General features: G+C 45.5%; 2 protein-coding genes and 1 long non-coding RNA gene across 6 annotated transcripts; 2 read left to right on the top strand and 1 right to left on the bottom strand.

Annotated features, from left to right (window-relative positions):
- The first annotated feature begins 53,367 nt into the window (after window positions 1–53,367).
- On the top strand, window positions 53,368–56,306 carry LOC115647603. Its single transcript, XR_003999367.1, has 3 exons — window positions 53,368–53,481; window positions 55,061–55,081; window positions 55,727–56,306. It is a non-coding gene; the product is annotated as an uncharacterized LOC115647603 (long non-coding RNA).
- Window positions 56,307–106,658: 50,352 nt separating this feature from the next.
- Window positions 106,659–112,737, bottom strand: FBXO48 (F-box protein 48). Its single transcript, XM_030557868.1, has 3 exons — window positions 112,627–112,737; window positions 111,653–111,993; window positions 106,659–107,125 (listed from the first exon to the last, which is right to left on the bottom strand). Exons 2-3 carry the CDS (start codon window positions 111,956–111,958, stop codon window positions 106,964–106,966), a joined length of 468 nt encoding a protein of 155 aa, XP_030413728.1. The 5' UTR covers window positions 111,959–111,993; window positions 112,627–112,737; the 3' UTR covers window positions 106,659–106,963.
- Window positions 112,738–112,991: 254 nt separating this feature from the next.
- APLF (aprataxin and PNKP like factor) lies at window positions 112,992–224,283 on the top strand. 4 transcript variants are annotated; one of them, XM_030557864.1, is made up of 13 exons: window positions 112,992–113,109; window positions 122,739–122,810; window positions 141,392–141,469; window positions 150,300–150,466; window positions 152,358–152,550; window positions 154,265–154,391; window positions 162,727–162,914; window positions 169,914–170,317; window positions 182,238–182,360; window positions 193,849–193,914; window positions 201,069–201,115; window positions 204,568–204,609; window positions 222,316–224,283. In XM_030557864.1, exons 1-13 carry the CDS (start codon window positions 113,017–113,019, stop codon window positions 222,522–222,524), a joined length of 1,809 nt encoding a protein of 602 aa, XP_030413724.1. In that variant the 5' UTR covers window positions 112,992–113,016; the 3' UTR covers window positions 222,525–224,283. The 4 variants fall into 4 exon arrangements, with proteins under 4 accessions (XP_030413724.1, XP_030413726.1, XP_030413725.1 ...); XM_030557866.1 differs by lacking the exon at window positions 141,392–141,469; XM_030557865.1 differs by lacking the exon at window positions 193,849–193,914.
- Window positions 224,284–257,701: the final 33,418 nt, after the last annotated feature.

Raw genomic sequence — 257,701 nt, 5'->3', positions numbered from 1 at the left:
AAATATTTACTTGAAGAAAAAGTAAAGCAGATAGCAATTACAATGTCAGTGCACACAGTTCACAGGCAAAATAACTACACCGTTCAGATATAACCACTGATGAGCAGAGTGCTTTTACAAGTCTATAGACTATCAGTAAACAGCAGAAGCCACCTGCCTTCTCTAGTTTACTTTATTTTAAAAGTTTGCTTTTTGTAGTCATAATACAGAAAGTATGGAGCTTATTAATTGCCACACATACGTTGAGACTTCTGGCCTAAGACTTTAAAGCATGTCAGACAGCAGATGCTATTTCAATGTTTCCCACAGGTCCAGTAGCTGAAACAGCTAACCAACTAAGCCTAACCACAAACGCTTGCTGAGCTGTGAAGTCACTTCCTTTTTTCTTCTATTTATATGCTTTACACCGATAGAGTTGTAATAAATACACACTAGATCAAGATGTGATGTTTGATATTGTATAAGTGTAATGTTAGACAAATCCTAAAAGGTGTCCATTAAGATTTAATAAACTATACCTTACATTTTATAATATCCAAAAGCACTCGAACAGACCTCAGTTTGATGAAACTTCATTGTCTTGGTAACCCAACCATAAAGTATTGCAAATAGTTTGGACCATGCCAACTATTTTAATAAGAAATATATAGATAATCTTTAAAAAAGGAATCTAACAAGGAATTTAATATTATATTTATATTTTTTGTTTTATATGAAATGTAGATGTATTCAAATATTACATTGAGAAGCCAATGTGAAGTATAACTCTTTAAGGTGAACCAAGCAAAATGTCATAAGGCCTGATCAATTCAATGACTGGCAGTTGCAGGGAGAGTTTTGGATTCAATAGTAAGGCTGCTGCTTATCAATGGAGTATAAGGAATATCCAGTACTGGTATAGAGGTATGTACAGCTATTTTGTAGTATTTCATTGTTATCTTACTAGACATGGACCAAAAAAATGAGTCAAATGACTTTATATTGCTGCATAATGAACTACATAACAATGACCGAACTATTCAGAAGTTTGAAAAGACTTCACGTAAAGACTCCAATTTAACTTCAAGATGGATTTTTCTGTAGATGGCCAAGAGTGCAGAGGGAATAGGGTGACCAGACAGCAAGTGTGAAAAATCAAGATGGGGGTGGGGGGTAATAGGAGCCTATATAAGACCGACCCCAAAATCGGGACTGTCCCTATAAAATTGGGACATCATGCTCTTTCCCTCTTGGGGTGACCAGGAGTTATGCAAAGTTAGCCAAAGAATCACACTGTAAAGGGGGCCATGGAAAGTAACTTGCAGAAGTGTTATTGACTGGAAGTAAGCCAGTATGTGTTCAAAGTATGGTCCAACATGTCATCTCTCTCAAACTAGGATGTCACAAGAGGTTTTGCATTAAGATAATATAATTTTCCAGACAGAGCTGCAAGAAGCCGTAGGGGAGAGACCTCATTTTCTCATTGGATGATGAGATGGGACACTGCTTCTATCCTGGTTGGACATTTCGAATCTTTGCCAGAAACTTGGTTGCTTTTTGACTGGCCCACATCAGAAGGGGAACCAGGTTGTACCACCCAGCAAAACATGTATAAGAAGCCCTATGTTCAACATGTTGTTCCCAACTCCCATCAGGATGAGAAAGATGGAGTTGGACCATTGTTTCCTGGCCAGTGAGAGCACCCCCCTTCTTGGTAACACCTAAAGCCTTGTCACTGACAAGCACCCTATTAACTGTTCTATGAAGTCCTATGTGCAGCTGTCTCGAACAATCTAGAAGCTGTCGACATCTTGAATGAAGCACCTCAGCAATTTCTCTTTCTCCCTTGTAACTGTGGAGCTGTGCTAGAGAATTTTCCTAAGCTGTTACACCCATGCAGAACTTGATGGTAACAGAACCCTATGAAATGTGCATGCACACGGGATATTAAAATAACCCATAACTTTTTGACAAATCACAATCCGTTTTCACCAGAGCACTCTCCCTACACGGCATATGTGATTATCTCAACCTAAATGTAAAGCTACCACTAAATCACTGGAAATATTTAAAACCAAGTCAATTTTCATTTTATTTTATTTATGTAATTGGAAAAAGTATCTTCACTTTCTTCACCTCAAAAATGACTGAGCTGTTTTGGCTCAAACTTGAAAAAAAAACAACCAACTTCCTCCCAGATTGATGAAAACCTGCCAGAATCTTTAGACTGAAAAAGTATAATCAGCTCTGATCCTTTATTATAAAAACTCCTGCAACCTCACCCAAGTGCCTTGATGTACCTTCCACCTATATAAATAATGTACATGCACATATACGTAGTAATGACTATTAGAATTTAATGAGAAGCCTATATGAACACGGCGTATTAAGTCTGTGGATTAAAAGCTGCAACAGTCAAGAAATGTAAATATTAAACATCTCACTCCAACATTAGGTCAACCACACTAGATGGAATGTAGTATCTGATTATTGGTTAAGCTGTTAAATGTATATCTTAATAGAGCGAGGCAAAACTGTCACGTCAATTTTCCAGACAAGGCATAAAATCTACTCACTGCTTTAGCATAATGGAGAAAATTAGTGATACTTTTACTCACCTGTTAAGATACAAATATATTCTTCTCGGCAAATGAGTGAATAGACTCTTGCAAGGATGTGGTATTATATGCAGATTGTGAAATGTAAATTAAAGCTGCTGTAAGGACTCTCTCTCTTGCCTTTTTATATTTAAATTCAATGTAAATGGCTCAAGACTGTTGCATATAATTTCATTCTCCTTTCCTTCCACCCCATCCCACTCAATAGACTTTAACTGTCACCAAGAAGTTTGGCTCCTAAAAGGAAGCAGTAGGGAGAACAGCATTTTTGTGGCCTGTTGCATGCAAGTCACTGATACATCACCAAATACAATAGGTCATCTGTCTTGTAGTGCCACCACTAGTCCATGACATGGAACATCCTAGATGCCATGAAGTAACCAAGAAACTCCCAGCATGCAACATGTTTGTTACTTGTCTGGAATCCATAAAATAGGTCAGCGTATGCTATAGATCTATTCTTGTTGGACAGTTTCCTGTTCTGTTGTCTTATGCACGATGTTTAAAAATTGCACAATTCTGTGGTTCTAATGTACTAACACTTCCAAGTTTGGTTCAAAACAAATCTCTAATCACGCTTACTTTTTTATTAATTGCAAAAATTAATTGCACTGTTAATAGAATGACCATTTAGTTAAATATTTTCTAACGTTAAAAATTCTGCCACCACACAAATGCAAAAAACTCCCTTTGAACCCAGGAAGGAACACTTGGGAATTCCTCCCTGTGGGGTGTCCTCAAGCCCTTTCACCCCCACCTCAGGGAAGAGCTGAGAGAGCCACAGCTAACTTCCTTTGTTTTCTATCAGCGAATCAAACAACATGCCCAGACCTCTTAGGACACCAAAAATCCAATCCTGTTCTTTAAAAAAGGTAAATTTTATTAAAAACAAAAAGGAAAACAGTCCATCTGGAACCTAGGCTTTTGCTAGATCTTAAAAGAAACAATTAAAAAATTAAGCACCCAAAATAGCTTTCTTGGGGTTCAACTTAAAGGTTACAAATCAACAAACAAAAGCATCAGGGGTTAGCACAGAAGAGATCCCCAAACCTTAAAAAATAAACAAATAAACCTGATTGAAAATAGCTTACCATTCTGATCTACTTAAACATTTGGATAAGTAGTTCTAGGTATGATCTGACGATTTATGATCATGCCTGGCTTAAAGCTGCTCATACATGGCTGCTCTTTCCCTCCAGACCAGAGAACAGACACAGGGAAAGTTTTTTTCTTTCCCCATTTAAAAAAGTTCTAGTGCTTCCACTGGCTTTCTTGGTCAGGTGCTCACTCCTTTTCCTTTACCTGGGGAACTTTGTTAACCCTTTACAGGTAAAGCAAGTAGAGAACAGCTACCATGAGGGATTTTATAGCTGGCCTGCTGGTTGGGTGTCCATAAGAGGGAGCTCCCCTGCACACACTTTATTTATCACAACTACTTATATGTAAATTGAGGTGAACACACATTTCTTCAGCAGGAATAGCCCTGCCCAGGCAGAAGAATGTGGCTTTGAACACATGCTAAGAATATCAGAGGGGGATTTAATTATTTACATATGTTGCTATTTAAATTTACCATGATGTCATTGGCCAATACGTTGTTTGTTTTCAAATGATACCTCACAAGGTGTATTTTGTTCAAAGATTATTACAATAGTGTGTCAGATATGAATACAGACCCATAGATGAGGGTCATGCTCACTGATTTGCTAGCACTGGAAGGAGGACTAGTAGCTCTACTAGAAAACACTGTGACCTATTGCATTAGTGCCTAGATGCCCCAACTAAGATTAGGGTGCCATTGTGCTAGGTGCTCTCTCATATGATTTTTAGATGGATGTTTTCAAACCCAGTGCATTGATGAACAGCAGCCTCAGCATTTTCATGGCTATCCAGAGAACTCCAAGAAGCTTGTCACCCAGCTTTGTGGAAAGATTACAATTCAAACTTACAGTTAACATTGTTGGTTCATGAGTGCAGGTGGAACTCTGTCCAAGGCTGGTTATGGGTGAAGTTGAGGAGTTTGAAGAACGGCTAGCCAAAAACTCCAAAGGTAATAACAAAATGTTTAAGTGCATCAGAAGCAGGAAGCCTGCTAAGCAACCAGTGGGGCCCCTTGATGATCAAGATACAAAAGGAGTGCTTAAAGATGATAAAGTCATTGCGGAGAAACTAAATGGATTCTTTGCTTCAATCATCATGGCTGAGGATGTTAGGGAGATTCCCAAACCTGAGCCGGCTTTTGTAGGTGACAAATCTGAGGAACTGTCAGATTGAAGTGTCACTAGGGGAGGTTTTGGAATTAATTGATAAACTTAACATTAATAAGTCACCGGGACCAGATAGCATTCACCCAAGAGTTCTGAAAGAACTCAAATGTGAAGTTGCGGAACTATTAACTAAGGTTTGTAATCTGTCCTTTAAATTGGCTTCGGTACCCAATGACTGGACGTTAGCTAATGTAACACCAGTATTTTAAAAGGATTCTAGAGGTGATCCCAGCAATTACAGACCGGTAAGTCTAACGTTGGTACTGGGCAAATTAGTTGAAACAATAGTTAAGAATAAAATTCAGATACATAGAAAAACAAACTGTTGAGCAATAGTAAACATGGTTTCTGTAAAGGGAAATCATGTCTTACTAATCTATTAGAGTTCTTTGAAGGCGTCAACGAACATGTGGACAAGGGGGATCCAGTGGACATAGTGTACTTAGATTTCTAGAAAGCCTTTGACAAAGTCCCTCACCAAAGGCTCTTACGTAAATTAAGCTGTTATGGGATAAAATGGAAGATCCTTTCATGGATTGAGAACTGGTTAAAAGACAGGGAACAAAGGGTAGGAATTAATGGTAAATTCTAGAATGGAGAGGGATAACTAGTGGTGTTCCCCAAGGGTCAATCCTCAGACCAATCCTATTCAACTTATTCATAAATGATCTGGAGAAAGGGGTAAACAGTGAGGTGGCAAAGTTTGCAGATGATACCAAACTGCTCAAGATAGTTAGTCACAGTCTGCTTTGGTCTTAACTTCAAAAAGATCTCACAAAACTAAGTGATTGGGCAACAAAATAGCAAATGAAATTTAATGTGGATAAATGTAAAGTAATGCACATTGGGGAAAAATAATCCCAACTATACATACAATATGATAGGGGCTAATTTAGCTACAACGAGTCAGGAAAAAGATCTTGGAGTCATCGTGGATAGTTCTCTGAAGATGTCCATGCAGTGTGCAGAGGCGGTCAAAAAAGCAAACAGGATGTTAGGAATCATTAAAAAGGGGATAGAGAATAAGACTGAGAATGTTATTGCCCTTATATAAATTGATAGTACGCCCACATCTTGAATACTGCATACAGATGTGGTCTCCTTGTCTCAAAAAAGATATACTGGCACTAGAAAAGGTTCAGAAAAGGGCAACTAAAATGATTAGGGGTTTGGAACAGGTCCCATATGAGGAAAGGTTAGAGGCTAGGACTCTTCAGCTTGGAAAAGAGGAGATTAAGGGGGGGATATGATAGAGGTATATAAAATCATGAGTGATGTGGAGAAAGTGGATAAGGAAAAGTTATTTACTTATTCCCATAATACGAGAACTAGGGGCCACCAAACGAAATTAATAGGCAGCAGGTTTGAAACAAATACAAGGAAGTTCTTCTTCACGCAGCGCACAGTCAACTTGTGGAACTCCTTGCTTGAGGAGGTTGTGAAGGCTAGGACTATAACAACGTTTAAAAGAGAACTGGATAGATTCATGGAGGTTAAGTCCATTAATGGCTATTAGCCAGGATGGGTAAGGAATGGTGTCCCTAGCCTCTGATTGTCAGAGGATGGAGATGGATGGCAGGAGAGAGATCACTTGAGTCAAATATATTGTACTGTACATCTATAGAAAACTGTACCCTTCTGGAATATCCCAATGCTTGACATGTCAAAAGATGACACCAACCATCAATGTCTCTGTATTAAAATGCGTTTCAGATTATTCATTGAGATGTGCTTATTCTTTGAAATTTGAGTGCTAATCTGAGATGCATGAATGCAATTTCCCTTTAAATTGCACATAACATTTGGGAGTAGGGTTATATCTGCCCCAAGATACCATGCATTTTAATGGGTACATTAACTGCAGAGCATTGTCCCAAAGGCACACTGCACTCCTCACACTGTTTATATTGGGATATATGCTGAAAGATTTGTGCTCTATCATGCAGCAGCCTTTTCGATCTCTTATTCCATCTAAGGTGTGAAATATTCTTTGCACCTTGAAACAGCTCTAATTTTAGTCTATGTCAGGTCTGTAGATTCCCCATGTGGGATGCAATGGATTAAAAATGCCCCTTTCTGACTAAACATCCCACTTGGAAGATCTCTTGATCTGAAGAAGATGTGGCATACAGCTGGCCTAAATCCAGGATAAGGAACAAGATAGCATCCACCGAATTATGACTTCTACACAGAATCTATTTCTTTTATCTTAAAAAAACCCACTTCTGCTGTGTTTCCTACAGTGAATCTGACTAATATAGAAATTTGCTACTTATTCTCATAGCCCTAATGCCATGCACTTGTCACTTCTATGTATAGCTCCTCTGTGGTAAGTGGAACGAATGACTTCAGACACACATTCTGCATCATAGTGAAACAAACTCATGCTAGCAGCCCCACCCTTGGAAACTAGACTGTTGTAGTAGAGGAGTCATAGACGGAGAGGCACATCACACATCAGCTGGAAATGTGGAAATTAGGGCAAAGCCTCAGATACAGTCACAAGAAACTCACTGACCTCTGGGCAGCAATGTGTGATACTTCTCACGGAGGACAGAAAACTCACTGACTTCCTTCCCCATCCTCTGTGTGTGTGTGTGTGTGTGTGTGTGTGTGTGTGTGTGTGTTTAAAAGTCTATTCTCCCTGCCCTCCTCAGAAATAGCGTGGAAGAAGCCCTTCTCGTGTTCACACATGTAGCCTCTTCCCTAGGGTAGGTGAGAAGAGAAGATAGTTGAGGAGTGAGTGGGATGGGTTTTCTGGGGCAGGTGCTGAGATGGGAGGGTTGTTGCTGTGAGGTAGGCAGAATGATTGGGCGGAGGCTCTAGGGAAGTGAGGTGGAGAGATGTTTAGGATGGGTAGTAGAAGGTGCTTGGCTGGGAGGATTCAGTGATGAGAAGCCTGAGGGTTGTCTGAGTGGTGGTGAAAGGCTCCAAGGGAAGCTAGAGGTTGTCTGAAATCATGGCAGGTTGGAGCGCTTAGGCTACCTTGGGGAGGTAGTGTAGGAATGCCTGTTGGTGGGGCCACCTTCTCTAGGCATGGGAGCTCTTCCTGTTGTCACCTCCTCAGCACTCTTTTGTTTGCTGCTTTTCTGGCTGGGAGTGGTGCGAGGGGAAGCTAAGAGGCCATCTGCAGAGTGGGTTCCATGGAGCTCTCCTGTGTGTGGTTGAGGGTGTAGGGGTACAGCAGAGCAATCCATGTCGATGCAGATACTTCTGGGAGATGTGACAGGGTGGCCTCCCTGAGTGACTCTTCTGGGAATAGAGTACACTTAGCTCTCTGCAGAATCCAGATGGCAGAATAAATGGTGTCAAGGTTGAGCTACTGCTAAGTTTTCGCTTTTACTTTGTGGTTTTAAAAGAGGAACAATTATTCTGCTGTTTTCAATTTTCATAGAGTTCTTTAGTGAAAATGTTAACTTCCCCTTCCTTGATCTTCTTTCATTTTTCATCTTGCCACTGAAAATGAGAGAAATCCCCCAAATCTGAAACACTCCTTCTCCCTTAGTCCAACAGGTCCCCCGAAAAATCTGAAACTGAACCTTTCATGAAAGATTTGACTTAGAGCCATTTGTCATCAAATTCTGAAAGAGAATTTTTGACTAGCTCTGCTCCAGAGTAGATAATTAGGCCTCGTCTACATATCAATATTACTGTTGTAAGTAAACTACCGTAGTTAATGGCACAACCTCCTAGAGTGGATGCAGCTATATTGGTATAAAGGAGTCATATGTCAGTAGATCTATTCCTATACAGGAAGGGGAATAAGCTATATTGGTATGATACCTCTATACCAGTATAGCCATGTCCACACTAAAGCCTATATACAAATTTGATGGTTTTTAAATCATTCCCCTAACTGAAATAGCTAATCAATGCAAAAACAGTATATAGACTAGGCCTTAAAGCACTTTGAAATGCTGTAGGAATGGGGAACTAAACAGCTGGAGGAGAAAGGGTGGAGATGGGTTGGAAGTGGCTGGCTAAGGAACAGGAAAGAGTGACTAATTTAATTAATTAATTATTAAATAAGCAAGTTACTGAGAGTGAATGATAAGTTGGGCACTAATTAGCCTGCGCAAACACATAGTCATAGTGTTTTCCTTTCTCCTTCTCCTTATTTCTTAAAATTTGGGTTGGAAAGTCTTGTGATCAGGGACCATGGCTATATCTTCAATGAAAAAAAGGTCTTTTTTTTTTTTTTTTTTTTTTAAAAAGAGCAGGAGAACTGATGTGCATTACCCAGACCAGTGGTTCTCAACCTTTCCATACTAGTGTACCCCTTTCAGGAGTCTGATTTGTCTTGTGTACCAAGTTTCACCTCAAAAACGGCTTGCTTACCAAAGCAGACCTAAAAATACAAGTGTCACAGCACACTATTACTGAAAAATTGCTTACTTTCTAATTTTTACCATATTCTAAAATAAAAAAAATTGAATATTTATATTGTACTTACATTTCAGTGTACAGTACATAAAGCAGTATTAAGTTTTACTGTCTGTATGAAATTTTAGTTTGTGCTGACTTTGCTAGTGCTTTTTAAATAGCCTGTTGTAAGACTAGGCAAATATCTAGATGAGTTGATGTACCTCCCCGGAAAACCTCTGCGTATCCCCAGGGGTACACGTACTGCTGGCTGAGAACCACTGATCTAGGCAAGGTCACCACTATACTGAACCTGTGGTTGACCATGTCCAGCTTATCCTGTGGCAAAACTACTTGGCCTGGTCTCCACAAAGATTTTACAGCCAGATATCTAGCATGCATTGGTTATCCCATGATAAAAGCACACTTCTTTCTTGACTGCCGTAAAAAAGATCTGTCTCTCCCTATGTTTCTACAGCAGCTGGCACAATGTGGCCCTGAGCCTGATTAAAGCTTCCAGCTGCTACAGTACTACAGAGAATGATACAGGTGTGTTGAGTGCAGTCAAATTTAAAGTGCTGTAGTCATCTAGAAATGCACACATGCCCATAACACACCATGCCACAGAGCACCGTTGGAAATAAAATTGTATTAGTTATGGACATGATTACTGCATGATGTAACAAAGTGAAAACTTTCAAGTGATCAGCATCAGTACAGCTTGAAAGAATATTTGTTTTATGGTAAAAGTGAATTTTTTTTTTAAAGAAATAGGTTGACCTTAAGCCCATGGCCAAAACATTAGTGGGCATTTCAGCAAATAAAAACCCTTTGTATTTTGAGGCCCAGGAAACATACTATTCTACAATTGCCAGTTTCCCATTTTACTCCCCATTCTGGCATTCATTGTCCTGTTGATATAGTAGCTTGTATGAGCGAGGCTTAACATAAAGCCAGAGTATCTCAAGGAGGAGGAAAGAAAAGCCTAGTTCCAATCAATATTTGTGTTTAAATTGTTTTTCAATATTCCTGTGTTACACTCCATGGTATGAAGAATACAGTTATTGGAAAAATGTTGAATATGGACTAAAACTACTGGATATGTTCTGTGCAACTTTGCTTAAAAGCCCTGGCATCTATTACCAGAGCAAAAGTGCCCAACTTTGCTCCATCTGGTGATAGTGAGCCTGATCTAATGTCCGGGTCAGTCAATGACAGTTTTCTTTGACATCAAAGGCATAGGATCAGTCCCCATTAAGGGGCGCTCACCAGAATCTGTCTTCATAGCATAGGGTATGTGGCAAGGCACCTTCTCAGTCTCAGCTGTTTGGGCTTGGGGTAAAACAATCCTTCTTGGCTGCACAGGGACAGTCTGTCCTCCTCTCAGCCAGTCTGTCCTTCTCCCAGCCAATCTCTTGGACTTGATTTTCTCCCTTACGGGAGAGAATGCAGCCTCCCCTCCTGGTGAGGCTTGCTCCCTTACTGCTACTCACCTACTGGCAGCTTGACTTCTCCCCCATTCCCCAACAGGGGATGGTTTGAAAAGGTCTCAGGCAGCCCTAGTTGGAATCAGCTGATCCTAACTGACCTCAGTTAACCTCTTCTCAGCTGAACCTGATTGACCTGTAGTCGCCCCTCCTGTAGTCGCCCCTCCTCAATTGATAGGGAGGAGGGCCTTTTAGTCTTCTGGGATTGTTTTCTAACGCTCCCGCCCCTCACAGCCATTAGTGTTTGAGCAGGTTTTCTACCCCACCGCCCTGCTCAAAACTAAGGGGTTGGGCTACTTGGGTCAGCAAACAGTGCACCCTTGAAGGCAATCAGTGTCGCTGTGCTTGATTCCAGACTTATTTTGCACTCTGAAGTGGAAGGGTTGTAGCAACAGGAACCACCTTGTTACTCTTGCGTTTCTTTCTTTGTTTCAGTGCATTCACTTCATAGGGGCATGGTCCGTGATGAGGGTAAACCTCCGTCCAAGTAGGTAGTAGCGTAGGTTTTCTACAGACCACTTTACCGCCAGGCATTCCTTCTCTACTACAGCATATTTACATTCTCTGGGCAGGAGTTTCCTACTGAGGAACGGGACTGGGTATTCTTCTCTGACCATTTGTGAAATAACCGCTCCCAACCCAACCTCAGAGGCATTGGTTTGTAAGATGAAACTCCTTCTCAAAATCTGGAGCTGCCAGCACTGGATCAGTGCAGAGGGCGGTCTGCAGATCTGCAAAAGCCTCCTTGGCTGCTCTGGTCCTGTCTGTGCCACAGGCTTTTGTTATGTCTGTTAATGGACATGCCCTGGTAGCAAATTGGGGGATGAACCGCCAATAGTATCCAACTAGTCCCAGGAATGCTCTGACCTGTTTCTTCCAGACAGGTTGAGGCCAATTCTGTATTGCCTCTAACTTGTTCAGTTGAGGCTTCACCATGCCCCTCCTCATGATATACCCAAGGTATTTGGCTTCTGCTAGCCCAATCGCGCATTTGAAGGGATTTGTAGTCAACCCTGCCTTCCTCAGGGCGTCTAGGACTGCTCCACCTTCTCCAAGTGTGTCTCCAAGTCTGGGCTATGTATAATGACATTGTCAAGATAGGCAGCCGCATATTTGCCATGTAGACACAACAGTTTGTCCATGAGTCGTTAGAAAGTTGCAGGAGCTCCATGTACACAAAAAGGGATGACAGTGTACTGATACAGTTCCTCTGGTGTTGAAATGGCCATCCTCTCTTTGTCAGCCTTGGACAGGAGGATTTGTCAATAACCCTTGATCAGGTCAAGAGTGGACAAAAATTGTGCTTTTCCCAACCGGTCAATTAGCTCATCTATCCAGGATATAGGTTATGCATCAAATTGGGACACTTCATTCAGTTTCCGGAAGTTGTTGCAGAACCTCATATTGCCATCAGGCTTGGGTACTAGGATGACTGGACCATTGGCTATGAGACTTTTCAATGACTCCTAACTTCAGCATTTTCCTGACTTTTCTCTTGATATCTCCTTTTTTCGCCTTTAGGATCTGGTATGGCTTGACATTCACCTTCACTTGAGGATCTGTGAGGATGTGATGGTGAACCTTGGTAGGCCTGCCTGGCTTTTCTGAGAATATGTCCTGGTTGCATTTGGTCATGTTGATCACCTCACTTCTCTGGTCATGGTCAATTCTGAGGATATTCCCACTTGGCTATGCCAGTTGCTTTTAGAGGGTGGGAACCCTAGAGTGACCACATAAGCTGTCTGGATTGCCAAAGTTTCAACAGGTTTATATGATAGATCTGTTCTGGCTTCCGGTGACCTGGCTGTCGGACCTTATAGTTGACCTCTCCAATGGCTTCTATTATCTCGTATGGCCTCTACCACCTGTCCAGGAGTTTGGTCTCCACTGTGGGTATGAACACCATTATCTGACCTCCCATCTGGAATTTTTGGATCATCGCTTGGTGATTATAATATGTCTATTGGGCCCCTTGCGCCCTTTCCACCTGTTCCCGCACTATGGGGGCGATTGGGCTATCCTGTTTTTCATCTGCAACACATGCTCGATGTTTCTCCCTGGGTTCGCTGTTCTTCCCAAGCCTCTTTGGCAATGTCCAGCATGTTACGGGGGTGGTGACCATATAACAGCTCAAATGGGGAAAACCCAGCTGAAGTCAGAAGAACCTCCCTTATAGCAAACATTAGGTACGACAGCAGGGCACCTAGTTCTTCCCATCCCAGTTCACCACCTTCTGTACCATGTACTTTAATGTTCTATTAAAACATTCAATGAGGCCATTGGTCTGCAGATGATAGACTGATGTTCTTATGGTCCATATGTGGAGCACTGCACACAAATTCTTCATTAATTTAGACACAAAGGGGGTTCCTTGATCCATCAGGATCTCTTTGGGTATCGCTACTCTAGAGAAAATTTGGATTAATTCCTTAGCTATAGTCTTGGACATGGTGTTTCATAGGGGTACGGCCTTGGGGTATCAGGAGCTGTAATCTAGCATAACCGATATGTGCTGATGGCCTCAGACTGACTTCTTCAGTGGGTCTACTAGGTCCATAGCTATTTGCTCGAATGGGACTTCAATAATCAGCAGAGGTACCAAAGGGGCCCTTAAGGCACAATATCATCGGACCACTGCATGAATTCCTGGCCAAAAAAACCTCTGCAGAATTTGATAGAGGGTTTTATCTACCCCTAGATGCCCTCCAAACAGATGGTTGTGGGCTAGATCCAGCATGCCCCTCTGATGCTTCTGTGGTACTAAGAGCTGTTCCACGACTTGTTCTTGGATCTGGACTACTCTGTATAGCAGATCCCTCTTTATCATATAATATGGCCCTGAGCCCTTGGTTCTCCCTTCCACAGGGACCCCATTCACCTTAACTACTTCCTTGCAAATGTTGTTATATAGTGGATCCTTGGCCTGATCCTGCCCAAAATTCTCCAGCGAAGATCCAATTTGCCCAAACTCAGAGGGATCTATTTCCATATCCCTGAGGGGAGTGTGTCCCCAGGGAACTGGGGAGCTGCTGGTTCATCAACCCCCCTCTCCTTTCACTCCACATAGTCCCCTTGTCAACTCTTTCCCTTATGAGCATAGGCTTTTGACTCTGGGCCAAGATTCTTGTTTCCTTCCTCTTATCTGCTCTCCTTTCTTGCTGAGTCTTCCTAGGCTTCCCGGGGGAGAGAACAAATCCTGGGCAAATTCATGGAAGATCGTGAGGGTGCTAACTACCGGGGTTATCTCATGGCTCTCGGGATTACCACCTCCTTCTGATTCCTCTCCGGGGAGCAGGCTGCCAAACCCTGGGAAGTCTTGTCCTATGAGGACTGGATATGGGTGCTTCAGGACCACCCACACCATCTCCTTAGTGGGATTTCCCAGGACTTCTATTTTTACCGGGATGGTCTGGTAGTAGTTGACCTCCCTGTGTACACAGGATATTCCTGTGCACTTGGCCCGGGATAGTTGGTCTTGCCCAACCAACTTTCCCGAGACCACTAATGTGGTCTCTCTGCCATTCATTTTAACTGGTCTAGTATACCTATGGGGGACCATCGCAATCTCTATTAGATTTATTAGGTCACATGGTCCTCCTAGATCTCCCAGGTCACATTGCATGGGTTCTTCTAGGATTGGGCATTCAGCAGCTATATGCCCTATTTCCTCACATGCATAACATCTGTACCCTGCTTGGGGCAGCCCCAAGACTTTTTTCCCTAAGTTCCTCCGCACTGTCTGGTTGCTCTTCAGCCTCCTTCCTCCCCTCCATAGTTCTGACTGGCGCTATGGCGACTCAGGCCCTCGGCACAGAGACTTGCCTCCTATTCTTGTGCCTTCCTTCCCCAGGGTTCCGAGAAAGTTCTAGGGCTGCTGGGGGGCTTTCTACAAGGGCAACTAGCTCATCGTGGGAGCAGGGATCACTTTGACCCATCCTCATATGTCTGGTGGTAGTCCTGTACCTGTCTCATGTACCTGTTCAAAACTATGATTTCCACAGTTTTCTCAAGGCACAGCCACTTCCGGGCTAGGTGGATCAGATCAAACAGCTGAGACCTCAGTGCTTTGCTGTCCTGGTATTTCCACTTGTGGAACTGCTGTGCCCTTATAGCTGTCATCATGCCAGACCTTGCCAGGATCTCTGCCATCAGCTGGGGGTAATCTGTAGCTGCTTCTGTCATCAATTCAAAATTTGCCTTCTGGGCCAGCCCACACAGAAAAGGAGCAAGGATACTGGCCCATTGGCTGATGTGCAGCCAAGAGGGACTGCTTTACCCCAAGCCCGTTTCACCAAGGCTAAAAACAGAGGCCGGTGAGACTATTTCCTGCCCCTGGCTGGCTGGGAGCAGTGCTGCTGGGGTCTAGGGTGGCGAGAGGTTGGGTTAACCAGGTCTGGGCTGGTTCGCCACCCAACCTAGTGGGGGCTGTGCAGGGCTTCGGGGTCCTGGCTTGAAAGGACCTAAAGGAGGAGAAAGTCCTTAATACTGTGACACTAACAGCCTTCCTGCAGCAGAGCAGCCAGAGGTAGGATCCAAATACCCCTGCAGCTCCCTGCTCCTTCTAAGCCAGAACCCTCCCAGCCTGACAGAGACCTGGCCCTCGGAGGTGTGCGCAGAGATAAGTGTGTGTGTGTGGGGGGGTGTCGATTCATTGTTTTATCATCCTTTCCTTTTAACCAAACCCCTTTTTCCTGAGGAAGGCCAAACAGAGGCCACCTCCCCTCCCCAGAAACAGGATGACAGGCAGCTGCACTTCACAGGGATTGAGTTTGCCCCTGAAAAATAGCCCAGGCCCGATGCTAACTCAGCACTAAGGTTTACTCTTGTTTTCTAAATCTTACTTCTAGTTTAGGATAAGGCAGAAATTGTCCTTTCACAGACAAAGGGATGAGGTATTTGGCAGTGATACCAAAGAAAAAAGCCAGTCCTCTTGAGTCCAGCTAAGCTCTGGACACTGATAACATCCAGTGACCGTGAATTAGGCATTGTGTGAAAATACCCTTCCTCCACTTTCTAAAGGTCTGACATGGTAAATCCAGCCAGCAAAGAACATGGATCTTAAGTATCGGGGGATAGCCGTGTTAGTCTGTATCCACAAAAACAACAAGGAGTCTGGTGGCACCTTAAAGACTAACAGATTTATTTGAGCATAAGATTTCATGGGTAAAAAACCCACTTCTTCAGATGCATGGAGTCCATGAATCTGAAGTGGGTTTTTTTACCCACGAAAGCTTATGCCCAAATAAATCTGTTAGTCTTTAAGGTGCCACCAGTTTGTTGTTAATGTGAATCTTGGTTCTTCTTCCTTGAGGATGCATTCATGAGCCAGGCCTGCCTTAAAAAGAGCTGGTGGCTCCTGGGAAGCATGGAACAGGTGTCTGGGTATGTCTCTGAGGAACACTGGGATATTTAGATCCTTAGATCTGCCTAATGGCTGTAACTCATCCCCCAGACTCTGCCAAATTGCCTCCAGGACCATGTTCTGATCGGCTTGGATCCCACATCTCCTCTGTGCAAAAAGGGGCTGGTTTAAAGTCATGGAATAGTCTTGGTAACATATTCCATGGTTATGTAATTCACTGTGATGTTGCCTGGCTTCTTTCCCTCTTGGCAGGATTTTTGATTCCCAAACCCAGCGTGATCTTCAGATGGAACAAGGGGAAGAGCTGTGGGTCCCGCATCCCCTGGGTGTCAAGGCAAGGAAGAGCCTAAGAGGCATCTGGGCAGGAGCCATGATTGGCTGTACCAGGTAAACAAACTGGCCCGGCCCATCTGCAGCTTTCCCTACGCAAGAGGCAATCCCAGTTTGAGAAACGCTGTCTTATTGGCTTGTTGACTCCTTTGTGCTAACCCCCAAATGCTTTTGTTTTGCCTGTAGTCATTAAGCTGGACCTCAAGAAAACCATTCTTGGAACTTATTTTTGCTCTTTTAAAATCCAGCAATAACCAAAGTTCCAGATGTATTTTCTTTTTTGTTCTTAATAAAAGAACCTTTAAGAACAAGATTGGGTTTGTGTCCTAAGAGGTTTGTGCTTCAGCCAGCACTCGCACCTCATCATGTACAAGCGCCTGTACACAGGAGAGCAGCTGGAACTGTGAGAAGAGCTTCAGTGTGAACTTGGACCTGATTAAACATCATTGAACCCACATGGGCGAAAGGCCCTACCCCTGCACCAACTGCAGGTGGCAATTCAGCAGCAGCTCTAATCTCACAAGGCACCAGCAGCTGCACACAGGCTAGTCTCTTGTTCAGAGCAAAGGGTGTGATAAGTTTGCCACCATATGAAACCTTCTGGATGGGCATTTGAAGGATGCTTAATAGTCTCTGGTAAGCTTGTCAGCATTGTGTTGGGTTCCTTCATTTTTTAATATGTTTTCTCTGTATGGCTTTCACCTTAATAAAATATACCTGCTTAGAAATTGGTGTGGGGAACCTTAACACTGGGCACTCACACCATTATTAGTCTCTGCAGAGTTTCATGCTGGAAAATATCCCTCTACAAATGGGGGATGTGCAGCCTGGAAGTACCCTGTCAGAAAGGGAGAGAGAGAAATGTCTCCACCCAGGAGAAGTGACAACCAGGGGATTTGGAAGGTGGAGTGCAGGTGCCCTGACTCAACCACAGAGGGGAATACTGGTGCAATTGCCCTGAACTGGGACACCCAACACTGCAGGTTTAAGAACTGGTTAGACAAACCCCTGTCAGGGATGGTGTTGCTGTGCCTGAGTGGGTTACAACTGTGAACAACAAATATAGGACAAGCTCCTAAGAAATAGGGTAGGAGACACACCCTGAGACTGGTGGTTAATCTTCCATAAGATATACCAAACCAGCAACAAAAGTAAACTGTCTCACCACACTGGCTAACAGGAATTCAGAAAGGCAGCATTCTTAGATATTCCAGTCCTTGTTTCTATACCCTGACACTAGACTTAATGATGAGTGGCTATTTAAAATCAATTTCATCAACCAAAGGGGTTCTTCTGATCCCAAAAGACCAGGCACTACCCTGGTTAATATACAACTCAGATCTTACCCCATAATCACACTGTTGCCAATCTTTTAGTATCTACTATCTAAAGGTTTATTTAGAAGGGAAAGAGTTAAGATCTGGTAAAGATATCAAATACATACATAATCAAGTTCTTGTAGCAGGTTTGAAGCAGTGATGGCATAAACTGCTGACTTAAGTCAAGTCTCTGGTTACTTCCAAAAGATTGGAAGGTCCTCAGTCCTTTGGTTAGAATGCTCCCATTAGTATAAGCCCATAGTCCAAAGATCAGAGCAGGAAAGAGGCAAAACGAAGATGTTTCAAGGGCCTTTTATAGCTTCTGTCATGTGGAGGGAAGCATTGTTCCAAGCAAAGCCCCCAGCACAATTAGTGGAAAAGTACAGGCACAAGATGGAGTTCAGTACCACATGATCTAGTCACATGCCCTTGCATGCTTTGAGTCATAGCAGGGGCCATTACCCATATTCTAACTAGAACTTCCACAGGAAAGTCCATTAGGTGAGGATAGGCTTCTTCCATGGCCCACTGTGTTTGTTGATGGGCTGTCAGCTTAAACATTCCCTTCACAATATGCTGTCTAGACCAGATGTAAATACCTTGTGGATATTACCACTGGAGCAAACATTTGAAATACAGGTACGTAGTCAATATTCATAACTTCAGATACAAAAATGAATGCATACAAATAGGATAATCATATGCAGCAAATCATAACTTTTCCATTGCCACCTCACACAATATACTTTGTGCAAGATTTGTTGCAATTTAACAATGGTAGCAACAATGACCTACATGGTCATATTTTAATCCTATCACATCACAGATGGTCTTGATCTCACACCTAAAGTAAGCCAACTTGAGTGGTGACACTCAAATGTGAATCATTCCAGTTAACTCTGCAGTGTTAACAAGGCCTGAGTGAGAAAAGTTAGACACTCTCCATGTCCAATGAATGCTTGGCCTCTGATGCAAATTCTACAATGTGGGCCATGCAACAGGGAGCTTGGAGACACCAAAAGCCCTGGCTGAAACTGGGGTTCTCAGGGCTTCAGGCTCCTGGCATAGAGATGGGATGCCTTGAGAGCCCTGGCATGGAAAGTCGTCCTGGGACCCGGGGCCTTGGAAACAGTCAGCATGACAGGTAACTGAATGAGGGTCAGTTCTGTGAATTTGCTAAGGTGCCAACTGGAGTTTCAAGATGAAATCTAATAAACTAGTGTTTGCCAATTAGATCTGTGGTGTAGCCAATGCTGTGATGGGATTTAATAAGGTAACAATTTTACTGAGTCCAGGGAGCATAAGCTTACCATTTTTAGCACTAGGTTCTCTTCAGGTCAACTTTTGTCTCAAATCAGGGAACTTGGTGAATTACTAACTGTTTAAGAATAACAGACTCACTTGAAATATATCAACAAATCTTCAGATATACAGAGAATAACTGTTTTAGGCATGTATTGAAAACAAAATACACATGCAGACTTGTACACCAGCATTTAGGCCCAGCAACAAGACCCATCACCCAGGCTTCTTATTACATTTACTACTAGCCATGAGTAATCAATCCTTTAGTACTACTAATGGCTTTATCACACTTCCAGCCCTGCTCCATCAGAAACCTGCCTGGGTCTCTGCCAGCTCACCTGGTAGGCTGCTGAAATCCAGGCTTTCGAGGTTCCAGGCCAGCTCTGTTGTAGCTGCAAAGGTACAAGATAGGGCACAGCCCCCATACTTCCTCCCCAAAAAACACTCCAGGGACTGCTCAGCACCCTCCAATCCCACGTTTTAGTGTCCCCAAAGGCTTCTCAGTGCCCTCTCCAAGCCCCACATGCTCTCCCCTCACCCAAACACCCCAGGACAGGATTTGGGTGGCTAACTCCGGTATCACCATCCACAAAAGTTAAATAATGAGTGCAGCCCCCCAGACTCTGGTATTTAAAAAAAATAATGCATTTTGGCTGCTTTTTCACCTGCCTCCTGGTGTTTGAGCCTTTGGGGTGTGCTTGAGTCAAGTTTTCAAACTCTTGCACGTGGGAGCTGGATAAATGCATGCACACAGAGTTTGCCCCTGATTAGCCCTTTGACATGCAGATCCTGGCTCTGAGTGCCCTGGCTGTATGGGCACACCTCTGAGCACAGTCCCTGCTCTGCCTTTCTGCAGCAGTGGCATAACTGCAGAGAGCCATACAGAAAAGTGTGCTTTGGTACTTCCCAGAGAGGAAGCATGGGCATGAACTATTCAGTGGATGTATTCTCTGTGCTTTCAAAGGCTATTTCCCAGCAGAGTGACTCAATGAGCTTAACAAGGATCTTCTGTAGATGTAAGCAGGGTCTAAATTAACTGAATGAATTCTCCCCTAACAGCTAGCTGGGACAGGGAGAGACTTCCAGAGCAAACTGTGTTTACATGAACACACCTACTCTGCTTAGATATCTAGCAGATAGAGAGGTGTTGCTCAAAATACAAAATCAACTTTGGCTGGTGTTGGGTTACAAATCACTTTAGTACTGAATGCAGTGGTAGTGAAATGCTGTTAATGTTGTGCTCCATGATTTCCAGGAACTGTGGTGAGGCTGACTGGCCTGTAGTTCCCCAGATCCTCCTCCTCCTTCCCTTTTTTAAAGATGGGCACTATGTTAGCCTTTTTCCAGTCATCCGAGACCTCCCCCAATCACCATGAGATTTCAAAGATAATGGTCAATGGTTCTGCAATCACATCCGCCAACTTCATTAGCTCCCTCGGATGCAGCGCATCCAGCCCCATGGACTTGTGCTCGTCCAGCTTTTCTAAATAGTCCTGAATCACTTCTTTCTCCACAGAGGGCTGGTCACCTCCTGCCCATACTGTGCTGCCCAGTGCAGCAGTCTGGGAGCTGACTTTGTTCATGAAGACAGAGGTAAAAAAAATCATTGAGTACATTAGCTTTTTCCACATCCTCCTTCACTAGGTTGCCTCCTTTATTCAGTAAGGGGCCCACACTTTCCTTGACCTTCTTCTTGGCTGACAGGTAGCATAGGACAGGGAAGGCTGTGCCTCCCCAAACAGCCTGGCATGGTGCTGCCCATGCTCCACTTCCAGGCTCCCTCCTGCCTGCTTCCAGTTCCCTTCCCAATCTGTCTTATATGGCCGAAAGGCTAGGGGAAGCAGGGTGGGATTGGTGCTCACAAGGCCCTAGGGCTGGAGGTGCTTCAGACATATCGCCTGTCCATCTGACTTGTGCTCCAGGACTGGAGCTGGGAGGGTGCTTGGGGGCTGGCAGCAGTGGGGGTGGTGGGTGTGTTCTGGATTCTAGTGAGGCAGGGCCTCAGAAAGAGGGGAAGAGGTCAGGGGCTAGTTTCCCCCCCCCAACAGCTCATTCACCCAGAGGGCCTATGAGCAGGGCCGGTGCAAGGAAGTTTCGCGCCCTAGGCGAAACTTCCATCTTGCCCCCCCCCCCAGCCCTGCAGCAGCTCCTCGCCCGAAGTGTGCCCGCCGCCCCTGTGGCAGCTCCCCTCCCCCTGGCCTGAGGAGCCCTGCGGTACCTCCCCACCCCAGCTCACCTCTGCTCCGCGTCCTCCCCGAGCACGCTGTCCTGCTCTAATTCTCCTCCCAGGCTTGCGGCGCCAAACAGCTGATTGGCGCCGCAAGCCTGGGAGGCGGGAGAAGTGAAGTAGCAACTGCGCAGTGGAACCTCTGGGATGCCGGTGGCACGCTGACCCAGGCATGGGTGGCAAGTTTGTAGAAATTTTGGTGGTGCCCAGAACCTGCCCCCCAAACTCCACCCCCACTTGCCTAAGGCTCTGGGATGGGTTTAGGGGGAGAGCTCTGGGGTACAGGCCCTGAGCTGGGGATTAGGGTGCAGAAGGGGTGCAGGCTTTGGGATGGAGTTTGGGTGCAGGCTGGGGGTTGGGGTGTAGGAAAGGGTGAGGGGTGCAGGCTCTAGGAAGGAGTTTAGGGGTGGGAAGGAGTGTGTGGGAAAGGGGAGGTGGTGCACGCTCTGGGAGGGAGTTTGGGGATAGGAGGGAGCTCAGGGGGATGAGGGTTGGGGCTGAGGATGAGGGGTTCATGCTGCAGGGGGGGCTCAGGGTTGGGGAAGAGCATTAGGGTGCAGGAGGATGAGGGTTGGGGCTGAGGATGAGGGGTTCATGATGCGGGGGGGCTGGGGAAGAGGATTAGGGTGCAGGGGGATGAGGATTGGGGTTGAGGATGAGGGATTCATGATGTGGGGGGGCTCAGGGCTGAGGCAGAGGATTAGGGTGTGGGGGGCTGAGGGGTTTGGGGTGTTGGAGAGACTCAGGGCGAGGGCAGAAGCACAGGGTAAGGGCAGCCTGCCCTGCCAGCAGGAGATGGGGGGGCACTAGGACCCTGGGACAGCAGACAGCAGTTCTGCCGGGAGCCGCTCTGCTCCAGCAGCAGAAGCAGGCAGGGGAGAGGTGCTGCGCTGCTTTCTGTGAGGCAGGGACGCGGCGGGGCATGTGGGGGGGGGGAGACCCGCCGGGGTCGGGGCCCGATCCAGGCAGGGCCAGGGGAGAGACCCAGCTCCAAATATTGCTGGAGCAGGGCCCCCAGCCCTGAATATTGCTGGTGCTCGAGCACCGCAAACATATAGAACCTGCCCCCTATAAACCCTGGGCTGCTGGCTGCCGCGGCGCCGCCCTGACCCAGGGGACACCCTGGGCTGCCAGCTGCGGATGCTGCCAGCAGCTCTGAGTCCCTCTCGATCCCAGCAGCAGCGGCCGCTCAACCACTTAAAAAAATATTTGGGGGCGCTTTTTGGCGCCCCAGGCAACCGCCTAGTCTGCCTAAATGGTTGCACCGGCCCTGCAGTCAGGTGCCCAAGTCTGGGGGCGCTGGTTGCTTCTTGAAACACCAGCCTTGGATTTCAATCACTGCTGAAATTAGAGCCCAGTAAACCCAGAGGTGGAGCAGCCTAGTGGATGTGGGCACTGAGCTGGGAGTCAGGCAGGGGTGAAAGTGAGCCAGTACGGGCCAGTACAGTGTACTGGTAAGAAGCCAGTACCAGCCATTAAACAGTCCATGTTAAAGTGCTTTAATGTCATTGCCCCTTTTGCTGACATGGGGAGGGGAAGGGAGAAAAGGGCACTTAGAGGAGAGGAAAGTGATCAGGAACAGTCAGCATGGATTCACCAAGGGCAAGTCATATTTTACTAACCTAATTGCCTTCTATGATAACTGTCTCTATGGCTGAGGGGAAAACAGTGGACGTGTTATTCCTTGACTTTAGCAAAGCCTTTGACTGTCTCCCACAGTATTCTTGCCAGAAAGTTAACAAAATATGGGCTGGATGAATGGACTATAAAGTGGATAGATAGCTGGATAGATAATTAAACTCAACGGGTAGTGATCAATGGCTCCATGTCAAGAAGGCAGCCAGTATCAAACAGAGTGCCCCAAAGGTCGGTCCTGGGGCTGGTTTTGTTCAATATCTTCATTAATGATCTGGAGGATGGCATGGACTACACCCTCAGCAAGTTTGCAGATGACACTAAACTGGGAGGAGTGGTAGATACACTGGAGGGTAGGGACAGGATACAGCAGGCCCTAGACAAATGAGAGAATTGGGCCAAAAGAAATCTGATGAGGTTCAACAAGGACAAGTGCATGAGTCCTGCACTTAGGACAGGAGAATCCCATGCACTGCTACAGACTAGGGACCAAGTGGCTAGGCAACAGTTCTGCAGAAGAGGACCTAGGGGTTTGTAACAAGATGGTGTCAAAGTTAGAATTAGGACTCACAATTTGTCAGACCACTCTGTTTTATTAGCGCAGCACTCCGCCAGTAACACCCAGATAATGTGAGCACCATGCAAGACACAAGCTATCTTATTTATACAGATAAAAGGGCAAGCACTTAACAAGATAACAAAGGAAGCAGAATCTGATAAGTTTAGCTGGGCTAGGCATGCATATCTTATTTCCTTACTATTACCAATCCTCTGCTAATGTTTCACTGTTAGCACCCTTGTTTATGCCTAATGTTTCTTTTACTGGCACCTGTATTTCCACATTTCTTATTTTTGCTTAAAGGTACATACAACATTTTTTAATCCATTCTTATTTTAACAACTTAATTCATTCTACTTTCACAATGGCCAATGTCATATGGTGGATCCTGGGCTTGTCTTGGTGTGTGGGGGGCAGGCAGCACTAAGATACCACCCCTTACCCCTGCTCTTGGGGCACCAAGGGCCCAGGAAGGTGGTAATGGGGGGAAGCAGGGGAGAGGTCTGGTTTGTTCCTCACTTTGAGTCCCAGCCCCTCTCAACCCCTGTAGGTCCTTACTCTCTTCCCCCTTGGGTGGGGTACCTTCAGTCCTTAGACACTGAAGTAGGATCTCCCTTACTCCAGTTTTCTGATGGTCCCAGTCCTCTCTCTCCTTCTCCCTTGACTGCCTGAAGCAGGGGGGTTTTATTAGGTTGCTAACAGGGCCTTAATTGACTACAGGTGCTCCAATTAAACTGTAGCAACCCTCCCTAGTCTTCAGGGAACCACACCTTAATTAGCCTAGGTCTTACACATTTCCACTTTCCCACTGCTCCCTGGCCCTCCTGTATCACAGGTTAAAGTGGACAAGAAGCTGTATATGAGTCAGCAATGTGCCCTTGTTGCCAAGAAGGCTAATGACATTTTGGGCTGTATTAATAGGAGCATTGCCAGCAGATCAAGGGATGTGGTCATTCCCCCTCTATTCGGCATTGATGAGGCCTCATCTGGAGTATTGTGTCCAGTTTTGGGCCCCATGCTACAAGAAGGATGTGGAAAAATTGTAAAGAGTCCAGCAGGGGGCAACTAAAATGATTAGGGGGCTGGAGCACATAATTTATGAGGAGAGGCTGAGGGAACTGGGATTATTTAGTCTGCAGAAGAGAAAAATGAGGGGGGATTTGATAGCTACTTTCAACTACCTGAAAGGGGGTTCCAAAAAGGATGGATCTAGACTGTTCTCAGTGGTAGTAGATGACAGAACAAAGAGTAATGGTCTCAAGTTGCAGTGGTGGAGGTTTAGGTTGGATATTAGGAAACACTATTTCATGAGGAGGGTGGTGAAGCACTGGAATGGGTTCCCTAGGGAAGTGGTGGAATCTCCTTCCTTAGAGGTTTTTAAGGCTCGGCTTGACAAAGCCCTGGCTGGGATGATTTAGTTGGGGATTGGTCCTGCTTTGAGCAGGAGGTTGGACTAGATGACCTCCTGAGGTCCCTTCCAACTCTGGTATTCTATGATTCTTGCCTTCTGGAAACCCTAGCCAGACCCCAGTCATTACAAAGCCAAGAGATTCCCAGTTCAGTTTAAACATGAACCCAAACCTTTGGAATCCTGGGAATGAGCTGTTCCCCAGCAGGCAGGGCTGGGGTGGGGAGAGCAGAGGGACCCATCTGGGGCAGGAGGGGTTGAGCTGGTCCCAGAGCAGAGTCAGTGCCCTATCTCTCATTCCCCTCTAGGGTGTCAGAAATGCCATCAGCAGATATGTCTGGGCTCTGTCTGCCCATCACGACACATCATGCAGGGAAGCGCTTCAGAGACTAGGCTACAGACCCAGCCCCCAAACTGTAGGATGGTGTCACGCTCTGGATCCAACCCTTATTCTGTCCCCAGCACTCTGGGGCTGCTGCCTCTGTGCCTGTGTGACCCATCCTGAGGGAGGGGATTGCCCCACAACCCTGGGCTGGAGAACCCCTCCCTGGGGGCCAGGCTGGCTCCAGGCATTATCAATGGGGCTGGGGGCTGCTTTTCCCCCTGAGGGCCCTTTTAGATGCTGTATGGGCTGGGAATTTAGGACATAGTCATGAGATAAACAAACACATTCATGTCCCTTGCAGGGCTGAGAAGGTGATTTTGCAGCATTCAGTGCTCATTTCCCACAAGCTGGGCAGGAGGACCTGGGCTTTTCTTCGAGGGAGCAGTCTGCTGGCAGCGCTGAGGGGATTCGTGGGTAAAAGATGCTCCCTGCATAGTTCATTAGGTCAGTGTAAAAGCAGGGTAGGGAGGCCTCCCAGGGCAACAACACAGAGCTGGGACCTGATGAGGAGATGGGGCTCATTCATTGTCTGTCTGTCTCTCTTTCTCTAAATATATTGACTATAATCAGCTCTCATGCTTCAGGCTTTCAGCCACTTGCCTGCAGAGATCAGGAAGGAATTGCTTTCTCCAGTGCACACTTGGGCAGGTGTATTCTGGGATTCTGTTTGTTTTTTGCTTTCCTTTGAAATATCAGGGATGGGCAACACCTGGAGATGGGAGTAGATTGGGTTGACCAGTGCTTTGAAGAGATGCAGAGAATCCTCTCTAGATGCCTGGCTGGTAGATCTTTCTCACATGCTCAGGCTGATCACCAGATTAGGGATTGGGAAGGAATTTTGTCCTTGCTCAGATTGACAGGACTTTGGGGGCTTTTTCACCATCACTAGATTTTTTTTTGTTACTAGATTGAGTGTTAGTCCCATGGGCAGGGGTGGGGTGGGTGAGTTTCTAGACAGGAAAACACAAGCGGTAGAGTACCTTTTTTACAGGTGAAGACAATGGATGCCTGGAACTGGGAGTGCAGAGAAACACCTAGTTATTTGTCACCAAGGGAACAAGCTCCCAGGATCACAGTTTATCAACAGTAGATCTCAATGTGCTTAACAGAGGAGGTTAGTAGCATTACTGCCATTTTACAGATGGGGAAACTGAGTCACAGATAGGGCATGACTTGCCCAAAGTCCAGTGACAGGACTATAACCAAGACTGCCCTGACTCCCTGTCTACTGCTTTATCCACTTGGCAACACAGTCTCTTTATAAACCATTGTATTAGTATAACTCTTTGGGTAAAACACCATGTAACCCTTTTGCCAGGTGGAGTTGGCAGCAACCAAGGCCAGGTTCAATATCTAGGGGTTCCTTTTCAACTATACAACACAGAACTGGCTCGATCCCCACCCAGTAATCTGGGAAAATTACACACCACCCCTGGGTGCCTCCAAGAGGGGCCAATACTTCCCCTCTCGCAAGCACAGAGTCTGAGTGTAGCAAAGAAACTTTTAATGAAAGGAGAGAGGTCACCCAGCATTAATTAGGGGAACGCAAGCAGAAGTCAACCATGAGCAAAAGCCCCCCCCCCCCCCCCCCCCCGAGTATGCTGGGCAGTGTCTTTTGCCTCAGGTTCTTGAATTCAACGACCAAAAGTTCCTTTACTGTGCCCCTCTCTGCTCCCTCACCACATGCCACCCACAGTGGTTGTCCTTCCTTGGTCAGTGAGGCCCCAGGGCTCAGAGATGCGTCTTTTTGAGTTCACCTCCCACCAGGGGGAGGGAAGAAGGCACCTTGCATGCTCTGCCATCTATGCATTTGCTATGGCATCTCCACCCCACCCGCTGCTCCAGTGGCCACTCCATCAGCTCTATTCCCCAGGCTGCCCTCCCAGCTGCTTGCTGCACACTTTCACCTGCTGCTGCCACCTGCTTCTCTACTGTAACCTCTGCAGGTCAGTCTCTTGAGGTTCTGCTCAGCTCTCAGTGAGGAACATCCCCTCCCCACTGAAGCAGGCTGGGCAGAAATGCTGTCCCACAACAAGTGATTCCAGTTCTAAGGATCACTAAACAACACAAAAGACTTCTAAGAGAACTTTAAGTAATTCTAGCTTTGAATAGAGGGGAGCAGGTTAAACCATGCCTAGGGCTCTCAGGTAGCACTCACACCTCTTACCTTCACAGGGCTCTGGCATTTGAGCCCCTGGCTTAGCGAGCTCTGTTCATTTGAGGGTGACCCACTCAGTCAGGACAGGCTAAGTACAGCTCTGCTGCCCTTTACTCGTACAATAAGGGTAGCAACATTGCACTACCCCTGCATTTAGTATGAAAGTGATTTGTAACCCAACACCACCCAAAGTTCATCACCGTGGCTACAAGGTCTGCTGGACACTGAGGCAGAGTGGGTGTGTTCATGTAAATACAGTCTGGTGCTGAAGCCTTTCCCCCTCCCTAGCTAGCTGTCAGGGGAGAGCTCATTTAGACCCTGCTTACACTCGCACCCCTAGCCAAATGCTGGGAGTACACCAGACCCGCTTTTCTAACCCTCTGAGAAGTTTTATTTGTTAAATCAACCTGCCATGGAAACATCTTTCTCTGGGACAGGCAGGATGGGCTAGCAGACAGAGATCGGGCCTGGTGCTTAGGAGTCCCAGCTCAGGCACAGACATCCTCACTGACCTTAGCCAAGACACTTAATGTAGCTTTTGACTCCGTCCCCCAGCTGTGGCACGCCTCCCAGAAGTGAGAGGGGAAAACCGATAGAGGGCTTGGAGACTGCAGAGAAATGTGGAATCTGTCTCTCCCACTCTTAATGACACAGGCAAGAACCAAGTTTAGGGAGCAAGATCTCATGACCCAAGAGGACTGGTTAGCCCTGGAAAGGGGAATGTGTCAATGGACTAGCCCACAGATATCAGATTTCACAACTGTGACATTTCTGTGTCTAGAAAATTTCTCTGAGGTTGTTTGGGAGGTTTTGTGGCTCCCTTTGTGCTGCTAGTCTCCTGGTAAACAACTCAGCATTCTGAATGTCATGTGAAGTAGTTGCTGTGGTGTGAATTCTGTGGCATCCGCACCGTCCAGGAGGCACAGCGTGATGTGCAGATTGTACCAGCCCTCACTGGGGATTTCAGCACAGCTCAAGAGAGCTGAGAGCATGCCCTGCAGAGGAAGGATGGTCCGGGGGGGTAGGGGGGGTGCTAATATGGGAAATCTGCTTTCAGTTCCTTATGCCACTGCGGACTCCCTTGGGGGACCTTGGGCAAATCACGTGGGCCCAGATTGTAAAGGTATTTAGGTGCCGCTGCACTCAGCATAGCAACGCATAGTGTATTTAGATGTCTATGTCTCGTTTTCAAAAGGCATTTAGGCACTTTGTAAATCCCCACCCCCACCGTGAATCAAACTAAAACAGTAAAAGTGCAGAGCTGTTGGTATAATTGTGTCTCTACTAGGCACTTTTCCTGGCACAGCTCTGTTCTTCTGTGATCACACCCCATCAGCCCCCTACAGACACAGCCATGTGACAGAAGTCTATAGGGTAGAACTGGCCTTAATGCTGCATTGAATGTGGCTCAGCATGAATCTCCTGCAGGAATTTTCACTTCTCTCTCTCTCTCTGGGCTGATCTCAGGACTCACAAGGTCCACAGGACACAAAGGTAAATACAGCTGGAGCCTGGCATTGTGGGAACAGTAACGATGTGTAGTGTAGCCCATCACAACAGAGAACACAACCACTGCCAGGCACCCAATTCACTTCAGCAACAGCTGGGACAGCTGTAAGCAAGCTAAAGTCATCACACACACACACCCCTATTGTGGCTATACACCCTCACAGAGCAATGGCTGAGTCATAGGGGAAATACCATTTGAGACAGGAGGAAAAGGTGAGAACTTGATGCAAAAGCTGCCTTGAAGTCATTGCAGATTCCAGCGGGTCAAGGTCATGTGGCTACAGCATAGATGCTGGGAGTCAATTTGTTAAATATTGAGTACCCTGGCCCCCAGGAGTCCCTCTCTGGATGAGGGATAAATATGCCTTGCCCTGGTGATTTGTCTGTTCCAAAATACAAGGTAAAAACCACGAATGGAGAAAATGTGAAGAGTGTGATTCAGCATAGGGCTCCCCAGGTTGTATCAGGGCCAAGGTCCATCTAGCCCTATGTCCTTTCTCTGACAGTGGCCAGCACCAGATACTTTGGAGGAAGGTGAAGGAACCCCACCATGGTAGATGTGGGTTAATCGCCCCTCCCGCCCCTGAAGATCTCATCCTAACCTCCAATCAGGAGAGATTGGCTTGCACCATGATACTCAAGATTTTATATCCCTTCTAAACCATGTTGTTGTTAGTATTAACTATTATAACGGGATATTCTTGTTAGCCATCGAAATGTCTAATCCTTTGACTCTTGTAAAGTTCTTGGCCTCTGTGACATCCTGTGGGAATGAGGTACACAGTCTCATTAGTATAAAAAATGTCACTTGGGAGAGATTTTCTTCCAAAAATAACACAGTGGTAGACGGATGGTGAGATAGGAACAGCTAGGTGGGAGAAGAGGGCTAGAGAAATAGACTGAATCAGAGACACAGCAGAAAGGTAAATGAGAGGATAAACTTTCAAGGCTAGATTTTCATATGTTAAGTGAGCACTACTTCTCTCACTTTGGATATGCAGGTTCTTTGGTTGCACAAATACAGACCAGGTAACTGTACATGTAAAGATTTCAGAGTAGCAGCCGTGTTAGTCTGTATCCACAAAAAGAACAGGAGTACTTGTAGCACCTTAGAGACTAACAAATTTATTTCAGCATAATGTAAATGGACCATTAGATTCATTTGCACATATAATTACCTGATTTGCATGTGCACTACATAGGTATGCAAATGACCTGCTCCAGTGACTTGCCTAGGTCTCAGTCCTACAACACACTGATCACTCGTGCTGCACTCCTGCAAAGCCTCTCAGCAGTGCGTATTTCCAGTGAATTTAAAGACTGAAACCAAAGCTTGTGCATAAGTGCTGTATGGAGTCGGCGTTGGAGAGATCAGCCCCTTACTGTGTGCAGCCTCCAGCCCTGTTGGGAAGTCTGGCCAGAATGAGGAGCTGAGCAGTTTGCACCTGGTAGCTGAATGAACTTTGCACCCTAGTTTGAACGGGGACTTGGCACCAGATGCCCAATCTTCCCAACCCCCCATGACAAGCGCCCACAGTCCAAGCAGCTCATCTTTCCTGACCTCTGGGGGAGTCAGCTGCCTGGACGTGGCCTTGTGATGGGGTTTACAAACCCTGCACAAGCTCTGAAGCGGGGAAAGGCTGCAACAGTAGTGGCCTGGGCAGCCCAGGCATCGCTGAGCATGCTTCTGGGGAGATGCCCAGCACAATGGGAGCTTCAGCAACTCCAGGTAAGGGGGCAAACAGAGAGGCCATTACCTGGAGGAACACGGCTCTGCAGCAGCCGCCGAGGGTACTTCTCCCAAGGATATCCAACTGGGAGTCTCCTGAAGAGACCCCCAAGAGGGAGGGAGAATCATGGGCAAGGGATACAAGAGGGTGCAGTCATCAGCCCTGCACTGGAGTTTTGAAGCAAAGACTTTGTCAACTCCAAGCACACCCTGAACTGAGAGGCAGGGTGGGAAGAAGGGGCCCAGGCGAAGTTGAGCAAGGAGCTAGCCAAACCTAGGCTGTCTCATGCTGCACTCTCAGGGTCCTGGGCTGGGACCTGGTGGAGAAGGAGGGCCCAAGTTCCCTCCTCACCCATGAGCTACGACGTCTGGCCTCAAGGAGGTCAGTCCAGCTGGGATCTCATCCAGCGGGCTGGGATTCCCTGAACTGACAGAAAGATGGGAGGCAGAGGCCCAAACCACAAGGCCAGCTGACCACCCAAACAGCCCTTCTATATGCTTTCACAGCTTGCTTCAAACAGGAGCTTTACTGAAAATGCATTTACTGTCGCTGTTTAAAAATAACATCAGTTGTGATGACACTATGGAAATCCTAAATGTTAATTCCAGTAAATGCCATCTCCCCAACATGGACATCAATTTCCAAACCATTTCCAAACAGCTCACCAGGTGTAAAACACACCACCTCACCAGGGCTGGAAGGGGTTTTCACTCATGCTTTATACTAAGGTTCCATTTAGAAGCTGTTTATAAACTGATGACTGGATGTCATAAGCATGTGACAGGTATGAGCAGTATATATCAGAGATGGTTATAAGCTCACTAGAAGTTGCCTAAGGTGGATGTGAACTACTTATTGACCTGCTGGACTCAAATTAATTACCCTCTATAGCAAATTAATTACCCTGTATTAAAACACCTCTTACTCATTTATTATAAACTAGTTATAAATTGAATCTATGTGTACAGAGTGACCAAGTCCTAATGAGAGGTTTTTTCTGAAAAGCTTCTGAGCTGAGACCAAGCATGCAAACATAGCTAGCTCTTCCATAGCGACAATGGATAAAGAGAGAATCCAGAGTCTCTGAACCAAATGCAGGAAAAGAGCAGAGTCAAAGGAGTCACTTTGGAGGGTTTCTTTTGACATTGTCCCTAGGGCAGCACATTCCACCAGCAGCGCAAGGACTAGGCAGAGGCAGGAACTGGCCTTTCCTCTCTCTGCTCCTCACCTTGTCCCAGGAAAGTGAATTCTCAAGTAAAACAAACTTTTAAGATCCAGGAGTTAAATATATCAAGTACCTTCAATTGCTTTTGGTTAGGAAATCAAACCACTCTTTTAGGAGAAAGCAGTCATTAAAACCAACCAACCAACCTGCAGCACACTGCCCTCTAGTGTAGTTACTGGTATAAATATGCTTATACTGGTATCCCTTCTTCCTGGAGGGACCGAGAATAAACTATACCAGTAAAGGCCTCTTTGTTACCAGTGTAACTGCATCCACACTTGTAGCAGTGTAAGTATATCAGTTAACAATCACGCTCCTGACACAGTTTTACTGACACAAGCACTGTGTGTAGACCAGGCCTCATACCATCATTTAAATGTACATTCCTGGAAAAAGAATTTCTTATTAACCATAATATATTTCTTTCTGTTTCTTTTTTAGGGATGTATACCGCAAAATGTGGCGAGTTAAAAGTCCTCCTCTCCTCCCACCACATCACATGTAGCCTGTCACACAAAGCTGTGTCCTGGTAGGAGTTTTTCATTTAACTGCTCATACTGCTAATTACACCTGTCAGCCTGCCAAGGCCCAGAGGGAACGAACACCTGTAGACTGACTAGCACATGGCTAAACACCACTGTCTTTGTTTAGGCTTTGTGCTTGTTTACACATGACAACTGTAATGCTGTAGCTGTGCCAGCATATTAAGGTGGTACAATTGTACCTAGTGTGCAGATGGCTATGCCTGTACCTATATAAAGGTGTTTTTCCTGGTTCTGGAAGCCAGATAAGGTGTCCCAATATAAGGCACCTTCATACCAGTATAACTGTGTCCAAATTAGAGGTTGTATCATGTAACTGTATTGGTAAAAAAAAATCACTCCCTTAACCAAAGTAGTGATACCAGGCCTTATTCCTGTACAGGAAAGGAAATAAGCTAAATAGGGCACCTTTATACTAGTATAATTGCATCCACACTAGACGGTGAATGGATTTAGCTGTTTCAGTAGAAAACTGCACCTCTGAACCAAAGGAGAGAAATCAGTACAAACACTGTCTAGACCAGGCCTATGTGGCCTTTAAAAGCACGTGTTAAATAAAAGGAGGCCTCTTATGGCCTCAGAATCTATAAATCTTGGTTGGGACCTCAAAGTGCTGTCATAATGCATGTAATAATATAAGAAGTACTGATCTGGTGATCTGCATGTCTCAGTGGGACACATGCATCTTATGCCCTAGACCACCAGCACTCAGCTTGGAAGGTTGAATACCAAATACTATCATCAGATTCCATCCAAATAACTCGCTAACAGCTGTGCCAATTTCACAATGAGAGCTAGGTGGAGGTTTTCCCCCAGAAACCAGCCTCTTTTCAAACACAGGCATTTTTATGAAAAAAGAATTGTTTTTAAAAATCTCCAGGTTTTATTGTAACTAGAAGAAAATTTTCTTTTTTCTATTTCTTTTTCCTGTTTTGGTGGTAAGTATGTGTAAAATCATTCCGTTTTGAACCCTGGGGGACATGGGCCATTTCAAAATCTCCCACGAAAAGTCTTTACTATTTTCCCACCAGCTACTCTCCATGTGGTTTCACACACCACACAGGAACTACACAGGTACCAGGGCTGCTTGGCAAATGCTTCTGGAAGCCAACCAAGGCTGGATGTGGCAAACATAGATTGCCCCGCTCTAGTGACCTCACTCACCCAATCCTCTCACTAGGTCTCTAGCCCATGCCTGCCTCTGGAGTGGGCCTGGTGGGCACTTTGCAGGTGTCTGTTCTGAGTCAGGTCAATTCCAGATCATGCCTGGCCCGGGTTTCTAACTCTCTGATTCTCTCTGTCTGCAGCCAATGTGGTGCTGGATCTGGACACAGCAAACCCCAAGCTCATCCTGTCTGCAGATGGGAAGGTTGTGAGAATGGGATACAGCCCCCAAAGCCTGACCAGGAACCCCAGCAGATTTGATCTCGAGCTGGGTATGCTGGGTGCAGAGGGATTCAACTCGGGGAGACATTACTGAGTGGTGGAGTCCACAGCGGGGTCAGGCTAGGCTGTGGGGATGGCCAGACAGTCCATGTTAAGATAGAGCTGTCTGAGCTTTTATCTTGAGAAGGGGATCTGGGCTGTTTGGTCAGTTCCAGACTCGCACTTCCCCTGAGAACACCTTGAATGGGAGCCCTGCGAGGATCCGGGTTTCCCTGGACTTTGAAGCAGGGCTGGTGCCATTTTACAATACTGAGAATGAGGCTCCCATCTTCAATTTCATGGCCTCCTTCACCACAGAGAAGTTCTTCCCTTTTTTTGCAGTGTGGAGCCCCAGAGACAAGATCAGGTTGGCTCCCCCAGACGCACAGCAACCTGCAGCCAGCACTCAGTACACCAGCATGTATTTAGCCCCATCCAGCCCTTGTACCATTCCCCTCCCAGCTGAAGAAACAGGGCCAGCAGGTTAGTGCATCGGGGCCACACAGGACTGATGGGGGAGAGCATTTTGGGGGGATGGGGAGCTGCTGGAAGCTCCAGCGCCTCTGATGAACCTGGCACTGCTTGTAGCTAGGAACAGAGGCCCCTACCCTGCTGATGCCAAGCACTGCATCCCAGAGGTTCAGCCATGCAGGTCGCCCAGAACATATCACCCTGGTGCTCCCTGCTCTGTACCGGCTCCCTCAGAATGCAGTCTGTGCTGACACTCCCAGGCCCCATGGGGCGGGGTCTGGCTCACTGAGATACACCTCTCCCTCACCCACCTTGGGGTGCCTGCTGCCAGAGCTGTGAAACCACCAACCAGCAATGGGCACTGCTGATCAGTGACCACAGCAGCTAGGCCCAGCCCGGGGGGCTCACCATGCCGAGAGCCATGAGACCTCGGACCTTATGTATCTCAAAATTAAAGCCAGACGCTGTTTCTCTTGGCAATAGATGGATCCGTACTCATATGCTCACACATTCACACACATACTCACATTGATATGCCACCCCGCCCCCAAACACACACATTAAGGACTGGTCAACATCTAACTGAGTGATTGAGTCCTGCATGCCAGATAGGCAGGGAGTGATATTACTCTGATAAGAACATAAGAATGGCCATATGGAGTCAGACCAATGGTCCATCTAGCCCAGTGTCCTGTCGTCCGACAGCGACTAGTGCCAGATACTTCAGAGGGAACAAACAGAATAGGGCAATTATCAAGTGATCCATCCCCTGTCATCTAGTCCCAGTGCTACTGTAACAGTCTATCAATGTAGGATTTTAATGAATGGTCAGTTTTGGGGGGCTTGTTTGTTTGATTGATTGTTTTAGTGCTTCAATTCAGTGGGGAGAATTAAATAATTGTTGCAAAACTTGTATGTATCTTTAAAATGAGCTACTAAGAGATCTTAAGGAGAAGGGAAACTGATCCTTGGTTTAAATGAATGAATCTTAGATTGCAGAGAATAAACATGTTTTTGAAAATTCACTCTGATGATATCAGGCACTTTTCTAAATATATTATCTAATTCCAGGCTCTATCATGAGTCTGCAAAGGTGTTCAAGATGGAGCAATTCTATTGGAAAAAGGCAAATATAGTGCCCATCTTTAAAAAAGGGAAGAAGGAGAATCAGGGGAACTACAGACTGGTCAGCCTCACCTCAATCCCTGGAAAAATCATGTAACAGGTCCTCAAGAAATCCATTTTGAAGCACTTGGAGGAGAGGAAGGTGATCAGGAACAGTCAACATGGATTCACCAAGGGCAAGTCATGCCTGAACAACCTGATTGCCTTCTATGATAAGATAACTGGCTTTGTGGATATGGGGAAAGCGGTGAACGTGATATATCTTGACTTTAGCAAAGCTTTTGATACGATCTCCCACAGTATTCTTGCCATCAAGTTAAAAAAGTATGGATTGGATGAATGGACTATAAGGTGGAGAGAAAGCTGGCTAGATCATTGGACTCAACAGGTAGTGATCAACAGCTGGTATCAAGTGGAGTGTCCCAGGCGTCTGTCCTGGGGCTGGTTTTGTTCAACGTCTTCATTAATGATCTGGATGATGGGATCGATTGCACCCTCAGCAAGTTCAGGGATAACACTAAGCAGAGTGGGTGGGGGAGGTAGATATGCTGGAGGGTAGGGGTAGGATACAGAGGGACTTAGACAAATTGGAGGATTGAGCCAAAAGAAATCTGATGAGGTTCAACAAGGACAAGTGCTGAGTCCTGCACTTAGGACAGAAGAATCCCATGTACTGCTACAGGCTGGGGACTGACTGGCTAAGCAGCAGTTCTGCAGAAAAGGACCTGGGGATTACAGTGAATGAAAAGCTGGGTCAACAGTGTGCCCTTGTTGCCAAGAAGGCTAACAGCATATTGGGCTGCATTAGTAGGAGCATTGCCATCAGATTGAGGGAAGTGATTATTCCTCTCTATTCAGCACTGGTGGGGCCACATCTGGAGTACTGCATCCAGTTTTGCGCCCCCCACTACAGAAAGGATGTGGAAAAATTGGAAGAGTCCAATGGAGGGCAACAGAAATGATTAGGAGGATGGGGCACATGGCTTACAAGGAGAGACTGAGAGAACTGGGCTTGTTTAATCTCCAGAAGAGAAGAGTGAGGGGGAATTTGATAGTAATCCTCAACTCCTGAAGGGGGTTTCCTAAGAGGATGGAACTCGGCTGTTCTCGCTGGTGGCAGATGATCAAACACAGAGCAATGGTCTCAAGTTGCAGTGGGGGAGGTCTAGGTTGGATATTAGGAAACACTCTTTCACTAAGAGAGTGGTGAAGCACTTGAATGGGTTACCTAGGGAGGTGGTGGAATCTCCATCCTTATAGATTTTTAAGGCCTGGCTTGACAAAACCCTGGCTGGGATGATTTAGTTGGGGTAGGTCCTGCTTTGAGCAGGGGGTTGGACTAAATGATCTCCTGAGGTCTCTTCCAACGCTAATCTTCTATAATTCTGTAACTATTGCTTTCCCCAGACTTGTGACCACCTAGCATAGGATTTTGGTGTGCCACAGAAGAGGCATTCAGAGGCAGGGCCACCTGGAGGGGGGGCAAGTGGGGCAATTTGCCCCAGGCCCTGGGCCCCACAGGGGCCCCCATGAGAGTTTTTCGGGGGCCCTGGAGTGGGGTCCTTCACTTGCTCTGAGGGCCCTGAAAACTCTTACGGGGCCCTGGCCCTCAGAGCTTCTTCCACTCTGGGTCTTCAGCGGCAATTCGGCGGCGGGGGGTCCTTCCGCCCTAGGACCCGTCGCAAAAGTGCCCCGATGACCCACGGGGGAAGGGCGATCCTTCCGCCCTGGGCCTCGCCACCGAAGTGCTGGGTCTTCAGAGCATTTCGGCGGCAGGTCCCGGAGTGGAAGGACCTCCTGATGCCAAATTGCCACCGAAGCGGGGTCCCTCCTGCCGCTGAAGACCCCAGGCTACATGAATCCTCTGGGCGTCCCTGTTCAGGGGGGGGAGTAAAAGCTCCTGGCAAGGTCATGTTGCATGAGTTGTACTCTGGTATGAAGGCCATTTAACTGGACCTGCCTGTTGAGGTCTTACTAGACAATATCAACATTCAATTCCAACAAGAAGCTAGTCCTTACTTTTGCAAAAGAATCTTTCGTCTGTTACACAGTTTGTCCTTCCATTCTCCCTCTCCAATTCAAACCATGCCCTGCTAGTTAACCCCCCAGAAAACAGTGTCTCCCATATTTCTGGGTAGGAAATCTTCATTTCAGGCCCACTGAGAAAATATTGTGGCCTCTCATGACGCTACTAAAGTACTCTTTAAGGGGTCATGCCAGTCTTCCGGTAGAGCATGAGTAGTTATAACATCTTGGTGCAACTGCTCTGTAGGAGATGGAAAAAAACAACAACAAAAACAAACAAACAAAACAAAAACAAAAAAACAAAAAAAGCCCTGACCTTTCTCATAAAAATAGGGGGTTTCCTGAGTGCCCCAGCCTAAATGTCCCCACTCTTCACTTTTAGGTGAATGAGTGTGTTGGCTGTTGTCTTCCACCTCAGAAGTGGCTGCATTTCAAAGGTACTTCCCTCTTCATCTAGAAATGATGGTGTTATATTATACTTTGAATATTGTATTGTAAAGAGCACTTGGATGGGTGTGGCACTCTGTACCCCAATGCAACACCCTGGAACCCCTATATTCACCAATGTCAGGTAATTATGATAGGTTTCGTACAAAGCATACCATGTAAGGTGTCATATGAAAAGTCATGATCTGCTGATACTCATTGTTCTGTCCAAATCTGTATATCATTAGAATGTATAAGATATAAGATTTTCCTCTGTGGTTCTTACCAAAATATGTTGCAAGTTGAAGAGTCTCTGCGGCCAGGTGGGTGTTGACTGCCCATTAATCAACTGTGTGATTCAACTACGCCAGCACCACACAACAGAAACTGCTCGATCATTGTGATTTGGGGACTGCTTGATCACTGGACTCAGCAAAGCCCATCGGGATATGCCTGGGCTAGTGTCTGTGAGGCCCTGTCTGTACCCCAGGGATCGTGTCATAGTGGATTCCTTTATCAGTGATGTTTGGAAGAGAGGCAACAGACAACAACAGTCATTCTGCTGATGCTGCAGTGATTTTGAGGTAATGGGATAGTTTGTCAGCCATGCACCTATTCCCCTGGCTGTCAGACCAGCAGGCCAGCAATAAAATGCACAGGGTAGAGAGGAAATTATCAGGGGGTAGCTGTGTTAGTCTGTGTCCACAAAAACAAGGAGTCCGGTGGCACCTTAAAGACTAACAGATTTATTGGGGCATAAGCTTTCGTGGGTAAAAAACCCACTTCTTCAGATGCATGGAGTGAAAATTACAGGGTACGGAGGAATCTCTTTATCTCTTGATTTATAAAATGGGCTTCGCAAGCAGCTTTTTGGAGCTGGGCAATGTCTGTTTGTATGTCTGCACATTATGGCCTCTATATAAATAATACTCTGGGTGTACATATGAAGATTAAAACGTATGCTGCTCGCTGTCTGCTGCTTTCTGCAAAATGCTGTTAATCTCTGCCTTCCTCTCGCTCATTGAATAGATGAGCATAAAGCACTTCCTGAAGGTCAGTGGAAGAATTCTCCCTAACCTAAGGCACCCTAGCTCTGTGCGCATTTGTAACCAAAGTCCATTTCTGAGGCAAAACGTTCACTGACTCAGTGGGTTCAGTTTAGAACAGATTCCTAATGACTTAGCAGGGAAGACGTTCTGTGGTAGCTGATAATGAGATTTAAAACTGCTTCTCTGTTTTGCAGATCTCTGTACTTGAGCTCCCTGATGTTTATATGCAGGGAATTATCTTCCTGCTACCAGACTCCTTGCATGCTGTTGCCATTGAGGTGGGGTCCCCATCCCAGATCTGACGCATCAGAGACCAAGGTCACTGAGGGACACAGGCCTGGAAATGAGATCCCCTCCAACACCGATCAAGGATACCGGGATGTGTGATGGGTCTGTAACCACCTGGTCCAAGTTGTACCTGCCTGGCACATAGACTGAAGCCAGCCATACCTGCAGTCTGAGATGCAGACATGCATGCTTGACACATAATACATGCTGCCATGTGGATCAGAAACTTGAGACATACCCGGGGCAGTCATGAGCAGGTGGGTTCTCACGAGCATGATGAGGTCCAACATGGCTCATAACCTGGACTCTGGCAGGAAGGCTTGAATCAATCATTGCTCCCATAAACTATCCGCTGAACCGGTTACAGAGTTGATTTCAGTTCATTTATAAGTAGGCCTAGATCCTGACAGGTGAACCTCACCAAGCTGAGGCTGCACTGCACCTGGGCTTGTGACCTGCCTCTGACCAGCCAGTCGTTGAGTTAGGAGTAGATCTGCGCCTTCGATGCCTCAGGTAAGTGACCACTACAGCCATAGACTTTGTAAATGCCCTTGGAGTGGCTGAAATGCCGAGAGGCTGAAAGGTAGGACCGTGAACTGGTAGTGGCATTGACCCATTACAAACTGGAGAAACCTTCTGTGCCCAAGGAAAATAGAAATATGGAAATAAATGTCCGTGAAATCAAGGGTGGCGAACCAGTCTCCTGATCCAAAGAGGGAATGATGCAGGCCAGGGAGACCATGTGGAACTCCAACTTCTTGCAATATTTGTGGAGGTGATGCAAGTCTAGGATGAGTCTGAGGTTTCCTTTGGGATTAGGAAATACCAGGAGTGAAACCCCTTTCCCCTCATGTCTTGAGGGACTTCCTCTACAGCACCCCTCTCTCCCCCAGAGCATTTCCACCTCCTGAACAAAGAGTTGCTGGTGAGAAGGATCCCTGAAGAGCAGGGAGGGGATGTGAGAGGGACGGCTGAAGGAAAAATGCAGGTGTACTCAGATGTTATGGTGTTGAACACCCAAAGTTCTGAGGTGGTTCGGGTCCATGCAGCAAGTAACAGAGACAATTGGTTCAAAAACAAAAGTGAGGTTGGATCCAAGCTTTAGGCCAGTGCATTGCCCTTGGGCGCACAATCAAAATAACTGCCTTGAGCCACCTGAGTGTCGCACAGGGCCTGACTGGGTGACCGAGGAGGATGGAGTAGGATGATGTTCAAAAGTTTTGTCTCTGTTTCTTCTCCTGTAGGAGCTTTGCCTCGGGACACCCGAGAACCTCGGTGGTGAAGGAGGAGGCTGGAAGGACATTCTGGAGGCCTGCAGAATGAACAGCCCCAAGGAGCAGAGCATGGCACGAGAGTTTTTTAGGCTGTGCAGCCTGGCATCAATTTGCTCCGAAAATAGAGCATTGCCCTCAAACGGGAGGCCCTGGATCAATTGTTGGACCTCCAGGGACTGCCCAGAGGACTGCAGCTATGAGCTCTGTCTCATTGAGACAGCAGTAGCCATGGACCTGTCCGCTGAGTCCGCTGCATCCAATGCCATCTGGGGAAAGGCCTTGGCTACTGAGCTGCTCTCCTCCAACATAGACCTGAACTCCTGTCCAAGGTCTTGTGGCAGGGAGTCCTTGAACTTCCTCAATGCGTCCCATATATTGTAATGATGTCTAGCCAGCAGCGCCTGCTGCTTAGATATTCCAAGCTGAAGGCTTTTTTGCATCTTTATATTTTGGCTTGGCACTCACCTGTCCCGCTTGTTCGCTGCGGACACTACAATGGAACCTGAGGGTGGGTGGGAATATAAGTATTTGTACCCCTTGGCAGGCACTTAACACTTCTGTTCCGCCCTCTTTGAAGTTGGTGTCAAAGAGGAGAGGGTCTGCCCCAGGACTTTGACCACCCTAAGCACCCCTTCATGCACCGGTAGTGCCACCTTGGTGGGTGCTGCTGTGGCCAAAATGTCAAATGAGGGAAGGGGTCAGGTGAGGGTGGGGCCTGAGGTGGAGTGGGGGGTTGAGCAACCCCGTGGGCCTGGAGGAAGCTGCTGCCTATGGCTGTACTCACCTACCAGGTTCCAGGCCTCTGCTCAGGGGGGCATGCTCCTCCCTGCCCTGGGAGATCAGCTGCTCCCAAGATAGGGAAATTCTGCCCTTGTATCCAGAATGAGTAGGAAACCTTTTATTAGAAACCGAACCCACCTAAATGGAAGCACCAGTCTGTGCTTAGCCTTCCCAGATATTTCTCTTAGTGGCCAGTCTGGGTAATGCACAGAGTGCATCTGCACTGGAACAGCAGAGATCCCGGTGGCCAGTCCCGGTAATGCACAGAATGCATCCGCACGGGAACAGCAGAGATCCCCGTGGCCAGTTGGGTAGTGCACAGAGTGCATCCGCACGGGAACAGCAGAGATCCCCGTGGCCAGTCGGGTAATGCACAGAGTGCATCCGCACGGGAACAGCAGAGATCCCCGTGGCCAGTCGGGTAATGCACAGAGTGCATCCGCACGGGAACAGCAGAGATCCAGGTGGCTAGTCGGGTAATGCACAGAGTGCATCCGCACGGGAACAGCAGTAACACCTGGTGGCCAGTAGTGATGATGCACAATGAGCGTTCCCAAGAGATTAGTAGTGACAAGTCGTGGCCAGCGGGGGCAGTGCCAGTCTCTTTCCGGTGTGGGGCTGAGGTGGAATAGATAGAAGATTGTGGCAGCTGCCCCCCTGGTTTGAATCCCTGTCACACTCTGTGGCCCCAACCTCCTGTGGCTCCTCAGTGAAGTGTAGCCCCAACTCCTCCCCTCCAAGGCCCCGTCCCTGCCCAGGTCAGAGGCCAGAAGGCAGAGCTGAGCTGGACAGGGCAGGGTGGCTGCTGCGCTAGCTGATGCCATGGATAGTGGAAGAAACAGGGAGGGCACTGAGCAGCTCTTAAGTCCTGTCTGGTGGTGATGGGGATGAAGGAGGAGCAGGTGTCAATTTCAGAAAAAATTATGTCTCTACATCCAGTGCCTGAGTAGCAAGGTTCCTCCCTGAAAGCAGAGACATACTTCTCATTTCTGCAGGACCCATCCTGTGGAAGGAAGAACTCTGCCTTTGGCTTGTCCTCTACCTCCACTTCCCCAGGACTAAATGTGAATCATAGAATATCAGGGTTAGAAGGGACCTCAGGAGGTTATCTAGTCCAAAGCACAACCAATCTCCAGGCAGATTTTTGACCCAGTTCCCTAAATGGCTCCCTCAAGGATTGAGCTCACAACCCTGGGTTTAGCAGGCCAATGCTCAACCCACTGAGCTATTCCTCCTTTTCTTCAGAAGATGAGAGCATCTAGGGCAGGTACGGGTCTCTCTCAGGGGGGCAGGGTGTGGCGAGACCTGTAGGGCTGTAGTTCCTTTTCAGTTCTGACCATTTCAGCCACTGAATAGGGTGAAGGGGAATAGAGAAGGGGGCTCCAAGGAGCCTTAGCCAGGAGACAATTTTGTGTGTCTGTCTTCCCTGCATCAGTGGTGGCCTACAGTACAAGTGTTCTCTCTCTCTCATCTCAATTCCCAATGACATTGTGTTAATGAGAGAATGGCCAGCCTCTGGCAGAGATCAAGAGAAGCAGCAGCCAGCTTGAGCCCATCCCAGAGGATAGAAGCCAGACAGTGATCTGTGGAATAAGAGCAAATGGAAATTTGCTTTTCAGGAAGCTACTGTACTTCAGGAAGACTCCACTACCGGCTACAACTCTGTGACAGGGCTGAACAGGATCTCCTGAACTCATGGTGCCCCATTTAGAGCCAGAGGCCTTTTCCCAGGACCACCTCAGACTAACAAATTCTCTCCACAGATAACAGTCTTTGCAGCTCTCGCTCTGTAGTTAACTTGTCCAACTTGCATGCAACCAGAGCTGCTCAGTCCAAAATGTATTCCTTCCACATCACTGGGTGATATTCCCTGGTCACGACACTCTCATCCTCCTCTCTACTGCCTCTAGCTTGCTTCTGAAGACATGAGCACTCTGGGTAGGTGTAGCGAGGCGGTGGGATATCCCACAGCCCCACAGAGGGACGAGCCTCCCCTAGCACCAACGTGGGTGGAGCCAGTGGATCCTTCACCTGCCCCCCAGAGGGCAGGGCGCAGGACCGGAAGTAGAAAAACCCAACTGCAGAGTTCACTTGAAAGCCGGCTGCCAGAGAGGCTAGAGGTCGGTGGCCTAGCTCCGGGTTGGGACATGCCAGCACACTGAGCCTGACGTGAGCACTGATGTGAGCTTTCGATTGTTTGATTGCTGCTCTGCCCTGACCCAGGGCCTGGGCTTCTATTTAACTCTTGGTTCAGCCCCTGCCTAAGGGCCTGAGCTCCAGACTGTTTGTTTGCCACCCCGTCCTGACTCAGAGCCTGGGCCCATAGCAAACTATTGCGAGGCAGTGGAATACCCCACAGCCCCGCAGAGGGACGAGCCTCTACAGTAGGGCAAACCCCTGTGGGGTAAAGGCAAGGGACAAGGTCAGTAGACTGCTGTGCAGGCAGGGCCGGTGCAACCACTAGGCAGCCGCCTAGGGTGCCAAGATTTGGGGGCACTGCCGCCAATCAAGATGCTGGCTGCAGATCACAGACTGTAGGGAGGGAAGACGTATATGATAAGAACCACGCTCCCAATGAATTGCTCTCCTGCCTTTAGAAAGTCAGCGAAGTCCTTTGATTTGCTTGCTGTGTTGATAGGCACATTTACACAGTAACAGCTCCTTTGTCTTGTAGATTGCACAGCAGCCAGAAGGAGAGTGGAGCAGCTTGCAGTGGGAAGAGTAAGACCCCCGCTGGGGCTGAGCTGTGCTGTCAGTGTGGTGCAACCAGGGCCGGGCTTGCATGGCATGCTCGGAGAGTGGGCTGCAGGATTTGCAGGCAGAGGCTCTGCTGCTCCCTGGGGAGAGAAGGGAGGGAGACCAAGGCTGGCAGCTCGCCTGGAGGGGCGGTTAAGCCACTTTAACCCACCTCACTGCACCCACCCAGCTTTCTATCCTCCCCTGCTTTGGCGTGAGGGCTGCGCACTCTCTGCCTCATAGTCCTGCCTGCCCCACCCCCCAACCAGAGCGAGAGCCCAGCATTCAACTCCCCAACCAGGGTACAGGATGGACTCGTGAAGGCAAAGCAGGTGATATGCTCCCATTGCCCTGCTGTAATTGCACTTGGCCTGCTGCTGCTGCATGCCAGAGACTGGAGAGGAGAGTGCCCAGTTCACCTTGCGGCTCTTTGAATTCTACCCAGCCTGCCTGCCGCCCCCGGCCAAACCCAGGTTGCGTCCTCTCCCCCTTCCACACCCAAATCCGCTCTGCTTCCCTTCCCCTCCTCAGCCAAACCCGATCCTCCCAGTTACCGAACCGGTCTGTTCCCCTTGCACTCCCCAGCCAAACCCGAACCCTCAACGACCGAACCCAGTCTGCTTCCCTTCCCTATCAAACCTGATTCCTTCTCTTATTGAACCCAGTCTCCTGCCCTTCCTCACCTAACCTGATACCCCACTGATTTAACCCGGTCTGCTTCCTTTCCGCTCCCCAGCCAAACCCAGTTCCCCAGTCCTTTCCGCTCCCCAGCCAAACCCACTGACCCAAACCCAGTCTGCTTCTCTTCCCCACCAAACCCAATCCCCCAGTATGACGGAGTATCTGCCATTCTAATTTTATAAAAACAACATGGAGTCTGGTGGCACCTTAAAAACTAACATTTATTTGGGCATAAGCTTTGGTGGGTAAAAAACCCGCTTCTTCAGATGCATGGAGTGAAAGTTACAGCTGCAGGCATTATATAATGACACATGAAGAGAAGGGAGTTACCTCACAAGTGAAGAACCCCAGTGTTGACAGGGCCAGTTCGATCAGGGTGGATGGGATCCACTCCCAATAACAGATGAGGAGGAGTCAATTCCAGGAGAGGCAAAGCTGCTTCTGTAATGAGCCAGCCACTCCCAGTCCCTATTCAGGCCCAAATTAATGGTGTTAAATTAGCAAATGAATTTTTAGTTGTGCTGTTTCTCTTTTAAGTCTGTTTCTGAAGTTTTTTTTGTTCAAGAATAGTGACTTTTAAATCTGTTATAAAATGACCAGGGAGATTGAAGTGTTCACCTACTGGCTTTTGTATGTTACCATTCCTGATGTCTGATTTGTGTCCATTTATTCTTTTACATAGGGACTGTCCGGTTTGGCCAATGTACCTGGCAGAGGGGCATTGCTGGCACATGATGGCATATATCACATTAGTAGATGTGCAGGTGAATGAGCCCTTCATGTTGTGGCTGATCTGGTTGGGTCCTCTGATGGTGTCACCAGAGTAGATCTAGGGACAGAGTAGGCAATGAGGTTTGCCACAGGGATTGTTTCCTGGGTTAGTGTTTCTGTGGTGTGGTGTGTAGTTGCTGGTGGACTCCTTGTTGTTTTTGTGGATATAGACTAAGATGGCTACCCCCCGATACTTGACACCATGCAAGGCTCTAATTTTATTAACAATAATTGGATATTATAAAGGTAGAATAAAATGTAGTAGATTTTGATATGAAAGAATGAAGGAAGTAAGTGACACTGTATTGTGTATAATGTATGTGATTTATTTTAAGATCCATACTATGTTGTGCAAAGTGAAACCAATAACCATGTCAACATTGTCAGGTTATTCATTTATTTTTATTAAATATGTAGTCTAAATAATGAAATTAATAAATTTTTAAGCCGAATGTGTGTTAATTATAATGAGCAATGCCATCTTATGCAGTATTCATTTTTGCATGCTTATAATAAGCGATGCTCTGGTGGGAGGAGAGGAGGTGCGGGGGTGGAAGGTAGAAGTTTCACCTAGGGCGCAAAATATCCTTGCACCGGCCCTGTGTGCAGGGTGATGATTTTGTGTGGAGTAGCCATGCCTGCTTTGGGAAGATGTAGGAAAATTCCTTTTGGAATAGCAAGCACCAGAGACATGTACCATTAAAGTTTCTTCCACAAATTTGACCTTTATGGGTTTTATTTTCTGCAAGGGAGAACAGATGGAGAATAGTTTCAGCTCTGGCCTGAGACTGAGAGGTAGGCCAGCCTTTCTTTGAGACAGATGCCAGGGAATATCAGATGAGAGCAGAAGGCTGTTACTTTCGGGAAGATCAGGGATGGCAGTGGGGGAGGTCATGCGGCGGCTTATAAACACCTCAAAATTTGGCTAGCTTCTCCGCTATACCCACCCATGCCAGCGCAAATGTCATTGCAGCTCCAAGGGAAACATTCTGTGCATTACCATAACTGGCCACCAGGTGTCACTGCTTCCCTGAAGGAAATGTACATGAGTTATAGCCACCCCAAAATATGCCTTACCGTCCCTCCCCCCGCCGTAGCCAGACCTTCCAATGCAAAGTTCAAATGTTAGGCAGATAATTCTGCACTGCTGCTTGCTTTGGCGCTGCCTTCAGGGATGTGAGCTATTTTTCTGAGCGTCAGGCCCGGAGCAATGATATTTTGTGAAACTTCCACCTTGTGCCCCCCCCTCCCCCCGGAGGATCGCTTATTATAAACTTTCAAAAATAAATACAGTGCAGTCACATCTTATGCGGGGGTTAGGCTCTAAGGTCAGTGTGTAAGAGGAAAATCGTGCCAAAGGTGGCACGCGAGCCGATTTTTTTTTTCCAATGGCAGGCTTTGGGTTCCAGCCGCCGCTGAGCCTGCTGCCGACCTGGGGTTCCGTTCACTCAGCCGGCAGCAGGCTGAGTGGGGCCGGTGGCCGAGACCCCAGCTGGCAAGGGACCGGAAGCTGGAACCCCAGACCGTCAGCAGGTTCAGCCTGCTACTGGTCTGGGATTCCGGCTGCCAGCCCGCTGCCGGCTGAGTGAAATTTTTTATTTTTAAAAATAGGCTTGTGTGCCACCTTTGGCATGTATGCTGTAGGTTGAGGACCCCTGTTCTAGTGTATACTGTGTGTCCTGTACTTTATGGAAATTTTCACTATATGCAATTTTCCTCTTTCGCTCTGACTTTAGAACCTAACCCCTGTGTAAGATGTGACTCCACTGTAGTGTTAAATTGGGGGGGGCACCGTTTTTGGTGCCCCCAAATCTTGGTGCCCTAGGTGACTGCCTAGTTTGCCTAGTGGTTACATCTGCCCTGCTGAGGGTGAGCCCTAGTTCCAGTTCTTTCTTGCTGAGAACAAGGAGGCAGGAAATGGGGGAAGGAGACTTCGTGCTGTTTCTTTTCATTTGTGTTCGCTGAAATGCCGATTTTCTGTGTGTTCTTTCTTCCCCCACTTGTCCTCCATTGACTCTGGTTACAACTCATATGTGTGATGAAGTGGGGAGTTTGCATAAAGTTTTGTTTGAATGCTCCACGTGCCCTGCACCAGGGTATCTAAGCAGCTTCTCATTGCTGCCCATTAAAGCTCCTTCCCCTTTGGGTCTCTATGTTCTGGGGCAGCTGCTCTCCTCAGGGACACTGCGCCGGCTTCGGGCAGGTGCACGGCAAGGTAGAGATTGTAACTTCTTCATCACAAATGTCAATAAAATTAATCTGCAAAAAGAACAGAAATACTTGTGGCACCTTAGAGACTAACAAATTTATTGTAGCATAAGCTTTCGTGGACTACAGCTCACTTCATCAGATGCATGCAGTGGAAAATGCAGTAGGAAGATTGTGTGTGTGTGTGTGTGTGTGTGTGTGTGTGTGTGTGTGTGTGTGTGTGTGTGTGTGTGTGTGTGTGTATATATATATACGTGTGTGTGGCCTGGTCCACACTACACAGTTAAATTGATTTAAACAGCGTTAAATCGATTTAACTCTGTACCCGTCCACACTACAAGGCATTTTAAATCAATTTTAAGGGCTCTTAAAATCAATTTCTGTACTCCTCCCCAACAAGAGGAGTAACCCTAAAATCGATATTACTATATCGATTTAGGGTTAGTGTGGACGGAAATTGAAGTTATTGGTCTCATTCCTTTAATGTAGCTACCCAGAGTGCACCGCTCCGGAAATCGATGGTAGCCTAGGACCATGGATGCACACCACCGAATTAATGTGCCTTAGTGTGGACACATAAAATCAATTTTATAATATCGGTTTTATAAAACCGGTTTTAGTAATTTCGATTTTATGCTGTAGTGTAGACATAGCCTGTGTGTCTATATGTGTGTGTAAATATATATGTATATACACACACAGAACATGAAACAATGGGTGTTCCCATACACACTCTAACGAGAGTGATTAGTTAAGGTGAGCTATTACCAGCAGAAGAGAGAGAAACTTTTTGTAGTGGTAATCAAAATGGTCCATTTGCAGCAGTTGACAAGAAGTTGTGAGGTGTGTGTGTGTGTGTGTGTGTGGAAATAAACATGGGGAAATAGTTTTACTTTGTGTAATGACCCATCCACTCCCAGTCCTTATTTAAGCCTAATTTAATGGTGTCCATTTTGCAAATTAATTCCAGTTCAGCAGTCTCTCATTGGAGTCTGTGTTTTTGAAGTGTTTTTGTTGTAATATTGTGACTTTTAGGTCTGTAATCGAGCGATCAGGGAGATTGAAGTGTTCTCAGACTGGTTATTGAATGTTATAATGCTTGACTTCTGATTTGTGTCCATTTATTCTTTTATGTAGAGACTGTCCAGTTTGGCCAATGTACATGGCAGAGGGGCATTCACTTTTCTTCTGTGTGGCCAGCCTTCATGTACTGTAATGTGCACGACTTGCATTACAGGGTCTTCCTGTGTGTCCTTCCATTTGTTTAACAAAGCTGTTCCGAGTGTAAAGGTGGCCTCAGCTGCATAGATGACCTTTTCATCAGTGATTTCATCATTTGGGTCTTATAGTACATTCCACTGCAGCCTTGACAGTCTGGCTGCAGTTAACATTTCTTTATGAGATATATGTGTGTATGAGAAGTAGCTCATTCTATTGGGATCCAGGAAGTGCTGAATGACCTCCCCCCAGCCTAAGGGGAGGATCCACAGGACCTGGAAGCCAAGTGATTCCAGGTTGAAGTAGCTCATGGTATAGATTTGCAGCTGCTTTTCCGAGAGGTTTAGAGAATATCACCTCCATTGGCTCATGATCAAACTGTACCTCAGCCTTGTCACAGTTCAGGGCAAATGCACCTGTATTTCATCCTAGTGGTCACATAAGGGCACTCACAATCAGGCTTCTAGTTCCCGAACCATTGCCTTTCTTGAGTTGAGACCTGTCACCCTGGTCAGGAAGGAGAGAGAATTTCCAGGCTGAATGGTTGCCTGCCTTCACACTGTATTTCCCAGCAAAAGACAGTCTGCTGAAGCAGGCCTGCTTCACTTCTCCCCTCAGCGATGGTACCCAGTGTAATTGCTACAGTTATAAGCTACCACTCAGCACTTCCCATGCAAGCCTAGTTTATTGCTGAGATAGAAGTATTACAGAAAAACAAATATTAACAATAAAAGAACCTATATGCATGTTAATACGCTCACCAGAGGTCACCCCCCATCTATGCAAAGGTTTTTGGTGTCAGTCCTTCCCTAAGGATCGGGCCCTCTGAATGTGCTTCTCACCTCAAAAGAGACATTTCTGCAACCATGTATGACAAGAGTGACTCATGGGCCCCTAGATATGTGATGCTTCCTGTGGAACTCTCCAGTCCCTCTGAAGACTTCTGGGTAATGTCGTGCCATCAATTCTTCATTCTTGCTTGGTGTACTGGTGTGCAGCCTACTTGTTCTGAATATCAGGCTGAGTTGTGTGCAAGCTTCTGTACCTAACAGTGGTGTTGTAGATGCCTTAGTGATGAAGAACTGAAGACTGACTTTAGCCTTGGCCAGGGCTGCTGTTTTCAGAGTCTGTTCTAGAATCACCACATGCTGTAAGTGCAGCCTCATGCTGCTCTAGCTGCATGGAACGTGAGCTCTTTTTCAAAAGGTGAATTGATAAAACGTTAGCCTCAGTCCTGGTGTCAAGCTTGAACTTTATAGCAGTGTTTCCCAGCTGGTATGCTGTGGCACACTGAGGTGCCATGAGGCCCAAACAGGAGAACCATGGAATTTTTAAAAAAAACTACGTGTGAGAACAAAAATACCTTCCCTTGTATTTCAGTTAGTGTTGGAGCCAGACCCTAACATCATTAACTTTATTGTATAGACTGTGAATGGCAAGGGTGGTAAACAGCTGAGGCAGTAAGAGGGTGAGTGGTGTGACTGTGACGGGGTGGGGGGGGGAACCCCATGCAGTGGGGGATGAGTCCACCTCATCCTTTGAACTGCCCTCTGTCTTTAGGCCATGAGACTTAAGGACTGAAGTCTATAGAGTTGCCCTGGTCCACAGGGCTCTAAGGCCCAATGGCCAGAGTCTATGTAGTCGCCCTGATCCACAAGGCAGCAGGGCCCCGTAACCTATGTCAGATCTCTGCAGAGCAGTGCGGCCTAGCAGCCAGAGTCCATAGAGACACCTTGGGTTCACAAGGTAGTGAGGCCTAGTGTCTAGAGTCAGTAGAGATACCCTCTTCTCAGGGCAGTATGCAGAGTCAATGACAATACCATAGGTCTGCAGAGCAGTAAGACCTCACAGCCAGGGTCTATAGTGATACCCTGGGTTTGTAGGGCAGCAAGGCCTAATGGCCATAGAGATAACTCAGGTTCATGGGGTTGACTCCAGGCAGGTTTGTCTGGCCTAACACCAGGATCAAGAGCATCGCCCTTCAGGCAGGGCTATAAGGTCTGGTGGCCTGAGTCAGTAGAGTTGCCCTCCAGGCAGGGCTGTGTGGACTAGCTAGGGTGATCAGACAGCAAGTGTGAAAAATCGGGACGGGGGTGGGGGGTAATAAGCGCCTATATAAGAAAAAGACCCCAAAATTGGGACTGTCCTTATAAAATCGGGACATCTGATCACCTTAGGACTAGCGGCCAGTTGGAGTGTGTGGGGGCTGCCACCCAGGGGGAGGGGTGTGGCAGCCAGGTAAGGGGACCTAGACACTGCATTCTCCACTTGGTCCCAGCTGAGAGTATCTTCCTTATGAATGTGCTACAGATTTCAGGAAACAGAGCAGGACCAGGGATATAAAGTTTACACCAGAACTCTTGTTATTAGTTACATGACAAGATGGCTCCTACAAACTTTGAGCATACAGCCTTTTCATGTACAGTAACTCCTCACTTAAAGTCATCCCGGTTAACGTTGTTACCTTGCTAATCAATTAGGGAACACGCTCGTTTAAAGTTGTGCAATGCTCCCTTCTAACCTCATTTGGCAGCCGCCTGGTTTGTCCACTGCTTGCAGGAAGAGCAGCCTGCTGCAGCTAGCTGGTGGGGGCTTGGAACCAGGGTGGACCGGCAGCCCCCCATCAGCTCCCTGCTCCCCTAAGTTCCCTGTGCAGCAGCTGCTGAGCAGGCTAGCAATTGCAGCTATCCCCCTCCCCACTGCAATGTGCTGCTCCTGCCTCCTGCTTGCTGTGCAGGGGGGGAAAGGGGGGCTAATGTCAGCATGTCCCCCTGCCCCCTGCTCCTACACCCCACTTACCCCTTCTTCTCCATATAGAGCAGGGTGGGGACACAGAGAGCCCCGGGACAGCAGCTGCTGTCTCAACTTCCTGATCCACTTAAAAAGACAATGCACTTAAGAATGGGTCAGCTTACTTAAAGAGGCAGTGTGCATCTCTCTCTTTCCCACACACAAGGTGTGTGTCTGTCTCTGTCTGCTATGCTATCTCCCCTCCCTCCATTCCTGCTGCCTTGTAGTGAGAGGCTACATTAACAACAATGTGTTAACTCATGAGTCTCAGCTGAGTGCTAGTTCATCATTTAGCACAGAGGTTCTCAAGCTGGGGATCACGAGGTTATTACATGGGGGGTCGCAAGCTGTCAACTTCCACCCCAAACCCTACTTTGCCTCCAGCATTTATAATGGTGTTAAATATAAATATAAAAGTGTTTTTAATTTATATGGGGGGTCGCACTCAGAGGCTTGCTATGTGAAAAGGGGTCACCAGTACAAAAGTTGGAGAACCACCGATTTAGCAGCAAGACATTCCCTGGGAAATATCCCACCCTCTTCCACCCTCTAACTTCACCACCTCAACCAAGCTTCACAATCATCATAGCTGTGAACAGTATTAAATTGTTTGTTTAAAACGTATACTGTGTGTATATATACATATAATATATAGTTTTTTGTATGGTGAAAAAAATTCCCTGAACCTAACCCCCCCCCCCCCATTTACATTAATTCTTATGGGGAAATTGGATTCGCTTAATATCATTTCGCTTAAAGTTGCATTTTTCAGGATCATAACTATAACGTTAAGTCAGGAGTTACTGTATCTGCTTCATGTGAGAGACCCCTAATAATGGGAGGCCTTTGGTGGTTACACTACTAATTTTAAAGAGACAATAAATACCACAATATACTGCAGCATCACTCTTTCTTCAATCTTTAAACTTGTCCCAATAAATAACTGAACTTCTCAAACAAAGAGGCCTGAGGCATGATGGAGTATAATGAAACATGGCTAATTTTGGGGGGAGGGGTGTTTAATAGTGTGTCTTATTATTGTTAATACTGTTAACATGCCTGGAGTTGAACTGGAATACGCAATGGAGAGGGACTCTTGCAAAATTTCTGTAGTGTAGAAAAAGCCCCTTTGTGCAGCCAGAATGGGCTCTCAAACTGGAGCTCGGAGGGAAATGGTTTCCTGTCCCATGAAGATTTTCAAATCTTCAAAAAAATTCCTTTTCCCCAAGGGGACATAACTAACACTTTTCAAAAGTTTTAATTAAAAACAAGAGAGAGAAGAGAAAGACCCCCACATCACAATAGTCTGCTGGTCAGGTTCTCACCTGGGATTGGGGGTCAAATCCCTGCTCCAAATCAGGGAGAGCAGGAATTGACCTGGATATCCTCTGTGAGTGTGTTCTAGCCACTAGACTAGTGGATATTCAAGGGTTTCACTCCTCCTCTGGTTTTGACCAGAAATATCATTCTGGATCCAAGAACCCTTTCCTGTAAAAAAAAAAAAATTTGGTTATGATGAATTGTCATTTTCTGACCAAAAAAACCCAACAATAAACACAATTTAGTTGAAAAATTCCCTGACCACCTCTACTTCCAACCAGTGGCACAATGCCATGATCACACAAAGTCTTACTAGTGAAACATATGTTCTATCACGTGTTTCCAAGTTAATGAGGTTTTGTCTTACAGATCCATTCTTCCTGAGGATGCTACCCCTTTAAGGTGGCTATGTACATACTCTGGTTGTTGTGCGTTTGCTCACTTTCACAGCAAGCTACTTCTTCCGGAAGCCAACACAAGGCAAAAGGTAAAGTTATAAGGGGACACTACAGTGTACTCAGATATTTCCTTTAAACTATAAATTAGTTGAGGGTGGAGGTGGCTTCTCCATAGTTAAAGATGCAGCTACATTTTTATTTGAAGCCACATTTTGCTTCCTCTCTAAATTTCTCAAGAAAAGTCAGATTACCCTAAACTGGGAGTTCAGGATAGGCCTTGAGGTGGAAATTGCGAGGGAAATCTGAAGTCTTCCATTACTTTTTTGCCTATATCTTGGGAAATAAATGAGGGACCTAGAAGCCACATGAAACATATCACTAGATTCCCATAGCTAATGTCTAATGGATGAAATCAAATGCCAAAACCAAACTCCATAATTTACAATATGAAATGATGAGCCCTTCCCTTTGGAAATACAGAGTGCTAATAGAACACCTGTGCAGCGCAGCAAGAGAGACGCTTAGCCGTCAAAGTTCCCTTAGCCTAAGAATGCTGCACTGGGCTTGGAAATGAGAGTTCAAATACGCAACTGATTGGTTTTGTGCACTTCACAACACTTATCAGAGAGCACAGCCAGGTATTGTACAGCAGCAGGGTTAAAGTAGCCCAACTTTTACGTGGAGGCAAGCCCTTGGTGACTTGCCCTAACTCACACAGACAGTCTGTGGTAGAGCCAGGAACTGAACCATGGTGCGAGTCCCAGGCTAGGGTTCTAACTCCTGCCTCTCAGGGCCCTGTCTACAAAGGTGGCCACCCCCTTCCTTAGCTCATCAAGATCTAAGGCAGCGAACCAATGATAGTAAATAGAAACCACTTTAAAAATAACACCTGCAATTATTATTTCCCTTCCTGCAGCCTGGCATTATTGACTGTCACCACCCAAACCCTGCTCTGAATATGGAGCTATTCATTTCCTCGTGGGCTTTCCCATCACTGCAATGTCTGAGCCTCACAAATTGCCTGCTAGCTCTCGAGTGTCAGTCCTATTTCCTCTCCTGTAGCCTGTTTTTTCAAAGAATCTTTTATCCTGCACAGGGGTGCAGCAATGGTGCCCAATCCTACGGGGCTGCAGAGGGTCCCTTCCTGACCTGCCAGACAACATGTCAGTCTCTGTCTGTCACTATCTCCTTTCCAGCAATTCTGTATTTTTTCTGTACTACCAAGTTCAGTGTGGATAGCCATTCTCAGAAGTTTGATCCCAGTCAGGCACAGGAGACTGTTCTCTACAGGAGTATTGAATTGGGCTGTGACTGAAGCCTGGGTAGCTGAGGAGATTTGGTTGTTTTCATGCTGTTGGGCCTAGCTCAGTACCAGTCCAATCCAGCCAAGCTGGTCTTTATTCCCCAAGTCAGTTGAGGAGGCTGCACAAATATGTTACAGGGTTTGGGGTCCAATTAAACAGGAGAACTTTAACCACAGGTGGGAGAATCACTACAACAGGCAAGTGCAGGCCCCTGTGATACACAATACAAGGAGGTCAATAGGAACGGTTCTAGTGGAAGCCTGTTGATATAGCTCATTACCAGCCAACCAGTGCTCTGTAGAACATGCAGCATTTGTACTGGACTCTCCTCGTTTCTAAACAAGTCTTTCCTCTTCCCTCGTAGAGGCGCATGTTGCAGAGAGAGGTAAGACTCTTCTATGGGAACTGCAGTAGGGGGTGGGAAGGAGCATCTAGAGCTTTGAAACAAGTTGCTAGTGCCTCCCAGGTAGCCGTTAGGGGATCTGATGAACGAATGCTCATCTTGATGGTTATTACATGCAAAGCAGAGCGCTGCCCACCCTCTTCCTACCCTGCAAGTCTCTGCAATGCACCCCAGAGAGCGCCAAGATGGCAGGAGTTTGCCCACATGGACAGGCATAGGGTGTAGGCAAGTGCATGTTATAGTGACCCTTCACTCTGTCACTCAGGATGTCAATGAGTGTGAAGCCTGTTTTTCACTTTCTCCTAAGTTTATAACATAACCTTATGTAGATGGTGGCTGGGGCAAAGTGGGTGGGAAAAGGTCAGTCTCAGAAGCAGAACTGTGAATTTCCAGCCTTTCTGAATCCTAAGCTTGTGTTTTGGTAAATTTCTTCACTAGAACATTATTTTGTGGCTTGTTTTAACCACAGCCTCAGGTTCTTAAAGTTAACAGCATTTTCCATTTGGGATAGTTATCTCTCCATTAATTTTGATGGGACTGAAGCAGACCCTGAGCCCGAACTCTTATGGAATTATTTATGTGATGTGCTATTAAGAAACTTACAATACATTCTGTTCTTGTTTTTAGGGAAACTCATTGCTGACCTTGGTAAGTTTCATAACCCTCTCCCTGTTATAAACCTTGTTCCTTGTTCCACCAGGAGATGGAACTTCCCTGATCCACGCATCCTCCTGACCTGACACTACGCATCCAACTCCCACTGTCTCCCTCTCCCACGTCTCCCTCTGCCCTTCAACTTTCAGATGGTCACCACCAGCTGCCTGCCTCTGCCTCTACACTCTTGCTCACGATTGCATCCTGGCCCATGACTCTTATTTGCCTCTCCACATTGCCATGACCCCCACAATCATTTCCCACTTCTTCACCAACATTGACCCTTGCCAACTCCATGCACATCCACATCCCTACACTTACACAAAACAAGGACATTCCAACACAAAACCATTTGTTTCCAGTTAAGCTTGAGCGTTTCTATATAAATTCAAAGGCTGAGATCATAACATTCTGGCACTAACACAGAATGAGATCATGGTCATGTTGAAGGATCACATTTAGTATCAGAGGCAAGTATGTTGTAGAACCAATGCCAAGATTTCAGTTCTCTACTCACAAACTTTACTCCTATATTGACTTCTTGCTAGAACTCAGTTTGCTTGGGTGACTTAAGTATGGCTTTCAGTAGTTTTCTTTTTTAATATTTTTAGAAGTGGAATCATAAGTTTTAATTTCCACAATTTTGAAAGTTTGAGAGTTTAAAATACTTTCTTTTTAGGCTTTTTTTGGGGGGAAAGGCTGGTGGCACATCTTCTCAGCCTGGAGTTCAGGCTTACAAAGAGTTTGGGAAAGTTTTGTGTTTGTTGTAATGTTCTTTGAAATGTGCCCTACAGAATGGTATGCAAGATACAAGGAGGGGCATATTTGCGTTTTTTGATAAATTGGAGTAAAACAAGCTCATAGGCTGATGCTCTCATAATAATTTTCAAAGAACACATCAAAATTCAGCTACTCACAAAAACATAAAATAAAGCAACAAATACCTGTACATTAAGATATTCTAGCTTCTGACTGATTGTATTCTGACCTCCATAGAGAGGTCTATCTGTGTCATACTGTCAGTCAATCTCTTTAATAATCACAGCACAGTTACATTAAATTACAATCTGAATTATCCCCAGGTACTGGCAGCATGAGGATTCGCATCTTTTGCCCTTTTCTTTCTTTAAATCAGAAATGGAGAGCGAGAGAGAGAAATGTTTCAGGCCAGTGCAGTGTGTTAACAATTGTATGTAAATGTCCTCCAAAGGAGTGGGGGGGAGGGGAATGAGAGTTTGTCTCTTTCTCTCTGGATGATGTGATTAATGGGATGAGGGGATCATTGAAGATCCCTTCTACTGATGCAGCAACATCATGATCCTGCCTAGAAGCTATAGCAGCAGCAGACCCACTGCCTGGCTGCGCGCCTGCAAGCCCAGCTCTGTCAGCAGCAGGAGCAGTTCATGGGCTGGCAGCCGAGGTGCAATGGCCAAGCAAGAAAGGACTCACCAGTGGAGAGAAGGTCTCTGTGGCAGTTCACAGATCTGTGCTGGATGGAAATTTGAAGACCGCTGAGGCGGGTGGGGGTTGTCTCTTGGGTGTTTGAGGCCAACCTGGTCAAACTGGCTTGGAAGATGAGGTGGAGGATTTTCTGAATACACCCAGGAAGGCTGCCAACCTCACTGGGAGGAGAGGGGCTGGGCTAGCTTAGTGATGCCCTTCTCCATGGTTGGGGCCAAGTCATACTCCTCTCTGACTCTGTCAGCAAAGGCACCACGAATGGTTTGGGCCAAACCCTTTCCTCCTGGAGTCTGTCTACAGACAGTAGCCCAGTGATTCCTGGACATAGCTATTTCCTGAGTGGAACTTTGAGTTTAGGACAATGAAAGAGATTATGGACACACAGTCCTGCAACAATTAGGGCTGGTCAAAAAATTTGTAAAAAAAAAAAATTGCAAATGAAAGATACCATTTCATTTAAATGTTTTGATGAAATTTTCAATAGGAAAGAGATGAAATATGACATCTAAACAAAGTCAAAACGTTTTGTTTTGACGTCATTGTTTTGATTCGTTTTGTTTTGATTTTTATATTATATTAAAATTATTTTTAATTACATTGTATTTATATAATATGTATAGTATTATGTCTGTGCTCCATATTTAATATTTAATATAATATACAAGTATAAATGAAATAACTGAACACAATAAGTTGAAATCAAACATTTTAACACTAGTGAACAAAATGTGTCTATACTGTTGAACCAAAATATTTTGATGCTCCTAATAGAACTTAAGAACAACCTATACTGGGTCAGACCAATGATCCATCTAGCCCAGTATCCTGAGCGCTTCAGCTGTGGCTAGTTCCAGATGCTTCAGAGGGAGTGAAGAGACAGGGCAATTTATTGAATGATACAGCCCCTGTTGTCCAGTCCCAGGCTTCTAGCAGTCAGAGATTAAGGGACACCCAGAGCATGGGGTTTTGTGCCTGACCATCTTGGCTAGAAGACATTGATGGACCTCTCCTCCATGAACTTATCTAAACCAAAATGGAACCAGATTGTTGAGCAGTTTTAAACTAAGGGCTGGGGAAAGTTGACTAGTGCAGAGGAGCACGTTGATTGGACAGCGAAATCCCTTAGGAGAGGATCTTCTAATGTCCTAGTAAGGAGGAGAGGATGGAAGATGATAAAATACAGGTAGGATCTGATGAGAAACAGTCAAATGAAAAAAAGTCCCATTCAATTACATCATGTAATGAGAGACAGCTAAAAAGTGACAAGTTTTTAAAGTTCTTATATACCAATGCTAGAAGTCTAAATAATAAAATGAGTGAATCAGAGTGTCTCATATTAAATGAATATATTGATATAATCGGCATCACAGAAACTTGATGAAATGAGGATAATCAATGGGACACAGGAATACCAGGGTACAAAATATACCGGAAGGACAGAACAGGTCATGCTGGTGGGGGAGTGGCACTATATGTAAAAGAAGGATACTTTAAGTCTGCATACCATCTACAACATGCTTTCATCTCCTGTTCTTGTGCTACAGATAACCCACTGTTTACCCCTTTTTGCAGATCATTTATGAATATGTAAATAATACTGGTCCCCGTACAGACCCCTAGGGGACACCACTATTACCTCTCTCCATTCTGAAAACTATTATTCCTACCCTTTGTTTCCTATCTTTTAACCAGTTACCGATCCATGAGAAGACCTTTCCTCTTATCCCATGACTGCTTACTTTGCTTAAGACCCTTTGGTGAGGGACCTTGTCAAAGGTTTTTTGAAAATCTAAATACACTTATCCCCTGGATCCCCCTTGTCCACATGCTTGTTGACCCCTTCAAAGATTTCTAGTAGATTGGTGAGGCATGATTTCCTTTTACAAAAAAACATGTTGACTCTTCTCCAAAAAATTATGTTCATCTATGTGCCTGACAATTTTGTTCTTTACTATAGTTTCAAACAGTTTGCCCTGTACTGAAGTCAGACTTACCAGCCTGTAATTGCTGAGGTCACCTGTGGAGCCCTTTTCAAAAGTTGGCGTCACATTAGCTATCCTCTAGTCATTTGGAAACCAGTTCAACAGCCTGACCCACCCCTGTACTCTGGCAACCTCCAGCGGAAAGTCCTGGAGTTCTTCTAGCTGGGGAAGCACTAGTCTCTGCAGGTATCCTGAGCCTCCCTTGGAAGAGGGAGGACAGGGCATGGCATGTGTTCTCAACAAGGTCCACGCTTTCCATCTTGAGGCCCTGGAGAGTCTCTTTTATACTCAACATAGTCTGACATGGAGCACACCTTCCTCAGCAACCTCCAAGGACTCTGATATGACTGGCAGCTGTTTTATCTCCATCCAAGAGGTCTCCCTCAAGTTCTCTCAAGGCTGATGGTCTTCACAAGGACCTCCTCAGGACCCTGGAAGTGATCTCTGCAGCCAGGTCCATTGCAGTCACTGAGTGTATAGGCCTCCTTGCTGACCCAGTTCATGGATGTGTTGCTGATGCGGTTTTCAGACTCCCCCTGATGTTTTTCATTGTAGTGAGATGGAGGCCTTGGCACATGCATACCTACAGTGCATCAGGTTGCAGTCTCTTTTCCTGCCTCCTTCAGAACCTCTTGGTTGAGGTTCTGGTTGCACTTTTTCCCCTGCACCTTTTTATTTATACCATTTCCTATCCATGGCCTCCTGAAGTTGTAGGACCTCCTTCTCAACCTCCCTGTTGGCCGTATATCAATCGGGAGGAGGGGTGGATGGAGGAGTTCCCTGCGACCAAGACTCTGGGGCTCATTTGTGCACTTGTCCATTGCGTCTCCAGGCAAGTTCCTCTGCACGTATCAACTAGCTCCCTGGACTGTTTGAGGAGCGTGTGCATTTCCAAATGTTTTCTGCTCCATGTCTTCCTTCTGGAACCCTGATTGTAAATCTATGACCCACACTTCCATTCCTGTTTTTTCGGTTGTTGTTCCCCAGAATCAATTGATCCATGTTTTTTTTTTCTGGTCCTGGAAGTCCTTTTGTTTATATGGGGACTGAATAGGCCTGTGTATGGAATGAGACAGCGGTCCTATTAAAAAGCTACAATGTATCATATAAAGTAAAGGACTGTATGCATATGCAAAAGGGGCCTGAATTAAAGTTGTAAAAGGAACTTATTTCTGGCATTTTCTAATTTTGAGTGCTTGACCTGCAACCTAAATAACATTTCAACATAGTTTGGTAATATAATTTCATAGGTTTTTAGTTTTTAAAAAATCTTTAATTAAGATGTCTTCACCCCACATCATTAAATTTGCACCCCAACCCTTTAATGCTGTAGTATCTCCTGCTACCATTTGAGCTAAAGAACTACCTACATTAGAGGATAGCAGGTATAAGCCTCTATTCCTCCCGTGGAATAGCTATTCGACGAGTTCTACACATCCTCCTGTAATATGTATCTATATAGGTATAGAGATATACTTCTATAGTTTGTTTTGAAAATATTAACCTTAACTTAAAGTTAACTAGTTTTCAGTTTCAGTAGCTAGGTAAATGTGTATTCACTGAACAAGCTCTTTTGTAAATTTGTTATTTATTAATTTCTTTTTATTTGTCTTTTAGAAAAGCTCCAGGTTAAGCTTGGTAAGTTCCTTTTATCTTTAGTATAAACTTCAAGAAATGTTGTCATACTCAGACTGTCTGTGTTCAGTAGAGTTCTCATCTCTGTTCCTCCAGTGAAACAGCTATTGGAGGAGTTCTATCTATCTATCACTATACTAGACTATACAGCAGGGTTCGGCAACCTTTCAGAAGTGGTGTGTCGAGTCTTCATTCATTCCTCTGATTTAAGGTTTGCGTGCCAGTAATACATTTTAATGTTCTTAGAAGGTCTCTTTCTACAAGTCTATGTCTGTTACAGCTATCCCCTATTCCATTTTGTTTCTTACAGCTGTCCCCAGACTCCATTTTGTTTTCTGTTCTCCTGTGGCCGCCCTCCCCTGGCTGTTAAGTTGTTTACCAGGGCCACTGCCCTCCTCAAAGGGAGGGCCCCTTAAGTTGTTTAACAAGAGCCATTGCCCTTCTCAAAGGATGGCCACTTGTGCTGCGTGCTAAGTGGGACCACTGCCCTGTTCAAAGGGTTAGTCCTGTTATCACCTCATTGAGCCTGGGCTTGGTGTAGGGTAGGCAATGTCCAGAGCTGCAAGACCTAATGTGTTTTTAAGATCCTGGGCATGAGTCATAGGCCTCATGTGCTCTTGAGTCACCTACTGCACAGGAATATGTCCAGGCATGTCTCTGGGCTTACCTTCAGTTTTTTCCCTGTGCTCCCTCCCCTGTGACAGAGGGAGCCTATCAGGATTACTGGCGGGAAACTGCCCAAGTTTGCCTTTAAAACCAGACATTTTTGAAACACACCTCAGAAAGGTTCCTGCATTGCTGCCTGGTCTGATCAGCCAGGGGTTCTGCGGGGTCCTTTCTCTGCTCTCGTTTTATTTTTGAGCGTACCTCCGTTTTTTGAATGTCCCCCCCCCCCCACGAAGAACAAATTGCTACCTGAGAGATCTCCTGATTATTGAGACTGTACCGAGCCCTCCTTGCCTCTTCTGATGTTGCCGCTGCTTCTGCCTTTGTTGCTGCCTTGGGGACTGGTAAGAATCCCTCTGTAAAACTTTCTATACTTTTATTTTATTATTTTAGTTGCTGGCTCTGTTTCCCCAGCACACAGACTCAAGCTAAACCTTGGTCTGTGTCTTAAAACCTCTCTTAAACTCCAGGGCACTTTGCTGCTAAAAATAAGTTTGTGCGGCTGCTAAGCGCTGCTCCTGTGGGCTTTGCCTCGGGGCTCCCTGCTTTCAGCTGTATCCCTTGGCTTCAGCCACCATCCCTTGGCTTCCTTGGGAGCTATACCCTGGGCACATACCACTCTGCCCTCTGTAACCTCCCCATAGCATAAGGTGCACCATAGGTCTTGTTTTTTTTAGTTTAATAAGTCATAGTTTGTTAAGATTGTAGAGCTTGTAAGTTTCAACTGCCTTGTTATAGTTTACTGTTTTGTTGCTCCGTATAGTTGCTTGTTATAGCTTTGCTTAGAATTGTGATATTTGTTGTTTTGCCTAGTCGTTGGTTAAGATAGATAAGGTTTTTTGCTGCTTAAATTCGCCTTCCTGCTGTCCCGATCTCTCCCTGAACTTTCCTGTGTCTGTTTTTCCCCAGCTCCAATCTCCCCCTCTGTGTGCTCCTCCGTGTCTCCCTGTTATAACCCTTTGCTGCTTTTCCCCCGCATCTGCACTCCCTCCGAACTTCCCAACTCCTTGCTGCTTCCCCCCCCCCCCGGCATCTGCATCACCCTCCGAACTTCCCAAACCCCTTGCTGCTTCTCCCCCTGTGAAACTTCCCAAACCCTTTGCCGTTTTTTTCCCTTTGTTTTTGGTGTCCGCTTGTTGCTTAAACCTCTCTCTAGCCCTTCTTTACACTTCTCCGCTGCCCCTCCCCTACCGAAGATCTCGCTGCTTCCAGCCGCTGGTCTGCATACCACTAATCACTCACCCCCCCCCCCCCGTTTCTTGACACAGCCTTATATTGATATTGTATTGTTGTACTGTAACTCACATTTTACTTGTAATTATAACATCCCATTGGTTGCCTCCACTTTTCTGATATACTTTGTATTTACATTTGATGCCACTGTGTTACATTGTGTATCTAGCTATTAACTCATATAGAAGCTACCATTTTATTTTGCATTTCTTTTGGGTACGCTTTGCATTTCCACACTGTATCTAGAGTTGCTTATTAACTGTACTGTATCCCATTGTGCTGAACCGCACTTGCTGTAGCCCACTATTAGAACTCCCTACACTGTTCAATAAGAAGAACCCCCCCATCGTTGTCTATCGTAAACACCCTATACACCCCTCCCAATGTATTTCATTATTAAATTCCCACCACTTCCTTTTTTTTCCTTTAATAAAGAAATTAATTGGAACCCCAGCTGTGTGGTAATTGCTCCCCAAGATCCCATATACCTGCAGGCAGGGACAGTCTATAATATATCACTAAACTATTGTTGTATGTAAAGTAAATAAGGTTTTTAAAACGTTTAAGAAGCTTCATTTAAAATTAAATAAAATGCAGAGCCTCCTGGACCAGTGGCCAGGACCCAGGCACTGTGATTGCCACTGAAAATCAGCTTGCATGCCGCCTTTGGCACCTGTGCCATAGGTTGCCTACCCCTGCTATACAGTTTGTTTTGATAATATTAACCTTAACTTAAAGTTAACTAAGTTTTCAGTTTCAGTATCTAAGTAAAGGAATTCTTTATGAGCAAAACCATTATCAAAATTTAGACTTACTTGAACAAGAGCTCTTTTGTAATTTATTAGATGTTAATTTCTTTTTATTTGTTTTTTAGGAAAGCTCGAGGCTGAGCTTAGTAAGCTCCTTTTATCTTTAGTATAAACTGTGTAAGAAGTGTTGTCATACTCAGACTATCTGTGTTCAGGGGAGTTCTCATCTCTATGCTTGTGCTTGTTTTCAGGATGGAGAAAAATTCAAGTATATGGAGGTAAATAAAGCTCATGTTTTACTAATGTCAAAATCTGACCTGACCCCAATAGTTCTCTGCTTCCCCCTCTTTTACAATGAATGAGTCTCATGTGAAAAGTAAAGGATTAGAAATACTGTAGTAATTTCAGTGGGGATGGGAAGAGACACATGGTTCCCTAGGTTTTTTATAGACTAGGGATGTGCCCCTTTGGTAAAGTGGTGAGTAGTGAGAGGATATTTTTCCCGAGGCATTATGAGCCTAATTCTTCACTGAATTTGGCCATGTATTTTCAGGTTAGTCCTTGTTTTATGCCTAATGTTGACCCTGTACTGACATTATCTAATCATTAAGTTACTGAATATTCTCTTCCTAGTAGCAAGATTTCTATAACTATAGTTAAGGCCCTACTCAATTCACGTCCATAAAAAACACGTCACAGATCATGAAATCTAGTCTTCCCCTGTGAAATCTGGTCTTTTGTGTGCTTTTACCCCATACTAAACAGATTTCATGGTGGAGACCAGTGTTTCTCAAATTGGGGGTCCTGACCAAAAAGGGAGTTGTAGGGGGTCACAAAGTTATTTTAGGGGGATCGCGGTATTGCCACCCTTACTTCAGCACTTCTGCCTTCATAGCTGGGAGGCTGGAGAGCGGCAGCTGCTGACTGAGGGCCCAGCTCTGCAGACAGCAGCGCAGAAGTAAGCGTGACAATACCATACCATGCCATCCTTACCTCTGCGCTGCTGCTGGCAGCGGCTCTGCCTTCAGAGCTGGGCTCCTGGTCAGCAGCCAATGCTTTCCAGCTGCCTAGCTCTGAAGGCAACATTGCCACCAGCAGCAACGCAGAATTAAGGGTGCCAGTACTGCACACACCCCCAATAACCTTGAGACCTGCTCACAACTCCTTTTTGGGTCAGGACCCCTACAATTACAACACTGAAACTTCAGATTTAAATAGCTGAGATCATCAAATTCATTATTTTTAAAATCCTCTGACCGTGAAATTGATCAAAATGAACTATGAATTTGGTACGGCCCTAACTATAGTGTTTTAAATGCCAGTTTCCGTTCAGGGAAATACGAAGAAATTAAAACTGTTTTTTCCCCTTCCATATGGATGGGGAGCTGAATTCTGGTGGATATTGACAAGTTTCAGGAAATGTCGTCATCTCTTTTTATCAGATTATCATATTTTCAAAATTACATGGTAAGGTGAGGAGTAGGGAGACCTGGAGAATGGTGATGATGGGATTTTGAGCCCTTCAGTTGTAGACTTCCTGTCTAAACTGCAGCATCTGAGGGCTGATTTAGGGATCTCTGTGCCATGAGCTGCTGGTGAGAGTTCAGGTTCTAATAGACACGTGTACACATAGATCAAAATGATCACAGGTTTTGGGTGTACTTGGATACTAGACTTCTTCACCACACTAGTATCGGTTCTTTTCCTGCTTTGGGACCTGAATTACATGTGCTGACCTTTATACATGTGCAGAGTCCTATTAACTTCGTTGGGATTCCATGTAGATAGTCCACACTGACAGGGCTTTTCATAAAAAACAGATTGTTTTCATGAGAGGAGCTGTAGAGAGAGCTGCAAACACAATCCTGCAATGCGCAGAGCCTTATGGAGGGGAGATGCACACCTGCCGGGGGGTGCATACATTCACATCAGATGTGCTGACAACAGCTGCACAGTACAGTTAAAGTTGCATTATGCCTGGAAGGATGTGCTAGCATCTGCACAGCTAAGGCACAGGACCTCCTCATCAGCCTCGTCCTGGCACTGGCCAAGACAGCCTCCATCACGTCAGAAGGTAGACGCTGGACAGGGGTGGTGCTCTGTGACTGTGAGGCCTATTTACACACCTTTGTCTAATCACACCTCTGGCCAGTGTCCACTGACTCCTGAGATACCTGTGAGGTGGTGGTGATAGTGGTGGTGGGTTTACTGGCAGCGATTCTCTGCTCGGTGTCCCCCTCCGGATCCCTCATTTTTTACTTCGCTCCTGCTCCTGGTTTTTCCTTTGTTGTCCCAGGTACTCAACTGTGGCCTGGGCTTAGTGGTTCCTCTCTGTTAGTTGAGTGGATGGGCCTTAGCCCTGAGTGGGCCTAGACCACCCATCCCAGACCTGCAAACAGCACGGCAGCAGCTCCAGGTACCTGGGCAGAGGGAGCTGCAATTAATCCTTCCCCAGCCCTAGCAGTGTCAGCTCCTGGCAGCAAGACAGAAAATTAGGGGCTGTCTTGGCCAGAGCCAGGCTGCTAAGTCCTCTCGCAGAGCTGAGCTCTGCCTCTGATGCTTTGATTCTCTCTCTCAGAAGTGAAAGTGACGCTGGATCCAGACACAGCTCATCGTGGGCTCAAGCTGTCAGAGGACCAGAAGACTGTGACATGGGAATCCAAACATCAGGATCTGCCTAACAATCCCGAGAGACTTGATGAAGTTTTCTGTGCGCTGGGTTCTGACGGATTCACATCAGGAAAAATTTATTGGGAAGTGGAGGGGATGGGGAGAATCTGGGCCATAGGGGTCGCCAGAGAGTCTGTGAGGAGGAAGGGACAAATCAATTTTACCCCCGAGGAGGGGATCTGGGGGATAGAACAGTCCAGGGGTCACTACTCACTGCTCACTACCCCTGAGATCCCCCTGCCATGTGTAAGACACGCAAGAAGATACGGATCTATGTATACTATGAAAAGAGGCAAGTGCTATTTTTCAACCCAGATAATGGTGATCTGATCGCCAGTCTCACAGCTTCTTTCAATGGGGAGAAAATATTCCCCTTCTTCTGGGTCTGTTCCCTCCTCACACTAACCATCTGAGACATTTGGAGATCAGATGGGTAGGAGTGGAGGTGGGGTGTAACTTGTTCCATTGGAGCCATAGCTCTGTCTCCAGCATTCGCTGTGGCACTGGGGATCTCCACTGGCCCCACAGCCACAGAAAGCAGGGAACAGTCAATGTCTCTGCTGCTTCTCTCTCTCTCTGTGGGGCCTGCAGAGGCCATAGGCCCAGGGAGTGAGCAATAATCATGCTGGCTGTGTGGGGCAGGAGTGGTGCTAAGTAGTGGGAACTGGAGAGAGGAAATTGGGGAGGAGGAGGAGAAGGTGGGGAATTATTCTTAACTCTGAACCATGCTACAAACTAAATGCTACAAACATACCGACAAGCTCTTTCAGTACAGATGCAGAACCACAACATTCTCAGCTCTGTCATTGGCAGAGCCTCACCATCAGTCACCCATGCACGTATGGTGGGATCTGGTGATTCCTCACCATCTCCCTCCAATTTACTGTAGGGATCCAGATTATTTATCACACTTCAAGGACTTGATCCAAATCCTAAAAGATGCTCTGTCTCAAAAAGATGCAGAGCGGGAACCAGATGACATTACCACCTCCATGGCAAAGTCCCAATTTAATGCATGCTGTCTGTAGTCAAACCAGCAAAGTTGGTTTTTGCACTGCAACTATTGAAGGGCAGCATTTCTGCATGCTGACTTTACTCTGTTATGCTGGAAGGTGTTAGTGACTGCCATCAATCACAGATGAGGGTAATGTCCATGAGTGTGCTAAATACACTTATTTTTTAATGGAAGGTGTAATTAACCCCCTTTGTGGAGTGAGATAGTTGGAAACCGTAGGGGACTAGTAACTGCTGATAGTAAGGGAGCACAATTTAAAGTTTATGGTGGTTTCAAGGATTCAAAGCAGATACTCATGATACAAAGCAGTTTTGGTTTCTAGTGCTACTTTTCATAGAATTATAGAAGTGGAAGGGACCACGAGAGGTCATCTAGTCCAGTCCCCTGCACTCAAGGCAGGGCTAAGTATTTTCTAGACCATCCCTGACAGGTGTTTGTCTAACCTGCTCTTAAAAATCCCCAGCGATGGAGATTCCACAGCCTCCCTAGGCAATTTATTCCAGTGCTTAACCACTCTGACAGTTAGAAAGTTTTTCCTAATGCCCAACCTGAACCACCCTTTCTGCAATTTAAGCCCATTGCTTCTTGTCCTATCCTCAGAAGTTAAGAAGAACAATTTTTCTCCCTCCTCCTTGTAACAACCTTTTATAGACTTGAAAACTGTTCCCTCTCAGTCTTCTCTTCTCCAGGCTAAACAAACCCAATTTTTTCAATCTTCCCTCATAGGTCATGTTTTCTAGACCTTTGATCATTTTTGTTGCTCTTCTCTGGACTTTCTCCAATTTGTCCACATCTTTCCTGAAATGTGGCACCCAGAACTGGACACAATACTCCAGTTGAGGCCTAATCAGCACAGAGTAGAGCAGAAGAATTACTTCTCGTGTCTTGCTCACAACGTTCCTGCTAATACATCCCAGAATGATGTTTGCTTTTTTTGGCACAGCTTTACACTGTTGACTCATATTTAGCTTGTGATCCACTATGACCTCCAGATCCCTTTCTGCAGTACTCCATCCTAGGCAGTCATTTCCCATTTTGTCTGTGTGCAACTGATGGTTCCTTCATAAGTGGAGCACTTTGCATTTGTCCTTATTGAATTTCATCCTATTTACTTCAGACCATTTCTCTTTTTGATGTCATATTTTACAGTGCTATGTAATAGCAGATGGAGACTGTTCTAAAAGAGAGCTGCACATGAAGAAAACTGTGATTATATGTTTTGTACGTGCATTAAAAATCTTAAAGAAAGTTGTCCTAATCTATGGATAGCATTTAGGCCAATTCGTATGTTGCTGGCTCTGACACTTGAGAGCCTTTAAAAAAGAGCGGTCACAGAAATTCTTCTGCATTCTGTCATTTGCTGCTTTGGTGTGCATACTGCTACCTTAGAATAAAGTTCCAGAATCAGTCTTGTGAATAAGATAACTTCAACACAACTGCAATACAGCTTTATAATTACAACCAAACCAAGTGAGGTTTTGATACAAAAATAACAGCCCTATCCCTCATTCACATTCCCAAGCACTAAGATAACAAATGATTTATGTTAGCACACTAGATGCATATTAATTTCATAGGCGGTGTCAAGGAATTTTCCTGATTCTCGTGGCAAAGATGCAAGTGGATTGTTCCACAGCACAAAATACAAGTGTTGCCACTGGGGTGAAAGCTCTGAATAACAGTAGCAGCTTAGCCCTCCAATGAGTTTATATTTCCCAGAAAAATTCCTGCAGCTGCTCAGAGATATGATCATTCTGCACTTTGTAGTTTAGAGAAATTCAATGGAAGATGGCTGCAAAGAGACGTCCACTGTCTAGCAGCATGCAAGCAGGCAGCGAAGTACACTGCTATGCAGAATTTGTCTGGGAAGAGCGCCCAGCAAATTGGACAATAGAATGGGGACTTAGAAGCAGATTAGCAAGGTCTTGCTCAGACAGTGCACAAAAATGTGTCATTGATTTGCTATCTAGCTGGCTTTGAACCCTACTAAAGTGAATGAGAATTGTATGCTCTTGAGTTGCTATATCCCTATCAAACCAATGAAATAGCTGGTCCACCTTTACTTCTGTATTACTTATTTAAAAAGACCAGCCATGGGCTAAAAACGTAAGAAACTGTTTTCCTGTAACAGCAGCTATATAAATGGGGATACCAGGCCAAGACCCTTATTTCAGTGATCCATTACTCCTGGTCTATTTCAGAGGTTTGGGCTTAATTCTCCACTGTGCCCGAGTGGAAAGAGCCCCCTAGGACCTTAAGCCAGCTGAGAACTGGGTATATCAGAGCCTAGCTCTGCCTCCTCCCCTTCCCTCACATGCTCTGTCTTCTCCTTGCCTCCAAGAAGCCTTTGCTTTCTCTTATGCCATGCAGTGGGTTGCAGCACAGTAGATGGCAGATGCAGAGCCATCACTGGCACTGGGGAGATACTTGGGGCTGTTTCAAGTTCACGCTGTGCTGCATAAGCAGAGAGCTGTCCCTTTGGATCTGTAATACAAGGGACGGATAATGGTGTGATCATCTTAGGCCTGGTCTACACTACGAGTTTATACCGAATTTAGTAGCGTTAAACCGAATTAACCCTGCACCCGTACACCCTGCACCCTTCCACACAACGAAGCCCTTTATTTCGATATAAAGGGCTCTTAATACTGATATCTGTACTCCTCCCCGACGAGGGGAGTAGCGCTGAAATTGGTATTGCCATTTCGGATTAGGGTTAGTGTGGCCGCAATTCAACGGTATTGGCCTCCGCGAGCTATCCCACAGTGCACCATTGTGACCACTCTGGACAGCAATCTGGAATCGGATGCACTGGCCAGATAGACAGAAAAAGCCCCGCGAACTGTTGAATTTCATTTCCTGTTTTCCCAGCGTGGAGAGCTAATCAGCATAGGTGACCACACAGAGCTCATCAGCACAGGTAACTATGCAGTCTGAGAATTGAAAAAGAGCTCCAGCATGGACTGCACAGGAGGTACTGGAGCTGATCACTGTATGGGGAGAGGATTCCATGCTAACAGGACTCCGTTCCAAAAGATGAAATGAAAAAACATTTGAAAAAATTTCCAAGGCCATGATGGAGAGAGGCCACACCAGGGACTCAGTACAGTGCTGTGTGAAAGTTAAGGAGCTCAGACAAGCCTAACAGAAAACCAAAGAAGCAAACGGAAGGTCCGGGGCAGGGCCGAAAACATGCCGCTTCTATGCTGAGCTGCATGCAATTCTAGGGGGGGTCAGCCATCACTACCCCACCCCTGGCCGTGGATTCTGAGGTGGGTGTAATCTTAGCCATGCCTGAGGATTCTGCGGACGGGGAAGATGACGATGAGGAGGAGGACGAGCTTGTGGAGAGCACACAGCACTCCGTTCTCCCCAACAACCAGGACCTTTTCCTCAGCCTGACAGAAGTACCCTCCCAGTCTTCCCAAGCCACTATCCCAGATAATGAAGCCATGGAAGGGACCTCTGGTAAGTGCATCTTTGTAAATATAAAACATGGTTTAAAAGCAAGCGTTTTTTAATTATTAATTTGCCCTGAGGACTTCGGATGCATTCACGGCCAGTACAGCTACTGGAAAAGTCTATTAATGTGTCTGGGGATGGGGCGGAAATCCTCCAGGGACATCTCCATGAAGCTGTCCTGGAGGTACTCCAAAAGCCTTTGCAGAAGGTTTCTGGGCAGCACAGCTTTATTCCGTCCTCCATGGTAGGACACTTGAACACGCCATGCATGTAGCAAGTAATCTGGTATCATTGACAAAGCCTAACAGCATATGGTCCTGGTGTTTTCTGGCATTCAAGCAACATCCATTCTTTATCTCACTGTGTTATCCTCAGGAGAATGATATCATTCATGGTAACCTGGTTGAAATATGGGAATTTAATTAAGGGGACAGAGGTGGCCTTTCCTACTGGACTGTTTGCCTGTGGCTGAAAAAAAATCCTTCCCTGCAGTTAGCCAAGTGGCGGGAAGGGGAGGGGGGGCGATTGGTGCAGAGCTTTTTTGCGTTTGGCTAGCAGGGATCTTCCCTGATACTAGCCACGCTGTGGGGTGGTGGTGGCTAGCAGAGATCTTCCATGATACCAGCCATGCGGTGGGGGGAGGGGTAATGTGATCATCCCAGAGAATTGGATGGGGTGGGGTTGGTTTCTGCTGCTGCACGTTAACAGGAAAGACACAGCACTCAATGGGCTTTGCTTGGTATTTGGGACAGGAGGGCACTGAGTATATGAAGGCTGAAGACGCCGAAAGACAGTGGTTTACCATGGCCGCATGCAAGCCGAATTCTGCTGCCTGGACCTGCATCTGTGATCTCTAACACAAAAGCCACAGGACTCAATATTAAGATGCAAAATGCGACCTTGTACTGAAATCACCTGTGCAATGTAATGTGTTCACTGTGAAAGAGTATAATCATTGTTCTGTACTGTACTGTAAATACTTCTCTCACTTTTTTCCTTCCCTCATGCAGCTTTAAATTTTTCAAGCCTCTCTCCTCTGTCCCGAAGGCTATCTCAGATAAGGCGACGGAAAAAAAAGACACAAGACAAAATGTCCTCGGAAATCATGGAAGTGACCCACAATGAAAGTGCTCATCTGAATGAGTGGAAGGACATGGTATCAAATTACAGGAAAGATGCCAGAGAACATGAGGACAGGAAGGAAGCTCGAGATGAGAGTGGTGGCAGGAAGATCAGAGGTGTAGGCAGGAAGATCAACAGTGGCGGGATGCAATGCTGGGGCTTCTGCATGATCAAATTGACATGCTCCGGCGTCTGGTGAAGCTTCAGAAACGGCAGCAGGATCACAGAGTGCCGCTGCAGCCCCTGTATAACCACCCTCCCTCCCTCACCATGTTCCATATCCTCCTCACCCAGACGTGTAAGAAAGCGTGGGGGGAGGCTCCGTGCACCCACCCACTCCACCCCAGTGGACAGCCCAACCAAAGGGCTGTTGTTATTTTGAAATTTTTTTAGTGGCCTTTTCCTTCCCTCCTATCCTCCTCCCAAACCTCACCTGGGCTACCTTGTCAGTTCTCTCTCACTTTTTATAATGAATTAATAAAGAATGCATGCTTTTTAAGCGAGCTGTAATTGAAGGGGGAGGGTGGGTTGCTTACAGAGAATGAGTCAATCAAGGAGGCAGGTTTTCCTCAAGGAGAAACAAACACAACAGTCACACCGTACCCTGGACCATGATGAAACTGGTTTTCAAAGCTTCTCTGATGCGCACCACTTCTTGATGTGCTCTTCTAATCGGCCTGGTGTCTGGCTGCCCGTAATCAATGGCCAGGTGATTTGCTTCAGCCTCCCACCCTGCCATAAAGGTCTCCCCCTTACTCTCGCAGAGATTGTGGAGCACACAGCAAGCAGCAATAACAATGGGGACATTGGTTTGGCTGAGGTCTGAGCAAATCAGTAATGTTCGCCAGCGCACCTTTAAATGGCCAAATGCACATTCTACCACCATTCTGCACTTGCTCAGCCTGTAGTTGAACAGCTCCTGACTACTGTCCAGGCTGCCTGTGCATGGCTTCATGAGCCATGGCATCAAGGGGTAGGCTGGGTCACCCAGGATAACTAGAGGCATTTCAACATCCCCAACTGTTATTTTCTGGTCTAACTCATTTGGCAAATTGGACCCATTCAAAGAAAACAAGTTTGACCAGAGCCAAATGCAAGGTCCTATCCCTAGCAACAAGGCATGCCGGCCACACCTACAGACTGGAGAAGTGTATCCAGGAAAGCAGTGATTCTGAAAAGGATTTAGGGGCCATAGTGGAGAAACCACTTGACATGAGCTCCCAGTGTGATGCTGCGATGAACAGGGTTAAAGCCATCATTAGACGTAAGAGCAGAGCCAGGAGTAGGATAGGGAGGTGACACAGCATCAGTGAGACTGATATTGGAATACGGCATCCAGTTTTGGTGTCCTCATTTGAAAAAGATGTTGAGAAATAGGAACTGGGGCAGCAGAGCCAGCAAATGTTCCAAGGGCTGGAGAAAAATGCCCTCTATTGAGCTATTGAAACATCTCAACCTGTTTAGCTTGTGAAGAGAAGATTGAAAGGTGACTTCACTGAAGTGTTGAAGTGCCTTAATGGAGAGAAAATATTGAGTATTAAAGGGTGCTTTAGTCTAGCAGAGAAAGGCAGAACAAGATCCAATAGCTGGAAGGTGAAAAGAGACAAATTCATATTACAAATAAGGCACAGCTATTTGACAGCCAAGATTATTCACCACAGGAACAAGCTATCAGGGAAAGTGGTGGATTCTCCATCTCTTGATGTTATTTAATGAATACTAGATGCCTTTGTGGAATGTGTTTGCCCCCAGTGTAGCTATTTGTGGTATGCAGGAGGCCTGTGATATGCAGGGAGTTAGAATTGATGCTCTAAAGATTTCTTCTGGCCATAAAGTCTGGTAATTTTGGAAAAAGTGAGTGTAGCATTGGGAGCAATCTCTGATGTTTTACCGTCTATCCGGCTTGCTTCCTAGAGTGAACAGTCATTGACGGGGTGATCCAGAGAGAAGAGCTCAAACCCTGAAAGTGTCTGGCCAGCGGCAGGACATTAGCACTTCAGGGAAGGGGTGGGTGTGGCAGTGACATCACAATGGCCTTTTGAAGGACCTCAGCCTATTGGTCAAAGGTGGTGGGGTGGTGGTGACCTCACAGAGAGATGCTGACATCAGGCAGGCAGGACAGGGGCGCAGGGCTAGGAAAAGCTTGGAAAGCCCTGTGGCTTTGCCTCAGCAAGTCTCCTTCTCAAGGTCTCTCTTTGAGGACTGAGAGAATATTAGGGTTCACATAGGTGAATGCGAGAAGGAACCTCTTTTGAGATTTCTCCTTTCCTTTTACTGAATTTACCAGAAAACAGACGTCCCTGTTTAGAAGGTAAGAGCTTCCAAGATGTTTGGAACCTGCTCAGTGTGATCCATCTGGTGCCAGCTGAATTCTAGGCATGGAAAACACTAGTTTAAGGTGACAGAATTGTATTCCTCACCTAGGATTTTGTCCCTTAGAATCACTGGGGACATTAGGTTTTTTTGTTTGTTTTTTGTTCGGTCTTTTTGTTTTACCTTTTCCTCCATCCCTCCCTCCTTTCTCTTCATCTCTTTCTTCTTTTGTCTTTTCCCCTGTTCCCATCCCACCACCAGGAGAGGAGTGTGTGTGTGTGTGTGTGTGTGTGTGTGTGTGTGTGTGTGTGTGTTGTAGAGGGTACTCTGCATTTCCTATTGTGGGAGGTCCATCCAAAAATGTGGGGCTGAAATAGTGCTCAGACATGATCTCCATTGGTGACCTGGGCCATCCTTTGGGCTCTCTAATGAGAACCCTCGGCCTCCCGCCCCTCAGTCTCTAACCTGATTGGCTGAGCAGGGGGTTATTGACAGGGAGGAGACTCAGGTTCTTGTAGTTCTCTTTTAAGACCAAGTCAATAAGTCATAACCAGTCCTATGGTTGATGAATTTTGCTACTTCTCTGCAGTAACTGTGTCTGAGCAGTTCATTAACTGTTATTGGTCTGGAGCTCATTTGAGAGCACTTTGTTTAGGTCATTCAATGTATGGAATTCAAGATCGGATGGTTAGTTTGAAAGTCAGGGCTCTTGGGTCCTATTCCCAACTCTGCCACTGATTGGCTGTGTGATGACCTACGACAAGTCAATTCTCCTTTCTCAGCCTTGGCTTTTCCCCCTTTCCAGTAGGATAACAATCCACTCCTACCTGCCTCATGGTGGGTGGAGGCTGGAGATCAATTGGGGAGTGTCACTAGGAGCAGTGCATAATATGAAGTGTCCTGTCCTGTTTATTCAGATAAGATTATGACATAATAGAATAGCTGAAATATTCTTTTTTATTTGTATTTTATTATTTTGAAATTGTTAAGTGCAGCAGGCTCTAGGAAGGTGTGTAAAGTGCCGGGATGTCAGGAGCTGGGAGGTGCTGTAACCCCCGCACTAGGGTAGTGTTGTGCACCCCCTGCTGCTGGCTGAGTTTCTCCATCCCTTGGCAATAAGACAGATGCTTGTTTTCACAGCCAGTCAATTGCCCAGTGTCATCACCCTGCCTGCTGGCTGAGCAGGGTAACTCCTCAGGTCACCACCCTCTCCAGCCTGCCTTGGGTTTGGAGAGCGAGGAGGAGGCCGAGGGACAGTTGGCGACCCTGAACATTCACCATCCATCGCTCCATCACTTAGAGCAAGTGAGTGGCCTTAGGGTTCCTCTGTGTCGTCCCCTGTCTATTGGGGGAGAGAGAGAAAGAGGGGGAGAGAATCTCTTCCAAAGGAGATTGGATTTGCAATCCATGGGAGCAGATCATCCAATGAACTCCTGCCAGTGTGTGTAGACTGCACTCCCTGCACCTCTGTGGGGGGAGAAGGAGCTGCTCTGGCTGGGACAGGGATGGGGAGGGACGAAAAAGGCTGGTTAGTGAGAGGCTGCCTTGACCCCAGAGTCACGCCTGCTCCCCGCTTGGTTCCAAGATGTCCAGACTCCTGAGGATGTTCAGGAAGAAGGCTCTGCAGGCAGTTCAGAGCCTGAGGGAAGCAGCTGCCATCTTCCCCAGGAGCAAAGAGTTCCCTGTGTCCCTGGCAGGGAAGGAGCTCCCGGATGGGCCAGGGGGTGGAAGTGCCCAGCCTTCTGGCAGAGGAAATTCACTCCTGGTGCAGGCACTGAGGTGGGAGAGGCACCTGCCAGGCCAAAATGGAGCTGACCCAGGATGTGGCTGGGCAGGCAGGACCCAGCCCAGGAGGGGAGCTGGGCAGGGTGGCTCTGGGGCTTGTTGTGTGGGACGCAGCGGCCCCAAGAGCCCAGCCCTGATTCCCAGCAGGAGGCATAGCCCTGCCCGGTCACTGAGGATCTTCCAGGCTCCCCCGGGCAAGAGGTGGAGGATCCCTGTCCCAGCACCAGCAGCTCGGCCCGCTTGCCCATGGGACAGCAGCAGCGCCTGGGACTCAGGCAGCAGTGAGGCCGATGGGCGCCACTGCTTTGTTCCAGGTGAGGGGCCAGGCTGGGCTCAGGGAGGGGTGAGGAGGGGGCTGTGAACACCCTGGGCCCAGGCACTCGACCAGTGCTATGGGGGCAGGTGCCCGGGGCAGGTGCCCAGCCCAGGTGTCTGGCCTGAGCCAAGTGAACCCCACTGACACTAGATGCTGCCACTTTGGTCCTTGATGCTCCAGTTGGGTAGGGGGAGGGGAGGGCACCTCCTAGGGAGTCCAAGACAGTGTGTGTGAGTCTCTTTGCTAAGGGCTCCTGAAGGAGTTGGGTGCTGAAGGCATCACTGGGCGGGGGGGGGAGCATGGGTCCCAATCTGCCCTGGGTTCCAGAGGTGGGAAGGGGGAACAGTGCCCCACCATGCCCCTGTCCTTCCCCCGAGTGGCAGCAGGCGTCACCCTGTCCCCTTCCTTCCCTGGTGCAGGGGCCCCCAGGGATTCGGAGGATGAGGAGGAGGAATGGGTGGATGTGGCCACAGAGGAGGCTGCTCTCAAAAATATTCGAGAGCAGCTCCAGGGCCGAGAAAAGGTATAAACGTTCCCCAGGAACTCAGATTGTCCTGCCCCTTCCTAGCACCCTGACCCCCTGCAGAGGGTCTTGTCTCTGATGATACACCAGCCCTAATGGAGACCTTTCTCCACCATGATCTGGGACCCCCAAGATGGGGATATTTGTCACACACCAGCCAGGGGCTCTCCCCCCCACAGGCACTGTCCCAGTTCCTGATCCCGCTTGTGTAGGAGTTATGGGTGATTTGGACAGTGGGTGGGTCCCTACTATCCCCCATTCAGGCCTGAGTCCTGCAGCTGATGTGGATGGGGCAGGGAGGTCCCTGGCTAACTGGCTGTCACTCCTCTAACCCCACTCCTGGTGGGTGCAGGATGAGGCACAGCAGCTCATGTTCCTGCACGCCATCCACCCCGCGCGTGTCTCGCTGCATCACAGAAAGGGCAGGACACATTGGACCGCACTGCAGCAAGGCAGCTGTGGTGGAGAGGACTGTGGTGAGCGAGACACAGCGCCCAGTAGCTGGAGGGAGGACAGAGACCTGGGAGGGGCAGGGGTCTCCCCGGGCCAATGGATGGGGGATGGCTGGTGCTGCAGGGGCAGTTGAGGGCAGGCATTGCTGGGGCTGAAGATTGGGGAGAAGAGACGGGAGAAATTCTGAGACTGGTCACTAGTGGGCAGGAATCGGAGGAGCGGGAGGCAGGTGGGGGGATCCTGCTGGCTGTGTAGGGTGCTGGCTGTGTAATCTCCTCAGTAGGAAGTGTCAGTGAGGCCCGAATCTCACACGCTCCTTTGTCTCCTTTGGGTCTCATAGGAGCTTATTGAGGAGCTGCCTGATAATTCTCCACACAGCGGCGTCCTCGCCAACTCCCTGATTGCTGTGGGCAACCTCAGGTACTGACACCCTCCCGCCAAGTTCCCCTAACCCCGGTGCTGCTCAGGCCCAGGGCTGGGAGTCACTGCCCCTCCTGCTCCCAGATCACCTCCCAAGGGTGGCTCCTGTGGCAGAGGTGGTGGGAAGATTAACTCTCTCCTGGCTGGGCGGTTCTTTTCACTCCAGTAACATTGCAATGGCTTTGGGGAGAGGCTCATTCCCAGGATCGGATACAGGAGGGACAGCAGGGTCCAGGGAACAGGCACTATTCCTGCCCTGTCACTGTCTGTCTGGGAAACCTTGGCCTTGTCATTCCCTGGCTCAGTGACTCAGTTTCCATTCTCTCCAGCCTCTGCCTAGTTCCCTGCAATTTCACAGCCATGTTGGTGCCAGTCCCACCCCCACACAGCACAGTCCTATACCAGATCCTCCATTTTGCCATGACACTTCCCTTGAGCCAGAGGTAGAGACCCACCTGCTTCGAGCTGCCCTGCATGCCGTCTTCACCCTGGGCATGCAGAAGGACACAACCCAAGAAGTCCAGGTAGATCATGCTAAAGTCATGGATTGAAGAGCCAGCTGTCATCCTGCCATGAATCCTTGCTAATTGCCTGTAGTGGGATGTGAATGAGAGAGGCAGAGATATGTGTTTGGGGGTCTCACCAGTGCTTCCCAGAGACCCCTCTTCCCATCCTGTGGCAGGTGTAGCCTCACTTTCCCTAACTCTGACCCATGGCTCTCCCTTGCTTTGCAGGATCTGCATAGAGTCTTGCCAGACCTCCTGGATGCCATGGTGGGGAACCTGCTGGCAGAGTCCCCAGACCCCGACAGGCTCCACTACATCTCGGACGTGAGCCCAATGAGAGGGGTGGGGGCAATTTTAGCTTAACTCTTAGCTCCATTTTCCAGTCTGTCCTCCTAGCTGAGTCCCCAGTGGCCCGTTCTCAGTCAGGGCAGTCAGTGCAATGCAGTGTCAGGCCCTTCCTGCTTGAAGGAGAGAGGAAGGAGCTGGGACTTGAAGCCAGAGCTTGGCCTGGTTCTGCTGTGCACTAACCACAGGGCCCCTGGCTGGCTTGGGGAGTGAGAGTCTGAACCCCTCCTGTGAGATGCAGAAGGGTTGTCTGTTCCTCAGAGAAGAGTGCCAGGCTCCTTCCTGGAGAATCAGAAGGACCCCAGAGAATCAGTCCTTCTCTCTAACGGGCCCTGAGATTCCTGGGGGGATTGTGCTCACCCAACCAAGGACTTGAGAGGCAGGGAGGGGTGAGGGGTCTGTCTCCTCCCTGGTGAGCTGTTCAGGAATCAGGAGTTCAGGGAGAATGGGACCAGCCCCGACACCGAAGACAGTTCCAATCTAGAGAGAGAATGACAGGTTATGACCTGCAGAATACAAGCATCGTCCTTGGGGCAACAATCCCCTTCTAAAGCGCTGCAATGAATGAATCAGATATTCCACCCTGTGTACAATGTCTCAGCCCCCTGAAGATTGGGGAGCGGGGGTGTGTGATTTGCACAACATGCACACCTGCCCATTGATTCTGAGCTGCCTCCTTTCCCACAGCACATTAACTACTGGATTGTGTCTAGGGTGTCACAGGAGAGAGCCAGGGCCATTAGGAGAGCATGACCTTGCTCAGATTCAACATCCCCCTCCCTGAGTTTGACATAAGTGACCTCTGACTCCAGGCGTAGGTGGGCTGGCTGTCTCCAACTGGCTGTAGGATCTGCTGCTGCAGGGGCTGTGGGTTAGGAGTGTTCCTGTTGGGGAGGCAGAGGCAGAGGCAGAGCAGGGAATGAGCTTGGCTTGAGTCAAGTTCTTCTTGTCCTGGTTAAGTGGTGACTGGGCTTCTAAGGGGACCATGCTCCAGGTTCATGCCTTCCTGTCATCCTGAAACAGCTGGGGAAGCAAGTTCTCATGGAGGGCCCTGCCCACATCCCTGTTCTCCGGGCTCCCTAGAGGGCAGATGAAATTAAGGCTCTAGCTCCAGCTTCTACCTCTAGCATCCCTCGCAGAGCGGCTGAGGGGGAAAAGAGAGTTCTGGCCCAGGGGGGACTCAGAGCTGACAGAAAAACGCTGATGAAGTCCCCCCTCCCTCTCCCTTCCATTAGAACTCAGCAGAATTGCCCAGGCTGGGTCACCATGTGGCATAGCTGGCTCTGTTCATCATTGACTCAGACAAGGACCTCAGCCGGCAGGCCAGAGGGGGGTTTACTGACTCTACCAGCTGCTGCTGCACCAGACTGGTAAGGAACCCAGCTGGGAAATGGCACCGGATAGAAGAGTGAGACTGGGACCCCAGCCAATTTCTCTCAGACTGACCCCGGGTGGAGGATGAGTCTCTGTCTGTCTCTTTCTCTGTTCTACACTCCTCCTCTGCCATTGTGTTGGGTCAGGCACACAGTGATGATTCTGCCCACTATGCAGCCACCAATGGGATTGGAAGGACACAAGCACTGCAATCAGAATGGCAAATGCATGTGTGTCTCTCTTTCCTGGGGCTGAGCATCCGTGAGGCCAAAGACCTGTGGTGCTGGGACAGGAGGCTCCTTGGGTACAGGAAGACAGCCAGGGTGCGGGAGGTAAGGACTTTCTGCCAGGGCATGAGACAGCTCAGGGAGTGGGAGGTGGCTGGGTCCCCTTCAATGGCTGCCTCCTGTGGTCACTAGATGGAGATGGCGTTCTAGCCCCAAGATTTGGAGCTTGGCTCTGGGCAATCTGCTAATGCCTCACATCCTGTTGGTTTTAGGTCTTTGGAAAGTTCTTCTAGGAGGGGCAGAGAGGATTCTTCCTCTGGATGGCAGTGCTGGCCATCCACGACCCCCTGCTGCATGTCAGCCAGGCTGGGCTGCTCCTCGCCTACTCCTTCCTGGGGAAGCCAGGCAGCTGCTGGGGGACAAGGTATGCAGCTGCATTAGACTCAGGAGATTGGGGCGGGGTGCAGGCCTCATTGCCATCCTATCGCCATTTGCTGGCCTGGCAGCAAAGGAGCCTGGTGCGGAATGAGAGTGAGAGCAGGTACTACTGGGAAGGGAGATGAATTCACCGCCATGAACAGGAGGGAACCAGCTTGTCCCCAGAGCAGCTCCAACACAGCTCTTTAGCAAGGCTAATTAATGACAAGCATTACCTCATCACAGACTTATGTTCTTAGGGCATGGCGCTTTCGCTCTTGGGAAGAGCAGCCAAGTCCCCTAAGTGCCATTTGCGAGCCCCTTCTGACCCCCAGGGCCTCAGCCAGTTCCCCCAGGGGCCTAGTGTCGGTGTCAACCAAGCCACCACCTAGAGAGAAGGGGAGGATTCAGTCAGCAGGGGCTGCTGATCTGCCCCATTCGCCAGGGCTGCCATCCTGTGGCTTTAGCATTAGTGTCTGAGATGAGTTGGGGCAAGATGTCAACCTGCCCGCAACCCACTTCACTGCTGCCAGAATCACTCCTGCCGACACCCCACTAGAGCCCCCTCCCTGCCCAAGCTGGGTGGGGGTGGAGGAGAGGGTTCTGAGAAAAGACGGTTACTCCCCTTTGTAACTTGTTCTTCGAGATGTGTTGCTCATATCCATTCCAATTAGGTGTGTGTGCGCTGCGTGCACGTTCGTCGGAAGATTTTTACCCTAGCAACACTCGGTGGGTTGGCTGGGTCGCCCCCTAGAGTGGCGCCGCTATGGCGCCGGATATATACCCCTGCCAACCCAACAGCCCTTCAGTTCCTTCTTGCCGGTTACTCCGACAGAGGGGAAGGAGGGCGGGTTTGGAAAGGATATGAGCAACACATCTCGAAGAACAACAGTTACAAAGGTGAGTAACCGTCTTTTCTTCTTCGAGTGCTTGCTCATATCGATTCCAATTAGGTGACTTCCAAGCCTCACATAGGCGATGGGGTCGGAGTGAGATGTCGCAGAATGTAGAACTGCTGATCCAAATGCCGCGTCATCTCTGGACTGTTGAACCAATGCGTAATGTGACTCAAAGGTGTGGACTGAGGACCAGGTAGCTGCACGACATATCTCCTGGATGGGTACATGAGCCAGGAAAGCGGCAGATGAAGCCTGAGCCCTGGTAGAGTGAGCGGTAAGGTGGTTCATCGGAACATGAGCCAAGTCATAGCAGGTGCGGATTCACGATGTCACCCAAGATGAAATCCTCTGGGAGGAGACAGGTAGGCCCTTCATTCGATCTGCAACGCGACGAAGAGTTGGGGTTTTTTACGGAAGGGCTTTGTTCGTTCGATATAAAATGCGAGCGCCCTACGGATGTCTAGGGAATGCAATTGCTGTTCCCGGCGTGATGAGTGTGGCTTCGGGAAGAAGACCGGAAGGAAGATATCCTGGTTGATATAAAAGGCCGATACCACTTTAGGGAGGAAGGCCAGATGTGGTCGCAACTATACCTTGTCCTTATGAAACACTGTATACGGGAGGTCGACCATGAGAGTCCGAAGTTCAGAGACTCGACTTGCCAATGTAATGGCTACGAGGAAAGCTGTCTTCCAGGACAGGTACAGCAGCGAGCAGGTTGCTAGCAGCTCGAAGGGGGCAGTCATAAGTTTGGCTAGAACTAGGTCGAAGTCCCAAGTTGGGGTGGGGCGGCATACTTGTGGGTATAATCGCTCCAAGCCCTTGAGGAACCTCGAAACCATTGGGTGAGAGAACACCGAGCGGCCACTCTCCCCTGAGTGGAAGGTAGAGATGGCTGCCAAGTGCACCTTCAATGAAGATACCACTAGGCCATGCTGTTTGAGAGACCAGAGGTAGTCCAAGATGGTATGGACCAGTACCTCGGTGGGAATAACATTACATTGGCCGCACCAGCAGGAGAAGAGCTTCCACTTGGCCAGATATGTTAATTGAAGGTTTCCTCCTACCCAGGAGCACTTGTTGCACCACAACAGAGCAATGTAACTCGGACTGGCTTACCCACGCAGTAACCATGCTGTGAGGTGAAGAGACTGCAGGTCTGGGTGGTGAAGTCTGCCGTGGTCCTGAGTTATGAGGTCCGGGCAAAGAGGTAGAGGGATTGAGTTGGCTATCGACAGATCAAGCAACATGGTGTACCAATGTTGCCTCGGCCAGGCTGGAGCGATCATGATCAGGTGGGTTCTGTCTCTGCAGAGTTTGAGCAGGACCTTGTGAACCAGCGGGAACGGTGAGAAGGCGTAAAGCAGATGGCTCATCCACCGTATCAGAAATGCATCTGAGATCGAGCCCTGGGAGAGACCTTGGAAGGAGCAGAACATCTGACATTTCCTGTTCTTGCGGGAGGCAAAGAGGTCTATGTGGGGAAAACCCCACTTCCAGAAAACAGAATGGATAACATCCGGACGAATCAACCACTCATGAGACAGGAAGGATCTGCTGAGTTGATCTGCCAGAGTGTTCCAAAACCCTGTGAGAAAGGACGCTACCAGGTCTATCAAGTGGGCTATGCAGAAGTCCCAGAGCAGAATAGCTTCCTGGCAAAGAGGGGAGGAACGTGCTCCTCCCTGCTTGTTTATGTAAAACATGGCCGTTGTGTTGTCTGTGAACACGGAGAAACAATGGCCTTGTAAATGCCCTTGAAACACCTGGCACGCAAGGTGGACTGCTCTCAGCTCCCGCACATTGATGTGCAAGGCCAGTTCCTGAGCTGACCAAAGGCCTTGAGTGCAGAGATATTCGAGGTGGGCACCCCAGCTGAGAGATGACGCGTCCGTTGTCAGGGTCATTGAAGGCTGAGGTGGATGGAATGGCATTCCTGCACAGACCAGGGAGGGCATCAACCACCAGTCCAAGGAGCTTAGGATGCTCGGGTGGATCGTGAGGATCGTGTCTATACTGTCTCCGCCCAGGTGGTAGACCGAGGAAAGCCAAGTTTGAAGGGGACGGAGACGTAGTCTGGCGTGTTTGATCACGAATGTGCAGGCAGCCACGTGACCCAGGAGGCCGAGATAAGTGCGAGTCAAAGTTGTCAGGAAGTTTTGTAGGCTTTATATAATTGATACCATTGCCTGAAACTGAGGTTGTGGTAAGCAGGCCCTGGTGAGATTGGAGTCCAGAATGGCCCCAGTGAAGTCTATTCTTTGTGTGGGAACCAGAGTGGATTTCTCTATGTTGATCATCAGGCCTAGTTGCTTGAATAGGTCCTTGACGATGCGCACATGACTGGTGACTTTGGTCTCAGAGGCCCCTCGAATGGGCCAATCGTCGAGATACGGGAAGACATGTATCCAATGACGACGAAGGGAGGCAGCGACTACAGCCATACATTTTGTGAATACTCGCGGGGCTGTAGAGAGGCCGAAAGGAAGGACTGTAAATTGGAAATGTTGACGGTTGATCACAAACCGGAGGTACTGCCTGTGCGGAGGGTAAATGACAATGTGAAAATACGCGTCCTTCATATCGATCCAAGGACGGGATGATGGTCCCCAGGGATACCATGCAGAACTTCAACTTTATCATGAACTTGTTGAGTCCTCAGGTCTAGGATAGGTCTGACACCTCCCTTCGCCTTGGGGATTAGGAAATAGCGGGAATAGAACCCCTTGCCCCTCGAGTCCTTCAGTACCTCCTCTATAGCTCCCATGGCAAGGAGCGACCGTACCTCTTGCAAGAGGAATTGCTCATGAGAGGTGTCCCTGAAGAGGGACGAGGATGGGGGGTGGGAGGGGGGGGAATAAACTGGAGGTGGTATCCGAATTCTTCCATGCGTAGGACCCAACAATCCGAAGTTAGTTGGGTCTACGCAGGGAGGAAAAGGGAGAGGTGGTTGTAAAAGGGAGGGAAAGGATTCTGGGAGACAACTGGTACGCCGTCCTCTGGCGTACCTTCAAAAGTTTGGTTTGGGTCCTGCGGGTGGTTTGAAGGGACCCTGATTCTGACCCCCTTGGGGTCCAGACTGCCGTCTGCGATTGCCTCAGACACGCCTTCTGCTGAAGTCCTGTCGTGGCCTAGGTGGGGGGTAAGGGCGGTGAGGTTGAGGACGGAAGGATCTGCACTGAGTCACCGGTGTGTGCATCCCGAGCGAGCGCATGATCACCCTGTTGTCCTTTAGGCTTTGCAGTCTAGGGTCCATCTTTTCAGAAAATAGGCCTTGGCCATCGAAGGGCAAGTCCTGTATGGTGTGCTGTAATTCAGGTGGAAGGCCTGACACCTGAAGCCATGATATTCATCTCATAGTGATTCCTGAAGCCAGAGTCCTGGCTGTGGAGTCTGCTGCTGGAAAGAAGTTCTCACTACCTTCTCCCCTTCCTCCAAAAGGGCAGCAAACTCTTGGTGGGAGTCTTGGGGAACTAACTCCGTGAATTTTCCAACCGCTGCCCAGGTATTATAGTTGTACCGACTAAGCAGGGCTTGTTGGTTTGCTACCCTGAGTTGGAGGCCCCCAGCAGAGTATACTTTGCGGCCCAATAAGTCCATGCGTCTAGCCTCCTTTGATTTTAGAGCAGGAGCTTGCTGGCCATGGCGCTCCCTTTCGTTGACTGATTGCATGACGAGGGAGCAGGGAGGAGGGTGCGCGTACAGGTACTCATACCCCTTAGAGGGCACCATGTACTTCCGCTCAACTCCCCTGGCCGTGGGCGGAATAGAGGCTGGAGACTGGGAGATGGTATTGGCATTTGCCTGGATCGTACGAATGAATGGCAAAGCCACTCTTGTGGGGGTGTCAGCTGACAAAATATCCACCACTGGGTCCTCTATCTCCGGGACCTCCTCCACCTGAAGATTCGTATTCATGGCCACGCATCTCAGGAGGTCCTGATGTGCCTTCAGGTCAATTGGAGGAGGGCCCGAGGAGGATGTCCCCGCCACCGCTTCATCAGGAGAGGAGGAAGAGGAAAGGCCAGGGACAAGAGGGTCCTGCGTGGGCTCCTGTTCTTGGGTTACGTCAGACTCAGGTGGAACCTGAAAGCCTGTTGATTGCATGGGAGTTTCCTCCGTACCCGCAGGAGGGGAGCGGCTGACCGTCACCTCCAGCACCTGGTGTTCCGATAGTACGGAGCGTGATGGCACTGGAGGCGCACCTTGGGCTTGATGATATGCCCAAAGTGTCCAAAATGACCACTGATGAGGTCCTTGTTCTTGGGCCTGGGTCTCCTGTAAGACTCGGCTGGGCACATCTGAGTCATGGTCCTATGCATAGGAAACACTGTCCACGAGAGATGACACTGATGTGTGTCGAGACGGCCACGGAGGAGCTGAAAAGCCCTGGGAAGGGTCTCCATCTCTAAAGGATCTCTCTCTGTACAGCACTGGAGAGTGGTACCAGGCGGCATACCAATACCGGGAATGAGACCGGGACCTGCAACCGGAGCAGTGCCGGGAGGTCGACCCGGATCTCGACGCTTGACGTCTGGAGTGGCTGCGAGAGGTGTAGTGCCGGGAATGGTGCCGGGAGCTGGATCGGTGCTGAGAGTACCGGGTCAGCGAACGGGATGCTGAATGGAGCCGCGAGTGCAACTGGTACTGAGATGGAGAGCAGTGCCGGGACTGCAAGCGGCATCGGGACCGGGATCGGTGACAGGACCGAGAATGCCGGCGGGACCGCGATCGTGATCGATGCCTCTCGGCGGGGCCGATCAAGGATGGTCTCAGCAGGGCAGGCTTGCCAATCGACTGTATAACCTGCACCGGCGGTGCCAGGGGTTGAGGCAACGCAGACTCTGTCAGCGTGATCAGCTCCCTCGATGTGGAGAAGGTCTCCGGCATGGAGGGAATAGTGAGCTCAACCACGGTGTGCGCTGGGGAGCTTTCAGGCACCGGCCTCGACAGCCCTTGCGGGACCGGATTTGACGGTGCCGAAGCTGGCGGTGCTGCGGCAGGTGTCGGTGCCGGGCGGTCCGACTTAGGCGGGTGCTCCAACTGTGGTGCGGGTGGCAAGGAAGTAGAAGGAGTCTTATGTTTCTTAACCTGTGGGGACAGAGAACGGTGCTGAGCAGACATCTGTGCCGGCGACGGTCGGTGCCAAGGGGCCTTAGCGGTATCGGTGCAATCCGGTGCCGAAGAAGCGCTTCTCCCTGGTGCAGAGGGCAGAGGAGTAACAGCTGCCTCCATCAGGAGCTGTTTGAGACGAAAGTCCCGCTCCTTCTTTGTCCTCGGCTTAAAGGCCGTTCAGATCCAGCACTTATCCGAGAGATGGGATTCCCCGAGGCACTTAAGACAGGAGTCGTGGGGATCTCCCATTGGCATCGGCTTGTGGCAGGCCGAGCATGGTTTGAAGCCCGGTGAACTGGGCATGGGCCCCGGTACCGGGTGCGGGGAAGGGGCTAATCCTCGAACCCCTCTCAACTATATACACTAACTATATTATAGAACGAATAAAACTAACTACAACTATAGAAATTATAATTATATACACAAGAATTAGTAAGAGAACTATGAGTAGCTTAACTCTTAGCTCCATTTTCCAGTCTGTCCTCCTAGCCTCATTGCCATCCTATCGCCATTCGCTGGCCTGGCAGCGAGGAGCCTGGTGGGGAATGAGAGTGAGAGCAGCTACTGAGAAGGGAAATGAATTCACCTCCATGAGCAGGAGGGAACCAGCTTGTCCCCAGAGCAGCTTCAGCACAGCTCTTTAGCAAGGCTAATTAATGACAAGCTGTCATAAACAGATCATTAAAGGTTAATGTCTCTTTTACCTGTAAAAGGTTAAGAAGCTCAGTAAACCTGGCTGACACCTGACCAGAGGACCAATAGGGGGACAAGATACTTTCAGATCTTGGTGGAGGAAAGTCTTTGTTTTGTGTTCTTTGTTTTGGGGGTTGTTCGCTCTTGGGACTAAGAGGGACCAGACGTACATCCATGCTCTCCAAATCTTTCTAAATCAGTCTTTCCTGTTTCAAAATTGTAAGTAATAGCCAGGCAAGACAGATTAGTCTTTGTTTTGTTTTCTCAACTTGTAAATGTTTCTTTTGCTGGAAGGATTTTTACCTCTGTTTGCTGTAACTTTGAACCTGAGGCTAGAGGGGGTTTCCTCTGGGCTATATAAATCTAAGTACCCTGTAAAGCATTTTCCATTCTTATTTTACAGAGAATTTTTACCTTTTCTTTCTTTAATTAAAAGCTTTCTTTTTAAGAACTTGATTGATTTTTCCTTGTTTTAAGATCCAAGGGAATTGGATCTGAACTCACAAGGGATTGGTGGGGGAAAAAGGAGGGGGGATGGTTAATTCCTCCTTGTTTTAAGATCCAAGGAGTTTGGATCTGTGTGAAGCCTCTCAAGGCAATCCAGGGAGGGGAAAGTCTGGGGGGAAAAAAGGGGGGATGGTTAATTTCTCCTTGTTTTAAGATTGAAGGGGTTTGGATCTGTGTTCCCCAGGGAAGGTTTTGGGGGAACAGAAAGTGTGCCAGACACTAAATTCTGGCTGGTGGCAGCGTTACCAGATCTAAGCTAGTAATTAAGCTTAGAAGTGTTCGTGCAGGTCCCCCACATTTGCACTCTAAAGTTCAAAGTGGGAAAAGAAACCTTGACACAAGCATTACTTCATCACGGACTTATGTTCTTAGGGAACAGTGCTTTCACTCTTGGGAAGAGAAGCCGAGTCCCCTAACTGCCCTCTGTGAGCCCCTCCCGACCCACAGGGCCTCAGCCCAGGTCCCCCAGTGGCCTTATGTTGGTGTCAACCAAGCCACCACCTAGAGAGAAGGGGAGGATTCAGTCAGCAGGAGCTGCTGATCTGCCCCATTCCCCAGGGCTGCCATCCTGTGGCTTCAGCATTAGTGTCTGGGAGGAGTTGGGGCAAGATGTCAACCTGCCCGCAACCCACTTCACTGCTTCCAGAATCCCTCCTGCCCCCCCCGCTAGAGCCCCCTCTCTGCCCAAGCTGTGTGAGGGTGGAGGAGAAGGTTCTGAGAATGTGAGCTTTGGTTTGGAGGTGGAACAGCTGTCAAGGGCACTGAGGGGGAGGTGGCAGGAGGTCCCTCTCCAAGTAGAGAGGTTGGCCCTGAAGGTTACTAGAAAGGACAAGAAGACTCCATTCTAGGGTTCAGGAGGTGAATCCATCCCTCCGAGGTGGGCAGGTGGTGGGTGAAAATGCTGCTGGTTCCATGTTGTCATAAACAGATAGTTAAGGGTAAATTTCTCTTTTACCTGTAAAGGGTTAACAAACAGGGAACCAAATACCTGACCAGGGGACCAATCAGGAGACAAGATACTTTCAAATCTCGGTGGAGGGAAGCCTTTGTTTGTGTTTTTGGGGTTTTGTTTTGTTCTCTCTGGGTTCTGAGAGTAACCACACGTACCTACAGGCTCTCTAATCTTCTGTTCAAATTTAGTAAGTACAAAAGGTAGAAAGGTAGTTTAGTCCTTTTGATTGTTTTTTCTTTATTTGCAAATGTGTATCTGGCTGGTAGAAATTTAATGTGTATCTGGCTGGTAGAAATTTAATGTGTATCTGGCTGGAAGAATTTTAAGTTGTATTTCTTCTGGAGGAGGCTTTTTCTCCAGTTTCTAGAAGTTGACAGACCCTGTAATATTCCATCTTGAATTTACAGTGATTTTCTTTTTCTTTTTTCTTTTATTAAAAGTTTTGCTTTTAAGACCTGTCTGATTTTTATCCCTTGTTGAGGCTCAAGGGAATTGAGTCTGTACTTAACAGGGAGGGAGAAGGGTGGAATCCCTTTGTTTTAGATTCACGGAGTTTGAAGCTGTATTGCCTCTGGGTGAAAGGAAAAGAGGAGGGAGGGGGAAGGTAACATTCCTCTCTGTGTGGTGATTCAAGGAGTTTGAATCATGGTGATCTCCTGGTGTACCCAGGGCAGGAAAGAGCTGGGAGGGAGGAAGGAGGGGGAAGGAAAATGGTTTATTCCTCTTTGTTGTGAGACTCAAGGAATTTGGGTCTTGGGGTCCCCAGGGAAGGTTTGGGGAGGACCAGAGTGTATCAGGCACTGGAATTCCTGATTGGTGGCAGCTTATCAGATCTAAGAAGGTAATTAAGCTTAGAGGAATTAATGCTAGTACCCCAACTTTTGGACTCTAAGGGTCAGATTGGAGAAAGATACTATGACACATGTGCCCTTAATTGCCCCTGATTCCTCAGGGCATTTGAGTCTCTAAGAGGTTCTCGTTCCCTTGCAGTAGGAGGACGTCACGGGCAAAGTGATGGGCCAGCTCCGCATCATCCGAGACTTGCGTCAGGTGCCTGAGGCAATGCAGGGGCTGTGCCTCTGAGGCCACCAACAACTGTCGCTTGCTCCCTGCTGCAGGTACTGCTCTGGCTCACTGTAAATGGGGAGCTAATGGAAGGGGAAATGGAGCCCCTGGCACTGACTAAAACTCTCTCCCCTCTCTGTGGATCAGGGTCCTTCCCTCCACCCCCTAAATTCTTTTATCTGGGGCAGGAGCACTTTCCCTCACACCCATCCCTACCCCCCTTTTCTTGGTCTACCGCATCACATCCCCCCTGTTCCCAGGCAGAGCTCTCCCTGCCCTATAAGGTGCAGAAGGGCCGTTGTGTCAGGCTACAGCCCCTAGCCCCACTGAAGCTCGGAAAGCTCTACCTTTGAGGAGGTGGTGGTGGGACAGAGGCTCAGGGTTAGCTTCACCTCCTCCCTTTACACTTCCCTTCTATAGGGTCTCTTGGTGTGAAATGAATAGGAACCCCCTTCCTGGCTGTCTTCCAGTCCCTAGGATCTGGTACAGCCTCCCAGACTGGCTCAGCCTGCAGCTGAGCCACCTCCAGGAGCAGTGGGGACACATCACTTCATCTCATCAAAGCAAGCAATGCTGGGTCTCAGAGAAGCTTAGATGGAAGACCCCATTCCCTTATGGAGGTAAGAGCCATTTTCTCCTTGTGGCATGTAGGTCTCTTCGGGGGATAAATAGAATCCCCGATGTTGTCATAGTATAATTCCCAAATCTGGACCTTAGCGTCCAAAATATGGGTACTAGCATGAATTCCCCTAAGCTTAATTACCAGCTTAGATCTGATAGGCTGCCACCAATCAGGACTTAGAGTAGAGCGCCTGATAGACTCTGGTCTCCCCCAGTACCTTCCCTGGGGACCCCAAGACCCAGATTCCCTGAGTCTCACAACAAAGGGGAATAAACCATTCCCTTCCCCCTCCCTTCTTCCTCCCAGCTCCTTCCCGCCCTGGGAACACTAGGAGATCGCCTGATTCAACTTCTTGAATCACCACACCGAGAGGAGTGTTACCTTCCCCCTCACCCAGAGGCACTACAGATTCAAGCTGCGTGAATCTAACACAAAGAGAAAATTTATCCTTCCCTTCTTCCCACCAATTCCCTTGAACCTTAACTAGGAGAAAAAAATTAACAGGTTTTACAAGCAAAACTTTTAATAAAAAAGAAAGAAAAAAAAGTAAAAGGTTTATCTCTGCACTTTAGATGGTAAAAAGTTACAGGGTCTTTCAACTTATAAACAATAGAAAGAAACTTTCTCCAGCAGAAACACAATTTAAGCTACTTCCAGCAAGTACACATATGCAAATAAGAAAACAAATTAAAAAACTATAACCGCCTTTTTTCTTGCTCACAATTCTGAATAGATAAGAGACTGTAGCAGGGAGATTGGCAGAAACCTGGTTGCACCTCTAGCCCCATCCAGGACCCAGAGAGAACAAAGCCAAACCCAAAACCCACAAACAAAGGCTTCCCTCCACGAGATTTGAAAGTATTTTGTCTCCTGATTGGTCCTCTGGTCAGGTGTTTGCAGGTCACTGTTTGTTAACCACTTTATAGGTGAAAGAGACATTAACCCTTAGCTATCTGTTTATGACAGATGCATAGCCTGGCTGAGAGCTTCCCCCGTCCCTGGCTCCCAGCTCTGGGACAGAGATGTCTCCATCGTTGTTCCACCCTGGTTTTGTTCCTAGGAAGGGGCTCCCCAGAGACGTCCTCGAACATGGACTTCTATGAGCATTTCCAGTCGGAGGCTCCAGCCCCTTGGGCATGAAGAAAGCATCATCAGGTACTCTCATTCACATGGCATCTCGGGTCTCCAGCTCCTCTTCCCACAGCAGGGCAAAGGAACCTTTCAGCTCCCAGAATCCCAACTGTTTGACCTCCTTCTACTCAGCAGTGGGGTTTCTCCAACCCCCTCACCACACCTCTGTCAGCCTCTGAATAATGAAGGGCCTGAATGTCAGTCACCAGAACAAGCACTCTCCAGTTCCAGGCCCTGGGGCCTGTGTGTACTCAGCCCCTTTGGAAACCAGGTCTGAAATGGGGAGCAAGGACCCCAGCCCAGTAACAGTAGAAGTGGGCAGAGCAGGCCTATAACAGGATGCTTTCCCCTGAGCTGCACAGCCTGGGACTTAGGCATGGTGATTACAGAATGAGCTTTAACTGAGAGGCGCTATGTACCTTCCCATAAAGAGCCAGACTTCCGTGGTGATAGAGCCCAGCTGGGGTATCAACGGGCATGAGAACGAGGTAGGAAGTTCAGAAGAGCAAGGAAAGCCTAGAGGGAAGTTGAGAAGACAGGTAGGAAGTGCCAAGGGAAAACAGTAGGAAATAGAAAGGAGCAGACCTAGCTATTGGGTTCAGGCCACTCTGTGGGGAATCCCTTCCTTGCAGATGCTGTGCTTTGGTTCCTGGACTCTGCCAGGAAGCCCAGGTCCCATCCGTAGCAGCTTGGCTCTTCCCAACCTGCTGTGCACCAGGCCCTCTGCAGAGAATGGCTCTGGGCAATGACTGCAGATCCAGCTGTCATCTTGGTAGGTGCAGCCCCAGGTTCCATAACCCTGACCCATGATCTCCCTCCGCTGACAGGCTCTGAAGAAGGCCTGCTCAGAGCCATGGATGCCATGCTGAAGAGCTTGCTGACAGCAACCCGCAGCACAGACAATCTCCAGCACATCTTGGAGGTGACCATAATGGTCAGGGGCAGGAAGATTTTTACCTTAGCCGTGAGGAGGCCTGGAAATGAGAGACTGGATGATCCACGTTTTCATTGTGTCCTACTACCTGAGAGCCATCCGTGGTCAGGGCAGGGCAGTGTTGGGGCCCTTCCATCTTCAGGGATAGAGGGAAGGCACTGGTGTTCAACAACAGGGCTCTGCCTGGTCCTTTTGAGCACTAACTCCAAGGTCCCAGGCAGGCTTGCAAAGTGAGAGCATCAGACCCCTGTCACGTCCAGGAGAAGGTCCTCAGAGAAGAGCACTTGCTCCCTCAGCGGTCTGTACTGGGACCAGAACTGTTCAACATACTCCTAAGTGATCTGGAAAAAGGGTAAACCGTGAGGTGGCCACATTTGCAGATGATACAAATGAACTCAAGTTTCAGGGTGGTAGCCGTACTAAGCTGTATCAGCAAAAAGAATGTGGAGTCCTTGTGGCACCTTAGAGACTAACAAATTTATTTGGGCATAATCTTTCATGGGCTAAACCCAAAAGTCCAAAAGAGACTGCTAAGTGGGTGACTGGGCAAAAAAATGGCAGATGACATCCAATGTTGATAAATGCAAAGTAATGCACATTGAGAAACATGATCCCAACTCTACATCTGAAATGATGGGGTCTAAATTAGCTCTTTCAACTTAAGAAAGAGATCTTGGAGTCATTGCAGATAGTTCTCTGAACATCCACTCAATGTGCATTGGCAGTCAAAAAAGTGAAGAAAACATTGGGAAATCATTGGGAAAGGGATAGATAATAAGACAGAAATGCAATATTGCCTCTCTATAAATTCATGGTATGCTCACCTCTTGAATACTGGAGCTGGTCTCCACATCTCAAAAAGGTATATTGGAATTGGAAAAGGTACAGAAAAGGGGGGTAGAGGACAAAGCCAACAAAGGGAAGGGCAAAGCCAAGAGGGAAGAAAGAACATGATCAAAGGGAGAGACGTTAGTCATGCTCTGTCTCTTCCCCCTCATCTACAGACACCACCACCAAGCGACTGAAGCGCTGATGAAAGGCAAGAGCCTGGCTTAAGGGCAACCAGCCAACCTGGGGTGAGACGCAGCTAAGTTTGTAAGGGCACTGACAGTGTTAAGATCAGCTTAGAATGCGTTTTGCTTTCAATACAACAGGGGTCCTGATCTCGGTCGAGGTCAGTGCAGCACCCAGCACAATGGGACCCTGATCTCAGTCGGGGTCTGTCATAAACAGATAGCTAAGGGTTAATGTCTCTTTCACCTGAAGCACCTGACCAGAGGACCAATCAGGAAACCGGATTTTTTCAACTTTGGGTGGAGGGAATTTTGTGTCTGAGTCTTTTGTCTGTCTGCCTGCTTTCTCTGAGCTTTGGAGAAGTAGTTTCTGCTTTCTAATCTTCTGTTTCTAAGTGTAAGGACAAAGAGATCAGATAGTAAGTTATATGGTTTCTTTTCTTTGGTATTTGCATGAATATAAGTGCTGGAGTGCTTTGATTTGTATTCTTTTTGAATAAGGCTGTTTATTCAATATTCTTTTAAGCAATTGACCCTGTATTTTGTCACCTTAATACAGAGAGACCATTTGTATGTATTTTTTCTTTCTTTTTTATATAAAGCTTTCTTTTAAGACCTGTTGGAGTTTTCTTTTCTGGGAAATTTCAGGGAAATTGAGTCTGTACTCACCAGGGAATTGGTGGGAGGAAGAAATCAGGGGGAGATCTGTGTGTGTTGGATTTGCTAGCCTGATTTTGCATTCCCTCTGGGGGAATAGGAAAGTGCTTTTGTTTCCAGGACTGGGAACGGAGAGGGGGAGTCACTCTGTTTGGATTCACAGAGCTTGTGTCTGTGTATCTCTCCATGAGCACCTGGAGGGGGGAAGGGAAAAAGGATTATTTCCCTTTGTTGTGAGACTCAAGGGATTTGGGTCTTGGGGTCCCCAGGGAAGGTTTTTCAGGGGGACCAGAGTGCCCCAAAACACTCTAATTTTTTGGGTGGTGGCAGCAAGTACCAGGTCCAAGCTGGTAACTAAGCTTGGAGGTTTTCATGCTAACCCCCATATTTTGGACGCTAAGGTCCAAATCTGGGACTAAGGTTTGACATGGTGGCAGCGGTGGGATAGACAGAATCCAGAAGCCAGTAGAAATATTTTATTTTTCTTTTCTGTGCTAGGGGCTTTTTAGCAGAGAAAAACAGTTTGGTTTTAAAAGGGAACCAGAGAGAATTTTTTTTTCTGCTCTCTCTGGCAGTTTGTGGCTTGCATATTAAGCAAGAAGCCATTAAGGAGCTGTTACAGGTCTTTTGTCATGCAATAGCACTCCCATTAGGAGGCAAATACCAGCACTATATACATGCAAATAAAGTGGTTTTTCTAGTTTATGCTAGAGGGAGAAAGGAAAAAAAAAACATTGTTGCTAGCAGACCCCAGGAGGCAACAGAGCCTGCAGTTCAGAAGATAAACACCGGAGGGCACCCCAACACAAGAAAACAGGAACCATGACTTCTAAGGCAAAAATTGAGGCCGAAGTACAAATCAAAGAAGCTGAACACAGGCGAGAGATGGAAAAACACAAACAGGAACTAGAAATAAAACAAAAAGAGATGGAGCTGAAAGAAAAGGAAGAAAGCATCAAACTGGCAGCCTACCAAAGAGAACAGGCAGCCAAAGAGGCAGCACACAAAAGAAAACTATAAGAAGAAGAGGTGGCCCACCAAATGAAACAAGCAGAAGAAGAGTTGGCCCACCGCCGAGACATGGAAAAACAACAAAAAGAAAATGAAGAGAAGGAAAAACAGAGAAAACATGAACTGGACTTGGCAAAAGCTGGGCTGCATGTGCCAGCCAACCCTAACAACCCAGCGCCAATTATTGCTCCACAGCACAGGAAATTTCCCACCTACAAGGCAGGGGATGACACCGAGGCCTTCTTGGAAAATTTTGAAAGAGCCTGTCTTGGGTACAGCATCCCCGAAGACCAGTACATGGTAGAATTAAGGTCACAGCTCAGTGGACCTTTAGCAGAGGTGGCAGCTGAAATGCCTAAGCAGCAAATGAATGACTATAAACTTTTTCAAACCAAGGCCAGATACAGAATGGGGATAACCCCAGATCATGCCCGTCGGCGCTTCAGAACCCAAAAGTGGAAACCAGATGTGTCATTTCCCAAACACGCCTACTACGTTGCAAAAAACTATGAGGCCTGGATAACAGGACACAACGTTCAAACCTTGGAACAACTGCACCTCCTCATACAAATGGAGCAGTTCTTGGATGGTGTTCCTGAAGACATCACATGGTACATACAAGATGGAAAACCCAAAGATCTCGCTGAGGCGGGGGAGATTGGAGCCAAATGGATGGAACTGGCAGAAAGCAAGAAAGCTACTGTCAAGGGGAACGAATACCCCAGGGGGCACACCGACCATAAACCCTACAACCGAGGACAGCCAAAGACCCCACATACAACCCAAGTAAAGCCACAGACGCCCTACTCTTCCACCTCACCAGTCTCCAGTAACACACCTCGGCCCAGTGACCCATCAGATGGAAGATGCTTTAAGTGTAAGGAACTGGGACATATCAAGGCCAACTGTCCAAAGAACACCATGCGAGTGCAATTCATTACACCACCATCACACCAAAGATCCCCAGGCCCGGATGCCTCTCAAATACCCTTGGAGCGAAGGGAAAAGTTGAGAGTGGGCGGAAAGAAGGTTACTGCGTGGAGAGACACGGGGGCACAAGTGTCAGCTATCCACCAATCCTTCGTTGACCCCAAATTCATCAACCCAAAGGCCAAAGTTACAATTTACCCCTTCATGTCACAAGCTGTAGACTTGCCTACAGCTCAACTGCCTGTCCAGTACAAAGGCTGGTCAGGAATGTGGACTTTTGCAGTCTATGACAATTATCCTATCCCCATGCTACTGGGGGAAGACTTGGCCAACCAGGTGAGGCGGGCCAAGAGAGTGGGAATGGTTACACGTAGCCAAACCAGGCAAGCTTCCAGACCCATTCCTGTTCCTGAACCGTCCACAGACGCCCCATCTGGGTTACCAGAGACCCAGACAGAGGTAGTGGACCCGGATTCCATGCCAACCACTGAAACAGCCACAACACCTCCAGTCCCAGGCCCGGAACTGGAACAGCAACCAGCACCAGCAAGTGCAACCACATCTTCAAACTCAAAGCCAGAGGGCGCCAGCGAGCCAAAACTGGCAGAAGCAACAGACAGCCATACCCAAAAGGCTCAGCCAGAGCCTGAAATAACCTCAGGTGCACCAGCGGAGAGCGGTTCACCAGCACTGGAAACAACCCCATCACCTACATTGCTTCCAGAGGGACCAAGCCCAAGTCCACAGTCTGAGGAAGAACTGGTGACCCCAGCCTCAAGGGAACAGTTCCAGACTGAGCAGGAAGCAGATGACAGCCTTCAGAAAGCTTGGGCGGCGGCACGGAGCACCCCACCGCCTCTCAGCTCTTCTAATCGATCCCGGTTTGTTATAGACCAAGGACTTTTATACAAGGAAATTCCTTCTGGTGGACACCGGGAAGAATGGCAGCCGCAAAAACAGTTGGTGGTTCCAACTAAGTACCGGGGGAAGCTCTTAAGCTTAGCCCATGATCATCCCAGTGGCCATGCTGGGGTGAACAGAACCAAGGACCGGTTGGGGAAGTCCTTCCACTGGGAGGGGATGGGCAAGGATGTTGCCAAGTATGTCCAGTCTTGTGAGGTATGCCAAAGAGTGGGAAAGCCTCAAGACCAGGTCAAGGCCCCTCTCCAGCCACTCCCCATAATTGAGGTCCCATTTCAGCGAGTAGCTGTGGATATTCTGGGTCCTTTCCCAAAAAAGACACCCAGAGGAAAGCAGTACGTACTGACTTTAGTGGACTTTGCTACCCGATGGCCAGAAGCAGTCGCTCTAGGCAACACCAGGGCTAACACTGTGTGCCTGGCCCTAACAGACATCTTTTCCAGGGTAGGTTGGCCCTCCGATATCCTTACAGATTCAGGGTCTAATTTCCTGGCAGGGACCATGGAAAAACTGTGGGAAACTCATGGGGTGAATCACTTGGTTGCCACCCCGTACCACCATCAAACCAATGGCCTGGTGGAAAGGTTCAATGGAACTTTGGGGGCCATGATACGAAAATTCATCAACGAATTCTCCAATAATTGGGACCTAGTGTTGCAGCAGTTGCTGTTTGCCTACAGGGCTGTACCACATCCCAGTTTAGGGTTTTCACCATTTGAACTTGTGTATGGTCACGAGGTTAAGGGACCATTACAGTTGGTGAAGCAGCAATGGGATGGGTTTACGCCTTCTCCAGGAACTAACATTCTGGACTTTGTAAGCAACCTTCAAAGCACCCTCCGACACTCTTTAGCCCTTGCTAGAGAGAACCTAAAGGATGCTCAGGAAGAGCAAAAGGCCTGGTATGACAGACATGCCAGAGAACGTTCCTTCAAGGTAGGAGACCAGATTATGGTCTTGAAGGCGCAACAGGCCCATAAGATGGAAGCATCATGGGAAGGGCCATTCACGGTCCAAGAGTGCCTGGGAACTGTAAACTACCTCATAGCATTTCCCAATTCCTCACTAAAACCTAGAGTTTACCATGTTAATTCTCTCAAGCCCTTCTATTCCAGAGACTTACAGGTTTGTCAGTTTACAGTCCAGGGAGATGATGCTGAGTGGCCTGACGGTGTCTACTACGACGGGAAAAAAGACGGTGGCGTGGAAGAGGTGAACCTCTCAACCACCCTGGAACGTCTGCAGCGGCGACAAATCAAGGAGCTGTGCACTAGCTTCACCCCATTGTTCTCAGCCACCCCAGGACGGACTGAACGGGCATAATACTCCATTGATACAGGTAATGCTCACCCAATCAGAACCCCATTCTACCGGGTGTCTCCTCATGCCCAAGCTGCTATAGAACGGGAAATCCAGAACATGCTACAGATGGGTATAATCCGCCCATCTACCAGTGCATGGGCATCTCCAGCGGTTCTGGTACCCAAACCAGATGGGGAAATACGCTTTTGTGTGGACTACCGTAAGCTAAATGCGGTAACTCGTCCGGACAACTATCCAATGCCACGTACCGATGAGCTATTGGAGAAGTTGGGACGTGCCCAGTTCATCTCTACAATAGACTTAACCAAGGGGTACTGGCAAGTACTGCTAGATGAACCTGCCAAGGAGAGGTCAGCCTTCGTCACCCATGCGGGGGTGTATGAATTCAATGTCCTTCCTTTCGGCCTTCGAAATGCACCCGCCACCTTCCAGAGGCTGGTAGATGGTCTACTAGCTGGACTGGGAGAATTTGCAGTTGCCTACCTCGATGATGTGGCCATTTTTTCAGACTCCTGGCCCGAACACCTACTACACCTGGAAAAGGTCTTTGAGCGCATCAGGCAGGCCGGACTAACTGTTAAGACCAAAAAGTGTCAAATAGGCCAAAACAGAGTGACTTACCTGGGGCACCAGGTGGGTCGAGGAACCATAAACCCCCTACAGGCCAAGGTGGATGCTATCCAAAAGTGGCCTGTCCCACGGTCCAAGAAGCAGGTCCAATCCTTCTTAGGCTTGGCCGGATACTACAGGCGATTTGTACCACACTACAGCCAAATCACTGCCCCATTGACCGACCTGACCAAAAAGACCCAGCCAAATGCCATTAAGTGGACTGATGAGTGTCAAAAGGCCTTTACCCAGCTTAAGGCGATGCTCATGTCTGACCCTGTGCTCAGGGCCCCGGACTTTGACAAGCCATTCCTGGTAACCACGGATGCATCTGAGCGTGGTATAGGAGCAGTGCTCATGCAGGAAGCAACAGATCACAACTTCCCTCCTGTTGTGTTTCTCAGCAAGAAACTGTCTGAGAGGGAAAGTCACTGGTCAGTCAGTGAAAAGGAATGCTATGCCATTGTGTACGCCCTGGAAAAGCTACGCCCATATGTTTGGGGACGGCGGTTCCAACTACAAACTGACCATGCTGCACTAAAGTGGCTTCATACTGCCAAGGGGAACAACAAGAAACTTCTTCGTTGGAGTTTAGCTCTCCAAGATTTTGATTTTGAAATTCAACACATCACAGGAGCTTCTAACAAAGTAGCTGATGCACTCTCCCGTGAGAGTTTCCCAGAATTCAGTAGTTAAAAAGTGTTCTTAAAATGTAGAAGTCTGTTAGTTATATACTTAGTAGTATATGTAAAGGTGCATGTGTTGTAGTAATCTGTTTATTTTAAAGTTCTAGAAGGATATCGCCGCCAGTGAGCTTCCCCACTGTCTGCAATTTGGGGGGCGTGTCATAAACAGATAGCTAAGGGTTAATGTCTCTTTCACCTGAAGCACCTGACCAGAGGACCAATCAGGAAACCGGATTTTTTCAACTTTGGGTGGAGGGAATTTTGTGTCTGAGTCTTTTGTCTGTCTGCCTGCTTTCTCTGAGCTTTGGAGAAGTAGTTTCTGCTTTCTAATCTTCTGTTTCTAAGTGTAAGGACAAAGAGATCAGATAGTAAGTTATATGGTTTCTTTTCTTTGGTATTTGCATGAATATAAGTGCTGGAGTGCTTTGATTTGTATTCTTTTTGAATAAGGCTGTTTATTCAATATTCTTTTAAGCAATTGACCCTGTATTTTGTCACCTTAATACAGAGAGACCATTTGTATGTATTTTTTCTTTCTTTTTTATATAAAGCTTTCTTTTAAGACCTGTTGGAGTTTTCTTTTCTGGGAAATTTCAGGGAAATTGAGTCTGTACTCACCAGGGAATTGGTGGGAGGAAGAAATCAGGGGGAGATCTGTGTGTGTTGGATTTGCTAGCCTGATTTTGCATTCCCTCTGGGTGAAGAGGAAAGTGCTTTTGTTTCCAGGACTGGGAACGGAGAGGGGGAGTCACTCTGTTTGGATTCACAGAGCTTGTGTCTGTGTATCTCTCCATGAGCACCTGGAGGGGGGAAGGGAAAAAGGATTATTTCCCTTTGTTGTGAGACTCAAGGGATTTGGGTCTTGGGGTCCCCAGGGAAGGTTTTTCAGGGGGACCAGAGTGCCCCAAAACACTCTAATTTTTTGGGTGGTGGCAGCAAGTACCAGGTCCAAGCTGGTAACTAAGCTTGGAGGTTTTCATGCTAACCCCCATATTTTGGACGCTAAGGTCCAAATCTGGGACTAAGGTTTGACAGGGTCAGTGCAGCATCCGCAAGAATGGGGTCTGATCTCAGTCGGGGTCTGAGCAGCGCCTGCACAATGGGGGCCCTGATCTTGGTCAGGGTCTGGCACAACATGGCTCTGATCATGGTCGGGGTCTGGGCAGCACCTGCCGCAGAGGGGACTCTGAGCTCGGTCTGGGTCTGTGCAGAGTCCAGAACAACAGGGCGCTGAACTCATTCGGGATCTGTGGAGCACCTGGCACAATGGGGCCCTGATCTCGGTCAGGGTCTGTACAGAACCTTGCAGAACGGGACCCTGATTTCAGTCGGGAACTGTGCAGCACCTGGCACAATGGGGGCCCTAATCTCGGTAGGGGTAATGAGGCTTTAGGGGTAGAATGGGCTGGTAGGGGGAGGCGTTTGACCTTAAGAGGTTTCATGAAGGAGGCAGATCCCCACCCTGTGCTGTCTGCATCCATCTCCTGCCTCTCCCCATTGCAGGTCTATCCAGTGACAGACACGACCAGGGCCCCAAGCGGACCCTGCCCCTTGCTCTTCCTGACCCTCATCCTGCTGGCCGCTGGCCTGGCCCAGTTCAGACCATGTGACACCGGTGAGCGGTTCATGAGAGAACATGGTGATTTCCCCAAAACAGCTGCCACTAATGACTATTGGTGCTACAACCTCCTGATGCTAAACTGGAACCTGACTAGCCCTTTCTGCAAACTCACCCACACCTTCATCCTCACCCCCGCCAGCCAACTCCGAGCCATCTGCAGCCACAGTGTGATGTGTGATAGATGCCACCACTGTGACAGTAATGCAGCCTACTCCATGACAACCTGTCGGATGGTGCCTGGCTCCTGCCCGGGGTGTTGCATGTACCGAGGCAGAGCCCAGACCAGCAGGATCCACGTGACCTGTGGCCAAGGAAGGCCCATGTGCTTTGACAGAGTCCTGTAGAGCCCAGGCACTGGCCATGGTCTGGGAGCAAGGGTTCCCCTGCTCCCCACTTTTGCTCCTGGGCAGCCCCTTGTTGCTTGGGGCTCTTCTGTCCCATCCCTGCCCCTCCTGGGCAGCGCCTGCCATGACTCTACACAGGGACATTCAGTGTCTCCCCTCATCCCACAGGCCAGCAGCTTGGGGCCTGTGGGAGGATTTCCCGTGCTGGGTGCTCAGTTCCCTTCCACATGAGTGAAAATCTGGGTGCCCAGCCCCCCAGCTGGCACTGACACCCTCAGCCTGAGCCCAGTGCCTGCCTCACTGGGTGCCCATCATACAGTTCTGTCTCCTCCTCCCCCCTCCACATCCATGGTATCAGGGACATGTCATTGGGAGAAGATTGTCCCAGAGGCAGGGCCTGGAAGCTGTCACTGAGTTTTGTTTCCTGCCTCCTGCAATAAAACACTTTCCTGCCAATGCTGAATGATTCAGTGTGTTTGGGAGGCTGGGGACATTTTAAGGCTCTCAAGGGGACTCTGAAGTAGAAGGGGGGACACACATGGAGCTTGTAGGGAGAATGGAGAGATGCGAGGAGTCCCTGGCAGGAGCCCTTATCTTGCCAGGACACACAGCTCTACACCCAGACACATTCTGCTGGGACATTTCCCATCACATCCCTCAGCAAGAAAGCACCTTGAGTGGAAAAATTTCCCACCTATAGTCACACACCTCCAGCCCCATCCCTCTTCCAGTTTCTCCAGCCTCAGCCCATGGGCCCTGGGGTTGTGAAACTGCTCCTGGATATATAGGGTTCCCCCCGACATGTCTTGGGGAGTGCAACCTGCCCCAGACCACAGGGAGGGATCCAGCAGCGGCCCAAGCACCAGCCAACACTGGGGGAGCCAGTGGGGCTGGGCAGAGTTGGAAGGGTCCTTGGCCTCGCTCCCTGCCTGGGATGGGGTGGGGCTGGTCCAGGCTAAGGGAGTTGTGGGCAGCTCCATTAGGGCCAGATCTGGACCTGCCCCAGGACTGTGGTGGTGTCAAACACTGAGCCTGTGAGCACCAGGGGATACTGCAGGGTGAATGGGATCCCCCTGGGCCCAGTCAGCCTGGCCTGCTGCAGATCCCTCTCGGCTCAGCCAACCCGGCCTGCCCCGGATTCACCTGGGCCCAGGCCACCCCCTACTCCAACAAGACACACTTGGGGAATCAGACTGTGACAAGATCAGCTGGTGAGAAAGCCCCAGAGCAGACACACACACGGACAAATTAACTCACGAGCACAGAGTGACACACACGTGTTGTCAGAGCACACACTCAAACACACTCCCTACCCAGATGCATACCCTTGCACTTTGCACACACACACACACACCCACCCACCCAGGAGAGATGACTGTGCCTCACATCCTCGCCAGCCCTTGGCTTTCCCCCAGACCCTGAGACTCAGGTGTTGCTGGGGGCAGGAGGGGAAGGACACAGCTCCCACTGACTTGGTTGGACATAGACATCTCCAGAAGTCAGGCCTGCCCCTCCCCTGGCTGGGTCACTGCCCCTCATGATATCCAGGGACCTGGGCAGGGAGCCTGAGCAGGGACTGGCTGGGGCACAGGGTTGTGATTATGGGGTACCCAGGCCACCCAGTAAGGGAGTAGATTCACTGGGGCACCAGGATCATGTGGTTAGAGGGTCTCGGAGTCAGGACTGCTGGGATCTATCCCTGTCTCTGGGAGGGGAGTGGTATCTAGTGGTTAGAGCAGTGGGGCTGGGACCAGAACTCCTGGGTTCCATTCCCATCCTTGGGGAAATACTGGGTTGAGCATTGTAGGGGCAGGTGCACCAGGAACTGGGGCTGTGCAGTTCTCAGGGTCTCAGGACCTGCTTCCCACTTAACTCCCTGCCCCACCCAGCATCTCTGGGCCTCTCAGTGGGAGGAGATGCCCCACCCCAAACCCAACTTCCAAGTCAGGATCTATACAACCACACTCGAAGGGGAAGGCGACTCAGGGATGCTCCGCTCAACTGGCAGCTGGATCCATCTCTGAGAGGAGCCCCAGGAGTCACATGAGCCAAGACTAGACCCCAGACAGCAGGGAAATGTAGAGGGAAGGTCAGTGTGGATTGAACCCAGGGGGTTGGGAGCAGAATTGAGCCCTAACCCCATTGCACACAGGAGATGACTCCACATTGACGCTGGGAATAGAGATCAGAAACGTCGCAAGAGAGTGAATGCCTAACTCTAAAACCTAACCCTCCACCTCCACCTCACCCTAACCCCAACCCTAACTTTAATCCTAACTTGAACCTTCACCCTCACTATAACCCTAACCATCACCTCAAACTCATCCTAACCCTAACCCTCACCCTAACTGTAATGCTAACCCTAAACCCTAACTCTTAACCTTCAGCCTAACCCTACCTCTCACCCTTATTCTAACCATAACCATGACCCTCACCCTAAACCTCAACCTAACGTCTAAACCTCACCTACAACCTCATCCTAACCCTCACCCAAACCCCCAACCATAACCCTAATCCTACCCCAATCCCTAACTCTAATCCTAACTCTGACCCTAACCTCTAACACTCACATTCACCCGCAACCTCTTCCTAACACAACTCTCAACCTCACCCTAACCTTTGCCCTAACCCTTATTCAAACCATAACGCTATCTCTAATCCTAACCCAATCCCTAACTCTAATCCTAACCCTCACCCTAACCATAATCCTAAACTTCACCCTCACCCTTACCATAACCACTAACCCAAACCCTAACCCCTAAACCTAATCCTCACTCTAATCCTAACCCCTAACTCTAAAGCTAACATTAACCCTAACCTCTTACCTCACTTTAACCCTAAACTTATCCCCAAATCCCTAGTCCTAGCCCTAACCCTTAACACTCTCTTCTCACCCTAACCTTCACCCTAACCATAATCTCTAACCCTCACCCCAATTCTAACCCTAAACCTAACCCCTAACGCTAATTTTAACCTTACCCAAACCGCTAACATTCAACCTCAACCTAACCCTATACCCTAACCCTGCTATCCTCATCCTAACCCTAACCTCGGCCTAACCCTAACCTCTAACCCATAACTTTAACTCTAACCCAACCCCAATCCATAACTCTAATCCTAACCCCAACCCTCACCCTAACTCTACCCCAACCCTCACCCTAAACTTAACCCTAACCCCTAAACCTAACAGAAACACTAACCCTAACTGTAACCCTAACCCTGAACCCTCATCCTTAAACCTAACCCTAATCCAAACCCTCACCCTTGTCCTTACATTAACCCTAACCCCTCACCCTAACTCTAACCCTAGCTAAAAACCCTAAATTTTAACTCTAACTGTAACCCTAACACTCACCCTAACCTTAACCTCTAACCCTCACCCTAACCCCAATACAAATCCTAATGCTCACACAAACTCTAACCCTATTGCAAATCCCAACCCTTACTCTAACCACTAACCTTCACCCCCACCCCACCCCAACTCTCTATTGCCTCCTCTCTCTCTCTGTCCAGCTCTATTCTTTTCCTTCTGAGCCAACTTCTCTTAAAACTCACCTATCAGTTTGCTTGGTTCTCATTGTAAAACATTTTACAAAACATTGTATGGAAGATGCTTTGTCAGGGCTTGTCTAAACATCATATCAGTTTAAAACCTATGTAAATTAGTATGACACCCCCCCTCACCCATGGGGATGCAATTATAAGCACCTTTATAACTGTGTCTACAATAGAGGTTGTGTCAACTGAATGATTTCAGTTAAAAAAAAAAATCAAGTTTTATATCACTACAAAAACTGTGCATAGACCAGGCCTATAAAATGAGTGTAAGAGGAGGTGGTTTATTGTGTCAGGCTGCTGTTTTCTCACTGCTCTTCTGTGCAATCTCTTTTCGTTTTCCATTCTCCCACTACTGCTTCCCTTCCATGAATTCATCTACCCTTTTCCTGAACCCACTTGTACAATGTCCTCTGACCTTCCTGATTTTCTCTTCCCTATAAGAGTTCTCTTAACACTTCCCCTTATTATAAAGGCTGGACTCAAGCCATCAAAAGTAAAGTGATATGTAGAAAGCTCTTTGCCCCAGAAGCAAAGAGGAAGAGGTGTCAACTAGCTGGAGGGTGAGTGAGGGTAAGAGGATGACTGAATTCCCTTTCTATTGTATGTGAGGTTTCAACTCTAGGTTTATTGGGGAAACTTAATCCTTATTTCCATTTCAAGGAGAGCTCTACTATAAAAATTAATGTAACCTGAATTAAGTCAAAGTAAATCCAGCTCAGGGTATGTCTACATCTACAATTTTGCAGCGCTGGTTGTTACAGCTGTATTAGTACAGCTGTATAGGGCCAGTGCTGCAGAGTGGCCACACTTACAGCAACCAGTGCTGCAAGTGGTGTTAGATGTGGCCACACTGCAGCGCTGTTGGGCGGCTTCAAGGGGGGTTCGGGGAAGGCGAGAGCAAACCGGGAAAGGAGACCAGCTTCGCTGCGGTTTGCTCTCGCGTTCCCCGAACCCCCCTGCAAACCGCAGGGAAGGAGACCTGCTTGCTCGGGGATTCGGGGAACGCGAGAGCAAACCGCAGGGAAGGAGACCTGCTTGCTCGGGGGTTCGGGGAACGCGAGAGCAAACCGCAGGGAAGGAGACCTGCTTGATTACCAGAGGCTTCCTCAGGTATGCTGGGATACCTACTTATTCCACGGAGGTCAAGAAAAGCGCTGGTAAGTGTCTACACTTGATTACCAGTGCTGGATCACCAGCGCTGGATCCTCTACACCCGAGACAAAACGGGAGTACGGCCAGCGCTGCAAACAGGGAGTTGCAGCGCTGGTGATGCCCTGCAGATGTGTACACCTCCTAAGTTGCAGCGCTGTAACCCCCTCACCAGCGCTGCAACTTTGTGATGTAGACAAGCCCTCAGTTACACATAGTAGTTTCTGCAGTAGTAAAAGATAAAACTTAACTGCTGATTTTTGTTGCTGTGACTGAATACACACTAGGAGCAGGTTAGTGGACTAAGAAGGAGGCACTACTACAGTCACTCTTCTGACCATAACTGTACAAGTAGAACCTGATGGTAAAGAGGGCCAGACTGAAGGAGTTCACACCCAGTGGCTTTGATGCTTAGACAATAGTCAATCCCTTCCATTTCCCATGCCCGTAGTCTCATGTTTCTGCTTCATATGAATTTCAAGTGGAAAAAAAAAACTTTTTTTTTCTATTTTTTCAAAAAGTGCACAATGAAAAGTCAATCCAAGACTTAACATCTGTTGAACAGTACAGCAGATCTTTAAAAATAATTACATTGTATAGTTTATATCTCATTTAGGGTTTTTACAACAAGCTGTTCTGATAAAGTGCAAAATAAAAATAAACTCTGTATTTATACATTTTTTCCAGTGAAGTTTCTACTACATATTTGCAAATGTCACTGGTGTGAAGGGCTAAATATTTACAGTAAAAACAGTTCTGTGCCATTTCTTGCTATTTAAGATCCATGTCTAGTTTCTTATCTCTCCAGTTCTGCTTCCAGTATTTCTCCCCATGTATCAGCATCCATGGGATACATGATTTTTTCTGGTAAGCCACAGTGTGAGTGAATGTTGCTATATTTTCCACTTAGCCATTCATGCTTCACTTTGCTCTTCCAGTAGTTTCTCAGTAGAGTGACCTGATACAGAGTAAACAGTTAAAAAGCCTTGAAAAACTTGAATAAACTAAGCAGAAGTCAATGTAAACACTGGAAGTTGGGAGAACTAAAGTTTTACATCAGAAGAAGCATCTACATTGTAACACATTTGGGTGTCTGGGCCCTCAATGCAATACATAGGTGTACAAATGCCCTCTAGTGGACCAGGGCTTTAACTTCACATTTTTTCAGAGGAACATGAGGATCATTCTCACTTCTCAAGTCTTTTGCCTCTCATCCACACCATTTCAGGCTAACTCCCTACCCTAACGTAAAACTTTTTAAAAATCTTTCTATTTCTCTTCCCTATTCTGCAGGCCCCAAAATAATCCAAACTCTCTTGTGTGCTCTAGCAACAGGGTGGTTGGGTTCCTCTATTGGGATGTTCCCTGATCATGCAGAGGTACTAACTTATTGACTTTTTGACACATGTAGCTTGTTACCTCAACCCTGGACATTAAGAGGGAGAAGTAGCTGTCTAGGAGAAGGATCTAGGGCAGAGAAGGCCTATGGGAGAAGACATGGAAATGGCCATAAGTCTGGACTAGGATTTGTGATGTTTGCTTTGTTAATGAAGTCAGATGTCAAGAAAGCATTGAGTTTGGATTTCAGTGTGTACTATCTTCAGAGCAGCACGAGTACTCCATCTGCTCACAGCCTTGCATCACATTGAACTACTAACACTTCCTCAGAGAGGAAATGAGTCTGACACTGTGTAACTCTGAGTTCCACTGACCAGTGATCCATGCAGAGGTAGTCTTAAAGCCCTAAAAGAGGTGGTTGTATCCTACTTTCTTTCAAACTAGTGCTGGTTCAGGGTGGTGGTTGCAATGTCTGAATCCATTCCCGCTCTGAGCTGCTAAGTTCTGCAGGCTGGATTCTATAAGTATGATGCTATAGCTGCCATAAGAATGGCCATACTGGGAAAGGCCAGTGACCCATCTAGCCCAGTACCCTGTCTTCTGATAGTGGCCAATGCCAGGTGCTTCAGAGGGAATGAACAGAACAGGTGATCATCAAGTGATCCATCCTCTGTCACCCATTCCCAGCTTCTGGCAAACAGAGGCTAGGGACACTTCAGAGCATGGTTTTGAATCCCTGCCCATCCTGGGTAATAGGTCCATCAATGGCTATCCTCCAAGAACATAGCTAGTTCTTTCTGAACTCTGTCATAGTCTTGGCCTTCACAATATCCTCTGGTAAAGAGTTCCACAGGCTGACTACGTGTTGTGTGAAGAAACGCTTCCTTTTGTTTGTTTTAAATTTGCTGCCTATTAATTTCATTTGGCGACACTGAGTTCTTGTGTTAGAGTAAATAATGCCTTCTATCTTCTTTACTTTCTCCACACCAGTCATGATTTTCTAGACCTCTATCATATCCTTAGTGGTTTCTTTTCCAAGTGGAAAAATCCATTTTATTAATCTCTCCTCATATGGAAGCTGTTCCATACTTCTAATCATGTTCAATGCTCTTTTCTGTACTTTTCCCAATTCCAATATATATTTTTTGAGAGATGACACATCTGCACGCAGTATTAAAAACGTGGGCATACCGTGGATTTATACAGAGGCAATATGATATTTTCTGTCTTATTATCTATCCCCTTTCTTGAGTGGTAACAGCTAATTTAGTACATCATTTTATATGTATAGTTGGGATTGTTTTCCAATGTGCATTACTTTGCATTTATCTCCATTGAATTTCATCTGCCATTTTGTTGCCAAGTCACCTAGTTTTGAGAGATCCTTTCGCAGCTCTTCACAGTTTGCCTGGGACTTGACTATCTTGAGTAGTTTTGTATCATCTACTAATTTTGCCACCTCTCTGTTTACCCCTTTTTCCATCTCATTTATGAATATGTTAAACAGTACTGGTCCCAGTACAGACCCTTGGGGGACACCACTATTTACTTCTCTCCATTCTGAAAACTCACCATTTATTCATATCCTTTGTTTCCTATCTTGTAACCAGTTACTGATCCAGGAGAGGACCTTCTTATCCCATGAGTAGGGCCTTACTAAATTCACAGCCATGAAAATGCATCACAGACCCTGAAAACTGGCCTCCTCTGTGAAATCTGGTCTTTTGTGTGCTTGTACCCTATACTATACAGATTTCATGGGGGAGACCAACATTTCTCAAATTGGGGGGTCACAAGGTTATTTTAAGGAGTCTGTGGTATTACCACCCTTACTTCTGCGCTGCCTTCAGACCTGGGCAGCTGGAGAGTGGTGGCTGTTGGCCAGGTACCCAGCTATGAAGGCAGCACCCTGCCAGCAGCAGTGCAGAAGTAAGGGTTGCAATACCATACCATACCACCCTTACTTCTGCATTGCTTCCTTCAGACCTGAATGGCCGGAGAGAGGCAGCTACTGACTGATGGCCCAGCCCTGCAGGCAGCAGTGCAGAAGTAAGGGTGGCAATACCATACCATGTCATCCTTACTTCTGTGATGCTACTGGCGGCAGCTCTGCCTTCAGAGCTGGGATCCCGACCAGCAGTCACCACTTTCCAGCTGCCCAGCTCTGAAGGCAGAGCCGCTGCCAGCACCAGTACAGAAGTAAGGGTAGCAACACAGCAACCACTCTACAATAAACTTGCAACTCCTGACAGGTTTTTTCTGGGTCAGGACCCCTACAATTACACCGTGAAATTTCAGATTTAAATAGCTGAAATCATGAAATTTAAGATTTAAAAAATCCCGATCATCGTGAAATTGACCAAAATGGACAGTGAATTTGATAGGACCCTACCCATGAGAGTTACTTTGCTCAAGAGCCTTTGATGAGGAACCTTGTCAAAGACTTTCTGAAGATCTCAGTACACTATATCCCCTGGATCACCCTTGTCCACATGCTTGTTGACCGCCTCAAAGAATTCTAGTAGATTGCTGAGGCATGATTTCCCTTAACACTTTTTGTAGACTCTTCCTCCACAAATCATGTGTCTGATAGTTTCAACCAATTTGCCTGGTACTGAAGTTAGGCTTACTGACCCTTAATTGCTAGGATCGCCTCTGGAGCCCTTTCTAAAAAATTAGCATCACATTAGCTGTCCTCCAGTCATCTGGTACAGAAGCTGATTTAAATGATAAGTTTAGTAGTTCTGTAACTTCATATTTTAGTTCCTTCTGAACTATTTGGTGAATACCATCTGGTCCTGGTGACTTATTACTGTTTCATTTATTAATTTGTTCCAAAACGTCCTCTAATGACACCTCAGTCTAAGACATTCCTCAGATTTGTCACCTAAAAAGAATGGCTCAGGTTTGGGAATCTGGCCCCACTGGCTGTTTAGTAGGCTTCCTGCTTCTGATGTACTTAAAAATGCTTTTGTTATTACTTTGAGTCTTTCGTTGGCTGTTTTTCAAATTCTTTTTTGGCCTAATTATATTTTAACACTTAAGTTGCCAGAGTTCTGCTTTCTCTATTCCTCACTAGGATTTCACGCAACATGTTCAGCTCCTCCTCACTGTTTTGATTAGCAGCTGCAATAGTGTTGGGTAAGGGGGTTCTAAAGCTGCTGGTTCTTTGACCCCTAGCTGTATCTGGCTTAAGAGGTATGTACGGGCAAATATTTCTCTAGATCAGCAGATTCCAGGAACCCCTTCTCTCCCAGCAGGAGCATTCCACTGAAGTAAACTTATGGGGAACATGTACGTAAAACTTTGTCCCTTTCACAATGTGTTCCATTCCAGAGCTGGCCTGATCATTTCTCAGGGATCAGGTAGTTCATTGTCTCTATGGTACTCTTATTTTTTGGCATTTCCGCACAGACTGCCAGTTGTGAGGTGTTTGTGATTCTATTTTACTATGGCCTGGTCTACACTACAGAGTTAGGTTGATGCAATGTGGCTTATTATGACCTAATTATGTCAGTGTCTACATTAGAATGCTGCTTCTGAGGAAGGAAGTCACCTGCTATGCTGACATAACTTCATCTCCATGAGTGGTGTAGCGCTTATGTTGATACAGTTAGACAGTGATTAAATGACATAGCCTGTTGGCTGTCAGCCCCAAGTGGGGGCTGTCAGCTAGAGTCCTTCTACTCTCTGGTGGTGATAGCCTGAGTTGTCAGTTGGGGGCACTGGCTCGCAGCTGGGAACCCCATGCCCCGGCACTGACAGCTGAGTGCTGAGTGAGCCCTGCACCCCACTGACAACTTGGGCTGCTAGGCTCCAGATCTGTATCCTATAATGTCCCACTTCAGTTGGTGGACGCACTCCTGGTGAGGACGCGCACTGACAACCAAAGGAGTAAGTGTGGACATGAACTACCTCTTTTAATTACTGTGGTGGCTGTACTTTGACTTAAGTCAACTTAATTTTGTAGTGTAAATAAGCCCTGAGACCTCACAGGCTGTAGCAATTAGGTTGTAACAACTTTGAATTGCTCTTAACCTTGGATAGATCAGAAGTACTGATCAGGAGAGAACCTCATTTATCTTAATACTCATCCTGAAAGCCACTCAGTTTCCTAAAGCTAGACAGTCCACATTCTTAAATTTACCTTCCATGAATATCCATTTCCTCGATCACAGTCTATCTCTCGCTGACAGACAGCTCTTACAATTAAACAGTGATGTTTCCACAAATGGTCACTGTTCTCAATTGCATGATTCCAGCTCTTGCATGTAATTGCAGCTTTGCATAAGCTCTGAATATCCAGTTCACTGAAAATTTTAAAACTGACTTCTGGAGGCAGCAGCTCTACAAAGTCCTCCCGATTTTCCTCTTTTTCCTTGGCTGGAGGAAGGATGGTCAGTTCTTTACATGAAGTAACTGCCTGTTTGTTCTTCTTTGAGGCTTTCTGCATAATTTAACGCCTCAATACATCCACCATGAGTAACCCTGGAGGTGAGGAAGTACAGTGGTCACTAAACAACCTCACATGTAACCAGTTGCATGCTGCGATCACTAATCTCAATTATACATAGAGTTAACTTTCATCAAGTTAATTCTAATTTTGAAGGTTATGTTAAAGTGCCTCACATATTAAAAAGCATGCTATGCCTTGTGCCCTGGCTGGCCCAGCCCTCTAGGGTGACCAGATGTCCCAATTTTATAAGGACAGTCCTGATATTTGGGGCTTTTTCTTATATAGGCTCCCATTACCCTCTACCCCGTCCTGATTTTTCACACTTGCAGTCTGGTCACCCTACAGCCCTCAAGCAGTGCAGGATGGGTCACCAGCGCCCCTCGTGTTTGCCCAGCCCTCGGCAATCACTCCACCGTGGTAGGGTGCCCTGTGCTAAGGCCAGGCCAGCCCAGCCTGCAGGCGTTAGGCCAGGGACAGACGGTGCCCGGTGCCCAGGCAAGGGCTAGGCGGTGCCCTGCCTGTGCTCAGCCACCAGGCGCCCTTTGCCCGCTGCCGAGCCCGGCCCCGCCTCGGAGCCCGCCCGGCCAAGCCGTGGCTGCAGCCAGCTGTCATCGCCCCGCCGCCCGCGGCGAAGGGAAACTCCATCCCCGCAGGCCGCCCCCTACCTGGCCCCGCGCGGCAGCCCCCAGATGACGGTTTAAACGTCCCCTCCATTCGAACGCGTCTGTTTACACCACCGCCAGCCGGCTTCCTGAGGCAATGCGCATGCGTCGGAGGACTGTTGAGGCGGGGCACGCCGGGATTTGTAGTTTCCCCGCGGCGACGCTCAAGCGCGGCCGGGCGGGGAGGGTGGAGTTGGAAACTACCGTTTCCAGGATGGCCGGCCAAGGGCTGGGCGGTGCTTCGGGGATTTAAACACAAACAGCGGCAGCCTGCCCCGCCTCCTAGCCCAGAGGGAAACGGAAGGGGGAGGAGCCTCCGTGCCTGGCGCGAGTTTCCGGGGGGGGCAGCGGGGTGTCGCCCTGTCCGCAGGCGGAGAGCCCCCCGCGACGCCCATGCCGGGGTTCGAGCTAGCGCCCGCGGACGGGGGCCGCCCGGTGCCGCTGCAGCCCGGCCAGACAGTGCTGGGAAGAGGCCCCCTGCTGGGAGTAAGTCTGGCTCCTCGGCAGGGGGGTGGGGGGCTCCCTGACCCCGCTGCCCAGCGCGGCCGCTGTAGCCTCCAGCCCAGGAGCCGCCCCGGGGGGGGGCTGGCGCGGGCCTACTCGTAGCCCCAGGCTGGGCTGGGCGCCGCGCACCCCGCAAGTTCCACTTGGGGCTGGAAGGGACCGTGGGCTCATCAGAGCCTCCGGCAGAGCTCAGACTTCACCCAATGCCTTGTGTGGGGGAGGGGGGATCTCTGACCCCGGGAGCCAAATGAAGATCGGGGGCAACTAAGGAATAACAGGGTCAGGAGTGAAGGTCCCAGGGGCACAACTAGGGATCTAGAAGGGGACACCGAGCGGAGAACCCCGGACAGCGCCTGCTGCTCCTCAGACCTGTTTAGGGACCCAGGGGATGCTGCCCAGAGGAACACTGCCCGAATACGTGCGATCAGGAAGGAGCGGAAATAGGCCCCGTGGTCGCAGAGCACCCCCTCATCTAACATCCTCCTCCTGCTGTTGGAGATGGGTGTTTTGGCCAGGGTGAGGAGGAGGTTGATGATGCGGTCTCACAGCTTGGTGGGGCCATGGACAGGGTGTGCAAATATAAACAGGTGTGGGGAAAAGTGTAGCCAGAACCTCAGCAGGAGGTTCTGGAGGAGCTGCAATAGGGGCTGCAACCTGGTGCATTTGAGATAAGCATGCACCAGCTTCTCCCTCACATCACAAAATGGGCAGGTGTTGGGGATGAGGATGAACTGCGCCAGGTACATGCCCGTGCTCATGGCTTCACAGAGGACTAATATCCCTGTATGGCCGTGGGACCAGAGTGAATAGAGGGTGGCTCCCCATATGGGAGAAGGCAGAATCAGAGCTTTCCAGCTCCTTTCAAGCATTTTGCCATAATTTGCAGTGATAGTAAACTTGTGTTAACAAAAACAGATTCTTCTTTAATGTGACTCAAGGAGCTGGGGCTTTAAGAGAAATTCTAAACATTATGAGACTAACAAATCGTATGGATTAGCGATGCTGACTCATTTTCTTGTTTGCATAAACATCTTTCCTCCTTCTCTCCCAAATCAGAGGAAATCAGGGGTCATAATGGGGAGAGAAAATAGCAACAATCCCCAGACTTTCTGCCCCACAAACTAAATTCTGCTCTGCGACATCAAAGCAAAACTTCACTTACAGGAAACTTGAAGAATAACACAATAGTGTCTCATGCTCTTGTGTGCTTTCATCAACAGTGAAATAACTAATAATGTAACACATCCTTAACAGTAGCCTTCAGAGTTCTCAACCCATTGAAATGTACAGGGACAGTGCACACTTTTCTCAGCTCCTTTTTGGGACTTCGTGGTGCCAATTTCACTGCATCCATTCATTTTAATAATGTGAATTTAAGTGTAATCTTTGCAGCCATAGGGGCAAAAGCCCCCCCCCACCATTTTGTTTTGCTTATTTTTGAGTGAAATTTTAAAGTTTAGAGCAGTGGTTCCCACATATTTTATAAAGGTGACTCACCAGTTTCATTTTCTCTCCTTTTTTTTGGTGTGATCCACCCAGGGTCCAAATGTGCATGTTTGTGGGGCCCAGTTCATAGGCTGGTGGTGTTCTCCACTGCCTCTTTGCCCCACTGAGGGGGCATTGGCCATCTGCAGCAGTACCTTCTGCCCTGACACTTCAACCTTAATCCCAGCCCAGTGCAGAGAGGAGGCCCTGCCCCAGGAGGAAATTGGAGAGTAAATCTACCTCGCACTCACCTAGCAGCAGTGGGTCCAGTCCCACAGGGCAGGGCCTGGCTTGCTGCTCTGGGTATTGTGACCTGGCGCACTGGGTCTCAGCACCACTTGGGTTTGTCCTGATGGCTGGATGTGACCTGTGTGCCAGGTCACAATGCCCAGAGTGGGGAGCCAAGCTCAACCCTGTGGGGCAGGAGCTGCTAGCGAGAGCAGGACAGGCTCACTTTTCAAGCCTGGCATCTCTTCCTGCGGCTTCCTCTCTGCACTGGGTCTGCAACCCACCATTCAGGAAACACTGCTTTAGAGCACAAGAGGCATCCTCCAGAATTTCTGAAGCACTATGTACAAATTTAAAGTGAAACAATTTTCTCAATAGTAACTTCAATATACTTGTAACAATAGGTTGGTAATAACATTTCAGAAAGATGTGACTTAAGTTGACAGCGTCTCTTCTAACAAAACTTTTTTTGCAAATAGTTTCGAGATATGTCTGCGCTATTGGTGCTATAGTGACAGCTGTACAGATTTAGCATCATAGCATAGACCCTACATCTAGGAAAGGTTTTTTTTTTCCATGGATGTAGGTATTCTGCATCCCTGAGTGGCAGAAGTTGGGCCAGCAGAAGAATTCTTAACTTAGAATTCTGAAGGTTGGCTTAACTATGGCGCTCAAGGGTGTGAATTTCTTACACCCCTGAGCGATGTAGTTATGTCAGTCTAAATGTTCAGCGTAGACCAGGGCTTGTACTCACTTCACTCAGCCATATCAGCACTTAGTGCCTAATTGCTATGGTATCTTTCTCTAGTTGGCAAATGTGGCTGCATTTGCCAAAAGTTTATACACAAGTCTGCTAAGTAGTTTTAGATTTGGGGGAGAGATTTCAAGATAAACTAATACAAATCGTGTTAGAATTTTTAAACTCATTTAAAACAGTAAGATACATTTTTGCCCTTAGTTACACCCTGTACAAACCAGTGGATTTAATTAGGGGCAGAATTTGATCAGCTGTTTTCTTTTGTAATGCTAGTGCCCACACTCAGAATAGTGTGCATGAAGGTGAGAAAAGTGAGACTGACTAGAAAAACTTGTGAAACTGATCAGTGTGGATTCATTATACTAGATGTGGAATAATAAGGAAACTGTATAAGTAGTAATTAATTGTAATAAGTTGGTAATTTTCACTCCATGCATATGAAGAAGTGGGTTTTTTACCCATGAAAGCTTATGCCCAAATAAATGTTAGTCTTTAAGGTGCCACCGGACTCCTTGTTGTTTTTGTGGATACAGACTAACACGGCTCCCCCCCAATAATTGTATAAGTAGTGGAAAGTAAATACAACTTTCAGTGTTCTACACATTCTAATATACTAAAGTACTTAACATTCCATCTTTTTTTCCAGCTTTTAAGCAGACACGTGTCTGCATAATCCCAGCTCAGAGAGCTAAGCACCATATTAAATACCCGGATGGATATATCCCATTTATGCTGTTAAAGAATCCATCTGCTGTAGTTTGTAGTAGTAGGAAAGGTGTAGTGAGGGGAGGGAGCCAGTCCTTTTAAGATAAATTCTTCTGGTTGTATTCAAATTGGTCTCTTTTCACATTTAGATATCCTTTATTGCCTAGGGTTTTTGCACTAAACCATTATTTTGTGTTTGTCCCTTTGACTGGTCTTTCTCTGAAGAGGGCAAGTACATTTTTTCAATTGGCATGATGGCTCTTTCACAGTCAGCATAATTAGCATTACATTAAAAACAACAAACTGTCCTGTTTTAGGCTTCTCTCTAGCAATATAGCTATATAATAAATAAATGGGAACTTCCTGAAGTATGTATTCAAATTGTCCAACTCTTCTGCCCAAGCTTCAAAGGTTTCCTGGTGAAAATCAAGCCGTTGTAGCAATATTAATGTATAGTAAATGAAACGCCATAAGTGGAACAGGTAGACAGATCAGTACAGGGGTCAAATCGTTATGAAAGTAACTGTATGTGTGTGGGATGAAGGGGGGAGGCATAAGCAATCTGATTGGTTTAAAATCTATGCAGTCTTCATATGCATAGACTGGAAGCCTTTTCAGCTAGTCAGATTATTCCAAGGTGGATTTGATTTAAATCACTAGTCAGGAAGACTCGATTTAATCATGGATTTCTACATAAAAGTGGATTTTTGTTGGTTGTTACAACCTTAATACATATTCTTCATAACTCAGAGATAGATGTAGGTTTCATTTTTAGAAGGTACACACTATACATTTTAAAGTGATTTATTTTGAAAACTTTTCAGATTAGTTTTACAGCTATATCAGAAAATGAATGAATGATTGGTTATTTCATTTACCAAAGGTAATTGAAGCAGATATTTATGAAGTCATTCGGAGGTGAACTATCTCCAGTTCAATGGGTTAGTCATTAATATTTGGAGGATTTTCTTGCCATGCTGTATTAAGAGGAGAACATCACTAGAAAGACATTGAAATTGTTTTATTTAACTAAAACAACAATGTTATGTATTCTAGGTTTTTTTCTTCAACAACAAACATAATATTTTAACAAAACAAGCATATGATTTTTTGAATTTAGTTAAACGTTCAAGATTTTTAAGATCAGGTTTATTTTTGTTAATTATTTATTTTTAACTAAAATAATTAAATATTTAAAAAAAACCACAAAAATTAAATTGACTATATCAGCCATGTCAAGATGAGAAACTTAAAACATTGGCAGCTAACTCAGTCATCTTCACCTTCATTTTCCTGTTTGTTCATAATCTGGAAAAGAAAAACAAGCTTTCCTGCTTTTTCAGGTCCCAAATGATTTCTCAATTTGGAATGAATTAGAATATTTTCTTCCTTTGGACTTTCTAGACCGGCAGAGTAAGCTACTGCTATTAAAAGAGAGATTATCACTTTAAGAGTCTCTGAATCCAAGAGCTTAAATGACTTCTACTAGTTCACTGGTGTGACTTTATTTAGAACATCAGCAAACATATTTCTTGAATGGTTCTTATTCCCAAACTGGGTCTCTTTTACAGCCTGCTGCCATTACAGGCTTTCCCTTCTAGTGAGAGAATGGTATGGTAGATCTCAAATCAGTGAAGGCTACACTCAGAAAGGCCTCAAAACTTCTGGAATATGCTGCTCAAACAGTTTCACTTTTGTTTCTATTGCCTGTCCCTCCATTCTCACATTTATCTCTGGACTTCTTTTCCTTGTACAGATCTATTCCGCCCCCAACAATCTTCTATTCGTTGAACTTTTTGAAACCTTGCATTTTTAGAGAGAGGTAAGGGATTGACTCTGTATACACAAATTTGCAGAGGGACAATAGGGTTGAGGTCTGTTATTTCTCACCTCTATACGCTATTTATTTATTTAATTTAAAAACATTTTTGCTATTAATAAGCATGTTATCTCTGAAGACACAAATCTACAGTTTGAGAACTGCAAAACTAAGCATCTCTGATGGTATCTTCTAGACCGTGCTTCTCAAAGCTGGTCCACCGCTTTTTCAGGGAAAGCCTCTGGCGATCTGGGCCAGTTAGTTTACCTGCTGTGTCCACAGGTTTGGCCAATCGCTGCTCCCACTGGCCATGGTTCACCGCTTCAGGTCAGTGGGGGCTGTGGGAAGGGTGGCCAGTACATCCCTTGGGCTGCACCACTTCCTGCAGCCCCCATTGGCCTGGAGCAGTGAGCCGCGATCGGCCGAACCTGTGGACGCGGCAGGTAAACAAATCGGCCCGCCAGGGGCTTTCCCTGAACAAGCGGCGGCCCGACTTAGAGAAGCGTTGTTCTAGACTGACCACTGAGTCCCGTTGGGTAGATAGGAAGATTAACCTAGATAATCTATACAGAAGCCCCTGGAACCATGTAAGATTGGATCCCTACTCCATGAACTATTGGAACTCATTTACAAAACTTTTCTTAAACATTACATGAATATATTGTCATACTATAGAATTAGAATTTATAATCCCTATTCCATGATGAGATATTTTGAGCTATAATGTATCTTAATTAAAACGATCTTTAGATAGGTTTTTTCCTCAAAAAGCGTTTTATCAAAAAAATCTGATTTAAATGAAAATCTGTTTTTTTGTTTTTGTTAAAAAAAATCATTGATTTTTATCCACCCTGGATTATTCTCATGTAAATTACTTCCTGCTATTAGATGGCCATTTGTTGTTTCTCATGTACACCTGGGTTCACTTGTATATTTTAAGAGCATATATAATGTAGTTTTAAGATGAGTTTGTGGTTGGTTCAAAGAGTTGAGCACAGGGAAATGTTGCATCTTCATGAGATGTATTTCAGAACTGGACTACTAGACTGTTTCTGATCCGTGCTGTTGAATTATATTTGACTTTAGTTTAACTGAGACACGTCTTCATTTTGTAATGTTTTATGGCTTGAATGTATTCCTTACTAATTCATAGAATATCTGCTAGCTGACTTCTAATATATTTTACTTTGTCAGCATTTGCTTTAATGAGAACTGCTTATTGTTGCTTATCTGCATGCTTAATTGATTTTCAAAGGCTAAGCTGGCAGCTAAAGAATGGAGGAGGACCGCTTCATGAGGCTCCCAGACCTGCTGTTGTAATATGTTAGACTTAACTGTTCTACAATCTTTGGATTGCTGAACAGCTGAGGATGTCAGCTGAGGAAGGCTTGACTTGGGGGAGGCTGCTGATAACATATTGCAGGCAATGCTTCCCCTATTTAATGTGGGGATGTGTGAAAGATTTGTTGGGATCACTTTCTCTGGCACTGGAAATGTCAGTGGATATGAGCAGTCCATTGGCAGTGGGAACACTTCTTCCCGTATTAACTACATTGTCCTTCTCTGGAAAGAGATGAAATCATGTCCACTATGTCAAAACCTCATTTGTAGAACTGGAGTAAGGCTGAAAAAATGCAAGACACCTACTAGGCAGAGACCAATAAGAAAGATGAGCAGTGGTGAGGAAGTTTGAGAGATCCAAAGGCAACACACTGAGAATTCCAGCCCTCACACCCAGCTGTTGGTAGAGGGGCTGGTGCTGGTGCTGGTGCTGGACTTAGCTCAGATCATGCTCCAGTTTTCGTATTGGTTTCTGCCTAGTGGGTGTTCGACAGTCGAAAGCCATACCAGCAGCCTCTGGCTGATAAAAAGAAAGAACTCTCTCTCAGCTTGCTCTCTCAGAACCTCTTGACTGCTGCAGAGCCATGCTGGCTTGGGTGTCTTTGTTGCTTTACCCTGCCTTCCGTCTCCTGGCAGCAATCAAAGTGGTGCTGGGAAGGATCTATAGATCGAGGGGATCTCTCTTACTCTCCCCAAGCTTCTGTGGTTTTTTTTTATTCTAATACTTACATCTGCTGGTGTTCATAGCTTTCTAAAACAGCAGAGTGTAACTGATCTGTCAGTTGTTTGCAGATGAAGAGCTCTGTGTAGCTTGAAAGCTTGTTTCTCTTACCAACAGAAGTTTGCCCAATAAAAGATATTCCCTCATCCACCTTGTCACTGTTATCCGTTTAATTGACCACAGGTTCTTTATAGCAGGAGTGAAACCACTCTGAGTCCTTTTGATTTCTCTCTGTTACCTGACAAAACTAAGAGCAGCAGAGAGATGAGAACAGTATCTTCTAACTCTGTGTAGTTCCTTTATCTCTATCAAAGCCAGATCTATGAACATTGTATCAGTGTTGGCGAAAGCCATGGAAGCTGCAGACCCCAGCTCAGATAATATCCGCTACCAATAGACAGAAGTGGAAAGGGGAAGTGCCCCACAATGACTATCCCAAATATCAATGCAGGTCCCATGATCACATGTGCTTGGCTTCCTCACTGACATGTAGCAGACATACACTGGGACCACACACACTTACTCTGTTATGATGGTGATGTAGTCTGCTACCATCTTTGTTCATGGAGCGTGTTGGTTCTTCTTGGCTTACCTCAGATTGGCATGTAGAATGCTTGGCAGTCTAGGAGAATCATGGACGCTTATGTGTTACTGCACACTTTCCAAGCACTGACCTTGAGGTTATTGTGTGTACAAGGGTCTATGGCCATTAGCCATTAATTAGGATCCTGTGGTATCATGGGCTTGTTTTTGCCACAATAGCAGTTTGATGGATTATTTTACTAGTTAATTATGTTGTTCTGAAATTTGACTTTGATTCCTCCTAACAAGGATAGTAAATGTTGTTGTTCCTGGCCAACAACAGTACTCATTTCTTCTTGTCATGGGGTTTCTAGTGACTTGGACCTAATAGGGTGTTCTCAGTAATCACACAGCGCCTTGTTTCTTACAACACTGCTATATATACACCATACACATGCTTACTGTATTCCATCTCTGGCTTGGAACATTTCACACAATGTGCCACCTCTTAATTTATGCTGCTTTTGCCATTAAGGGTGTGAAATTTCTCCTGGACTAGTACCCATTCCCCTTCTCTCATCTGTGACACTCCCTTTATGTCCCAATTCAGTGGGCTCTAAACTGTTTCATCCTCCTTCTCAAGATAATACGTTAGGACCCCGTCCTGAAGTAGCACATTTATGCTTATCCTGTGCAAACTTTTTGTTTCTTTCCCTAGCTTTGCCCTTGCAGCACTTGTTTAATATTTTTCATGCAATGTTTGTTTGTAGTAAGTGCCTACAATGAGAGAGAGAGTCTGATTTTTTCAACTGAATTTTTACTGGTCAAATTTAACATGTTTTAACTTCAGTAATCTTTCAGGTGTATTTTCTTGTATAATAATCTCATATATAGCGACTGTGTTTTCTCTTATGAACTTATTTGGTTAAGTGAAGTAACATTAGTTCCTCACTAGGGGTCACAACATACACTTGTAATTCTGGTAGCAGTGTTCTGCCAGCTTGAATACACATCTTTAAACCTAATAAACATTGAGAGAAATGAATTATAGTTTCCTACAAAGATGCAATTGGATCTTTCTGCTGTCTTGAATGTCACACTTAAAGGAAATGTGTGAACAGGAAAAACTTTCCTTGCAAATAGTGGCAGGTTTCTAGTTAACCCATCAATATTAGTTTTTCTGCATATGCAGAAGAGAGAGCTCTCTCACTGTAATAAATAATATTAAAACAAATGACTCTGGCAAAATCTCATTAGAGCTCAAAACGTCTCCAAATGAAAAAAACAGGAAAATTAGCATCTGTTACATTGGGTTCAAAATTTATCTCAATTTTTTAAAACAGCGTGTTCCTCACAAAATGTTCTTGTAATGCCAGTTCTTAGGAACTAATAACATTTTTCCTGAGTTTTGTAAGCCTCCGGGTGTTGTCTCTATTTCAGTTTTTGTGTCAGTGTTTCTAGGATTAACTGTTTGTCTGCTGTGGTGATGGTGTTGAAATTTACTGGAGTTACTCTGAAACTTTCTTTATAGAAAACATGAATTCCTGCTCTCTGTATGCTAGTAGCTTTGAGACAAGCACAGCACTCTATAACATTTCAAGACACATTACTGTCTCATCTAAGTAGCATTGTCAGACCTTGAACAATCATGAGATTTTGACAAATGGTAAATTCTGGGGTTTTTTGCTTGCCTTTTGAGCTGGCAGAGCTCATATTCTCAAGCTTTTCTCCACACTGAGATTAGATAGTTAATTTCTGGATTTAAAATCGTATGTTATGAAAATCTTGATCTTAATGTTTGAATCTAGTTCTAATACAGAATTTCTCTTTATTTTTTTTTAAACTAATTGTGTTATGCGAAACTACTTACAAGGCATCAGAAACCTACAGCCTGTGTGAACTGTACTCAATGGGACCTTGTAATCTGCTTATTGGTTTATCTTGATTTGATTTTTGTTTGCTTGTTTGCTGTAATGATTTGAGAGATGAGTGTCATAATTTGCTCTTATCTCAACTGTCTGTCTTTTTTTCAGATTACAGATAAGAGAGTATCCCGAAAACATGCCATATTGGAAGTGGTGGGTGACCAGCTTCGCATCAAACCGGTAACTTGACTTTTTTGTTGATTCTGTAACAGTCAAACTACATCAGAAAAAAGCTACTTTGATATTAGTTACAGCTGGATCTAAGTAATTCTTAATGAAAATCTGTGTAAGAAGTAGAAATTGATCAGGAATGTCTGAAAATAAAGCTACTGAATTAAAGTAGTGACCCATAGAATCAACACTGCTTTTTCTAAAAGGTGATCGTGGAGTGAAACTGGCATTCTCTGAGGATGGGAACATGCTTTACAAACATCAGTATACTCATTATACCTGTCCGGTTATATCCCAATTTTTCCGAGACTGTGAGTTGCCTCAGTTTACAGGGGAAAAATAAAAGGATGGTAGAGAAATGAACAAGAGCCAGTTCACCTGACACCTCACGCCCATCCCCCATTCTGTACAGACCACCTCTTTTCTCATTGGCATATCTGTATTCGCCTATCAGATGATTTCCAATAATTTGCTTTTATTTTTTTCTGTTACAGCAGTGTAGCACGGGAGATACCGAAGAAATATAGAATATAATTATGGAAATGCTGATTGTTACTCCATAGTTAGTTCAGTTAAAGCAGGGATAAATCCTCCTTTGTATGAAAAATAGTTTATCCTCCCTAAGTTTACAGCACTTACTGTGTACAGAATGAATTTTCTGAAAATTTGTAAGAATTTGTAAGAAGATCTGATAATTTGTTGAAGTGAAAATTAAATTGAATCCTTTAAGAAAATTTGCTTTTATCAATCTTTTCTTGTGACCTAAATGATCTTAATGGAATAATGCAGATTCTTAAGAACATAAAGTTAAGAATGGCCATACTGGATCAGACATGTGGTCCATCTAGTTCAATATCCTATTTTCTCACATTGGCTTGTGCCAAATACTTTAGAGGGTATGAACAGAACGGGGTAGTTCATTGAGTGATCCATCCCCTGTTCATCCCATTCCAGTATCTGTCAGTCGGAGGTTTAGGGACACCCAGAGCATGGGATTGAGTCCTTGACCATCTTGGCTAATAGCCATTGATGGAAATGTCCTCTGTGAAGTTATCCAACTCTTTTTTGAACCCAGTTATACTTTTGTCCTTCACAGTATCCCTGGCAACAAGTTACACAGGCTGACTCTGTTGTCTGAAGAAGTACGTCCTTTGATGTGTTTTGAACCTGCTGCCTGTTCATTTTATTGGGTGACCCGTGGATCGTATGTTATGTGAAGGAGTCAATAACACTTCCTTATTCACTTTCTCCATGCCATTAATGATTTTATAGTCCTGTTAGATCCTCCCTCAGTCATCTCTTTTCCAAGACGAAAAATCCCAATCTTTTTAATCTCTTCTCGTATGGAAGCTGTTTCATACCCTTATGATTTTTGTTGCTCTTTTCTGTACTTTTTCCAATTCTAGTAGATCTTTTTGAGCTGGGGTGAACAGAACTGCATGCGGTATTCAAGGTGTGGGCGTACCATGGATTTATATAGTGGCATTATGATATATTCTGTCTTAGCTGTCCCTTTCCTTCTAGTTCCTAAAATCCTGTTAGCTTTTTTGACTGTCGCTGCTTATCGAGCGGATGTTTTTGGATAACTATACACGATGACTCCAAGATCTTTCTTGAGTGGTGACAGCTAATTTTAGACCCTATCATTTTGTAAGTATAGTTGGGTTTGTGTTTTCAATGTGCATTACTTTACATTTATCAACACTGAATTTCATCTGTCATTTTGTTATCCAGTCATGCAGTTTTGTGAGATCCCTTTGTAACTCTTCACAGTTAGCTTTGGACTTAACTATCTTGAGTAGTTTTGGATTGTCTGCAAACTTTGCCACCTCACTGTTTACCCCTTTTCCAGATCATTTATAATATGTTGAACAGTGCTGGTCCCTGTACAGATCCTTGGAGGACTCTGTTCTTTACCTCTCTCAACTGTAAAAATGGATCATTTATTGCTATCCTTTGTTTCCTATCTTTTAACCAGTTACTGATCCATGAGAGGACCTTCCCTCTTATTCTATGAGGTCTTAGTTTGCATAGGAGACTTTGGTGAGGGACCTTGTCAAAGGCTTTCTTTCTGAAAGTTCAAGTACATTATATTCTCTGGATCACCCTTGTCCACACGTTTGACTCCCACAAATAATTCTAATAGATTGGTGAGGTGTGATTTTTCCCTTTACAAAAGCCTTGTTGACTCTTCCCAAACATATCGTATTCATCTGTGTGTCTGATAATTCTGTTCTTTATTATAATTTCAACCGATTTGCCTCGTGTGGAAGTTAGGCTTACTTTCTTGTAATTGCCAGGATTGTCTCTGGAGTCATCTAGTACAGAGGCTGATTTAAGCCTCCTTCAGAATTTGTTGCTCCAACAAGCAGGCATTAATGGTGCTGAGAAATTTTACTTCTGCCTCCTGTCCTGTGGTGACATGTTCCCAGTCAACATGAGGATAGGTGAAATACCTCATTATTGTTGGGTTTTCTGTTTCTGTAGCCTCTCTAATCTCCCTGAGTATTTCACAATCACTGTCCCCATCCTGGGCAGGGAGTCGGTAGTGTAATCCTACTGTTATACTCTTTTTATTCAAGCATGTAATTTCGATTCATTTAAAATTTTTACTACATTTTACTTCTGTTTTCTTTCATGTATAGTGTCATTCCCCTACCAGCAAAACCTACTCTGTCATTCCTATATATTGTGTATTACTGTGTTCCATTGATTATCATCATTCCACCAAGTTTCTGTGATGTTTATTTTGTCAATATCCTCATTTAATGCCAGGCTCTCAAGTTCACACATCTTAATATTTAGACTTCTTGCGTTTGTATGCAACAGGTGTCAATATTTAGTTGTTTGCCTTCAGCTAACCTAACTTTTTTTTTTTTAAATGTGACTGTTTTGATTCTTTCCTGTACTTTATCAACGTCTATCCTCTTTTATTTACTAGGATATAGAGCAGGGATTGGCAGTCTTTGCCCTATGGCCCACCAGGGAAAGCTGCTGGTGGGCCGGGCAGGTTTGTTTACCTACAGTGTCCGCAGGTTCGGCCGATCACTGCTCCCACTGGCCATGGTTCACTGTCCCTGGCTAATGAGGGCTGGGGGAAGGGCAGCCAGAACATCCCTCGGCCTGCGCCACTTTCCACAGCCACCACTGGCCTTGGATGGTGAACCGCAGCTAGTGAGAGCTGCGATTGGCCAAACTTGCAGACACTGCAGGTAAACAGACCATCCCGGCCCGCCAGCAGATTTCCTTGGTGGGCCACGTGCCAAAGGTTGCCAATCTCTAATATAGAGTATCCCCTTTAAACTTTCCAGATGGCGAAATTTAATTGAAATATAGCATAGACTTTATTTGAAGAAACAGGTTGTGATTAAGTTAACAACAATTACATGTAGTTGCTGTAAATATAGACTAGTGATGGGCTCATGGCAACAATACTGGTAACTTTTAAGTGTGGCCATTGTGACAGAGGTAACTCAGCCAATCACCATTTTTCCTTTATGCAATTTGCATACAGCTGTTCTGTTGGTTGTAATGACTCAGTGGTATGAGGGAGACAAGGCATGTTTCAAGAGTTCAGTAGATGATTACTTGGCCCTGTGCTCTTTGAAGCTTGGACATCAGTGCTTAAAAGGCTCCTCATGGCCTCATTAGGCAGTGCTGCTGGAGGTACTGAGACTGGAACATGGAGGAAACCTCAAAGCACAGAGACTGTGGTTCTTAGGCTGTCTCTATCCCTGTCCAGGCTTCACATTGTGCCAGTTTCACTAATGGAGCCCTCTAAATTAAGAAGTCAATTGCAGTTAAGGAACAGATTCACTGATATGTGTCAGCTGCTTTGTGCTGCTCTTGCATTGCTAGGCAGCTGTAAACAAAATGTAACTGTGGCTGCATTTGCTTTGATGTACTGGTGATTCTGCCCTTAACAGTTAAAATAATAACAAAAAGTTGATACTAGATATCAGATCATTAGAAGCATTGCATGGAAGCATTCTCTTTGGATTTCTTGTTCAGTGTTAGTGTGTGAAGTGTTAGCAATATAAACTAAGGAAACACCAGGTAAAAAACCCTAAATAAATACAGAGTTAAGGTTGAATGTATGTATCAGCAATTTAAGGGTAAAAAAGCAAAAGAATGTTGTAATTATCCCCAATTCCAAGCATTATAAACCCAGGAAATTGGAAGTTCAGGTTAAATTTAAAAGAAATCTGAATATATTAAAGTAAGAACTGTAACTCTGCTCTACCACAAGGGGGGTGGCGGGGGGGAATTTAGATTTTTTTCATGTCTTTATTCTTATCTGCGACCACAAAAACTAAAATGGTGTCACCATAATCATATGTCAGAGGGGTAGCTGTGTTAGTCTGGATCTGTAAAAGCGGCAAAGAGTCTTGTGGCACCTTATAGGCTAACAGATGTATTGGAGCATGAGCTTTCATGGGTGAATACCCACTTCGTCGGATGCATGGGTATTCACCCATGAAAGCTCATGCTCCAATACATCTGTTAGTCTATAAGATGCCACAGGACTCTTTGCTGCTTTTACTCAGTCATATGATTATTACATGATGTTGCTACAGGGCAGAGTTAAGGTTGTGTCAAAGTCAGATTCAGGACTCACAATTTGTCAGACCACTCTGTTTTATTAGCGAAGCGCTCTGCTAATACACCCAGATAATATGTGAGTGTCATGCAAGGCTTAAACTACTTTATTTATACAGATAAAAGGCACAAACTTAACAAGATAACAAAGGGAACAGAACTGATAAGTTTACCTGGGGCTAGACACACACATCTTATTTTCTCATTAACTCTTACTGATATCCTGCTAATGTCCCACCATTAGCTTAAGTGGATCCACTGTTGCATACCTTAATGTTTTTCTTCCTGACAACTTTATTTCAACATTCCTCATTCCTGCTTAAAGGAACATACAGCATTTCTTTAATCCATTCTACTTTTACAATCTAATTCATTCTACTTTCACAGTTGTTTGAGTGCCTTAATTGTGTATTTCTTAAAATAATCCAAGCATATTAAGGGAACGTTGATTCTGAGTTTATAATGCTTGGCTTTGAGATAATTACAACATCCTTGTAATGTTTTCCTGCCTTTAAATTATTGATACTTAGTTTCAACTTTACATAATTTTTTGTTTGGGAAAATAAATGATGCCAACTAATTCATCCTATATCTTAAAATAAGATGCAATTACTTTTCATTGTCATTACCCTCTAGCTCACTAGTTTTATTTATATGGTTTAATTTTTGTCAGTTGTACCATTGAACCATGCTCTGGCTACTTTTCTTATTTTTGGAATGATAATTTTATTAAGTCCCCTTTAAAAATGACACCAGGTTTGTGTTTTTCAGTTAGGTTTATATAACATATGAAAAGAATTCTGTATAGAATTCTTGCTGAATTACAATAAATTAACTATAATTACAAAACAATTATTTTAGTCATCTTAATATGGGAGTTCCATTGGATTTACTGGTGAATATTTAAACTAGCAAATCTTTTGTTGCTTAGTGTGGTAACTAGTCAAAATAGGAAAAATGAATTACCATGGTCATAGTGTTTCCTAAGAGCATCTATTTATCAGGAAAAGAAAATGAGCAAATGGCTGCCCAAGTTCTAATGAATATTTTTCTGCCTGGATGGTTGCTAATAAATTACTCATTGATTGCTACAATAAGTATTATATAATAAAGTGTTCCAGCCACTTGATTTTCAAGAAAGTTCTCAATTTTCCTACACTCAAATATAATTTATATTCCAGGTAAAGCTGCAAGCTTCAGTTCTTTCAGATTCATAAACATATCGCTGGATAAAGTAGGTCTTGTTAACCCAAATGATAGCTGATTGAGGGCCTTTAGGGATCCTCCAGTGGAATCAGCCTTTATGGCCATTAGCTCACAGAAGTGCCAGACATCTGTGACAAAGTCATCTGCCTCCATGGTTGCATTCTCAAGTGTCACTCTTTCTTCTTCTCCTTGGCAGTAGCTGCATAATAGTAGTAGTTGACATCCTTCAGTCTTGAGAGACCATGGGTATGCACACCTGAGAGGTAAAGAATTTATTCAGTTGGTTTAATGGTGGCTGTGACTGTGGCTGAAGAGACCCACTAAAGAGAGACCATCTCTGCCACATCTATCACATTTAAAGGTGATGTTTCAACCCTTTGGGGTCTGCCTCCTGCAAGCTCTCTTCTCCTCAGCAAAGCTTGACTACTTCCTCTCGTAACTCTGGAGACCTTTTTTAAGCTCTTGTTTCCAGAGTCTGCAGTCTTGAGTGTGATCTTCCCAGTTGTCCACATCAACGTCCATTTCTTTGAGGTCTTGCTTGCACACATCCTTGAAATGCAATTTTGGGCATCCTTTGGGTCTTTTTCCAGATGCCAATTTGCTGTAGAGGATGTCCTTTGGGATTTGCCTATCATTCATTTGGCACACATGCCCAAGCCACCGGAGGTGTCTCTATCTGAGGAGTGTTTGCATGCTGGGAATACTGGCTTGCTTGAGCACCTCAGCGTCGGTGACTCTGTCCCTCCAGGAGAGTACAAAAATTCGACGAAGGCAGCACATGTGAAAGTTGTTGATTCTCTTTTTCTGATGAGAATATAAGGTTCGTGTCTCGCTCCCATACAAAAATGTGCTGATAACAAATGCACACAGATCTCTTTGTGTGTTCTGTCAGTTTATTGTTTTGTCAGTGTAGACTTGCTGTGGCAGGTTTTCCAATGCGAATGTTGAATTCCATTTCAAGTGAAAAGTTGACTGCGATAGTGCACCCCAGGTATGTGCATCGCTTTAAGTTCATAGTTGTTGATTTTACTTTTTCAACTCCTTGGAACATTATGCTCCTCCTTTTTTAGGCTTATGGTGAGTGCAAAGTCTTGGCAGACTTTGGAAAAACTGTCCATAAGGTTTGGAGATGACCTCTGTGGGTTGTCACTGCATCATGAGCAAAGAGGAGGTTGAATAAGGGCCTCCTGAGTCTTGGTTTTAGATCTGAGTCTTGCAAGATTGAACAGCCTTCCATCAGATCTTGTGTGCTAGTAGATCCCTCAGTTGAGGAACCAAAATCTTGTTTTAATAGTAAGGAGAAGATCACAAACAGAGTTGTGGCAAGTACACAGCCTTGCTTAGTTCTGCTACGAATCTGGAAGGCCTCAGAGACTGAACTGTTGTATTGAACTATTTCGTCCCTGTTTTCAAGGAAGGATTGAATCATGCTTAAAAGCTTAGGGGGACATCCAATCTTTTCTAGAAGTGCAAAGAGTCCACTTTTACTGACAAGGTCAAAAGCCTTTGTGAGATCATCAAAGGCTATGTAAAAGAGCTTTTTGTTTTTTGTTTGTTCTCTGCATTTCTCTTGTTGTCTCAGTGAGAAGATTGTCACATGAAGAGAAGGGAGTTACCTTACAAGTGGAGAACCAATGTTGAAGGCCAGTTCAGTCACGGTGGATATGGTCCACTCCAAATAACTGATGAGGAGGTGTTGATACCAAGAGAGGGTAAATTGCTTTTGTAGTGAGCCAGCCACTCCCAGTCCCTATTCAAGCCCAAATTAACAGTGTTAAGTTTGCAAATGAATTGTAGTTCTGCAATTTCTCTTTGAAGTCTGTTTTTGAAGGTTTTTTTGTTGAAGAATGGCTACTTTTAAATTTGTTATAGAATATCCAGGGAGACTGAAGTGTTCTCCTGCTGGCTTTTGTATGTTACCATTCCTGATGTCTGATTTGTGTCCATTTATTCTTTTACATAGAGACTGTCCGGTTTGGACAGTGTACATGGCAGAGGATCATTGCTGGCACATGATGGCATATATCACATTAGTAGATGTGCAGGTGAATGAGTGGTTGGGTCCTATGATGATGTCGCTAGAGTAGATATGGGGACAGAGAAGGCCATGGGATTTGTTACAGGGATCGATTGCTTGGTTAGTGTTTCTGTGGTGTGTTGTGTAGTTGCTGGTGAATATTTGCTTTAGGTTGGGGGGGCTGTCTGTAAGTGAGGATTGGCCTGCCTCCCAAGGCCTGTGAGAGTGGGGGATCATTTTGCAGGAAAGGTTGTAGATTGTTGATGATGCACCAGAGAGGTTTTAGCTGAGGGCTGTACGTGATGGCAGTATTTTCCTTGTTGGGCCTGTCCTGTTGTAGATGACTTCTGGGTTCCCGTCTCGCTCTGTCAGTCTGATTCCTCACTTCCCCAGGTGGGTATTGTAGTTTTAAGAATGCTTGATAGAGATCATGTAGGTGTTTGTGTCTGTCTGAGGGATTAAAGCAAATGCAGTTGTATTTTAGGGCTTGGCTGTAGACAATGGATCGTGTGATGTGTCCAGGATGGAAGCTGGAGGCATGTAGGTAAATTTAGCGGTCAGTAGGTTTCCGGTATAGAGTGGTGTTTATGTGACTATCACTTGTTTGCACTGTAGTGTCAAGGAAGTGGATCTCTTGTGTGGACTGGTCCAGGCTAAGGTTGATGGTGGGGTGGAAATTGTTGAAATCCAGGTGGAATTCTTCAAGGGCCCCTCCTTCCCGTGACTCCATATGATGAAGATGTCATCAATATAGCATAAGCAGAGGAGGTGTGCTAGGGGATGAGAGCTGAGGAAGCGCTGTTCTAAGTCAGCCACTCTTCAAAGAGAAACTGCAGAGCTACAATTCATTTGCAAACTTAACACTATCAATTTGGGCTTGAATAGGGACTGGGAGTGGCTGGCTCACTACAAAAGCAATTTACCCTCTCTTGGTATTGACACCTCCTCATCAGTTATTTGGAGTGGACCACATCCACCGTGACTGAATTGGCCTTTAACATTGGTTCTCCACTTGTAAGGTAACTCCCTTCTCTTCATGTGCCAATATATATTTATTCCTATATCTGTAAATTTCACTCCATGCATTTGAATAAGTGGGTTTTTTACCCATGAAAGCTTATGCCCAAATACATCTGTTAGTCTTTAAGGTGCCACTGGAGTCCTCATTGTTTTTGTGGATACAGACTAGCACAGCTGCCCCTCTGATATTTGAGAAGATTGTATTGATAATAGACCTTTCAGCTCTGAAGCCACACTGTGATTCAGGATAGATTCTGTCTACAGGGGTCTGAAATCTGTTTAGGGCAACTCAGGCAAAGGGTTTTCCCATAAGGCCAAGAAGGGAAATGTCACGGTAGTTGTTATAGTCACTCCTGTCACCCTTGTTTTTGTAGAGAGTGATGATGATGGCATCTCTCATTTCTTGAGGCACTTATCCTTCTTTCCAGCTCTGGTTGAGCAATTTTTGAAGATGTTTAGAATAGGTTTTCTGCATTTTGTGACCTCTGATGGTATGCAGTCTTTTCCAGGGGCCTTTCCATTGGGGAGCTATCTATGACAAGGCTAAGCTCTTCAACAGTTGGTTCATCATTGAGTTGGTTCATAACAGGCAGGCTTTCAATGGTGTTGATGGCTGCATCCCTAACAATATTTTCACAAGAGTAAAGCTCAGAGTAGTGTTCTACCCAGCGATTCATCTGCTTGGTGTGGTCGCTGATTGTTTCCACTGTTGTCTTCTTTAAAGTTGGACCCAATACTTTCTTGATCCAATCATACATGTTTCTGTCATGCATAACACTGTTTAAAACTGCCCTACTGATAAGACTGGTATCAGATCTCACCTGTTCCAAATACTATATAAGCATATATATAATGTAGCCATGGGAATGATTATAGGATTCACCATCATGTTTGGCATGCCTATGGTCTCCAAGACTTTGTGTGAGGAATAAGAGGGATCAGATGAAGTTCTAAGCAGAAGCTAATAGTAACTACTGTCCCCTTTTACGTGGAAGCTTCTTCAACCAAATCACAAACTCAGTATTGACAAACAACTATGAGCCTCTAACTTGTATTAAATGAATATCCACGCAGAACTGACTGAACTCCAAATGTCCTAATCTAGCAATCAATGTCTTTGGAGTAGACTCTCAAATGGACTTCAAGGGTCAGTCTCTTCCTTCTGTTCCAAAAGTCCAGGCCAGATTTCTAGCCAGAATATTTCTAGGATATTACTGTCTAGTCTAGATATTAGACTATACTATATTTTATAAATTATTTCTACAGTACCTTTCAGAATAGTGTCTTCATTATATCAACAAATAGGGAAAGGAAAAATAAAATATATCAATAGGTCTGTCAGTTTTCCCACAAGTCATTTGCGTGTTTGCGTGTAGCATTGTTTTATTCTTGTGCATAACAGGAGGTTCTCTTTAGCTAACGTTGCTTTACTTTTAAGATCAAATCCGTTGATATGGCTGGTAAAATGTTAGTGCTAATACACTTTTCCAAAGTGGGAACAGCTGCTGTTGCAGTCAATGCTCACTCTTATTTTCACTAAGATAATCAAACTTTAAACCTACCATTAAAATTGAAATCTAATGCTAAAAATTAAAGCTAGATTCTGAATCTGAATTTAAATGTCAAATCTAGGGGGTGAGAGAATTCAAAAAGAATCTAATAGTTTCTTTTCAGCTGAAGATATTCTATTTAAATATACCATCTGAACGATGTAGCAAGGGCTTGTCCAGCAGTGCACAGATTTCTAAGGCAAGTGCTGTCCCATTTACCAATGCATTATTCTAAACATGACTGAATGAAAGCCTTTTCGAGAGGCACAGCATACTGTGGTGTTACTGCACATAGAATTAAATATATGTTTTTACACTGAATGCTGGCCAAACAGTTGGGATGTATCCAAAGAAAAATGTTTTGTGTATTGGCACAGCAGAGATTCCACTCAGGTTTTGGTGACCTTCTCTCCACAGCTTTGCATTCAAGAATATAAAATAGCTTTTGAACTGAGGGAATAGTGTTGGTTCCTAAATTGCATATTATACTCTTTAGGTATTATATAATTTCAGGAATGACTGTTTCTAAAGCAGTATGGTACTGTGGGACAGGGTTTTATTTCAAGTCTGTTCGGCTGTTGAGTAGAGGCAAAATATTTCTCAGAGCAAGATAAGTGACTGAATTTTGATATGCTGACTTGCTAGCAGTAAACAAATTACTGTGACATCAGGATATAATGATTAATGGCTTTATTGAAAATTGGCGATTTGGGAAATAAAATTCAAAGAACAGGATGTATAAATATCTTTCCCAACTATTCCCAGAGTAATAGCCATATGAACTAGGACAGATTTTAACATTTGTTGAAATGAACGAATCAAACTGTGAATGTCCTCTGACAAGGCTATTTGTTGATGGGTTGCTCTTCTACGGGAGCATTGGACTCTCTAATTCCCTCCCATACATCTGAGGTCATAACTGTGATAGGGTCAGGCCAGATGGCTACAGGAGAGTGGTAGAAGGCGGATATATTAGTCCCAGGTTCAGTAGATCCCTTTTCCCTGGGTAAGGTAACAGGGGCAGTTCCAGAACAAGGAGGAACTTGCTGGAACCAGCTAAGGCAGGCAGGCTAATTAGGACACCTGGAGCCAATTAAGAAGAAACTGCTAGAATCAATTAGGACAGGCTGGCTAATCAGGATACCTTAGTTAAAAAGGACCTTGCTTCAGTTTTTGTAGTGTGCATGCAAGGAGCTGGGAGCAAGAGGCTCTAGGAGCTGAGAGTGAGAAGACATATTGCTAGAAGACTGAGGAGTACATGCATTATCAGACACCAGGAGAAAGGTCCTGTGGTGAGGATAAAGAAAGTGTTGGGTGAAGGCCAGGGGGAAGTAGCCCAGGGAGTTGTAGCTGTTGCGCAGCTGTACCAAGAGGCACTCTAGACAGCTGCAGTCCACAGGGCCGTGGGCTGGAACCCAGAGTAGAGGGCAGGCCCAGCTTCCCCTCAAACCTCCCAACTCCTGATTGGACACAGGAGGAATTGACCTGGACTGTGGCTTCCACCAGAGGGGAAGGCCTCTGGGCTGTTTCCTGACCCATACGGGGAATCTCTGAGGCAAGCAAATCGGCCAATAAGTGCTGGACCCACCAAGGTAGAGGAGGAACTTTGTCACAACTGGTGTCAGGAGTGGAATGTGGTATGCACGGTGCGACGGAAGGAGGAGGATGATTAAAAAAAAAAATGGAGAGGGTTTTTTTTTTTTCCCCCCACTCCAATGGATGACTTAGTACAGGCATTGATAACAAGTCATGGCGGCCCAGCAGGAGGCTACCCATGTCCAGGCAGCCACCCAACAGGAGGCAGTGCGGCTGCAGCAAGAGACTAATTGCCTGCTGATGGGCCAGGCTGCTCAGGACCGAGCTATGTAGCAAGAACTGGTAAACTAGGTAAAGACCCTTACAGACCTGAACCGCAGCCATGATGGGATGCAGATCATACGGCCCAGCTATTGGCTGCAGAAAATGACGCGAGAGGATGATGCAGAGGCATACCTTCTGGCCTTTGAGAAGACAGTCCTATGGGAGGCCTGGCCTCAAGATCAGTGGTCTGGCACCCTCGCCCCATTCCTGTGTGGGGAGGCCCAGAAGGCCTACCATGATCTGCCTGAAGAAGCTGTGGCAAACTACCTCCAGCTGAAAGCAGAGATCCTGGCCAGATTTGGAGTAACGACCTCAGTATGGGCCCAGTGGTATCACGAGTGGAGGTACCAGGAAGATAAAACCCCACGATCCCTATTGTATGACCTCATCCAGCTCGCACGAAAGTGGTTGTGAATGGAATCCTGGAGTCTGGAAGAGATACTAGAGGTTCAGGTCATCAACTGATACATGAGGGGACTACTGCCAGACCTCCGCACCTGGGTAAGCCAGAACGAACCCTCCACCCCAGATGGGGTTGTCGCACTGGTAGAGAGGCGAAGGACAGCTAGGGAGCTGACCTGACCAGCTAAGGAAGAGGCACCCCGGGTTAAATGAGCAGCACCAAGCCCTAAAGCTCGGGTAACTGGGCCACCAGGAGGGCCCAGGTGGATAAAGAGAGGGGCTGAAGGCTCACCAGAAGCCACAAAGAGTTGGAACACTGAGGGAGAAGAGGATCGTGATGTTAGACTGCCCAAACCAAGAGACCGGGGAATGCCTAAGGCCCCATACAGATGTTATGCCTGCGGGGAGTGGGGACATATAGCTGCACAATGTCCCAATGCCGAGGAGCCTCTGCAGTGTAACCTGGGGAACTGGGCAGACCCATGCTCCCTAATCCACCTTGTGGGGGTCTCATTAACCCCACATAGGTACACCAGACCAGTGAAACTAAATGGGGTAGAGACCACGGCACTGGTTGATTCGGGGAGTGCTATCACTCTTATCTCAGGGAAGCTCGTGAAGTGTCCTCAGCTGCTGCAGGCTAAACTTATGGGGATAACGTGTCCATGGGACAATTACTACCCCACCATCCCAGTAAAAATCGAGATCCAAGGGATCACTACTGAGGTAGCAGCAGGTGTAGTCCCTAAGCTCCCATACCCGGTGCTCATAGGGAGGGACTTCCCAGGGTTTGGAGACTTACTCCTAGAAGGGGAATTGGAGAAGGATGGGAACCCTGAAATTAGTGAGGCATTCACAGCAGACTGTCAACCCCCAATCTTTTCCGAAATATCCCCAGATTTGTTCTCCACTCCCAGACAGGGTAGAAAGATGAAAAGGGAAAGAAGGGCAGCTAAGGCCTTGGGAACCCGAATGCTGACCCAAAGCCAGAGAGTTGCTCTCGTAGGTAGGCGGACTCGAGCAGCTGAAAAAGAGGCCACCCCGGAGGGAGAAGCACCCGAGTCTGACCCCCACTCTAATGCCTCTGAACCAGTAGAGGCAACAGAGACTGGGCCCCTAGACCTTGGGCAGATTAGCCCTGGGAGAGGAAGTTTTGGATGGGACCATGCAGAAGACCCAAGGTACGACAACTTTAGGAAGGAGGTGACTGAAATAGATGGGGTCCCCATGGAAGGGAGAACCCAGGGACCAGGACCCTACTTCATAATGAAGAAGGATCTCTTATACCGGGTTGCACCAGTACAGGGGCAGAAGGTACAGCAGATCCTAGTACCTCAAAAACACCAGAACGCTGTGTTAAGTCTTGCCCATAGTCATCTTTTTGGGGGTAGAGAAGACCCTGACACGGGTCCTACGACGGTTCTTCTGGCCCGGAGTACATGAAGAAATGCGGAGGTACTGTGCGTCCTGCCTGGAGTGTCAGCTGCACAGTCCCCCTCCTCACTTGAGGGCACCTTTAGTACCCCTTCCCATCATAAAGGTCCCCTTCGAGCGAATAGCCATGGACCTAGTGGGACCCCTGGAGAAGACGGCTCGGGGCCACCAATATATACTTGTTGTTTTGGACTATGCTACTTGCTACCCAGAAGCTGTCCCCTGCAGAACATGGCCTCTAAAACGATAGCCAAAGAGCTGATGGGGATCTTTGCTGAGTGGGCTACTGAAGGAGATATTAATGGACCAAGGAACCCTATTTATGTTGAAGCTAATGAAGGACCTCTGTACGCTGCTCCGTGTACATAAACTTGAGAACTTCTGTCTATCATCCGCAGACTGACGGGTTGGAGAAAGGTTTAACGGAACCCTGAAGGCTATGGTAAAGAAGGTGGTAAATCGGGATGGGAAAGACTGGGACACCCTACTCCCTTACCTTATGTTTGCTATCCGAGAGGTACCTCAGGCCTCAACTGGGTTTTCCCCCTTCGAGTTATTATACAGGTGTCACCTCTGTGACATACTAGATATTGCCAAAGAGATCTGGGAAGAGGAACCCAATGAGGAGAGAAATATGATAGAACATGTATTGCAGATGCGAAACCGGATAGCCTGGGTCATTTGGAAAAGGCCCAGGAGGCCCAGTGAACCTATTACAATTGCCAGGCAAAAGTCCAACAGTTCCAACCAGAGGATCAGGTGATGGTATTGTTACCCATGGCAGAAAGCAAGCTTCTGGCCCAATGGCAGGGGCCCTATGAGATGGTTGAACCCATGGGGGAAGTAACCTACAAGGTGCAGCAGCCAGGACGCTGGAAACAAGATCTGATTTATCACATTAACCTCTTGAAACCTTGGCACTAGCAAGAGGCATGTGTGTGATGGCCCAAGAGGCCCCAATCCAGGGAAATAATCTACCTGAGCAGATCAGGATATCCCCTGATCTGACACCGAACCAGAAGGAGGAGGTAACTGAGATGATCAACCGGTACCAGGAAGAGTTTTCAACCAAACCAGGCCGGACTACCAAAGCATATCACCACATTATCACAGACCCTGGGGCAAAGGTAACTTAAAGGCCCTACTGGGTCCCAGCGGCAAAAAGGGAGGAGATCAAGGCAGAGGTAAAAAGGATGCTGGAACTAGGAGTCATTGAAGAATCCCACAGTCAATGGTCGAGTCCGATTGTGTTGGTGCCCAAACCCGGTGGCACCGCTAGATTTTTGTACTGACTTTCGCCAGCTGAATGAGAGATCCAAATTTGACGCATACCCCGCATTGATGAGTTAGTTGACCACCTGGGCAATGCCCAGTTTTTGACAACCCTCGATTTAACAAAGGGATACTGGCAGATTCCTGTTGACAAAGATTCAAAAGAAAAGACGGCATTCTCTACACTAGAGGGTCTGTTTCAATAAACTGTTCTTCCTTTTGGACTGCATGGGGCACCTGCCACCATCCAGCGTCTCATGGACAAGCTTCTGCAGCCCCATAATGGTTATGCAGCTGCTTACCTGTATGATGTAATTATCCATACCCGTGACTGGGAGACCCACTTGGAAAAGGTGGAAGCGGTTCTTGGTGCACTAAGGCAGGCCAGCCTCACAGCCAACCCAGTCAAGCATGCTATAGGGATAGCTGAGGCTAAATACCAGTACAGGGGCAGAAGGTACAGCAGATCCTTTGTCACATAACCTAGAACAGGAGTTCTCAAACTGGAGTTGGGACCCCTCAAGGGGTCACAGGGCTATTACGTGGGGGGGTCACGAGCTGTCATCCTCCACCCCAAGGCCTGCTTTGCCTCCAACATTTATAATGGTGTTAAATATATAAACACGTGTTTTTAATTTATAAGATGGGGGTCGAACGCAGAGGCTTGCTGTGTGAATGGGGTCACCAGTAAAAAAGTTTAAGAACCACTGACCTAGAGACATGACTGCCTAATTTTTTTATAATTGGAGATATACCAATCTCCTAGAACTGGAAGGGACCTTCAAAGGTCATGGTGTCCAGTCCCCTGCCTTCACTAACAGGACCAAGTACTGATTTTGCCCCAGATCTGTAAGTGGTCCCCTCAAGGACTGAACTCACAACCCTGCGTTTAGCAGGCCAATGCTCAAACCACTGAGCTATCCCTCCTCTTGTGTAGCTCTGTATGACTGTGATATTACCCAGCATACAATCAGGACTGATGAACAGCTGTGTCCCCATAATTCTCTCACCTGGGGTGTCTTTTACACTGCTTTGCTGAGAGCTGCTCTGTCTCAACCTCCAGCAGATAAATTACTCCCAGTTATACTCCGTGTGCTACTGTCAGCCACTCTTGAATTACGCTGCATAGCAACACCAGCAGATTCGCAGTCTTTCCCTCAGAAATATACATCTTGTACTGCCCAGCTCTCTCCTGGACAAGTACAAGCTCATAAGGTCTGTCACTTTATTAATGGAAAATAATATGCACAAATCCTGTTATCTGAAATGGAGTTTCCCAGACAGTTCAGTCTAAACACACTGGTTTAGATAAAACAAGTTTAATTAACTACAAAAGAGAGATTTTAAGAGATTACAAGTAATGAAGCATAAAAGTCAAATTTGTTACAAGAAAATAAAAGTAAATCTCAACTAATGTCCAACTTAACAAGCTAGAGTGAATTCATAGCAAAGGTCTCCTTCACCACATGTTTTAGCAGTCTTACAGGCTAAATCTTTCAGTCAGGATCCCTCCCCCAGTCCAAAGCTGTTCCCTTTGTTCTTCAGGTGTTGTGGATGCTGTGGATAAAGCTAAAGGAGGAATAAGTTGGAGCATCTCCTCTCTTTCCTTTTTTCATCCTTTCTCTTCTTTGAGAATCGTCTCCAGCTGAGATTCAGGAGACATAAAGTCTGTGTGAACCTGAACCCCCAGCTGTTTTTGTCAAAATGTAGATTTCTGCTCACATCATCTTTCCTGCCAAAGAATGCCCAGTTAACCAGGTGATATTCCATTTGATTTGTTGCCACCGGGCTGAGGCGTTGGATAACCTTTTGGTTGACTCTTCCCCAGACTCAGAACATAGTGTTAGTAATATTTTGCAGCAGAATCCTGTAACTTTACATAGTGTTGCCACATATTTTGCCAAGAGGTTTCAAGTGATACACAAGGTATACTTTGTATGAAATTTATCATAGTCACATAAACGTGGTGAACATACGGGTATAGACTGTCCCCCATTTCATGCAATTTTAATTGGTTGATTTGCATATTTGAAAATAACTAATAACTATAAACTTCCCTTTAGAAAAAATGTCATTTAGAAAAAATGTCAATTCAAAGCTAATGAAGACAATGGTGTGACAGCCCTGATGTATGAAATTCTTTATGGACAAGTTTTCCGTTGCTGTGCCAGCATCCCTTAAGACTAGTCTAGGGCAGGGTATATTCTCTAAAGCAGTGGTTCTCAAATGTATTTGATTGGGCCCCCCTTCTGTGTGTCTGTAGTCATTTACGCCCCTCCCCCAAGTACATATACCACCACGCAGCTCTGTAGGGAGAGAGGAGAGTAGAGGCTGCTGGCTGGGCGCCCAGCTGTGAAGGCAGCGCACACCAGCAGCAGCGCAGAAGTAAGGTGGCAATGTAAAAAGTGACATTCATCAATATCACTTTTCACAGCAGACTTAGTGCCCCATTGTCACCCTTATTTCTGTGCTGCTGCTGCCACTCTGGGGCTGACAGCTGGAGCTCTGCCGCCTCTAGGTGAGACATGAGGGGAAAGAGAGGCTGAGCTGCCTCATAGTGAGGGAGTGGGGGAAGGAGAGCACCACCCTGATGAAGGATTGATTGGGCAGGAGAGAAGAGAGCTCTGGGTGAACAGGGCTCTGGCTTTCTCCTTGACCCCTGTCTCCTGAGTGTGCATGGCCCTTCTGCCACCTGGGGCCAACAGCCAGAGCTTTAAAAATAAAACAAGGCGGGGCGGGGGAGCACAGAGCCTCACCTTCCTTGACACATTCTTGTGCATCCTTTGGGAGTGCCCCCCCGCCCCCATAGTCTGAGAACCACTGCCCTAGACCAGTGGGTCTCAACCTATTTTCTTGTTGTATGTTTTCAGTGGTCTGCAAACACATGCTACAATGAAGTACCCATCCTGTTCTTAAAGGGGCAGCTCCTATTAACTGAGCTACATGCTATTTTTCATTGTATTTCTAACATAACATCCCAATTCATTTCTTTTGCATTACAAAATTATTGCAGTTACTCCAGGGACTTCACATTCTTCACAGGAATCTGCATCTACTCATATGTATAATTTGTTTATACTACATATAAAATGCTACACTAAAAGAACATGAAGTTTGCCAAGTTAAGCACTTGGACTTGGAAATGACTGAATTAAATTTGCCTGAGCATTATGATACAGTATATACTTAAATGATTGCATACTATTTTTTTCTCCTGTGTGGTTGGTTAGCAAGATTTGGACCCAGGATCTTCGGATGCACAGCACACACTTCTTCCACTTGAGCTGAAGAAGCAACTAGAAAGCAAAGTAGGCTAATGGAGATTAGAGGAAAATGGCACAATTTGCTAGTGTGCTACACAACTATTTGTGATAACCAGCATGCAAATGGTGTATCGGGATTACTGTGTTATCTTCCTGCTTTTGAGAGCTGAGTGTTCAGTGGTTAGAGCAGTGTTTACAGATGGAGTAACCAAGCTCATAGAGCTGGGACAGTCATTCTGAAAAACAGTGGGGCCTGTGAGATAGCATTTGGCACTTTCACAGTAGAGACCTAGGTTCTATTCCCAGCTCTGTCAGAACTGACTTTGTGGAACTTGTACAACTTCTCACTTTGTAAAAGGTTGTTCGGGGGAATGCTAGGTGTTTACCTCTTCTGATTATAGGGCTTGTCTACACTGGCAAGTCTCTGCACAGTAAAGCAGCTTTTTCTGCTCAAACTGCAGACGTGTACACACTGCCAAGCCATTTTGTGTGCAGAAACTCCTCAGTTGCTGCGCTGCAAAAAACCCACCTCGACGAGAGTTGTAAGGCTATTTGCTCAGAGGCTCCACCGCTCTATTGCCAGTGTAGACACATGATTGCTTTCTGCGCTGTAGTTGGCCTCTGGGGCTGTCCCATAATGCCTCAAGTGACCGCTTTGCTCATTGTTTTGAACTCAGCTGCCCTGGAGACACGCGTCCCTCCCCTTGACAGCTATTGTGTGCTGTGCTGATCTGCTCCGGGACACAAAGCAAACCATTAATGTGGAATGCTCGTGTTGTTGAACACAGAGGGGTGTGGGTGTGGGTGTGAGAGAGAGAGACTGCTGTGCAGAGAGCCCAGGGAGAGAGATGGGGGCTGAAGTTGTGGTTTCTCCCTCCCTCTGCCTCAAGACAGGTTGATTCCTGCTGCTGTCTGAACTTACAAGACAGCATGCTGACACGTTCTGTCCCCCAAAACAGTCTCTCTCTCCCCCGCCTTCAATTGAAAGCAGCTGGCAATGTACTAGGACGCCCATAGAACAATGAGATTGGGAAACGTGCATCATGTGATGCTGTGCCTTCCTCATGAGGCATTGCAAACCCTTCCCTAAGCACCCTGCTGCCAGTTGCACAGTGGGATAGCTACCACAATGTACTGCGGTCTTTGCCGTTGCAAGAGTTGCTAATGCGGATGCACACCAGCTTCACAAGGAGCACAATGTGAACCCGCAACAGCAGTTTAATTCCAGCATTTTAATAAGTGTTATAACTTGTGGTGCAGAAACTTGCCAGTATAGTCATACCCTTAGAGGTGTGAGGGAGGCTTTGATCAGTAATTAGGATTGTGACGTGTGCAGCAATACTAACAGCACTCAGCTGAAGAAATGAGACAAAACCCATGTGTGATGGGTTCCCCCTGGGGTTCCCCCTGGAACTGGGGTACCACTGAGCCCCCCAGACCCACTAGCCTGGGTTTCCTTTACACTGTACTGCTGTGACCACTCTGCCAAGCCCTCTCCCAGGCTCCAGCACACACACACACACACAGGTAGGGACACATCCGGCTGCAGTACATAACAGACGCTGAGATCAACTCTGCATGGGCAGGCTACAGCTAAGGAACTGTCCAGCTACTCAACTGCATATCCCCCTCTGGAGTGTAAACTCAAAATTATACAGTGTAAGCTCATGAAATTTGCCCCCTCCCTCAGTGTGGAGAAAGATATGCAACAGCTTTCTTCCCCAAGTTATAGCTGCCTCATGCTGGTTTTAGACAAAGCAAAATGAGTGTATTAACTAGAAAAGATAGCTTTTAAGAGATAATGGATAGCAAACAGATCAAAGGAGATTACGTAGCAAATAAACAAAACATACAAACGAAGCTTAATATACTAAAGAGACTGGATAGGGGTAGCAAATTCCCACCTAAATAATGATTCAGGCAGGCTGCAGAGATTCTTAAGGGGCTGGCTGCACTTGCTTACAGCTTAAAAATCCCAGGTATTCCTTTCACATGCTAAAAAATCCCTTTAGTTTGGGTCCAGCACTTCCCCCAGCTCAGTCTTTGTTCCTTAGGCATTTCCAGGAGTCTCCATGAATGAGGACTCAATGAAGAACAACAGTGATGTCACTCCTCTGACTTAAATAGCTTTTGCACAGAGTGGGAACCGTTTGTCTCAAAACTTTTGTTCCCACACCAGTCAGTGGAAAAACACTGGTATTCCAAGATGGAGTCCAGTACCAAGTGAGCTGGTTAATGTTCCTGTAGCGCCACAGTAGCCATTGCTCGGAGGCCATTTGTATCCTCCTCATGAAGATCCCCAGGTGGGAAATAAGCTCCTTCTAAGGCCAGTTGTTCTCCCTGATTGTTCATTAACATAAATGGACCCTTCCCAGCCTGGGGCGATGAGTTGTATGGGCTTGTGGTGCCCGGACTCCAGCAAATTCAGGGCCCAGTGGGCCCAGCTCCACGAGTGTTCGGGGCTGGGTCTCTCACCCAGCCGCATCTGGTGCCCCTGCACGCATCCCCCGGTCCTGCCTGCTGCCCCTTCATGGCTCCTCTGGAGTGTTCCCCAGCCTTGTCTACTGCCCCTGCATGCCTCCTCTGAGTGTCCCTGCCTGCCCTGGGCAGCAGGCGGCTGCTCCGTGCTGCGCTTCCTTGCTGGCCGCTGCTGGCTACAAGGGAGCGGCACCGAGGGCAGGCAGAGGCGGCTGCTGTGCCTAAGGAGTGGAGGAGGGAAATGACAGCTTCCCCCCCCCCCCCCCGGCAGGCAACTCGGATAGGAGGTTGGGCTTATCCTGGCTAGACTTCCTGAGCAGCAGCCTGGGGAGGCTAGGGAGGGCCCCCCTTCGCCGGATCCCCCTGCCCTGCACCCTGTTCCGCACCCCAACCCTCTGTCTCACCCCAGATCTCGCACCCAGCACTCAAACCCTCCCCTGCACCCCAACCCCCTGGCACCAGCTCAGAGCCTGCACCCAGCACCCAAACTCCCTCCCAGAGCCCACACCTCTCCCACACTCAAACTCTCTCCCAGAGCCTGCAACCCATACCCCTTCCTGCCTCAGCCCAGAGCACCCAAACTCCATCCCAGAGCCTGCATCCGTCCTGCACCCAAACTTCCTCCCAGAGCCTACACCCCAAACCCCCTCCCAGAGCCTTAGGCAGGTGTGGGGGCGGGGGCAAGACTTGGACCCATTCTAGGTACCACCAAAAATTATACGAACCTGCTGTCCCTGTTCCCAGCCAGCCACTTAGACTGACTATTTTTTGCCTAGTGGGTGTTCTGATACAGACACATAGTCAATATTCCTAACTTCAGATACAAAAATGATATCTGCATACAAATAAGATAATTATTTTCATATTCATAAATCATAACCTTTCCAATGATATCTCACGTGACCTATCTTTTGTAAAATACATTAGAATTATGCCATAATATATCAGAGTAATATCACCGTGAAGAATATGGGGTGCAGTGCCACACAGGCTCTCCTGTCTCTCCATCCAATTTACTTTCCCCTGAGCTAAAGAGTGGTTAGTGGTGAAGGGTCTCCTCCACAAATGTGACATTTGGCCTGAGATATGGGCAGGAATGACAGTGCTGCCAAATGTGTTGGTGTCACACCAAATGCATACTACTTGGCAGGACTGTAGAGAATATGAGATCAGTTGAGTCTCATAAGGTAGGGGAGGTGGAACAAGATTGCAGAGGGATAGAAGTATCCCTTTTCCATGACTTAAAAAAAAGTGACCAGTAGGAGATCAGTCAGTATGGAATGAGATTCTTCAAATCCATGTTGGACTAAGCGGGAAGGAGTCTCCCCAACTGCTGTATTGATTTGGAGTTTAGTGGCAAGGAAGGAGCTTGGTTTATTAGATTATTGTTGAACAAAGCACAAATTGTGATAGTGTCTTTTTATTTTTAGATGTAACTTATTTTAACCACTTGAAAAATAAATGGCATGGACAGCAAAAGGTCACACATGAACTGTCAGGTTTTTTTTTAAGTAATCATGATGCTTACAAAAAATCCTAACATAAATATAAGTTTAGATAAAGCAGCATAATTTGTGGACAAGCAGGATGTACAAAATAATGGCCCCGTGGGCTCAGAGAATACACGTCAGCTGTTGTTACTGAGGATGAGAAACAGGGTTTATCAGACTTGTAGCAAGCACAAAACTACTTTGTTTTGTAGAAATAACACGTTACAAACTAATTATGTAATGTAACTCAACTTATTTGCAATAAAGTGAATAGTTAACTTTTTAACAAACACAAATAAATGTGTGAATAAGATGAAAATGTATCTTGTAAATTTTTTTTCACTTCTGAAGTGTAGAGGAGAAGATAATTCCTATGGAAACAGACTGTGACACCACTGCATGCTTTAACTTTCAAGAAAACCTCTTTGGAAATCAGTAGAAAGCATATATGTAGGTCTAAAATCATTTTAATGAAGAGATCTTACCACAGTGGTCTTAGTCATGTGTAAAGATATGGAAAACAAATTAAAGTGTGGATTGATTATATTTGTGTGAAGATGTAAGAATTTTATTAACAGTCTTTCTTCTTTCTTGCTGCTTTCTTATCCAGGGTCAGCGTAACTACGGAGAGAAAACAAAACCAATAATTCATTCAGAAAATAATCCTGGTGTAATACCCGCACATTTCATCTTCGAATAGTATTTCATGCTTACTGAATAATTAATAGTGGGCATAGGTTCTAAGAGATATCACCAGGGCCTGATCTTTCCGATGTTCTGAGATGCAGCAAAAGTAATGTGGTTCTTCAGTGTAGGGGTGGGAAGGATTAGGGAACATGTGCAGGGAATGAGTGCCACTGTTTGTCATGAAGCACACTTCTGTGAGCCTCTTATGTACTGTTTGAGTACCGGGTAGGAGCAAGTAAGATGAAAGACTAGGATGTAGAGAGCCCGCTCAAGGCAATCTGCCACTTTAGAGAACACTACAATGTGCTGCCCCTGCCATGCCACTCAAATTTGGTCTGGTGCCCCTCTGTCATGATGGAGGGGTGGCTGGGCCAAATCTGCCAACCTAGGCAGCTGCCTAGCTTGCCTATAGTGAGAGTGGCCTCTTGAGTACATGGATACACCTGCTGCTCTCTGGAGGATTAGGGACACTGGAATTAGGAGTGCTGAGTGGCTCTGGTGCTTCTCTGTGACCTCGGGGAAGGATTCTATTGAATTTTACTCCTGGGAGTATTCTGTGCCAAACAAAAAAAAAAAAGAAGAAGAATTTCTGCAAAATTCTGCCAATTTTATTCGTCAAATAAATATGGACGTTCCAGCATGGCACTGGGGAGCACAGGCCACTGGCTGCACAGAGGTGGACAGGCACAGACTCAGTATTGAGGCTGCACCCATCCCTGACACAGCTCAAGGACCAGGCCTGCCCCAGAAACACTCCAGGCTCCTGCCCCTCCATGCCAGTTGCACCCCAGGTGTGGCCAGGCAGGCTCAGCAAGACAGGATCCAAGTGTGGAGGGGCTTGGTGTGGGGGGGATCCAGGTGTGGGTTGAGAGGGTTCTGTGTGGGGCAATCTGGATATGGACAGCTCAGTTGGGGATCCAGGTCAGGGGGGATCTGGATGAACAGGGGCTTGTTGAGTGGGTTCTGGGTGCAACGGTAATGGGACTCTGCAGAGGGGTCCAGGTCAGGGTGGTTTGGGCTCAGCAAGGGAGGGTCTTGGTGTGGGGGGGGATAGAGCTCGGCAGGGGGTCTGGGTGTGGGGAGTCAGTGGAGGTTCCAGATGCTGGTGGAGTGGTGCTCAATGGAGTGGAGAACCAGGTGCATCTGTCTGGCGCTTGGTGGGGTGGGGATCTGGGTGTGGGTGGCTCGTTAGGGTGGTCCAAGTGCAGGGAGAGTGGGGCTCATCAGGGTGGGGAGGTTCTGAGTGCGGGGGGGGGGAATGAGGCTCGGTGAGATGTATGAGGGGGTCTGGATGCACAGGGGTTGGGTGGATGGGGGAGCAGCTCCCTGTACAGGGATCTCTCCTCTTGCAGCTGAGGAGTGATGGGTGCAGGAAGTGTGTGTGTGTGTAGGGAGTTTGCAGAGCTTCCTGCAGCCGAGGAAGAAATCTGGGGGTGGGTCTGACCTGGCCCCGGATGCCATGCATGGAAAGAGGAAGTCCTGTGCTCCCTAGCCGAACTGGGACTAGCAGCTGATCCTGTCACAGGATAGGAGCCACCAGCCAGGTCTCCCCTAGTGCCGCTCCCTGCCCCACAGTAATTTACCTCTCTGCCGGCTGCCTTAGTTACCTGAAATATAGTGTTTTAGAGAGTCATATGACTGCTCTTGTGGCTTCCCGTGGCTTCCCCATCAAAAGTCATTCTTCTGTGAGGAAGCAAAGAAATCTGCAGGGACATAAATTCTGCGTATGTGCAGTGGCGCACAATCCCCCCAGGAGTAGAATTTGCAAGCTTCTGAAAGTTGTTAGTCTATTCTGGCTTGTGTGGAAAATTAAACTACTGTTTGCCTTTCTTGCGTGGCTAACAACTTGACTGTAACTGAAAAACTTAGATCCAATGTCATGGCTTCCGAGTCATCACAGACCTCCGATCAGACTGCACATTTGAACAAGTTCTTCCTCAGACCTTCTTTGCTGTCGTCTTCTCCCAAAGCGTTAGTTGTGTGACTTACACTCAGTAGGCCCATATTTTCCCATCTCGGACTGGCAGTTAATTACTACTGTTCTTTTCTGCCACTCTTCCTTCAGCCTCTTCTTTCCTCTGATTGGTTGCTCAGTGCTGCTGTGCTTGATGTCGCTCAGGGTTTGTTTACTCTGCAGTACAATAGGAAAAACAGAGGTGTTAAATGACTTTATTTTTAAAATTGTTAGAGGTTTCAGGAGTTGTCTTCAAGCAGGATAATCATGGAGGGTCAATAATAGCTGAAGAAGGATAGAGTACAGCTATTTTTTTTCTCAATTCCCTAGACACATCAAAGACAAATAATTACTTTAGCTTTTACATTTATCCTGAAGAGCATGCTACCTTTTCTCTTGACAGAGTTAATAGGTATTTTTCAAAAAATGTTTACAGTTAGAGGATTTTGGAACAGATCAGAAGATAAGATAAATGTGTCATGCTTCTGAAATTTAACCCTGTGCTTTTTATATTGCAGGAATAGAATCTTATTGTGATGTGTATATGCTCTAAGAACAGGGAAGTTTTCAGAGATCTTCACTTATTTTCTTGTCTAAATAAATTAAACAAAGTTCATACTGTTATCTGACTCCCCATCACTGAATTATTCATTTTAATTATTCTCTGTGAATGTGAATAAATGTCATCTGGCAACCAGTTAGAAATGCAGATAAATAGTGATTGCAAGCTTTGCAAATACAGCTTGCAGAATTGAACAGAGAAGCTGAGATGCTGACCTAGGTGACTTTATTGTATAGGGAACAATTATAATGTTAAATTTAAAATTTCTCGTTTCACTGATTAGTAGTACCCATGTGCTTAATTTTATGCACCGGGAGCAGTTCAATTGATTCCAGTTGGACTGTTTAGTGTGTGATGCACAGTACATAGGTAAGTTTTTTTGCAGGATACAGGCTTAGCTCTTCCTAGCTGCAGATGCTCCTAGCCCATTGGACAGTAGTTCTTATGTAAGCAAGCCCATAGCAGACATCAGTTTCTATAAGCTTTCTCCGTGACAATCAAAGTAGTTTTGATAGCTAATAGAATTAAATGCACTAATATCATATATTTCATTCTAATGTATCCTATCCTAAAATCTTAGATATTCACAAAGATGGGTAGTCTTGAAGTCTGACTGTTGAGACTAGAGAGATCAATAAAAAGTTAGTCTACAATCCATAGGCCCTAGGGAAACATACATTTCTGGGACCCTGCCTTCTAATCTGAATAACAACCACCACCTCTGGTTCCTTTTTTTGATTCTTTTCTGGTCCCAAAAGAGGCATTGTTTGCTATAATAGTTACAAAATGATGGGAAACGCAAGCATAAATGGGGGGAGGACATGGAGGAGGAAAGAAGGGAAAAATACACTTCAGCGATGTTCCCTCCCATACATGCCGCTGCAGTAAATTCCCATCCCAGACTGTACACTTAACTACCATTGGAGAAGGAAGTGGCTTCTTTACCCAGTGCCACCCTCCTCTCCTTTACTACGTTGGGAATGGAAAAGTGAGTCCCCGTTGCATGGTGGATGAGGAGGACTATCTCTTCCCACTCATCCACTGGTGCAGATGTGTGCGTGAACTGAAAAAACTTCACTCACTTGAGTGAGTGGTGGCATTACTAGCACATGAGATCACAATACTGCTCAAGTAAGTTAAGCTCTTTCAGTTCACGCACAGATCTGCATTGGCCAAAACAAAATGTTGATCATTCTCCCCCTGCCCTCAAAATTGGGGTCCTTCTAGGCACATGTCTAGTTTGCCAATGAGTTGCTCTGGTCCTATCTACAAGGTCTGATTTATCAAATGAGTCATTTAAAAGGGTTAGAACACTGAAAATATTGGATTTTTTTCTACATTTTCCCTGGAATTAAGTCTTACCTAGACCTCTGGTGTAAAATTGGTACAGGAATTATTTCATCTTCATAGAACCGAAACAAAATTGAAATGTAAATGGAAATATCAACTCAGCCCTATAGCTTCTATTGAGCAGCTACCAGCACATACATAATATCAATATAAAAAAGTTTATAAGTGGGAATAAATTGTTTTTTCTAATACTATACTTTTATTCTGTTTAACATGCTAACAACTATTCAAAGGTTGCAGCAATATGTGGAATTGTGGTAGTAACTGAGTGAATGCATTGCTGTGTAATGTAAGCTACTAGGATTCCTACGGCATAGAATATGGTGTACCGATGTTCTGTTTTTAAATTGACAGGTCCATGTAAATCCTTGTTTTTATCAATCACCTGAGACTAGTCATCTATTACCACTGGAAACAGATGAATGGCACTCTTTGAGCCCAGGTGACAGCTTTTCCCTGTTAATAGACAAATACATTTTCAAGGTCCTCTCTACACACTCAGATGTGGAAAGCACACTAAGGTAACGATATCCGATGTGGAAAAACCAATAGTAATACTATTTGTAATATAAACTTGTTAATTATAGTTTCTAAGGCACAACAGACCTTGAATGAACAAAAAATAAATCCAAACAAACATCTGCTTAAAGTCAAGTTTAAATTATTGTATCTCTTCATTAAGAACATAGAGGGAAAGCATGAAGTAACTAGATCAATCCATATCCGATATACACTGCGGTCCCAATCTTGGAGCCCCAGTGAGTGGTTTATTGTAGTATCTGGTGGGGAGGTTGTGGGAAACGAGAAACATGTACCTGCTTTATCATTCTTACCTGTCAATGTTTTAATAAATAGAATCAACAGTGCTTTTGTATCTCATGGGTGAGATTTTCAAAGGCATGACACCCAACTCCCATTGAAAACCTGTGTTTTAGAAATTGTGGAGGAAACTGAACTTTACTTAAATAGGTAGTATGTTTAATGTAATTTTAATTTTAAAAAATAAGCTTTGGTTAACAACCAATAAAAAGATTCTACTTCCATACATCCTGATCTCACAAGTAGGAATCTTGATTTAGATGTGTAACCCCTTACATCTAACTTTTTTTCTGGTAAGTGAGTTACAAAAATATTTATTGCTGGAGGAGCAGAAAAATGACCACAAACACCACTTTCCAGGGACAAGTGATTTGAAAGACTGAAACAATTACATTGCTGATGGACACTGTACTTCAGATGGTTCCTGAACCAAAAACTACTGCATATCTTAATTTTTCAATTCACTGTTTGTTTTCTTTGATACTACACACTTTCCAAGTTGTGGAAAGGAGAGAGCTAGTAGACAGGCAAATGTTAAAGTACAGTTGAAGATCCTGAATCATATTTTAAACTCTTAGAAGTGTTTAAACTTCAGAATTTTGTTTAAAATGCACTTCTAGTTTTCCAAAAGGCATTATAGTTGTCCACAAGCCTCAGTGGAACAGCCAAAAAGATTTCTATTTTTGTTAAAAAGCAAAAACCTATGTGAAGATTGAAAAACATAAATAGATAAGTGTCAAATTTCAGCCTAGTGCAAATGTTTATCAATTACCTGGTGTTTTATGACAAAACAATGTATGTTGAATTATACAAGTATGTAAATAGAAGTTCGACATATGCGCAAGTACCATGCTGAATTAGGCCCCAAATGAAGAAGTGCATTTAATCTATTATATATAATTTTGTTTACTATTTCTAATTTGTAAAGCAACAACAATCTGTACTATCTACTTGGAAATAAGCCAGTATAACAGAATGAAAAATGAGCTACTGCTACTGGAATGGAAAATGAATATTTGAGAGATGGAAGCTGAGACTTAAAGTTTGCTTTTGTATCTGTTCTATTTTAGGATTTTATGCTGTTGATTACTACTGTAATATTTGTATCTTCTAGAATTTGAATAACACACTTCAAAAACTGTATTCATTTTATGGTAAAAATGATTATTTTCATTAACGCAGTAGTAGTATTGTAAGTTAACAGCTCCTACGGTTTAATGAAGGCAGAAACCAGTTTATTTTATGGTCAGTAATGCAAATCTAGTTTCACCTTGTCATACTGGGGTGTTGTATGGTCTTACCCTTAACCTTGGATCTTAAGCAGCGCTGACTGATGATTTGGTTGCTTTTAGGCAACCAAGTAGTTTGTTCCCTAAATACATCATAGTAAAAAATTGCCAACAGACTAGCACCATTAATATGTATGATAGATGCAATACAGTAGAGGTTTTTTGTTGGTCTCTTAATATCTGAAACTGAGGTTTGCTTCACATTATGGCATTTTAGTGAAAATAGACATTTAGAGTTCAAATAGATAAAGGAAGTTTTGAGATTTTTTTTTCCCACTAAAAGATGCATTTTAATATACTATAGGAAAAATAGCAAGATTGCTGCAGATGAAACAGCAAATAAATCCTCTTCAAGTGGTCATCCTATCAAGATGTCTTGTGATCCATTTTTAGCAGAATTAACTTCATGTTCTAATAATAACATACAAGTGAAAGCACATTCTCTACTGGAAAGGACAGGAGAAATTCCAAAAAATGAGACTTCTTCCAAAAGTTCGGTGAGTGTTAATATCTGATTAAATATTGCAACATGTCTGTATTTTTGGAAGGGTGGGCTGAAAGTCAGGTAAAATGAAACTTGTTTTTGTTCTTGTCTCTGTACCTTTTTAAAGCCCTTCTTGGGGGAGTAGGTTCTTTGACAAATCAAGAGGCTGTCTGAGAACTCATTATCTTGATTTTATTTACTATAATAGATTTCCAAAAAAATTGTGGCTGTCACAAAAGCCTTAAGCTGACATGCCTGAGCTTTTCCTTATACTTGCAGCACTATAAACAGGTGCAAAGCAGTAAAAGATTTCTTCAGAACAAAGAATGGCTTTGTTAGTGAGTGATATCAGAAATAAAATTTGTATTTTGTGGGAGAAACAAGTGTTGAGTTCTGCTTATGTCCTTACAAATCCTGTTGTGTTCCAAAGCAGTGTGATATACTGGAAAAAAGTGTAAGGTCAGGGCTCTGACTATGAACAGGAATGTGCCCCCAAAGCCATTGCTTAGGGGAATGTACAGCACAACACAATGCTTGTACCCGTCTGAAAAGCCTCTGAAGTTCAGCCTCCTCACATGCACTGCATCTAGAACCACGGACACACTGTTCTGGGGCTAGGTCAGGGAAGATCCACATGTATTGTTCACACAGCTTCTTCCACTTGGTTACAGCTCTGGAGTTGTGTGTTCACGGTCAGACAGAATACAGAAAAAAGGTTCATATTACCCTGCCTTTGTAGTATTAATGTTTCCTTGTGTTTGTGGTAAAGAGGCATAGAGCCAGAATTTGCAAACAACAGAATTTGCAAAAATCTGTCTTGTTATCTTACTGTGGCTGAGTAAAATGGCTTTCAGTGTAATTACTGAGATGCCAATTTTATTTTATTTTTACTACTGTTGCTTTTCTAATGGAGGAAGCAATGTCGTGCAAAGACAGCCACGCAGGATGATTGCTCTTTAATAATATACTGTCGCTGATATTTTTCTTTATAAGTACAATTGAAATGCCAGCCTTCGTCACACTTACAAGACTTCCAAAATATATTTTACCCCTTCTTAAAAGCAGAGGTTGTATTGGTTTAAAACTGTCAATGATCATGTCATAAACAGAGTCTGTATATTTTTCTTGTATCAGAGGGATAGCCGTGTCAGTCTGGATCTGTAAAAAGTACAAAGATGTTAGTCTTTAAGGTGCCACAGGACTCTTTGTTTATTTTTCTTGTTTCTCTAGCCCAGTTCTGGAGTCTTTGTTTCTGAGCATAAATTAGCAGGGAGTGAAATAGCCACTTGAAAAATGCCGAACTTTTTTGCATCTCCCATTCTGCATAATAATTCACTGTTCCTTACTCTCACTGTCTCCAGGCTTTCTGATGCTTCAGTGGGCACAAGCCATGTGGCATCAGTGGCAAGGTATCAGTGAGATCTTTTATGAACCTTTTGGTCTTTGTAAATGAACGTGGGCTTTCTTCCAAGGGTTAAGGAGTAAAGAGTGGCTTCTTTAAATACTGATTGGCTAAGAGAGTAGGCGGTGCCAAAATGTTCAGCATTATGACTGGCTTTTGCTTCTGTTAAGCTATACCTACAAGAAAACCAGATCCGTTCAGGCTGTTTATGAAGACAAAGCTGCTTACAAATGTCTTTTGAACCAAGTCTTTTTTTCATAGTTTTTGTATCCTAAAACTAGGAGGATAAAAGTACTGTGGTCCTAATCAACAAACGTTATTTCAGTTGTTTTCTGCTAGTTGCAATGAAAATGAGGAGCTAAAGCCTGTCTGGAGGAAAAGGATGCTTCCATCTTGGATGTTGCAAGGAGACCTCATGGTTCAAAGTCTTTCAATTCCAGTCCCTAAAAGAGGTAGGTTAGTAATGAATACAAAATACTTTCCTTAGGACAATATGCATATTTTCTGCTTTGATCTCTTCTGATCATCAATATGGTAAAGTGGGGATATAAACTGATTATTTTTCCTCCATGGAATCCTCTTTACATTCCTCTATAGTTTGACAGATGACTGAACATACTCACTTCTATTGCTTCCTTTGTTGCACGTTATGGTCTCTGATGTTTGCAGCATGCATCCAAAGAGAGGGTGAAACTTTTATTCTGACCTGTAAGCCTGACATAGGGGGCACATTTGCCTTCCTAAAAGCTTGTTAACAACTTCTTTCTTTTACATGTTTGGTTTTGTTAATGTTTTTTCTTGACAGATTACACCTTGATGACAGGTTTACCTGTATAACAGTTCTGGTCAGTTTTATAGTGCCTGTAGTTAAAAAAAAAAAAAAAAAAAGGTGTCTTGAAGTTTTTTCCCCAAATTTCAGCAGCATCAGCAATCTTTCTGCAGTTTGTCCAAGGCTATGGAAACAGGCTTCAGTGTATTTAGCACATCTTCTACATTTCTCTTTAGTTTATTGTTGTCTACTTATATCGTTCTCTAGTACACAGAATGGGCAGGGGGGCAAGGTAGTATCTTTTATTGAACCAATATCTGAGCTACACACCTTGTCTCCCTAATAGCCTGGGATCAACACGGTTACAACAACTCTGCGATTTACCAGTATAGGAAGACATGGGCGATAGCCCATAAGAATGATGCAAAAATGAGTTCGCTATCCAGTTCATCCAGATTGTTCAGACATATCCTTAGCATCATCTTCAAAGCCATTGCCTTCTGAGAAGCATGTTTCATAATATTTCATTATGAGAACCAGACCTTGCATCTCTTGGCTGCACTGTTTATATTTGGCACATGTTTCTTCTTTTTAACCTGATGTACAGGAATTTGTTGAAGAGATTCCCAAATGGGGTCTTTTTTTATGACCCGCAGCCAGTGCTGTTTTTTTTCTCCAGTTTCCAGATGTTGAAATCAACACAGGCTGCACTCTGAAGAATGTTGCCCCTTCTTCCCATAGCGTCCTTCACTCTGACACCAGCGTTGCTTCTTTCTGGTTGCACATGTTGCTCCTTCTCTCTTGTTACATAACTCCCCTGTTTGTTCGCATCTCCATCGGTGTATGCATGCAAGGAGCTTCAGGAAGGACATTAATTTGAAGTGCCTTGAAGCAAGGGGTGGTAGTTAGTGGGCAGATCAGTGTTTTTCCACGAGCTAGAGATAAATTTTCATGGTGGGTGGAGTCATAAATATTCAGAATTTGAGAACTGAGCCAAGCAGAGCTCAGATTGGGAGAAGAGTATGAGCCCTTGCAGGTGGGCTCAGTGAACGATCCTGATGAGATGCATGATAACATCTCCTGGCATCAGAAGCCAGGTGCCAATGCCTGGGATAAGTTTGCCAGCCCCTGCATCCCCCACAAATTCTAGCCCAAGTACATGACTTATGGTGCCATATTTATAAAGTTTGACCTCAAAAGTTAGATGCTTTCCCCCTTATTCTTTCTTTATATAGAAAAGCAGTTTTTAATTCAAAGTTTTTGATAGAGGTTCATGCATCTTGCATATTGATAGAGGCTTCAACATATTTGTATTTTATTTAAACGTTTTAGGAGATTATAATAAGTTGAGCCTTACCATATTTTGTATTAAATTCAGATTTCATTTTAGACAGCTTTATTTTTAAAATGAAAAACTCATAATTTAAATAAAATTTAAAAATCAGATTTCAATGTAAAAAAAGACAACTTTTTTTTTCAAAAAAATCATCAGTTTTTATCCATCCTGGGTGAGAGGCAGCAGTGCAAGTCCATCTGCCCGGTGGATGAGACTACTAGGGTAGCTTCTTCCTAGAGTTGTTACTGCTTGCTAACCTCACAAGAATCTGGGAGTTGCTTGAAGAAGCCAGGAAGGCTATTCATCAGAGACAGGAGTTCAGAATAGTATTTTTGCCAGTATATTAGTTCCAATTTTTGAAGTACAAACTTCTTTGGAAAATGAAAATATTGTAAATACTTTTTTGGTAAAGACTATCATTATTTTATAGTTAGTCATGGTAACTTACCATTGTTTTGATGTTTACAAATAGAAATTACTGGAGAGATTCACATCTATGATGGTGAATGATACTTGGGTGCTTGGATACTTACCTCATTTAAAATTGTTCAGTCATCCACCCCATCCGATCAGATAAAAACCTCTAGAATTCTTCTCATGTAATGTTAAATACTGCCACTTTCCTATAAGTGGGTAATAACAAAACCATTCCATATTGGTCATATGTTGTCCTATTTATGATTCAGATATGAGTATTAATATCATTTAGTATCACTGAGGGGGAAGCATATTAAAATGTGGTCTGTTAGTTGAATTCAATATGACACAAGGTAGAGAGTCAATCTATTGATATTTGACAAGGAAAAAGATGAAGTTGTCATTGACTTCAGTGTTAAAAAAATTTAACACGTAGGCTTCTGGTGTACTGGACCACTGCCTATCAAACTGACCAATATGGTCTCACCGTTTCTTTGTGCTCCCTCTTTGTATCACGCTGTCCTCTGTCTTCTACTTAGGTTGTAAGCTCTTTGGGGCAGAGACTGTGTTTTTGTTCTATTTGTGCAGTGCTAGCACAGTGGGGTCTTGGTACATGACTGGGGCTCCTAGGTGATACGGTAATACAAATAATAAATGAATCTGACTTTAAAATGCTAACTACAATCCAGGGAAAGCGGTTGTTTGGGTGCTGATTGCTGAGAATCTTCCTCTTTAATGGTTTATAGGCATAAACTGAGTGGTGTTCTTTGAGTAGTGTTCCTGTGGGTGCTCCACTCTAGGTTTATTCATGCCCCTACACCTCTGTTCTCAGATTTTTTGGTAGTAGTGTCTGCTCGGTCCACACGTGCCCTGTCCATCTCATGCTCTGCTTTGGTGCTAAATAGCACTGTGTGGGCAAACCGCCTTCAGTTCCTTCTCAGTCGCCTTTGGCCTGCGACAGAGCCTTAGCAGAGTCTGAGTTCAGAGTTCCTTATCTGTATCATATTTTGTTTCTCAGTTACGTCAGTATCAAGTACTTTGGTCCCGCAGAAGACCAGAATGACATCTAATGGCCATTTGTCAAAGCTCGCTTCATTGGTACTGACCACTACTCTGATACTGCAGGAATTTTATTTCCTCTAAAGACTTACTAGTCTTGGAGATGTCTTACTTGTCTCTGCTCAGCACAGACATAATCTTGGTACTGTTCACATCTTGGTCCCTGACTTACATGTGGTACCAAGGCAATCTCCCCCAGCGTCTATGACTGCTCCATCTCTGTCAAGCAGTGATGAAGAGGAGGAGGAAGAGGATTTATATTCAGTGTTTGTGGAAGACTCCCCATTACAATATCACAGAACTAGCCAGCCCCAGTTTACCACCATGGGAAACACTGTCCACCCAGTTGGTAAGGACACCCTTGCACCAGCTCAGTGGCCATACTGGGACCCATGGGCAGCCTATAGGCACCAATTCTCGAGGCATCCTAGTGTTACCCAAAGGAATAGAGGACGGCAGTCTCCTTCAGTTTAGTTATCCAGGCCCCCGATCCTAAAAAGGAGTCATTTGAGTAGCAGGAAGAGAGGCTAGACAAGGACTCTTATGATCAACATCTCGTCATCCTCTCCTGATGAAGCCATTGTATCTCCCCCACCAATCCTGGCAGACAACTTCAGACAGTTTCAAGATCTCATTAAGAGAGTAGTGGATTCACTACAAGTTCTGCTTGAAGAAGTGAGACTGTCAGAACACAAGCTACTAGACATCTTGCATACTTCATCATCAGCTTACATTGCACTCCCTGTCAATGAGGCCCTGCTTGACCAAGCACAAACTATATGGCAGATACTAGATACAATACCTTCCACATGCAAGGGAGCAGACAAAAATATTATGTTCCCTCTAAGGATATCAACTTTTTATTTTCTCACCCATCCCCGAATTCCGTTTTCATTGACGTTGTAAGTGAATATGAAGACAGCATCACGCTAAATTGACACCATTTGACAAGGACTGGAAACAACTGGATTTATTTGGGCAAAAATCATATTCATCAGTGACCCTACACTTTAGGATTGCTAATTACCAAGCCCTTATGGCAGTGGTGGGCAACCTGCAGCCCGTCAGGGTAATCCGTTGGCGGGCCGCGAGACAGTTTGTTTATATTGACCATCCACAGGCACGGCTGCCCGCAGCTCCCAGTGGCCACGGTTCACTATTTCTGGCCAATGGGAGCTGCGGGAAGTGGCATGGGTCACAGGAATGTGCTGGCTGCTGCTTCCCGCAGCTCCATTGGCCAGGAACGTGAGCTGCGGCCACTGGGAGCTGCAAGCGGCTGTGCCTATGGACAGTCAGTGTAACAAACTATCTTGCGGCCTGCCAGTGGATTACCCTGGCGGGCCGCCGGTTACACACTACTTCCTTATGGCAAAGTACAATCATATCAACTCCTCTTCCAGCTGATCAAAGAGAATAGTTTCAGGCACTCATTGCTGAGGATCAGCTCCTTGTGAAGACATTGCTGCAGGCTTCTCTAGATGCTATTGATACAGCTGTTCGCTCCATCTCAGCAACAGTGGTTATTTGGAGAGCTCCATGGCTTCACCTTTTTCTCTTTCCAAAGGAGGTGCAATCCATGGTGAAAGACCTCCCATTCGAGGGATCCAAATTATTTGCAGAAAGAACAGAGGAATCCCTTCACACATTAAGACTCTAGAGTAATGTTGCATTCCCTGGTAATTTACACACCTTCACAAAAAAGGAGATACAGTAAGTTCCAGATGGCACAGAGATCCCGGCCAGCTCAATTTCCCCCTCCCCAGTGGCATTATGAACCCCAATGGAAATGACAAAGACTACAAAAATGGAAACTAGCTGCTCTACGATCATCAACATCACAGCCATCAAGATCTGAACACCAATGTTGATCGGTTGGTCGAGGCCCCAAGTAACCACTGCCACTTTTATTTGCTGCAACAATCAACATCTGCATCCATTTGGTGACCACCTTGTTCTTTCATCAAAACTGGGAGCACGTAATCATAGACAAGTGGGTATTGGAGATCATCTCCCTGGGATATTCAGTCCACTTTTACCTCCCTCTCCCCTGCCCACCCCCACCTATCCCTCTTCGGGGACCCTGCCCAGGAGCACCTTTTATGTCAGGAAACAAACTATTTTCTGGACCTTTCTGGACGTAGGTGCTATAGAACCAGATATTAGACTTAAAGATTGTGACCTAGAACAAGCTGAAAAAATTCCTTTTGTATTTCCATGAAGATTTTAAGTAAAACATTTTTTTTCATTTTTTTCAATGATTCAATATAAAATAAATTTGAAATTTTTCATTTATCTTCCATTCTCCAAAAAACCCACCTTTCCCTTTCTCTCATTTACTTCCTCCCCCTGTTTTTCCTAGTTTGCTCCACTTGCTGCACTGTTCCTTCAGTGTGCGCTAGTGCATCAGGAGTGGGACTATAGCCCTGGCTTCTCCTCTTCCTCTTCCCTCTCTCCTTTATGGCACTGTGTACTCCAGAAGAAGTAGACACGCAGTAGGAGGGACTGTAGATTTTGCCTGGTTTGTGCAGGCTGCAAGAGGAGCAGAGGATTCTCTATTCACATTCCCACTCAGTGCTGCCTGGTGTAATGGCTAAGCAGAAAGTCTCTCTCAAATAACTCCTATAAATAGGCCTGCCAAATTCATGATCATGAAAAACGCATTGTGGACTGTGAAATCTGGTCTCCCCTAGTGAAATCTGATCTTTTGTGTGGTTTCTCCTATACTATACAGACTTGGTGGGGTAGACCAGTGTTTCTCAAATTGAGGGTGCTGACCAAAAAGGGAGTTGCAGGGGGTCGCAAGGTTATTTTAGGGGGTCACTGTATTGCCACCCTTACTTCTGCACTGCCTTCAGAGCTGGGCAGTTGGAGAGTGGCAGCGGCTGGCCAGGTGTCCAGTTTTAAGGCAGTGCCACGCCAGCAGCAGCCCAGAAGTAATCGTGACAATACCATACTATGCCACTCTTACTTCTGCGCTGTGGCCTTCAGAGGCCGAAGGGTGGCAACTGTTGACCGAGGGCCCAGCTTTGCACGCAACACCACAGAAGTAAGGGTGGCAGTACCGCACTATGTCATCTTTACTTCTGCACTGCTGCTGACGGTAGCTCTGCCTTCGGAGCTGGGCTCCCTGCCAGCAGCCACTGCTCTCCATCTGCCCAGCTCTGAAGGCAGTGCTTCCAAGAGCAGCACTGCAGAAGTAAGGGTAGCAGTACCGCAACCCCCTACAATAACCTTGTGACCCCCCACAACTCCTTTTTTGGGTCAGGACCCTACAATTACAACACTGTGAAATTTCATATTTAAATAGCTGAAATAATTAAATCTACAATTTTAAAAATCCAATGACTGTGAAATTGACCAAAATGGACAGTGAATTAAGTAGGGCCCTAACTATAAAGCAGTATATTTAGCGGAATCAGGTTAACTATAGGAACTTGCTTGTGTAAACTTTAATGATCTGCAATGTTTCATGATACTCTTGTATGAAAGACACTACATAAAAGACACATTGTACAAGCCATTTACCTGTTTTGCCACTACATAGTTAATAAGCTACAATATCAGCCAAATAAGAGAGTCCAGTATGTCTTCTGTCATACACTGAATCTCTTTCCCTTAATCATTCTTATGAAACCCCCTTCTCAAATCCTCTATTCATAGCAGTTAATTTTGTGTATTCAAATTTAACAGGGAAAACACCAAGTAAAGACTACTGTATTCAACTGAAACTGTAGCGGAAGTGTAGCTAGTCAGTATGTAACTACCTGACTTGGCCAGAATAACTCAGCTCAACACCTCTTATCTTAGGAAAATTGTTGATTCTTAATATGGCCAGGATTTGTCATCATAGAATCAGGAAATCATAGAACTGTAGGATTAGAAGGGACCATAAGGGTCATTTAGTCTAACCCCCTGCCAAGATGCAGGATTTGTTGTGTCTAAACCATCCAAGACCAATGGCTATCCATCCTCCTTTTGAAAACCTCCAGTGAAGGAGCTTCCATGACCACCGGAGGCAGTCTGTTCCATTGTTCTACTTACAGTTAGCAAGGTTTTCCTGAGATTTAATCTAAATCTGCTGTGCTGTAGTTTGAACCCATTGCCTCTTGTTTTGCCCTCTGTGGCAAAAGGGAACAACTTTTCTCCATCCTTTTTATGGCAGCCTTTCAAGTATCTGAAGACCGATATCATATTCTCTGCCCCCGCTCCCCTTCTCCAAACTAAACATACCCAGTTCCTTCAGCCCTTGCTCATATGGCTTACATTCCATCGCTTTGATCATCGTTGTCACTCCCTTCTGGATCCTTTCCAGTTTCTCAACATCCTTTCTATATGTTGGTGACCAAAACTGGACACAGTACTCCAGCTGACACGTCACCAGCACAGAACAGAGTGGCACGATCACCTTCTGTGGCTTGCATGCTATGCTTCTGTTAATGCAACCAAAAATTGCATTTGCCCCCCAATCTGTATTTGTGCATTTGGTTTTTCTTCCCTAAGTGTAGCACCTTACATTTGTCTTTGTTGAATTTCATTTTGTCTATAGCCCAGTTCTCCAATTTATCAAGATCTCTTTGAATTTTAGCTCTATCCTCCAAAGTGTTTTCAAGCCCCAGGTTTGTCTCATCTGGAGATCAGATCAGTTTGCTCTCTATTCCTTAATAAAGATGTTAAACAACACCAAACCCTGAACAGATCCCCGTAGAACCCCACTTGTGACCTCCCTCCAATCTGACATCATTCCATTACTAGTTACTCTTTGTTTGTGGTTGTTTAATCAATTATGTATCCACTTAATAGTGGTACTGCTGAGCCTGCACTTATTTAGCTGACTTATCAGAATGTCATGTGGGACTGTGTCAAGGCCTTGCTGAAGTCCAGGTATATTATGTCCACTGCATTTCTCCCATCCACCAAAACAGTTACTTTATCAAAGAAGGAAATCAAGCTGGTTTGGTATGATTTGTTAGTAAATCCAAGGTGGCTGCTAGTGATTACCTCTTCATCCTCCAGGTATTTTCAAATTGAATGTTTTATACCTTGCTCTAGTAGCTTCCCAGATATCTAAGTCAGGCTGACTGGTCTATAGTTTCCCAGCTCCTTTTCACGTTAGCCTTTCTCCAGTCTTCTGGGACGTCTCCTGAGGTCTTGAAGGTTGCATTCAAGGTTGGATCCCATAAATGTCCTCTTTTTCTTTTTCTTTAAGGTGGTGGAGTAACAAGAGGCAGAGGGAGAGGAAAAAGCGATATGGAACCATCAAAGTCAAGAGCAAATGTGCAGGGGAGAAAACGGTTAGCTTCTGAAGAGCGTTTAGGGGATATCAAAGAGATGGAACAGGATCAGGGAAAAAAGAGCAAAACTACTGAAGAGGAAGCCACTGTCCCCCCATCACGGGTAATTTTTTTGTATGTTGCTGAGCTCCATTATTTCAAGTATTATTGAAGTGCAGTTAGCAATGTTAGAGCTTTAAAATTAGTTCGTCTCTTGCATCATAACTATCTTCAGCTTTTTATCTCATGATAAAATGTTTATTCCAGAGAAAACTTGCCTTCCCAGTGTTGTACAAACTAGAAACAGGAATTACTGTGTTTAGGGTAAAACAAGAAACCTAGGATATAAAGTACTGTTAAGGTTCTTCTGTCAATAAACTGCCACCCCTAGTGCTAGCTGTGCTACCCGTATCCGTGTTTTGGGGTTCAGAAACTGAAATATACCATAGGACAATCTGAAGGCTTTTAAAAATTAGTGGTAATAATTTTGTAGTATTTTATGTTTTAATCACATTTACTAATGGTTGTTTTCCAACATATGTTAGAAGTTAACAGATTTTCTGTAATTTTTCCTCTTATTGATGATTGTTTTTTCTGATACTTTTACCTTCTTTGAATTTGTTCAGGTGTTTGTGGGGTTGTTGTTTTGTTTTGTTTTTTGGTCGGTAGCCCCATTTACAAGTGTTGAGATTTTTTCAGGGAAGAGTGGAAGGAGATTTATTTTTAATAGCAGTGATTTATTGTAAGATATAGTTTTCTTGTCCTCGTATGTTTTGTGGCTTGTATGATCACCTTCTGAAATGTTATTTACCTCAATCTGTAGTTCTAAGACTTTTTTATGGCTTCTGCTCCACTATCATAAAAATTCCATAATTTTTCTCTAGCTCACAGAGGAGGCAGGATTATCTGATTTCTCCGTTATCTAATTTCTGATGCTGAATCCATTGCTGTGCAATCTGAGTAATTTAATATATTAGTATCAGAAGGGTAGCCGTTTTAGTCTGGATCTGTAAAAGCAGCAGAGTCCTGTGGCACCTTATAGACTAACAGACGTATTGGAGCATGAGCTTTCGTGGGTGAATACCCACTTTGTCGGATGCGTGTGACGAAGAGGGTATTCATCGGATGCATCCGGCGAAGCGGGTATTCACCCACAAAAGCCCACAAAAGCTCATGCTCCAATACGTCTGTTAGTCTATAAGGTGCCACAGGACTCTTTGCTGCTTTTAATATATTAGTGAGCACAAGAAGATCTCTCTGTTTTTTCTCTTCCTCTATATTGTAAGAAGTTTTTGCTATAGGGTATCTCGGTTTTTAGATTTTAATATGTGATTTTGGTGGAGGTGCTGAAAGTGTGGGAAAACTAGGTCAGGAAACTGGGCTTTACATTTTCTTTGGAAGGCACGCAGATCTGTGGTCTTTCTGATCTCTTCCAGAAGTGAGTTCCACAGTTGTTGACTAGTTGTCAACAAAGCTGTCTCCTGTGTACGGATCTCAATCTTTGGGTTTCAGTGGAATTTATCTGTTGTGAGATGTCATGATCAGTGACTGGCCCCTAAGGTAACCTGGGCAAATTTAATAGGAGTGCTTTAAAAATTAAGACAAAAGTCTTGAATTTGACTTAGCTTTCAACAGGAAGCTAGTGAAGAAAATTGATCATGGTGTGACGTGCTCTTGACTCAGTGTTGCTGTGTGAGCACGCTGCTGTGTTCTGAACCAATTAAAGCTCTTTTAAGGCTGTCAGTTCTATTTCTAGATCCAGGATTTTGCAGTAATCAAGACTAGAGGCTGCAAATGCATGGAACACTATGGTTAATTTTGAATCTTGCAGATGGAAAGATGTAGATAGCCATGGAAAAAGCAAAAATTGCCACCTTTTCTCAAATGTAAGTTATGAAATCCTCCAATTTCTGCAGCTATGGCATAGATTTGCAAGAATTCCTTGTGCTTGAGTGTCTGCCTGTGCTGTTGCCTTCAGTGCTTGAGTTTTCTTCTTTCCTTCTCCTTCTGTCTCAGGTTATCTGAGACCCATGGTGATCTGGGAGATAAGGGGAATGGACACTGTTTTAGCCTCAGTGGCTACGTTTAATGAGTCATCATAGTGTCATTTATTTCATGTCTTTTTTTTGTGGGCTGGAATTTCCTAAAAAGGTTTTTTGAGGTTAGACTAAATCATTGCCTTTTGTGAGTGGGCCATTTTAGTAGCTTCTTGTTGTTTGGGCGTAGGGAACTTTCTGATCTCAGTCCAAAGCAGGTGCCTGTTGATCAATAAGCTTTTCCTACCTTATCTGTATCCATGTCCTAGGCAAAAACTAGCTCGTGTGTAAGCTGTTTGTTTGTTTGTTTGTTTGAAGTACTACTAGGGTGACAAGCTGAGAAGTAAAATGATAATGAGTTAACAAACACTGGTGAAAGAACTTTTGTTTTCTGGCAGCGGAAGTCATCATTTTATTGTCATAATAGTGGCTGTTTGAGTTTTCATAAACACAGAGCGTGACATACAGTATGTGCATTAGTTTTGTTTTGCTACACAGAGAAAACAAGAATTCACATTGCAACTTCTGCAATACGTTGTCACCATTATGTATTTTCTTTCTTCCTGCTTGAACTGTAAACATAATTACTGGCAACTAATTACAAAAAAGCCGCATTTTGTGATGAGATAAGGAGACTTTCCCTGAAAAATGTTTGTCTTTGAACGTGTATTTAAAAAAAAATCATAAAAAGAAAGTCTTCTACCAGTCATTTTATTTTATTTTATTTTAATGGTTTAAAGATCTTTCTAACATCAAAATTAACGTGAATTTATCATCGTGGGCCTGTCAAAGATTTTTTTTAACTATGCATTTTCAGCCCTTAAACTACACTGTGATCAGTTTACACTGTGAACACTGCCCATGTTATTTTACCTTTAATGTGTTTACCTTGGAATGAGCTCATCATAAAGAGCTTAAACCTTATGGATTGTTTTTTGTCTCTTGATGTAAAAATATTCAGTTTGCCAGTCTTAGTATTTTAAACGTGGACTTAGAAGTGTTAACAACACCCTCTGGTGAGGAGAAAGATCGCATGGAGTATTCCTTATAATGGGGGTCAGCAACCTACGGCAGGCGCACGAGCTGATTTTTGATGGCACGAGGTGCGGGCTGAGCCGCTCAGCCCGCCGCTGCTCTGGGATTCCCACTGCTGGCCCCTTGCCAGTCGGGGTCCCACTCAGCACCTGCAGCTAGCCTGGGTGAAGGAACCCCAGGCTGGCAGCGGGCTGAGACCCCAGCTGGCAGGAGCCAGAGGCCGAAACCCCAGACCGGGGAGGGCTGAGCTGCTGTATTGCTGCTTTGGAGTTCCCGCTGCTGACCCCTTGCCAGCCAGGGTCCCACCGCCAGTCCCACTCAGCGCCCGCTGCTGCCTGAGTGAAGGAACCCCAGGCTGGCAGTGGGCTGAGACCCCGGCTGGCAGGAACCAGCGGCCAATACCCCAGAGCTGGGGCAGGCTGAGCCGCTCAGTCGCTGCTCTGGGGTTCTGGCTGTTGGCCCCTTGCCAGCCGGGGTCCCTGCCACATCCGCAGTCACCTTGCTTCCTGTTGGAGTTCCAGCGCAGGCTCCCTGCCAGACACTGTCCAGGCCTCTGGCCTTGCTCAGTCCTACCAGCTGCCAGCTCCACTCGCCTCAGCTGCCGATCTGGGGTTCCAGCTGATTAACAGCTGATCACTCAGAAGCTGTTAAGATCTGCATTTCAATTTAATTTTAAATAAAGCTTCTGAAACATTTTGAAAACCTTGTTTACTTTACATACAACAGTAGTTTGGTTATATATTATAGACTTATAGAGAGACCATCTCAAAAATGTTAAAATATATTACCAGCACATGAAGCCTTATATTAGAGTATATACATGAAGATTTGGCACACCACTGCTGAAAGGTTGCCGACCCCTGCCTTATAAGGACCACCAGGCTTAGTGGAAAAGTTAGTTCCTTAGTGCTGTCGGAGAATTAGAACAGAAAGTCCCTTCTCTTTAAATAGAGAGTAAATGGTGGAGAATTACTATCAAAGTACAACCTCTGCATTAGGCAGAGAAGACATGGCTTATACTCTCCCAGGACTTGAAAAATTAACCATGCAGCTACCAGTTGGAGAATGAAGCCTATTATCCAGACAGAACCAATCCTTGGAAGTGAAATTTCACTCTGCTATAGTAAGTTTGGAAATTATGCGTACGTACCTTGATCTCTGTATTTATGTAACAATTTGAAAAGGCCTTTCAATATTAATTTAAAATATTCATGTAGTCCTATCAATATTAACTTAAAATATGACATTTTACAATACCTTAAAGCTAGGGCTGCCAGCTGTGGTTGGACGAATTCCTGGAGGTTTCATCACGTGACATAATTTTCTGACAACCCTACTTAAAGCATGCATGGGGCTTCACAGGCATGAGACAAAGACCCCAAGGAGCTTATAATGTAAGGGCCTGCTCCTATAAATGTTTACTGCAGAACATGGTGCAGAACATGGTAAGCTTCCCTACTGAGTAGTATACCCTGAAAAGTACACTTTCCTCATGACAAATTATATAGTGAGTGAGTTATACGGTTGATAATGGAACTCTGGTTGCAGCTCTAAATATGAAGCTGTACTCAGTGGTTCCATATTCAAATATCAGAGGGGTAACCGTGTTAGTCTGGATCTGTAAAAGCAGCAGAGAGTCCTGTGTCACCTTATAGACTAACAGACCTATTGGAGCATGAGCTATCGTGCATGCATCCGACAAAGTGGGTATTCACTCACGAAAGCTCATGCTCCAATACGTCTTTTAGTCTATAAGGTGCCACGGGACTCTTTGCTGTTTTTCCATATTCAAAGTATCTTTTAATTATCTTTAACTCTAACACAGCATGACTAGTTTTCTTCAGACTTTACAGAAAAAAATTAGCTGGTTGAATGCCATTCTGCAATTAATTCATTGCTTCAAACAAGGAAACACTAATTACTAGATAAGCCATAAAATCCTGATGCTTCAGCCTCAGAGCATTATTCCTCTATTACCATACTTATTTAAGGGGAAAAATCTCATATAGGGTTGAAGTATAGAAGTATCTCTGATTCGCTCTAAGCTCCAGCCAGCCAACAGATAGTGCACATTTGACCCAACTGCCATAACCATTACAAGTAACAAAACTGTTGTCCATAACTTTACTTAACTGCTCTTTTCTTCGGTGAGACTACTGTGCTTCGAAGTAAGTGTTCGTAGCTTAATTAGACATAATATAGACAAAGGAATGGATGAAGGCTTGCTGTGAGGGAAAAAATCATACACGATAGAGGGGGAAGTTAGTTGGGCCATTCAGTCAATCTCCCTACAAATGCAAGATTATTACCTAGTGCACTTTTTGTGTTTCGTGCTGTCTAAAGGGCATGCAGAGAAGTGCCAGCAGCAGGCCGCTTCCGGGAGTGGTATGGGGCCACAGCATGCAGGCAACATACCTGAGCCCTGCTGCTTCGCTGGCTGGGAGCTGCCTGTAGTAAACGCCTCCTGGCCAGACCCTGCACCTTGCACCCCCTCCTGCACCCTAACACCCCTGCACCCAAACTCCCTTCCAGAACCCGCACCCTCCGTGTTTGCATGAATTATTTTATTAGGTGGCACTGCAGTGGAGGGGTAGAATTTAAAAATTTCATTAATATAGTAGAAATGTGCAGCCCATGATGACTTACTAAAATTTGTGGAGTGGTCTCCCTGCAAAAACTATTGCCCAACCCTGCTATACAGTATATCTAATTGTCAGGAAGGCTTTCTTGATATTGAATAAATTGTATCCCACTAATACCATTAAAAGAACAAGAGTACTTGTGGCACCTTAGAGACTAACAAATTTATTTGAGCATAAGCTTTCGTGGGCTACAGCCCACTTCATCGGATGCATAGACTGGAACATACAGCATACAGAGAACACGAAAAGGTGGAAGTAGCCATACCAGCTGTAAGAGGCCAATCAGTTGAGATGAGTTATCATCAGCAAGAGAAAAAAAACTTAAGTGGTAATTGAGATGACCCATAGAAGGTGTGAGGATACTTAACATGGGGAAATAGATTCAATTAGTGTAATGGCCCAACCATTCCCAGTCTCTATTCAAACCTAAGTTAATTGTATCCTATTTGCATATTAATTCAGGTTCAGCAGTCTCTCGTTGGAGTCTGTTTTTGAAGTTTTTTTGTTGTAAAATTGCCAGCTTCAAGTCTGTCACTGAGTGGTTAGAAAGGTTGAAGTGTTCTCCCACTGGTTTTTGAATATTATGATTCCTGATGTCAGATTTGCATCCATTTATTCTTTAGCATAGAGACTGTCCGATTTGGCCAATGTATATGGCAGAGGGGCATTGCTGGCACGTGATGACATATATTACGTTGGTAGATGTGCAGGTGAACGAGCCCTTGATGGTGTGGCTGATGTTATTAGGTCCTATGATGGTGTCACTTGAATAGATATGTGGACAGAGTTGGCATCAGGCTTTGTTGCAAGTATAGATCCCTGGGTTCGTGTTTATGTTATATGGTGTGCGGTTGGAAAGAAATTGCCAAAATCTACATGAATTTGCAAATTGTTTTGATTTGACCTGAATCTGCATTTTGGACTGAAGGAAGTTTCAGCACAAAAATTTTGCCCAGCTCTAGTCTCAGATAGTAAATAAGGGAGCACATGCCTTATAGAAAGGATCTTACACAAGTTGTTGAGATAGACGCTATACTATGTGTATATGTATGTGTCCATTTATATTTGAGAGAGACTTCACAAAATTAAAAGGAAGAATTTGTTAGCCAAAGATTCCAGCTCTGACCAGAATAGCTTTTGGCAAACTCTAATCTGTTTCTTGATAAAAGTAGAGCCCTGAACTCAAGCTTCTGATTTTAATTTTATTATAAACACAGGAAAATTTTTTTTTTAAATCGTACTTGATTGTATCATCTCCTCTATAAGTACATATTTCCTGAATGCTTATAATGACAGAATCTGAAACCTGCTTACATTAAGAAGTACATTACTCCATGAGTGGTCCATAGAACTATTTGCACAGTAAGGCACTCTAAAGATTGTTGTGATCTTTTATTTTCTGTTTCACAGGATGCATCAGGAATACCTCTTGCCAGGATTACGAGGAAAGTGGAAGAAGATTATAACAAGACTGTCTCACAAAAGATTGAAAGTTCTGTGGAGAAAAGTGATTGTCAGCTCCACAGCAAGAGGCCTGAACACAGGCTAGATGCAAAAGGCCAGCTCTCCTCTGACACAAATAAAATGAATGGAAGGGAAAACAAAGACGAGGTTATCCATTCTGCAAGCCAACAGACTCACCAGGACAAGCCATCCCACTCTCATGTTCCCCTAGTGGAGACTCAAGAGCTTGATTTAAATCAGGATCCTGAAGCTGAAGATTTTAACTCAGCCAGAAGCACAGATGCTCTACAGAGGTCTAAACAAACCAAGCAGAAGAGAACACCCTGCATGTATGGGTCAGGTTGCTACAGGTAAAGTGGAATTGTAAATAAGCCAGATTCAAATTACTGTTAGCAAGTCACTACTTACCCCAAATGGGAGATAATGGTAGAATCATTAGTCTCCTTTTTTAAGATATTGTAAGCAAAGGATTAGAAAAGATCAAATAGAGTAGCAATCTTTTTAGAAACATAAAAAGGGATATTCTGGAAATGTTACTGACTAATCAATATAACCTCAGCATGGGGTGAAAGAGTTCAGCAAATTAGAAACCACAGTTCAATAAGCAATAGAACAGCTTGCACCAGGTAGTTACAAGTACAGTAGAGAAAAGAAATTGAATTGGAGAGAATGGCCAGCATGTGTGTATTTTATTAACAGTGATATTATTAGAAATTGTGATTTTATGTATGTGCATTTATTGAAGCAATTGCATGTTCTGTCTTCTCCCAACAGTTAATTCTTCTTCAAGTAATGTCCCTATGGCTACTCCACTCTAGGTGCGCTTATGCACCCTGCCGGAGATTTCTCATAGCCCTGTCTGTTTGGCCTGAGCATGAGTGGTAGTCAGCTTAGTGTGCGTGCCATTGTTATATAGCCCTGCGCAGGTGAACTGCCCTCAGTTGCTTTCCAACCGCCTCAGCCCGATATGGATCTGTAGCAGTTGTTCCCATTGAGGTTACCTCAGCTGTGTCCCAGTTTTTATTCTAGTTTGTAGTATCAGTGTAATTAGTTAGTAAGTAGTAGTAGCTTTGGCTTCCTAGTTTAAAAATAATTATTTACAGTTACTCCTTGCTTAACGTTGTAGTTATGTTCCTGAAAAATATGACTTTAAGCAAAATGATGTTAAGCAAATCCAGTTTCCCCATAAGAATTAATGTAAATGGGGGAGTTAGGTTCCAGGGAATTTTTTTTGCATCAGAGAAAAGACTACACACACGCACACACACAGTATAAGTTTTAAACAAACAATTTAATACTGGTACCCAGCAATGAAGATTGTGAAGCTTGGTTGACGTGGTGGAGTCAGAGGGTGGGATATTTCCCAGGAAATGCCTTACTGCTAAATGATGAACTAGCAATTGGCTGAGCCATCCAGGGTTAACTCGTTAATTTAGCCTCACACTCTACAAGGGAGCACGAATGGAGGGAGGGGAAACAGCATGGCAAACAGAGATGCAACCTGCATGTGTGAGAGAGATGCACATTGCCCCTTTAAGTACGCTGACCCCACTCTAAGTATACTGCCTTATTAAGGAGATCAGCAGGCTGAGATGGTAGCTGCTGCCAGGAAGCTCCCTCCATCCTGAGTCCTGTTATGTGTCCCCCAGCTCTGTGGATGATGGGGTAAGTGGGGTGCAGCAGCGGGTGGGAGGGGGAACACCCAGACATTAGCTCCCCTCTTCCCTCCCCGACACAGCAGGCAGGAAGTTCCGGGGAGCAGATCCAAGGCAGAGGGCAGGAGCAGCACATGGCAGTGGGTGAAAGGGACAGCTGAACTGCTGGCAATTGATAACCTGCTGGGTGGCTGTTGCACAAGGGACTTAGGGGAATGGAGAGCTGATAGATGGGTTGCCGGTCCACGCTGGTTCCAAGCCTGCACCAGCTAATTGCAATGGGCTGCTCTTCCTGCAAGCAGTGAACAAAGCAGGCGGCTGCCAAACGACATTATAAGGGAGCACAACTTTAAATGAGCACAACTTTAAATGAGCATGTTCTCTAATTGATCAGCAACGTAACAACGAAACGTTAATTGAGATGACTTTAAGTGAGGAGTTACTGTATTTATTTTCATATAGATATTACTTAGTAGATAGTTCTTGTTCACTGGGAGGTTATCATATGCCCAGTATTCCCAGTTTCAAACGTTGATCTGTCATGGGAAGAAGCAGTCCTGGTAACCAACAGGCACTGCTGGTGCATCTGTTGTCTTGGGGAACTGCACCTTGTTCTGTCTGGCATTGAAATCTAGAGCCAGAAATAACAGGGAGATCAAACTTCCTCTCCACATGATGGAGAGCTCTCAGTGCCCAGCTTTTGACCCCGACCTAGGGTCTTCTCTCCCCATTGGTCTCCGAGCAAGTCTGCTGCCTCCACTATCTCTGAGCCACACTCCTCTAGGGCATCTAAGAGGAAGACCCAAGCCTCCTCTCATAAATCTTCCAAAGACCATGCTCAGAGTTCTCCAGGTCAGGAATCTACCTCAAAAAAGCCATTGTCGTTAGTACTGAAGTGGCTGAAGACACCGTCTGCTCTCCACTCCAGTACCCATGAGGCTGCTGGTTCCTCAGGTATCAAGGGCACTGCTAGACCGAAAAGCAGCAAAACCTCAGCCTTGGAAAGATCATCAGTACTGTCAGCAGACCAGGAAAGATGATCAGTACTGTCAGCAGACTGAGGTGGCAAGAAGAGCTCTTCCTCTGCTGCCTTGGTACTGAAGAAACCTGCTTGGGCTCCTACTGCACTTTGCTTGGAGCGACCGAGACTCACTGTACCTTCAGCTCCTTTGGCCACTATTACCTCAGTGCAGACCACGGACTCGGTACAGCAGGAGTTTTTGTTTTCCCCGGGATCTGACTGTATCTGAGATGCTCGAATCTCTGCTTTTTGGCTCTGGCATATTTTCAGTACCAAGATCACCGGAAATTCACCTAATACCAATAGTTTCACTTCATTTCTCTGGGTGCTCCATCATTCTATAGTGAGTTTAAGGAAGAGGATTCTGATAAAGACCTTGCCCTAGTTTCCCAAATATTGGTCCAGGGCTCTCCTCCTCACCCTTATAGAGACCCCTTTCCAGAAGTCTCTGAGTGTATGATCACTCATGGCCCAAGGTTGTCACCGCCATCTCGCTCGTCTGAACACCCATGGGTGCCCCCTGCTATACCACCTTCTTGGCTATACAGGGATCTTTGAGTTGCCTATTGCCAGCAATTTTCTAGGATTTCAAGCATCACCCATCAGAGAGAGAGGCAGCCTTCATTGCCTGCCCTCTCTAGGAGTCCTGATCCTCAAGAAGAAATATCTAAGAAGCTGTAAGTTAGAGCCCATGAAGAGGTCTCTCCTCCAGCCAACATCTCTGGATGAAGCAGTTTTGCCTCCGCCTCCATCCTTGGTAGATGATTTTAAGCAGTTTCAGGATCTGGTCAAGAGAATTGCTGACTCTCCTTGCAGATACCTCACGAGGAAGTTAAAGAACTTCCTCATAAGCTGCTTGACATCCTTCATAAAGCTTCATTTGCCTGCATAGCCTTAACTGTCAATGAGGCCCTTCTGGACTCTGCAAAGATCATTCAACACATCTAAGTTTCAATTCCACCTACACACAAAAGAGTGGATAAGAAATACTACATTGCAGCAAAGGACTGAGATTTTATTTTCTCGTCACTTTTCTAATTTTTTGGTGGTTAATGTAGTTAAGAAATGTGGAAGGCAGCATCTTGCTAAATCCATGCCCCATGACAAAGATCATAAGCATCTCTAGACCTACTTGGTAGAAAATCTTATTTGTAAGCCTCCTGACAATTTAGAATCATGAACTACAAGGTGTTAATGGTGAAATATAATCATATAAATTACACTAAACTGAACTCTTCTGTTGACCACCTACTGGCAGAGCATGGAGAGCAATTCCAGGCAATTATTGGGTAAGGCCACCTGCTTGACAGAACATCACCACAAGCAGCTCTCTTGATGCTGTTGATACTGCCACCTGTTTGATTTCTACAGTGGCATTCTGAGAAGGGCTTCCTGGCTTCAGCTCTCCAGATTTCTGAAAAAGGTCCTTAATACAGTGGAAGACCTCCCTTTTGATGGGTCTAAACTTTCTGCAGATAGCACAGATGATTTTCTGTGCACGTAAAAGAACTCCAGGGCTACTTTGCATTCTCTTGGGATTTCTACACCTGTCTACAAAAGGATGTTTAGCAAGTCCCAGATAGTTGAGAGATCCCATACTGCCCAGTTCCCAACCTCCCAGAAGTGGTATGAACCACATCAGAAAAGAGAGAAATTCTAGAGAAGGAAACCATCCACTGCTCAGCTTTGACCTCTCCCCTTTTCATCTCCAAACAGTAATTTTGATGGACTGGTCCAGGGTCTGAATTACCATCCTCATCCTTACCAGCTGTACCAATTGACCTGCCTTCCTCCCTTTGGCGCCTGCCTTTACCACTTCAGGCAGACTTGGAGTCTGTCACTACAGATAAGTGGGTTTTGGAGGTCATCTCCACAGGGTACATCATCCACTTCTTTACTCTTCCATCGACTAACACCTCTTTTCCATCCCTCTTCAAGGACCTCCTCACAAGAACTTGCTTCGTCAAGAAATAGACTCTCTCCTACACTTGGTTTCTATAAAACAGTTCCCATGCAGCACAGAGGAAACGGGATATGTTCCAGGTTCATTCTGGTAACAAAAATTACGGCCATTACATACCCACCACATATTCTATATTCAATAAACAAGAGCTGTGCCCTGCTCCAGAGGCAGTTTGAGTCACCGATCCTGGGAATATGCCTTTCACCTTCATTGGTTGTCGGATCTACTGTATGCATTCCCACTGACTCCTCAAATAGCCATAGTTCTACTCAAAATAAAAAAGAACAAAGCCAGTGTCATCCTAATAGTCCTGACCTGTGCCAGACAAACATGGTTTCCTTACCTGTTACAGCTGACCATTTGCTCACCGATCACTCTCCAGGCTGCTTCTCATCTCCTCTACTGGGAAGATCCTTTGCCCCAGTCTCCTTGAGTGTTTCGTCTCAAAACATGGTTGGTCGATGATTCTTGGGATTAGAGACAATGGTTCTTCGGATTAGAGACAACCTGATCAGAGGAAGTAAAAAAGTACTATTGCCCAGCAGAAAACAGTCTACTTGCTACACAAATTTTCAAAAATGGATAAGATATGTCTGTTGGTGTGACCTCAAACATATTCCATTGACGACCTCATTGCTGCCAGCTATACTGGACTATATCCTAACACTAAAAAGTTTGGGGCTATTGCTGAGCTCCATTAGAGTCCATCTGGTAGCCATCATTGCTTTCCATTCTCAAATAGAGGGTTATTCCATTTTTGCCCACCCAACAACAGTGAAGTCCCTCTGGGGGTTCAGAAATCTCTTTCCACTAGTCAAGCATTTTGCTCCGGTTTGGGACCTCAGTTTGATTCTTAAATGCCTTACAAGACCACCATTTGAACTGATGGCTACTGGCTCACTTCTCCATTTATCAATGAAAACTGCATTCCTGATAGCCATCTTGTCAGCAAGCCCCCCTTTTTACAGTATTTTTAAAGGACAAGATCACGTTGTGATCATGCCTCAAATTTTTATCTAAAGTCTCCGAGTTCCATATTAACCAACCCATTCACCTGCCAGTCTTCCTCCATAAACTTCACTTAGATAAACAAGAGGAACTGTTGCACACCCTTAATGTCAAGAGAGCCCTATCCTTCTATCTGATTAGGACTAAACCCTTCAGAAAGATTCCCTAATTGTTTCTCACTCACAGATATATCTAAAGGGTCTGCAATCTCTAATCAAAGACTTTCCAGGTGGATATCTGACTGGATTAATTCAAGCACCTTTGGACATACGAACTCAATCTACAAAGTCTATTTCCGCCTCTCCAGCATTTCTCAAAAACCTGCCCATTACTGAACTATATAAAGCTTCCATATGGGCATACATTTGCGGAATACTATGCAATAACTTATGACTGCTTCCAATATTGTGTTCGCTGTACTTTTGCTGTAGTTTTTTCTATGCTGTACTCTACTTGGAAGCCCCCTCCACCTCCGAGGGAACTGCTCAGTAGTCACCTAAAGTGAAACTCCCGTAGGGACACACATCTCGAAGAACCACAGTTACTGCACAAGTCTTTTCATACTTGCAATGCAGAACTTTGAAACTCTACATCATCCCCAGCTCTCCTTATCTCTTTTGCAATACTGAGTCAAGGAGGACTTCAAGGTCTCTCCAAGGCTTGTTCAGTCCAAAGCGTATGAGCTGTGCAAAACATTGGAATAGTACCTGTTATGAATGTCTTGAGAAGCTCTAATTTGCTCTACAGAGTTCCTTTGGCCTCCCTCTTCCTCTCCTTGTCCAGCAGGATCTGGAGTTCCACGTGTTCCTTATCTCCAGTGCCACCAGCCTTACAGTGCCTTAAAAATCACCCCATAGAGTTGCTTTTTGTCCTTACTTCTCTTTGCCCTGTATAGACTTTTACAATAGCAAAAGGCTTGTCCAGCCATGAGTATTGCGAAGTCAGACAATAAAGTTGAATTGTGTAAAGAAGTACTTTAAAAAAATTAGTTAATACTTTAGACTTTTGGAGATGGATAATAAGATAATAAGGTGATAAGTAATAGTCAGCATGGATTTTTCAAGAACAAATTGTGTCAAACCAACCTGATAGCGTTCTTTGACAGGTAACAAACTTTGTGGATAGGGGGGAAGCAGTAGATATGATATATCTTGACTTTTTAGTAAGGCTTTTGATACTGTCTCGCATGACCTTCTCATAAATAGACTAGGAAAATGCAACCTAGATGGAGCTTCTATAAGGTGGGTACAAAACTGGTTGGAAAACCATTCCTAGAGAGTAGTTATCAGTGGTTCACAGTCATGTTGGAAGGACATAACGAGTGGGGTCCCGTAGGGATCAGTTCTGAGTCCGGTTCTGCTCAATAGCTTCATCAGTGATTTAGATAATGGCATAAAGAGTAAAGTTTGTGGATGATAAGCTGGGAGAGGTTGCAAGTGGTTTGGAGGATAGTATTAAAATTCAAAATGATCTGGACAAACTGGAGAAATGGTCTGAAGTAAATAAGATGAAATTAAATAAGGACAAATGCAAAGTACTCCATTTAGGAAGGAACAATCAGTTGCATGCATACAAAATGGGAAATGACTGTCTAGGAAGGAGTACTGCAGAAAGGATCTGGGGGTCAGTGGACCACAAGCTAAATATAAGTCAACAGTGTAACACAATTGCGAAAAAAAGCTAACATAATTCTGGGATGTATTAGCAGGAGTGTTGTAAGCAAGACGCTCTACTCTGCGCTGATTAGGCCTCAACTGGAGTATTGTGTCCATTTCTGGGTGCCACATTTCAGGAAAGTTGTGGACAAATTGGAAAAAGTCCAGAGAAGAGCAATAAAAATGATTAATGGTCTAGAACACATGACCTATGAGGGAAGATTGAAAAAATTGGGTTTGTTTAGTCTGGAAAAGAGAAGACTTGAGAGGGGAGATAACAGATTTCAAGTACGTAAAAGGTTGTTACAAGGAGGAGGGAGAAAAATTGTTCTTCTTAAAAACTTCCTAACTGTCAGGGTGATTAAGCACTGGAATAAATTGCCTAGGGAGCTTGTGGAATCTCCATCATTGGAGATTTTTAACAGCAGGTTAGACAAATACCTAGATAATACTTAGTCCTGCCATGAGTGCAGGGACTGGACTAGATGACCTCTCAAGGTCCCTTCCAGTCCTATGATTCTAGAGCCTATAGTCAGGAACAAGTATTGCTAATAACTTTAGTAAATAGGACAGTTTTCTTCCAATACAGTCTGTGCAAAGTTTAAGAAGATTTAACTGTGAGGAAAGTTTGAAGAAGTTGTAACCAATCATATCTGAGCTTGACAGGCAAAGAAATTTTAGTCACAAGCAAATTTGAAATCAAGGTTTATGATTCAGGACAGGGGACGGTTGGTGTTGGAGGAAAGATGGGCTATTTACATTTTCTCCAGGCATATTTCACTTTGGAGCAAAGGATAAAGGGGAGCCAAAGTGTTGTATACATAAAATCGTATGTAGGTAAAACAGAATAGAGTACAAAAATATGACCGAAGGATCATAAACTTGCCTTAAAATATTCTGATTACCTTTTCCAGACCTGATTAAAAGCTCTGTGTAGCTTGAAAGCTTGTCTCTTCCACCAACAGAAGTTGGGCCAATAAAAAGATACTGCCTTTGCCATCTGTCTCTACATGCTAATGAGTCAGCCTTAGCTGCATTTGTTTCTGGGATTGTGGCAGGGAGGAGGTTGAGACAGGATTTTACAGAATGATGAATGGTCATGTTGAAAGAACAATGGAGGCATACAAGAGAGGGTATCTTGACTCCATTTGCATAGTCAGTAATGACTTATTGCCATGTTTCTGTTTTCCCTGAGAATGTCCATAAGAAAATGTGGGTTAAGATACAGAGTTGTAATATGATTTTTGTTGAATTAACAAAAATAATCACTAACACCATAGTTTTAAAATCTTTATTGGTAAATCTGTCTGGTTGCAATTCATATTAATTCATATTCTCTTTATTGGCAACTCATGTGTTTTAGTCCTTTCAATTTGCCTGTCCTAAAATAGACTTTCTGTTCTTGGCAATGATTCCTTCAGAAGCCATTAACTTTGTAAGACAAGGAATACTAGTCACAAAATGACACATCACAAAAATCTTGTGCTTGTGGACAAGAGTTTCATGTATTGGAAGCAGCAGCTTCAACATACTTTAGAAGGCACTAAGAAAGTGAACATGGATCATCCTTACCCTACTTGTTTAGGGCTGGAGAAATAATTTTGTAGCTTTGGTCATCATGTTAAAAGAAATTTTTTTAATCATTAAGAATGCTGGTTGATTGGGGATTTGTGTATGCGCTTGAGGGTGACTAAGTGTTTAGGTAATTAAGTGTGAATGGGAAGGAATTGGTTATTTACAACACAACATATGGTTCTAATAGGTGAGGTGCCGTGATCACAAGGCATAGGGGTGAGGGGCTCAGAAATTGATCTACAGCGGGCAACAGATGTGCTTGAATTGGCCCTGTTTTCTAATGCTTGTTGTCACCTTTCTTTCCAACGGACCTGTCTTCTTCACTGACCAGTGTCTTGCTCAAGCAAAATGTCAGATGTATGTTTCTCTTTTTCTTCCTTTTAAAAGAAAAAGACCTCGGTCCCCCTTTTTGAGAAGTTAGCTTTGGGGACTGTGGATAAAAATCTCTCCGCCACTGCTAAACGTCTGTATGCATTCACCTGGTATGTTTCACAGCTTATAACAAAAGCATTTCTAAATTGGCAGTGGTCACACCACCACTTCTTTCAAAAAGACAAGCATTTCTTATGAGTTTAGGAGACATCAAGTTTGTTGAAATTCATTTGCCCCCAGTTGTATGTCCTACTACCGCTGATACTTATTTTGCCCTTTCAGTCGTTGCTTCTAAATTATATAAGGTGAATTCTGACTTAAAACAAGCTAGTACTTGTGCAATTGAGCTTTTCCATGACTAGTTATTCCCTGAAATCCTCCTCTTCCATGGAGGGCAACAGTGCCTCTTTTCAGACTTCATGAGTGTTCCTACAGTTAGTTATGTCTCTTCATTCACTGTCCTCCACTTCAGCAGTAGTTGAAGGCCTTGAGAGCTTCACTTTCAATCTGGCAAACTTCTGCCAGAAGGGCCTGTTTATTGGGTATGACCTTGGAATATTAACACGAAGCCAATTAAAATAGCATTCAACCTTCGAATCCATATGTACTAAGTTTACGGAAACCAGCAGGTCCTGCTAAGAAATCCTGGGCCACAGGTGACCTTTTTGCTAACATAATGGTTCTTCCCTATTATGTGTATCTATCCGAGGAACCCCCTCAGTCAAGTCTTTTAAAATTGTAGTTGACAATAAGAACTAAAGGAAAATTGACCTCTGCAACACACTTATTCTCCCTGTACCTTCAGGTATTCCTTTTTATAAATCACAAACAGGCAGTTTCTTCCCGTACAGAGCTAGAGGAACTTCAGCTAGAGGAGAAAGCGTGGTGATCAGCTCTATACCATGATCCTATCACCAGGCTTTGAGAGAATATCTGCAGATTCAATTTCAGTGATACCATATCACCTTTGCTCCAAGGATAAGATAGCGTCACTAATGGCTACTTGACAGTTTCCATTATCCCAAATCACAACAATCATAGTTTTACTTTAGAATGAAATAAATTGGATCAATGTTCAATTCAGTTGTTAACCAACCAACCAGTTGTAAGCCAACCCCATTGTCTAGGCTCGCTCATGACAATAGTAAAGGCTAAATTCTTACATCCTCGTTTGTTTTTCATGTGTTTTTGTTCCAGCCCAAATAGTTCTCCCTGTCAGTAGAAGGTTGTTTGTTTGCACTGCGTTAATGCCTAGAGGTGGCAACCAAGATCAGGCTCCCTCTGTACAAGGTGCTGTATATACACAGTACGAAACTGTCCCTGCTTCATGGTACTTACAGTGTAAATAGACAAAGGGTGGTGGAAGGACTGTATATCCCTATTTTCCAGATGGGGAACAAGGCCCAGAGAGATCAAGTGATTTGTCGAGGGTTTTAAAAGTAGTGTGTGGTATAACCAGGAACTGAACTCTGAAGTCCCAAGCTGGTGCTTTAACCACAATACCATCCTTTATCTCAAGTAATATCATCTGTTAATTTACTCAGTGGGAGTCTGGAAGCTGTTGCACCCTTTATAGACGGACAGTGACCTCGCCAAAGCCCTGGTGTTTCATGTCTGCTTTTCTTAGAAGGGACAGATATAGAACCTATTGTCTGATCTGGCAGGACAGGACCCATAGGAACTCTTGGCTTCGTATACACATCTTTTTCTAAATATTTTACATTTTACTCCCTTCTGAACATGGAATATCTTTAGTTTTCCTTAAAATTAAACTTAGCCCAGCATTTGATAAGCCTCTCTGAATTCTCTCTTCCAGTAAACTTAATGATGGAGGATGTTACTATAGACACATCCTAGCATGTCAGAGCTTTAGATAAAACCTCTTCGGGTTTACAATCAATACTGTAATATCTATGGCTTGTGGCTGCATTTTTGTTAATGGGACTCCAATGGTGGTGATACTGTAGCAGCAAAGTCATATATTTTTTTTTTTAAATGATGTTCCAAATGAGTTTGTTGCTTGTATACCTATCACAAGCCTTCTAGGAAATAAACGAGAATTAAAATCCAGTCTGTTGATTCGAATCAGCTAGACTGACTTTGTAACTGGTTTGATTAAAGATCCTTTAGCTAGTTAGGAATCTTAAAAAAACTGTAGTAAATAGCTCGTTTTCACTGCAGGAAGATTTTTTGTAACTTTGTCATTTTTTGTTAACATGTTTTATTTAGCAGTAAGTTGCGTATATAACTAAAATTTTCTATAAATTACTGTGAAGCTGCAGGTATTAAGTAACTCAGGTATATCAAGTATAATTTAAAGCTTTTATTTTACAAAGCCGCATAGCTTGTGAATCTTTGTAGGCATATAAAATACTCTTGTAAGTAATGTATTGAACTTATGGTACTTACACAAGAAAAATCATGTTGTTCTGGTCAACTGAACATTAGAGTTCCCCACTGTCTAAGAGTTTCTGTACTGTAGTAGGGTAGTTTACTGTTCTAGGAACTGATCTGAAGAGTTGGATGTCATCAAAATAAGACCCAGCTATTCCTAAATAAGGACTTGGCTCTACAACTGGGTTATCATGACTTTGATCAAAGTATTGCAGGTATTTTGTAATAGGGTTTTACCTGCTGTAGAAAAACTTTTTTCCGCATGTTCCATATTGTACAGAAGTACTGAAGAAGGCACGTGAAGTTTGTATCAGGCCATTCGTTACCATATACTATTTCAATTTGAAGTCAATGGAGAAAATTCCTATTTAACTTTTATCAGCGCATAATCAAGTCCCATGAGCTAAGACAAAGAAACTGAAAACTTTTATATGATTTGCTGTGAAAGTAGGTTTTAAATGACTAAAATTACAGAATTGAAGCTTGCCACAAATAGATGAATAACTATGCATTGTTAAATATAAACTTGCTTGAATTAGCTGCACAGCATTCCCCATCCCTGTATGCACATGAGTGATGAATGTCATATTGTTTACTTTTACTTACATATGTTCCTTAATATCACAGGAAGAATCCACTTCATTTTCAGCAGTTCAGTCACCCTGGTGACCACGATTATCATGACATGGAGGTTGTAAGTCAAGATGACGATGACAGGCCTGAATGTCCGTATGGAACTACTTGTTATAGGTAAGAAATATAATCCAATACAGTTGTCTGTCTATATTTGTAAAGCAAGACATATTTTGACTGGGAGCTATACAAGCAAAGTGATGATACAGCAGTGAGTAGTTCTTGAAATTAAATCTTGGGATAGCTTACTGTTGTGGCATTTTTTTGACAGGGTTATGTTTTGTCACTAATATTATTTGTTGCAAAGGTACCTCTGATAGGTATCTGATCTAACAGGCATGTCAAAAGAGATGAACATTACATCCACAATGGGCATGTCAGTGAATAAATTTCCAAAGTTATGGAGGTTGAAGATCTATCTACCCTTTATATCCTTTATTTGAAAGAGAGAATGATTTACTCATTCACTACAGCTTATCTGACAAGTGGTTTTTTTGTATGCCATGTTTTTGCAGCCATGTTGGTCCCAGGATATTAGAAAAGGTGAGTGAGGTAACATATTTTATTAGCTTGAGTTCTGTTTGGTGAGAGAGAGACAAGCTTTCAAGTTTACAGAACTCTTCTTCAAGTCTGAAGAAAAAAGTACACATTGTTTTGGGCCTAGCATTTTTAGTGTCCTAACTTCTTATACACACATCTTGCATCTAATCAGTCACAACAAATATAAATATTTAATATTCAACACTTTGATTTCTTAGAATAACAGGCACAAAATTTAGTTCACTTTTAAAGTATGTCTTGTTAAGTAATGAAGTCCACCTCATGGTGTGAAAGTTCTGCACTTTCTTTTAATGTATATTTAGAATTTGGACATTTGATTGTTTGGAAAGATATCAGCAAGTTTCATTTCACTCCTCAATATACACATTTAGAGATTGATCCAGCTGAAATTAATGGCTGCTAGATTTACTGGGCAAAGTCATGTCTTGAAAAGTTGTCAGCATTTCGGTTGGGACGTATTGATGCATGAACAACTTCCTTTAACATTACTGACCTCTATACACACAAGTCTAAAAAAAATTCCCCCCCCATAGTTTGGCTGGAAACTGGTGACTCTAAAGATGTTCTTAAAGTGCAGTTCTCCTTTGAAAAATGACAGAACTAACACAGCTTTGAGTGTTGGATGCTGTTTTGGTTTATGCATCAATGTAATTTTTATAGTTGTTTTTCAAATCAGAAATGTTTTGGATGAAAAATCTGTGGTATACTGCTGTGATATAACTTCCCAATGCACCTTTATCAGGAGCAGAATGAATACCTAATGCAGAAGAATAATGTAGAGACAATATTTTGTGCTAAGAAACAAGAACATAAGAACGGCCATACCCGGTCAGACCAAAGGTCTATCTAGCCCAGTATCTGTCTACCGCAGGTGCCCCAGAGAGAGTGAACCTATCAGGTAATGATCAAGTGATCTCTCTCCTGCCATCCATTTCCACCCTCTGACAAACAGAGGCTAGGGACACCATTCCTTACCCATCCTGGCTAATAACCATTTATGGACTTCATCGCCATGAATTTACCCAGTTCTCTTTTAAATGCTGTTATAGTCCTAGCCATCACAACCTCCAGGTAAGGAGTTCCATAAGTTGACTGTGTGCTGCGTGAAGAAGAACTTCCTTTTATTTGTTTACAACCTGCTGCCTATTAATTTCATTTGGTGACCCCTAGTTCTTGTATTATGGGAATAAGTAAATAACTTTTCCTTATCCACTTTCTCCACATTCTCACATCATTCCTTAATCTGTGTTTTGTTTTTGTTTGCTTATAAAGTGATAGATAACCTGATTGAAGGATGCAACTTGGAAAGATCTGGGGAGAAAAGGCTAACTCAAGGGTGGGCAAACATTTTGGCCCGAGGGCCACACGTGGGTAGGGAAATTGTTTGCAGGGCCATGAATGTAGGTCTGGGATAGGGGGTTGAGATGCGGGAGGGAGAGCAGGGTGCGGGAGGGGCTCAGTACAAGGGGTTGGAGTGCAGGAGGGGGCTCAGGGCACGGTGTTGGGGTGCAGGAGGGGTGTGGCAGGGGGCTCAGGGCAAGGGGTTGGGGGCTCAGGGCAGGGGGCTTGAGTGCAGAAGGCGTGTGGCAGGAGGCTCAGGGCAGGGAGTTGGGGGCTCAGGGCAGGGCGCTGGGGTGCAGAAAGGAGTATGGCAGGAGGCTCAAGGCAGCGGGTTACGGGGCTCAGGGCAGGAGGTTGGAGTGCAGGGTGCAGGAGGGATTCGGGGTGTCGGCTCCAGCCCAGCACTGCTTACCTCAGTCGGCTCCGGGGTGACAGCGGCACACAGCAGGGCTAAGGTAGGCTCCCTGCCTGCCCTGGTCCCACACCACTCCCAGAAGTGGCCAGCATGTCTGGCAGTGGCTCCTGGGGGTGGAGTGGGGCGGGGCAGGTGGCTCTTCTATGCACTGCCCTCGCCTGTGGGAACCATCCCTGAAGCTCCTATTAGCCACGGTTCCCGTTCCTGGCCAATGGGAGCTGCAGGAGGTGGTGCCTGCAGGTGAGGGCAGCTCATGGAGCCCTCTGCCCCCTCCATCCCCAGGGGCCACAGGGATGTGGTGCCGGCCGCTTCTGGGACTGGTGTGGGGCCAGGGCAGGAAGGGAGCCTTCCTTAGCCCCACTGCACCACGGGGATGCAATCCTGCTGGCCAGACTGGGAGCCCTGACAGGCCGGATCTAGCCCGCAAGCCGTAGCTTGCCCTTCCCTGTGCTGACTACTTTTTAAGAAACATTATCTGTCTGTAAATTGATATTTAGAATAAAAAGGACCTGACTGATGTTTTGAATGATTTGCTCTGATTAGGACAGGATTTTTTTAAGTGGCCTGGTGCCTCAGTATTTTATTACTAATTGAGTGGGGTGATCCACAAGGAGTAGCTCAAACCTTGAAAGTGTCTGGCCAGTGGCAGGACATTAGCACTTCAGGGGAGGGGTGTGGCAGTGACATCACAATGGCCTTTTGCAGGACCTCAGTCGATTGGTCAAAGGTGATGGGGAGGTGGTGACCTCACAGAGAGATGCTGACATCAGCCAGGCAGGACAGGGGCGCAGGGCCAGGAAAGCCTCGGAGAGCCCTGTGGCTTTGCTTCAGCAAGTCTCCTTCTCAAGGTCTCTCTTTGAGGACTGAGAGAATATTAGGGTTCACATAGGTGAATGTGAGGAGGAACCTCTTTTGAGATGTCTCCTTTACTTTTACTGAATTTACTAGAAAACAGACGTCCCTGTTTAGAAGGTAAGAGCCTCCGAGAGGTTTGGAACCTGCTCAGTGTGATCCATCTGGTGCCAGCTGAATTCTAGGCATGGAAAGTTTAAGGTTTAAGGCGACAGAATTTTATTCCCCACCTGGGGTTTTTTTCCTGTAGAATCATTGGGGATATTAGGATTTGTCCTTTTTGTTTTATCTTTTCCTCCATCCCTCCAAGCTTCCTCTTCATCTCTTTTGTCCTTTCTACTGTTGCCCTCCCACCAATAGGAAGGAAGGGTGTGTGTGTGTGTGTGTGTGTGTGTGTGTGTGTGTGTGTGTGTGTGTGTGTGTGTGTGTGTGTGTGTGTGTGTGTGTGTGTGTGTGTGTTTCAGGGGCTGCTCTGCATCTCCTATTGTGAGAGATCTATCCAAAAATGTTGAGCTGAAATAGTGTTCGAACAGTGATCCCCACTGGTGACTTGGGTCATCCTTTGGGATACCTGGGGAGAACCCTCAGCCTCCCGTCCCTCAGTCTCTACCCTGATTGGCTGAGCAGGGGGTTATTGACAGGGAAGAGACTCAGGTCCTTGTTGTTCTCTTTTAAGCCCAAGTAAATAAGTCATAACAGTCCTGCGGTTGATTTATTTTGCTGCTTCTCTGCATTAATTGTCTCTGAGCAGTTCATGAACTGTTGTTGGTCTGGAGCTCATTTGAGAGCACTTTGTTCAGGTCTTACAGGCCTTTTTAGTACTTTACCATATGAGTATAATATATTAGAATGATCAAATGTGTTTTATCGTAATTTAGTTTCAGTTTAAATTGGTGTAGGCAAAAGCAATTTTTCAAGTTCATGCCTGAAATGATTAGTAATTAATTCAGCTGTTAGCTGAATTTCTACTTTTTCAGACTACTGGAATATAATTTAATAAATGTATTTTTACAAGTACTTTAATATATATTGACCTGTTAATGGGCAAAATAAGTTGCTAATGTGTGCTAATAATGCCAAAACCCAAAGCTCTTTTCAATTATTTATGACTGGATATAACAACAGCTTTAAAAAGGGTTTCCAATTATTTTTTTCGCCTTTCTCTTGTTTGTAATATCTTAGATGCATACAGTATTTGTTTCCTGTTTCTGTACTTTAACCCTTGGTAAACGTCAGTTATTTTAGTGTTTTATCTGCATTTTTTTTTATAGAGTACAAACTAATTTAGCTCTGCTGAGTGGACTTTCTTGTCTGTGGTGTAAACACACTTCTAGGAGTGTGGTGCTTTTCGCTATCTCTGCTGTGCACACTAAAAATATTGTGAAATTATGATTGAATGTTAGCTATGTGGGATTTTGGTTCATTTTTATTTTCATAGCAATAATGTACAGTTAAAGAAGCCTAGAATCCATATATTTCCCATCAGATTATAACAATCTGAACTCAAGTCAGATTTCGTGTGGCAGTCACTATAAAAATTGAGGGTTGGAATATTTTTGAGTTTTAGTCTACCTTAAGTCCAGATAGATTTTCCTGACTGAATGAAATGTCATCAGTTTTCTCCCTTCCAAATTCCTGCACCCTCTAAGTCAGGGGTGAGCAAACTTTTTGGCCCGAGGGCCACATCTGCGTGGGGAAATTGCACGTAGTGCCATGAATGTAGGGCTGGGGCAGTGGTTTGGGGTGCGGGAGGGGGTGCGGGGTGCAGGAAGGGGCTCAAGGCAAGAGGTTGGGGCACAGGAGGGGTGCAGGGCGTATGAGGGTGCTTAGGGCGGGGGATTGGGCTGCAAGGGGGGGTGCAGAGTGCGGGAGAGGGCTCATAAAAGGAGGTTGGGGTGCAAGGAGGGGTGCAGATTGCGGGAGGGGGCCCAGGTCAGGGGGTTGGGGTGCAGGAGGGGTGCAAGGTGTAGCAGGGGGGTAAGGGCAGGAGGTTGGGGCATTTACCCGGAGGGGCTCTGGGGTGGCAGCAAGGCTAAGGCAGGCTCCTTGTCTGCCCTGGCCCCACACAGCTCCCAGAAGTGACCACGTCCCTTTGGCCCCTGGGAGACGGAGGGGAAGAGGGCTCCATGCGCTGCCCTCGCCTGCAGGTACCTCCTCTGAAGCTCCCATTGGCCATGGTTCCCCATTCCCGGCCAATAGGAGCTGCAGGGGGTGGTGCCTGCAGGCGAGGGCAGCACATGGAGCCCTCTGTCGCCCGCCCAGCACCCCCCGCCTCCCCAGTACGAGGTTCTGGCCACTTCCAGGAGCAGCGTGGGACCTGTGGTGGCACAGGGCTGCCAATCCCACGGGCCAGATCGAACCCCCTGATCGGCCGGGTCCAGCCCGCAGGCCGTACTTTGCCCACTCCTGCTCTGGGTAGTAGTTTCTGCCTTCCCTCCTCATCAGTCTTGTTCTCTATCTCAAATAGACAAGTATAATGAGAATATGGTGTGGAGATTGGTTTCTATTTGACTTATATTTTTGTTTTTAAGAGCCATCTAATACACAAGGCCCATGTCTTTTGTAGCACATTTGATCTAAAATATGTGGCAGAAATCCATAATTGTGCGGCACTGGCAGTTTCCCCCAAGCACACTCATTCTCCTGTCTAACCTGGACAGTGTTATTTGTTTTGATAATAAAATAATTTTATTTTTCATTGCCCACAAATTACATTTTCGAATGTACCACGGGATTTTGTAAGGAAAACACATAAATACATCATAGTCTGTTGTGAGAAAGCAGGATGTTTATCTTTCTGGATAGGGGATTGTGGGGGCTTTTGACATTCAGAAAGATGTGGTGATCTTTTGTTGCTGTTTTTTGGTGACCAAGAGACAGTTAAGGCTCTGGGGAGTGGATGCAACTCCTTTTTCCTTCCTCCTTTTGAGCAAACGTGTTAGGTGACTTTAAATTTGGGAAGATGAAGAAAGTTTTTAATAGTAACTAACTGTCTGCCCCAACATCTGCTACCATATCCAGCAATGGAGCACATTAGCTTGATCTCCCTCCTCAAATAACTCGTAGTTCAATCCTTTAAAATGTCAACATTGTTACCCATCCTCTTAATCTTCATTAATAATACCTGGAGTTGAATTGAGCATTTGACATTTTTGAATTTGTTTCAAGCTGTCTGCAGAATCAGGCAGACCTCACTTCCGCTTGTATTTAGTTCACATTTTGAGGGTTATTTTCACAGCTACAAAGACTCCTGCCTCCACATGAGTGTGTGAAAAGCAGTGCTGAAAATGCTTCTCCTACACAAGTACTTAATAATTTAGTCAATAGCTCTCAATTCTCCCATCAGTTACACAGCTGCACTGAAAGGGCCTATACTCAGTGGCATGTTTGCAAGGCTGACCTCTCACATACAGCTTCAACAGATTCTTTTCCCATATAAATAGATATTTTCCCCCTTTTTAAGTGCATATCTTGTTTGAGTTGGGTTTTTTTATTTTATTCAAGAGTGTTCTCAGATTTTGGAAAGCTTAAAAATAATTCAACTAAATACTTCAATGTAAACGTCCTGTAAAAAGAAGAAGCAATATGATCACTGGAATTAATTTTGATTAATACTTTTTGAAGTAATGTAAACAATGTGTATTCTCAATTATTTGTGTATATTTGTAATATCCAAATTTCTATGAGAGGTCAGATTTGTTATTGCTAGTTAAGAAATGCTCATCTTCATACTTGTCTCTGAACAGTTTTCATATATTGTTTAATGTTCAAAGTGATTGGTAAATGAAAATCATCCTAATATGAAAGCATTATATTTAGGGCCATGTTTTCTATTTTTTTCTGAAATGTAGCCGTTTTAGAACAGTACTCTTCAGTTGTAAGATTTGTGGTTGTGGCTGGGCCCACTTGCTCCTGCCTCTGCTCAAGTCCGTAAGCAGTTCAGAGAGCTCTATGCTGGTAAAACGTTCAGTGCAGTTTATTTACAGTGTTGGTTCCCGCCACCCTTGCTACACTATGCAGTCTTACTCCTATGGTTTTAGGGAGTCCTTAGCTCCTGAGGAAAGCAGTGAAGCGCAGTCTCTCCCTCCCTCTCACCTGCCAGCTTCCCCTCTTCTACTTCGTTCCTGGGCCTTTTTGTATCCTCTGCCTAATAGCTAAATTAGTCTTCCAGCTCTCCTCCATCCACCAGTTGGGCGCAGCTCTTCTTAACAAGGTCTATTCTGCAGTGTTTAATTGGAGCTGTGGTGACCAGAGTGCTGGCTCAGCTGTTGTTGCCCAGCACTCTGTCACACAGATTATGAACAAAATGAATTCAATAAAAAATACATTCTTGGAGCCTTGAAAACAACTCTATTGTGGGTATTGTTTCAAGTATATGCTTCAAGGAACCAGGTTTTTTTTTCTTATTGCAGTGATGTGTTGTAAAACCAATCAAAATGCTTCCTCATCTTAAATTTTATTTTGTGTGAGAGGAATATTTTATGAGTCTTGGTAATATTAGCACATTGGATTACATTTGTACATGGACATAATCACTTCTGTAGCTGATTTATTTTTCTCTTGCAGAGAATTGCTACTATATTATGGAGATTTTTCATAAGAGAGTATCTAATTCAGAGCATATTTAAAATTTAGGCCAGGAAAATCACAGAAAATGTAGTTTTCATGTTCTGGATTGGACTAATTTACAGGCAATCTGAAATTGTCAGGTTTTGGAGACCTATGGTAACATATCCATGTATGTACTATTCACTTTCCTCACACTTCCAGGCACTATTTGTACCACTTTTTTTCTATGGATCCTGAAAAATGTTGGGAGTGAACTGCTGACTAGGTAAGTGGTGTAAAAGATTTTGGTTTTGTGGAACATTGGTTCCCCTTCCACTGTGACGGTTACTACATAGCCCTTTCTCTTCATAAAAGGGGAACCAACCTTCCCAGTGAAAGGCTGGGTAGAGTAGTTAAGTTTCCATTTGTATATGTTTTTATTAATAAAACGAAATAATACAAAAGCACAAAATACATATAAACAAATCAAATTAAAATAAAGTGGATTACTATCAAATCATCAAATTTTATCTAATTAGTTTGATTAAATCATATCAAATAAACCAACAATTCCTTATCTCCGCTGTTTTCCCAAGTTGTTAGTCTTATTTAGCTATCAGCCCCCCAAATAATAAGAGATTATCAACCTCAGTGCCAAATAGCTTATACGAGGAGGGCCAAATCCCCTCCAGCCTGAAGCATCTGCGTAAAGTATCAGAGGGGAGCCGCGTTAACTGTATCCACAAAAACAACAAGGAGTCCGGTGGCACTTTAAAGACTAACCTCACTTCTTCAGATGCATGGAGTGAAAGTTACAGATGCAGACATTGAATTCAAGTGAGATTTTTTACCCATGAAAACTTATGCCCAAATAAATTTGTTAGTCTTTAAGGTGCCACCGGACTCCTTGTTGTTTTCGTCTGCATAAAGTGTCCCTGGGGGGCCACAGAACTTCTGTTGGAGTGGCGATAATATTTGTATGTATAGAGGCTGGTGTGCATGGGACTTGCATCTCAGTTCACATTGTAGGTGCTAAGTTAACACACATAAATAAAGCTGTGCTACAATTGTAGTTGGTTGTATTAATTTTTCTTTCTTTAACTGAATGAAAATAATTTAGTTGTGCATGAAGCTTTGCTATTTAATGCTATTTGCATTTTATCAGTTGTACAGAAGTTATATTTCTGTTCATTCTTTTACTGGCTTCACAATAAAGGGACAAGAGATTGTTGCTTTGTCACTTGTGAAGTTTAACTTGAATAAAAAATACATTGAAATGAGAGAGATTAAGAGTGAAAGTTAATTTCATTCATATAATACTTATTAATTCCCTTTCGGCTTTGCTACCAGCTGTAACAAAACTTCAGTAAACTTACCAGAAGGAATCATAGGTGTATAATTATGCAGTGATGGCAAGTTACAGTGGAATATGCTATGTACCTGAAGTTCATTAAATGAAGAGACAAACATTCTTCCCCAAGGGTAATGATAAATATGTATTCCTTTGTATTTAGTAAACATTCATCAGATGAAAACTCAGTCAGTTCTTTCTGTACATTGTAAATATTATTGTTTCTTAATCAGCCAAATGGCTTTACTGTTACTGTATTTTATTCTTACCAAGCCAGCTTAATTTTTTGTTATTTTGACCTATAGATAAGGGCAGGAATAACTTGTTTTTCTTCCTGGATTTCAAGACTTGAGACTGTTAGAAGTTTCAAGATGTGTGTGTTGTCTACAGCTTTTCTAAGTTAATAAAACTGCAATGATATGGAGATGTGATACAGGGATTTTTCTTGAATAAATTAAAGTTATAGTCAACTTATTTTGGAAGTGTCCCTTACGAAGAGGTTATTGCCTGCCAACAAGTGAACTTCTTTCTCTTTTGGACAGTTTAGTGAATAGCAGAATGAGCTATAAAGCAGCACTTATTTATTTAATCAACTGGAAAAAATACATGTGACAAATACGAATTTTCAAATTCTGACGTTCATTGTGTATGAATTAATAATGCCATAACCTTGTTGTTTGACACTCACCATATCCTCAAGCAAACTCAAGTAAAGCATTTGAGGAGGCACACACAAATCTTGTATTAGGCAGTGAAGTACAGGAGAACGATGCAAATACTTGGTGCCACCACAATCAAAGACCCACTAATTCAACTCCCTTGAATTTTATTGGTGATTACCTCTGCTTCCATATGAACAATAGTGAGAATCTTGTATTCTGTGTGACAGATCCAATCCATTAGATATTGTAGGTTTCCTTCTCAGTGTGTGTGCATATATAGATCTAGTCTTGAATATAGCACTTTAGAAGTCATTGACTTACTCCTCTAGTGTTTTGGCAACAGAGTTTTCATTCAGTTAAATATCACTCTGTGCTTCAGACTTCCTTGAAATCTAATATTTTGGGAAATCGTAGTTACAAAATCACAAATCAAATAAACTGCTTCTTCTCTTTGTTTGACAAATTCAAATAAGTGCCTTTTAGAGAATACCTAGACTCTTTTTCTGTGAAATGTAAAGAAAATTAGATTAGTTGAGCAACGGGGATTCACAAGGCAGTGTTTATAGCAAGAATGTTTTTTGTAGATTATATTAAAGCTTCAGCTAATAACAAAGGTGACTGAGTGCTATAAATAACAAATAATATCACATGCCTAGCGATGTGCACTCATCATTATTGAATAATGTGGGTTTCAATAATTGGTGTCTTTAAAAAACAAAGAAGCATCATAGTGGTATATAGCTGAGTTGTTTTCCTTGAATTTTGTTCAAAAATGCATGCAGTTGAACTGCCTTAGGCTTTTTCTGTGGGGAGCCAATACTGGAAGCTACTTTGTCAAACCTTTCTTTAGAAAGCCTTAGCTATATTTACAAAATAGTTGAGCCCAAGATTAGTTACAACTAAGGATGTAAGGCGTTAACCTGCCTGAACTGTTAACCCCCTGGCTGGCCAGCCCCAGCGGCCCCACACCAGCCAGCCCTTTCTTTAATGGGTTAAACGTTTAAACAAAATATTTTTAATCGTTTAAACGTTAAATTTTTTAAATGGGCATTTACATTCCGTGTTACAACACACTTTCTTTTAAGAATACTTAAGGTGGACATGAACTTCAAATTTTAAAAAGTGCATACAAATGAGGCTAAAACTGAATGTCCTTAGTTCATTTTTACATGGTTCTTATGCAGGCAAAACTCATTGACATCAGTAGCTTTGCCTGAGTAAGGATGGAATAGAAGTTTTAAAATTTGGGTCAACATAAATTTTTAACTATGCAATAAAAATTGGTGAGTAAATACAATGCAGGTGAGAAGTCCTGGGAAGATGCATTTCACCCATCCTCAAATTATAATTGACAAAATCACTTACATAGTCAAGTGTGGATATAAAATGAATGTGAACTCCCAAAATATTTTTGGTACTCAGTTACGGAATATCTATATCTGTTAATACAAGTTTTCAAGCAGCCACAAAAAACTGAGAATTCTCGTCTCCCTGATGTCTCTTTATAATGTATTCTTGAGAATTGTCAAATGAGCATTTGCATGAAAACAACCTGCTGTGCCTTCAGTGAGGATCCCAGAATGGCCAGATCGTCTGTCCTGTAAGAATTGAATTGAAACCACAATCTCATTTCATCATAGCCACTGGTGCAAAAATTGTATGGTAACTGCTTTTGGCATATACTATCTTGAGTTGGATTTGAACTGGGTACATAGTGATGAGCGACATTGCTGCTATTATCTGTCTCTGGCTCATAAAGTTTCCCCACCAGCACTGCTGCTGCCATTGACTATATTCTGAGGGGCCCGTGGATCTGTGTGTGTAACTGGAGTATGGAAACCTCCCTTTCACCCTGGAAGTATGTTCTTGTTGCAGGGAGGAGATACTGCTGGAGAAGCTTACGTTACCACTGCCCATGCTGTATCTGAATAAAGTCTCCAGGTATTAATTCAGCAACTACTCACAAGCCCTAAATTCACTCCTTAAAAAATCCTGAATAGGTACATATTGAAGAGTTACACTAATTTCAAACTATACAAAGTCTAAAACTTCTGAACACAGATTAATCTCAACTATCTGACTTGGATGACATGTATCTAAAATTCAGAAAGCCCAAATCTTGAATAGTTGAAGTTTAGATAATCATTTTCCTATACCATCAAGTACAAGTCTGTGGTTTTGTATAGTGCTGTTATTTTTATTGGTGCTGAGCACTATCGGCTCCAACTAAAGTTAATAATTGCTGTGGATACTCGGCATCTCTGAAAATCTGACCCAAATTCATTAGTTCTGTAGTATAGGAACACTGATTAAATGATTAGTAAAACAGAAAACGTTAAATGCAACTGGAAAGATTCTGTTTTTCTGGCTGCTGAGAAATACAGTGATATTGTCAGACCCTGATATAAATTGAAGAACAAAGCACAATAAAGATAATTTGGCAGAATACACTCTTCAGTACAGGGCCGGTGCAACCATTTAGGCAAATTAGGCGGCTGCCTAGGGTGCCTAGTGGTTGGGGGAGCCTAAAAGTCCCCTCAGGCGAGGAGGTGGAATGGAGGTGAGCTGTGGGGGGGGGGGAGCGTGGGGAGGGCTGCCTGCAGTAACGGGAGGGGGGGCGCACAGGGGAACAGCTCCCCACCCAAGCTTACCTCCACTCTGTCTCCTCCGCTGAGCACACAGCCCAGCTCTAAGTCTCCTCCAATCAGCGCCGCAAGCCTGGGCGGGGAGGAGAATTAGAGCAGCGCCAGCGTGCTCAGTGGAAGAGGCAGAGCCGAGGTGAGCTGGGGCGGGCTACCCAGGCAGGGTTAGCTTCCGTGGGGGGAGGTCTCCCCAGGCAGGGTTAGCTGCCGTGGCGGTGGGGGGAAAGGGGGGAAGTCTCCTCAGGCGGGGTTAGCTGCCGTGGCGGGGCTGGGGTGGTCTCCCCAGGCGGGGTTAGTTGCCGTAGGGGGACGGGGGGGATAAGGGTTAGCTGTTGCGGTGGGGGGGATAGCTGCTGCGGAGGGGGGTCTGCCGGGGGGGGCTGAGTTAGCTGCTGTGGGGGGTGCAAGGTGGAAGTTTCACCTAGGGTGCAAAACTTCCTTGCACCAGCCCTGCTTCAGTATGGCACAAAAGTGAGACTTCAGTGTTTTAAAATCAACTTTTTATTGTAAAATTGGACTCATGTATGTTTTTCTGAAAAGCCTCATGTGTAATTGACAGCACATCTAAGTGAACGTGGCTTAACTTAAACGTATGTCCCTTCATATGTGCCTAAAAATGTAGTGTGAAGTTCTGAAAATATTAAAATGTATAAACTATTGTCATAAACTGCTTCACTATGAACACTCGTAAAAACACCGTTAAAAAGAAACTGAAACTAGTACTGTATATTAAGACAATTAGGTTGTTCTAACAGAAATTTTGTCTTTCTGAAATAACAGTAGTAAGATTAAATAGGTATAGTGCTATCTGAAGGCTAGGGGGGGAATAATGCGATAACATCCATCAACAATTCGAGTTGCCAGACATCTGGTTTTTGACCAGAATGCCCAGTCTAAAGAGGCCTTGGTTGCTCTAGTCACTACTGCGGAACAGGCCGCTAAAAGTCCAGTTGGTGGCGCAGCGGGGCTAAGGCAAGGTCTCTGCAAATCCCGGAAGTGGCCAGCATATCTGCTTCTCAGTGCAGGGACAGCCACGGAGATTCCACACGCTTTTTACTCCCTGAACGCTGGCTCTGCAGCTCCCATTGGCCGTGGTTCCTGGACAGTGTGCAGAGCCCCCTGGCCCCTCCACCTAGAAGCTGGACATGCTGGACATTTCCTGGAGCCCCCTAAGATAAGCGCTGTTTGGTTCCCAACTCCGTGCCCCAGCCCTGAGCTCCCACCTGCACCCAAACTCCCTTCCAGAGCCCGCATCCCCTCCCCTCCCCTCCCCCACCCCAACCCCCTACCCCAGCCCTGAGCTCCCTCCTGCATTCCAAACTCCTTGGCCCCAGCCCCGAGCCCTCTCATGCACCCCAGACCCCTCATCCCTGGCCCTATCACAGAGCCCTTACCCCCAGCCGGAGTGAGGGTGGGGGAGAGTGACTGACAGAGAGAGCGGGGATGGAGTGACCAGAGGTGGGGCGTTGGAGGTGGGGTTGGGCCTCAGGGAAGAGGCGGGGCAAGGGTGTTTCGGTTTTGCGCAGTTAGAAAGTTTGCTATCCTAACAACAACAACTGAAAATAACACTGTCTTGTATGGAATGTTGCTTGTGTTAGTTGGCTATCACCCATTAGACCTGCAACTTTGAGTGGAAACTAAGAAAACTAAAAGAAAAGGGGCAGAAACCATCAAATGAGGGGCGGGGAAGCCCCCACTCTTGGAGTCCTTTGTATTGTATCTCTGTCATCCATAGGTACACTGGTCACGTGATGGACTCCTGGAACTTTCCATGGTTTTCCTCCAAAACCCTCACACACATCAGGACTTTGTCTTATCTGGAGAATGTTTGTTTGTTTTTTTTTGTAGTCCAAGCACACATTATCTCTGAACAGTCTGTGAACCTATCAGTAGAAGTCCAGGTTCCCAAGACAAGTCAAAGTAGACTCATTCTCTTAGCAAGACTCTGGTTCGGAAAATTACACCTTCCTATATGGTCTATTATCCTTAGGCCATTAGTCTTTTTCCCAAATGCAGTGGGTTCCACTGTATTGACTGACAGTACAGTGTAGTTTCTGAAAATGGGGGACGCATGTGTTGGGTAGCAGATTGGACAAAGCTCAAGGAGACCCCAAGATCTGTGGATTTAGACCTTTTTGCTCCTTAGTTCCTCTGGTTCTGGAGGTCCTGTAAGTTTTTCCTCCAGAGGGGAGCCTTCACAGCAAACACTGCATACTGAATCTCATGAAATTGTAAGAGTCCTCTTGACTTTACTATGGGAGGCTACAGTTTGGCTCTCAGAATTGTAGACCTGATCCAAAGGCCACTGAAATCACTGGAAAGTTTCTGTGTTAGCAATAAATTCAGTGATGAGGACAGGGTTACATAGTTTGTTTAGGGATATTCATGAACAAAGAACTGTAGAAACTAGAATTACAGACTGTAGATCAAATGTCCTACTTAAACAGATTTAATGAAAAGTTACCGCTGTCTTCAAAATTGCACGTTTGAGCAAATATGCTGTTTCAGGCTGTGTGCTAGTTGTACATATCTCATTTCCTCTGTAGGCCAGATATCATTTGTTTCATACTTTGTGGCTTCATACTGTTTTAATTCCATTTTTAAAGGTAAACTCTGACATCTCAGTACAGGATCCCCTGTGATTCATGGTGCAGGCTTTCAGGATCTTGCATGATTATTATTTTTTGAAGTGTTTTTATGACTCTAGAACAGGGGTTGGCAACCTACAGTACACGTGCCAAACATGGCACGCAAGCCAATTTTGAGTGGCACGCTGCCGCAGTCCTGGCCCCCGACTCCACTCAGCTCCCCCCCCCTCACTGCTCTCCCCTGCGGGGGCAGGAGGCAGAAGCTTGGTCCTGCAGCAGCCAAGCTTCCCTCAGCATGGTGCTTTCCTGCCCCTCCCCCTCTCCTTCCCTGTGCCAATCAGCTGATGGCCCTAACGAGGGGGAGGGGGAAGAGCAGCAGCATGTACACAGCTCCGTAGAGGGCACAGAGAGAGGTAGGGATGGGGCCTTGGGGAATGGGGTGGAACAGGGCATATCCCTTCCAGCCCCCTGCCACGAGCCGCTCATGGCAGGGGGCTGGAAGCACCACTACGAGCCGAGCACCCCAGCCCTCTGCCCTGACCCTCCACACCCCCAGCCCTTTGCCCTGACCTTCGAACCCCCCCCACACCCAGCCTTCTGCCCTGCACCCCCCACACACCCCAGCCATCTGCCCTGACCCCTGAACCCCCTCACACACCCAGTCTTCTGCCCTGCACCTCCACTGCCCCCATCCCTCTGCCCTGACCCCTGAACCCCCCCACACACAGCGAGCCTTCTGACCTGCACCTCCACAGCCCCCATCACTCTGCCCTGACCCCTGAACCCCCTCCTCACAGCCTTCTGCCCTACACCCCCCAGCCCTCTGCTCTGACCCCTGAACCCTCCCACACACCCAGCCTTCTGCCCTGCACCCCCCACACACCCCAGCCATCTGCCCTGACCCCTGAACCCCCTCACACACCCAGCCTTTTGCCCTGCACCTCCACTGCCCCCATCCCTCTTCCCTAACCCCTGAACCCCCCCACACGCCCTCTGCCCTGAACCCCCCCACACACCCAGCTTTCTGCCCTGCACCCCCCAGACTACCTCTGCCCTGACCCCTGAACCCCCCCCACACAGCGAGCCTTCTGCCCTGCACCTCCACAGCCCCCATCACTCTGCCCTGAACCCCCTCCTCACAGCCTTCTGCCCTACACCCCCCCAGCCCTCTGCCCTGACCCCTGAACCCTCCCACACACCCAGCCTTCTGCCCTGCACCCCACAGCCCCCACCGCTCTGCCCTGACCCCTGAACCCCCACACACAACCAGCCTTCTGCCCCACACCCCCAGCCTTCTGCCCTGACCCCTGAACCCCCTCACACACCCAGCCTTCTGCCCTGAACCACCCCCACACACACCCTCCAGTCCTCTGCCCTGACCCCTGAACCCCAGCCCCAGGTCTGGGGTCCTGGCCGCAGGCCCTGCTCAGCCCACTGCCAGCCTAGGTGAACAAAACCCTAGGCTGGCAGCGAGCTGAGCAGGCTGGCGGCATAAGATTAGCATTTTAATTTAATTTTAAATGAAGCTTTTTAAACATTTTGAAAACCTTGTTTACTTTACATACAACAATAGTTTAGTTATATAACATAGACTTATAGAAAGAGACCTTCTAAAAACGTTAAAATGTATTACCAGCACGCGAAACCTTAAATTAGAGTGAATAAATGAAGACTCGGCACACCACTTCTGAAAGGTTGCTGACCCCTGCTCCAGAAGCTTTCTGACACCTGTAATAAAAATCCCAGTCAGTTGCATGTGATTGCCACTCTTTATTTTTCCTGTTTCTCAGTGTGCAAGTTGAGTAAATAATCATCCCTTATCACAGCTTCTATAAAGACCACTAATTATAGCAAAAATTTAAGATGCAGGAGGGAAAGAAAATTAATCTTGATTTTTTTTTCTTGTGAAGTGGGAGGTGATTTTATTTTTATCTACCACCATATTTCTACATAGAACTAACGAACCATCTTCTTCCTCCCTTGCATTGATCTCTGCTATTAACACTCTAAGTTATTTCTATTGATGTTAATGAGATTTGAAAACAACCTCAGGGGAAAGTTGAGAGCACTGCTGTGAAATTAAATTCTAAACAAAATATAATTCTTAATATGGGTTTACTAATTAAGGTTCATTCCTGCAAGATGCTGAGTACTCTAGCTCTGATCCAGCAAAGTACATGAACATGAGTGGTCCCACTGACTTCAAGGGCTGTATTGCTGGTGATTAGAAAAAACAGACAAAAACTTACCTTGGGTGCTAACTTGACTGATTCTTGGGGCTAGTAATTGAGAGGAAAAATAGTTTTTACTTGTAAATGGAGCATATTTGCATAGAAATCTGTGACAGATGATAAACAAAAAACTCTGCCATAGAGTTTTTACAGTCTGTTTCCAGTGTACAAATCTATTTTGTGGGGGATTTTTTTTGTTCGTACACTTCCTGCACAATATTCAGCACATGAACACTGTCTACAATGACATTTGAGTTGAATCCTCTTTGACATGTATGAAACTTAAATGTAATAAGTAATTAAAATGTAAAATGATTAACTTGTTTAAAAATAATTGGGCATGTTCCTTGCTGAAGTAAGACATTTATAGTATTATCTGGCTAGCTTTAGCCTTTTAAAAATATATTTCCTGCCCCTTTTGAGGGTATGTGCATGGGTTGGGCATTGGAACTCATGTAAAAGAGTCTAGGGAATACATAACCAATGATGGTTCGTAATAAATCAACATTGTGACGGGGTCTTCGGGGTGCAGCCTGGGCTATGGAACCACTGAGCCCTCCAAACCCACCAGTCTGAGCTGTCTCTCACACTATGATACTAATGTCAAGTTACAAGCCTCTGACAGGCACTGCACTTACATAGACATCCACAGTACACAGACATCTCAGTACCACATATAGCAATACTTCACATACAGTGATAGTACGTACAACCCAATATTCAGCAAATCAAATGATTTGAAAATGACTTTTAAAATGATACCTTACAAGGCATGCATTGTACATAATATATAATCATATCACAGTGATGAATATGGGGGTTCTAGGGTGCTATTTTGAGGTATAGAAGTGTCACAAACATGGACCTATTATGCTTTTGAAAATGGTGAACAAACTGGGCTGAACAAATGAGGCGTGTAGGGGAAGGATGGCGCCGTGATTAGGACACTAGCGAACAACTTGGGAGGCCTGAGTTCAGTTTTCTGCTCTGTCACAGACTTCCTGTGTGACTTTGGGCAAGTCATTTATTCTCTGTGTGCCTCAGAGCTCCATCTGTAAAGTACAGGTGATAAGAACATAAGAATAGCCATACTGGATCAGACCAAAGGTCCATCTAGCCTAGTACCCTGTCTTCTGACAGTGGCCAATGCCAGGTGCCCCGGAAGGAATGAACAGAACAGGTAATCATCAAGTGATCCATCCCGTCACCCATTCCCAGCTTCAGAGGCTAGGGACACCATCCCTAGGGACACCTATCCTCCATGAATTTATCTAGTTATTTTTTGAAAGACCATATGAACTAGGAAATACTAAGAGGAATATATTAAAGATTGAGGCACAGTAGTGGGGGTTTATAAGTGCCATAGATAAATACTATGAGAGTGCTGATTCTAGCAAGCTAAAGTCAGTTATATTGATTACTGTAACATACTGAGGTGCTGTTTCTTTTTACTATTATATCAAGAGAGCTGCAGATAAGTGATTTGAAACTCCATAGTGATTAATTTAAATTTCATTCACGTCCCCTAAAGTTTGATGATTGCTTCCATTGTGCAGTGAATAATTCTTGAATGAAGAAACGTGTGATGCAAGGGCAGGAAATGATTTTATTGTACTGGTTTTCATTCCTTGCAGGAAGAATCCACAGCACAAGCTTGAATACAAGCACAGCGCACCTCCAGGTAAAGACTCTTGTTCAAAACTTTAAAAAATAAAAACAGTGATACACACTTAAAAGGGCGTATGAAATGGTTTATGCTTCTATTTTGCTTTACTCATTTGTATTTGTCACTTACTATACAACTCTGCAGTGTTGCCATTCCTAATGCTTTAATTCTTTCCCTGCAGTTGTCCACAGTAAAGATTATTACTTTTCTACTCCACTTAAAATTTGTTTCACTGCTAACTATTTTAGATGTCTTTTGATCTGAATAACCTCACTAGGTGGTTCAAATGCCAACAGTATGACATGTACATGCATGGTTTTTATACCATACAGACACACACCAAGAAGTAATAGATATTTGAATCAGTTGGTGGCTTTTACTCCAAACACTTAATGGAACAAGAATTCCATAATTTGAGAGACTCTGATTTTTAAGATGTGACAATCTCAATAAAAGGTTCTGGGTTTTTTTTGCTTCTGGCAGGGGATCTTAGTAAAGTAGCACAGTGAAAGAAGGAGTTAAAAATGTAGAATGTAGTGTTTGTGATGTTTGTTAAAAAAAAAGTTTGTCTATTTTCTAAACTAGCGGTCCTCTGCATCTAAGATACCAAGTACACCTCTACCCCGATATAATGCAGTCCTCGGGAGCCAAAAAATCTCCCATGTTATAAGTGAGGCTGCATTATATCAGGGTAGGGAGAGGAACTGCTCCCTGCCCCAGCTCATCTCTGCTCTGCGTCCGTCTCCTCCCTGAGTGCGCTGCTGCCGCTCCACTTATTCCTTCCTTCCAAGCTTGCCGCGCCAATCAGCTGTTTGGCCCGGCAAGCCTGGAAGGGGGTCGGGGAAGAAGCGAAGTGGAGGCGGCGCTCTCAGAGGAGGAGGCGGAGATGAGCAGTAGCGGCTGCTCCTCCACTGAGCACAAGTGGCACCGTGTCAATTTCCTGGCGCCTTTGTACTCACCTGGGGGAGTGATTAAAAAAAAAAAAGGCGCCACCCACTGCGGCGCTTTTATTTTACTCACCCGGTGGCACTCCAGGTCTTCGGTGGTACTTCAGCGGCAGGACCTTCACTCGCTCCAGGTCTTCGGTGGCGGGACTGTCACTCGCTCCGGGTCTTCAGTGACATTTCAGCTGTGGGACCTTTAGTGCCACCGAAGACACCTGCCAAAGACCCAGAGTGCCACTGGGTGATTAAAAGCACTGCAGCGAGTGACACCTTTTTTTTTAATTACTCCCCCGTTCCCTCCACCTGGCTATGCCACTGGAGATGAACTGGACCAAGGAGCGGTTCCTCTGCATCCCCCCTTACTTGCTGTGGCCCTCCCCAGACCCCCCCCCATCTCACCTCCGCTCCGCCTCCTCCCACGAGCACGCTGCAGCGCCGCTTCTCCCCTCTCCCTCCCAGGCTTGCCGCACCAATCAGCTATTTGGTGTGGCAAGCCTGGGAGGGAGGAGAAGCGGAGCTGAGCAGCATGCTCATGGGTGGAGGAGGCGGAGGGGTGGGGAGCGGTTCCTTGGTGCCCCCCCCTTACTTGCTACAGCTCCCCTATCTCAGCTCACCTCTGCTCCTCCTCTTCCCACAAGTGCACCACAGCTCCGCTGCTCCTCCCTCCCAGGCTTGCCAAACAGCTGATTGGCACAGCAAGCCTTAGAGGGAGGAGAAGTGGAGCTGCAGTGCGCTCTTAGGAGGAGACGAAGCAGAGGTGAGCTGAGGGAGGGGGACCGGGGGAGGGACGCAGCAAGTAATAGGCGGACGCAGACGAACCACTTGTGGTAACACGAATTCGGATACACGGAGGTAAAGCAGCCCTGTCCCCCGGAGCGCTGCTTTACCGCGTTATATCTGAATTTGCATTATATCGGACCGCATTATATCGGGGTAGAGGTATAGTTCCATATTTTCTTCCATATTGGGGGACTTGGACAGAGTTTAATCAGGATGGAATCTAAGTATTCATTGAAAAGCTATTTTTCTAGCATTTCAGGTTGACGTAATTAGATTGATTGAACACTTAGCATTGGAAAATATTGAAGTTTTACATTTTTCTCTAAGAATGTTATCAAATTTATTTTTTAATTGTTTTTAAGTGTACTAAGCTTTTTCAAAAATTATACAAATCCATCCTTCAACCATACAAACACTTAAAGATTTTTAATTGAATACAGCTATGCAAATGTAATGCCACTCTGTTCAGAGTTTCCCAAGAATTAGGGATCACGGCAACGTTATTGCTGCAGGAGAAACTGCAGTTATTTCAGTGATCCAAACCTGAAAAATTAGCCCTGTGTAACTCGAAAGTTTGTCTTTCACCAACAGAAGGTGGTCCAGTAAAAGATATTACCTCAACCACCTGTCTCTTATTTCAATAACACAATGATCTAAAAAAACATACAAGCGTATTGCTGTATTCTATGATTCTATATTTGCAACTTTTTTAAATGTTCAGCTATTGTGTCCCTGAAGGATAAACCATAAACCAATATGCCCCCAGGGTTGGAGCTCTGGAAAGGAGTGTACTCAAGCAACGGTAGAGTTATGGGATACTGGCACTAGTCTTGGGAGTCCTGTCAGTTGGATTGCAGGGTCTCAGCTCTCTGAAAGGGGTGTTGGACAGAGGATCTGTATCCTGAGGGTGTGCCCAGAAACCCCAAGCCAGAAGCAGTGCCTGGCCTCTGTTCAGACTCAGGAAGCTTAAAGCTCACAGGACCCAGTGAAGTGAGACCCAAAAACAGCAGCCTAGTGCAGTGCTTCTCAACCAGGGGTCTGCAGGGCTCTGGGGGGTCACAAGCAGGTTTCAGGGGATCTGCCAAGTAAGGCCAGTGTGAGATTTGCTGTGGTCCAGGGCAGAAAGCCGAAGTCCCACCTCATGAGTCTGAAGCCCAGGGCCACGAGCCCTCCATCAGGGGCCGAAACATGAGCAATGCAGCTTCACAGGGGCCCTGTGGTGTGGGACCCCAGGCAGTTGCCCTGCTTGCTACCCCCTAATGCCGACCCTGGCTTTTATATGCAGAAAACCAGTTATTGTGGCACAGGTGGGTCGTGGTGTTTTTATAGCATATGGGGGAGGGGAACAGCTCAGAAAGAAAAAGATTGAGAACCCCTGGCCTAGTGAGCTCTACGAGGGCAGTATGAAATCATAGATCTGGTTTGCTGGCACAGAAAAGGTGTGGGATCAAACATGGAAAAGGTTCATGAGAGGGTTACTATCTCGGGAAAAAGAACAGGAGTACTTGTGGCACCTTAGAGACTAACAAATTTATTTCAGCATAAGCTTTCATGGGCTACAGCTCGTTTTTTCGGATGCATAAATACATAAATGTACATAGTAAATACAATCACCAGCGCAGTTATGTTAAAATGTGGGAATGAACTCTTTTTATTTTTGCAGTCTCAGTTGCTGTTACATCACAGAGTTCTGCTAGATTGTAGTTTCCTTGGTAAAAGCTTTTTTTTTTTCTTTCCATTTAGAAACTGAAACAAGAAGAACTAGACAGAAAACTACTAAAAGAGGTTAGAAAGTTCTAATTTTTTAAAGGACCTGTTACTGTTGTGATGGTGGTGGTTGTTTTAAAATCATGCACATGAAAGACAAAGCAGGTTAGATGTATTGGTTTCAGTTAGAGATGGTGTAATATTGAAGTACTTTATCATGAATGCTACTTGCTAGGTTTCTAGTTGGGGAAGGGGCATTATTTTCTTTCAATGAGTGCCCCTGCACTTCGTACTGCAGGGTGTTCTATGCAAATGTATTCTAGATAAGCAGACCTAGTTTTACTCTGGAAACTGCAAAGTATCTTTTAAGTTTAAAGATGAACACCGAATGACTTAAGCCAGTTAGTTCCCTAATATTGCCTAGAGGTAAAAGGCAATAAGATCAAAGGAATCAGTATTTCAGCTATAACTGTTTAAAGGCTGTTCAGTAAAGGCTTACTGCCCAAAACATTGCCCTTTTGCCTTAAGCTATGTTCTAAAGAACATGAAGGTAATTTACATTGTGTGCATGTATACATGTGCCATTGAGCTTTTCGTAAGTTTAATTTTGTATCTGAAATATTAATGCCTCATAAGGTGTTCTGAATTAGAGGTTCGCTAAAATGCTTACCAAGGAACACTGCTTTATCATTTTTCATCTGTATGTGAAATATTAACATTCTTTTATAATGCTGTCACTGAAGATGTGTTGATTTGTTTTGAATTGTTTATCCCTTGTTTTAAACAAAGGTCACTAACCAAGAGATACAAAACATATGTTTATATTTCTTAAAACAATAGGATGGAGGCTGGCACAACTGATTAAGAGAGCTTTAACTAATAATTTGGGGGAGGTGGTTGAGAGATGTCCAGGTAATCTCCATGCTGGATTTTAACATTGAGAGAGAAGAAAACGAATTAAGAAAGGATACAGCTGCGGGTAGGAGATTGGACATCAGGAAGGGTAGTGTAGATACCAGTCTAATAGGAATGTCTGGGCCTAATTGGCTTTGCTCATGTTCTTTACCCAAACAGCAAAAATTAAGATGTTTGTACACCAGTGCGAGGAGCCTAGGTAACAAAATGGAGGAACTAGAGTTACTGGTGCGGGAAGTGAAATCAGATATTATAGGGCTAACAGAAACATGGTGGAACAGTAGTCATGACTGGAGTACAGGTATTGTGCTGTTTAGGAAAGACAGAAATAAAGGCAAAGGTGGTAGAGTAGCATTGTATATCAATGATGAGGTAGACGGTAAAGAAGTAAGAAGGGATGGAATGGATAAGACAGAAGAAGGATGAATTCAAACTGGAACAGGTACAGAGAAGGGCTACTGCAATGATCCGAGGAATGGAAATCCTGTCGTATGAAAGGAGACTCAAAGAGCTTGGCTTGTTTAGCCTAACCAAAAGAAGGCAAAAGAAGGGGAGATATGATTGCTCTCTGTAAATATATCGGAGGAATAAATACCAAGGAGGGAGAGGAATTATTTAAGCTCAATACCAATGTGGACACAAGAACAAATGGATATAAACTGGCCATCAGGAAGTTTAGACTTGAAATTAGATGAAGGTTTCTAACCATCAGAGGAGTGAAGTTCTGGAACAGCCTTCCCAGGGGAGCAGTGGGGGAAAAAGACATATCTGGCTTCAAGACTAAGCTTGATAAGTTTATAGAGGGGATGGTATGATGGGATAGCCAAATTTTGGCAATTAATTGATCTTTTACTATTAGCGGTAAATATGCCCAATGGCCTGTGATGGGATGTTAGATGGGGTGGGATCTGAGTTACTACAAAGAATTCTCTCCTTGGTGTCTGGCATGTGAGTCTTGCCCACATGCTCAGGGCTTAGCTGATCGCCATATTTGGGGTCGGGAAGGAATTTTCCTCCAGGGCAGATTGGCAGAGACCCTGGAGGTTTTTCACCTTCCTCTACAGCGTGGGGCACGGGTCACTTGCTGGAGGATTCTCTGCACCATGAAGTCTTTAAATCATGATTTGAAGACTTCAGTAGCTCAGACATAGGTTAAGGATTTGATACAGGAGTGGGTGGGTGAGATTCTATGGCCTGCATTGTGCAGAAGGTCAGACTAGACCATCATAATGGTCCCTTCTGTCCTTAAAGTCTATGATTTTATGATTTTAGGTAGCAGTGTCCATTTAGCTTGCACATGCTGTCCCTCTCTGATGGTCTGCCTAGAGGCTATCCACTGCTGTGCTGGGGAACCCCTTCATTTCCTTCTCAACCACCTTTGACCTTCAGGGGAGCAAGAGTTGTCCCTTCCTTGTCTGCATCATTAGCATAAGTAGTAGTTGGTTTTGGTGCTGTTGTTCTTAATAGTTAGTGTTTTGTTGCCCTGTTGGATTTAAAAAAAAAACAAAAAAAGAGACAGAGAAGAAAAAGTGCTTCACTTTTCATTTTCCCCTTTTTGGGGGCGGGGTCCCCCCCTTTGTTCCCTCAGGGGTGTTTAGAAGACATTCTAACTTCTTGCAGTTTAAAAATAAAAAGGAGAAAGAGGAAGAAATGGCAAGACTATCTCTCTTTTGTATTCTTCACTGCTAGAGGGTCATACCACCCTCCCACCACCTGGGGTATACGGGCTCTCCCATGCTTCAAGAGGTGCCTCTCCTGCAAGGAGTCGATTCTAGTAACAGACAGACATTCTCACTGTGCCCAGTGCCTGGGAGAGGTCTCTTATCCCTCAAAAGCGCTCCCTCTGCCAGCAGCTAAAACAGAGGTCTTGTAAGAAACAGGAGCTGAAGTTAAAATTCTTCCTTGTGGAGAAGGCACTTCAGCTACCAGAGGACTCCGCCGCTGACCCCAGGTCATCCCTGGAGCTTTCAACTTCAAAGGGGAAGTAGAGTTATAAAAAAACCCGGCAGATTCCCCCATAAAAACTCGAGAAAAAGAACTGTGGTGTAAGAGCACTGCCAGCTTCCCCCACCCTCATTTCCTTCTTGCCACCAGTGATGGTGCTGGAACATCTGCTGCTTCAGCTAGCGTTGCGTTTCGTTCACTGTTTCTTCCAAACGTTTTCCTGTAAAATAGTTCCCTTAGTGTTAGTTCTAGTTTAGCGGTCCCAGACGGGACTCAGCCTGGGACATGCCCCGGTCCCCCGGCTTTAAGCCCTGCGATCGTTGTAAGCAGCCTGTGCCCACCAGCGACCCACGTATTAGTTGTTTGAGATGTCTGGGCGAAGGATACATAAGCAACAAGTGAATCTGTAATCCTTCAAACCCTGAACAAAAAAGGAAAGAGACATCCGTCTCAGCACCCGATGGAGTTGGCGCTAACACCAGAGCAGAGGTCCTACTTGGCCCTGAGCACTGCAGCCTTGGTGTGGCGCACCCTGCTGGCACTGTCTTTCAACCATCACCCATTCCCCTCCCCGGCTCCAGTCAAGAAGCCAAAGAGAAGCACAAGGGGACAATCCCCCACTTCCCATAAGGGAAAGGACATGGCTGGAGGAGCGCCAAGACCCGTGCCGGGTGGCCGTTCCAGGTGGCTCGACTCCATCAGGGAGTCAGGCTCCAGCTCAAGTTGAGTGGTCCAGCCCATCCCACACTATGCCTGCCACCCCAGATAGGGCCTCCATCACCTAGATGTCCTATCGACACTAGAGGCCCTGCAGGCAATGCAGGAGATCCTGTCGCTAACAGTGCCGCCCACTCCGCCGGTACACCGGTCTAAGGGTAACCCTCCCTTGAGACCTTACCATGTGTACCATTGTGGGGGACGTCCCACCAGCACTTGCCCACTCAGAGCCATCATGCCTGGGAGGCAGGGTCAGCGAAGCCATTTTCAGTCTCCAGACCCTGGGCACTGACAGCGGGATTCGAGGTGCGGTTCGCTGGTAACCCAGTGCAGACCTACCAAGGCACGCCCCTGGCAAGAGCATCAAGATCAGCCTTTCGTGTCCCAACGGCCTCAGCACCAGTCATGTGAACCATCAGTGAACATGGACAGCAGTCGCCAACCCACTGTTGCCAGTCCCCGCGGTTGGGGAGATCCTCGCAGCGACCGTGCCACTCCTGGTCCCATTCCAAGTCCTGGTACCGGTCAAGCAGCATGAGGCATAGATCGCCAATTTGTCGATGGTCCCAGAGTTCCCACATGAGAGACTCATCTCAGTCGGTCAGGTCGACATCAAGGCATAGTGGCCGGCACCACATGGAGAAGGAATTCCGGTCCACTTGATCATGGTCGCCTGGGAGTGACCACTCCAGCTCCGGAACTGAGTCCTTGATAGTGATACAAGCTCTGGCACTGGCGGTACCATCCACATCACCAGCACCACGACTGACCCCATGGGCCCAACACCAGTGGCTGCCGGCAGCCTGGAACCCATGGGGGTTTCACCAGCCCTTGCAGACAGTCTGCTTGATGGTGGGGGCTTCAGATGGGGCTTCAGCCTCAGCATCCTGCCCTCCATGAGAGATGGAGGCCCCAGAATTCAGGACGCCCCTCCCAGGCCCATGTGCAGACAGTGGAACAGCCTACTGGACCACCAGGGAGCATGGTAGTGCCCACAGCACCAGTGTCATCCTCATTGTCGCCAGATGAAGCCATCACAGGTCCTCCTCACCCAGTTCCACAAGATGATTCTAAGGCTCATCAGGAACTATTGAAAAGTGTCGCCTCCAACCTGGGGCTCCAGGCAGTGGAGCTATAGGAGCCATCAGACTCCCGATTTCACATCCTCTGGTCCACGGCACCTGCTAGGGTGGCTTTGAGCCTGCACAAAGGGGTATCAAAATTATTGATGCCCTATAAACCCCCTCTTCCCTGCCTCCCATTTCGAAAAGGATGGAACGTAAATACTTCGTGCCAGCTAAAGACCACGAGTAACTCTACACCCACTCGACCCCAAACTCTCTCAGTGAGGCTGTTAATCAAAGGAAGAGGCGGGGCAACCTGAGCCTATGCCCAGATATAAAGACTTGAAGACACTGGAACTGTTTGGGCGAAAGATTTATTCGTCTTCTAGCCTTCAATTGAGAGTGGCCAACCAACAAGCCCTCCTCGGCCCCTACGATTACATGTCGCAGGTCCTGGCCAAGTTCTAGGTTTCGCTTCCTGAAGGGTCCAGGAAGGAGTTCCAGGCGATCCTTGAGGAGGGCACTGCTGCAGTGAGGGTGGCCCTCCAGGCAGCTTCAGATGCAGGGAACTCCGCGGCTTTCACCATGGTCTCACCCATCTCCGTGCTCTGGGCATCCTGGCTGCTCCTCTTTGGCCTGTTGACAAAGGCTCAGCAGTCTATGCAGGACCTTCCCTTCGACGGCCAGGCCCTGTTTGCAGAACAGACTGATAGTAAGCTGCATGGGCTCAAGGACTCCTGCACTACCCTGAAAACTCTAGGGCTGTATGTCCGCTGTCCTGCCCATAAGCGGTTCAAACCACAGCCAGCTCAGGGACAAGGGAGCCAGTCCTGACAGGAGCCACCCCACAAAAAGAGCAGGGGCTACAAACGCCACCCAAACCACCCATCCCCTCCCTCTGCCCAATCAGGCTCGACCTGCAATAAGCAGGGGAGCAAGCGGGCATTTTGAGAGTGTGCCTGAGGGCGGATTATACCCCAGATATATCTTTCCTGCCTTTCTCCAACTGCCTTTCTTTTTTCCTCTTGGCATGGGCCACCATAACCTCAGACCACTGGGTGCTCAGTACAGTGGCGCAGCATTATACCCTACAGTTTCAACCTCCCTACCCCCCGTCCCCATCCCTCTTGAGGGACCCCTCTCACAAGTGTCTCCTCGTGCAGGAGGTAGAAGGGTTGCTGCAGCTGGGTGCAATGGAAGAGGTTCCCTGCGAGTACACAAATGAGGGGTTCTATTCTCAGTACTTCTTATCCCAAAGGCCTGGTCTACAGCCCATCCTGGACCCATGAGACCTGAACAAATACCTAAAGAAGTTGAGGTTCCGCATGGTCTCCCTGCCCTCCATCACCCCCTTCCTGGATCCGGGAGACTGATAAGCCACCCTCGACTTGAAGGACGCATACTGTCATATAGCGATCTTCCAAGAACCCAGGCGCTTCCTACGCTTCATGATCGGATCAGACCACTGTCAGTTTGCAGTCCTCTCTTTTGGCCTACTGACAGCATCAAAGGTGTTTACAAAGTGCATGTCAGTAGTAGTGGCTTACCTCAGGCATTAGTGTATCCAGATCTACCCATACCTCGACAACTGGCTGGTCAAAGGTCGATCCAGATCCCAAGCCCAAAGAGATGTCGCAGTGTTGCAGGCCACATGCCAATCCCTCAGCCTGCTGGTAAATGACAAAAAGTTGATGTTAGTTCCAGTCCTCTGTCAGAGTGTACCTTGGGCTATCTCCACTTTCCACCCAAAGATCCAAGGTCAGACCTTATTCTCACATGACATATCAGTCCAATTCATGAGAGGCCTCAAGAGGCTCCTTCCATCGTCCCAAGCCCCTCTTCCACAGTGGGACCTTAACTTGATTCTTTCTAGGTTTACAGGCCCGCCTTTTGAGCCTATGGGCTCCTGCTCCCTCTCCCACCTGTCATGGAAGGTCGCTTTCCTTGTAGCCATAACATCCATGAGTTGAGTGTCGGAGATTAAAGCTCTAACATCGGAACCGCCATATACAGTGTTCTATAAGGACAAAGTTCAACTGCGACCCCATCTGGCCTTTCTGCTAAAGGTGGTGTCTTCCTTCCATGTTAACCTGGACATCTTCCTCCCAGTTTTTTATCCCATGCTGCACACCATTAGTGAGGAAAGGAGGCTGCACACCCTGGACGTCAGACGTGCCCTTGCATTTTATCTAGAGTGTACATTAGAAGCAAGAGGAAGACCAAGGACAGGGTAGGCCCACTGCTCAGTGAGGAGGGGGAAACAGTAACGGGAGACTTGGAAATGGCAGAGATGCTTAATGACTTCTTTGTTTTGGTCTTCACTGAGAAGTCTGAAGGAATGTCAAATATAGTGAATGCTTACGGGAAGAGGGTAGGTTTAGAAGATAAAATTAAAAAAGAGCAAGTAAAAAATCACTTAGAAAAGTTAGATGCCTGCAAGTCACCAGGGCCAATGCCAATACGATCTGGCAGTCTCTGGCCTCTGTCCCACCTGCTGCCCAGGGAGTGGAAAGTAAATATATGGTGCCCTCCAGGGGCTACGACTACTTATATGTCCATCCCCGCCCTTGCTCCCTCGTTGTCCAGTCGGTCAACGAGAGAGAACGCCATGGCCAGCAGGCTCCAGCCCCAAAATCGAAAGACATGAGGCGCATGGACTTGCTGGGACGCAAAGTCTATTCTGCAGGGGCGCTCCAACTCCGCGTGGCTAATCAACAAGCCCTCCTTAGCCGCTATAATTATAATACCTGGACGGCGGCGGACAAGTTCAAGGAGTTGCTCCCGCAGGACTCCCGACAGGAATTTGCGGCCATCCTGGACGAGGGGAAAAAGGTGGCTAGAACCTCCCTCCAGGCTTCCTTGGACGCCGCGGACTCAGCGGCCAGGACCCTAGCCTCCGGGGTTACTATGAGGCGTATCTCATGGTTGCAAGTCTCAGGCCTTCCCCTGGAGCTCCAACATACAATTCAAGACCTCCCCTTTGAAGGGCAAAGCCTATTCTCCGCTCAGACAGACCCTAGGCTGCAAAGCCTAAAGGATAACACAGTCATTATGCGCTCGTTGGGCATGCACACACCAGTGATTCAGCGCAGGCCCTTCTTCCCCCAGCCACACCGCTCCTACCCTCAGCCCAGATAGAGACAAGACTTTGCTAGAAGGCGGGGTAGAACCGGTCACCGGAGGCAGTCAGGCAACCAAGGGGGCCAGAACCAAGGTCCCTCCAAACCTTCCACAGGGCCAAAACCCTCCTTTTGAAGGTGCGCCCGAGGGCATCGTACCAGTATCATCAAAGGATCCGTTCTCTCCTTTTTCCAACCGCTTCTCCTTTTTCCTCCCTGTGTGACAGCTAACGACAGATCGCTGGGTCTTACACATGATGGAATTTGGGTACCACCTCCAATTTATTTCACGCCCCCCCCTTCCACTCCCCCCTTCCTTGTCCCTCTTCAGGGACCTCTCACGAGCAACTCCTCCTCTAGGAGGTGCAGACGCTCCTTGCCAAAGAAGCCATAGAGGAGGTACCGGAACACGAATGGGGCACGAGGTTTTACTCCCGCTACTTCCTAATCCCCAAGGCAAAAGGGGGTCTCAGACCTATCCTGGATCTGCGGGATCTCAACAGATACATAATAAAGTTGAAGTTCCGTATGGTATCCCTGGGGACCATCATCCCATCTCTGGATCCCGGAGACTGGTATGCCGCCCTCAACATGAATGATGCGTATTTTTATATAGCCATCTACCCGCCTCACAGGAGGTTCCTCCGGTTTGTAGTCAACCGCCAACATTTTCAGTTCGCGGTCCTACCGTTCGGCCTCTCTACAGCCTCAAGAGTATTTACGAAATGCATGGCTGTAGTCACTGCCCACCTCCGCTGCCATCGCAGACACCTTTTTCCGTATCTAGACGACTGGCTCATCCAAGGGGCCTCCGAGGCACAAGTGATCCATCACGTCCACATTGTCAAGGACCTTTTCCTACATCTAGGCCTAATGATCAATGCGAACAAGTCCACTCTGATTCCCACTCAGAGGATAGAGTTCATTGGCGCCACCCTGGACTCCATCCTCGCCAGAGCTTGCTTACCGCTGCCCCGGTTCTAGGCAATGGTGGCCATCATCCAGAGTCTGCAAGCTGCTCCCTTGACTTCAGTTCGCACTTGCCTCGGTCTTCTGGGTCACATGGCGGCCTTCACGTTTGTGATGAAATATGCCAGACTGCGCCTCCGTCCCCTCCAATTGTGGCTCAACTCAGTGTACCGACCAGGCAGGGATGCCATAGACGTGGTTGTCACCATTCCCCCGAGCATCCTAGGCTCCCTCGACTGGTGGCTGACCCCCACCCTGGTGTGTGCAGGGCTGCCGTTCCATCCGCCCCAGCCCTCTGCATCCCTGACGACAGATACATCATCTCTCGGCTGGGGTGCTCACCTCGGGCATCTACGCACGCAAGGCCTTTGGTCATCTCAGGAACTGGCCTTGCACGTCAATATCCGGGAGCTGAGAGCAGTCCGCCTAGCTTGCCAGGCGTTCCAACAGCACTTGCAAAGCCGTTGTGTGTCAATATTCACCGACAGCACAACAGCCATGTACTATATAAACAAACAGGGTGGGACAAGGTCCTCGACCCTTTGTCAGGAAGCCATTCAACTATGGGACTTTTGTATAGCCCACTCTATAGACCTCATAGCGTCCTTTCTCCCGGGGGTTCGGACCACTCTGGCGGATCGCCTCAGCAGATCCTTCCTTTCTCACGAGTGGTCGCTTCGCCCGGACATTATTCTTTCGGTCTTCTGGAAGTGGAGATTTCCCCGTGTACACCTCTTCGCGTCCCACGAGAACAGGAAATGCCAGATGTTCTGTTTCTTTCAAGGTCTCTCACAGGGTTCGATAGCGGACACCTTCCTGATATCATGGACAACTCACCTGCTATACGCTTTTTGACCGTTCCCGCTCGTCCACAAGGTCCTGCTGAAAGTACGCAGGGACAGAGCCTGCTTGATCATGATCGCTCCAGCGTGGCCTAGGCAGCACTGGTACACCATGTTGCTAGACCTGTCAATAGCCGACCCTATCCCACTACCTCTTCACCTGGACCTGATAACTCAGGACCATGGCAAACTGCATCACCCAGACCTACAGTCCCTCCATCTCACGGCATGGCTCCTGAGTGGTTGACCCAATCTAAGATGTGTTGCTCTGTCCCAGTGCAACAAGTACACTTGGGTAGCAGAAAACCTTCCACTAGAGCAACATATCTGGCCAAGTGGAAGCATTTGACATGCTGGTGTGGAGAATGCAACGTTCTTCCCGCCGAGGTCTCCATCCCCACCATCTTGGACTACCTCTAGCCCCTTAAACAACAGGGCCTAGCGGTATCATCTTTGAGGGTGCACTTGGCGGCCATCTCTACCTTCCACCCAGGGGAGAATGGTCGCCTGGTGTTTTCACATCCTATGGTATCCAGATTCCTCAAGGGCTTGGAGCAGCTATACCCCCAGGTACGCCGCCCCGCCCCAGCCTGAGACCTCAACCTGGTTCTCACTAGACTTTTGTCTGCCCCATTCGAGCCATTAGCAACTTGCTCCTTTCTCTACCTGTCCTGGAAAACCGCTTTCCTCGTGGCCATCACATCGGCAAGATGAGTTTCTGAGCTCTGGGCTCTCACAGCGAACCCTCCATATACTTTGTTCCACAAGGACAAGGTGCAGTTGCGACCGCACCCGGCCTTTCTCCCCAAAGTGATATTGGCCTTCCATGTTAACCAGGAGATCTTCCTTCCGGTCTTCTTCCCGAAGCCATATTAATCGTGCAGGGAGCAACAGCTGCACTCCCTAGACATCCGTAGAGTACTCGCTTTTTATATCGAGCGGACAAAGCCCTTCCGCAGAACCCCTCAATTCTTCGTCGCAGTGGCAGAGCGTATGAAGGGCCTACCCGTTTCCCCACAGAGGATTTCATCCTGGGTGACATCGTGCATCCGCGCCTGTTACAACTTGGCTCATGTTCCGTCCAGCCACCTCACGGCACACTCTACCAGGGCTCAAGCCTCATCTGCTGCTTTCCTGGCTCACGTGCCCATCCCCGAGATACGTTGTGCAGCTACTTGGTCCTCGGTCCATACCTTTGCCTCTCACTATGCCCTGGTTCAGCAGTCCAGGGATGACGCAGCCTTTGGCTCTGCAGTGTTACACTCTGCGACATCTCACTCCGACCCCACTGCCTAGGTAAGGCTTGGAAATCACCTAACTGGAATTGATATGAGCAAGCACTCGAAGAAAAGACGGTTACTCACCTTTGTAACTGTTGTTCTTCGAGATGTGTTGCTCATATCCATTCCGAACCTGCCCTCCTTCCCCACTGTCGGAGTAACCGGCAAGAAGGAACTGAGGAGCCAATGGGTCGGCAGGGGTATATATCCGGCGCCACTCCAGGGGGTGACCCAGCCGACCCACCGGGGATTGCTAGGGTAAAAATCTTCAGACAAACATGCACGCTTCACGCACACACCTAACTGGAATGGATATGAGCAACACATCTCGAAGAACAACAATTACAAAGGTGAGTAACCATCTTTTCTTCAAGATGTGTTGCTCATGTCCATTCCATGACCAGCCCTCCTTCCCCACTATTGGAATTTCCGTGAAGGAGGAACTGAGGGTGGGGGAAGGCGGCAGTGCCCCTTATAATGCGGCATGTGTGTGCTGCCCCAGGGGGCGCCAGAGCCAGTCCCCTAGTGTTACCACTGAGAGAAACTTCTGGCACCGGTGCACGTGGTGAGAATACATGCTATATGGAAAGGACATGAGCAACACATCTCGAAGAACACCATTTACGGAAAAGGTAACTGGCTTTTGCTGAGAGGCCATGAGTTGCTTTGAAAAGCTTTAATTGAAGATCTTTCTGAGACCATCAGCGAGTGATCTAATTTCCTCACATTATTTGTGCTTACTTCTGCTATTACTGAAATACTTAGTCTGTATGTTACTACTCACCATGCTTTTTTGAGACATGTTTGCATACAGTGTCTAGTTCCACAGCAACTGATTTTAGGTGCCACCACTCTGGCACTGCTGCTTCAGAGGTAGTGAATGCAGTTGTTATGCAGTTCAAGTCCCTCTTACATTAAAAATAAGTCTGAGTTTTTTATGGCATGTACAGCTACAAGAAATACAATTCAAGTAACATGTCTCTTGTCAGCTGTAGTGTGGGGGCGCGGAGGTGTACACAGGCAGGTGGCAGCTGAACATGAATATCTGTGGCAGAGTGATGGGATAACTCAGTTATTTTAGAGTCTACATATTAGAGATGCAAGGCACTTTCAGTGAGAGTAAACTCACATTTTGTTTCTTTGTGCTCAGATGTCTCTTTCTTCCTGTTGATTTTAGGTAATTTAGATTAATTAAGGTGCTCTTAATTGTTGCTAGAGATTAGGTGGGTGAGATAATATATTTTATTGGATCATCTTCTGTTGCTGTGATGCTTGAAAGCTTGTCCCTTGCACCTGCTAATTGGTCCAATAAAAGATATTACCTCACTTGGCTTGTCTCTCTCATACCCTGGGACCAACACAGCGGCAATACTGCAAACAGCAATGGTTAATATTTGCTGCCTCTTTCTAAAAACGCCCTGTCTGCTGGTTCTAGTGGTTGCTCCCAAAGGTCAAAGCTTGTAAAAGGCTGGGATCAGCAAGTTCACTTTTGAGACAGTCCTAGTCAGCTGTGAATACTGTATCTTGCAGGCAGATATGGTTCTGTTAACCTTTAGTACATGCTGCATGGCACAGCTGCAGTGTTAGGTAGAGTAGAGCTGTTATTTCCATATAAATATATTTAAACTCTAGCAACCAAGAGGAGAAGGGTATTGACTAGATGATATTTGACATGTTTAGTTCTTAGTCATTATCTTACTTGCCACCAAAGGGACTGCTAATTGCTTAGTGCCTATGGAGAATAAGAAGCCAGGGTTTGAGACATTATCTAAGGGTAGAACTGTGAGGATAAACGCAAAGGGTATCAATAAAGCTTCATGTAGTCACTGATTCTGTTCTTATCACTGTATTGCAAATTTGTGCCTGTCCATTCTACAGCTACCCAGATGAGTGGTCAGCTTTGTCTATCAGCTATATGGAATCCTCTTACAAACAGCTTTCATATCTCTAGCAAGCAAATTATCTAGTTCCCAAGGATAGCTTTTTTAAAGAGGATGTGCTGCATCCTCTTGAAGCGTCTTTTGTGTAAACACATTTTAAATAAAAGAGCCTCATGGCCATCTTGATAAATGTTGTGCCACTACAAGAGACTGTTCTGTCAGAACTGCTTGCTTAATAAGATACCTTAAAAGCCATGGGATTGAATAAACTTCGTCAGGAATAATAAAAACACCTACGCTGTTCTTTGCTAGAGTCTGAAAACCAAGCAAGAAAAATGTGGCTTTTTTTTTTAACCATTTTAACTATTTGTAGGACAATGGCACCATATCAACAGGCTGATGAAAATAGCCAGCAGCACCACACAACAGTTCACTTAAAATAAAGTTGATACGAGCAGTGCTCTGGAAGTGAAGGGGGATTTTTTTTTAAAGGTTCTGGGCTTACTGTACCCAAGAGGGCCAATCTGCCATCTTTACTCAGATTAAGCAATACACTACTCTGCAAAGATCCCATACGTTTCAGTGGGACTACTTGATGAGTAAAGTGCCATTCAACAGGTTTAAGAGGTCCAGAATGTGGTCTATAATAGGTTCAATATCATATAATCATCAACCTGTATTTTCGTTCTTGTCAAATACTCTTGAAGCAGGTAGTGGGTTTTTTTCTTAACTGGGCAGGGTGCAGGAGGAGGGAGGGTTAATTGACAATTGTGGGAGACTTTTCAGAAGTGCTTGAGCACCTGCAGCTCTTACTAAAATAATTGGAAGCTGCAGGTACTTGGTTCTTAACGAAAATCACTCTCATGGAAGAAGACTCGATCCTTTCAAAGAGAGGGATAGAGTGGAATCAATATATTCTTTTTTTTCAGTTTTCTGTTGCTTTCCTTTTTTCTTCTTCTCCATTCTCCCCTTTGTTCAGTCCTGTATGTCTCTTTATTTCCAATTTTTCCTTCCTTTCTCTTGCAACTTTACTGTATTTTTACACCTTCTCTAATGGTTTGCTTTGAAATGGTGGGGATTTTGTTTTTACCGTCTTTAGGACACCTGCCACTTCTGTGTTCCCTAATGAATCTGCTGTTCCATACGCCGTCAGTGACTTTTGTAACAAACAGTACCATTTTCAGCAGTGAAGCTAGTGGAGTAAGGTGGAAATGATTAGTTGATCCTTTTAGAGCTGATGGTAGGTGGTAAAACAGCAAGCAAAATGGTAGATTACAGCCCAGACTGGCAGAGTTGGCAAGGGTTTGATTCCTTTCTAGGCGCATGCATCATAACTGGATTGTCCAAAGCGAGTAGTTAGATCCAGAGGACTGTGGACTAGGTTTTCTTGGATTGTACTCTTGTCTCCTCCACAGATTGCTGTGTGTCTTCCAGCAAATCTTTTAACTTCCCTGTGCCATAGTCCATCCATCAGAAAAATGGAAGTAATATTTTATAGTGGCAGTTGTGACATTCCCCAGGGTGCAATTTGAACTGCTATGTCCCCTTATCTCTCTAGACTGGGATGCCTTTTACGCTGCTTTGCTAGTGACCAGCAAACCCTCTAGGCTCTCTTTATTCACAGCCACTAGCATGTTAAAACACTCCCAGCTGAATGCACGAATGCTATGCCCAGCCATCCACGAATAGATACAGGGCGACACCCACATATCCCTCAATCCCAGTCTTGCCCCCAAGAAATGTACGTCTTGTTCAGTAGCCCACTGGACTATACAAGCTCATAAATTAGTCCAGGGGTCGGCAACCCATGGCACGCGTGCCAAAGATGGCATGCTAGCCAATTTTTAATGGCATGCTGGAGCCTGCCGGGACTCCAGTGTGCCATTAAAAATCCTGCTGATGCGGCAAGCTGCAGGGTCCGCGCTGCCTGCCCGGAGTGCGGACAGAGCACAGCAAGCCACCAGCCCCGCCCCCGCCTTCCCCTGGAGCCCTGCCGCCGCGCGTGCTGTGCTCTGGCGGCCGAGGCTGCGCGCTCCCGTGGGGCAAAGTTTGGCTCCATGGGGAGAGAAAACCGCTCCCCGCTCATCCAGAGCAATGCCACGGTGCGCACAGCGCTCTGAGGGGTGGGGCAGGGCTGCGTGCACGCTCGCACGCAGCGGCAACAAAACTCCAGATGAGCGGGGAGCCTCATGGTAAGGGGTCCTGGTCCGGGACTGGGGGTGGGGTTGGATAAGGAGTGGGAGCAGTCAGGGGACAGGGAGCAGGGTGGGTTGGATAGGGGGGTCATTGGGGTGGGGGTCTCTGGAGGGGGCAGTCAGGGAGCAGCGGGAGTGCATGGGGCATGGGAGTCCCAGGGTCTGTCAGGGGGTGAGGGGTGGATAGGGGACAGGGAGCAAGGTGGGTCCGGGGGGGTCTCTGGAGGGGACAGTCAAGGAGCAGCGGGAGTGCATGAGGCATGGGAGTCCTGGGGTCTGTTAGGGGGTGAAGGGTGGATAGAGGACAGGGAGCAAGGAGGGTCCGAGGGGGGGGTCTCTGGAGGGGATGGTCAGGGGACAAGGAGCTGTGGGGGGTTGGATGAGTTGAGAGTTCTGGGGGGGCGCTGTCAGGAGGTAGGGGTGTGGAGAGGGGTTTGGGCAGGCAGGGAGTGGGGGGAGGGGTTGTATGGGTCCAGAATTCTGGGGGTCCTGTCGGGACAGGGAGCGGTTAGATAGGCATGGGAGTCCAGGGAGTTCTTTCTGGGGACGGGGGTGTGGATAAGGGTTGGAGCAGTCAGGGGACAGGTAGGGGGTAGGGTCCTAGGGGAGCAGTCAGTGGACATGGGGCAGGGAGGCTTAGATAGGGGGTGGGGTCCCAGGAAGGGGTAGTTGGGACAAGGAGCGGGGGGGTTGGTTCTGGAGGGGGGGCATTCACCCAGCCCTCTGCCCTGAGCACTAACCACACACACACACACACGCCCCAGGCCCCTGCCCTGAGCCCTGTACCACCCAGCCCTCTGACTCCTTCACCCCCCCATGACCCCAGCCCTGACTCTGGCACCCCCACACATACCCAGCCCCCCCCTTCCTGACACCTGCACCCCCCTCACATGCCCCAAGCCCTCTGCCTTGACTCTTGCACCCTGCACATCCCCAGCCCTCCCACATTCCATGCACCTCAGAGATCCCCACCCCCACCCTGAGCACCAAACGGAAGCTCCTGCACCCCCACTCACATTCCCACCTGCACCCCTCACACCAACTGAGAGCTGCCCAGGTAAGTGCCCCCACACCCAAACCTCCTGCCCCAGCCCTGAGCCCCCTCCCTCATTCTAGCCCCTGGCCAGACCCTCCACCCCCAGCCCTGTGCTCAGTCCACTCCCACCCTCAGCTCAGTGCAGAGAGAGGAAGAGAATGGGCCAGAACCAGGGAGAAGGTAGGTACCCACTGTATGTGGGGAGGGCCGGGACCCCAGACCAGCAGCAGGGTGAGCGGGTCTGGCAGCCATGATGCCGGCTGGCAAGAGCCGGCAGATGGAACCCCTGAGCAGCAGTGGGCTGAGCCACTCAGCCCACTGTCGGTCTGGGGTCCCAGCTGCTGGCCCCACACAGCCCGCTGCCGGTCTGAGGTTCTGGCTGCCAGACCCTTCCCAGCTGGAGTCCCGGTCGCAGGCCCCATTCAGCCCACTGCTGGCCTAAGTGAACAGAACCTCAGACCAGCAGCAGGCTGGCGGCTTAAGATCAACATTTTAATTTAATTTTAAATGAAGCTTCTTAAATATTTTGAAAACCTTGTTTATTTTACAATACAACATTAGTTTAGTTAAATAATATATAGACTTGTACAGAGAGAGACCTTCTAAAAAACATTAAAATGTATTACCGACACGTGAAACCTTAAATTAGAGTGAATAAATGAAGACTTGCCACACCACTTCTGAAAGGTTGCCGACCCCTGAATTAGTCTGTCATTCCAACAGAGGATAATGAACATGCACTAGCCCTGTTGACCTGAGTAGAGATTTCCTGAACACTTCAATCAAGCACGCTGGTTTAGATAAAACCGTAAAACAAGTTGATTAACTAGAGAAAGATTTAAAGTGATTATAAGTGATATGGTATATGAGTTAGAATTGGTTACAAAAGAAATAAAAGGATAAACACGCAAGCTAATTCCTAAACTTTACCAAGGCCGATAAGTTTAAAAGCAAAAAGGGTTCTCTCACCCAGAAGCTTTCAACAGATCATACTGGCTGTAAAAACCTCCAGGCCAGGACCACTTCCCCAGTTCAATGATGCACCTTTTGTCTTTCAAGCAATCTTGCTGCCGTGAGTAGAGATGGGGAAGGAGAGGTATCTAGAGGCATTTTTCTCACTTCTTATACTCTAACACTTTGTATTGGAAAAGTCTTTCCTGGGTCATGGGGTCAGGCAGTTTCATGGCATATGTGAGCTGCCAGCTGTCCGTCAGATGAATTGTAAATTTCTTGTTTACAACTCCTCTGCTGATGAATCTCTGATCTTAGTACCGAGCTTTTAGCACCTAGCTGGCCTGCCAGTGTGCCTTTGTCTTTGAGAAAATGGTCTGAAGGTGTTACCCAGAACTACAGCGTATTTTAGTAGCAATCATATAGCAAGATCTTGTAATTCCATATACAGTGTTGATACACACATTTTAACAGGATAGTTGTGTTCAGTGGATTATGAGTTTTCAAATGATACCTCACAAGGCATACTTCGTACAAAATATATCATAATCATATAAATTGGTAAACATGGGGTACAATGTGTCACAGTGATGAGAAGCTTACTTAATATTTATAAATGCTTTGGTATCCTTGGGTGAAAAGTGCTATAAATATAACTAAGTGCAAAGTATTCTATTAATAGAACTGCTAAATAATCCCATAAATAGTTTTGTAATAGTTGTAGTAATTTCTGGTAAAAAAAAAAAAAAAAAAAAAGTGAAATTACTGTAACTCTTGAGCTAACAGCATTATAATAAGCACCTTGTAGATCTAGATTTTTCCACAGCGCTTGAAATGTATACTTTAATCTCTCTACATTTTGCCCTGTACAGGAAAAAGTGTTTTGGAGGAGGACAGCGATAATGATGGTGAACCGAATGAATATGACCTGAATGACAGCTTTCTAGATGACGAGGAGAAAGAGGAGTATGACCCTACTGATGAAGATTCCGATTGGGAGCCAGATCCTGAAGACAAAGATAACGAAGATGTTGAAACACTTTTGAAAGAAGCACAAAATTTTATTAAAACCAAAAAGTAGTTTTGGCCAAATGATGTGAAGTACTTGTGAACGTACCTGTTTACAGGATTGGTGGGGGTTTGGGCAATGACTTTGAAAGCCAACTTTACCCATGCTTGAGACACTACAAACAAGGATTTTTAATGAGGAAAAAATGCACAACGGCTTCCATTTCTTCTGATACACATTGTTCTGCCTTCGACTTTTTAGCTGATGAAGTCAAATCATAAAGTCTGGGATTATATTGTGGTTTAATTGAAGATTTTTTTTTTTTAAAAAGTCTCTTTTCTGAGTCTTTTCCAACTTCTTCACAGCTCATATTGTCATATGGAGGATTAATGGATTGGAATGTAGCTATTAACATTCCTCATGAATATCTTTCTATGCTTGCAAAAAAAAATAAGGATTGTAGACCTACCTTAGGGAGGTTTATAGTTTTACTAGGTGTAATATATTCCATGCTAAATAAAGAAAAAGTAACATTGCACACCTTTCTTTATGGCAGATCAAATCATTCTCAGTTCAATAAGGACTCTTTGTTAAACCAGTTGTTTTGATTAGTTTGTTATTCAGCTATCCTACACTGTCATATTAAGTTTTAACAGGCTGTTAATAGTGGATGTCTTCACCTTATCATTGCACTTATTTCTCTGACATTCCTGGTGTAAATTGCAAATTTGGAAAATTGTCTAAATAACTTGGGGAGACCAATTTTTTTAAAATTTATGCTAAATTTCAAATTATGTCCCCAAATCAATTCTACTGCATCTTTTTTTCCATCAATATACATTGATGATACTGTCCATTTATGTTGACATTGAAACCTTAATGGCTGGTTCTACAAACTGACTTTAAATTATGCTGAGCTTATTTAAGTGAAGCGTGTAGTTTGTTTGCCTAATGCTTCCCGTTACGGCCTTGTTTTCAATTGGCTTGTAACTTTCCCTAACTTTTAATCTTTTCAGAACCGAATGTTTTTGGAAAGTTTCAGCAAAAATGGTTTAGCTGTTACTGAATACAAGGTTAGGAGAAAATGCATTGTTTTGCCTGGATTTAAAAAAATATCTTAAAAACCATTTTGTTGAGATGATCTAGCACATCCATGCTTTGGAGCAGGGATTTGAAATTTAGCAGAGGAGGTCTCCCTGGTTTCAGGGATATGCCATTTGCTTTCCCTGTCAAAATCTGCCCAAATTTAGTAAAAACCCTCCAAACATCACACTTTGCACATGCTCACTAGAAACTCGTTAGAGTTTGGCCGCTGACTTCTCTGAAGATTGCATCTGCGCTGAATATGCTCCATCCCCTCACAGCTCCTGCATTTGGTCAGGCTGCGCAAGCACCATCACTGGAGAAGGACTGAGCATGCTCTTCTCCAGGGGCTCTGTACACTTTCTCTGCAGCTTTTTCTCCCAGAGGCCATGGGTCACTGTGGTGCTGGGTACAGGAACAGAGAGCAGTGATCCTCCTGCTGATGCCTAGGCAGTGAGGAGGAGGAGGAGGAAGGGACTTGATTGGAATTCTGAGGGGTGAGCCGCAAAGGGCGTTTGGGGGCAGCATTGTGGAAGTCAACATGGTTGCACATGTTAGGATTGTGTTTTGTTTCCTTTTTAAAAAAAAATGAAGCTGTGAGAGGAAAAATAGCATGTGATCATGTAATTTAAGATTGTATCATAGCATGTATGCACAAGGAGGCTGAATTAAGGTTGTGTAGGCATTCTTTATGCAGGCATTTACTAACGTTTGAAGGCTTGACTTTGCAAATATAATATTCTTTTAACATCAGGGAGTTTTGTATGTAATAGTACATATACTGGCTTGTATCTCCATTAAGATTTGTAATTTGACAATTATTTAATATTTTGAAAGGGCTTCAGAGAAGGAGTTCAAATAACCTGCTAGTGTCTAAATCTGTATTGGAGCTGTGTTTGGGAGGAATATAATATTTTCAAAAATTGTGCATCAGAAATCTGGCTCAGACTTTTGAAGATTGAGTATGAATCATCACTCAGGATCTTGTTTGCATCTTGAGAATATGGGAATAATTTGTTTACTGTCAGTTGTTTCACTTGAAAATAATTCTACTCATAGATGAGTTTTCTGAGTTTATCCGATTTCATATGTGACCTTAGCAACCTTCAGCAAGCAGAAACGTTCTATTCAGTAGTGTCACAATATGAATGTCCATCTAAGCTGCTCCAAAGAGCTGAATTAGAATTTTCTATTAAAATAAAAGTAGTGATTTTCATCTGTGGAGGTTATCAAGGTCATACAGATAATCACAAAAACAAATCTAGTAATCACTTGTAGCTTTACATAATATATTAGCTTTTGTTATTAAATATAATCCTCCCAGGATTGAAATAAAAATTATATGGAGAGGGTAACTGACCAACTGCCATCAAGAGCGTGCCATAATTGTTGTAAGCTCCATTATTGTCTGCTTAAGTCAAGCCTGAGTTCTGATATTTTTCCTGTCTGTCTGCCCCTCTCAAAAGCAAAATAACTTTTCCATGCTTCCAGTCTGAAATGGGATGGATTTGTTGACTTCAAAGTGTCCAAAGATCAATCAGGTACTTTCTTCCCAAAATGTCTGAGGTGTAAATGAGATTCCCCAAAGTATTTTTATTCCTTTTTTCCCGAAGCTTCCCACACATTGCCTGCTAGTGAGCCAGATCTGGCCGGCAAGGTGGAGGCCTTCCCAGGGTAATAACTTCTGGTCACTGTTAACCTAGACCACATTAGACAGGCCAGCTAGGGGTCAGTTGCTCTTTATCTCATTAACATCCCCCTGAGCGCTCTCCTATTATTTCAGATTTAAAATCGCTGGCAGAAGTTTAGTACTTGTGCAGTGGTGGGAACCGAACTCAAAGTTTGTATCTAATTTCCTGACTCTCAACTTAATTTTTTTTAGACTTCAGGGGAGGGGGCAGAAGCCTGGGAGGAAAGTGGGAGAATGTTCTAAAAATGTCATTTAATTGCCAGAGTAAATATATATATAGCTAAAATGCAATATGCCTGTGCATATAGATCTGCATGAGTTGAGCATATAGGGGAAGATTATGCTTCCTAAAAAGCAGTGAGATCCTAGGAGCAAATACATTACCCACGTAGCAGTGTCTGGAATTACTAAAATTCTACTTTGAAAATGTTGACTAGGAATCTTCAAATATTCAGTTCCATTTTCTCCTTCCATCTCCTTTTCTGTCTGCTTTTCTAGGCAGGAGAGAGACTGAAGAAAGGAGTAGAAAAGTAGGCAGAATCTTTATGTGAGAAGAGACGAAAAAAAAATTATTCCCATTGGTTGCCAATCTGCTTACTTAGCATATGGTGAAGAGCGAATGGATCTCCAGGCACGACAATACAGGACCCAGAAAACAGTTTAGAACATAAGAACGGCCACACTGGGTCAGACCAAAAGCCCATCTTGCCCAGTATCCTGTCTTTCCAACGGTGGCCAATGCCGGGTGCTTCAGAGGGAATGAACAGAACAGGTAATCAGCAAGTGGTCCATCCCCTGTCGCCCATTCCCAGCTTCTGGCAAACAGAGGCTAGGGACACAAAGATCCAAAATTAAAACAGGAAGTGGTAACAAAAGTAAACTTTTAACTTCTAAAGCTTTAAACAGCAAAACAATTTATCACCATACGAAACTGATGACAGACTGATTTGCTGTCAAACTTTACAGGTCAAAAGTTTTGTCATCTGAAACTTCATCTAATAGTTTTGATGGCAAATGCACTTGGCTTCAGGCACAGCTAGCAACAAGTACACAATAGAATCCCTGATGTACAATACGCTGATGTCTTCTCAGCACTAGGTTGGTGTGTAGGCTGTGCCGTGTTGTGACTGCCCATTGAACAGATGAGCTCAAGGGTTATAGAGAAGGCTTCTGGCAACACCTTTCATGCCAGCCAGGACTTAGTCCTTTCATACATAAGGACTCATGTTTAACTGATGCCTCTCCAGCTATCCAATGAGCTACACTCTGAGAGTTAATTGATTCTGAAAACAAAACTTATGTATAATATTATGCTAGCAGTTGTATTATTGTGTCATGTCCATTAGCTTCTCAGAAAAATCATAATAGGAAAAACGTTAAGGTTTCTAGGTAAGTACACTGTAGTCATAACCAGGAACACGAGAAGATTGCTGTATCTCCTGTTAGATCCGCGAAAGCTTATGCTGAAATAAATGTGTTAGTCTCTGACAAGTGCCAAAAGTACTCCTGTTCTTTTTGTGGCTACAAACTAACACGGCTGCTACTCTGAAATCTGACTGTATTGTGATTTAATTGCCCATAACATGAAACCTTGGAAATGAGTCTCAACCCAAACTGAATGTATGGTAGGCATAAAATGCAAATTAAATCTTATGAATGGAGATGGCTTGGCATCAAAGGCTTTAGTCCTAGATTATCAATTTGTCACATTTTAAAGTTAAATCTGTAGGCTAGCACAATCAATGTTGCACTGAAAACTACTAGCATACTTCTCCAGGGTTTTGCTTGCCTGTCTGAGATACAAAAGAATAACTCAAATAAGTAATGAAATGATTCTTTATTAAAATTAATGGAGATGATAATGACCTGCATTTCTGAAGTAGCATTTGTGATTAGAAATAGACTTACCAGGGAGCATGGGTTACAGCACATGCGATGGCTTGAAATCTTTTCTCTGCTGCCTTCACTGACACCGGATGATTGGAGGCTATCTAAAATAATGCTGATTTTTTTAAAAAGTCTCCAAAAGTGATCTTGGCAATTTCAGGCAATTTATGAGCCAGTGAACCTAACTTCAGTACCAGGCAAATTAGTTGAAACTTGTGATGTTCCCCTGGTGTTATCTGGACCAGTGATCTGCTAGATCACTCCAATCCTCAACTCTGGGAGCCAGCCTTACCCTGCTCCGCTGTGAGAACCCCCACTCCCGGGCTGTTGATGCACAGCATCTAGCATGTAAGCTGCTCCCAGCTACACGAGTGAGCACTTTTGGCCAGCCGCTGTTTGGATTGTGCAACTGGATGACACTGGCCAATATCTCCGGTCCCAGACACAATCCTAGGAACCTCTGTCTTGCAGTGTTATTATTCCTGCTGAACACTGCAAGCTTGTGTGAGTTCATCAATTTACAAAGAAATTGATATGTAACAGGCTTGTTATCCCAAGGGGAGTCTCTGATATACTTCAAACCAAACACACTGCTTCAGGTAGAATAAACAGACAAATTTATTAACTACAAAAGAGAGATTTTAGCGATTATAAATCAAAGCACAAAAAGTCAGATTTGGTCAAATGGAAGAAAAACAAAAGGCATTCTAAGCTGCTCTTAACTCTTTCAGTGCCAGAAGGATATAAGAGGATAGTGGAAGGCAAGTATATCAGCCTCAGAATGAGCAGGTCCCTGTTCCCTGGATAGCTAAACATGGGCTACTCCAGGCCAATCAAGACACCTGAGGCCAATTTAACCAGTTAAGGTCGTTAGGCTAATGCCGGCACCTGACCTCAGTTAACTGACAAAGGGTCAATTAAGGCTGTTAGGCTAATGGAGACAGCTGGAACCAATTAAGGTCCCACTTATACTACTTTAAAAGCTCTCCTTGCCAGTTCTCTCAGGAGGAGCCCAGGTGAAAGGAGCTGGAGGAGAGGAAGCATTACTGAGCCCTGAGGTAAGGGTGAAGCTTGGCAAAGGGGAGCATGGGGAAGTGGCCCAGGGAATCAAAGCAGCATCAGTGGAGGAGGGTAGCTGCTAACATTGGGGTCCCTGGGATGGAATCCAGAGTAGAGGACGGGCCCAGGTTCCCCTCTTCCTCCCTGCGTGATCTACAGAGATCCCTTTTGAGAGGCAGAGGGAAAACAGACTTTAGTCCAGGCAGGAGACTAAACGGTGCCTATAGAGCTCTAAGGAGCAACAGAGACTGTGGGTATTCCACCTCCCATACTGGCCTGTGATGAAAATAGCTCAATAAGCTGTAACCTTTGCCACCATACTGGGAAAAGGAGGTCATATTGAGGGCCTTACTGAGCTTCTGAGGCCACTGAATCTGCCAGGAAGCGCAGGAGAAATGGGAGCATTTAGGAGGAAATAAACAGAAAGATGGAAACAAGAATTTGGTGGTATGAAGAGATGAAAAACATGGATAATAAAGCAGATATCTAAAGGAAAAAGATGAGAGCCTAACTATGTACATGGAAAAGAGAATATTAAAGATGAAAAGGATGGCGCTTCTTGGTAAACTGAGAAAATATAAAAAAACAAAACTAAGACTAGTTGGATGGAAAAGCTTTACTTTCTAGCATTCTCAAGGTGTCACGCTTCAGAGACAGGAGATGTCATAGCTTAAATATTGAAGGACAGATACCTAGTACCTAGAATTTCCAGTTCAGTTCAGGACTAGAAGCAGTTTTTCCTTTGATTCTATAAATTTACTTGGATTCCTCTAGATTATATTACTCCCACATGCATGAGAGTATATCCAGATGGAGCTGGTGTAGCTGAGCTTGTAGGGGTGGGGGACTGTCTTTGTTGTTTTTGTGCCTACCACCGTGAGGTCCTGGTCCCTGACTAGGGCTTCTAGCTCTATGATGCTATGAATAATAATAAGTGACAGACTGGATATGATACTGCAGCATCTTTCTCGCCTCTCTGGCCCCAACAAAGGTACAAATTGTAGACCAATAATTATTGCTAATCTTCTTTTAATTGATATTCACATAATATAAAGGTAGAATAATTCTCTTGAGTATGTCCAAGGAAGGAGGACTTTTATTTAGGGCTAGATTCTGCTGCACTTGGTCATGTTGATGAAAAGGGACCACTATGATAATCTCATGTGATCTTTTGTACAACACAGGCCACACCAAGTGATTCCTATATTTATTTCAACAACTTTTGGTTGAGCTAGAGCATATCTTCTAGAAAGATCTCTTTTATGCCATCTTAATGGAAAGACTTCAGTTTATGGAGAATCTACCATACTTCTTGGTGAGTTGTCCTAGCCATTAATTATCCTCTGTTAATAATGTGTATTTTATTTTCAGTTTAAACACTGCTGACACTCACTTCCAGCCATTGGATCTTGTCATGCCATTTGTCTTCTGAATTAAAGGCCTCTCTAGTAACCGATATTTTTTCCTTCTGCAGATAATAGTAGATTGCAAGCAGGTCATCCAAAAATAACAGAAGATGTTGTATATTTAAAAAGTATTTTCTTCTCCAATCCCCACAACCAAACTACTGTATGTGGGATGTATAGTTCAAGAACATGAAACTAAAAAAGCTTTTCATTTCAGGTATCTTTCCCATCTACTTATAAAAATAAATTTCTCTTTCTAGTTTTCATGCATGAGATTCATAAATAGGAGGTAAAGCTCAGTCTTCAAACACTCATTAATTTTTATATATTTTTTTTTAAATGGGAGAGTTCAACACTTGTATTTCTCTCTTGGTACTGCTAAAGTCATAGGGTGAAATGGATCTCTGTAGAACAGATGATACAAGGTATATGAACCACCTAAGCCAAAGTAAGCCCTCAGGAGGACCTAAGTGGTTCATGGGCTTTGTGCACAGGGTGAATTTCATCCAGATATTCATATGGAATATATTCCATAGAAATAAATATTAATAATCAATGAGATAACTGTATGCTAGTCTAAAGATCTCGCTAACCCTGATAAGCAAAGTAAGTCCTGGTTGTTAAAACTTGCTTACTCGGCAGGATGTCTCCTTGGAAATGATTGTAAAAAAAATGTAATAATCTCCCATGCTGCTGACTGTTTGTATTGTGTGAGGAAATCCAGTAATCACCATGTCATGGGACTCTAATCAAGCCAATGCTGGCAAATAAATAAAATGGCTGAAGTACATCTGCAGTTTTTACAGAAATGTAATGACAAGACTAGGAAGCAATATGGACAAAAAGCAATACTGTATTTATGATTCAAATAATTGAACAACAAGATAATTGTTTGTCTAATGCCTGCTACAATGAGGCCCCAGTCTTGGTTGGGGCCACGAATACAGTATAAATAACAATAATTGAAGATAGTGGATAAAACTCGTACATTTGACAGTGCCTCTTTAGTGAAATGCATAAATAGAAGTATAGAATTACATTCCATTTTCCTAGTATGTAGAGCTATGAGACCATTTAGGTTACTGTAAAAATGACATAAGCAGACAGACTTCTGATTAGGTCAGTCAGTCAGCTATTGGTAGTTAACAGTCAGGGACACAATCCTATGTCTTGGGTTTTCTTAAACCTCTGACTTCCATAAGATGGGGCTGGATAACAAAGAATGGCTCACCTGATAAATTGTCCTGTTCTGTTCATTTTCTTCAAAGCATCTGGCACTGATTGATGGCAGAAGAGAGGATCCTGTGCTAGCTAGACCACTGGTCTGACCCAATAATGGCTATTCTTATGTTCTTAACATCATCTGGTGCTCCATTAGCAGGTGACAACATAGGTAACACACAGTACTTCAGTCACCTCAGATACTATAGACATTGAGAAGATCTGGCAGACAGGTAGTAGGTTAGTACAGAGGTGCTGGGATCTGAGTTTTGCAGAAAGTTTAGAGAAAATCTGTATTCCTGAGCAGTAAGAATGAGATCAAGGAAGGACTCTATTACCCATTTTTTGAAGAATAGATCCTTATAAAATGGGATTTGAACTAATGGAGAAAATATAAGAATATGGGGCCAAAAAGTAAGATGTGGAAAAGAAATTTGCTTGCACAACTTTCTACAGCCCTCACTCATGATGAAATACTAACACACGCACTGAAGTCCATGTGACTGCTTCTGGAGGTGTTACTCAGCATCAGAAGATTGCCAAATTTCATCCTCTGAGAGGCATTCCAATATGGAATACCTTATTAGGCACAATTGAAGTAGCGAGTTGAAAACCGTACCAGTAGGCAACTATTTGGAAAATAACAAAGAGCTAAATCTGGAGGTTTTGTCTTAGGGTCACACTTTGGCCACTGCATGCACATGGGTGTGTGAGACCCTCCTTGTCCCTTTGTGCAGCTGCCCATCAACCTCCCGCAATTGAAGTCCCTGAATAGTCTCTGACCCTACGGCGCATGATACCAACAATGAAGCAAGGGGAGGAGACTTTTGCTAACGTCAATGGCAAATTTTACCTGAGAAAGAAATGGCTAAATATGGCCTAAATATTTTTAACTTCAAACTGGTAACTCAAACAGAAGGAATATGGGGTGAAATTCTAGACCCAGTGAAGCTAATGGAAGTTTTGCCATTCTCTGTAATGAAGGCCCTAAATTACCATACATAAAATGGTATTTGGGGCATCTTCTTTAGTGTGTTCAATAATTGGGAAACCACCAGCATAATATGTAAGTGACACATTAGTGTGGAATAGGTTTAAATAGGTTTCCTGGATTGTCAGCTCATGTTCAGATAATCTGCTTAATTCTATAACTGTGAATAAAAAGCTAATTAAAATGAAAAGATTTTATTCCCTCTTAAAACTTTCTATTTTCTTCAGCTTTGATTGAAGTTTTATATTCAGTCCCCACAGCAACCAAAGAGCTGATCATTTTAATTAGTTTGGCTAGATACAAAGACATTTTGATAAGGAAACCATGAAAAGGCTAAGCAATAATCTGAAATAAATAACTATTACAGTAAATGGAAAACCATTTACACTAATTGATTTTGTTATTAACCAAACCTCAGAAAGCAATTACTGTTCATATCTGAATGACTGAATCAGTGACACCCTTTTATGGGAGCTGTTGGCAGTCACTTTTCCTGAATTTAGGGAGAAATGAGAAATTAATAACTGTAAATTAGTTTCAATGTTTAAATAAATGGGCCTGCATGCACGAGTTTGGTGAGCAGGGTTTGTCTATAACTCAGTAAATAAATCACACTAACCCCAGTGGCAAAAGCAATATTAGACACTGCTTGTAATCATCCCACTTTGCTGCAGCTTTTAGAAGCAGATACACAATTTTCTTACTGAAGGACTTTGCATAAGCAACAGGGGTATAGGTAATATCAAAAGAGTCAGCAGCAGTCATCCAGTCTGGCTCAGCAATATGACCATACAAAGCAAACACAGAAACAAAGCCATGTGCTTTTTGGGCCAGAAGAAAGATTAACAGCCCTCTGCTGATCTCTAAACCATTTTAGACATACCTTGCTGTATGTATTTAGAACTAAATCTTCAGCCTGGCCTTACATGTGCCTCCTTGTTTAGAAAGGCAATTTGGGGTGGTTGTGTTTAGATTGCATGATGTCTATATTCCTGACTTTGCCTGAAAATCGGGCACTTAATGCACAGTACTCTAAGGCCTTGTCTACACTGGCAAGTTTCTGCACAGTAAAGCAGCTTTGAGCGCTGTAACTCCTGAGGTGTACACACTGCCAAGCTACTTAGTGCGCAGAAACTGCGCAGTTGCAATGCTGTACAAAAACCACCCCAATGAGAGGGGTACGACGCTGCAGTGCCAGTGTAGATACCCTGGTCCATTACAGCACTGTGACTGGCCTCCGGGAGGTGTCCCACAATGCCTGTTCTTGCCTCTCTGGTCATCGGTTTGAACTCTACTGCCCTGCCTTCAGGTGACCAACCGTCATCCCCACCCCTTAAATTCCTTGGGAATTTTGAAAGTCCCCTTCCTGTTTGCTCAGTGACGCGTGCAGTGCTCTCAGTGCATCTTAGCAGGTGACCAAGCCTGCTCCTCGCACGAGCCAATCCCCCTCTAGGAACAATGCTGAGCTGCTAGACCTCATCAGCATTTGGAGAGAGGAGGCTGTTCAGTCCCGGCTGCGCTCCAGCTGTAGAAATTTTGATCCCTACAGACAGATTTCACAACGCATGGCAGAAAGGGGCCATGACGGGACACACTGCAGTGCAGAGTCAAAGTGAAGGAGCTGTGGAACGCCTTCCACAAGGTGCGGGAGGCAAACCGCCGCTCCGGTGCTGCACCCATGAGGTACTAGTTCCAGAAAGAGCTGGACGCAATACTCAATGGTGACGCCACCTCCACTGCGAAGGCCACTGTGGATACTTTGGTGGCTCTTGTGCCAGTTGAGAGTGGACTGAGCCAGGAGGAGGAAATCTTAGATGAGGATGTGGAGGGGGAGGGGGTCAGAGATGCATGCAACCCAAACCTCTTCTCTACCCCAGAGGAGCCTAGCCAGCCACAGCTGTTGGATCTTGGCAAAGTGCAAGCAGGAGAGGAGGCCCTTGGTAAGTGGCTTTGATTTTGGAAATCACTGAAGCGAGTTGTTGGAGGCAGGAGGGTTGCAGAAAGCAGGCTTGTGTTTATATAATGCACGTACCACCACGTGCCTAGTCTGAGCAGCAGAACAGGGTGTTGGTTGCCTCCCTCACTTCACGGGAAACTGCCTCGTAGATCTCCAGGAAACCCCCATGGAGATATTGGGCAATCTGCTGCCACAGGTTCTTTGGCAGAGCTGCTTTGTTTCTTGCCCCATTAAGGGTAACTTTCCCATGCCACTGTGCTGTCACTGGGGGAGAGGGGGAAGGGAGATGGACCATCGCTGCATAAAGGCCAGGCTGGAAGCTTCTGTCTTTGAGAAGACCCTCCCTTTATTCTCTGCTCAGCCTCAGGAGCAAGATATCTTCCATAATGAACACAACCTGTGGAAAGTGTGGGGACAGGAATGATTAAAAGACCCCACACACAGTGCTGGATCTCCCCAAGAGTCACATGCTCAGTGTACAGTACAGTCCTGGAACACTGATTTCCCCTGCCCCTGCGTTGCTCACCATTTTGGGGGTCTTGTGGCTCATGTGTACTTGCCTGGGGTCAGCCAGTTGGTGACAGGTATGTGAATAGTGGCTGTATGTCCTTGTATCAAGGGCTGGTGCAAGCTCATCACACAGTCCCACCTTGAATGTGGCTTTCCTCATCCGAAAGTTCTGCAGCCACTGCTTGTCATCCCAGACGTGCATCACAATGTGATCCCACCACTCAGAGCCTGTTTCCTGAGCCCAAAAGTGATGTTCCACTGTGGTCAGCACCCCCGTGAATGCCACAAGCAATCTCGTGTCATAGCTACTACACGTGGCGAGATCAATGTTGCACTCCTCTTGCCTTTGTAGTTTAAGGAATAAGTCCACTGCCACCCATCATGTGTTAGTGAGAGCGAGCAGCATATTGCTCAACAGTGCGGGATCCATTCCTGCAGCCTGAAGAGGCAGGGCATGCGGTACATAAATCCTTGAAAGATGGCACCAAATGCAGATGGAAGCACAGGGATTGCTGGGATGTGAAGCAGTGCATCACAGTCATTAGGACAGGACCCAGGATGCCCTGCGGCCCCTTCTGCCTTCCCACACCTCTTAGCAGCAGGAGAGGAAGAGATGCTCTGTGGGATAGCTCCCCAGAGTGCACTGCTCCAAATATCACTACAAATGCCACAAGGGTGAACATACTATTTCACAGGCAGCTGACAGTGCGAACACACAACAGCGGCTTCCCTTCAGTGCTCTCTGAGCAGCGCTGTAACTCTGCCAGTGTAGACACACGCTAAGACGTCTGAGTTCCTGCAGTGCAGGTGGAAGATACCTTCCCCTGGAATTTAATTGCCTTGATGGTCCTAACCCATGAAAACCCCGTAGTGTAGTGATGATCATGTTCACCTAACACGCAAAATGTCCCCGGTTCAAAACCAGCCAGAAACAGGTCCCTGTTCCTTTTTTCTGACTCTCCTCCTGCATTTTGAGTCTTAGAACAGATGGTGCTGTGAAATTTTACTTTGAATTATATCAGTTAGGAGTTAAATAATACGGAAGCTCTCTCTGTTATAGTCCTGTGCTCCTTACCCTTTCAGCTGCTCTGATAAATTAATATTTTTGTTAGGGGCAGGGGGAAATTTTCATGGAGCCTTTTATAGGGACTAAATGCTATCTAGGACTCTGAAATAATCTTAACGTGGCCCATAGAGTGCAATCCTTCATTCTGGATTTGTCATTTCCCAAGTTGAACTGCTCCTTACTACTGTCCAGGCTTCATGAGCCATGGGAGCAAGGAGCAGGCTGGGATAGGTGCAACCCTGCGGTAATGCCAGCTGGGAGAGCAGCCTGAGGCAGAAGCCTCCAGCTCGCATGATATTCCAGGCAGGACTGAATCTCCATGAGACGAAACTTAAAGAAGAGAATGACCTGAGTCACTCTGATTCAGTGCTCTAAGAGGAGGATAGCCATGTCTGTCCAGGCACCCCTGATCAACCTCACTGAGGTCTGCCAGCTGAACGGGGCTGAGCAGGACCCCGACTGGCAGGAGCAGGTGAATGGAGCCCCAGACCTGCAGCAGGCTAAGCTGCTCAGCCTGCTGCCAGCCTGGGGCTCCGTCTGCCGCCCCACTCAGCCCACTGCCTGCCTGGGTTTCCGATCCTCCAGGCAGGAAGTGGGCTGATGGGTCTGGCGGATAGGACCCCAGAAAAAAAGGCACAAAATGATTGTCTGTCATTGCTTTAACGGAAGGAGGGAGGAAGGTGGGCCTGACGACATGTACCAAAAACCACCCGCGACAAACTTTTTGCCCCATCAGGCATTGGGAGCTTAACCCAGAATTCCAATGGGCAGCGGAGACTGCGGGAACTGTGGGACAGCTACCCACGGTGCACCGCCCTGTAAGTCGATGCTAGCCGTGGTAGTGAGGATACACTTTGCTGATTTAATGCGCTTACTGTGGACATACGCAATAAACTGTATAAAATTGAATTCTATAAAATCGACTTCTATAAAATCAACCTGATTTCATAGGGTAGACATAAGCAGCTGCTGCCAGGCAGGACTGAATTCATCACTAGTGTGACTACATTGATGTCTGTTCTTCATGTTACTCCATTGGTGTTCAAGGATTTGACTCTGCAGATAGAACGTGGGAGCAAAGCTAATGATCTCTGCCAGGAATGTACAGGTAATAGACTGGAGTCATTATTTTTTTACCCCCTCTTTTTATTAGAAAGTCTTCCAAGAAAATTCCCTTTTGAGAAGCTGCATTTTCACTGTAACCTTATTGCATGGCTCAGAGTGAGACGAGAGCTGCCACAGTTACCAGTGATCTCAGCAAATGCAAAAGGCACATTTCTGTTCTGATGATCTAAATACCAACTTTAATCAAGCACCATTTGTATCACCCTCAGGTAGATTCTTTAATAATTTAATTTCCTGGAAATCACTGATGATTCAACAAAGCTGCCTGCACAGTCGTAGTACTTCAGCTAGCAGAACAGGGTGTGCAGCAATGGAAACACCCTGCTCCTGATGACCTTGCCCTCATCGCTATAGCCACGATTCTCAAAAGTGACTTATGATTTGGGTACCTCAGTTTTGTGGTGCCCAGTAGCCTGAATTTCAGAAAGTGTTGAACTTCAGGCTCCATTCAAGTGTCCACTCCACTTGGGCAGTTCAGGTACTCATAATCATCTGTCAGTTCTGAAAAGCTTGGCCTGAGTTCACCATTTGCTTTTTTGTGTTTGGAAAGGGTAAAATGCTGCACTGACTTTTAGCTCACATGTAACCCTCTCCAACAGAGGCATCGTCTTATTCAAACTCATCCCTTGTACACAGGATGCCAGTGCACTTTGGATTTTGGAATTAGTGTCTTAAAATTATTTGATGAATAATTTATGCAAACATTTCAACCTATCAGTTAGTTTTCGACTATTCACCTACAACTATGGCTTTGGGTATTTGCAATTTGCTGCTCACCTGGGTTTTAGTCATTGAAGTCACATTGTTCTCACTCTCTGAAAGTATTGCTCTAAAATCTACAAAAAACTCCAAAGATGACTGTGTTAACATTCCTAGTCCATGCTCATTCACAAGGGTATTCACTATACTTTCTCTTTCTGTGAATATGCTGGACTAACATTTTCCTGAATTGCATGGACTACAAGTACCATCTCAAATACATGCACAAATACATGTTTCTGAGAACGCTTTTTTTCACCTAACTTCCTACGCATGAAGTGCGTGGGGCTAATGTTGTGGCAGTCAGGCTGGAATTTGTCCCAAAAGACACATTCTGCACTGGTGTATAAACAGTGGAGTATGTTACATAAGTGGAAATTGATCAGAAAAATGGATGTAAGTGATGGGCAGTGTAGCCTACCCACATTAAATGGATGTTCACTACCATGTAACATCTGTTTTACAATGGTGCAGTCCATTGATTTGAGTTACATTGGCATTAAACTATTTTAACAAAGTGGTGAATCAGGCCCAATGTGTGTAACTTACAGACTCAAGGGATGGAAGATAGAAAAGTAGAAGCAGCAAATACCATTTACATTACTGCAAGTTACTCTGGTGACTGAGTTCCTATAAAATATATAGATATAGGACAGGCTTGGTGATCTAGGCATGCATCTATTTTCTGACATACTTACCTCCTATATGCAACTCTCACAGCTACTTATATCACTGCTCAAGGCACACTGACTTACCCCAGGTTGAATCTTGCAAGCTTACACCATTTAAAAAAATTGTGAATATGTGCAGCAGCCACCACTTTGTGCCAATCACTATGCATAACATAGTGGGACAGATTCTGTTTTCTGCTACACCCAGTGTAAAAATCTGGAATAATTCTGCTAATTTAAATGAAGTTACCATGCGTTTATACTTGGGTAGCAAGTCCATTTAAGACAATAAAAGTTCTCCAGATTTATGCTTGGTGTAGCATAACAGAGTAGAATCTGATCCATTCAATTTACCAAAAAGATAACTGTTTAGAAAAAATGTATAATGCAGATTTCTTTAGCTGGGCAACACAACTCATGTGTTCCACAATGGGTGTGTCACTTTATTTCTTGTCAGCTGGCATGACCGTCTGCCATGAGCTGAAGAAATATCACCCAGAATGTTAGTGTTTTTTACAGGGAATTGGGCCATAATCCTCAGTGTAAATTGGGAAAGCTCCATTGATCTACACTAGCTGAAGAACTGGTCTAGTTAAATTCTTATACTCATTTTCATGGGAACAACTCCTATTGCTTGCAATGTTTGTTGTAACTGCATATTACAAGACACAATTTCTTCATCGTGTTTTGCTTTACTCTTTTTTTTTTTTTTTTAGACAAAGTAACTGTGACTCAGTGGCTATTTTGTTGCCACCAGTAGATTGCATTGTTGAATAGGAGATGCTCCATTAATGATTTGTCTGTAATGGAAACTGAAATCTTAAGAGCTTCTTTTAATGATACACTTTTCAAAGTTAGAATCAGGACTCACAATTTGTCAGACCACTCTGTTTATTAGCGCAGCGCTCCGCCAATAACATTCAGAATATGTGAGTGGCTATGCAAGGCCCAAACAGTTTTATTTATACAGATAAAAGAGCGGGAATTTAGACAAAGGGACAAAGAAATCAAAACAGTAAAATTCACCTGGGGCACAGCATGCATATTCTATTTCCTTACTAACTGTTATCGATCTAAGGCTAATGCTTCACCAAATGCCCTTAAACGGTGCAATTGTTCTATGTTAATGTCTGTATTCCTGACACCTGGTTGCAACATTCCAACAACTTTGCTTAAAGGTACAGACAACATTTCTTTAATCCTTTCTATTTTTACTATATAATTCATTCTACTTTCACACACGCTAGAAATCAATTGTTCTTTTAATAGAACAAGGAAGGAAATCACTACTGATCTGTCAGTGCAGCCATTTAGTGCTAAGGGGTTCCTGCAGATAACCAGCAGTTTGAATCCCAGCCATTTCTTTTCTTTTAGTCAATTAAAAGTCCAGTCTCTTGCATCGTGATTTCTCAGGCAGTCACTGCAGCTGGAAACAGCAGAATATACTGCCATTTTACACTTCACTGAAAGTGTGAAGGCTGATTCTCTACTACTTATGACAGCTGCCACTGCTGCCTGTGAAACACGGGCTTGTGTGCTGTTGCTGATCTTTAAAAGCTGTCTAAGAAATGCTCTGTCCATTAATTCAGAACAGAAGTACGCTGGCTGTGTATTCACCCATACCGGTCGGTAGCGTGGATAAATACAGAGCAAACATAAAGGGCACATGCGGAGTCCTGACTCATAATGAGTCTCATAAATCATCATGCCTGTCACACCCTTACCCATTTTAACTTCGCTTCCAGATGTGTTGATATTAGCATCCATAGTTATCAATGTCTGCTCTTAGGACTTCATTACAAACTCAGCCCGTGTGCACTGAAAGGGTAATCTGAGTGAACTTGGGTTGAGTTTAGAATGAAAGAGTCTTAGGTTCAGGCAAACCTGGGTTGATTTATGGTTTTAATTTCCAAACCGTCTGAAATTCACAGTTTCACTTTCAATACAAATTAAGATAATAGAATCATAGAGTATTAGGGTTGGAAAGAGCTCAGGAGGTCATCTGGTCCAATCCCCTGCTCAAAGCAGGACAAACACCAACTAAATCATCCCAGCCAAGGCTTTGTCAAGCCGGCCTTAAAAACCTCTAAGGATGGAGATTCCACCACCTCCCTAGGTAACTCATTCCAGCGCTTCACAATCCTCCTAGTGAAATAGTGTTTCCTAATATCCAACCTAGACCAACCTCACTGCAATTTGAGACCATTGCTCCTTGTTCTGTCATCTGCCACCATTGAGAACAGCTGAGCTCCATCCTCTTTGAAACCCCTCTTCAGGTAGTTGAAGGCTGCTATCAAATCCCCCCTCACTCTTCTCTTCTGCAGACTAAATAACCCGTTTCCTCAGCCTCTCCTCGTCAGTCATATGCCCCAGCCCCCAAATCATTTTCATTGCCCTCTGCTCGATTCTCTCCAGTTTGTCCACATCCCTTCTGTAATGGGGGGACCAAAACTGGATGCAATTCTCCAGCTGTGGCCTCACCAGTGCCAAATAGAGGGGAATAATCACTTCCCTCGATCTGGAGGCAGTGCTTCTACTAGCACAGCCCAATATGTTATTGGCCTTCTTGGCAACGAGGGCACACTGCTGACTCATATCCAGCTTCTCATCCACTGTAATCCCCAGGTACTTTTCTGCAGAGCTGCTGCCTAGCTAGTCGGTCCTCAGCCTGTAGAAGTATATGGGATTCCTCCATCCTAAGTGCAGGACTCTGCACTTGTCCTTATTGAATCTCATCAGATTTCTTTTGGCGCAATCCTCCAATTTGTCTAGGTTACTCTGGATCATATCCTTACCCTCCAGGATATCTACCTCTCCCCCCAGTTTAGTGTCATCTGTGAACTTGCTGAGGGTGCAATTCATCCCATCATCCAGATCATTAATGAAGATGTTGAACAAAACCAGCCCCAGAACCGACCTCTGGGGCACTCTGCTTGATACTGACTGCCAACTAGACATCTAGCCATTGATCACTACCCGTTGAGCCTGACAATCTAGCCAGCTTTCTATCCACCTCATAGTCCATTCATTCAATACAAACTTTTTTAACTTGCTGGCACGAATACTGTGGGAGACCGTATCAAAAGCTTTGCTAAAGTCAAGATATATCACATCCACTGCTTTTCCCATATCCACAGAGCCAGTTATCTCATCATAATGCAATTGTTTTAGCTGAGTTTGGCTTTTAAGTTTTGGGTTCTTTTGGACCTTGAAACTCAGGGGTATAGGACTCTTTGTGGAGCAGTCAAAGATGTCATTTGCACCCAGTCGATAGACTGCTGAGTTTCACACATAGATCTGAGTGAATGATTAGTATTTTAGCTTGGTTGCTAAATTGAAAAGTTAAAAAAATAGTTCATTTCAAACAGAAACTGAACTTTTTTGTTAGTGTCAAACCAAATGTCCTGAACGTCTGTTTGAATTGACATCTCTGAAATGGTTTCACCATTTGTTGTTGTTCAGGGTTTGTTTTTTTTCTCAGAAACTATTCACTGAATTGACTTGAATTTCTGAATAGTTTTGATGCCCCTTCTCCTCCCTCCCCCCAATGAAGCTTTTGATAAATTTATTATATGCAGAATAAAAAATTGCTTGGCTCTATTCACATAGCTTCACTTAAAATGCAAACTGGACAGATGTCAGCTGTTCCTTTGAGACCCTGGAAGGCCCCTGAGATAGGAGAATTGGGTGGAGTTGGGTGGTTTCTGATAGACAGGGAGTAGGGAGTAGATTTGGGGACTGAGCACAGGGATCCTGCACTTCCTGCATCATGTGAAGACCAGTTCCATGGGGTCTCCTGTGCATCCCAGTTCAGCAGCACTTGGGGACTGGATGGGGGATAGGAAAGGATCTTATCAGGTGCACTGGGTCCGTGGCTATATAGACCCTCCAGCCTGTACAACATGGATTTGCAGCACAAGGGCGGTGGCAACTTTAAGGTTGCAGAAGTGGCTATGCAGCATCTGTTTGGCCTGGTGGTGAATGAGTATCCTTCCCCATACCCCCAGAAATCCCTTGCACCATGCCCAGCATGATGGGGGGGATTAAGTGCACTGCAATGCATGTTATGCAGGGACATTTTCAGTGTGCACTGATGACTGACTAATGTGCCTCAGTCAAAGAATCTACTGACTAATGAATGGAACACTGAAAACACACTTGATGCCCACTGGAAATTATTCTCTTTCTTGCCATCTCTATCGTTCTCCTGTGACTATACTACAGCCATAAGTGCAGAGACAAAGCCCATGTTTGTTACCTGTACTGGTCATGGGCCTGAGCTGCTGTTTGTGTCCAGCTTAGGATCTGATTCTGTGTTTCGCCACAGTTGAGGTGGTTTGGGTACAACGTACCACTCTGCAGAGTCAAAACCCTGTGAAAGAAAGTTCAGTGGGATTTGTGCATGATATGTGTGGGCAGAATTAGGCTGAAAGAGGGGAACCTGTACTAATAAATAGAAAATTATTTGTGTGTTTTCAAGGAACCAGATCACAGATGGATGCTAGTTTGTCTGGGAATCGATAATGTACAATTATTGGGTCTAAACATATAGTGTGTTCCTAATACTGATAAACCATAGTCCTTGCTAATAGGTTGCCCAGAATATTAGACCTTGACAATTAGATGAGATTGTATTAGAGTGTACCTGCGTTGAGTCACTAGACAGACTACCGTTGCTTTTCCCTAAGGCCTTGATCCAGCAAAGTACTTAAATATATGCATAACCACATGAGTAGTCCCAATGAAATCAGTGAGATTAATGCACATGCTCAAATATAAACTTAAGGGCTTTGCTGAACTGGGGTCTTTGTGAAAGAATCCTGCAGGGGGAAATGAATGTGTGTACTCATGACATTTATATTATTATCTTATCAGAAGAGATTATACTTCTTTTTTTCCCACTGGTGCAATCGTATTTATGATTAGATTTATTCTACTATCCAAAAGAAATAAGATTGTAAATGATTAATGACTGTTTCTTACTGGGTATGTAGCAGCGTATTTATTAAAGTTCTTATAGAAGATGAAAGACAGTGTCCCTCACATTGAAGGGTGACTGTGGAGTGCTTAGTAACAATTTGGAAATGTAACCCTTCTGCCCCTCTGAGTTGGCAGCAACAAGGGGCGGGTTCAGTAACCAGTGGTTCCATTTCAATAACACAATGCATAACCGATTCGAGCCCCCATCCAGTGACCTGGGACTTTTACATCCACCACCACCCCCCCAGGCGCCTTTAGGAGGCAATACTTCCCCTCTCGCAAGCACGGAGTCTGAGTGTAGCAAAATCCTTTTAATAAAGGAGGGAAACAATGCAGCATCACATTGGAGAAACACCACAACCAGGACTATAACAGAAACCATAAGCAAAAAACCCACCTCCAAGTACGTTTGGCAATGTCCTTTCCCCCTTAGAGTCTTAAGTTCAATCACCCCAAAGTCCAACAACCCAAAAGTCTCTGGTCAGTGCCACCCCAGAATTCAAAAGTTTATCTGCAGAGTTTTACCCCCCTCAGCCTGGGTGGAAATGGGGAGGGGGCCCACACAGAGTGGTAAGGGGCACCTTATGTGGGCCAAGGCCAACTGCTCCGCCTCTCCGTGGAGTTCTGCTGCAGCCTTCACCACTACCAGCTCCACTACACCAGCTGTGCCGCTCCTCCAGCCGTCCCCACAAACCACTCCACTCCACTCACTGTTCCATGGGCTGCTCCAACATGCTCCACTCTGCCAGCCGCTTAGCAATAGGTCTTCATGCTCCCCCACTAGTTAGCACAGCACTCAGTGCTCTCAGCTAAGTAATTCCAGCTCTTTAGCGATTTCAGCTCATAGTAGGGGAGCCCCAGTGCTGGTGCACCATTGGCCCAACATGAATTCAGCTCATCAGCCTTTAGAGGGACTCCTAATGGAACCAAAATTAGCTCTACTCTTTAACAGTGGAGAGAGGCGGATGTGCAATTGGTGTTCCATACCATCAGGTACACACACCAGCACCCAACCTCTCTCAGCTCACTGGGTTTTGGAATCCATGTCCCTTGTCTAGCAAGTGCTACTTAATTGAGGTTGAGTCATTTCTGCCATAAAGCAGTCCCATAGTTCCTCATTCACATAATCAGGGTAACATCACTTTGTTCTTCCTGCCCCAATAACAAAGAAATTGGGCATCCCAGAGCTGTCAAAATAACTATCCCAGGCTGCCGTGGACTATGCTAGGTGAGGTGGGTGTGCCAATGCAAATACCTGAAATTCCTTTCCACGTTCCCTGAAATTCTTTCCACACTCCCCATAATTCACCACCAGATGTCAGGGTAGAGCTCATCCTGACTCTGCTTATGGAAACAAAACTAAAAAGCCAGTTGAAAGGAACTTTTGATATGATGGAGAGCTCTCTGTAACCTCAGCAAACTGTGGGCCAGTCCTTAGCTGGTGTAATTATGGTTGTTCCATTGACCTCAGTGGTGTCATACCAACTTACATATTGACTTACAGGCTGAGGTTATTGATGGCTTTGAAACAATGTGTATGGGTCAAGTGAATTTCATTTCCATCCCATTAACAAAGGAAAGAGAGCCCGACTATGGAGTCAGAGTATAAAGATGAAAGACATGAAAGTGTTACAAAAAACAACTTATTCAACTTGAATTTGTATAGGGATATTTAATGAGAACTGCTATAAATATGAATTTAGCAAAATAATAGTGGAAGAAATGGGCAGTATTTTCTAGGGCACTAGAGCTCTGTTTTAATGAAGTAATTTAGTATATTTATAACTTAAACGATATCCTCAAGGGGCTTAGCAATATTTTTAAAGGGTAAGAGATTCTCTAAATATATTGTACAATCAATGATCAGAATAATATATTGTAATCCACTCCAAATGGGAATAAAGATGATTAATAGAACTTAAAGCTGCCAAATTTTTGAACGTTGACATCCTGCTCATAGCACAGCATGGTGGAGAATTTTGGCATTTAAAATTATTACAAGGAAGGACAAATCAGCACAGGCATGGGAAGTAGGGGTACAGGGGTGGTGGTGCTGCAGCACCTCCAGGTTTTATGTGGGGTCCCAGCTGCCCGTGCAGGATCCCAGCTGCCAGCCCTGTTCCGCGCGGGGTTCCAGTGGCCGGCCCTGATGCTGACCATGTACATGAGGTCCTGCGTCACGGCTGCTGGCCCCGTGGCTGGGAGTCCTGGCTGCTGGTCCCACGTGCGAGGTCCTGCATCCCTGCTACTGGTCCTGTGCCTGGAGATCCCGACTGCCGGCCTCGCTCCTGGCTGCACATGTAGGGTCTCAGCTGCCAGCTCCACATGTGGGGCTCCACTATTGGCCTGCGCCTGCCCCCCAGCCTCAGCCCCCTTATCCCTATCCTTGTCCCCCTCTCCTGGAGACACGGCCTTGCTCCTAGCCTCAGCTCTGGAGGAGGGGGAAGGGGTATGAGGTAAAAAGTTAGGGGATAGTTTTGCTGGCTTTCAGCACCCCCACTATAAAAAGTGTTCCAGTGCCACTGCAAATCAGTACTTCAAGGAAAAGCCTTGTAAGCTGTTAGGATTCTGGCTGAGTTCAGTGGCTGTTTTTGGAGGTATTTATTGAAGTACATTGGACACTTTAATGGTAAGATGATATAGTAGGAACTATATGTCTGAGGCAATTGCTCCATTTGCTACACAAACTGATTGACTTTGATTTGAAGAAAATGTAAGTGTTTGAGGGAAATACAGGCAGATTCTTAAACATAATACAAAATAAAGAGTACTGTTTCTTAGGCAAAAAACATGGCTTTTTTATTGTTACCTCATCTGCACCCTCCTATTTTCATCTATCTGTTTCATCCATCCACTGTCTCTTGTCATAAGAATATAAGAACGGCCATACTTGGTCAGACCAATGAGCCATCTGATGGCCAATGCCAGGCGCTTCAGAGGCAATCACTGAGTGATTCATCCCATCATCCGTGCCCAGCTTCCTGCAGTCAGAGGCCAGGGACACTCAGAGCATGGAGTTGCATCCCTGACCTTGTTGGCTAATAGCCATTGATGGACCTACCCTCCATGAACTTATCAATTTCTTTTTTGAGCCCCACTGTAGTTTTGGCCTTCACAGCATTCCCTGGCAACAAGTTCCACAGGCAGACTTCGTGTTGTGTGACAAAATACTTCCTTTTATTTGTTTAAACCTGCTGCCTATTCATTTCATTGGGTGACCCCTGGTTCTTGTGGTATGCGAAGAAGTAAATAACAGTTACTTTCTTGACAACATTCATGGTTTTATAGACCTCTATCATATCCCCTTTTAGTAGTCGCTTTTCCAAGCTGAAAAGTTTCAGTCTTTTAAATCTCTCCTGGTATGGAAGCTGTTCCATACCCTCAATCTTTCTTCTTGTCCTTCTCTGTACCTTTTCCAATTCTAATGTATCCTTTTTTAGATGGGGTGATCAGAACTGCACATCATATTCAAGATGTGAGTGTCCCATGGAGCCTTAATCATAATGGGATTATGATTAAGGCTGCGGGTCTGTCACAGAAGTCACAGATTCCATGACTTTCTGTGACGTCTGTGACTTCTGCAGTGGTTGGTGCTGGCTCAGGGGCTGCCCAAGCTGGGCAATCCCTGGGCTAGCAGCAGCAGTTTGGGACTGTAGGAGGGGGCTCAGGGCTGGGACAGTGGGTTGGGCTGTGGGGGCAGTGCTTACCTGGGGGGTGGAGCACCCCAGCTCCCATTGGCATGTCCCTGAAGCTCCTATGCTGAGCAGCCAGGGGGACTCCATGCACTAGCTGTGCCCACAGGTGCCACCCCCACAGCTCCCATTGGTGCTCGGGGTCCCCCTGGAGCTTCAGGGACATGCCAGTTGGAGATGGGTAGGGAGCCTGTTAGCCCCGCCAACCCTCTCCGACCCCCAGGACCAGCAGGGGTCCCAGGCTGTACACTGCCACCCAGCCCCCCTCCCTCCCAGCACCAGCGGGGGTCCTGGGCTGTGCACTGCCACCTGGCCCCCTCCCAGTACCAGGAGGGCTCCCGGTTAGCCCCCGCACAGCACCCGCAGCCCCCTGGCCCAAGTTTTAGTTAGGAGCGTATAGTAAAAATCATGGACAGGTCATGGGATGTGAATTTTTGTTTACTGCCCAGGACCTGTTCATGATTTTTACTAAAAATACCTGTGACTAAAATGTAGCCTTAATAATGATATTTACTAGCTTCTTATCTATTCCTTTCCTAATGGTTCCTAACATATTGTTTGCTTTTTGTGACTGCTGCTGCACATGGAGTGGAGGTTTTCAGAGAACTATCCACAATGGCTCCAGGATCTTTCTTGGGATCTAAATGATCTGTTACGTGTTACCATTCATCATTTTGTGTGTATAGTTGAGATTGTTTTCCAATGTGCATTACTTTGCATTTATCAACACTGAATTTCATCTGCCACTTTATCACCCAGTCACCCAGTTATGTGAGGCTCCTTTGTAACTCTTCTCAGTCTGCTTCAGACTTAACTATCTTGAGTAATTTTGTAACATCTGCAAATTTTGCCACCTGTTTACCCCATTTTCCAGATCATTTATGAATATGTTAAACAGTACTGGGACCAGTACAGACCCTTGGGGATGCAACTATTTACCTCTCTCCTTTCTGAAAATGAACCATTTATTCCTAGCCTTTCTTTCCTATCTTTTAACCAGTTATTGATCCATAAGAGGACTTTTCCTTCCATGACTCCTTACTTTTCTTAAGAGCTTTTGGTGAGGGACTGTGTCAAAGGCTTTCTGAAAATCTAAGTACACTATATATACTGGATCACCGTTGTCCACATGTGTTTGACCCCCTCAAAGAATTCTAATAGATTGGTGAGGCATGATTTCCCTTTACAAAAGAAGTGTTGATATTCCCTAACAAATCATGTTCATCTATGTGTCTCATAAATCTGTTCTTTGTTATAGTTTGAACGAATTTGCCTGATACTGAAGTCAAGCTTACCAGGATCATCTCTGGAGCCTTTTTAAAAAATTGGCATCACATTAGCTATCCTTCAGTCATCTTGTACAGAAGCTGATTTAAATGATAGGTTACAAACTACAGTTAGTAGTTCTGCAGTTTCACATTTGAGTTCCTTCAGAACTCTTGGGTGAATGCCATCTGGTCCTGGTGACTTATTACTGTTTAATGAATCAATTTGTTCCAAAACTTCCACTATTGACACTTCAATCTGGGACGGTTCCTCAGATTAGTCGCGTAAAAAGAATGGCTTACCTTGATTGTCCAGTGGCTCCATTGATTGTATGGCAGGCTTCCTGCTTCTGATTTACTTAAAAAAAAAAAATTGGTGTTAATTTTTGAGTCTTTCTCTAATTGCTCTTCCTGTTCTTTTTTGGCCTGTCTAATTATACTTTTACACTTGACTTGCCAGAGCATATACTCCTTTCTATTTTCCTCAGTAGGATTTAACTTCCAATTTTTAAAGGATGCCTTTTTTCCACTAGCCACTTCTTTTACTTTGCTCTTTAGCCATGGTAGTACATTTTTGTTCCTCTTACTATGTTTTTTAATTTGGGATATACATTTAATTTGAGCCTCTATTATGGTGTTTTTTAAAAAGTTTCCATGCAGCTTGCAGGGATTTTACTTTTTTGTGACTCTATCTTTTCATTTCCATTTATCTAGCTTGGTCGTTTTTTGTGTAGTTCCCCTTTCTGAAGTTAAATGCTACTATGGTGGGCTTCTTTGGCATCCCCCACCCCTTGCAGGATGTTACATTTAATTATAATATGACTGATATTATTAAGCAGTTCAGCTATATTCACCTCTTGAGTCATAGACCTGTAACTGACTTTATGCCAGTAGACCAATACTGGAGCCACTGTTCTGTTCTTGTTGCAAGATTGGAGCCTAAGCTTATGATACATTGTGACAGTTGAAGAATGATATTATAACATCAGGGGTATCCTAAGGAATGAGATGAGACCAAGTAATTGAAGCTTGGCAGAATTCAATGTTTATTTTTCAAATTACTCCATGAATAAAGTCAATGTTTATTTTATCTTTGTTTTGACTTTTCTTGATAGAAATTTCATAGACGTGCAAAGTTATGGGGTTTATGCACTTTTTTATTTTAAAAAAATCTATTTAAAATTACACAGTTGCGGGAAATTCTGAGGAAGGGTTAGAGAGTGGTGGGGTCAGACAATCATTATTTCATAACAGTAGACACTGAGATTCAAGAAGTTACAGCTTTTTACCTGTTAAAACATAAATTGTCAAAATATACAAAAGATACAAAGAAAATAGCCTTAAATCAAACTCTAATAAGTTCTTAAATCACATTTTTCTTGCTTTACCTATCTGTAAATTTCAATTATCGATTGAAATATTTTTTCATTGATTCTTGTGTGTACAGTGAAATTGACATTTATCAACATGTATCAATAAAATTACAATCCTTCAAAACCTAATGTTCAAAAATCCAACATACTTCAATGCATCCAGAATCTCCCACAGCAGCTCCTGCCTTCCTCAGAACTGGCAACAAGTAGTGGCACCCAGGATAAGAACATCTTGTTTCAATTCCCATTCCCCCAGCTTCTCTCTCAAACCACGCCCTTCTGCAACACAGCCAGTGGGAGAAGGGAAGCCAATTACAATATAGACAAGTAGAAACTGATGTAATGGTAGAAAGGATCATATTTGTTCATGCAAGGCAGTAGTCTGTTCTTTGTTATTTTAATAATCTGTCTTTATTCTCCACTCAGCAAACAGAAGAGCTAGTTGCAGGATTAAGGCACTAGACTTTGTGTGAAAGTAACACCAACTTAGGCTGGTTGAAAATTTTCCACTCAGAACTGCTTTTTAAAGAAAAATTGTTTTTTAACAAACCAGAATTTTTCGCTATCTCCTTTCTGTTGATTTTTTTCATGGAGAAAAATTGAAAACTCTAAAACTGAAAAATCTCCACTTGGAAATGCCTTTATGGTGCCTTGCGGGATCTGTAGTTCAGGTGCCTCATGCTCCATTCTCCTCTATGGGCTGGGTTTCCAGGCAGGATTACATCTCTCTTGAAGCACTACAGTGGCTCCGCAACAGGGAACACTGCTGTGTCATGGAAGATGCAGTCCAGCAAGGGAACTAGCCCATACAGGAGAATGTGCCCTTTGGGCACCTGAACTACAGCTCCCATGATGCACTGTGATATTTCCTAATTGATGTTTTGGTTTTTCTCTATAAAGTCCAATTTTTCCATGGAGAAGAGCATCATTTTCTGACTGGCTCTGTTGTACACATCATAGAATGGATGTAAATATGTCTAAATGGAATCCAAGTTAGTGTAAGGGTTTTTTTACTTTTCTGTGCACATTGCTTGTGAATTTGATGGGTGATGTGTACAGAGGTGTCTGCAAGTTACGTATTGATACATGGCTATGAGTCAAGTAATACACTAATTGAGACTCCCAGACTGACCAGTTTATTATATATGTTGTGGTTTCAGAAGAAGGTATAAATCACACCTGCTAAGACTCCATTTGGAATTAGGACTGATTTTTTGCTGTTATGCACCAATTTTAAGCAGTAGAGAAATAGTCCCCAAATCAGTTAAAGCTAACTTTGGGTCTGTCCCACCATCTTTTTTTCCCCTTTAAAATTAAATCTTGCCTGCCTGGTGAGTACTGCAGGTATGATCATTCATCTGCATGAAGGTGAGAAATTAGCATATTGACAAGAGGATCTTTTTACATTTTATACTTGGTTGATATTATAGTTCCCTAGTACATTCTCTTTATTAAGGGAGTTGATTTTTCTAGCTGGTGTCTAGTTGGATATTGGCTCAGTCTTTCTGGAGAACCTTGTAGTTCTTGAGATGAGCACATGGTAATACACTGTGGTACTGTCAAGCATAATCACCAGTAGGATCCCTCCTTGTGAGGGGTCTCTCACTTGATGCAGACACTTAGGATCTGCATCCTCAGAGTCTGTAGGAGTCATTGTGTCATATAACTAATAAAGAGAGTCCTGGTTTAAACTTTATATCCTTGGTCTCGCTCAAGTTCCTGCAGCATACTCATGAAGAAGGAACTCTTGGCTGCCTGACTGTGCTAGACAGCACGACACACATAGGGATACAAGGGGTTACCAGGCATAGAACTGCAGGATTTAAAATTAAACCAGAAAATTGTCAACTGCTATTACAGTGTGTGACATTATTGGGCCATGTTATATTTATCAGAAGGGACAGCCACCGACCTTGCAGAAACACAGTGCAAACTTGACCCAGCTAATCTGATGAAGTTAAGTGGATTTCTCTCTTTGGGCTGTTTGTTCAGATTGCTAAAAAGCATTTCTGAAATTTCAGAAGCTCTTGCCCTGCATGGAGAAGAGAAGGCAAAATTTTCAAGCAGAATTGAGTGCAAATAATTTTTTAATAACTTTCCATGAGTGTCTTTGCAACCTTAATGCCCAGTTTTGGTACCAGTCCATCCCATTGTCCGTTACAGCTATTCCCCTATTCCATTTTGTTTCCCCAGACTCCATTTTGTTTTCTGTTCTCCTGTGGCCGCCCTTCCCTGGCTGTTAAGTTGTTTACCAGGGCCACTGCCCTTCTCAAAGGGAGGGCCCCTTAAGTTGTTTAACAAGAGCCATTGCCCTTCTCAAAGGGATGGCCACTTGTGCTGCATGCTAAGTGGGACCACTGCTCTTTTCAAAGGGTTAGTCCTGTTATCACCTCGTTGAACCTGGGCTTGGTGTAGGGTAGGCAATGTCCAGAGCTGCAAGGCCTATTGTGGTTTTAAGATCCTGGGCATGAGTCATAGTCTCATGTGCTCTTGAGTCACCTATTGCACAGGACTATGTCCAGGCATGTCTCTGGGCTTACCTTCAGTTTTTCCCCTGTGCCCCCTCCCCTGTGACAGAGGGAGCCTATCAGGATTACTGGTGGGAAACTGCCCAAGTTTGCCTTTAAAACCAGACATTTTTGAAACACACCTCAGAAAGGTTCCTGCATTGCTGCCTGGTCTGATCAGCCAGGGGTTCTGGGGGGTCCTTTCTCCGCTCTCGTTTTATTTTTGAGCGTACCCCTGTTTTTGAAACCCCCCCCCCCGAAAAACGAATTGCTACCTGAGAGATCTCCTGATTATTGAGACTGTACCGAACCCTCCTTGCCTCTTCTGATGTTGCTGCTGCTTCTGCCTTTGCTGCTGCCTTGGGGACTGGTAAGAATCCCTCTGTAAAAACTTTCTATACTTTTATTTTATTATTTTAGCTGCTGGCTCTGTTTCCCCAGCACACAGACTCAAGCTAAACCTTGGTCTGTGTCTTAAAACCTCTCTTAAACTACAGGGCTCTTTGCCACTGCTAAGCTCTGCTCCTGTGGGCTTTGCCTTGGGGCTCTCTGCTTTCAGCTGTATCCACCGCTGTAGCTACCATCCCTTAGCTTCCTTTGGAGCTGGGTCCTGGATACATACCACTCTGCCTTCTGTAACCTCCCCATAGCATAAGGTGCACCATAGGTCTTGTTTTTTTTTAATAAGTCATAGTTTGTTAAGATTGTAGAGCTTGTAAGTTTCTGTGATATTTGTTGTGTTGCCTAATTGTTGGTTAAGATAAGTTTAGAAAATCATTGCCTGGTTGTATTCTGTAGCTGCTTGTCATTTTATATAAGTTTGATTAAGTTAGGGGATAGATAAGGTTTTTACTATTTAAATTTGTCTTCCCACTGCCCCAATTTTCGCCCCCCGAGCTCCCCAGTCACTTATTGCAGTCTCTCTGCTGTTTAAACTTGCAGCCTGTCTGCTCTCTGTGTCTCCCTGAGTTTAAATCCCCCTCTGTAGCGCCTCTATCTTTGGTTTCTGCTCCACCACGTGCTCCTCTTCCCCCATCCCCTAACCTCATTCCTCTACCACTGCCTCTCTCTCTCTCTCTCTCTTTTAATCCCTTCCCCCACGTGTTCACCCCGCTCCTACTGCTGCCAAACCTCAATTGTATTACTGAAGTCTAGCATAAAACCCCATTGGTTACCCTTTTTCTCTCTCACACACCTCACATTTTATATTTACACCACTGTGACACATTTTTACCTAGAGTTGTTGGTTATTTAACACATTTTACCCATAACTGTTAGTTGGTTATATGCTGCTGTGACACACCCTTTACCTAGAAATTGTTAGCTACCTGTTACATTTATACTTCAGTGTTAATTGGTTACCAACTGTATTGTACCCCACTGTATTGTACCCCACTATTGAAACCCCCTATACTATACTAAAAGAACTCTCTCCCCAATTGCCTACCTTAACAAACCCCATACCCCTCACTATTAAATTTTCCCTGTTTTTGCATTTTCTTAATAAAGTTTATTTTGCACCCCACCTGTGTGGTAATTGCTCCCCAAGATCCCATATACCTGCAGGCAGGGACATGGCGTCACGAACAGGATCTTGGGGTAACAATTCCTGCCCTCCCTGTCCCTGGAAAGAGGCCAAGACCTCTGGGACAGAGGAAGATCAGACCAACCACCTACAATACCACTTGCTGCAAAGTAAACAGCAGCCTAAGGCCCTAGAATGGGTCTGTACTATTGGCAAAGGCCAGAGCTCCAGGGTGTATACCACCCACCTGGGGCTCACTGATGTGGGGTGCCTCTTAACTTGCCACCCCACATTCAGGGCCAGCCCTGCTGATTCCAGCCTCCGGCCAGTCTGCACTAAGGCAGGAGAGCCAGCCGCAGATTCAGATCCCACCCGCCTCTGGAGAGAGGTGGGAAGGGTTGTGAAAGCCTGCGGGGGGGCTCCATCTAAGCTTGCCCCTGAACCTCGAATTTTGCAGGGGTCCCCCACCCACCAGATATTAACAGAACTGGTGCAGAAGCTGGATGAAATTCGAAAGCCCAAGAAACTGTGGCATGACATATATAAGCCCCAAAAGGTAGCCACAGTTACCTATGAGATCCTGGCTCAGGCCCTTGATAAACTAACTGTTTTCCATGGGGCCCTAATGACCTCAGCCAAGGAGGCCACTAGCCAGGCTAGCCAGGAGGGACCACCGCTGACCTCTAGCCTGCCCAGTCCCAATAAATCCCCTGAAAAACCACCCCCATATACCCACCCAGAGACCTCATCTCCCCTCAAGAAAACCCCACTATACCCAGCCCTACCTTCAGCCCCTCTAGAGGCCCAAGCCCATGAACCTGCACCCACTGTCACCTCTGGTGAAGCCCTGCCGGTATCCATCAGTCGTATAAAGATTGATAACCAGGGCAATACCACACAGGTGACAGAACTCCGACCTCGCTCCAAAGCAGAGATGAAGGAGTTCATCTCGGACACCGCTAGGGGGGCCAATGAGCCACCACTACTGTGGCTAGGCCGCCTGGCTCTGGAAAACGGACAAGAGTTAGTGGATAGAGAAGAGGGCATAGTATTAGCCAGGACCAGTAGCTGGTCCAGGGGTCTCTCAGGGAGCCTGGTAATATCGAACACTGCATGGCCCCTGACCGCCCCAGCACTGGCCTTCCTCCATTTACAGCACTCCCTTCAAGGGATCCAAGTCCCCAGAGGAAGCGTCAAGGACATCTCTTCCCTCAGATGTGCCATCGCAGGGGGGTCCATCATGCTGTGGTCCCCTACCCAACACCCTCTGGGGCTCACTCAGGCTCAGATTAACCAGGTCAATGCCTTCAGACACGTTATTGACCCCACCGAGATACCCATAGACGAAGCTGCCATTAACTTAGCCATGGATAGCAGTACCACCCCTGACACTGGGGCAGTTCTGTGGCTAAGGGGGTATGCTAGGCGCCCCATTGGGCGACTCTATGAAGCCCTCGAGAAAATAAGATGGCCCTCAGCCCAAGCTCTACCCATCAGTCCACCCCCACCACATGCCAGTCCACACCCCCCACATGCCAGTTCACAACCCAGACCCCAGTACTCACAGCATTCATTTACAGAACGCAAAATTTTTGGGCCCTTATTGTACAAGGGCCTCACTAAGGAGGTTGTACGTAAGCTCAATAGTGAGCAGCAAAGAGCCTTGGCCATAGCTCTGGGATGGGAAGAGCGCTCAGAACCTTCCCAGCCAAAAAACGGGTAATGGCCGGGTGCTTGGCGGCGGCCAGCACCCGGCAAGGGGACCCCCGCCCCTATTATCTGCTAGTTTTTGACAAGGGTCTTGTCATCCCCTTTTTGCTGGACACGGGGGCACAGGTGTCCATTGTTCCTCCTCACGTCCCTCACACCCCCACAGGACACACCATTTATGTGCAAGGCCTCAACAGCACAGAACCCCGTGCAGAAGTAAAGGTACACGCATCCATAGGCCACACACCAGTAACATTTCGGGCCCTAGTGGGACCCATGCCACTCCTTGGGGTTCGGGAGCTACGGCGTTTTAAACTGGCCGAAGCCGTGCTTGATGCACTACCCGTCACCCTATCGGGTGCCAGTGCCCCCCATGAACCTGAACTTCTCAACCCCACACCCTGGAAATACAGACCCATACCCACAGCCCCAGAAGATCAACCACACATTGCCCAGCTCATTGAAACATTGCTTAATGATAACAAGATTCGGCGTGTGTCAGCGAGCAAATACGTGTCCAGTGCATGGGGAATCCCAAAACCACACAAAACCAATGAGTACAGGATGGTTATAGATTATCGCGCCGCTAACAAACACATACGATCAGTAGCATTCGCCGCCAAATGGGATATCTCCACTATAGAACGCATCCTACTGGACGACACTAACCAATGGGCCTGTACAATAGACCTAAAAGATATGTTTTATCAGATCCCCCTCTATGACCCCAAGGGATTGTTAAACTTCGCTTACCAGGGAGCCCAGTACCAATGGCAAGCGTGTCCCCAAGGGTACAAAAACTCACCTGCCTGTGCCAGTGAGGCCCTAACCCGCACATTAGAGAAGGTACCATCCCTCCCCAACATTCATGTTGTCTATTACGTGGACGACATTCTTATAACTGGCACCATACCAACTGAAGTACAAAAGGTCACTGAACAGGTTCAGGCCGCTTTATCCACCGATGGGTGGAACCTCAGTTTGCCTAAAAGTGTCCTCACTGCTACTTCTACCTTTCAGTTTTTAGGTTTTACTGTAGAAAAGGGACAGCTACGCCACTTAACTTACCACCCACTCACGAATTCTTTCCCCTTGGGGGTAGCTCCCCCCAGACGTGAAGTGCAGCATGTGTTAGGTGTAATTAACTATCACAGACAGTTTCTCCCTGCTGCTTTGTTGCCACAACTATCTGTTTTGCAGCAATACGCCAGGAACATTAAAACCCCTTGGACACCAGAGGCCGAGCAGGCGGTGTCTTCCCTGGCTGCCTGGCTGGGCTCTGGGCCCACCTTGGCTCGATGGAACCCCACCAACCCTATTGAGATTACCCTCACTGTGTCCTCAGACCATGTGGCCATAACTGTGTCCCAAGAGGACCTCCCTGTCCACAATCAGGCCCGGAAGTTGTCAGGACCCGAATATCGTTATGGGCCTGTGGGCATTGCCATGCTTGCTGTCCAGTGTGCTCTCCCATGGGGTAAATCTGCCACAGGCACCCTAAAGGGGCCTCATGTGGAGCTTCTCCCATACCTCACCTTCACCCCGGCCCCCCAGTTCCAGGGAGCCCCTGCTACCTGGGAGCGACTCGTTTACCAGGCCCAGGAGGTATTTGGACATTGGACCCTCAAGTCCTCCTCCACTGCAGCTCCCACTGAGCCGGGGGCTATTGCCCAACTGAGTGCCTATGCCCCTTGGATTGTATCTGATGGGGGCACATCGCCTTCTCCCCGAGCAGGAATGCTGTGTGCTACCTGTAACACCCTCAAAGTTAAACCCTTAGATTTTTCCAGCTCAGCTCAGAACGCCGAAGCAGAAGGCGTCCTACTGGCAGCCTCTCACATTGTGGCAGCCCACCCGAAAACACGCGTGGTCCTGGGAGTGGACTCAAGCTACTGCGTGTCCATCCTGATGGGAGAAGGATGGCCCACCGCTCATGAAGAAATATGGGCACAGATTACTCAACTGGCAGCACAGTCCAAGCTGCCATGGTTTGTTACTCATTGTCCTTCACACAGGTCTGACAGTAACCCTCTTCATTCCAGCCTGGATCTACAACTCCGAGAATATAAGTGTAACATATCCCAGGTTAACATTATCTCTTGCAGTGATCCCTTCATCACCTGGCTTCATAAAGAGTGGGGGCAGCTTCCTGCCCGTGCCCTACATCAGCTGTTGACTGACCGAGGGAGACGAACATCGAGCGTGTCTAGGCAGCAGTGCACCCAAGCTGTTCAAGGGTGTCTGAGCTGCCAACAGGCACGAGTCACTAACAAGCCTGTCTATGCTCATGGTGCTTATAGCCCTGAGCACTTTAGCCCAGGTAAAACCTGGCAGATGGACCTCATTGGCCCCCTCCCGGGGGCCAAACAGTATCCAAAGGGGCTTGTAATAGTTGACCTAGGGTCTCGTCAGTTAATGTGTTCTCCCCTCAGGCGATCTACTGCACCAGCTGTTTCTGTAGCCCTTCTCCAGGTAATTGCTGCCTGGGGGGCACCCGAAGAGATCCAGACCGATGGAGGGCCACCGTTCACCAGTAAAGCTATAGACCAGACGGTGTCCCAGTGGGGGGTGCGTCTTCACACCCACCTGCCATATCACCCGCAAAGCAACGGAGTCGTGGAGAGACGGATCGGAATGCTGAAGACCCAGATTCAGGCCATACTTAGCACCCCTGATTACAAGGGGTGGGACCGGGTCCTGCCTCAAGCCCTCATTTCCCTTAATACAGCATACAGCCGATGGCCAGAAATTGCTCCTAAACCACGGGAACCT

This window comes from Gopherus evgoodei, chromosome 3, assembly GCF_007399415.2.
Source record: "Gopherus evgoodei ecotype Sinaloan lineage chromosome 3, rGopEvg1_v1.p, whole genome shotgun sequence".
Taxonomy (NCBI): Eukaryota; Metazoa; Chordata; order Testudines; family Testudinidae; genus Gopherus; species Gopherus evgoodei.
This window is presented reverse-complemented; position numbering and strand designations above follow the sequence as displayed.

Excerpts from the sequence above, each read along its gene's own strand:
- FBXO48 (XM_030557868.1), bottom strand. The coding sequence starts at position 111,958 with ATGCAGAAAGCCTCAAAGAAGAACAAACAGGCAGTTACTTCATGTAAA. Across the intron at positions 107,126-111,652 it reads GAAATGGATATTCATGGAAG|GTCACTCTACTGAGAAACTA; the intron begins GTAAATTTAAGA and ends ACTCTGTATCAG.
- APLF (XM_030557864.1), top strand. The coding sequence starts at position 113,017 with ATGCCGGGGTTCGAGCTAGCGCCCGCGGACGGGGGCCGCCCGGTGCCG. Across the intron at positions 162,915-169,913 it reads CCACTGTCCCCCCATCACGG|GATGCATCAGGAATACCTCT; the intron begins GTAATTTTTTTG and ends TCTGTTTCACAG. Across the intron at positions 193,915-201,068 it reads TATCTGAATAAAGTCTCCAG|GAAGAATCCACAGCACAAGC; the intron begins GTATTAATTCAG and ends CATTCCTTGCAG.